General features: G+C 39.2%; 2 protein-coding genes across 2 annotated transcripts; one reads left to right on the forward strand and one right to left on the reverse strand.

Annotated features, from left to right (window-relative positions):
* The first annotated feature begins 23,790 nt into the window (after window positions 1-23,790).
* IPCEF1 (interaction protein for cytohesin exchange factors 1) lies at window positions 23,791-190,768 on the forward strand. Its single transcript, XM_079148679.1, is given in 13 exon segments — window positions 23,791-24,453; window positions 51,864-51,947; window positions 87,698-87,750; window positions 100,619-100,658; window positions 101,274-101,443; window positions 122,630-122,703; window positions 124,163-124,234; window positions 129,553-129,611; window positions 130,902-130,987; window positions 160,935-160,985; window positions 160,987-161,308; window positions 178,249-178,442; window positions 184,747-190,768. Coding segments are annotated over 11 exon segments (1,296 nt in total). The 5' UTR covers window positions 23,791-24,453; window positions 51,864-51,947; window positions 87,698-87,726; the 3' UTR covers window positions 184,951-190,768.
* A 29,863-nt stretch (window positions 190,769-220,631) lies between these two features.
* Window positions 220,632-273,706, reverse strand: OPRM1 (opioid receptor mu 1). The gene is made up of 4 exons (XM_079148672.1): window positions 273,158-273,706; window positions 242,920-243,272; window positions 241,632-242,152; window positions 220,632-223,216 (listed from the first exon to the last, which is right to left on the reverse strand). The coding sequence occupies exons 1-4, from the start codon at window positions 273,445-273,447 to the stop codon at window positions 223,178-223,180; spliced, it is 1,203 nt and encodes a 400-aa protein (XP_079004798.1). The 5' UTR covers window positions 273,448-273,706; the 3' UTR covers window positions 220,632-223,177.
* Between the last annotated feature and the right edge of the window lie 14,652 nt (window positions 273,707-288,358).

Here is a 288,358-nt window from a genome sequence, read left to right on the forward strand (position 1 = left end):
GCCTTCTGTATCTTTTCTATGCGTTGGAGAACTGTCAAACTTTCTAAGTTTGAATCAACTTCTAATGTTTTATCCTTTGTGCTTGATGCAGAATATCCCAGAGAGTTCCTTTAATGTAATTAAAAATTTTCCCCATGTCACTTGCTCTAGGACGTCTTCATCCTCTGTCTCTCTGTGGTTTTCCTCAAGTATGTGCCTGAGTTCGCCTTCACCAAGTGTGTCTGGTGCCCCCTCAGGCTCTGGACTGGAGGTGGCATCCACACTCCCTCTGTTGGATACTTCTTTTCTAGCTCCACTGATGTGTGCTTGGAAATTCACTTCTAGCTTTTGTGCTTTTTGTCTCTCTGCTGAACTTTGTATTTTCACTGGCCAATTTCCTCTTCTGATTATCCATTTTTGTTTATATGTGCTGTCTGTATATGACCTGAATGATAGATGCATGGTTACAGTTACCAGTAGCCTATGGAAGAAGTGACAGGGTTGGTCACTGATTATGGTGGGCACCACTTCCAGAGGTTTAGGACTGACGAGCTAGCAGCGAGGTTTGTACTGCAATTGCTCATTGTTACTACATTGTGGCATCTGCAGTTTGCTCCAGGTTGTTGTGGGGCTGATGATATTTAACTCCAACATGGTGATTTAAAGTGATGCCTACAGGACTTATGCAAAACATGGAGTATAAATAGGATTGCACTATCTGGATGGATTATATTTACTAATTTTGACAATGACTATGTATTATCATACTAATATACATTCTATTCTATTTATAAAACACTATCATTATTGATAAAGTTTTATTGTCAATAAACAATTTCTCCCTAAACTTTCTTCCTTTCTCTGGTTAATAACTATTCCAATAGTAATTTTCTTCCCATAGTCTTCATTTAAAAAAATGAAAAATGGAGGTGAAACTTACAAATGTGATCTTAAGTTCTATATTCAGCTTTATGTTAATTTTCCCAGAAATGCACTTGGCTGCCAGTCAAGGCCATTTAGTTCAATCTGACTTGGCCTCAGTCTTTTGTACAGAGCCTTTGTTTTTCTTCTGCCAGTGCTGGTGAGGGGCTCTTTGTAAACCCTGTTGGGAGCAGGATGCCCGGTGGGTTCCAGACTGAGATGTTTAGCCCACCCAGCCCGGAGGCCATCTGCTGTTGGCTGTGCGGATCTGGGAGCTCACACACCCTTTGGTGGAAACAGAAGTTTGGCCTCTTCCTCAGTGGGGATGCTTTGGGTGTGTTTTGTGAGTTTAGCCATATGCCTGCTTCCTTCTGCGACTCTCTTGCTGTCTCCTCCTTCTCTTCCTCTCCTTCTTCTTCTTCTCTCGCCTCGAAATGCAGAACTTAGAGCAACAATTAAATCTGTAGGAGAACAGGGTGAGTTGTTGGTGACAGAAGGAGGAACTCTTCCAAGCGAGACTTCAGTATAGAAAAGGCTAACAATCACCTGGAGAGTCAATGACTTTGGATCCTGGGTATTTCTTGCCCAGCGTTTGGGGGCCAGGAGATCCGGTACTTCCAGCACGGCAGGTCCTGGGGTTTGGCCATTTCCTGCTTCTCTGCTCTCCAGCTGATGCAGCCTCACTCTGCACCTGACTGGTTTAGTTCTGATTCTCAAGTTTTCTTTTAGTTGTCATTTCTGTGTAAAATCCTTCTTCTTTACTGTGATCTGCAAAAATTTAAACCAGATATATGTCCAAAGCAAGTTCCAGATACATTTTAACTCTTTCCCATTTTTACTGCTTCTAGATTTCCTGGCTTCTTGGCAACCCATTTAGGACACATTTGAGGTAATAATAGCATAATCATCAGGAGGTCAATCCATAACTATCGAGAGGCTAATCTACAACTATTTAAAAAAAAAAATGAGTTTCTATCCTGTCTTTTAAAATGTCAGAATCAGTGTCTGTTAGTCATTAAAATATGGGAATTGAATTCATTTAGTTTTCTAAGCAAGCTCAAGTCTTAAGCAAGATTTTCTTAAACAAGAATTGACCTATTAGCTTTATGGATGGGAACATAATAGGAGCTATTTCTTTGTCCTTGGCATAGTTAGGGATAATTTAGCTCTGAAGACTGCTATTTATATTTGATGCTAGTGGACATAAGCAATGAAAACCAGGAAAGAAACGGCTGGAAATCCACACATCAAATGCAGACCATATATTTTAGTTCCTTACTCCTGCCTTGTTAACTAATTACTGCAAATCTCAGCTCATAAACTCCAAGAAATGGATTCTAGAGATCCGGCTACTAGTTGGGGCATTGCCGCTAATTTTGCAAATTGAGTCAAGATACTTATATTTTGTTTGCATTTGTATCTCTCTTTCTCTCTTAATAAGACATCATCTTTATTAATTCCTGCTGCACTTGCTACATTTCACAATGTCACAATGTCACCAGTGGCTATCATACTATTGGGTAGTGCCAGCCCAGAAGTCGACTTATATTGAATTACAGTTGAATTTTGGAGGTAAAACAAGACCTCTGGAACTCTGACTTTCTTCTACCTTGCAAGTATTTTTTTCTATGGCTTCACTGTTAGACCAATGAGGTGACCATAGCTGCTCTAATTTCCTATCTTAACAAGTTTAGGTTAGTGTGAAAGATTTTTTCTTCCTAAGAGCTCCTATATAAAATGCAGGTGTGTTCGCATTGATTGGAGTAGCTCAGATCACAGGCATTTCATGGACTGTATCAAGCTCAGTCACGTGCTCTAGACCTGGAAGCAGGAATATGGATAGAACACAAAAGAGCAGAAGGCAAAAAATAAAAATACGGAGATTACAAGAAACACAAGCAGATGATATACAAAGCCTTGAAGAAGATATGCTGCAGAGGATCAAATGCTATAATATAAACCAAAATACCTAAACAATCACTTAGCGATGTTACAAAAGACAGCCAGAAAAAAAAAGGTGGACAATTATTAGATACAGAAACAAAAAAAAAAAATGAAGCAGCAACATTAATTCCAATTGAGATAAATTTCAAGGCAAACTCAATAGCAGTGTCATTTTGAATAAAAGACACAATCTGTAATAAGTGGTCAGAAACCTTATGAACCCAAGAACATACATTTCAAACATGTAAAACGACTTCTTTTTGAAATATAAGGGGAAATAGTCAATACTTCATTGTCACAGAATTTAACATACCTCCCTCAGGGTTTGACAGATCAAGTAGACAAACAAGGATTTAGTTAAGAATGACATAATTTGAAAGATTAAACTCGTATCCTTTGTTTACAATGCAGAGAATTCATCTTTTTTAGAAAAGTATTCATTGACCATTAAAAATAAGTAATCAGACTGCTTGTACAATAAGAACATTTAAATTTAATTTTCAGAACAAACATTATTCAGGTTACTTTCTTGTAAGAAAACTGGAAATAAATAGCAAATATTTGAATAGCAACAATAAAAACAAATCTCCTCAAATGTTCCAAAATTAAAAACAGAAATTTAAAAGACCAGCAAATAAAAAAAAATCATCCTTAGTATCTCTTGTGTTTAACAGTATTTTAATCAGATCTTTGGGTTTGCAAGGAACAGAGATGCTTGTAAATTATTGCAGGAAGAAGCGGCCTATTGCTATGATGCATGAACTGGAATCCAAACAGAAATGACATCAAAATGAATTGGGGAACCCCATTCTCTGTAGGGTCATCTCTATCTCCCCTGCTCTCTCCTCTGCCTCTGAGCCCCCTCTCCGACACAGGGCAGAAAAGGTGGTCAGGTTAATGTGGATGCATAGTGTTTTATTTCCTGTCTCTAGTGAAGACATTTGCTTTCTGGTTTTTGTGTGTGATTTGGTTAGGATAAGTTAGTCTCTCTGCGACAGGAAACCCCAAGAAGGAGGTAAAATGGGGTGTCTGTGCCCATCAGTTTAGAGCTGACTGTGGTCGGTGGTGATCTGCACCGTGATGCAGCATGAGCCTGCTTCAGCAGCTACTGGGCTTCCACCTACACCAACAAGTAGCACGTTGTTTTCAAACTACCATTGCAGGGAGGGTCTACACCTGCCCATATATATGGCTACATTAAAAAATAAGTTTTATTTCTTAATGGCAAATCTTGAGTTATCTTGAAAATAATCTTACAGATTATTATATTCCCACTGATGTCAAGTAGACAGGTATGATTGATTGTGTTTTGTTAAGTAGAAAAAAGAAGGGAAAAAATCATTTCTATGGCGAAGCTCACAAGTATTCTTCTTTTTCTCCTGCTTTGATATAAAGATCCTTCTAATTTCTGCCATAAACCTCAGTTCCTTGCTGGGTCAATGCGTTCTGGGACATAGGTCATAGACTTCCTTATACATCTGAGGCTAAAACAGAATGAAGGTGTGAAAGAAAACACATGTCCCTGTGCTTGCTATTCCAATGACATTTACCACTTGGTGGCAGGGCTGGGTTCAGTCCAGGCTAAGGCTTCAATCAATCATTCTTATGATACACCTCTGACTCCCCCAAATCTGTGATTATAAAAACGATTCATGTGTGTTATATGTGAATTAATTTACCAGAATAATTGATTGTCTTATGAAACTGAAACGCATTACAGAAATAGTTAAGATAGAATCTGAAGACTCTCAGCTGATAGGACCTCTGTTATCAAATCAACCTCTATCATCACCAATTCTGTTCAACAAATGTTCCAGCAAATATTTCTCAAGAATATGTGGTCAGATCCTGGGGAGTAACAGATTTGCATGTTAAAGACATCACACAGAATTACAGAGGATGGTTGGGACATTCATGTGGGGGTAGAAGTCTAGCTGGAAAAGTGTCCCAGTTCTGCCCCACACGAGAGGCCCGAAGGTGAGGTGGCAAGAGGGGAGGAGGAGTTTGAGGACTATGACAAGGTTAGGATGATAAGACCTTGTGATTTACTTGGGAGGGTGGTAGGGGATCTGGAAAAGTCGATGTCTCCTCTGCTTTAGCTCTGTTGATATGGTGACTGAAGGAGGGATTTGGAGGACATTATCTTCTTGTTGTACATTCTGGAGCTTGAGATCCAGCCCCTCAGGGAATGCACGGACAGGTGTGTATTACAAACCACTGAACTTAGGTGAGAGGAACAGCTTACCCCAGTCGACAACTGGCAGACTGAAAAATGGTCTCCCCGAAATGTTCAGTTCTGGGAACATGTGAATATGTCACTTGACATGGCAACTGTGATGTAATTAAGTCAGGGACCTTGAGATGCGGAGATTATTCTGAATTATCCCAATGCAATGTAATCACAGGGTCTTTGTAAGATAGAAGCAGGAAGATCAGAGAGGTCAGAGTGATATGAGGCAATGGGACAAAGAATGTGGAATCCTCTAGAAACTGACAAAACCAGGGCATGAATTCCCCCCTGCTGCCTTCAGGAGAGCAGCTCCTGCAACCAATTTTGTACTCTGACTTCTAGAACTGTAAGATGACAGGTCCATGATGCTTTGAGCCCCCAAGTTCATGGTGATTTGTTTCAAGAACAAAAGGAAACAATACATACCTGCTCACATCATTTATTTCTTCCACCTTTGCTTTGCTTTTTCAATGATATTTGTGGAGTGCCTACACTATTAGCATCGTGAGATACCTCGGTGGACGAGACACTGACCCTGGCTTCTGGCACTTTACAGTGTGGGTGGAATTGGCATCACAGAAGTGCTTCTGTTTACGCCAGTCAGTTGCTGGGCCGGTAGAGGTCAAAGGTAATCTGACTAACTCCTTGCTTTTAGTTGAAGCTTGGGTCTGCAACACTTCTGACTTCATGCCAAACTGACACTGGTTGCTGGTAACATCCTGAAAAGTCAACACATAATTGACCCGGGAAACCTCACTGCAGATCTATGTTTAAAAATATTTCCAGCATCTACTTGGTTTTCTACCACTTTGGTCGCCCAGGACATGCCGGTCTCCTGTGGCCTTGCCTCCCTCCTGACCTGCCCTCACAGGTTCCTGGAGTGCCCCCCTGCAGGCCTTCACAGTCTGGAAGTTGCAGAAAAGCCCACTCATTCTAGGCCAGGAAAATACTCAGACTCACTTGACCACTGCCTGGGAGATGCGCAGGACTGGAGACGGAGTTGCGGGGAGACAGTGGCTGGTAACAGCTCACGTCTGCTTGGACCGAGTGCTTTATGGGTGAAAGGTGAGGGCCCTGCTTGCAGAGACCTGCTTCTCTAGCAAGCTGCAGCCTGACTCGGGGCTCAGGTGCCTTGCTGGGGCCCTGGCCGCCCCTATAGGATCTTGGCTCAGTCTTGTTCTCGAGACCATGGGGGGTAAAGAAGGCTCAGGTGCTGCCTCCTGACCTGGGGGTGGTTTTCTCATCAGTATTGTGTACGGCTTGATTCAGAGACGGCAAAGGGAGGTTCTTAACAGTTTGGGGACTCTCTGGGATTTATTAGCTAGTAGGCTGCTGTTAAGAGACAATCTGGCTAAAATTGTTCCAATTAGTATCTCATTTGTTCGAAATGAGAATGGCTATTTTAAACATTAGGATTCTGAGGGACAGAGGTGTCTTGAGCTAATAAAGTAACTCATTAGATGAGATGAACGGAAGATCGTTGCTTAAGAGGGACACCTGGAAGGTGTTGGAATGGAAGTGTGGATTTTCCTAATTAAGTGAGTCCTGAGCACAGAGCATACAGGGACGGAATGGAAGAAAAGCTAAACTTTGAATTCTAGTCTTTAGTTCTGGAAAATATACTTAAGCTGTCCAACATTATGTGGCCATTTGTGCCATTCATCATACCCGGAGGCTTAGAGTTAAATAGGAGAAGAAGGAAAAGGAAGTTTCTGGCGTTGGAGAGTCTTGCTCCTTTTGATGAGTTCTGTGCAAATCAGAATGCTCCTCTTCCCTGGAGCCTGCCTTCTACTCAGCTCACCCCTGCCCCGCACAGGTTCCCAGCGAGCTGACACTCAGCTTTGCCCTCTGCGGTCCATCGGGATAGCTTCCCATCACTCACTCCTTCCAGGTAGCCTCAGTTCTCAGTTCCCATCTACACCACCGATTCGACTTCTTATCACACTCAGTCCTTTTCTTTCTTTTTTTTTTTTTTTTTTTTTTTTGGTGGTACTGGGGATTGAACTCAGGGCCTTGTGCTTGCAAGGCAAGCACTCTACCAGCTGAGCTATCTCCCCAGCACTCTTCCCTTCTTATTTTAAAATGTGTTTTGCAACGTCCTATTTCCTATCTTGAAATTAGATTTAAAATAGCACAATCTGCCTATATAAACTTAAAAATAGCAGTAGCAACAGTATAATGCAACGTGGTAGCTTGGCTGAGGACATGAGGCCAGGAGCCAGCCCAAGTTTGAATCCAGGCTCTGCCATTTACTAGTCATGGAAACTTGGGCAACTTACTTGAACTCTGTGTGCCTTACTTTTCCCATCTCTGAAATGGGGTCATCGTGGAAACTGCCTCAAGGAATAACTGTCAGGATCAAGTAAACTATATGCACATCTCTTCAAATGTGTCTGACACACAGCAAATACTCTATATGTATTTGTTTTTAATACTATAAATGAAATATAAAGGAAAAATAAGAGAAAAGTAGCTTATAATACAGTACTATATGTCCTAATATTTTAATGCTCATGCATGGCCACACTAGAAAAACAAATGAGATAGTGAAGACATTTTGATTTTAGCTGTTAATACACAACTAAATATTGTTCATACTTTTAGAAAGGCGTTTGGTGTTTGAAGCAACCCCTAACTAAACATATTCTTATACGCATGTCAAATCACCAGGAATGTGACCGATCCTACTGCAGGTGGGTACAAGATGGAAGTGACGATGTGATTTTGGGAAATGGTGAACAATTCTTTGTAAATATCCAAACCAAGCAAATTTAGAAAGCTTATTTTAAAGTAATGAGAGTAGCATTCCTGAAACAATGTAGGAAACCATGCGAAAATCACTTTGTCTCTGGACTCAGGCAGCAACCCCTGAAACCCTCCTGTGTTCTTGCGGATATGGGTTTGTATATATATATACATGGATCATTCTTTGTTTCGAGGGACCGCTCTCACTTTGAAGGGCATCAAACTCACTTTGCTGCTATCACCTCCTCCCATGCCCTGCACAGATATCTGCAGCAATTCTCAGTCCCCGTGGCAGAGAAAATCCCCCCATGAATCTCTAAAACACCCTGTGGGCAGCTGTGCCAGCCCAGGGGGAGCCGAGGAGCTGATCATCAGCCTGCCGATCTCCTGCATCTTCATTCACCCCAAGGACTGTCACCCCTGCCTCACCTCCACCTGTCAACATCTCACCCATGCTTAAGGATTGGAGGACATGCCATGGCCACCATCCATCATGAAGTACACCCCGCTGGATTCTTTCCCCCATTGCTGACCTTTTTTTTATTAAATTTAAAAAAATTTTTACAGACTGCATTTTGATTCATTGCACACAAATGGGGTACCCCTTTTCATTTCTATGGTTGTACACAATGTAGATTCACACCATTCGTGTAATCATACATGTACATAGGGTAATACTGTCTGTTTCAACTATCTTTCCATCCCCCACCCCACCCACCCCATTTTCCTCTACACCATCCAAAGTTCCTTCATTCTTCTCTGTCCCCAGCCACCCCACCTCCTTATATATCGTCATCTATTTATCAGAGAAAACATTCGGCCTTTGGTTTTTTGGGCTTGGCCTATTTCACTTAGCATGATATTTTCCAACTTCATTCACTTACCAGCAAATGCCATAATTTTGTTCTTCTTTATGACTGAGTAATATTCCATTGTGTATATATATCACAGTTTCTTTATTGGTTCGTCAACTGAAGGGCATCTTGGTTGGTTCCACAATCTAGCTATTGTGAATTAAGCTGCTATGAACACTGTAGTATGCTGATTTTAAGTCCTTTGGGTATAAATCAAGAAATGGGATAGCTGGGTCAAATGGTGGGTCCATTCCAAGTTTTCTGAGGAATCTCCATACTGCTTTCCAGAGTGGCTGCACCAATTTGCAACTCCACCAGCAATGTATGAGTGTGCCATTTCCCCACATCCACGCCAACACTTATTATTGCTTGTGTTCTTGATAATAGCCATTCTAATTGGAGTTAGATGAAACCTTAGGGTGGTTTTAATTTGCATTTCTCTAATTACTAGGGATGATGAGCACTTTTTCATATGTTTGTTGATCACCCGTATATCTTCTTCTGTGAAGTGTCTGCCCAGTTCCTTAGCCAATTTATTGATCGGGCATTGCTGACTTTCTGTATTCTGCTCAGCCTCTGTCACAAGTCACCTCCTCTTCTTCAGGTCTGCTGGAGTCTCTGCACACTCCTTCTTCATGGGTATGGGGTCCTCAGGTTCTAGCACACATTCCATAAGAACATCAAAGAATCAATAAAGCAGAAACGGGGTTTTAGGCCTGATCCGTGAAAAGGTGAAAAGGTGTTTCACACATACATTGGGGACAGTGGTAGATGTGTTATAGGCAATCCATGCTTTTCCAGGAACGCTTGAGTATTGACATACTTTCATGTCTATCACATTTTTACTTCACCACTTTGCAGTACTGAAGCTCAGAAGGCTGATGGAGTTATTTGCATCCATACCTTACCAACTTTCTCCCAAAGCAGCGACTCCGCTGTGTGTGATACATCCAAGGTGTAAACTTAAAACAGCTCACCTCACTAGCGTTTGGGATGGGGTTGGTTCTCTATGAACCGGAGGGATTTCACAAATTTGTGTTCATTAAAGCTTAATAGCGATACTTAAAGGCTATCTCTTCCAGAGGGATTGGCAGTGCAAGAGAAGGAAATGCCTTAAAAAGAAAGGAATAAAACTGTAATTATGGCATTTCAGGCAACAGAGAGGAGTCAGGGATGTTTTATAGATGGGGTTATGGTGGCTCCAGGCAGCCTACAAATCATAACTTTTCAGAGAGCTGGCTTGTGTTCTGGGATCTTAAAGTATAAAATTATAGCCTTTACAAGTAAAATATATATAAATATCAGTTAGATAAATGGTCATTTACTGGGGTCCTACAAATCTCAGAAATGATCCATCCCTGCTCTCAAAGAGCTGACAGTCCAGTTAGGGAGCCAAACTTATGAACAGGACAGCTACATAATTTGCTGGGCCTAGTTCAAAACCAAATGATGGGGCCCTTGCTCATAAATTGTTAAGGACTTTCAAAGGGTGACAGCAGAGCACTAAACCAAGCATGGGGCCCTTCTTTAGAGGGACCTGGAAAAGGCATGTCACATGCCCTGCTCAGACATAACTAGAACTTAAGTCAATGCGGAGAACACTGTTCACTCGAGGAGGGCGTGGCTGCAGCTGCAGGGAAGGGCCATACCTGGAGAACTGGTGACCAGGGTCCAGGGGCCTCCGGGCAGGAGGAGCTGGGGAGGCAGTGTATTCTCTTCTGTAACCCTCTCCACTCAAACCCATCGTACAAGAGTCATGCTCTTCTGCTCTAATTGGACAGTTTCTGACATTGTCCCGTCACCTCAGCTAGCAAGAGGTGAGGGTTTGGCTTGCTTGAGAACTCTTCCATCTCCATTCTCATTAAATCCCATTATAATAACTCTTTTTTAGTGCTTCTGTCAGTTATTGGTTAACTTTTGAAATGACATACTTAGGCTTTAGTTTCTTGCTTGTGTAGCATTTCCTGATTCCCCGCATTAGAGGTGAGCACCCCGATCCTCTCTTGCTCCCCCACTCCCACTCCTAATTAGTGGAGTTATTCCACATCTGGGCTGTGCAACATGGTAGCCACTGAACACTTGAGGCATGGCAAGTGTGAGGGAGGAACAGAAGTTTTCGTTTCCTTTAATTTTAACAAATTAAAATTTAATTTTCAGAGGTCAGTAACTACCATGGTACACAGCCCTGCATTCTTTAACTTTCATATGGCCAAGGCTATTTACGTTTTTTTTCCCCTAATCTCTCATGTTTTCTCCATGCCTTGATTCTCAAAGTTGAAAAGCAGATGTGGATATTTTAATGTTATGATGATAATGTTACTATTTACTTTACAACCAATGTAGAGTAGTTGCTTTTCTCTTTTTTTTTCCTGCTTTTATTTCTATATTTGTGTGTTTTCTGGTTATTTTTCTATTCTTCTTGCTTTGAATTCACTGCCCCTCTAGATTGCTCCATAACTCAAGGGTAGTGCCAAAGTCTGTGACCCATTAATCCCCAGGATACTATGCTTCTAGAACCTTCTTCTCTCTTCTCATCCTCTAGTCTGATGGTCGGCTGTCTAGGTCAGCTGGATGACAGCCGTCCAAGGACTTCCCCTCACAACACTCCTGAGTTGAGTCTTCACTTCCTGGATTCTACCTCTTCCACCTTTGGGTTTTACTCCCTTGTTTTGCTAGGTTCCCTCATCAAGTGACTTCCTAAGAAAGGGCGTATAGGAGGTCAGTCATTTTTCTGAGTCAGCTCTCCTGTGTGGAAACAGAGCCATGTTCCACCTTCATGCACAATTTACACTCCTGTTCAGGGATCAGCAAACTCCTGCCCCTGGGTCACATCTGCTTCACAGTCTTGGTGCAGTTTGTAAATTATGACAGTTTTAATATTTTTAAGGGAATCGAAAAAAATTTAAAAGAAAAGGGACATTTTGTGGCACATGAAAATTATTAGCAATAAAAAATTGAGTGACCATAAGTGACATTTTACTGGAACATAGCCTGGCTCATTCGTTAACATCTTGTCTACGACTGCTGTCATACCGTAAAGGCAGAGCTGAATAATTGAACAGAGACTGTCTGACCTGCGAAGCCTAAAATACTTCCTGTCTGGTTCATTACAGAAAAAGTTTGCCAGCTCCCGATTGAGTTGTTCAGAGGTCCCCACTGTGACACGCAGTATGCCTCACCATAGCCACGATGGCCTGGCCCTTTCTGACCTCTCCGGCTTACAGCCATGTCCACCTCCTGGCTGTTCCCCTAACCAGGCTCTGGGGGCAGCAGGACTCTGGCAAATGTCCACTCTGCCACTCACGCTCTTCTTAGCTATGCGCATGGGTCATCCTTCACTTCCCCAGGTGTCTGCTCAGATGACACCTTCGTTGTGAGTCCTTCCTGGGCACCCTTTCAATTTTTAGCCTCTCCCTTGGCTTCATTTATTTCCTGCTCTGCTTTGCTTTTCCTCCTTGTGTTTCTCCTCATCAGTGCTTATTCCTACTTAATACATCATGTTTACTTTCTTTTCTGCACAGAGAGGACTCCATCCTGAACTGAGCGTGAGCAGAGAATCTCCCGGAGGACAGGATTTTCTTTTGTTCACTGCTATACTCCCAGGGGCCAGAAAGGTGTTCAGAAATATTTGCTGAAAGAATGAACGTAGGGTGAAATGTAGATCCTTCAGGCCTTTGAAGGGTTTGCTTCCCTGTCTTCTAACCCTCAATGCTACTTACGAGAAATCTGGTACCTTCAAGTCCTTATTTGTATGGTAGTGACTTGTTTTCTCTCTTTGGGAACTTTTAAGATGTTCTCTTTATTTCTTGTGTTTGGGAATTTCACAATGACTTGAAATGCTTCATCTTGGCACTCAGTGAGACTTTTAATCCAGAAACACATGGACTTCAATCTGCGGAAGTCCTTTATGTTATTACTTCGATGATGTCATTGAATACTATTTCCTCAGTCACTTGAATTTGTCATCCAGCCCTCTCATTAAAATCCTTATTTAGCAACCATGTTTGTGACATCCAAAGTTCTTTCTTGTTCTCAGTTTATTTGTCATTCTTACCATCCTGTTCCTGGTAATGGATACGCTCTCTTCATGACTGACTCTAAGGGTACCCATTAGAAGACCCTTTCCCTCCTTTCCTGAAACGTTGCTTGGTGACCAGACAGGGAGATGATGTCATGCGGGCACATGCTGAGTGAGGCTCTGATGCCACAAGTGGTTTTCCATCCCCAGCTCCCGAGTCCACAGTCCAAGTTCACTGCCTGTATTCTTTGCACGACTTCAATGACTTTGGAGATGGATCCTCCAGCTCTTTTGCTCCTTGATAGGTGAATGGCTGTGATCCATAGGGTGACGAGAGCCTGCTGTGTAAAAGCTGGGCTGGCAGCGATATTCGATGGGGGCATGGGAGGGCATTAGGTTCACCGGGACTTTTAATTCATCTTTCTGTTTTTCGGTCCCATCACTTTTGAGAATGTTTAAAGTTTCTCCTGCTTCTGAGTCCTGATCCTGCAGTGATGATGCACCCCAGCAAGTGTCCTCCTTGCTCATGGAATTCCAGGGTCCCCTGCTGACCTTTGAAGGTCATCCCTCCTCCATTCACTTTTGATCTTACAGAAATCTGTTGAGACCTCTGAAGCTTGGTTGCTCTTCCTCTGGTTGTTTTTGTTATTGTGGATTTACAACCCCCCCCCCCCCGCCCCCATCATATAAATGGAGTCTTTGGGGAAGGAAGGAACAAAAAAGAGCCCACAGTCAGTTCATCATCTTGAACTGGAAGTCCAGTCCCTTGATGATCTTTCTATTTCTACAAATCAGGGGTCCTATATGCTCAAAGAATTTATGTGGCTCCAACACTGGCTCCATAATTGTAAATAACCTGCCCTTGGAAGATGTCTTTGATGACATCTAAAAGCCTGGTGTGAAACCAGGTCCTGTTTTTGAGGTCACTAAATGTGTTTAATGTCACCTCACACTTTTGATGGTAGGTAAAGCAGGGAAATCAAGGCTGTACTTTCCAGATAGAGAAATGTATACAAATGAAAAAATACTGAGAGAACTTGCATTTTTTTCTTGGTCAAAATGTACAGCATCTTCTTTTATCCTTCTACTTCTCCATAGATTTAATGTTCTTTCTCTCTTCGTCTCAGTCTGTTCTAGCTGCTTTAACAAAATGCCATAACTGAGTAGCTTGTAAACAACTTTATTTCTTAGAGTTCTGGAGACTGGATCAAGATCAAGATCCAAGACAGTGGATCTTGTCCAAGATCAAGACAGTGGCATGTTCTGTGTCTGGCAAGGGCCTGTGTCCTGATTCAGAGATAAACCTTCTTCCTGCACATGAACTCATATGATGGAAGGGACTGGGCAGCTCTCTGGGACTTTCTTATAAGAACATTAACCCTTTTGTGCAGATTCTGATCTCCTGATCTAATCACACACCAAAGGTCTCACCTCCAAATACCATCACAGTGGGGATTAGGGTCCAACATATAAATTTGGGGTGACATAAGCATTCTGTCTACAACAATCTTATGTAAAAGAAATATGAAGAAAATGAGAGGAGATCTGACACCAGAGACTGAAGTCATTTTTCAAACTATTATCCATTACCCAAGGTAAATAGCTCTTATCAAATAAGCATTTTGCTACAAATTTTCTCTTTCTCTGCTCTTTTAACATTATTTATTTTTAATAGTTTTCATTGATATTTGAGTTATGAGATATGGGGTATGTTGGGATATAGGCCAGGTTAATCTGTACATGTAAAAACTTCTGAAAATGCATACATATAAAACGTGCCATATGGAAAATTTCTGCTTTGCTTTCCAAAGTGTTGCTTGCTTATAAATTTTGCAATCAAGTGACACTAGTTTCTGTCTGGAATACCAGCTATTAAAAGCACATCTTGAATAGGAATTCAGTTGAAATTCAACTCCATTATTTATTTTTCTACCCATAATGATCCTTTTTTCTTTTCTCCCATTTTCTGTAGGTCAGAAAACAATTCTTCTCTTTTTCCTGGTCTAAACAATTTGTGCTTACAAAAGAAGATGGAAGAAGTGATCGGTTTTGCATGGTGTGAGACTGTGGAACTACAGGCTGTGAAGACCTGCCTGGGCACCTGGAGGAAGGAGCACATTCAGTGAGTGTCCAGAGGAGGAAGGCCATGTGTTGGGGAATCCTGATCTTAATTGGATGAATGCCTAAGGTGACTCTGTAAACCCAATGTGGAAAGTTCAATGCTGTGCTTGTGCTGAGGCCTCCTCATGTTTGTGTGATCAGGTTGTCTTCCACATTCAAGGTTGTTTTATAGTTTTGTTTTGATTTTTGCTTGTATGCTAATTTGTTTCTTGGTGATGAGAGCCATTATGTGCTCTTAAAACCTACGTTTTCCATGTGGTCTTGGTAATGACTGGGATGGGCTGTAATCTAATATATTCCTGAATGAAAGTCTCCTATTTTTTTGCAGTAGCATATTTACAAGTTTACCTCTGGACAAATCTTCCCATTTGTTAATATTTGGCCTAATGCCAAATATTAGATCATGAGGGAAGATGCAACTTGGGTTGGGATAAATAGGCAGCCTTCCAAGACAGATTCCTTTAGCTGAGTGATGCCGCCTAGAATTTATACTTTGCAATTCTCCCCCACCCCATTAAGAGTAGACTGGACCAAGTGACTCATTTCTAACAAATAGAATGCAGCAAGAGTGACAGGATATCACCTCTGAGATGAGGTGTGAAAGTGAGTTATGTCTTGTTCTTGTTCTCACTTGCTCACTGATGAAGCCAGCTGCCATATTGTGGGCCCTCCAAGGAGAGATCCATGTGATAAGGAACCAAGGGTGACTTCAGGTTGTATGGAATTGAGGCCCTGGGGAACAATAGCCCATGAGAAACTAAACCCTACTGACACCCACATGCTAGTACTTAGAGGGACCCCTTCCTTCCTCATTGAGCCTGGAGGTGCTGCAGACCCAGCTGACACCTCGACTACAGCCTGCACAAGAACTTTAGCTGGAGAACCCAGCTGAACTGGGCCCAGAGTTCCGATCTACACAAGCCATGAGATAATAGGTGTTTGTTGGTTTGAGCTATTGGATTTGGGGTGATCTGTTAAGCAGTGAAATGAGTGCTATGGTTTGGTGTGGTTCACGTGTGTCCCCCAAAGCCTCATGTGCTGGAGGATAGGTTCCCAGTGTGACCACGTTGAGAGGAGGTGGATCTTTAAGAGGTGGGGCCTTGAGGAATTAGATCATGAGGACACCACCTCTGTGAAGGGATTAAGGCAGGTCTGGTGGTGTTGGATTAGTTCCCATGAGAGTGCGTTATTGTAAAAGCTCCATGGACGGGCTTGGCTTGCTCTTAAGCTTCCTGTCTCATCATGTACACTCTTGCCATGGTGATGCTATCTCCCATGAGGCCCTCACCAGAGCCAAGCAGATGTGGCGCCCTGTAGCTCCAGAGCTGTGAGTTAATAAGCATCTCAGCTGGGACTGGTGGTGCCTGCCTGTAAACCCAGGGACTCAGGAGGCTGGGGCAGGTGAAGGCAGCCTGGACAACTCAGCAAAACCCTGTCTCAAAACGAAATAAATAGGGCTGGAGATGTAGCTCAGTGGTCGAGCACTTTCCTTATGTGTATAAGTTCCTGATACCATCCCCAGTACCACAAAAAAATAAAAAAACATTTTTTTCTTTTAAAACACCCAGTCTCAGATATTTTGTTACAGTAACAGAAAAGAGACAATAAGTCATATACATTATTATAATTGCCAATTTGGAAGACTGCATTGAATGAGACCATTTCTAAATGACTTATTTAATTTGCTTTGAGAAAAGAGTATAACTATAGTGAGAATGATTTTTCCCCCAAGAAGATATAGAGAAACAAGATGTTGATGTTGAAAAAGAAAGGGAGGAGAGTGAGAATTTGTGATGAGTTTAAATATGTCTAACTTTCTGCCTGCCATTCTCCTTTTCTAGTGTGTGAAAGAGGTTTTGCAGTTAGAGAATCTACTACTATGTGTGCTGTCAAAGAATGGCAGGTTAGGACTTATTTTTTATCCTAAACTGATTTTTGCAAGCTTATCGGTACCTTCTATTTAGAAGGACTTTATAAATGATTAAGAGAGGAGAAAGGAGGAAGATTTGAAAAAAGATCGAATCTAAAGGATATCGATGAGGAGAATGTGGCATGTGAGCCCAACATCCTAAGAGTCGCTCTGCAAAAGCTCTCACCTCCAGGCCCGGGGGAGCTCCTCCTCACCTCCAGATGAGGATGGCAAAGCCAAGCCCTGTGCACCTTGGAAATGAATACACTGGGTCGTCTTTAGCGACAGATGAAGTCAGACAGATGGGACAAGCCTGCTGAGATGTACCATGTCCTGGATTCTGGATTCAAGGAGGGGTTTGATAAGAATAAGTAGGAAGAAGTGTAGAATTGAGGAAGTAGAGAGGACACTTCCTCTTCTTTCGAAAGAGCTCTGTTTTCTGGTCAGCTTCTGAGGGCAGCGCTGTGTGGACTGAACCTCTGCTTGCAGCAGAATCCTCAACATTTGCCTCAGACTATTATGAGTTTTCTGAACTCAGAGCTAAAGAGAGAGTTCTCGGATTTAGTCTCTTTCTCTTGCATGTAAGTAAAGTCACTCTTTGGCGGATAGATGAGAAGTGCTTGCTTGGGTACCAGGTGACACACTGATGCCCTAACACCGTCTTCACAGCACCCAGGGCTGAAGTGTGAGTCTTGAGGTGGTATTTGCTCAACTCTTTCCACCTGCTGCCGCGAGGTCTGGTGCCCTCCTTCTGCGGGAGCTTTGAGGGAGAGAGCTGTGTGCTCGCTCTGCTTCTCTTCTTTTCCTGAATGGGTTTTGTACTGAAGGCTGCTCTGACTGCAGACCACTGTCTGATTTAGAAAACCTCAATTCGGCATTTGTTTGGGTCCTGACGAGTTCATCTGGGGAAATACTCTGTGGCCACCCTCTCCGGAGAAAGTGTGTTCTTTGTGGAGAAAGTCCCTTTGCATGCAGACAGCTGGAGGGGATTTTGCTTTTAGATCAAGGACACAGGCTAGACAAAATATCTCAGGAAAATGAGGGCTGGCTCTTGGTTCAGAGGCTTTTGCAGAAGACAGCTGAAGTGCCTGGTTTCCTTTGCTGGGATGTGTGAGAGACTGTAATTATAGGAGTCAGAATTCTCACCCAGCCAGGCATCTTTGACTGCAGGGGTGAACTTTATCAGTGTTTCGGGGCCTATGAGCTCCGAATACTGTCCCAGGCATTGGGTAGTGATATGGAGTCGCGTTCCTATATGGTTCTTCAAAATAGAAACAGAGAGAGCACAGGTTTCTTTCTGTTCCCATCATTCAAGTAAGGTTGGGCCCTGGTTAATGTACTCATTCTTTATCTTTTTAAAAAATTTTTTTAGTCATAGATGGACACAATATTTATTCATTTATTTATTTTTTTATGTGGTGCTGAGGATCAAACTCAGTCTACCACTGAGCCCCAGCCCCAGCCCCTCATTCTTTACCTTTTGATTGCCTTCTTTTCCTTTCTTAATGTGTCAAGTGTCTTTTCTATATGACATTTCAGACAAATTGCATTCAGAAAAATGTACATCATCAGAGTATGGAAATAGGAAGTTCTTTCCTGTGGTAGTTTGCTGTGGCAATAAGAGATAAGAAATTACTTCATGGCTATTGCCTGAGACTTTCCTTTTGACTTATGTGTCCTTCTTGAAGACCTCACTTCTGCTTTTCATCCAGCTTGGAGGCTAGGCAGTACAAGCTGGTAGCCAAAGCACAAGTTGAGAATTTGCAAATATTTGCAAGGTTTAATATGATGTGTGTGTGTGTGTGTGTGTGTGCATGTGTAGAAAATAAACTTTTCGGTGTTGGAGAAAATTCTGCAAGTGAGAGAATTACTGTACTTCTGGTACTCAGAACAGTTAACTCCCACAAAATGTGTTTTCAGTCACTTTAGAAAATAAGGATTGGAGGAGATCAGTAAGAAGCAGGAGACAGTAAGAAAATATGGAGTGAAGAAAAGAAGTATAGAAAACAGATGATAAAAAGCCATAGGTGGGCAAAGTGAAAGGGATGGCAATATGGTAGAGGAGGTAGAGATGGTGGTGGTGGAGGTGATGGAGAAGGTGATGATAGAGATGATGGAGATGATGGTAGAGATGGCGGTGAAGGTAGAGATGGTGGAGATGATAGTAAGTGGTGGGATGGTGGAGGAGGTGATAGAGAAAGTGATGGTCAAAATGGTGGAGGTCTTGTAGGAACTGATGGTAGAGATATGGAGGTGATGATAGAAATTATGGGGTGATTGTAAATATGGTGGTAAAGGTGATGGTAGAGCTATTGGGGGTAAGTGACAGAGGAGGTGATGGTAGAAATGGTGACTAACAGAGATGATGACAGTGGAGATTGTTGAAGTGGTATTGGAAGTGATAGTCGTGGAGGTAATGATGGGTAGGACAGTGTCATATAGCCCCTCTCCCTGCTAAAAACCCCAAACAAGCTGTTTGGGATCGGACACATCTGTTCAAAGTCTATATTTACCACTTGCTAACTCCATGACTCATGGACCTAGAAAGTGGTGATTATAGTATAGCGTCCTCTGGTTATCATGTTAGGACAGAGATAAGATGGCAAAGTTCTTGCTATGTCGTGGATCACTTAATGACAACTATCAGTAGATATTTTCTTCAGTTTTCAAGTCACCATAGCCATACTTAAAAATGTCTTTTCTCTTTATGCTTTTTGGTACTTTCTAAGTTCCATGAAATAAACATAGTTCTTTTAAAAAATCATGTTCTAGTTTGAATGGATCCCCCCTTCCCCAAACTCGCATGGAAACCTTGTTGTGCTGGCATGAAGAGAAGGGACATCAGGGGGAGCCTCGAGGAAGTGGGAGGACTTGCCTCCTGAACAGGGGACGTGCTCCCATGGATGGGGTTGAAGGGAATGGCCCCTGCCCCTTTCTCCAGGTGAGGAAGCAGAGAAGCACCATCTGTAGGACCAGCTCTGATCTTGGCTTCCCAGCCTTTAACACTAATGGAAACCAAATTCTGTTGTTTTTAAGCCACCGGCCCATAAAATTTTGTTTCAGTAGCAGGAATGGACCAAGATAATCATTTGTTAAAAATAAATGTCAATAAGCCTACTCATCAGAATGGTTAAGCACCTCATGATACATTTATATAAAGGAAAACCACCAATATAAGGATATTTATGCAAAGAGTTCCATGATATAATGCTGTCAAAAAAGCTGGATGCAACTTTTTCAACTATGCAAAAATACTGCAGATAAGCAAGACCGAGTAAAGTTTGCTCAAGTCCTGAGGAGTGGGCTTATAGCTGATGGCTATTTTTGTCTTTGTACTTTTTTTTTTTTTAATTCTGTCAGTGGAGTATACGTAGCTTCTCTTTCTAATATGAAAACAAAATAAGTGTTGAGTGAAAATAAATGAACAAAAAGTTAACCCTTTTTTTGTCCTCTGCCAAAGACAAAGCAAACGTAGTTTTCAGTGTCTCTGTGCTCAAGTTTGTGGATCATTGCTATCTAAGAAATGGCACTTGGGCTAGTTAGTCTATTTGGGGGAATTCCCTTTGAGATTAAAATTGGCATGGAATCACGTGTCAGCTTCAAAAAGGGCTCCATGCAAAGAGGGCTCCAGCTGGGTCTGACCGGTCTGATTAATTCCTAGAATCAAATGAAAACGAGCTCTTTTCTCTGAATGACTATATTGGATTGTTTTCTAGCAGGTTCAACAGTCAATTCAACAGTTAATTTTTCCGAGTTAAATTTAGATTTCCCCACATAGGAATAATTCATTTTTAAGGGAATGCTGACTTATCTCTATCATCTTGGTGTACATGGGGAGTGGTCAGAGACACATTTTTGCAGAGTCAGGACATAATTTCTGTTGTCAGGATCATGGCTCTACCATCCCCTAGGGCCAGCATGCCACTGTGGGTCTCTCATCAGGGACTTGACCAAACCAGGTGTTTTAGCTTGTAGGTACTGAGAGGAAGCTCCTGTTTTGTTTTAGAAGTGACTGAGCAAGAGAAAGTTGGCAGAAAAGAAGGTAAAGAGCAGAGCATATCTGAGCAAACTCACCTGGGTGTGGAGATAGAAAAAGGTGCAAGGTGAAAAGTTAGCTGGCAAAACTGACCCCCAAATTACTAGACTGTGGATGAGAATTTTATAAATGCTGAATCAAAAATGACTAGGTCTTCAGTGGAAAATAGTCAGGGTTAGAAAGGAAAGAATTAATCAAACCAAAATCCAGCATGTACTATGAATTGAGATGGGCAACAGCAGCATGATATAATTTTTAACAGGTGGTCCACAACATGAATGTTTCATGTTTAGGGCACTGAATAAAACCCAGTGATATCACCAAGTACCTGCTGTGGTCTAGGCAGGTGTTCAGAACTTTTATTTTTCCCATTCCATTTCCATTTCCATTTAGTTACATTTCCATTTACAACTTCAGTCACTTCTCAGAATCGTCCAGGGAAAGGGTACCATTGTTAACTCTGAAATTGAAGCTTAGAGGTAAAATGCCCTGTTTCACACCTCCCCTGGGAGGGGCAGATGCTGGAGTCCACCCAGATCTAAGTTCCCTGAGCCTGTGGCCTAAGTTACATTCTGTGCAATGCAAAATTCTTATTTTCTCATTGGAGAGAGCAATTTGAAGTTGAGGATTAGGAGGCAAAAGGTAAGAATAAGCAAATTTGCTTGCTAAAGTCTAAAGTGAAATTCTTTCCTACGTTCTTATGGAGAAGGTGGTGGAAGGAGATTTTCTTTTATCCGGGGATCTCTGTGTTTCTTGACATGACTGTGCAAATGTAGTTTTCTACACAGCCAGGTGGCATTGTATAGGCAGTGCTTCTCAACCAGCAGGGACAGCAGGGGTCAGGAGAGGCAACCCACGTCAAGATACATAACAGTTCCTTCCCCACTAGGATCCTCATGCTGTCCATGTATAAACCCCTAAGTTTAAACCATCCAATTTCTATTTCAAGTATCAACGCACCTTTATTGGTGGGACTTTCTCTGTATTTTCTTTCTTATTTTTTTTAAATTTATTTATTCTAGATCTACCATGGATCTAGAGGATAGGAGACCTGGGTGCTCTATAGTCAGATACTACAAAGCCAGGCACTGAATTTCTCCCACTTAAGTTTTCTCATCTATAAAAGCAGAGATTGAAAAAAAAAAAAAAAAAAACCTAAAATATTTTGCTCTGTGGACTAAATGAGATTAAGTAAATATGCTTTGAAGAAAGTAAAAAAAAAAAATTTGTAGACTCATGGAACCCTTTTATCTTTCCTCATGTCCCGTCTCTTTTTAACCGTGTAGAAACTCCACTGGCACGGAGAGCTGTACCCATTGGAAAGAATGATATTAAAGGGAGTGTGTATGGAGGTGTAATTGGTTGAGTTCTGCCTGCCCCTCACAAAAGATTTTGAAGTCCCCACAGTACCTAGAATGTGTCCTTGTTTGGAATAGGGTAGTTGTAGACCTATAATTAGTTAAATTAAGGTAAGGTAATCCTGCAGGGGTGTGGTCCTCAATCCAATAGGACTGGTGCTTCCGGAAGGAGGCAGCCATGTGGAGCACCCAGGGAGGCCATGCGATGATGGAGGGAGATGCGAGTGACAGAGCTGCCCAGCAAGGATTTCCCAAGGGGCCAGCCACCACCAGAAGCCAGGAAGAGGCAGGAAAGACACCCCCAGACTTCTCGAGTTTCGAAGGGAGTGTGGCCTGCAGACACCTTGTTTTCAGACTTCCAGCCTCTAGAACAGCGAGAGAATAAATTTCTGTTGCTTTCAGCCACTCAGTTTGTGGTATTTTGTTACAACAGCCGTAGGAAACTAATTTGGGGGTGGGACAAAGAATAAAAGTCATTGTAAGTGCTTATCATAAAACTATCTACATTGCTGGCAAGCAGTTCGGGGGACCAAATCCAACACGACTCATTTCTCTGACTTTAACCTGTGGCATTGGATCTCAGACAGTGGATTCGCTTCATCATTTAATGGGAATGAATAAAGGCAGTAAACAAGGAAACACATTTACAAAATGAAAATCAGGCTATTGTGACATCTATAAAAGGGCATCCTTTCATAAATTGAATCGCGTTAGGAATCCTGGATTATTATGCCAATGTGGTCATTTGCTAGATATGGAACATCTGTTTCCATTTGGGTGGATATTTATTTCCCCAAGTTGTATGTTGGGGAAAAAAAAAGCCCAAATATTCCAAACTAGAAAATGCTTCAATATGAGGGTGCTTTACTCCAAATATAAAATTTAAGGCTCCAATCTAAGCATTTTATAAGAAGAAACTTCCCAATTAATGTCTACTGAATCATGCTAATAGTTTTACCTGTAATTGTTGATCACTTTGAAGCACATGTTTACTTTGGTACCTGCATAGGTATTTTAATGACAGCATAAATTGCCAGGATTTCAAGCATGTTCTTGAGTTGCTTTGAAACATGATTCTTTCAAATCCCCTTTTCAGTAGAGTTTAAATGACCTTAATTCCTATTATCACAAGCAGAACAAAATACCCAACAGAAAAACATCATTGTGGGAGGCTAATTCATTTAATCTGCACAAAACTAAAACTATGGTTTTGCTCCTCTTTCTAATGACTCCATATTTAAATTTTTTAGACTTGCTATTAATTTTATATAATATTTATTGAGATATTTAATAGAAAATTATGACAATTGATTCTTTCTTACTTGAACAGGGTGGAAGTTTTATCCCTGACTGTCATGAAGAAAATTCTTTCTTGGGAGTCTTATGCAATGATCTCTAATGTTGAAGAGGGATACAACATTTAATCCCAGATAGGCACTCCTGTTCTCCTTAGTGAATATGAACATTAACCATATAACATGATGGGGCCCATTTGGGAATACTTAACATTTGCAAAATGCTTATCGAATACCTCATATTTTCCAGGTGATCTGTCAGGTATTTCACTGCCATAGAATGGACAAGATCACTGTTGCAATTTCCTAACAATCGTGTGAATTGACATGGCCTCTTCTTGGTTAGATTCAGTTGTGGTCATTCTGTCCAGGAGAAGGATCTGAACTTGAACTTTCTTGATAAATAGGGTCGAGACTTTCCAGCTAGAGCTGGATTTTTCTCTGGAACACAGGTACTAAGTCTTTTTGTGCTTGGATTTTCAACTTGATTAATCAACTATAGCAGCTTTTGCGTAGGTAGCAGGGACTTGAAGGGAGGAATTGTTGAGCAGGGTCTGAGCTGGGCACTAGAGTGCTATTTATTTTTATTTTCTGAGCTCTCACAAACACTCCAAAGTTACGTACACATCAGTCGTCTTGAGAGGAATGCAAGACCCTGGACTCGGAGTCAAGAAACCAGCTGGGGAGAGAGGCAGCAAGCAGCCACCGAGGCAGAGCAAGTGAGCTGAGCAAGTCAGGTTCAGTGATTCTGGGTTCCCTTGAAGTGACTCTGCTTTCACGCTGCTGACCCTGGTCATGGCAGGCCCTAGACGTGGGGCATGGCCATTTTCACCTTGCTTTAAATCCTGTGTGCCATGTGTTGGAATGAATTAGTAAGAGATCCCCGGATGCTGGGCTGAGTTCTGGGACTGAGCTCCACCGTGTGTTTCCCATGAGCTCATGTTGCTGTGCTTTGTGGAGCTGGGCTCCCTGCCCATGGGCAGATGTGCCGGCCAGCGACACCTCATCCTAGGAATCCCGGGAGCTCTGCAGGAACCACTGAGGTAAGCCCAGAGCAAGGACAGGCAGCAGTCCACGCGGGCTCCTTGCTTCTAATGACTTCTCCTCTGCAGACTGCAGAGATCTTAGCAGCTGCAGTGGCCTTGTGGCTGACACATGCCATAGTGCTGTGGTCACCACCAGGAGTTAATGTGTGCGTTTCACCCGCTGTCTCCAGTGAAGGTGTTAAAAGCACTATATTAGTTACCTCATTTCTTAATCTAATAACTTTGGGAGGTGCTCTTATTATTAACTAGCTTCCTTTATCTGACAAGGAAACAAGCTCAGAGCATTTCAGAATCTGGTTTAAGGCCACACAGAAATCATACTGAGGATTCCAACCCTAGTGTTTTCACTGTAGAGTCAGAATTTGAACCTAGGCCTGTTGGACCTGAGAGTCCATTAATATATAACTGCCTTGAGGGAGTATGGTATGATATGATATGATACTATATGGTATAAGGATGCCAGGCAATTTCTTAGTTTTTTAAGATAAGCTTGTTTCATATTTATCCACCTTTCCCCAATTCCTCACTTAGGCTGTAGGGAGCTCGTCTGGGTGGATAATAAATTTAGGCATGTTTGGCATGGATTTGTCTGAGCATTGAGGAGAATCTTATTCCTAAAACATTTCCAGATCAAAGCTGAGGAGGGTTGGGGTTGAGGGTGATGGGCATTAGCTTCCAATAATTCAGATTAAAAAGGGGAAGAAAAAGGAGATTAAATGATAGGAAGTCAGCATTTTGAGAGGAAGTGCCTGAATAGTCTCCATTCATCCTTTCTGTTTATTATAAGACTGGGCAAAGGTCTTGAAAAAGGAAAAGATCAGTATATGCTAAATTAGATAAAAGAAGGGAAGAAAGAATCTTTAGGCAAGCACTTTGAATTCAACCTTATAGTAAATTTATGTTATCAACTCACTATTTACAACTTAAGTTTTAAAAATAACTATTTTTCTTCAGTACACATATGATGTACATTATTGCAGAAAGCAAGAAGATAAATATTTCTCACGATTCTTCAGCCTTGAAATAGTCATGAGAGCATTTTGTTATAAAACTTTCAATGCTTTTTCCTTTAAAAAAAAAATCTGTGTATATTTACCAAAAACGAGTTGAAGCATACTTTGATGTATTAAAGCCTAACACATTTTATATTTTCACATTCTTAACACGTTTTATATTTCAGCATGTGTAATGGCATAAAGGTCGACCATGGCCACGCTGTACCGGTGATGGGTGATGAATGGTCTAGAAAGAAAGATATCTTTTTTTTTTTTTTTTTTGAGAGCCAACCATAAAAATGTTCAGATATTCAAAATTGGCAAATATGTCCAAGAATTCACATGTCTAACAAGTTTTCAAACAAAAAAGTGACGGTCGGTCATGTCAATCTAAAGAAAGCCAAAGTTAATGCAAGTTGGGGGGGGGGGTGGTGGGAAGGTCTCCATGTGAATGTGAGTGGGCCAGCTGGGGGTGTCACGGCTCGTGGCAGAAATGGCTTTTTCTGGAAAGAGCGTGGTCCTCAAGTAACGTGCATTTTTCTTTGCTTTGGTGCTTGGAATCTCTGGAGACAGGTAAGGCCCCGATCTCCACGTGCTTTTAAGCCCACCTTCACTCACCCAGAGTTTTGAGTTACCTCTGAGAAGGACTGAAAGACAATGTCTCAAGCACAGAAATTCTCTTATGTCTGCGGAGGGATTTACCTCTATGCAGAAAAAAAAAAAATGTCGAGAATTTTCTCTGTATTTAGCATTGTGGAAAATAGGAAATAAATATTCCAAAGTAATGGCCCCTACGAATACCTTCCTAATTTACTGGGACAATGAAACACACACTTGAAACATTAAACTGAAAACTCGCAGAGATACCCGGGTGTGGTGCTGAACAGGGTAGAGAGTAAGACCACTTGGTGCCAGAGAGGGGTGCCTCAGGATGGAGGGATAAGCAAGACATTGCTCGGAAGGAGGGAGAGATTTCGGGTGCATGGGGAGGAGAGGACCACTCAGGTGGAGGAAACTAGGCTTAGAGTTCTCTCCCAGGGCCAGGGTGAAATGGCTGTGTATTGGGCAGCCTTATTGTAATGGGAGGAATCCTGGGGCACAAGAGGCGAGATCTTTGCTCTGCTGGAGGGAACTGTGATTGCTGTTTTTTCAAGTTTTGTTTTCTCCAACTGTGAAATGGGTAGCAGCATATCTTTACATGCCTTTAAGGGTCATTGAGGTCCTCGTGAAGTCACGTGTGCAAATGTGCCTGGCAGACTGCAAAATGGGAGGTGAGTCTGTTGGGATGATGGTTTTTGAGATGTCCAGAGAGAAGAAAACACAACCAGGGCATGATCCACAGCACGTGCGCACCAACGTGCGGGATTGCAGAGACAGAGAGAGACCTGCTGGGTGGAAGTATGTGTGTGTACCGGGGCAAAGCAGGCTGGCTGGTGGGTCGAGGGTATGGGTACCTCCCTTCCGTCTGATTGACATGGGAAAATGGTGGGAAGTGAGAAGGCCTGGGGAGGAAATTTCCCCAGGGACACTGTGCCCCGTGGAGGATGCTCAATCATGGGGACAGATTTTTGTATTTTTGTGTTTAGTTGACTCTAGTGGCGTTTTGAGTCTTTTGGGAAAAACATCATGTTAAGCCCTCTACCTGTTCCTCCCTCTGACTGAATTAGGAGGAAAGGGAATCTTCTTTTCTCCTTATTTCATTTTTTCCCCTTTTATATCCCTAAAAGCCCGGCACTCAAAGCTCAACAAACTAATGAAGTAATTTTGAGAAAATACAATCAGTCCAACTGGGTAGTAGCTAAACCTGGGAAGCCTCGTCGTGGGCTTCCACACAGCTTTTATTTTTAGACCAAGGCTCACAGATACCACAGATGATCCCGGTTTAATATAATCAACGCACGAGAGGAGGGTTCAGATCAAGCAGGAATGCACGGCACGTCCACATCAACCGCAAAGCGACATTTCAACTTCGATGCTTGTATGGCTCCCCCATCATTTAAAAGATTCAACCATTGGTTTTATCTTCCCTTATGCCTTCTGGTGGATGCAAAGAAAAAGCCAAAGGCAAGTAGCAGGAAGGAGAAGAAAAGGGAGAAAGTTGGGAGAATTCACATGCACTGTGACTCCAAGACCTGGGGCTTTCTGCCTCTCCAGCCTTGAAGAGCTTGTACTGCATCTCTCTCAAGTTTTCCCTTGAATATTTTAACTCTGTCATCTTATCTGACTTGACTGCAGTTGCCTGTCCTGCTGTCTCTAGAGAGTGTGTCTTGTAAAGTTCCCTCGTCTCGATTGCCTGTGATTCTGCACGATGATGTGGACACCCACCCTGCAGCCTGGCTCATCTCTGGATCCTCACTCGACTCCCTCTTGCTACAGGGTTCCCCCACTCTGGTCACTGGTATTATTACATCTCCAACATGCATGGAGAATTAGCACCCCATATTCTTGGCTATTCTCCTTCATTTTTTGGAGAATTCGTGGAGAAGTGATCAAAGTAAGCGAACTTGGTTAAATTTAATTAAAAAAAATCAATAGGTTTTCTTCCTCCTTTACTTAGGGGTTAACGTCACTTCATCCAATCACATTGCAGAGCAGTGACGTCATACCCTTGTCTCTGGGTCCAGACAGCTCTGTTGCTTATTACTTTTCCTGGCCAGCCTTGTCCTTCAGGACAGAGAAGCTTTCCCCTTTCCCCTGCTCTTGACTTCAGGAATGGCTCCCAGGGATCTTAGCTGTGACCAGGCCTTTATCTGTCCCTACTCTAGGTGGCCAGACCTCTGCTCCATGAGTACCCAGGCATGTTGGACCAATCCTCTTGCTGGTTGCCTGCCCTCTCCGCCTGCATCCTGTTGAGGGATATGAGGGAAAGTTCGAAGTTCTTTTTCTTACTTTAGTGTTACTGCAATGGTCTGAGGCTTTGAGTAAGAGTGACAAAGATTGAGGCTTAGTTATCATGCACGGGAGTGACTTTCCATGGAGATGTCTGTCCTCTTTTATCTTGGAGAGGTTAGAGAAATGTCGTATATTGACATTCAGTGTCTGAATCTTAAGGGTTGGTAAGTAGTGACCTGTTTCTCAAAAGGTCTTTCCCTAGACGTTTCATTTGTGTTTTGAGTCTCCTCTTTGGGAAGGAGACCTTCAATATCCTCAACATCTGTTCACATGGAACATCTGGGCACTGGTTGCTTCATGATCTAAGTGTGATCGTGCACATATTCTTATTTTGACACCAGGACTTCATGCTGTCTATAGCAGGACAGATAGCCATACACCCATGGAGGAAACAGACATTGCAAAGGTTAAGTAACCTGTGCACATAACTAGCCAGTGGCCCAGGTGAGTTTTGAGCTGTGTAGTTCTGTCACATGAGGGTTTCTCCCTCCAGATCATTCTGTTTCCTGACCTTTATGGGTAAGTTGTCTCTATTGGCTTATCATCAAGGTAAAGTTTGAATTCAGCTCTATCTTCTATCTCAGTGTCCCCTAGCTTGGGTCACACATGGGACATTCTTAACCATACACTCACTGGGCCTGGAGACCCCAGCTCCGCTTTGATGCTGGATATTAATGATGGCTACAACTCCAACCCTGCCACTTTATGATAAGGAACCGAGGTCCCAAGAGTGTTCACGATTCCCAAGGTGTGTCCAGCTTGGTGGTGGTAACGCTCAGTTCACAGGCTAGATTTCTTACTTGTAGACTCTCTAGTGTTAAATCTGAGTTAAGATGAATGCATCTAGAAGGGAAAGGTCTTGTTCGGAGTTACAGTCCTGTGATTCAGCAAATCAGATCCTTCTAACTCAGAACTTATTAGGCTTGCCAGACCCTCTGCCCACCTAGCCCACAACTGTGGGCTGATGAGTCCCCGGTCTAGACCATTGCAGCATCAACTGCCCAACAAGGCTGCATCCTTTTTCCTGAAGTTTCTTTCAGCTTTTCCCATTGAGCTTCTTTCTGTTAATGAACAGCAATCTTTTGCATATGAAGATGGTGGACTTACTTGATTTCATGCTTCCTCTCTCTTAATACTCTTTTGTCAAGACCTTGCAAGTACAAGATATTAGGTAGAGCGGCTGTCTGTAACTGAGGAAGGATTTAAGCGAATTAGCTTGTGTGAGCATTCAGCTGGTGATTTTGTTTGCAGTAGCTCTGAAGGGCATCAGGAAATGAAGCTGATCTAACTGTGGGGGTCCTAGGCTTCTTTTATTTCCAGAAGGCTGAAGCTAATTGGGAATAACAAATGCTAGGTTTCCCATTAGATCAAATTTCTTTCTATTCTCCCTGACCAAAAGCCCCTCTCCGGTCCCCACCAAGCCTGCTTTAGGATCTGATGATCAACATGCTGTAAGTCTTTTGGGGAGGAGGAGGGGAGACTCCAGGTCACACATATTTTTAATGACAACATTCCCTGACCCCGAGATGTGCCTCTTTTACAAGAGAGCCCCTTGCCCAGTCTGTGCTTCTTTCTCGAGCCTCTCGTTGAGTGACAGCTTACTCTTAGGCGTTTGTGCAGAAGGATGGTCACTTCAGTGCTTTAGAAGTCTGCCCAGGTTGGGTGGGGCAGCACGTAATTAGCATAGGAGATGTGGGAACTGAAGCAGAACCTACGCAATCTGCTTGAGTCCCCGGTTTGATTGCCCAAGGAGAATCTCTTCCAAGTTTTTCAAGAGATTTTTTTTTTCAATGAAAAAGTTTTGAAGCACACAATCCCACAGTGACCAGTAGCATCTTGATTTATGAAGCTTAGGAGGCCAGACAGGTATCTGTCATTCATGGGTTCAATAGCAGATGAATTTGTCTCATAGAAAGTGAGCAGGTTGGCTGCTGTGCAGGGAAGTAGGTGTGAGATGCCGCGCCTCCTGATATTTCAGTGGCATTTGTCCTATGTGTGATCTAATTAAAATGGTGGCAGTGTTTTCTTGGTGGGAACTCCCTCTTCTAGACGTGGAGACAAAGGACGTCTTTGTTAAGGTACACCTGTGGCCAATAGACTGTAGAAGATGCTGTATTAACTTTTGGGACTAAACAAAGCTTCCCCCCAACTGACCCCGGTTTTGAAAGACTGGAAATAAAGTGTCCTGAGAAAATCCAGAGACAATCAGAACTCACCAAGTCCTCGCTTCACAGCTGAAGATGCTTGCCAGGGTGCTGTAAGAAATTCCGTGGACTGGTTTTAAAGTTGCATAAAATAAAACCTTCTTAGGAAGAGTGTTAATTGAAAGAAAGGCTATAATTTGCAAAGTCCTGCTGGTACTCTGTTAAAGTAAAGGTTGTTTCCCACACATTTGGGGCGGGGGGGGGGGGGTGGCTTGAACTGGATCTCTTTCATCTCACTGGTTTGATTTCATTTTGATTGGATTTTGCGTTTGTTGTTGGTTGTGGCTGTATTCGATCAGAAAGGATTATCCTCAGCAGGAAGTAATCTGGTGGGAAAGCTTGAATTTCAGCTGCTCTCACCCACATTTTGTCTTTCCCCTTTCTTCTTGCTGGGTTCTGAGAGTGCGCTCCTTGGACAGAGGTATGTGGTGCTGAATTTTTACAGAGGGAACTTCGGGTTAGCAGTGAGCTGGAGTCCAGAGCAGGGCCAGGCAGGGCTGTGGTGTGTGCGAGAGGAAAACAAAGATTCAAAACCCAGACTGTTGGTGGGATCCCACGTCGTAACTTCTTCTGACGTCAGAAGATCTCTCCTCATCTGCTTCCTCACCCTCTGGAGGGATCGGAACTTTCTTAACACAAAGCTGGTGCAGAACCGTAGGGCAGTCAGTGGAGTAGGGAATTCAGGAGAAAAGAGGCTATTTTTCTTTTTGCACGGTTGATCTGGAAGCCATGGGAAAGTCATTCATGAGAATGCTATTTCCTAAAAATATTACTCTGTCAAGTTTTAAAAAGATAATCTTTCCTATTTCCCAGGAATATTAGATTCTGAACCTCCATTTTTTGTGCAGTCTGATATCTCAGGATTACTTCATTCTGTCATTGTTTGAGATTTTTGTTTAGTTTTCTTGAAAAAGCATTATTTCTATGTTCTTACTATTCATAATGCACCATTCAGCATCACTTTGTATCATATTAATCAATCACAGAGCACACATTCGATGCTTTAATTAACTTTTTTTAAAGTGAGATGAAGAATTGAGAATGATAAAGTAGAATGGACATCACAGACATCGTTTGGCCTCAGCTCTTATATTTTAGAGATGAGAACACTAAGGCTGAAGAGTCTTCGGTGAAGTCTCAGGACTGTCTTGTGGCAGAGAAAAGAGAGAAAGGGGGCCACTAATGTCATGAAAATCTTTAAGGCGGGGAAAAGTTCTAATTTGGGAGAAATGGGAGAAGCAGCCTTTCCCAATTGTTGACCAAGGAACTCCTTTTTGACAGCACTGGGCAAGACTGATGCCATCCACCATACTGTAGAGACGTTCTCAGCTTGCCCATTCTTTAACCGTGATAATTTAAATCGTAATTTAAAAGAGTGTTTTATTTGTTCTTTTCAGTTGTACATGACAGTAGAGTGTATTTTGACATATCATACATACATGGAGTAAAACTTACCATTCTTGATGTTGTGCATGATGTGGAGTTACTCTGGTCGTGTGTTCATATATGAACATAAGAAAGTCATGGTCTATTCATTCTACTGTCTTTCTTGTTCCCATCCCCCATCACTTCCTTTCATTCCCCTTTGTCGAATCCAGTGAACTTCTATTCTTCCTTCCCCCACCCCAGTGTGAGTTAGCATCCGCATATCAGAGAGAACATTTAGCCTTTGGTATTTTGGGGATTGGTTTATTTCATTTAGCATGATAGTCTCTAGTTCCATCTATTTACCAGCAAATGTCATAATTTTATTCTTCATTATGGCTGAATAATATTCCCTTGTGTATATGTAGCACATTTTCTTTATCCATTCATCTGTTGAAGGGTACCTAGGTTGGTTCCATAGTTTAGCTATTGTGAATTGAGCTGCTATAAACATTGATGTGGCTGTGTCATTATAATATGCTGATTTTAAGTCCTTTGAGTATATGCCTAGCAGTGGTATAACTGGGTCAAATGGTGGTTCCATTCCAAGTTTTCTGAGGAATCTCTATACTGCTTTCCAGAATGGTTGTACCAGTCGGCAGTCCCACCAGAGAGTTATAAAGATATTCAACTGTATGTATGTAGATATTTATACATACATATGTGTATATAGTTGGTCCTCTATATCTGCATTTTCTACATTCAGAGATTCAACCAACTTAAGATGGAAAATATTTTGAAAATGTGCCTGTACTTACTATATAGACTTTGCTGTTGGTCATTATTCATTACATGATACAATGTAACAACTATTTACATTGTATTAGATATTGTAAGTAATCTAGATTTAAAGCATATTTGAGGGTGTGCATCGGTTACATGCAAATACTAGGCTATTTTATATGACAGATTTGACCATTTGTAGATTTTAGTATCTGAGGGGTCCTGGAATAAAATCCCATGGACACCAAGGGACAACTGGGCCCAGAAATACTTATATGTTCACTTAAGAGTCTTTACTTACGCACATAAAGGTGCACTGTATCTGCTGTTCTATGTCTTGATTTTTTCACTTAATCACTGTTTTGTGAATATATTTTGAGAATTGCCTTCCAAAAAAATGAAAAATTATATGCTGCTGATATTTTGCTTTTCCTTTCTTTGTGAGTGAGCTGACCGTTTTTTCATACATTCATAAGCCATTTGACTTTCTTTTCTATGAATTGCCTTTTTAAGTTCTTTGTCGAATTTTCTATTGGTTTAATGGTCTTTTATAGCTGATTTCTAAGAGGTCTTTATATATTAAGGAAATGAGCTCATTGTCATATGTGTTGAAATATTTTTCCCAGTTGATCACTTGTCTTTTGACTTTATATGGTTTTATTTTTTCTGTGCAGAAAAGAACAAAACAAAACTTTTTTATGTAGTCCACATTCACTAATCTTTTTGGAATTTGGATTTTGTTTATTATTTAGAAAAATCTTCTCCAAAAAGAAATAAATTCGAATTTATTTTTATTTTATGATTTTATTTTATATATTCAAATATTTAATTCACCTGAAATTTATTTTTACGAAAGTCAGCTTTATTATTTATCTTCCAGAAGGTCCTGCTGGTTCGAAATGCCATTTGTTGTGTATTTTAAATTTTGATGTGTGTAAATATTCATTAAAAAAATTTAATTTGGAAAATTACAAACTTACAAAAAAAAAATTGAATAATGAGACAAAGTTCCAAAGTACCCATTACTAAGCTTCAAAACTGTCAACATAATCATCTCTCCATTGTCCCTCTCTCTGCATGAATTAGAAGAAATCATAGCCTTCATATCGTTTCACTTTAAGATATTACAGAATGTATCTCTTTTAAATTGGGTTCCCCCAGAAGTAAACCCTGAGATAAAGATTCGAATGCAAATCGTTTATTTGGAAATACTTGTCAGGAAGTGGTGAAATGAGGGAGGAAAGGGAAGGAGATCAACAGCATGTTCCCTCCAGCTCTGGCCTAACCCTTTTGGGGAAATCCGGCAGGCCGCAGAGAGCATCTGCCATAGGGACATACCTTCCCTGTCCACAGGGGGCGCAGGCACAGGCTGCGTATGCACTAACCCCCAGCGGTCAGGGGTTGAGCACAGCTCGGGTGGGAATGGAGTGGACCACCGTGAACTCTTCAGCTCTTCTGGTCCGCCGTGCGTGAGGGGCTCTGGGGGCTGGAGGAAGCCCTGGGCAAAGGGACACAGATGCCCCGAGTTCAAGGTCAGGCAGGTATTCAAGGCATGGATGCAGAGCTAGCAAAATCTGCTGGTATCTCTCTCTCTCTTGTTTTGCTAGTGGCTCTTTTAATAAAGTATAACCACAGTACCATTATCAAATCTAAAAAAATCCCTAATAATACTAAAGCGTTCAAACGTCCCTAATTGTTTCATACATTCATTTTTCCTTGTCGGAATTCAAGTACACTCCATATATTGTAATGTTAGTATATTTTAAATGCTTTTAATTTGTAGGTTCCCTATTTCTTGTTAAATGTTATTTTTTGAGCACATATTTTTGTCTTGGCGAGAGAAAAACGTGATGGGAAAAATAAAGGCATGGAATGTTTACAAGGCCTAAGGAGCACCCTTCTCCAAATCTTGTACCTTTTCATGGAGAAAATCTAGATTTAAATAAGTATAAAGAAGTTTCTTAAGATTATTCTCTCCCAGAACTTCTTTATTATTTTTATTTTTCATTTTTTACGTGACTATTTTCCTTCTTTAGTAAATTCTCAAGTGTTATTTTGTGATCTTTTCTCATTTTTAAGGTATTGGAATAATGATAACATTTATTGAATATAGATAAAGGTATCAGTATACACTAAACACTTGATATGATTATCTTTGATCTTCACAATACTTTATATATATATTACAGATTATATATATTACAGATGCCAAAACCCAGGCAGAGAAGGTAAGTCATTTTTCTAGGATGAAATTTTGCATGGATTCCTGTTGGTATTCAAGTTCAACTCAAGACGTAACTACTGAGTGACACTATTTTCATCCTAAGGTTCTTTTCCTTTTAATTTTACTGTTTTGAAAGAAATATATTGTTATCTATGTATCTACAAGAATGTTGAGCCCCTTCCACATAAACAAAACTAGCTGCTGTTAAAGATATGAAAGGATTAAAAGTCCCATCATGATCACCAAGTGGAATGACAGTAGGCATGTCCCTCAGGAGCTCCGTCACCTCATTGGAGACAGTGTGTGCACAGGCAGCCCAGGAGGGACCTGAGTGGTGCAAAGCCGTCTCTCCCAGACCACACGGAGCCTGATGTGAGCAGAGGACTGAGCCCCAGCAAAACAGGGTTGGCGCCAGCTGAGGGCAGACAGGAAGGTGTAGGAAACATGCTCAGGTGGGGTTTTCTCATCAGACCCCTTGGCTGACTTCAGTAACTGGTCCTGTGGTGAAGCCTTCCGCCTTCACATCTACAGAGACGCTTTCCTCAAGCCTTTGCTTCTATTGATGCACAGCATGACGCACTTGCTCAAGGTCACACAAGTGGTAGCAAGGAGTGGGGAAGATGCCTTGATGGGAAGATTGGACACTTCTGCTCTTGTCTAAGATGGGACATTTTCATTCCTTTCAGCTTCCAACTTTGCATAACTTGGGAATGGCAGGGATGTTTTATTTTAAAGTGAATCCCTTACAATGCTCCTGAAAAATGGAAAAAACAAAACAAACAAAAAAGCCCAAAACCAACAATCTTCACAGAGGAAAACTTTAAAGTTTCCCTAATTTTGAAATGTAGAAATTGCTGATAACAGGGCAAAATATTAACAAATATACTTTTATTTTCATGTTTGCTATCTTTTCATTTACTCCATGCCCTAGGATCTTGGAGATGCCTTAACCACATGGAAAAATCTGACTTATTAAACAATAATGTCAACAAAATTATTTAATCATTTTCTAAGAACCTAAATGCATTTCTGTGTTTTCTATAGATATAAGTGCCTACCTGACTTTACACATTATCATATGTAGTTATTTTGTGTTTCTAGTAATATTTTGATTTTTAATTAGTTTTTTACATACAGTTAAATTGGTAAACTGAAGACAAATCTCAAAATATGCTACATTGAAATATAATCATTGCCAGAGCATAAGAAGACAAATCACAGATTAAGGGAAAATATTTGGCAAAGATACATCTGATAAAGAACTGTTGGCCCAAAGCCAAAGCACTAACAGTACTTTGACAAAGATGTGGAGCAATAGGAGTGCTAGTTCATTGTGGGTAGGAATGTAAAAACCACCAACTTGAAAGACAGTCTGGCAGTTTCTCAACAAAATTATACATATTGTTCCCTTATGACCCAGCTATTATATTCCTTGCTATCTACTCAAATGAGTTGAAAATTTATTTCTACACAAAAACCTGGATACAAATTTTTACAGTAGCTTCATTCAAAATCCCCCAAACTCAAAAACAACCAAATTGTCTTTTAGTGGGTAATTATATAAACTGTGGTATATCCAGGCAATAGAATATTATTCAGCATTGTAAAAAAATGAGCTGTCAAGCTATGAAAAGACATGGAGGAACTGTAAATGCATATTATGTACTGTATGATTTTAACTATGTGGCATTCTGGAAAGGGCAGAAGTGGGGTCAGTCAAAAGATAAGTGGTTGTCAGGGATGATAGAGTTTACGTAGGAGGTGTCCCCCAAAACTCATGTGCGAGACAGTTGCAGGAGTCTTCTGAGGTGAATGATTAGATTATGAGAGTTGCAACCTAATTGGTGGATTAATCTGCTGATGGGGATTGATTGGGTGGTAACTATTGGCAGGTAGGGTGTGGATAAAGGAAGTCAGTCACTGGGGGAATGCCTTGGAGTGTGTATTTGCCCCTGGTGAGCAGACCTTTTTCTCACTCAGCTTCCTGTTTATCATGTTCTGAACTGCTTTTCTCTGCCCAGTCTCTGCCATGAATTCTGCCTCACCTTTGGCCCAGAGCTATGGGTTGACTGACCATGGACTGAACCTCTGAAACCATTGAGCCAAAATAAACTTCTTCCTCTAAGTTGTTGTTCTCAGGTCTTTTGGTCACAGGGACAAAGAAGCTGGCTCAAATAAAGGGTTTAGTGGGAGAAGAGATGAATAGGAAGAGCAGAGAGCATTTTAGGGCAGTGAAATTATTCTATGATGGTAAATACATGTTAACGCATGTTTGCCAAAATCCACAGAATACACAGCAGCAAAAGGGACCTTTAATATAAAACATGTATTTGGGATAATAATGAGGTGTCAATGTAGATCATGGATTGTAACAAATGTACCACTCTGATAGGGGATTTCGATAGTGGGTGAAGCTGTATCTGTGTGGGACCAAAAGACACATAGGAATTCTCGGTACTTTTTGCTCCATTTTCCTATGAACCCGATGCTGCTTTAAAAAATAAAATCTATTAATATTTACCTTAGTTTTGATGTTGTGTCTATATCATTGGTGCCATTATTTTTATGACATTTTAGGAAATTAGGTACCTGGTACATAATAGGTATTCATTTGAAGATTGCCAAATCATATATTTCATAATAGAATATATCAAAAATCTAATATATTTTTCACAAAATGTAGTGTGGAATTGGAACATCCATTTTCTGAAGTGAAGAACCATGTAACTCAGGATGAGTGAGCATGATTAAAATATCCAGATATGGCCACTTAGCCAGAGGTGGACTTGACCCTGCTCAAGGAGCATTGAATACAAGTCATGTTGCTGCCTAATTTACAATTCTTCACTCAAACACATTCTGAGCACCTGGTGGGAGCCTGCAGAGACACAGTGTTGTGGTGGGTCCCCACCAACATCTGACTGGTCTTCCTACCCTCTCCCCACTCACCCCTTTCTGGCCTTCTTTCTGTTTCTCAGTTTAATGGAGACTAATCTCACACTAGGATGTTGATATTTAAAAATTTTTAAAAATCTCATGGTATTACTGGGTGTAATTGATGTTAAATGAATGGCATTTTAAAGTGTATGATTTGATCGATTTTAATAGAGGTGTGTATGCATGGAATTGTCAGCACAGTCCAGAACGTGCGATCCCATCTCTCCAACTCTTCTGTCTTCTGCACCCTCAGGCACCACTGATCTGCTCTCTATTGCTGCAATGAATTCGCACTTTCTAGGATTTTATGTGTGTTTTTGTGTCTGCCTTATTTCACTCATCACAATGATTTGGAGATTTATTCATATGTTATATGTATTTTATTATTTTTTGTTTGCTTTATTTATACAATGGAGCAGTATTCCATTGTAGGAGAATCATTTGTTTACCTATTCAGTTATGGATCTTTAAATTGTTTCATGTTTAGTGATGGCAAGAAAAGCATCCTACATTTGTGTACAAGTCCTTGAACATGTTTATTTTTTGATTTCTCTCAGGTAAATATCTAGGAGAATTGCGGGGTTGTAACAGATGTACATTTAAGTTTTTAAAAATTGTTTTCCAAAGTGATCAAACCAATTTATATTCCCACTAGTATTGTTTGAGAATTGCAGTTGCTCTGTCTCCTTGTCAATGCCGTCATTTCAGTTTTAACCATTATAATAGCTATGTGGTGTTAACATTGTGTCTTTAATTTTCAGTGGTCTATTGACTAATGACATTGAACATCTTTTAGTATGCTCATTTGACATTTATCTTCATTCATGAAGTGTTGCTTTATATCGTTTGCCAATTTTTTATTAGGTTGTTTATTATGGTTAGAAGGTCTTTATATATTCTGAATATCACATATCTATATATACTGGGTATCACGTATTTTAATGATTTGCAAGTATTTTCTCCTGCAGTGTAACTTGTCATTTTAATCTCTTAATTGTGTCTTTAGGAAATTATTTTTTTTGATAAAATATTCTCTTTTTTTCAGAAGTTTTATGGATATGGATTTTACAAATAGATCTATGATCTATTTTGAGTTAATTTTATATACATATAAGATACAAATCAAAGTAAAAAAAATTGGTATCTATCTATCTACCTATGTGCATATCTATCTATATCCACTTGTTCTACATTATTTGTTGAAAAGATCTTCCTTTACTGAGCTGTTTTTGTACCTTTGTCAAAATCAATTTGTCATATTTGTAGGCGTCTCTTTCTGGACTTTCTGTTTTCTTGACCTATTGTCTAGCCTTTGTCCAGCCATACTCTCTTGATTACTGTAGCTATGAGGCATGAATCAGTGATATAAATCAATTCTTATTGCTTTACAGTTGTTTTTTCTACTCTAAGTCTTTTGCATGCCACAATAATATTAGAATCAAACTGTCAATTTGTATAAAAATCAAAACCTGTTGAAGTGTTTTGACTGGTTGTGAATTGAACTGAGAGAGCAATTTGGAGAGAACTGACATCTTAACAATATTGAATCTTCTATCTCATGGAAAAGATGTATTGGTCTGTTGAGTCCAACATGACCAAACTCTTGGGTCCCTTGAGGGGCGAAGAGGGACTGGGAAATAAAGATTCACAAACACAGATTTTGAAGATTAAGCTGGGATCAGGTGAACACTGATGGAGAGGCAGATCTAAAGAGTTACACCAACAATATTTATATACGTCTCATTGTCAGGTTCAAGACTATGCAACCATTATTCTTTGTATTCAAGAAAGTTACAGAAACTAGGACATCTATGTAGCTTTTTCACAGTTGTAATCCACAGTTGGCAAAGTGCAATGTTAGGAGCTTTGTGTGGCTCTCAAGAAAGTCCAAAGTTACTGTAAAGCAGGCAGGATCCAGAGCTGGTGGAGCTGGTGAAACATTGTGGTTGTCTAGCATAAGAATGCCTCTATTCCCAGGAGCTGTGTGCCTGAGATCAAGGTCAGAGCTGACAGGACTCTTGCACAGAGCCTCTTCATGCAGGGCATTGCCATAGCAGCTAGGCATCCCGTGCCCTTTTATACATCATTTTGAGTCCATATGAATCAGCTAATATAATTTAACATTACATCTGAAGGATGAATTAAACAAGTCAAGATAGCTTTTAATTCTTTTGTGCAAAAATGGCAAAACATCTTTATATCTCATATTGTCAACATTTAAATATACCAGGCTCTCCTTATTATCTTTTAGAAATATATTTAAGTTTACCTCTCAGTAGAGAGTAACACAAAATTTTATAACTTATGATAGATTATTTGTATCTAACTATAAAATATTAAATCACATAAATAAACTAAATTTGTTATTTTTATAATAGACCACTGTTACAGAGAACATCAGTTTTGTAAAATGTTATACTAAACCTTATATTTAAAAGGCTTTATATGAATATTTTTAGAATACAAAGAAACCAGTTAACAGAACCACAATTACACTGAACTTTTTATATTAACCAACTTTAACTTTTGAAGAAAAATTTAGAATCTGAAATGTAGAATAATACTCTAAAATAATAGTTATTGTTTAACCAGAGTTGGACAAACAATAATTTTTTAACACTGGTTTATTTATTTTTTTTAATAAAACTTCATAGGCATAAGAAATTATCTTGATAAGTAAGAGCAGATTAATGTTTTAAGAAATCTTTATTACTTTAACATATAGAGGATTAAACTTTGGTTCACATCAGAACATGAATATTTTACCTGTGTCTGGAGAAGGGATCACCTTTACAAACTTCTACAACTGACACAAATCTTTTTGTCACACAAACCTTCCTGTCACATACTGAGACTTTCTATCTCTTTCCCTTCACAAGCCTTATATGTTTCCCTTCATAAACATTTTGTCCGTTTTCCTTCATAAACCTTATATCTCTTTCCTAGCCGTTGATCCCTTTTAAAATTCACATTCTGAAATAATCCTATTGAAATTTCTGAATTTTTTTCAATTACTCCTATTAATAAGATGAAATACTTTGTGTTGTGTACAGTACTTTAATTGAAACACAGCTGAAACTTTTTGGACATATCAAATTACACTCAGTAATTTTGCTTTAGTGAAGATCCAGAAACAAAGCAAATTTAAGCTTCTTTTTTAATTTATTCATTTAAAAAAACACATGTATCAAGATTAATCCCATTTATGTTAAATCTAATTTACTCATTTAACTGTAAAATTAAAATATCAGACAAATGTAGATAGCAGTATTAACCATCTCTTTCCTGCTGAAGAAAAATCCTAGAAGCAATGGATATGACATTACATTTTAGACATTTTGTAGGAATCAACATTTTATTGTCTGACCACCTAGAAAAAATTTGTGAGTTAAAATTGTAAAGACATCTTCATTTTTATCTGATTACTTGACTTAAATTATTTGGATCCATCTCTTTATTTAGATTTTAATTGTTGAGTGCTCATTTTTCTAAATGCCAATTTTGATACCATGTACATAATATATAGACCCACAACACAATCCACAGGTGCGCACACAGACACAATAGAGGAGAAACAAAGATTTTGTAACTTTTTGTAAGTGGAGTTCCACAGGTAGGAGGCAATGTTACTGATGTATATTAAAGCCTCTGTTAGATTTAACCTATTATAAATTAAAGTGGAGTCCGTGAGACTTTAATATTATAACTTAAATATAGGACAGGCCTGTCCAGTTGGAAATGCCAGGTGTAAAGTCTAACAGCCATGATGGGCACTGAAATCAAAGATTTCAGGTAGCCAGCTATTTGTCCTCCATGGTTATCAGACTTATTCCTGACTTCACCATGTTAATGTCCTCCTTAGGATTTTTTAAAAATGTATTTAAGAGCTAACCCTGGAGAAATTGCCTTCTCAACAAAGAGTGTAAAATCCTTTATAATTAGATAAAATAATACTGATCAGAAAAAAAATACATTAATTTATGTAGAATTTCAAAAAACGAGTTTTCTAAGAAAAATTACATGGCCGCAATACTAACATCTTCATCAGGTCAGAGTGTACTTTTAGCTCAGATAAGAGTCAGTTCAGTTAGCTAAACAATGTGAAAGTCTGTGAAGTCCTCAGAGGGAAGCAATGATATTTTAGCAAAAGAAAGCTTGTACATTCAGAATCTTTTCACTTTTCTTCTTCTGTGCTGTAGCATTAGGGAGGAACTGGTTCAGAAAGCCAGCTGAAAACAGATAAGATAGCCAACCAAGCAGTTTGAATTTAAAAAGGGATAATTTTTTCCTTTTGTATTAACTGTTTTTTTCATAAGCCTTGTAAATCTTGCAGGCTGTATAATTTGCATTTTTAAAAATAAGCCTAGGAGAGATAGAGATCCAGCAGAAACTAAGAGGTAAGAAAAACTGCTATCATCCTTTTTTCTTTTGTAAGACTATTCTCTTAAAGCATGGTGTCATAGTTTACATTCTCTCTGAAGAGCCGCCCCCTTTGTGTTTTCTTTTTTGTTCCTCGAGTTGCAAGCATAACTTTAAGCAGTCACCCATGTCTCAACACTGACCACTCCTTCTGTAGGGAACCTGGGGCAAGTTTCAGAAATGCGTGTATAATTGCAACAGCTGTGCTCCTCTACCGCACTACTGATCCGTTTCTTTGGATCCTGTATATCCCATATTTTACACCTGACTCTGACTCGCTCCCCTGACCTCCTTACCTTGAGGATTTTCTTGGCTTATATGGCATGCCTCTGGGAGTGTCCCCTCTTTTAATGGCTGAAAAAGTTCCCCTGTGTCCGGATCTGTAGGGGCCACCAACTGCCATGACCAGAGCAACCAAACTCTCCGTTCTGGAGAGAGGTGAAGGGGTATTGGAAAATAAAGATTCACAAACACAGATTTTGAAGATTAAACTGAAATCAGGTAGAGCTCTGCTCTCTGATGGAGAGGCAGATCTAAAGAGTTACACCAACAACCTTTATTTATATATGTCTCATTGCCAGGTTCAAGACTATGCAACCATTATTCTTTGTTTTCAGGAAAGTTACAGAAACCAGGACATCTATGTAACTTTTCCATAGTTGCAATCCACAGTTGGCAAAGTGCAATGTTAGGAGCTTTTTGTGGCTCTCAAGAAAGTCCATTGTTAAATTTACTGTAAAGCAGGCAGGAATCAGAGAGGTGGAGCTGGTGAAAAGTCATGGTTTTCTAGCATAAGAATTCCTCTATTCCCAGAATCTATGTGCCTGAGATCAAGGTCAGAGCTGATAGGACTCTTACACAGAGCCTCCTCATGCAGGGCATTGCCATAGCAGCTAGGCATCCCGTGCCCTTGCACAGAAACATTCCCAGGCACTGGGCATGCCACAGCCATGAGGTCATCAGAGACCTCAATCTCAGTCACTGCTGTCCCATCCTCTGTCACTGCTCTCCACCTAGGTCCATTTATTTAAGTCTTCCTTAACTCTTAGCAATATTTCATACCTTAGGGTCAGATCTTTTACATCTTTCATCAGATTCATTCCTATTAGATATTTTTGATGCTATTGTAATTATGATTTTGTCATTTCAGTTCCAATTGTTTGTTGTTAGACTATAGGAATAAAATCGATATCTTGGATCTCACAATTTTACTCTTATCAGTTTAAAAAATGTCCACAAGATTTTCTATTTAAATGATAATGTCATCTGCAAATAAAGACAGTTTTCCTTTTTCTTTCCTTTATTCATTATTTTAATTTTATTTTTTTTCTTGCCCTGTTACACTGGCTAGATCCTTGAGTACAACATTGGTTGAATTAAAGTGGTGAGAGTGGACACCATTACCTAGTCATGATCTTAGGGGGAAATTACTTCCTACTTCACCATTAAACACTTTGTGAGATGATTTGGGACTTTCTTTTCTAATATAAACATTTTAGTGGTATAAATTTCCTTTTTAATCCTGATTAGGTGCACCACAAAAATTTTGGTATGTCCGTTTCACTTTCATCCTATTCAAAATACTTTCTAATTTACCTTTGGCTTGATTCTTTGATAACCTATGGGTTATTTAGCAGTTTTTTTTTTTTTTTTTTTTTTTTTTAAGTTACCAAACATGTAGGGATTTTACAGATATATTTTTAATTTAATTCCATTATATATTATTAGGTATATGAGACATTTAAAATTAACTTTTTCTTTTTCCGGAATAGATAAGTGTTGGCTTATTTTCCCATGTGAATACCTACATTTCTAGCTCTGTTTGACAAAATATACTTCTAATTCAATTACTTTGACTTCTTTATTGGATAAATTAATTAAATCATGTATGTCTTTATCTCTTAATTCTCTATTTCATATCAACTCACTTGTCCTTGCACCAAGGATATGTTGCCTTGACTGCCTAACTTTATAGTAAGTTTCAAAATAGAAAGTACCGTGTGTCCTTCGTCTTTCTTTCTTTTTTTAAAATTAGTTTTGCTATTCTAAATCCTTTGCATTTTCTTAAAAGTTTTAGAACCGGTTTGTGAATTTCTATTAAAAAATGTCTGTTGAGATTGTGATTGGTAGTAAAGTAGATACAGAGATCAACGTGAGGAGACTTAACATGCAAACAATATCTTCTTTTCCATGGACATAGTATATCTCTCCTTTTTTGTAGGTCTTCTTTAGATCTTCTCTCAGCAATGTTTAGTGGTTTTCAATGTATAACATCTTGTCTGCTTATGTTAAAATGTAAAAAAATATTTTAATAAAAAAAGAAAAAGAAAAAAAAGATCTCAGAATATCATTTGGGGGTATTGTAAAGGGCATTGTTTTAAAAATATTTTCCAGTTAACATTTTTGCTCCTACATAGAAAAATAATTGAATTTTTTGTATTAATCTTTTATTCTGTTACCATGACAAATTCAATGATTACTTCTAAGAGTTTTGTGAAGCTTTGTTGGAATTTTCTACGTAATTTTTACTTCTGAAAATCATATCTAAGATTTTCTTTAGGAGCAGTTTTTTATCTTTTCCTTTCCTAATTTTAAATCTTTCTTCTTTTTCTTACTTTATTATACTGGCAGTCCTGCTAATATTCTATAATAGAAGTTGTGAAATAGTATACCCTTTGTCTCACTCCCAACCAAAGGGGTGTGTTTAATATATTTTCAGAAATGTTATGTTAGCTGTAAACTTTTTTGTAGATGGTCTTTTATAAGATGAAGTTTCCTTCTATTATTTGTATCCTGGAGGCTTGTTGTTTGGTTGTTTTTAATCATACATAGTTATGAATTTTGACAAATGCCCGTTCTATTCCTATTGATTTGATTATCTAGTTTCTCCCTTTCTTTCTGTTAACATGGTGATTTATATTGATTGATTTCCAAATGTTAAGCCTGGGATGAACCCGACATAGTCCTGATATAATAAATATCCTTTTTAGATATTGTAGAATTCAACTTGTCCATATTTTGTTTAGAACTTTTGGATTTATATTCATGAGGCTTACTGATCTACAGTTTTACCTTTTTGTAGTATTTATATTTATGTCAGGTTTTAGTATCATGGGTCTGTGACCTTCATTCAAAAAGATTGGTAACTATTTCCTCCTTTACCATTGATAAGATTTTGTAAGATTCCTTGGGTCTTTTTGATGTTCATTATGTTTTGCTTTTTCAAAGGTTGAGAAAGAAATTTAAATATGCATATGTTCCTGAAATTTTTAAATACTATGTACTAAAAATTCATGAGTAAAAAAATCTTTCGCATCATCCATAGGTTTTATTTATAATTATAGCTAACACTAGCATAAATGCTGGAGACATCAGAAGAGAGATCTGAAGGTAGAATTCATTCATGTACATATGTTTTTGTTGGTTTGAGAAATATGTGGTAGCTAAGTAAGTACTTCCCTGAATATACAATGCACCTTAGTAGTAGTACTTTGTTATGGTCTAGTTGTGGTGTCCCCCAAAAGCTCATCTGTGAGACAATACAAGAAGGTTTGGAGGAGAAATGATTAGGTCATAACCTTAACCTAACCAGTGAATTAATCCCTAATGGGATCTACTGACTGGTACCTAAAGGCAGGTGGGGTGTGGCTGAAGGAAGTGGTTCCTTGTGGGTGTGGCTTTGTGGTATATATTTTGTACCTGGAGAGTGGCATCACTCTCTCTCTCTCTGCTTTCTGATCATCATGTGAGCTGCTTCCCTCGGTCATACTCCTCCACCATGATGTTCTGTCTCACTTTGAGTCTCGAGGAATGCGGTTGGCCTTCTATGGACTAAGATGTGAGTCCCTGAATAAACTTTTCCTCCTTTACAATTGATCTAGTTGGGTCTTTTAGTCACAGTGATGAAATAGCTGACTGAAACATCCTCATATTTTTTCATAAATGGGAAGTTCAAAGATAAAATGGCTAACCACTCCCCTTACCATTTTCAGTCAGTATCATGGGAAGGAAGACTACGAAGGATTAAGTCAATTCTTAGATGCACTGAAGTCTTTATTAGAGCCAAGTCCTCTAGGCTTCTTGAAAACCAAGCTTTTCCTTGGGGCTGCACTCATTTGAGTCTCATCTCCTTTTATTTTCTCCAATCACTTTTTTTTGGGAGTCTAATGAGCTGTGAAGTGGCTGAAAGATAAACAGGGATGAGGAACAAAAACAGTGAGGTCTTGAATTAGACACAAGTTGGGAAAATACATGTTGAAATAGTTGAAAACAATTGTTCCTTTGATTTTTTTTGCTTCTTTGATACATAATGAAATATGGTCAGTTTCTAGGATTTATAATTCACTCAGGAATTTTTTGTTTTTGTTTTCATTCTTTCTTTCTTTGTGTTAGAAAACCACATAAATAAGCACAAGAAAACAGATGTGTAGATTGAAACTCAGAACAAAATTGAAAGTCAGACAAGATCAATTTATTCTAAATTAGTGTTCTGAAGGGAATATTCTCATGATTTAACTATGCTTTCTATTTCTGGAGGAAAAAAATTGAGTCTAAACCCCTGGCCTCCTTTATCAGAGAGTGGAAGAATCAGGACAGATATTTATGTTGGAAGTTGTGATTTTGCAATTGCAATTTTGTGATTTTTGTGATTCTGTGATTACAGGAGCTCTTAAATGCCAAGAATTTTCTCTTTTGTGTATTTGGAAAGCCCATGCTTGAGCAGCAAGCAGATTTCAGGCATTTTGACTCTAGGATGAAGTGATTTGCGTGCACCCTTGTTAACCTGGAACCATCAAACCTGAAGTCCCTTGTTGGTTTTGGTGATTTTTTTTTTTTATTCATTTACATAGGATGTCACCCCCTTCACATCTCCCCTGAATTTTGTGCTTCTCGTACATTGTTCAAAATAAGACATGACCCATGCTTTGGTTGGGCTTGGAAAGTAAAGCTTGCTAGTAAGACAGAATCCTGAAGCCAAGATTCCGAGAAGGGAAAAGGTCCAGTTCTGTTTTCTGTACATAAAAAAAAAATGTCTCAGAATGAGAATGGAAACAATGTTTTGGACAAATAAATTTAAAATATGTTTAGTAGGCACATTTTTCAGTCTTGTTATGATGAGAAACAGATGTAGGTGGCTGTTAAATCATGTCAAATATGAACTGCCTTTGTACCCTGTGTATATGTGTAAATATTTAACTAGAAAAACAGTCACATGAGAACAACTCTGGAGTAATCTTGGAAGCAGGAAGCCACAAATTATAGGTCTGAAATTTACCATGCCTGGCTTCTGAGTCCAGATAAGTACAACCAAATGAAAAGATGGCTGAGAGTTTTATAAATAGCTCATGTTTTTTGGTAGGGGGAGGGAAGGGAAGAGATTAGGGAGAATTTAATGCAGTTCATGCAAGTGTAATTAGTGCATTTGATTATAACCAGAGTGCTAAGAATAATGTGATAGGAATTTAGTTATGCATTTGAATCTTGGGTTTATTGGTTATTACGTTATGAAGGCAAAATGTGGAATCATAGTTTATCTTCAATTAGATTCTAAGGTCAGCGCAAAAGGTTAAAATCACACATATTCAGATATGTCCTTGAAAGTTCCTGGGAGAACTTTAGTCCCATTTGAGAGAGGCACACAGAGCTCTGCTAAGGCCTGTGGACCTTGGATGATGAAGTTGGCTTTGGTTTATGGGCCAAATGGGGGCAGGAGGCAGTTATTGACACTGGGTACATGCTTATAAAAAATGCATACCTTTCAAACTAGAAGCACATTGTATTGTAGGTGGAAATAAAAACAGATTTGTGCCTTCCATCTCATCCATAATCTTCTCCAGGGGAAGAGTAGAATGGTTCTACCCTATTTCATTTCTTTACTTTTCAAGTGTAATTACTTTTTGTGCTTTGAAGTACTTTATTGAGGTCTGGTCTTCAGGTAGTGAAATGTACAGCCCACGGGGGACACAGTGTTGAGTTTTTTTTTTTTTAATATATATTTTTTAGATGTTGACAAACCCTTATTTTACTCATTTCTTTATATGTGGTGCTGAGATTTGAGCCCAGTGCCTCACACATGCTAGGCAGGTGCTCCACCACTGAGCCACCACCCCAGCCCAGTTTGAGTCTTGGTAAATGCACTTTTATGGAGTCCTCACTGTCACAAGGAGAAACACTTGTTCTGCTCTCACCAGAGGCGACCGCCCCCTGGTTTCTTCTTCGCAGATGAGTCCTGTATGTTCTGGGAGCCCTGTCGGTGGCCTCTCACTGTCCTGCACGTGTCTGTGTCTGACTTCTTTCATTCAGGGACGTGTGTGAGATTATCTTATGTTGCTGCATAAGTGATCCGTAGTAGTCCCCTTTTGTTTTCTACCCTGTGAGTGTATCACAATTTCTTAATCTGTTTCTGTTGATGGGCATTTGAGTCATTTCCAGTATGAGGCTATTTTTAAAAAGGGTGCCATTTATCTTCATAGCCATGTGTGGATATTTATTTTCCTTTCTCTGGGCTGAATAGTAAAGAGCAGAACTGAGGTGATAAGGGTATGTTATGTTTGCCTTTATGAGAAACCACCAAAAACAAATAAAAAAAAAAAAAAACCCAAACAGTTATAGGCTTTTACACGCCCATCAGGAATGTATAAGTGTTCTGTTTGTTTGATGTCTTACCAACATCTTTAAACATTTTTACATTATATTGGATTAGAGTGGTATCTCATTTGTTTTTTTAATTTTATTTTCTTAATAGTTCACTACTTAGGCACTATTTCACGGGTTTACTGTCCAGTTGTAGCTCTTTTGTGTCGTTCAGGTTATTCGCCCAGTTTTAATTGATGTATTTGTCACTTAATTACTGAATTGGAGGAATTATTTATACATTCTGAATCCGGTTCTTTGCCACAATATATGAAGAACTTAATATGTTTTGTGAATGTTTTCTCCCAGCCTGTGGCTTGCTTATTTTATTAATGCCACTTTTGCTGAGCAGATCTCTGGTAGTAATATTGAAAAGACTTTTCCTCTCTTCATGGATATATGTTGGTACTCTCATTAAAGATCAGTTGAACATGAACATGTGTGTCTATTCCTGAACTCCCTTCTGCTCTATTCCCAGTTCATATCCCCTTATTCCAGTGTTACGCTCCCTTGACTGCTCTAGGCAAGTACATATATAGATCTGTTGATTTTTCTTAACCGTGCTTTGCAGTTTTTAGATAAAGCTTTTAAATATTTTATTAGGCTTATCCATAAATATTTTATAATTTTTGATGATATTTTAAAGTTGTTTCCTATTACATTACTATTATACTATTATATACTATTAAATATAAATTACTGTTGCTATTATATATAAATATTATTTGTTCCAAATTATTAGTTGAGTAGATTATAAGTGTCTTTGGATTTTTCTGGGTCCATGATCTGTCTGTGAATAAAGACAGTCTTGTTTTGGATCTGTTTTTATCTCTCTTTTTTCTTTCTTCCTTTTATTCGTTCTTTCATTCATTCATTCTTGTTTGGTGCTGAGGATTGAACCCAGGACCTCATGCCCATTAGGCCTGCATTCTACCCCTGGGCTACACACCCAACCCTTGCTTCTTCCTCTGTAACATTATGTTTGATTTATGCATTTTGAATTACTGCACTGGCTCAGCCTGTCGGAACAGGTGAGGAATAGCAATGGACAGGGTGATCTTCCTGTGGTGTTGCTGACCTGGTATAAGTGGTCAATCTTTGATCATTCAGTATGATGTTGCCTCTAACTTTTGGCACTTTCTCCAAATTGAAGATATTCCTTCCCCTAGCCACAACTCACTTTGAGTTTTTTCAATTTTATCTTGAATGAACAATGAGATTTATTTTTTTCTGAATCTACTAAGGCAATCACATGTGTGTTCTCTTTTGTCAGTGTGCAGAATTATGTTGATTAGCTTTCAAAGTTAAAATGAACTTGCATTCTGGAATATGTTGCCTTTTAATATACTGGATTTTATTTGTTAATATTTTAAGATTTTTTGTTAGTATGTATGAGGGGTATTATTTTCTTATAATTTTCTTCTCTGGTTTTGGAAAAATAGTTTGGGAGTGTTTCCTTCACCCTTTTCTGTAACACAGTTAATAACCCTGTCTACCTCAAAGGGTTATTTTGGAAATCAAATTGAGTGAATGTATATGAAATTCTATAATCTATGTTATGTGCTATACACACAAATATTACTATTTACTCATTTTGTTAATGTTATATTAGTATGACATATTCTCTTAAATGAAATTCTATATTCTGACATTTCTAAACTGTGGTAGTAATATCCTATCATTTAAATGACATACTTAATCAAAAGACAGTATATTTGGCTCTATGGTAATACAAAAATAAATCAGATATGATCTGCTTTTAATAGAACTTCATAATTATGAATAGACATAAAATTCAAAGTTCATTCTGAAATATCAAATATATCTCAATATATATCAAATATCTAAATATCAAATATATAAATAAATATATAAATATCAAATATATCAGAATAGATTTCTATTAATATTTAAATATATTGTAATTCTTTAAACCGATGGTCTGTGTGGGGGGAAGTTTGTGGCAATTTCCCACTAACACATCATACTCCCCTGCCTTCCTACCCCCTCTTATCTTGGAAAGTAGGCTTTGTCCCAAGTTTGAGGATAGGATCCATATGGTTGAGTATATAAACATCTTGTGAAAATGTCCTGGGGTCATACTTACTCTTTCAAAGGCATGATTCTTGAAATAGGACTTTATTTGAAGACCAATATACTTATCCACTTGGGTGTGCAAACCCCTCTCTTGTTTCAATAAAATACACTCTTTCGTCAGAGATTGTTGAGCAGTTTTCACACATAATGAGAATGGGGGTGGGGAAAGGACTGTGTTTGTACCTAAGCATCTGAAATGAAAATACATCTTTCCTGGCCTGAAGTTATTTCTTTACTTAGTTCACCTTCGACTCAATTAGCCATCTCTTCTCCCTTCACCAAGGGCACCCGAAGGAGGAGGAGGGCACCTGCCCAAGTGCAAATGGTGCTTCCCCTGGTGGACGGAGGGAACCCAGCCCGTGCTTTACTGAATGCCACCTAAATAGGGGTTAAACATTTACACATTTTAATCTTGGTTCTATGATTCTGTATTTTGATTTCCATTAATTTCTCCATTAATATGTCTTTGAAGAACCTCAAGATTGAATCTATGTTCCCTATTTGAAGACAGACAAGGGGAGAACAGGGACCAAATACAGACAGACCAGTGAGCTTGGTCACTGGTAAAGGTGTAGGACTGAGATAGATAAAAAGGGGACTTGGGATGCTGTCTTCCTCAGTGGTGCATACCGGTCCCTTCCCATCTGTGGTCCTTGCCACCAAGGAAGTAGGCGTGGAGTCTCTTGTCCTGGTTCTTCATCTACCTTATGCTTTATAACTATGTTCAAAATAAAGGCCTTATCACCCAACTCCACACATAATAATAGCACAGCTGTTATCAGAGAAAACCAATGGCTTCATAGTTAGATCTTCAGATTTCCACCATGTTGATTCTGTGTTTTTTCTCTTTCCCTGCAGGATGTCATATTCGAGAGTACTTCGTTCATACCCGTAGATGGTCCTGAAGGATTGGCTGAGCATTGCAGTGCTCAGGGTGCAAGGGTGAGTCAAAACAGTCTCTGCCCATGTTCTCCTGGGTCTTTCAGTCTCCTAAGGAGACAGATGTTGGTGAAGGCATAATTACAATGTAGATGGGGCCCTGATGGGAAAGGAACCATTTCTATGAAAGCTTATCCCTGAGACCTTTAGGGATTAAAAAAACACTCCCAAGAATTTGTTCTTAATGCGACTTTGTTCTTATCTCATTTTGCCTTTTACAAAAATGAATGCTGTTTAGAATGTTGCATTTTTCCTGTAAAGACTTGAGATCAACTGGTGAGATGATCAAGAGATCGGAAAAATTCAAAGAGAAACAGTAATCAGCACATATCTGAGCTTTCCTTTAATGTTAGAAGAGGCAAGGGAATCTTAGGGTGCTAAGATTAGAGAAAGAAACACAAGAGGAGGGAGATGTTTAAAGAAGTGGAAAGAAAACAGAAAAATGTTTTCCAGGTAGATGGGCTTGTTCTTTGATTCAGTTGTCCCTGGCATCTTCGTTGGGAATGTAGACATGCACATCATGTAAGTTTGGACATTCCTTTGGATTTCTTTTGATTGGCTCAAACTTGCAGACACCTGGCAGTCTCATTAATCTTTTCAACGTGCTTGGAACTTTTGAAAGAACTGCTGGGCACAGAGATATAGTGCTGAGTTTGAATCTTCCCTACCATTTATAGCGAGCATTTCCCCCTAACTCCATTCTTAGTTTTTTTTTTTTTTTTTTTTTTAGTTTATAAAGAATTTGTGTTTTTTTCTCTAATTTTTTATTTATTTATTTTTTTAATTAAGATTTTTTTTTATTTTTACAGACTGCATTTTGATTCATTGTACACAAAAGGGGTACAACTTTTCATTCTTATGGTTGTACACAATGTAGATCCACACCATTCATGTGGTCATACATGTACGTAGGGTAATACTGTCTGTTTCAGTTTCTTAACTCTAAGAGGAGCCAATAATGGGGAGATAGGTAGATAGATATGGTGGATAAATCTTTTATATATGTAAGAGATTTTATATAGATTATAGAGGAGCCCTTTGTGAAAAGTGTCTAAGTGAGCATGATGCTGATTTTTAGCCAAGGAGCAGAGTTAAATCCCTTTTTGATGCCAGAGGAAGCATAAGGTGAAGTGGCAGAGGACCTGGGGAGCAGATGCAGAAAGAGAACCAGGAGATGAAGTTTTACTCCCTAGTGCTTCGTGCCTTTTATATCAAATCTGTCTATATAAAATCTCTTACATATATAAAAGATTTATCCATCGTATCTATATATCTATCTCCCCATTTTCTGGAACAGAGATTGGATTGAAAATGAATTGGGATTAATCTAAAACATCCTTCTTCAATAGATACTATAGTATAGTCAAATAGCAAAGGAAAATGTTTCAGATATTCAGTAGGATGGATTTTTCTAGCTTCTTAAAATATTCTGGGGGAAAAATTTACACACATCTAAATTTAAATATTATGTAACTCTCAGATTATCAAATATACACTTAAAAGCAGTTTAAAGAAGACTGAATGGGCTGGGTGTGTAGTTTGGTGGTGGAGTCATTGCCAACATGTATAGTGCCCTGGGTTCAAGGCCAGCACCATGAGAAAAGGAAAAAAAAAAAAAAAAACAGAAAAAGAAGACTTTTTCTATTTAATTACACTTTTTTTTTTATATTTAGAAAGAAATATGTAAATTAGTTTAGTGATAACATGGAAGATGAGAAATTAAGGAAATGTCAGATTAGGTGACAGGTTAGATCTGTGGTACTAGTGTCAACATGAGGACTGAGAACAAGTTCTTAAAAATTATTCTTTCTTTATTTTTCAATTGTGAAATAAAATTGTATATATTTATGGTATCTGACATGATGCATTGAAATCTTATTTACACAGAATGGCTAATTGAAGTTAATTAACACATGCCTTACTTCACACACCTTTATTGGTGATAAGAACACTTAAAATCTTCTCTCTTGGCAATTTTCAAGTATGCAAGCCACTGTTACTAACTTTGGCCAACAGGTTGTAAGTAGATCTCTTGAACTTGTCCAGTAGATTCTTCCTGCTTAATGGAAATTTTCTATCCATTGCTGCCATCTCCACAATTCTCTCCCCTGCTCCTAGCCTCTGGCCAACACCATTCTATTCTCTGCTTCTCTGAGTTGGACTTTATTTGATTCCACAGATTAAAAACATCATGCAGTATTTGCTTTTCTGTGAAAAGAACGTGGGTTATTTCACTTAATATCCTTCAGCTTTGTCCATGTTGTTGCAAGTAACAGAATCTCCCTTTTAAAGGCTGCACAGTATTTCATTGTGTATATACAGCACATTTTCTTTATCCATTCATCCACTGATGGGCATGCAGGTTGATTTTATTACTTGGGCATTGTGAACAGTGCTGCAACAACCTTAGGAGTATGGATATCACTTTTGACATACTAATTTCATGTCCTTTGACTTTATGCTCCATAGTGGTATTGCTGGATCATGTGGTACTCTACAGGAGGTCATATGTAGTATTCCAGTTCTATAGAATATACAGAGGTTTCTCACAAAATCAGATGTACTAATTTGCATTCCCACCAAGAGTGCACAAGTGTTCTCCACGCCTTCCCTAACACTTGAAATCTTTTTTTGTTTGAATAGTCACTCTAACAGGTGAGAAGTGTTATCTCACTATAGTTTTAATTTGCTTTCCCTGATGATTGGTGATCACTTTTTCATATGTCTGTCTGCCATTTGTATGCCTACTTTTGAGAAATGTCTGTTCAGATCTTTACTCATTTTAAAATTGGCTTATTTATTTTAAGAACAAGTTTTTGAGGAAAGATGGTGAGCACATTTTCTTTTGACTTGTTTAGGAAACTGTGGTACATGGTGTTGAAGATGGTCAGTGGGCAGTTTGTTCTGGAGTTTGTATTATAAATCAAGATTCAAATATGGATTTAGAGACACTGGCATTAGTGACAGTTACATAAATTGTAGTATGAGAAAGTAAAAACATGAGTAGGAGACCAGGGAACACCAGTATTAAAAGGATTAAGAGAGATGAGGGAGCAAGGAGTCTGAGAAGAGATGGAAAAAAGGTTGAAAAAAGACTGAGAGAAAGCTGAGTCCTGAATCCCCACGGAAAGAGAATATTCAGATGGGATCCTTTGCTATGGGAAGGTTAGTAAGAAAGGAATGGAAAAGTGTCATTGAATCCAGAAGAAAATGCCCTTCAGTTTTGATGTGAGTGTCTCAGTTGAGCTGAGCAGGGCTTGGAGAACTATGTACGTGGTGAGCACTGGAGATTTCTTTCACGGAACTTGAGTAGGAAAGTTAAACAAATGAGCAACGACTAAAGGACGTCTAAGGACTTTTTAAAAAGGTGGGTGGGATTTAAGAATGATTTTGGATTGAGGGGAAAGAGTAAAGAGGGATTACATAGAGATGCAGTTCAGAGAAGAAAAATAGATGTGCCTTCTTGGAAGAAGTAAGAGGAGAGTAGCTCCCAAACATGGTGGAGGGGTTGGTTTTCAAAAGGAAGAGGGGCAGGCATGTTTGTTAGTCAACTTTGTGTTGCTGTGACCAAAATACCTGACAAGAACAACTTAGAGGAGGAAAAATTTATTTTGGCTTACAGTGTCAGGGATTCAGTTCACATCCAGTTGGTTCCAAGGTGAAACATCATGGCAGAAGCATGTGGTCGAGGAAAGTGGCTCAGCTCATAGTAGCCAGAAAGTAGAGAGAAAGGGATGAAGGGGCTGAGGCATGCCCCTAGTGACCTACTTCCTCCAAATAGGTCCCTCCTCTCAGTAATCCATTCAGCTATCGCCAGATTAACCCATTGAGTGGATTAATCCACTGATGAGGTCAGAGCCCTCATGATTTAATCATTGCCTAAAAACTCCACCTATGAACCTTGATGCACCAGGGCCCATGCTTTCAGCACATGAGATTTTGTGGGACATTCCAGATTCAAACCACAACATATATAATGACAGTCTCTAACTGCTCTGCGCAGCAAGGTGGGTGGATGAATGAGAGATAGGTGAAGGCTGGATTGTATGTGAAATCAGAAATGATTGCTGGTTTGTTTTGTTAGGTAGGTGTCATTATTCATGTTGTGAGCTCCTTTCATATGCTAAGGATTAAATGGTGGACTCAGCCACTATGGAGTGGGGGAAAGACCTTAATCCTACTTATGCAAACAGTTCCAAATTTGAGACAGTAATAAGGATATAACTGAGAAAGTTTTGGAATTCTGAGACCATGTAATGGGTAGTTCGACTTAGTTAGAGAGTTCAGGGAAAGTTCCCCAGAGAGATGGACAGGTGCTAAATACAAAATACAAAATAGTTCAGTGTTAGTTTTTCTTCTTTTTTAGAAATCACATTAGTTAACAGAGACAACTTATTGTAGCCAAAGTTGACCTCTTCCTCATATCTTCCTTTACAAAAGTTTCTTCATGTAAGATGACTGGGCGTGTATGTAAGGGAGTTCCTTTTTTTTTAACATATACATATTTATACTTGTAAAATGAGAGCCACAGGAGACTGTGTGGTCCATTTTTAATGGCTACCTGCTCTGGAGTTGCAGACATCACACTCACTTATGCCTATTTTAAATTAAAAAAAAAAAAAAAACCTCATACTTTAGAACTGATAGCAAATTATGACATGTACAGGTATTGATACTTGATGAATAACCTAGAAGTTACAAATGTGTTTTGTCTCCCCATTGTGTTATCTCAGGGGCTGGTGTCTTTATGATTCTTTTGTAACCCTTCAACATGAATTATTGATTAGTTATATTCCCACCTTCAGGTAAAACTCACCTCAAAGCCACACAAAGTAACAGTTAGTTTCATTAGTCAATTTAATTTTTTTCAATTAAACAGGAAAGATAGACTTTGCCGAAGGAATATCATCTTTTCTTGGGATGTGTGAAATTAACATGAAATCTTTATTCTTCATTTTCTATGAAACCCCATTGCTTTGGGGAAGAAGGCTGACTTCTGGATCAGATCTATAGATGAATTAAGTGGTAGAAATTTAAATTTGGAACCTCACTGAAGCATTTCAGGAAGGATCTGAGCAAATGATACTCTTGGCTCCTCTTGCCCAATTCTGATTTCTTTCCACAATGCCCTACCCTCTCTTTATATCCTTCTCCCTGGGAAGTCGCTGAGGCTGCTGAAGAACTATTCCTATTTATGAAGTGACAACTCTTGAGTAGCCCCATGCTTTCTCCTTTGCAATGGTGAGATCTTCTGAGGTCTTTGGATTGTGTGCTTGGTACGATTTATCAGTGATTCATTCTGAATTTATGTGGGTTTTAAATTGCATCACACATAAAATTTAGAAAGGGATTTCAGGAAAGATTCTCAACACGTGCAAAGCCTGAAAAATAATGGCACCAATTCTCTCTCCCTGAGGAGAATCACGCTGATCTGCAGGGGGAAGCTGCTTATTGGTGTGTGTTCTAGGAGCTCATTTTGGACTAGGGTAGTACTTTTAAAGAGAGTATGAGATTCAGGCTCTTCTTGTTTTTAGTTCTTTTTAAAAGCAAACTCTAGGAAAGAGAAAGTAAATGAGCCTTTTTGTCTTCCTTTCCCCAATATGATATCATTTAAAGTGGAGTGAGTTAGCAGAAAATAAAATAGAAACTTGTGACCTAAGGGCTGTCAATCACATATACCGAGAATCACATGGCGGTGTGAAGAGTGGGTCCTGTAGCTGTGTTCAGATTCTGGTGGGGGCTTAGGAAGATTTCCTGAAGCTGTTGGGCTGCTGATCAACAATGCCTCACTAAAGATGATAACTATTTATTTACAAGTTGATCTACATGTTTGGGTGTGACAGAATCATAAACAGAAAAGCAAAGAAAGAGGGAAAAGAACAGGAAACAAATAACGATTGAGCATCTACGAAGTGCCTGATGTCAACTGGTTAAATACACACAGATTGTGTCACCTTATCCTAAAAACACACTGGCCCCTAGGCCATATTCACATTTGGATGAAAAGAACTGAGATTTGGAGAGAACATTAATTTCCCCCAAAGTCTCTCGGTTCGCTGGCGGCAGAGAAGGATTTTAGTGGGTCCCTTGTCATGCCACCATATTGTGTGGTTACAACTAAATGAGACAAATAAAGCTCAGGTGAAAGAGGAAGTGGGGAATTGTGGCTTTCTACTACCGGGAAAACAAGTGTGTGACTCAGATTTCTGATGGCAGGATCCAGTGGCTGTGGAATCAGAGTCCCCAGCATTTCAGTTACTGACTTTAAGAGATTTTAACTCAACGGTGGAATTCGGCGGTCAGCTGCAACCTGGAATGAGCATTTCTTTGCGTTGGTATCTATACCTGAGAACAGGGAGGCCTCTCTGGGTGATTTCTGCAGGAATCCCAGGGTCAGTGAGTCTCATTTATTGGGAAGTTATTGGTGTCACAAATGCACACATGGCAGAAAGTCAGAACTCAGCACGACCCTGAAAATGAAGAGATGCCATAAACCGTCAATAGTACGTTGCACTCAGCACACTTACTCCACTCAACTTGCTCTCGAGCCCTCACTTAGCATCTATTTATTAATGCTCATCTGATTTACAAATCAACTCATCATTGTGAGTACTGAGAACAGCGAGAAGTGATGTCTGACAGGAAAGGATTAGAGAAAAAATAGAAAAAGTAGCTGTAGCAAACCCCAAAAAATCTCTGCATCAACTCATAGTATGGTCCAAGGGGGATCCTAGGGGTTGCTCTTGTGCCACACCAAGTGAGAAAGTGGAGATTTTATTGTTGAGCTACAGTCGTTGATATAAGATTAAACTAATTTTAGGCTACTTGTCCAGGCAGACAGGAGGTTTATAGCACATTTATAACACATTCAGTTATCCAAAGTAACCCATATGGAAACATGTCATTGCTTATGGTGACAGGAAGGCAGCCATCCAGAAAACTCATTACTTAGACAATGTGCTGTACATATTTAGAGGATCTGAGATAATCTGGTACATTATTATTTGACCAGGAACAACAAGGTCCCACCACCACTTTCACTGGGATGGGGCAGGTGGCCAGGGATGAGATTCTCCTGTTGGCTTGAAGAAGAAAAAGGAGAAATTCCATCATTTAAGGGATCAACCAGGCCTCCTCCTAGTGGTAGGACTTTGGGGAAATTAGTGTCCCCTCCTAGTCTTGACTTTTTCATCTGTAAAGTGAATATAGTGAACTTTAGGGACAGGATCCTGTCTGTGAATTGACCCCATTAGTGCTCCTTCTCTCTTCCACTCTTCCTGCAGTACCGGTGGATGGTGGTGGGAGAAAATCTCCCAGCTGGTCTTGCTCCCTCTTGACCTTGGAAGAGCTGACCTTGGAGAAGATGGGCCTAACCCAGGGCCTTCCTGGGTGGTCTCAGCATAGGTGCAGTGTTCCTTCAACTACCCACACAAGCACACCCGTGCCTTGTCCCAGGTCCTAACTGAGACAGCTGTAACTGTAACTAAAAATACCATTTCAGTGTGTGTTAAGCAATCATGCTGACAGGCTTTTGTTTTACTTCCTTATTTTTGCCCTATTCCAGCTATGCTAAAAGTGTCAGAAAGTCTGATAAAAATGCAAAAGAAGCCTGACATACAAAAGGGAAAAAAAATTCAAGGAAGGGGCTTAGATAATTTGCAAAATAGAGTCTTACAACGATGGAACCAAATTCACTACTTCATAATAGACATTTAAAATGTTCAGTCAATGTGTGTTTTTTTTTTTTCTCTCTCTCTCTCTCTGTAATAGAAATGTTGATCAGAGTCTCCCAAAGCTATTAAATCTCTTTTCAGAAGTCACAGATGCACACTTTGGAAGTGGAGAATTCATTGCTGTGTGCTGGTTTTGATATTCATTGTCAAAGGGCCTAGAAGACCCTACAGCTTGGATAGTCCCTTTTATTTTGGGATCTGAGCAAGAGGAACCATCATTCCTTAGCCCCAGTAGAGATCTCAATAGGAGCTTTGCAAGCTCTCTGTAAAGATGCTACCTAAATCATATTTGCCGGAATTTCAACTTCTTTGGTGCTGTTCACAGATTTGAGGAAATCTCCGGATCCCTAATTGAGTAGTGTTATATGTGCTTCTTTATTAACACTAAAAAGCGTAATCTATCTTCAAGCCTAGTGACGTGTGAATGCCAGTGCTGAGTGACAATGATATTTTGAGATAGTTGCAAACAACCACAGTGGGAGATGAAGATATCAGGGATTTCTATGGGAAATAAATATGTAGATATGGCTAATACCACTGTGGTTTGTTGCCAATATTTATATTTGAAAGCAATGCTAAGTTTCATGCAGAGATTAGTGAAAACGAAGATATATTTTTCTACCTAAGTGCACAGACTTCCTGGATTCTGTTTTCAGGCACCTTGAAGGTATTCATGAACCCCAAATTAAGGACTCCTGGATTAGGATTACTTTGTAGTGGGGAGTATAAGGTACTGATTTCTTCACTAATTTTTTTAGTACTACCTCCTTGGGGGTACTTGATCTTGAAATGTAGATTAGTGATTCTCAATTTTTATGTCATGGACTAATTTGAGATTATGATGAAAGCTCTAAATATACAATATATTAAATTCTGCACAGAATTTCAAGGGTCACAGACCTCCCCACACTCTAGGTTTTAGTAAATAACTCTGGAATATAAAGTAATAAATATGTCTAAACATATTTTATAAATATTGTAACTGAGTGTTTGACATGGACTGAGAACCTGTTAGTTGGATTTAATGCTTCTGGCAAATTCTGTACTTCCAAGTTGCAGATTAAGCAAAGCCTTTACCAGCCTGGGGAACAGGAAGCCCACTTGCACATTTAACAAAACCCCTTGATAAAATGTCAGTGTTGGAGGGCTGCCCAGATGATGTATCCTCAACTCTTGTGCCCAAGATTCTCATGCCTTTTGGGGATATCATAGATCTCTGGCTGCCACTACTGTATGGCCCCAGGGATGAAAACCCAGATGTGAACACTGTCCCTACCTCCGTGACTGCCCACATCCTAGCCGACTCTACGCTGTAACATGAAGGTTCAGGGATCACCAGGGTCCATCCGTTACATGATTTGGTGTGTGTGTGGGACCCCTCCTTAAGAAAAATGATAGCAAATTATAAATAATGAGTTTTAAGAAACAGTATTTAAGAGACATGACAAAAATGACAATATGTTTCAAGTTTTAAAATGTTGAAAAAAACTATAAACAGCATATTTTCCAGAAAAAGAACATAATTTTAAGCTAACATATCCTTAAAATAGTTCCCTTTACATTTTTTGCTGCCTGCTTTTTGGTAGCCTCTTCATATGGTAATGGTTTTATAGTGTCATATTCTCTAGAGAACATAGAAGATAATCCAGTCTTTTCCTTATTCTAGTTGATGAGAGTTGTTTTTCTTTTTGATGAATTTGTTTAGAAAAACTTCTTTTGGCTTCATAATTTATTACTGGTCACATTAGTTATTATGAATTCTTTCTCATGGTTTTCAACTATGAGCTTTAAAATTTGAAGGGATTTTCCATAAACTTGCTTCTGGGACTCTTCCAAACCTTTGCTTTTCCCCTGTCAACTATAGGTTTCCAGTGTGGGGAGATGAGATCTGTTCATATGGTAATATGACCTCTGGGCCTGAGCCATCACGGGACTGTTCTGTGTGAATTGTTACCATGAGAAGTATTGTGTCACTGGAAGTCATCACTACACTTAGCTGGCAATGTCCACACAAGGGAGAGACTGCAAGCAACGTAAATATATCCCATTAATTACTAAACAAGTCTCATCTCCCTTTCTAGACACACTCGCTCTCAGGATCATAGGCCTCAGCACGTTCCTCTCTCCCAGTTTACTCTAAGATCTGCCGCCATCTTTACATCACCTCCAAGCAACCCTCTAGTAAGTCTCCTTACAATGCAGGCTCAAGAGAGCAAGGCCCAGATGGAAGGAAGAGGGAGCGTTTCCTTACAAAATTTTCCGAGTTTGTAGACAATGGGAATGGATGTTCTCTTCTGGAAAGATCTCATTAGTTACCAATCACAGGGATATGGTATTATCAGAAGGCCCCAAGAGAATCAATATCTCGAACACACCTCACCAGAATGAGGAAGCACCGCTTGGAACAGTTTGGATTTATGTTTACAGACAAAAGGGTGCTTCATGCCACAGTGCTGTGGTTCGACTGTCCCTTCCAACACTCATGTTGAAATTAGTTGCCATTGTAACAGCCCTGAGAGGTGGGACCTTTGAGAGGAGGATGGGTCATGAGTGCCCCACCTTCATGAGCAGAGTGATGCCATTTTATCCAGAATGGGTTAGTTTAAGAGTGAGCTCTTGACAACAAAGATGGGAGGGCCTGCTTTTCCCTCTGCTTGTGCATGCTCACTTGCTCCTTCCATCATGTCAGGGTGCAGTGCGAAGGCCCTCACCAATGCCAGTGCAATGCTCTTGGACTTCCCAGCCTCCGGACCCCTGAGCCACAATGCTCTTCTGTGGTTTATAAACTACTCAATCTGTGGTGTTCTGTTATAGCAACAAAAAACAGACTGAGCCACACGGGCCGTGGACTATGATTACAATAATTTTAACCTGGAAAGTTTAAACAGAACCATGTGCTAATTTCAAGTATAAAACTCTCACCACAGCACACAATGGATTATTTTAACTGCAATTTATGTAACTTTCGGGTGTATTCCCTGAGACAACTGACTGCAAAATATATGTTTTAGAAGAGGTTAAGTTGACTTGTTTTATGGATTACTGATTATACGCCACTTAAATGTGGAGCTGAGTCTAACAAAGATGATTATTTTGGGTTAAGGATAGTTGGTTTGCAGTTCCTTCTTTCAGTGGTCAAAGTGTCAGGGCCACTTCTCCATTAAAGCCACTCCTAGCTCATAATAATAAAACCTATTCTTTTCAAATATCAGAATTATATTTTATTACTGCAAAAGTAGAGTGTCTGTTGATTTCATCCAAGGGAATAATATGGTGCTAAGAAGCATGAAACACCTGCCTTTTAAAGCCCAGGGAAGTGTGAGGGGTATGTGTCCCACTGTGGTGTGTGTGTGTGTGTGTGTATGTAGGGGGCACTGCTTTTCTTGACAAAGGAAAAACAAATCCATGTCTTTCAATACATCCAACTATCACTTATCTACTCTCTATATCTGCTTCTGTGTCTATGTATCTATCTATTTATCATCTATCTGCTGGGGATTGAATTCAGAGCCTTCCACATGCTAGGCAAGTGCTTTACCACTGAGCTACATCCTTAGCCCTGATACTTACTTTTAAATAAATGGAAAATAAATTCTTTCAGAGGCTCAGTTGAGGAATTTTAATAAGTAAGAAAACTCTCCTATGTTTAAGCTAAGAGTTCCTCTGCTTTGGATTTTACTCACAAAGAGGTCAACCTTCATTTTATTTTTAATGAAGATGGAGAATAAGTTGTAGTGGGAGAAATGCCTTCCATACTTGTGAACTTGGAAAACGAGCTGACTTTAGTTGTTAGTTGTTAATTACAATTATACAATTGAGTTCTCATGTTTCAGGTCCTAAGCCAACTGATGAATCAAAAAAACCATTTAAGGCACAAAATTTGAACTTTGGAAAAATCAATCGGAAGAGTAGAAATTCACAATTTTCCAAAGGAAAAAAGAGTTGAAAAGGCATAGAACCCTTTCTTTGAATGAAAGTTCAGTCCTGCACTCCTCGGTGAAGCTGACCAGCATGCAGCTGCCTTCCTCCTCAGGTCCTCAGCAGCCCCCCACCAGTCCTCCCTACCCTCCTTGGTGGCTTCAGAGCCCTGGCCCAACTCAGTAAAGCGCCCAGGGAGGACTGTAGGCAGAGGCTTTCGGAGACTCGCCACTGACAACAGATTGTAAGGCATGGATGATTCACAGCCTTTCTGTGAAAGCAACAGCAGTATTCCCTGGGGGCCCTGGGTGGTGTCCTATGACAAACAGAAATGGCGGTCTCCATGATCATCCGTGTGCACCCACACATGACCCTCATGTCGGTGACCTTCCTGGAAACTGCCCACTCACCCTGGAAGGATGAAGACCTTTACGGTTCTTCCTTCTTCTGAGGAAGGCTGCTTTCCATTTCCTTTGCCTTCTTTGGGCTTGAGTCATTTTTCAGTTGTATTTGCTGGGCAGTGTGTTTCTTCTATGAACCAATCAAAATGTCCTTTTTGATTTGGGTGTATGTAATTGACTAATAACTCATGACATGTTTGGAAAGTTAAAGTTATACTGCTGGCTTAAATTTAGTTTCTTAAGAGGTTCTCTACAAATCAACTCTAAAAGGACATTTTGAGGACCATCGGGGAAATTATTAAACCAAAGTGGTGTGCATATAAAAGCTCATTATAATATAGTCAGTAATGTGGCCTCACATTTTTTTTCTTAGAAAAAGTTTTAGTATTTCTCCAAAATTGAGCTTGAGAAGCTTGCATCGTATGGTTTCCTGCCAATGATGAATTTTTAGTTTACAGCAGTTTCATGCTGCCATCGATATTGGTTTTTTCCTAGAAGAAGGTAGAAATGTTAAACAATAAAGTATTTGAAATAGCTCCAATCACTGAACCTCAGTTATAGTCTCAAAAACACTCCTGGGTTTTAACTGCTGGTTTTCAAAGGCAGAAAATGTTCACGTGGACTTTCACCTTATTCTGCATCCTGAGACCATGTGCTCAACAACTCAGATAAGGAAAGAATGCTCTTCCGGGCATGACTGCCCTTCAGCGTGCTGTCCAAAGCCTCGCACAGGCCTGATAAAGCTAGTGGAATGTCAGGATCTCTGCTGGGATCAAAGGATCCAAATATGACATGTCAAGCAGCTCATATATTAGCAATAATCCCCAATCCTTACAGAGCTCTAAGATTAGACTCGAAAAATGCACATACAGAGACTTCTTGCTATGTTCCTCATTTTCAAAATGAACGGAAAAAAAAAATAGAGCAGGAAATATATAATGAGTCAGGAGTAGGTATCTGTGGATTAGGGGAGGATGGGTGAGTTTTGTTTTCTTTTATTACCTTTTCTCTTTTGCATTTTTCATTTTATAGCAATGCAAATGTATATTTGTAAATATCAAAACAGCTTAATTTTCTAAAGTGGAATTCATGCTGTTGTTACAGGTGGGGTCACCTGTAGTCACTCTACAGGTGGTGACCGTGAGCTCTGAATGCACCTTGCTTGATAGTGTGCATCAGCTGGCAGGTGCCTGTGTCAGTGTTGGGTCCAAAAATGTGTCCTGGTGAGTCGGGAACCCGTGCCTTGAGAGAAGGACCAAACAACAAGAACTGTAGTGACTTTGGACCAACCTGGAAGAGTCGGGGCTGTGTCCTTGTAAACCATGCATTGGGGTCCGAATCCAATCCCTCCTTCCCTTCTATCAGTAGCAGCACTGATACTGACAGGGACACAGGCCCTCTTGGCCTCCTCCACTTCAACAGACCTTCACCTGTACCCTTGGCCCCTGTGGCATGGCATTTTGTTTTGGTTGACAGCATGTTTTTTTTTAACTGTAGATTGAACCTTGGGGCGCTTAACCACTGAGCTATATCCCTGGCCTGTTTTATTTTTCACTTTGAGGCAGGGTCTCACTAAGTGGCTTAGGGCTTCACTGAATTGCTGAGGCTAGCTTTGAACTTGGGATCCTCTGTTGACAGCATCTTATATGCTATGCACTGTTTTTTTGGTCATGGAGCGGTACAGAGGGCAAGATTTCCTAGGTGTGGGTAGTTGACACCAAAGAATCTCTACCCTGGGAGATTCTAGAGTGTTCTGGAACTCTAGGGCTGGCCAAGGAGGGTCCAAGATGTGAGAAAGAAACAGAGGGAAGGGCAAAACCGAGAAGGGAGCTGCATTTTAGCACTCTCCTGTCTGGTTCCTGTGCTCTTACTGCAGTTCCCTCCCCTGGATGCCTTCTCGCCAGCCCTGCCTGCTCAGAGCCTCATAATGCCAGCCTGAGCTCTCAGTGAGAGGGCTCCTTGCCCGCTTCTTCCTGTTCTTTTCTCTCTCTCTCTGTGCTTTGCTTTATCCTCATCAAATACATCACAGCATATTAAACGCAAAACAGAAAAGTTTGAGAGTCATGAATTTTGGCTCTTCAGCTAATAATTTGGGACCTACTATTTTGGACCATGTCTAGGAAGAGACTCTAAGTCAGGCTATAGCTAGACTTCTAGACATGTATGTACATGGGTAGCATCACCTCCCGGCTGACAGAGAACATTTGGTGAAATGCTGGACGCTGTTAGAAAGTTCAGGGGCTCTGAGGCATGACGGGTGATTTGTCTGGGCCCAGGAGCCCTGGGCAAGGGGGAAATTTTCACTGCAGTTGTGGTTTAGACACACACAGACTGACGGATGGATTGAAGGTCCCCCAAGGGGCTGGGCTCAGAGGAGAGCCCTGGGGACCCAGTCAAAGCCAAGATGAGCAAAGAAGTCTGGCAGTGTGGGAGGAGGAAGGGCTCCTGGTGCAAAGGCCAGCGACCCAGGCACTTCTCTGCTTTCTGTTCCTCCAGCTACGCGCAAAGGAAAGTGTGTGTCACTGTGGAAAGTTCTCTCCCAAGTAATAATCAGAAAGAGGAGCTTGCTGGGGGCTGTCTGGAGGAGGATGGGGCAGCAGAGGCAGCCACCTGTGAGCGGTGGTGTGACGCCTGTCCACGGAGCACAGAGTCGGCAGAGCAGCAGCTACCAGGTCGCCGCCTTCACCTGTAAGATGGCGATGATGACAGCGGCAATTTCACAGGGTTCTTGTGAAAATGAAATGAACACTATATGTCTAGTGTTGAGCGCAAATTAAATGACAATCAGAGCAAATGTATGTCTCCTCTTATTGCGTTTATCACCCCCTGTTTGTGACTTCCCTGCTCTAGTTTTTATCTCCTTATCTTCTACTTATTTTTGAGTGATTACTTGGTTAGATTTTATGTGGTATGATTAAATGCATTTGGACCTTTTTTTGGTTTTAAGCAGAGAAATTGCTTTTCGGGATGTATTTTAAAAGGGTTAGTTTAAACTTGTGGTGGGTTGAACATGAACAAAGTTTTAAAAATAATTGTGTCTCAAAGTTGAATTTTTATTGAATAAAAAAAGTGTGGGCACTGATATCACTCTTTGCTTTAGGAAGATTGTGAGAACTAATAACTCTTGAGGAGGTTAATATATTATCAAAAGTGGTAATTTTAACAGTTTTGAACTCATGTTCCAAGATATAATTGGAATAATTTCCAAGAGACATCAGTCTTTATTTCTTAGGAAATTACAGTGATTAAATTAACTGCAGGCAGCTCCTCTTATTGTTATTTGAAGATAATAGGATTCTGTTAAGGATTAGTGGGGAAGTGAGCGATACATGTTCTGCCGAAGACTTCACAGTTGAAGTACTTCCTACCACCCTGTCTTTCCATGATTTATAATATTTAAGGCATCATTATCATGGATGTGGCTGCCTTAACTGCATTTAACCTACAACCTAAATCAAATGAAAGATGAGAATAATGAGAATAATGCTGTTTCTAGGATTAAAGAATAGACTTTTCTTTTAAGGGGGTGCATAATATGCCAATTCAAAAGAAAATAATGTCATACTGAAGAATCCTGTGAATGTTGAAAAGAGAGTTCAGTCCCTTCTCTGGGTGTTTTTAAGAATCCAGTTCCTGCTTCTGTATGAAATTGAATTCTGAACAGGACAGTAATGTCACATTCGTTGCTCAGGGCTTTTAAATTTATCTTTCATTCCAAAATGAGCTATTGAAATCACTGAGTGTTAAGAACACTGTGCATGGCTGACAGGGTAAATGGATCCTGATCCATCATCTCAATCGAGGCGTTCCAGATGTGGTAAAGTGGATTTTATCAGTGGAAAATCGCACGCTATTTTCTTTAAGATCTTTCCAAACTAAAAATGATGTTGATAGTATATCTGAGTCTAATCCCACCCAGATAAGCATCTGCAGACACCCTTCCCTGAACTTGGTGGTACTGCTTTTTAAATCTCAGTATTCTGCAAATGCTGTCTGGCTTTACTTTCTTAGAATCCTAGTCCTATAAGATGAGGAGGTCTGTTGGTGTCTTTTTGGCTGCAGTGTCTACTTAGAGATTCGTATTATTGGCTGTGATTCAAGTTACAAACACAGATTCCCAAACTTTTCTTGACTTGACCTCAAACTAAACAACACTGGGATTGGATAAGTTTTTTTTTTAAAAAAGGTGCTTTGGGAAGTAGGAGGAAGTGATGTAAAATCTTTTTGTGGGGGACAAAGGGAGAGCTGGGGCATTATTAGGTCCACCAGCTACAAAGACAAAACATGAAGAAAAGCCAATTACCCGACATTCGATGCAGCTAACACTCATTTACTTTTATATTGTTTCTGGGTTAACTATTGTAATTTCAAATTATTATAGTTGGAAAATATTTAAATAGAGCATAATATCATCTTACCTTATAATTAAACACAATGAAGTTAGAAAGGTTAAGTTCACAAAATCTGGACAATGCAGAGTACAGGTTGCCAAAGAGAAAAAAAGACCTAGATTTATTTCACATTAGAATAGAAGGCTTCTTACTATAGGGTGATATATACGGTGTTTCTATAGTTAAATATTGGCCCAGAAATAGTCCTACTGGTTATATGAATTTGGACTTATTTCCATTTAAAAGGAAGGATAATTCAAAAATACCTACTTCATGGGATGGTAGTAGAAATTAGGTACATTCATTCATGTTAAAACATTTTATAAATTGCAAACTGTGACACTAAACTTATTTCATACAAGGCAATTTCTAGGCATTAGTGATTGAAATGAGATATTAACATAATATATTATTTGCTTTTTGTAAAACATGTGAAGGAAAGGGAAGCATTCCAACATTGGGTACCTTTGCCCCAAATGTTACCCTAGTTCTAATTGTGAGGGAACAATTAGACACACCCAGAATGAGGGACATTGTGCAAAGCAACTGGCCTTTACTCTAAAAGATGTCTATTGCCAAAGACCACAAGAGACCATAGACACATAAAAACACAGTTGGCTCTCTGTATCCATGTGTTCCACATCCTCAGATCAGAAATATTCAGAAAGACATTGTTCTGTACTGGACACGTACAAACATTTTTTTCTTGTCATTGTTCCCAAAGTAGTGCGAGACCTATTGACATAGCATTTACATTGTAGTGAATATAATGCCAAGAGATGAGTTAAGCCCTGGAGGATGTTATATGCAAACACTATACCATTTTACATAAGGGGTTTGAGAATCCATGGATTTTGGCATTCTTGGGGGTCCTGGAACCAATCCCCCATGGATACCAAAGGAGAACTGTATGTTCAAATGGTGATCCTTGATCGGACTCTGGATTTAAAGTAAAATATAATAAATCTTCCAGACCAAAATGTACATTGCTGAGACAATTGTATTGATTTAAAAATTTCTGATTGTGCTGGGCATGCTGGGACATGCAATCCCAGCAACTTGGATGGCTGAGGCAGGAGGATTGCAAGTACAAGGTCGGCCTTGGCAACTTAGTACCCCAAATAAAAAATAAAACAGTCTGGGGATGTAGCTCAGTGGTAGAGTGCCCCTGGGGCCCAATCCCTGGTACCAAAATGAATAAATAAATACATAAAAATTTCTGATTGTGATCAGTGTTGCATAACTATGACAGGACAATATTTCTGAGGAGGTGCATGCTGAAGTATTAAGGGTGAAGCATCTTTATATTCACAACTCTCAAATGATCCAGCTACACACACACACACACACACACACACACACACACACACACACACACACGCACACAGACTGATAAAGCAAATATGGTAAATCAGTAATGATTTTGAGAATCCAGGTGAGACTATCTTGGTGTTCATTGTTAATTATTTCTACAACATTTTTTCTTTTGTAGTTTTGAACATTTTTCATTATAAAAAGTTGGAGAGAAATTTAAGAAGTTAAACCAAAGATCAAACCAGCTGAGTTATTAAAAACAGACTTTTAAATATGTTCTTTCAGAATTGTGTTTTCTCACATTTTTTTACCATGATATACAAATATATAGGATTATCAAAAAGAGGAATCTGTATGTTTAAATATGTGGTTAGGTAATAAGTGGGATTATTTTACTAATTTGAAATATTTTCCCACTGGCAAAATTCTAGGAAAATAGCTGTGAGTTCTAAATTTACGTGTGCATTTTTCAAAGTATTTGAAAGTAAAGTAAAAAAATGAATCTGGGTGTGTGCACAAAATTGGAACATAATTTTCACTTTATCTTTCAGAAAGCATTCAGTTTTGGGGGCTCTCAGTTTTATTTCTCAATAATTTAGTAGTTGTATCTTTCCTGAGATAGAATTTTCTATCTCATTCTCTGGGAGAGACACAGGGGTAATTATCACTTTGATCAATGCACTATTTTTTGTTGCCTGCTCTTGATGTGGCAAGATTCTGATTTTCTCCCAGGTAGTTGAGTCCAGGCTGAAATCTCAAGAAAACTTTGTTGTCTTTTTCTTGCATAGATCAGAGATAGCAGAACTGAACCTAGGAAGTTCACAAGCATAGGACCTAGGTAGTTCATAGGAACTGGACCTAGGAAGTTCATAGCATTCCTGTATGGGATGGAAAAGTCTTTGAAACTAATCTTTCTTTTGGTGACATTTATAACCTGAAAACCCTGAACTTTACTTTGTTCTTTTCATTTATGCACCAAATTAGAATAGCCTAAGTATGTTTATCCCTAGGCTAGTATCTACGCAAAAGGAAGGATGAATTAATAACTGTATTGTGTTCTCTGAATTTCCCTTTGAGATGGATTCTTGATTGTGGTGATATTTCAGTGGGAGAATTGTGTAATAGGGGAATTTATATATTTATGGATTGATTTTTTTCTGCTCCCTTCAGGGTGACATAACTGTTGAAATGTCACATGTGAGACTCTATTTCATAAGCAGCTGTGTGTTTAGATGCCCAAATGTTAATCAAATGCTCTAGAAATGAGACATGTTACTGATTTGAATTTATTAATAATAAAAATAAAATGCTTATATTTAATAGTTGCAAGATAAAATTAAGCAATCTTAAAACATCTCTTACAATCTAGGCCAAACTGGAGATCTGTGAATACATGTGTGATTCTTCTCATGATTCCTTTGATTGTCTATTTATAAAATGACCTTGAAATGTCTTACCTCCTGTCTGGAATGTCCATCTATTCTTTGGGTTAATTCTTTTTTAAAGATGGAACACAGTTCTAATCTTGCTGGGGAATGCAAAAGAAAGCAATTTTTTTTGACAGCTTTCTATCATGCTCACCTCCTTTTGTGATATTACAGATATTATTAAAATTCTGGTAATTTTTCAGAAAATATTAGTCTATCAATTTAAATGCTGTTATTTTTCTATGAGCCAGACAATAATGATCATAGTCACTCTTTTCCACAGTGTGCAGTTTGTACCACTTGGAGTTGCATTTTTACAGTCTTGGAACATTGTGACTCATGACCCATTAGCCACCATCTTGCATTTAGATGACCATTGTTCTCTTTTTCCTTCTGTAGTTATTGAAACCCAATGTCCTCATTGTCTAATTCATTGAAGGAAGATTAGTTTTGGTGCATACCTTTGTCATTCAGTTGTCTTCAAATATATAAATTCTTATTGTTTCAACATGTATACAGGGGAGAAAATTTTTTTAATTCAACAGTCAAGGATTTCCACTTTGGTTTCTTTGGTGAAGAATACTTCATATGTTACCATGTAAAGTGATGTTTTGTTGTGTAATTTTAAGTGATGCTTTTCATACTTATACTTTTCGTTGATAGTTTAGAAAACTGGTACTTCAAAGTATTCACAAAAATGGAGGAGGGTTCCCGCATTTTGCATTGCATTGATTGAAAGACTGAATTCAATGAACTCTACATGTAGCCTGTTGTAAAGCAAAATTACACTTCCATGACATGACACCTGCCTCTGCCACCAGTGACAAAATCAGATAATTTAATTTTATTAAATATTATAGAAATTTCTACCTTGAAAACAAAGACAGTGTGGTGGTGACGAGGGCAGGCTGTAAATTCAGATGACTTGGATTTGAACCTGTCTTGGATAACTTACTAGCTGTGTGATCTTGAGCACATTACCTGACCTTTATGTGTGTGATTTTTCCTCCCTTGTTCAGTGGAAATGGTCATAATACTTCCTAAAGCGGATGCAAGGATTTAATGAGTTAATACAAATATAGCTGTTGAGCAACACCTGTACATAATTAGGTACTTAACAAATGCTACTGGTGATGGGGATGAATCTTATCCTCAGTTGGGGCATTGGTGTCTTTTGGAAGCTTATGGACCTTTGACATCAATCCCTGAAGTTTCTGATCTTTAAGAGTGAAGTGCCTCTTGTAGTGACTTTGTGCATTTCCAACTTAGGTCTTTAGGTATCCTTATGTACTGTCTGGGTTCCACCTGAAGTCAACATGCAGACAAAGTTCAGACTTTTCTGGGTTTTCCCCGTAAACCAACACAGCAGATCTCCTTCCATCATTCTGCTGTCCTTGTTTCTCAGGTTTCTTGTCCCATCTTCCTCTCATGGCTTCCCTCAGGACATTTTGCACACATTTAAACATCTCTAGACCTCAGGTCTTACAACAAAGGTGCTTATTGTGGGGTGTTTGTGTGTGTGTTGAGTAATGCCATCTGTTTACCTAAGAGAAAGTCTTGAAGCAGCTACCAGGATTGTGAAATGTCCTCCAGTTCAATACAAAAGCATATCAACAGTTCTCATCTTACTATGTCGTTAAGCAAACCGTGAAGGAGGCTTGTTGTTCTTAGTCCAAGTATGTGTAGTGAGAGCAAACAGTTCATCTTTAATTCTCATTCATATGTACTTAAAATTCTGGCCCCATGATTATTTTAAGTTCTTCACAGAATTCTTAAGTACAGGATGCTTGTCAAATTATTTTGACGCATCCCTGCTGGCCAGTGAATATTGTGAAGTTTTATGTGATTGCATTTTGAACACAAGGTTATATTTATCTTGTTTGTTTTTTTCTTGATGTGTCTATGAAAGTTGTATTATGAGCCCTACTTGGTTCTGGTTTGTGTTGCCAAGTGATTCAGGGTGTCAATGGTCTGTGAGGCCAAGTCTCATACCTCTAATAGGGAAAGGACTGAGACTCCAAGGATTTCTTAGCTTATTTTAGAATAAACTCCATGTTAAAATGCTGTGAGCTGACAATAAAGGAATGGATGACCACATATGTTTTCCTCTGGAAGGTGCATAATTTTGCGCACAAAATTTGACAATGTGAAGAGAAATGGGGACAACTGGGTCAACAAAGTGAGAAGGTTCTAGCTGAAGGCCCACTTCTTTAGAGATCAGTCTCTGAAAACACCATCTGCCAGCTTTTCAGATTAACTGGAGGGCGGGATAACATTTGAGTTATTACTTTTTTCAGCTAACAAAATGTGTGCTTTCTCACATTTTGGTTAAAAAATATGGATATAGCTTTATAAGGGATAGACTCCAATTCTAGGAATGAATAGGTATTTGATGAAAATCTCAGAATTTTTTGATTTATATCTACATATAAACAGGTCATACCCACACATAAATAGAACAATTTCCACACTTATTTTTGTGGACAGTGAGGAAAAGGGGGAGAAAGACAAGCATCTTTGGGAGTAAAATTACTTGTTGGACATTTTCATTTAATTTCTTATGCTCAGTGGAGATAGCTATGTCTTTCCTAATAAAATCACCTTCCAAATAAAGTATTAAAATTGGGGAACTAACTACATTGGGTACATGTCAGTTTACAGAGTCAAAATTGAAACAGAATTTAGATAAGTTTAGGAAAGATTTGTGTTAATAATTAATGAGGCACAAAGAGCTCTGTTAGGCTCAGTGAGGCTCTGCTGAAATTAACCCTAAAATCTCAGTGACTTAACACACAAACTTTTATTTGTTATTCACACTCTTTATGCTCAGTGCTGGTTAACAAGGAGGAGAAGGACACTCTGCTCCACATAGTCACTCAGGGATGTGAGTTGATGCAAATTCCACCATCTTGCTTGTTTTTCAGCAATCCATGTTGCACGAGGACACTGATGTCATACTTATTCTGGTTTCTTTGTAGATAGTATTTTCTTCATCCTATGTTAGTCAGGTTTTCATCAACGTGATCAAAATAGCAAGAAAAATCTTGGAGGCAGACATGCTTTATTTTTGTTCACAGTTTCAGAGGCTCAGTCCATTTTGGAGGACTGAGGTGAGGAAGTACATGGCAGAAGGATGTGGTGGAGAAAAGCTGCTCAGGATGGGAGAAGATAAATGCTTCCAGGGCTTGTCTCCATTGACCTGTTTACTTCAACTAGGTTCCATCTCCCAGGAGTTGATTCAGCCATCAGTGGATTAATCCACAGATGAGGTCCGAGCCCTCATGATCCAGTCACTGCCCCAAAGCTCCACTTCTGTACATTGCTGCTCAGGAAGCCCACAGGACTTTGGGGGATAGTCCAGATCCAAACTACTCTTCCCCATCTTAATTTTGGGTGTATATAATTATTCTAATATGTCATGATGGATTTTAAATGTTACATAATTATACCTGGAAAAATCATGAGATAAATAATTTTCTTTAATTTTCTGAATTTTTTAAAAATTTTGATTGATTTGTTTTTACTTCCATTGATGAATATATAAAAAATTAGTTAGAACTTGATAAAGAATATTTTATTTATTATTTTTTAAGAAGGCAAGGTTGCAAGACAGATTATCAGGCAACCTCTCTATATTATTATAAGATTCATTATTAACCATTTAGCTGCAAATAAATGGAATTTTGAAGTTAACAATTACAGGTTGAATAATTGTCACGTAACTGGTTGAATAATTAAACTGTAACTTAGAAAATTTTATTTGTATCTAACATTTTCCCTCTTGTCAATCTTGCTAGAGTTCTATTTCATTTTTATTAAATTTTTCCAAAGAAATAGCTTTTGGCTTTATTAATCTTTTCAATAGATTTCTTCATCGATTTCAGTCTTTATTATCATTACTTTTTCTTCAGATTTGCTGCTTTTTAGTATTCTACTTTTGTGTTTTGAGCCTTTTGCCAATTTGTTTTTGTTCTTTCTTGTTTCTGATAAGTATATTTGAAGTATAAATTGTCCCCTAACAATGATTTAGTTTTGTCCCTGAAAGTTTTGAAATGTATTTTCAATGATGGTAGATTTTAAATATTTCCCATTTTATTTACTTTTCAATCCAAATACTTTTACTAGTGTAAGATATAGTTTCCAGACACCTAGACTTTTTAAAGCTAAGCTCTCAATTATTAATTTCTGTAATTCATTCATTGTAGCTAGAGAGCATAATGTCTGTTAAACTGAGTCTGTGGAATTTTGTGACTTCCTTTGTAATATAGTACATATGTGTGTTACAAATATATATGTATAACAAATATTTATAGTATATATGTGTATATATACACTATGTATATACACACATGCTATGTATATATCTCATGTGTGCTGGAAGTGAGTGCATATTCTTTGCTTTTCAAGTGTGGAGTTCTATGTGTCCAACAGTGTTAATTTACCAAATTGTGTCACTTGGCTCATTTGCAGCTCTCTTATAGTCAGCTTAGCTATGGATTCTGACAGAGATATGCTATGATTGCTGAGTTCTTTAAATCTTTCCAGTTCTATGAGTCATGGTTGCTTAATATATTTTAAGACAACTCGTTCTATGTCTATGAAAGCTGTATTTTGGGGCTTTATTTTTTTTTTAAACACTGTATAACACCTTGTTTCTCCAAATGAGAGAGTGTGTGTGTGTACATATATATATATATATTTTTTTTTTTTTTTTTTTTTTCAGAAATGAAAATGATCATCACTGCTTTTTTTGGGTGTGTTGGCCTGCATATCTGTTTCCATCTTTTCATTTTTAACCTTTCATATCCTTTGGTTTTCTATGTTTCCTCTTTTAGATAACGTTGCCAGTTCTTCCTTTTTTAAATCACTTTTAGGGCTGGGGTTGTGGCTCAGTGGCAGAGTACTTGCCTAGCATGTGCGAGGCACTGGGTTTGATTCTCAGCATCATATATAAATAAATAAAAAATAAAGGCCTATTGCCAACTAAAAAATAAAAAAATAAAATAAAGTCACTTTTATTGTGAAATATGCCACACAGAGAGCAGTGCCTGATACAAGCTTGGACAGCATGTGACTGATCATAAGCAGAAACCCTGGCTACTGCTACTGGAGTCAAGATACAGAATGCTGCTGGGACCCTGACCCTCTTCTGTGCTCCTTCCGATGTCGCCCCAGAGGGGACCAGCTTCCTGCCACTGGTGGTCATCATATTGTTTTACATTCATTTGTACTTTTATGATTCAAGCACACCTCCCTGAACAGGGTGATCTCGTTTGCCTCTTTTATTATTTTATACAAGTGAAATCAGGGAGTTTATATTCTTTTGTTTCTGACTTCTTTCTCTTCATGTTGTATCACTGTGAATACAAGGAACTTTTTCTTTTTTTATTGCTAGATAATCTGTCACAATTTATTTATTCATTTTCCTGTTGATGGATATTGGGTTGCTTTTTAGCATTCTGATTATTTTTAATAAAGCTACAAGATACATTCTTAGACATGTTTTCAGAATGTAAGAGTAAAGTTTTTGAGTCATAGGCTATGTATGTGATCAACTTTACCAGATATCCACAGTTTGACTAAATAGTTCCTTGCTAGCAGTGTTTGAGAGTTTTCCTTGGCTTTCACCCTTGCCCACACTTGGTGTTGTCTGTCTTTAAAAATCTCACCGTTTGGTGGGTGTTTAATAGTGTTTCATTGCGGTTTTGCTTTACATTTCTCTGCTCATGAAAGCGCCTTTTCATATGTGTATTGGCTAATTGAGTATCCTTTTTGGGAAATGTCTATTAAGGTTTAATCTTATTCCCCAGGCCTGTTTCTTATTGATTTGTGGGAGTTCTTTATATTTTCTGGGTACCTGACCTTGCGCAGGTTATGGGCATTGCACGTGCCTTTTCTCACTGCCTTACTTTGACAATCCCAAGCATTGTCTTTTGGTGAATGTCAATTCTTAATTTTGGTGTATTCAACTTATCAAGCATTTCCTTCATGTTGAGGTTCAGAAGAGAAATAACGATGTATTTATTAAATGACACTGAGATAATTGGTTATTAATTTAAAAGATGTCTTGACCATTATTTAAAACCATAATAAAAAATCAATTCCAAGTAGATTATAGATCTAATAGGGAAGTCAAAACAAGAAAAGTTCTGGAAGAAAGGGTAGAATAACATTCTTATGACCATAGTATAATAAAATTAATAGCAAAGAAAAACCTCTATACCGTATTTTTAAAATCTTGCTTTCTGATTAGTGAACATGACATATCCTTCAATTTAGTTGAGCTTTTTTTAGTTTCTTTTAGTGTTTTGTAGATTTCTTCATTGAATTCTTACATATCCTTTTTTGGGATTCATTCTAATGTATTTAAAATTTTATGATGTTGTTTTGTGTGTATTTACTTAGAAATTTCATTTCCAAACTCTCTACTGTTCACATGCAGAATGTTACTAGCTTTTAACATATTATTCTAATATCTAGGAACCTTCAACATCCACATGCTAATTTAAAAAAATTCCTGTACATTCCACATGTAAAACCACATGTAATCATTTGAAAAAACTGTCAGTCTTAATTTCTTCCTTTTAATCATCATAACTCTTACCCTAACCACTACTTCTGATCCATGCTGTCGAATGATAATGAGCAGATTCAGTTTATTCCTAGTATCCAAGGAAAAGGTTTTAACGTATGACCATCACGTGTGAGATGGAGGCATTAAACGACCTCTTTGCTTCCTGAGAAAGGTGAAGAATGGGCTTTGTTTTGCCCATGTCAGGAATTTGGGAGGGCTTGGCTTGGCTGTTCATCTTCGGTCCATGTGGCTTTGACCGGAGTGGCTGGAAATGGATGAACCAATTCCAAGATCATGTTTCCATCCACTTGTCTGGCATAGCTGGGCTTCTGCTGCACTGATGTTCTGCTCCCCTAGGGCTGTCCCCAAGGCTGGGCTCTTTACAGCACAGAGTACTGGAACACATGTTCTTTCAGATCTGAAATCCTCCGAGCCACGCCAGGTGTGGTGGCACTTAACTGTAGTCCCCGCTACTCAGTGGGCTGAGGCAGAAGAATCACTTAAGCCCACAACTTTGGGGCCAGCCTGGGCAACACAGCAAGACCGCATCTCAAAATACAGAAATAAATAAATAAATGAATCCTATGAGCTTGCACCCATGAGGTTATATAAACTGCAAGCAATCATACCTACTTCAGTAAACATTCGATTCTAAACTTTTGACATAACCAGATTTTAACACTGTGAGGAAGAGGAAAAAAAATCAGATGAGTCCTGTCTTTGGTGAGACCGACGTTTCCTCTTGGGTGAGATGAAGTGATCCAGGGCAGAGAGCGAGAGGTGGGGATGGGTGGGTGTGCAGTGGGAAAGCAGGTGTGTGATGGGGTGGGGGAATACAGGAAGCCAGAGGGCCACAGGAAGCTGGCTGGGAAGTCTTTGACTTTACCTCATTTAAAGCCAGAATTAAACAACCTATAGGCAGGTGGAAAATCTCACGTGCCAAGTCTCTAAAGAGGTGGAAACAAAAAAATCGGCACATGTGAGCAGGGAAAGGTGAACCAAAGTGGCTCACCAGTGACAATCTGCTCTGCAGTTTTTTTATATTACTTCTCAGGACTTCATTCAGTAAGATAGTGTAATTGGGAAAAACAGATAAAAGAGCAAACGCTTCCTTGAGAAATAAACACAAAATGTTCTTTTATAAAATTTAGATGTCTGGATTTGTGAATCTAGGAGTTTTTTTTTTTTTTTTTTTTTTTTAATGCTCTATTGATATCAAATGAATGGTAAATTGCCCAATCAGAAGGATGTTTCAATCCTGTCTCAAGCTCAAGGCTACTCACAGGTTTCTCCACTAGGTGTCTCCTTGCATACACGTTATGATTCCAGAGAAAACCCGACTATCCTGAAGGCATTAGCTAATGTGGATTGTATTGAAAAACCACCTCAATTTTGGAAGTACTTAAGAATGACTTTAACAGAACAGTTTTGCCTAATGAATCAAAACTGTGTCTTGGCTACATCTCTTGCTCTTGGAAACTTAGGAGACACTAACCCACGATTCCCAGCAGATGCAAAATTGAGGTCCCCATGCCCCTCTGCATTGGTAGAAGGTGACAGAGATGAGAATCTTAGCTTCAGTAGCCGGTTCTATGCAGATTCCGGAGAGGAGTCAGCCCCCATTACTTCTGAATGCAGCTTCAGCAAGGATGTGCAGTTCTAGAACAAGCTGCCTTTGGCTTTCCAGAGCCTTTTACTAGAAGCTGTATATCCAGCAGCAGGTGATCTGTGATTCCACATGTAGCCCTTTGGGCATCCAAATAAGAACTGCAAGTCATATCAGGTTCCTTCTGAGCTGTTTGTTTGGCAAATAGCCTGCCCACTTTTGTCCTAAAGCTGAGACGGGGTCAATACAAGTCAACAAATATTTATTAGATACCTACTGTATGGTTGGCCCAGATGATCTATAAGCATTATTGGATTTGTACATTCTTTTGATTTATTGTTTGCAGAATAATTAAGCATGCTGCTGAAGGGAAGTTGATAAGGCAAAAATTATTATCAGAGACAGCATTATTGATGACCAAAGAGACCTGGGCTTGGAGTTTGAAGATTTGAATTCAAATTCTCACTTTATAACTTGCTACCTATGTGATTAGTCTACCTGCTCAGTATGTTAGTTTCTTTATCTCTAAAAGTACAGGTAGTGTTACGTTTCAGAGTTGTTGTGAAGACAAATAACAGTTAGCAGTAACTCATTCTTAGAGATTCTTGGTAAAGGTAGTCTTCCTCACGGTTGCGCACAGTGGGTTAGCTCGTCATGGTCTCTGTCTGTCTGAGTAGGCCTTGGGCACTACCTTTGCAAAATCATAAAGCCCTTTAACTTGGTATTTCCATGAAAGAGCTAGCCAGACAAAATAATTCTGGCTCCAACTCCAGAGCACTGTGTGCAAACTTCTGGCAGCTTTTACCATCATTTTTCTTTAGCTTCCTTCCAGCCAGTGAGGAAGCCCCTGCTACATGAGAGGTATCACCTGACTTTGGTGGAAAGACTGTTGAGTCAAACACTGTGATTGGCTGCCTGAGAGCTGTGTATACACTGCCCAGTTTCACTAAGAAGAAAAACACTATTTTTCATATAGAGAAAATAATGATTATTATTTATATGGACAAACTGAGGGATACAAACTGCAGAAAGGTATGGGCCATCATTCACCACGCTTGTCTGGCCTGTCTTGGGTCATTGAATCTGGTCTTGCCCCACAGGCTGCATTGAAGAGAGCTTAGCAATCAGAAGATGTTACTTTATGGCAACCTTGGGAAAAATCTGGTAGGAGCCTGGTTGTGCATATGGGGCTGACTGTAAGAGGCCCAATAACTGATACCTTCCCTATGGTCTACCAAAGCCTCCTGTGACTTCATCAAGAGTCTGATACCCCATTCCTTACATGATGTAGAGTTTGGGGTCAGTATAACCCTTTCAGAACATTGCCTGGGTTTCCATTACAAGTCCCTTAAAATTGGTCCTAAACACTAAGTTTGGATTTTAGAATAACTGGCTTCCAGAAGTTCCTTGGATCTGAATCTGGTGTAGGAAGAGTCAGGGTGACAACAGGTTTTATGTGCTTTGGTGAACCAAGGCTGTCGCTCATTTGTATGTAGGTGTGGGTGTATGTGTGTATGTGTTTGTGCAAGTGTGAATATGTTTTGTGGGGCCCCTTCCTATATAAAAAATTTGAGTCACAGAAAACCAGTATGCCTGCCGTATTCTGGAGGACCAACAGGTATTGTTTACCACTGGTGCCGTGGAACTTAAGACAATCAGGGGATAAAATCAACCCCATGAAAATGAGTCTCAGTGCTCTTTGGAGCATTGGTTGACCCCATGTGCTGGTGAAGAGGACCCGGGAAGCTTGGAGAAGCAGCTCCTGAGAAGCATGCAGCCTGGGCAGGTCCCCTTGCCCCAACCTAAGCATTTACTATGGGTACAGAGCATAGTTTTAGAAGTCCTGGGATCTGGAAGTCTGCAGAAGGGCAGGAAACTCCTGTAGTAGAGCAACTGAGAAGAGATTCATGCCTCCCAGAGAGGCAAGGCTAATAGCCCTTTATATCTGATTGGTTCGTCCAGATTGAGCTCTCTTGCAGTTTACCACCTGGTTGTTACTATGGTAAACTGTTGGCTGGGAGCAAAGATTGATGGTGACTGAAAGAGGGCTTTTATCTCCTTCAGATTTGTGGATTTTGTGTGTCTGAGCCTTGATTGTCAGGACTGACAGCTTTGGTGGGAATGCATGGAGGAGAAGGAAGGAAGAGGCCTGCCAATCTCCTCAGATGATTTATTCCAGGATTTTAATGTGTTGAAAATAAAGTAATTTTAAGCATCACAGTTTTTCTGTTTTAAAAAAATTATGGTTCTTAAAACCATCTGTCAATTCATTGTAGAAGTGGAGAGAGCAGAAAAGAAAGGCAGCAAAATCGAAGGAAAAGATAATAAAGAGAATTTCTAAAGCAAGTGGAAAAAAATGGTTTGAATCAAAATGACAGAGCTTATATTAAAAAGAAAAAAGCTTGACATAATTTGGGTGGGATCATTTTCGCCTTCACAAATTCTCTGGAGAAAGTCACGACCCCAAAGCACCCATCACTGTGCTCAGACTAATGGAGAGGGCATCTTGCATTGGCTTCCTTCTCTCCTACGCTGCCCTGACAAGAGAAATCTCCTGCTAATTGGCAAAACTAATGAATTATTTCATGTCCTCTGCTTTTAGCCAAGATGCATTTTCTCTTCTGCTCTCCATGGCGCTGTAGCAATGGACTATCATTTGGTAGCAGATGCTTGCTTACGGATAGCTCCGTCCCCAAGCTAAGTGTGCACATTAACTGCCACATGTACAACACGCTTTTTGATGACCCAGACTTCTGATCCAAGGATGACCAATGTTTTCGGTTTCCTCTCTGGCTTTAATATCTGGATTAACAATAGTGCACATTGTTTGAGCTTTCTGTGAATTCACTTGTTGCTCCAGTAATACCTTGTCAATGCTATTGTAATTTTAGAGGGTAAGCAAGTTATGAAATAATCTGTGGGGTTTTAAAATTTTGATTCAGAATTATGTTGTTTTCACTGAAGGCTCTGGAAAAAAGAGAATAACCCCTCTATTTTATTTCAATTGGAAAATTATATCTGACTCACTATCTTTTTTTTTTTTTTAATTTATAACAGTAGGCACTATGCTTATTGTGCTACATCATTCCAGAGAATATGTCCAATAGAGAATGACCACAAAAGTTGCCTTCAGATCAATTGAACCTATACATTTCTTTAAAGAAATGATAGTTCTTAGTTCTCAAAAAATACCAATTGTACAGAACCTTCTTTGTCAATGGAGTTCTTGTGTTATTTTCTGGTTTTAAAATGATATAGGACTAAAGTTCGTATTTCCGACTTAACTTACCCAACAATTCCTAAAATTGTACTTGGTTTAAGAAGCATGTATTTTATGCCTAAAACAAAGTGGAATGATTCTTCATTAGTATAAATGAAGGAAAATCTCTTTGAAGTTAGCTTCCTCATTCATTTGATAATGAAAAATATTCTCTGCTTTTCAGTTGCAGAGATGTTGGAAATGCTTTGAATTTCATTTCACAAACTTCGAAAATATGAATGGAATGACCCCATTGATTGGTCTGTCTCATGCTGTTGTATGTTAAGGAATTGTTCTTTTAAAAAGATAATTATCATAAATATGATTGAGAAAAAATTTCCCTTAAACTCTGAAACGAAGCACCAAAAATGTTTCTGGAAAGCCAATTAGGGAGTCGAATCAGACTTGAAGAATGACAACTATTTTATTTGATGAAACCTGTTATCCTGCTTGCTCAAAGTCCTCAGTTGTTCTAATTCCTCGAGGATGAATAATTTTGTATAACAAAGCTACTTCCAGGCAGCTGCTTCCATTCTAGGCAATTGCTATCAGTTATCAAGCATGTACTGTGCCCTGAGTGTTTTCCATGGGATATTTCATTTAGTTTTCACAAAAATCCTAAGAGTTGGTTATTATTATTTCTGTTGAACAGATGAGACATCTGCTAGTCAGAGAAATTAAGTAATTCTTGTAAGTTTCCACGTTTAACAAGTGGCAGAGTTGGAATTCAAACTTAAACCTGTTGTTCTTCAATCCACGTGCTTCAGTGCGTAGCTTTACAACATATCTCTTGGTTGTGTATCATATAATACCCTGGAAGCTCTGTGTGACCCTTTACACTTTAACTGTCACCTGGGTGACAGCATACATGTAGTTGAAAAGGATGTGATTTCAGGCATACTGCAAATCCTGAAGTTTACTTGTACCATATAAATACCACAGAGATTTGATAAGTTCCATCATTTATTTTAAGTAATCTTTTTAGGGCTTATAAATTTTACATTGTTCTCTTTTCTCCTGGAACTAAACTTTTTACTGTACTATCCCCAGGATTTTAATCCCATCATATAATATTTTTATGCTTGGAAATTTTCTACTGATAATTTTATCATACATATATGCTAAATTAGAGAATACGAATTTAAATTGAAACTAATTAAAACATTTTTTGGTGACATAGTTGTTCCAGTAAACTGTTTTCCCTTTGAGTGAGTTATTATAATTATTATTTGTACATAATACAAATATGCTACCTATTTTGACCAAAAATATTAAATATAAGAGATAAATATCTTTACTTAATATGCATTACTTAATGGCATAGATGAAACTTTCTCCCTAATTATGGAGCATACCCATGGATGAATATTATTTATTGCTGGAATGGGAGTTCAAAACCAATTCTAATCCTATTGTTGGGTTTTACTATTCAAGGACCTAGAAATATTTTTCATAAAAGTAAATGTATTGAGATGGAGCACTCTGAATTCTTACAATTACATGCTAAATAACACATGATCATCTATCAAAACTATTACTTTTAATGACCAATAGTTCAATTAGTATTTTCTTTAATTTTTTGAAAGTAAAGAATTAGAAGTTTTTGATTTGAAAAAGTGTTTTTTCACACTCTCATTAGGCTCTTATTCATTTTCAAATTTTTGGTTATGTGAAAATTCTTTATCAAGCATATCAAATAATTATTCTTTCTTTAATTCTTTAGCTCTTTATAGGCATTGATTTTACTTAGACTCATATTCTCATAAAAGATTAGAAACATTGGAAAATAACCACTTTCAAAAAACTTTTGTTAGATCTATTTTTTTTTTCCTTAACAACTTTTATTTTGTGCTTTACAAATGTATTTTCATCTAAACCTTGGAGCTACTTATTTAACTTATCAATGTATAGATATCATGTGCCGTATAACTGGGTTAGCTGAGTCAGTTCTCCTTGTCCAAACAACAATCAAATGCATTGAGATGAGTCTTCGTGACCACCATTTACTTCCATTTCTCCCAGAGTATGCCCATGTATTCTGTATGGAAGAGGAGAAGCAAGAGTTAAACTTGGGTGACTTGATGATTCTTCTGCCCCAAATGATCACTGAATCATTTTGGTGACATATTAGATTCCATATGTCAACTACTTAAAAGGACGGAGTACTGAAGCCCCAAAGTCAATGAGCAGATGCTCAAAGATAGAATCTACAAAGGTACATCCGTTCTTAGGTGTCTGCATTCCAACTCCCCCAACACCAATGATAACCTGTTATTTCTACCCATTTACTCTTTGACTGAAGTCTGGCATCAACATGGTTTCATTTCCGTACCCTACAGATTGGGAAGGAAATTTCTGATGGGATATCCATGCTGGTAATCTTCCAGAAAACAAAAATTCAGAATTTATAGGTTCCTCTTGTGAAAACTTATAGTTTAGTGATTGTATTGTTTGTCCATTTATTTCACTTACCCAAAAAATATCTATTGAATCACTTGGGGACGTAGCAGGACATGTGAACAAGACAAGACACAGGCATGCAGTATTATGGTGGGGACTCAGAGAGAAAGGACCAATTGCAAAGTTAGTCATTCCTCGCAGCGATGGGAACCTTTATGAATAAAGGCAAGGTGCTGAGAGATGTATAAAAGGAGATCGATCTCACAAGGTTCAGGCAAAGTTTTCTCCACTGACATTTAATCAGAGGATTGGAAGACTGGATGTTATAAGCCATCTGGGGCAGGACTGTAGAGGAAAGCATGCACAGGGTTCTGAGATGAAGAGAAATATGTGTAGACATTGTTAAAAAGTCAGGTAGGTCAGGGAGATGGGGAGACGGAGACACAAACAATCTAAGAGAGGGCTGGAGGGGAGTCACAGGCAGATAGCACCGAGGCTCCCTTGTCACCGAGCTTCATGATTTTGGTCTTTGTCTCAATATCAGTGACCGTTGTAGGGATTTAAGGAGATGCATAGTCAGGTGTTCACTGAGACAGCACCACTCTGGCCAGAGGAGAAGCTGTGACAATAGCCAGGAGGGAGAGTGCTCGAGTCTTGAGTAGGTGGTGGCAACGGGGCAGGCATAGTGGCCACCCTTCAGAAATGGTCAGGGTGACAGGCCGTACAATTTTTAACAAGCAAGTTTCCCCAGCTTACGGTCAGTGGCTACGGCTGTGTGTTTTCAACCAATGCCAGCGCTAAGGGAAGAATTAGAGGAGTTTTTTTTTTTTATCATTGTCTTCCGTTATCTCCTACCAGGTTTGTGGTTGCTTTGTTTCTAGAAATCTGACTGAGGGGAGGGATTGAGAATTCCAGTGGAATAAGTCATTTGGGGGTGTGGTCTACATGTAACGGTACACACGGTTGGCCTTTAATAAATGATTATTTAAAGGATGCATATGTATTATAATAATCAAAATAATTTCTTGGGAATTCATTATGTGCTAGGCTCTGTTATGAACATTATAAAATATTTCTTTATTTAATCTTCATCCAATCCCCATTTCACAGATCGGTGTCCTCAGCCGCCTGATATCATTTACTTGTTCAATGCATCATATAATTAGTAAGTTGCTAAACTGAGATTTAAGTTCGGTCTGGTATAATCCAAAATGTCTGTCCATGACTTCTACAATATATTTCCTTCTTTATCTAAAAGTGCTCTGGAATTCAACCTAGCTTTTGCTTATAATATATTCTAAAATGCTGAAAACTCATTAGAGTCAATAAAATATTTGTATCATTCTATCTGAAAATTTTTATTTTACAAATAACACCTTATTGTAGAAAACAAATACATAGGGGAATAAAAATCATTTGCTTGTTATTTCAATTCCCGTAGATAATTAATATAGACATTTTTCTGGAAATATGTTCAGACTTTGGTTTCCTTCTGATGTATTGGCATATGAATGTGTGCGTGTAAAGCTGTATTTTTATGACACAAAATGACGGGATCACTCTGTATTTAACCTACTATTTTTTTTATTAACCATACGTTACAAAACTGTTTGCATGTTTGGTCTGGCCATGTTTGGGACAGTTCATGGCACCTAGTAAAAGGTTGGCTCAGTGATTATTGCTTAATTTTATTTTTGCCATCTTGAAGATTAAAAATGGAATTGTGTTGCTTTATTCTGTATTTTTTTTTTACTACTAACGATGAAGTATTAGTCACTTGTGTTGTTTTTATTTTTCGAATTTTCCTGCTCTTATTCTTCTGTTAATGTGTAAGAACTCTCTCTACATTGTGATTCTTACATATTAAATGCATATTACAGATATTTTCAGATATTTACAGCTGGTGATTTGACTTTTAAAATTTAGGTATTTGGTGCTTTTTCAAAAATAAATAAGTTGTAAATTAAATTTGCTAGCTTTTGTTTTCTCTTTTGCATCTTGCAAATAAAATGCCTTAGTCACATCTATGTAATATAAATATGTCATTCTTTACACTCTTTAAAAATGGGGGACCATTGGCATGAGTCATGGGGCATGCAGATGTATTTGTAGTGTCATTGCCAAGGAGTGAAAATGGTCTCTGCTTTTGGGAGAGTTTCAGTGGCTTGTGGATCTTTGACAAGTTTCTTGCTTGTCAAAGTCTGAAAAAACCTGAGGAGTTTTTCCTTTTTCTTTTTGTTTGCTTGTCTCAAAACCACAGAGTGCCTTGTTTTTCAGGCAATTCACTACAAAGTGCAACACATCAAAAAAGGCTCATCTCGGTGTTACCCTTGGGACTTCTGAGGCAGGGGGTTGGTTACATATCTGAAACCGGATAATAGCAATGACCAAATAATTCCACGTTGTTCATCATGAAGAGGGAAATCTTTTCACTTCTAAAAAAAAAACAAAAAAAAAAACAAAAAAAAAGTAACAACTGAACTGAAATCTTGTGTTGTTTATGGACTTGAACAAATACTGACAAATGTGCAGATGAAACTTTGACTTATTTTATGAATTCAATCTTAAGTTGTTGGTTTATTGAGTTCTGGATAAAAAGCCATTCAAGGAATTTCCCTTATTATGAAATTCATCAGTTACAATAGAAACATTCTCCCTCTACTTAGATATATGTTTTTATTAACATTCTAAACCCACACTGAACTAAAAATGTTTTTTTTTTCTTTCTAGATTTTGTTTCTACCTGTCTGATAGCATACATGGCTACTGACAGCAATGCTCTTGTAAGTATCCTTTGCAAAAATTGGACTTTGGATATGGTTAGTTTGATGAAAAAGTAACATAATAGACAAGCTGATTTTAAAGTTTGGCTCCCCATTTATTTCCTCCATTTCATTAGCCACAGTAGACTAAATGACCCTGCTGTTAGATTTCAAGGGTTGTGTGGTCACTTAAGTTTTTAAGTTCTCTCTGAGTTCTTAAAGATCAAGTAAAGTAACCTGTTGAAATTGACCTGACTATGTTACGTACATGTGCAGATGCATCACAGTGACTCCCATTGTTATGTATAATTATAATGCAGTGATAAAAACATACAACCATGCACAAAATAAAAATCATCTCTGTACTCCGATGCTAAGTATGATATTAGTGCAACCTCTCAGGAAAAAAATAATCTGTTAATCATCACATTGAAATTATGGGTTTCTTTTAAAACAATTTTATGGCCTTAAGTTTGCATAAGATAGATTAATAAATTGAGCAAGTATGTTATCTGAATTAGGTGAAGAAACAGGCACAGAAATTAGTAAGTTTATATTGGTAACATGGCATTTCTAATAAAAGGGGGATGAGGAATGGTGTGGAATTCATGGTTTCATCTTTTGGCAAATGGAGTGACCTCATGGTGGACGCACAGGACAGAGTTTTTGGAGTAGAGCTAAAAGCAGAAGCAGAAGTGATGTGTCAGAAGGCAGTATAGACTGCCTGCCCAGTAAGGAATGTGGACAGTGGTTTCCTGATGCAGATTAGATAATGGACATCAAGGTGGGTTGTAGTACTAGTGATGGAAAAGTTAACTGGACAGCTCCTGGAAGGGACATCTTACTAAAAAGCAGGGAAGCTGACACATTCTTTGCTTGGCTTGCTGACAATTTCATATCCCAGAAATAGAGAAAGCAATGAACACACTTTAAATCTGGTGCTGGTTCTAAATAAGGAGGACAAGCTTGTTAGTGATGAGAAATGGTGAGAACTTTGGGAGACAGGACCACAGAAAGCTAAAAATGAAAGAACGAATTATATATGTATTGTAGGAAATTTTCCATCCAAAACATGAAAAAAGAAAGGCATGATCCCTGGGACATTAATGAATCATAGAAGATGTGAGAAGCATCACAATGACAATAAATAAGAGAAGCAATTAGGAGAATAAACGAGGCTGCAAAGGCAGACTTACTGCATATGTACAGGACATTAAAAGATGATCCTATGGTCAAGGGTTAAAGCAAATGAATATCACAAGTATGTAAAAATAGCCAGGGAAGTTAAAGTTCAGAGTAACCAAAGTTCATGCAAAAAAATTTTTTTTTGGTACCAGGATTGAACTCAGGGTTACTCAACCACTGAGCCACATCCCCAGCCCTATCTTGTATTTTATTTGGAGACAGGGTCTCACTGAGTTGTTTAGTGCCTTGCCTTTGTTGAGGCTGGCTTTGAACTTGCAATCCTCCTGCTTCAGCCTCCAGAACCCCTGGGATTACAGGCACGCACTACTGTGCTTGACCATCAAGAAAATTTAATAGGAAAAAAGTATATCTTGTGGTCTTATGTGCATGTGGTACATGGAACATAGAAATGAAAGAAAGCATTAAGAATTCCAGATCCTTGGGAAAAGTAATGCAATGTTTAATTCTCATGTTGCTTCACTTTTTTCCACTGTAAGAATGTAATCCTCCATGTGTTCATGAAAAAATAGAAATTGAGATAATAAGACAGCATTTAAGCAATTTAAACCACAGATTCCTTCATTCATTGAAATATTCTTAAATATCCTCCCTGATTCTGTCCTGTTTCAAGGACTGTAATGGGAAGTAACTGGAGACTTAGTTGATTTTAGACAAGTTAAAACCTCCACAACTTAAATTAAAAAAAAAAAAATCTCCACATCTTAAAAACCAGATATTGGAATAAAGATTACAGATATGATTCCCAAAGGACCAACATGGGAATTGTGTATGCCCCAATCTAGCCATTACCACTGTAATGTGCACCCTGCTTCTGTTGGTCCTGGGTGCAAATGAACTCTGTTCTTCAGGGGGAACCGGCTGTTGACAGATCTTTCTCATTTCGTGAGCCATCCTCCACTGCAGTCCCAGCCGGCCCGGCTCCTCTTGCGTGTCTACTTTCCTGTTATTTCTCTTGCACAGCCTCAGTACCTGGGTGGTGCCGCTTGACATCTCTTTTATGTATTTCTTCCAGCTGCTTTTCGGTGGTTACCCTACTTTATCTTTCCATTCCGAAAACTAGTTCAATTTTCTGCTGTCATTTGTTCCCTTAATAAAACATAGCACAGGAGGCCTATTTTTATGCGAGATGGTTTCGGTAGGTTTGACACATTTGACCTAATCACATCCCAAATTGCACTTCATTTCCACTAAACTAACATTGTCTGAGCTCCGTGTGCTGAGCACTGCTTGGCTCTAGGGTACAAGCGTGAGCAGCTTCCCATCTCACAGCAGAAGGATTGTACTTTGAAGGGACTTTCGTTGCTCTTACCCCGATAGCTGATCATTGAGGTTGGGGTGCTAAATGGAACTTGGAATTTAAGACTAAATTCTAAGTACTTGAAATTGTAGTGTGTGGAGCATGGTGCTTTCTATTGAGCTGAGTTGTTTAGTACCTAGTAGTAGCATTTTCTCTCATCAAAAGGAAACAGTGGAATTTTCAAAGCTGAAGGTGCACAGAGGACCTAATGTGTTAACTCACCAGGCTCTACTCCTCTCTCTTAAATATTTTTCCGTCTTTACAGCCATGCTTGACCCTTCTCTCTGCTCACTGGACTTTTGCCTTTGCACCTGTTCCTCTTCAGTATCCTCATCATGCAACTACTCAATGAATTTTCTTAAGTCTAAGGCTGATTGATTGTGTCACTTACTTACACTGGTTCCATGGCTACCACTGACCTTCAGATATAGACTGCACAATTCAGAACGTAGCTCACAGGCCCTGAGTGACTTGCTTTGCCACTCTCACAGTGGCCCTCCCCTCCACTCTGGCTGATCTTCCTGGATCGTACCTGCATTGCTGTATCTGATCCTGTTTTGCCGGGGTCTTTATCTTTCAAGTCTGCTTTGGTCTACTCACGTGATGCCTTTCCTGACTGCCCACTTCTGGGTGACTGACCTCTCTCCTTTTGCCTCTGTTGTAATCCAGCTTAACACTGGCCATCCTTCTTAATTGTCTTCTTCTGTATTTCACTGGAAGCTGTCTGAGAACTTGCCAGTCACTGTGTCTCTGGTTCTTGGTACCCAGTAATTGTGCAATAGGTGTCTGCTAAATTAACAAAAGCTATGATTTATAGATTGTGACCTGAAAGAAAAAATAATGTATCAACCTTTAGGATTTGGGTCATAGCTTCTTGGGAAATCTTCAACATAATTTTTAGATTTGGTACAATCCCTAGGCATCTCTAAGAGCCCATTTTATGTAGTCCTCCATACTGACAAGACATTCATTCCATGCCTCAAACTATGGTGATTACACATTACAGACTAAATTACTTAGTTTTATGGTTAGTTTTTTATTAAAATAAATACATGAATGAATTGATTAATGATTATTTCTTCTAATACATATAATTCCGATTAGAAACTTCTAAGGCCTTAGAGTTTAGTAACCATGTTTTATCTAAGAACAGAAAACAAGCCTGAGTTTAAGGATGACAAGGATCTGAGGGAATTAAGCAAATCATTTCTTTTACTGTTATTCATAGTTCTTTTATCCAGAGCTTCTAAATGCTCTTGCTTTCAGAGATGGCTCTAGTAGAGTAGAAATATTGGCATTATCTCAAATCAAAATTTATTACAGCATTTTCAAGAATTCTTTTAAATGAAATTTCTTCATTAAATATTACTGGAAGATAAGATGTCAAGTGAAAGTTTTTCCTGAAGCCAATGTTTGTGCATTTAAGTCCTGGTTCCCTTGCTCAGATTTTATGCTGCTGAGCAGTTTGGTGGCTATGAGTGCACATGTATGTCTGCCACTGTGGTTAGTCTACTAGCTGCTGTCTGGACTCTCCTCTGTGGGAGAGAGTGGCACTTATCTCAGCTGGTACTTCCTGTGTTTGTGTCACTGAAAGTTTGATGTGCATTATTCATTGCCTGATCTCTGCCTGATTATGTTAGTAACAGCACAGGCCTGATTTCTGCCCAGTGAAATCTGTCCTGCCCCTCACTCCACCTCAGATGTGCTGTTTCTTGGTTCCAGTTCTCAGTATTTGGAGGGTACAGTTGAGACAGGATACTGGAGAAAAAGCCTGTGGTTTTATACGAAATAATGTTTTAGATAGAACTAGAGATTTGTTTAACAAAAGTCCATTTCACCTTCAAGGAAATACCAAGAGCCAACTCTCTATGTGGGTTTGGGTTTAATGTCAGTCAATCTCAGGGGATTTTTCCATAAAATTGTATAAATCTGGGGTGAGAAATATATTGGAGGAACTTTTATGTCGCTCTAGTTTGCTAATGTTTTTTGCTAGTAGAGGCATTTTGTAGCTCTGAGTAATCAAGTAACAAGCTATCTATGACTTTCAAATTCTACTCTGTGCCAGGTACATAGGAGGGCAGCATTCTTACTAAGGACACCAGAGGAGGCAGAAATCAATATAAGACACAGTCTGTTTGTCACACTATGTGTTAAACTTTGGGCTGTGTGCTATATTTCAAGGGCATGACATGTTCAGGAGCATCAATTCTATCTTGAAGTCTTGACCAGTCACTGAAGCATTTTAAGCAGAGTTGTAATGGTTCAGAGGTGTCTTGCCTGGGTTGTTGAGGGTCTGCACTATATCCAGGGAGACCAGGAATGTGATGGCTGTTATTAGCAGAGAATAATGAGCACCTGTCTAAGACAGCAATAGTGGAGATGGAGAGGGAAGAAAGATTTGAGGCAAAATGGACAGGGGTGGTGACTGAGGAAATGTGTGGGGTGGGGAAAGGTTGCTCATAGGTTCTGGGTAGGACCATTGGGGGGTAGTGTTACCATAATGTATGTACCACAGTGCACCACATAGATCAATATATAGATGAATTATAATATCTATTTCAGAGGCAACAGCAAAGCACTGTGAGTATATAGAAGCCAGAAGAAGCAGAGTAACATATAAACTGGCCCAACTCCTAGCTTTGGCTTTGCTACTGGTTGTGTGTGATCTGTGGGTTAACCACACCGAGCTGAAGTTCCTCATCTGTAAAAAAGGAGGTTAAAAATAGTATTGAACATGAAGAACTTTGGGAGATAACATAAAGCACCATTACGGTGACCATAAATAAATAACACTGAGTGAACATAAGGTTATTATAGGAGCTAACTGCCTTCTATAGTCACAGAGAGCTTCAAGGTGGAAGTGGCATTTGACATGGATCTCAAAGCATAAACATTAACTTGGTGAAGAATAGGTGAAGGAAATAAATTGGAATTGCAAAAGTGCTTGATATTTCTGCAGAATCGGGAAAAGCTTAAGATGCTAGAAGAGCACCATGTTTGGTGACATGTTGAGGACAGTATGGAAAGGGGCTGAATTAGCATTTTGATTATGATTTTAGGATGGACTGTTACTGAAATGGCCAACTTCCATTCAGGGATGGTCCTGTGAGCTCATACTTTGGCACTTCATTCTTCTTCAAACATATAGTAATGATAGACAAAGAGAAACAGAAAACCAAAAAGGAATAGTTAGGTTCAGAAACATGCTATCCATCTCTGGGATCAGTAATGAAAGGCAGGAGGTACGTCTGAAACCATTGTTTTGATGGGCATCTGGTCTGGAAGCAGAAAGTAGTTCGCCTCCTGCTGCAGGTTTAGAGGGTGTAAAAAATGCTCCATTAAATGTGGGGAGAGCTAGGTTCCCTCCTTGATGATGGTGGTAAGTGATAAATAACCTTTTTACTCATGAATGGGTTAAACATAAAAAGAGAGCACAGTTGTGCCCAGCTGCTTGAGTTTACATAGTCAGCCAACTATGGACCTAGGAAGGAAGGAGATACAGGCACAGGCTCAAAACCAGTCACTAATATACTTGCCTGCTGGAATATAAAGGATTCTCTATGATTGCACCAGGACATGATTGTAGGACTAGTTCTACATTAAGTAGAGGCAACCTCAGATCACTAAAGAGGCAGGAGGGAAAGAGAGAGGAAGAAAGAAATTCTGCAAACTTAAACTCTGCTATGGACTGAATCCTTGTGCCTCCCTGCTGCTAAATCGTGTGCTAAAGCCCTCATCAAATACCAGCGTAATGATATTAGGAAAGGGGGCATGTGGGAGGTAATCAGGTCCTGAGGGTAGAGGTCTTATGAATGGTATTTGTGTCTTTATCAGAAAAGATCACAGAGATGATTTTCTTTTTGGCCATGAGAGGATAATAAAGTAGCTGTCTGGACCTTGATCTTGGACTTCCCAGTCTCCAGAACTGAGAGAAGTAAATATTTGTTATTTAAGTCACCCATCTATATTTTGTATTCTGCAGCCCAAACTAAGATAAATTCCAAAACACATTAAAAAAATAATACTAAGACAGGATGTAGGATAAAAAATTAGAAGATAACTTCATTCTAAATTAAATAAAAAATTTAAATCCTGACCAAAAAATTAAGAATGAAGTTCAGATAATCTTTTAACTATTTTGGAGTCTTTTAAATAATTTGGACCAAATGAAAAAGTATAAATGGATTTTTGAAAAAAAAATCTATAAATATTAGAAAAGAAGACATATTCCTGGAAGTAGAGAGTTCAATGGATAGCATAAACTCAATATTGGAAACTTTCAAAAAGAATATTAGTAAAATAAGTTTTTATTTTTTGATTGAATAATTTATTACTAATTTATGATTGATGAATGACAATAATCTTAACATTTTAATGGAAAAATAAAAATCTAGACTATAGTAGCAAGAGAATAGACATTTAAGGAGTTAAGATGTGATGATCTGTGCTGTATTTGTGATAAATTTAGAAATATTAAAGCAGAGAAATAGCATGTGACAAAAGGGAAGAAAGGGATAAAATAAATTAAATTGAAAATACAAAATACAAATTACATTAAATGTAAATAGATTAAACTCACCTACTAAAAGGCACAGATAATCTTATATTTTTAAAAACATCAAAATGTATTCTTATGCTGCTTATAAAAGAAATAGCAAAAACAAATGAACAAACCACACAGAGAGGTTTAAAACCAAAGAATAGAATTATGAAGTTATAAAAATTGAATAGAGATATAAAAGGCTTAGGAATCAGAATTAACAACTTTGAGGTTTATAGATAATCTTTATAAAATTTGACTATGTAGTCACAAATAAATGCTAATAAATTTCAAGAACTAGCATAGAGATCACATTTCCTGAAAATAATTCAATGAATTTAGAAATCAAACAGAAGAAATTTTTAAAAAGTTTCCATGTTTTAAGAAGCCTGCAAATACACTTGACTCTACTATAGACATAAAAATATGATTTAGAATTGGAAAACAGGGAGATATAAGTAAAGTAAAATTCAGAAGTAAATTTATAGCTCTAAATGTATTATTAAAAGCAAAGAAAAAATGAGGTAAACACCTCTAGGAATTAGAAAAACAATAGCAGCAAATTTTAAAATAGATACGGATAAAAAGAGCAGAAACCATGAAAAGAGAGAGAAAAAGAGAAACAGATAAAGGAGATATAGGGAAAGATATCTGAAATTGAATTGTACTATAAGTACTAATTTGAAAGCAATTTGGGAATATCCCAAAAGTTAAAAGATGTACCCACACATCTTATTATCATGCAGTTCCTCTTCCAGATAAATATTCAGTTCAGAAAAACGTGTATATATGCACAATGGGAATTACAGAGTTGTTAATTGCACACTATAAGGATAGGGCAAACTGTAAAAAACTTAAATGTACATCAACAGGTAAATGGATCAATACATTTTGACATTTCAATTTATTGCAGCATTGAAAGTGAGCTAGAGCTACTTGCGTCAACATGAAAAAAATATCAAAACAATACAGAAAACTAATGGTCTATATTAATGCTATTGTTTTAATATTGTTAAAAAACTGTTCATCCATACAAAAATGTATGGGAATGAGGAACATCACATTCAGGTTAGTGTAACCTGGGAGAGGGAGATGGGAAAGGGAAGAAGTTCATAGAAACACAACTGTGTTCATATTTTACTCCCTTAAAAATAATGTCAAAAAGTAAGCAAAATGGAGTAAAAAATAAGTTGAAAATTGCTTTTTAAGTACATACTTATGTATTATTGTGATAATGACTTTAAACATAGAAGCCTCATTTTGGAGGAAGCATGTGGCATCTCCATCCTTTGGCACTAAAATCTCCTACACATTTGTGTTTCCTCTTCAGTAAAGATTCTTGAAGAGTAGCCTGCAATGCTGTTGATTTCCTTAATTACCATTTTTCCCCAACCCACTGGAATATGCCTTTTAGCCCACTCACCCATGAAGTTGTCTTGCCAAGATGTCTAATAAAGCTTTTCTTTATCATTTTTTAAAAATTATTTAAAAAAATTTTTTTACGGACTGCATTTTGATTCATTGTACACAGATGGGGTACATCATTCCGTTTCTATGGTTGTACACGATGTAGATTCATACCATTTGTGTAATCATACATGGACATAGGGTAATGTTGGCTATCACTTTTATATTGCTGGTGGAGTTGCAAATTGGTGCAGCCACTCCTCATCTTTTATACCAGCAGAATTTGATGGTCTGGACCTACCTTTCTCTTGAATCTCTTCCTAGTCTCCTGGATGCCCCTGCTCCTGACTTTGTCTTTGGCTGTTCCTGTTCCGTCTCCCTGATGGGTGCCTTTTTTTGCTTTGCTGTCACATGTTGGTTTTCCTTCAGATTCTGATTCAAGCCTTCAGGGTACTTTCTTTTCATTCTCCAAGTAATCTCATTCAAACCAAGGCTTCTACTACCTGTCTCCATTATCCACTCTTAGAGATTTTCATTTCATATTCATGTACTAAGAAATATTTAACATGGTTAGTTTTCTAAAAAAAAAATGTAAGCAAGTTTTTAAATGGATTTTCACAAGTAAAATTTTACTGATCAAAAACTTTACCATTCCCTTTAGAAATTTGAATTTAGTTTTCAAAGAAGGAGGAGAGGAGTTTGTGGAAATGTCAGGAGTTTATGGAGAGCAGGAATTCTAAGAGCTCAGGAATTCTTGTAGCTTGGCTGTTAAAGTACTGTTAGCTTAAATTGCCAATGATGTGTGGAACTATAATACAGAAATTGGTAAATGTTAACCAATCAGGGCTTCTGCAGCCAGAGAGCCTATTTACCAGCATATAGTGCATAACTTTTGCTAATTACCTGAGTCACAATGACAAACCATCTTATTTTGAATTTTAACACACCATGAGATAAATAGTGCCTGCAAGATTTAGCAACTCGTCTATGAAGTAGAAGCCAATACTACCTGTAACTTGGATGTTGACTCCGTCATTTAATATCAAAGAAGCTTCCTTGCTATATTTTGTACTGATTCCTTTGTATATGTCTGTGTTTTTGAATGACTAGGGGCCAAGTGGAGATTTTGAATCATCTTTTTAAAAAAATAGAAGAGTACATTTCAATTAAAAGGAAATAAACATTTTCAAGGGAAGTTTCCCCCAAACTTTAGATCCAAGTTAGGGCAAATTTAAAGCCTTTTTTTGTTTGTTTGTTTGTTTTTTTAGAATTAGTCTTCAAATTTACCTGTAAGCTGGCAGATAATAGTATGGGGAAAATATCTTATTAGGCTCTGAATATTTGTGATGATAACAAATTATAATTCCCCTCTTGAGAAACTGTCTCAAAATTCAGAGTTTGTTGCTTACTTCTTTCACCTACTTAGTGAAAAAACCACATTAAGATCTTGAAACTGACTAGTTAGTGGGTTCCACTTCCTGTTGTGAGGAGGAAAATGTATCTTAGACTCACCGAAGTTTTCAAAGACTGTTTTCATCCTCTCATTTAACCAATATAGGTTTCAAATTCACTGAGATCAAGTGAAACCGAAACTCCCTATAATTTTTTATTTCTGTAACATGCACTGTTTCTGGCCAACGAGAACAGTTTGAACAGTTAATAATTGGCATTAGGAGAAGTACTATCGGAGTAGGGTTGACTCCCAAAGCTCTCCCTCTTTCAAAGAAGGCTGAGTAAGGTGCTTGCTTGGAGTGAATGCTCACTCTGTCTGAGGCTGCATTTGCCCTGCTTGGGACTCACTTCTCTCCCAGTCTGGGTATGAGAATAGAGACCAAGGCTGGTCTTGAGCAAAATTGATTTGGGGATTTCCCTGGAAGCAGGCCTTGGGTTTGACGGAGAAGCTGGCTCACTGGAGCCTGTGAGGGTTGGGTGGAGGAGACCCACTGGTGCCCAGTCAGGAGCCGTGGAATAAATGTGGTTCCTGTCTACCTTTGCAGATGCTATGGCTGTTCCCTAGGGATGTCCTCTCACTCACTGGTTCCTTTTTTAAAAGATGCTCTCTTTTGTTTGAAATAATGTAATTTCATTTTAATCGTCTGGGGCCCAAGCTCTCTAGGAATAGCTGTGAATGATTCTGCTTTCTTCCTGTTCCTCTGGGTCTTAGTTGTTTTAATTGCTCCCTGGTGCCTCTCTGCATCCCAGATTTCCCAACTGCTACCCACCATTTAAGTTTGCATGTTCTAGTACTGGCTCTCAGCTAAGTTTTAGCCACACAAATGACATACATTTTTGGGCAAAAATGTTTCGTCTATAGGTACTAATTGGGTTTTAGTGATCTCAGATGATTGGCATATTAAAAAAGGGAATGGTAGGGATTTTAGGCCAAGAAGCAGACAGTGTGGGAGATATTTGTGAAACAGAGCTGAGTTTGGTCCTTTCCATGATAACGTGCATAGATTTTAGTAACATGCTATGAGTGTCACATGTTTGTCTATGCCCAAAGAAATTAATCAATCATCCTGTGAAAAGGGGACATTCATAAAATAAAGAGCAGGATTTCTCAGGACATATATTCCCCAGGAAATACAACTTAACTTGAATTTCATTATTGCTGAAGGAAACACAAGTGATACTAAAAAATATTATGAGATTTTTGTTTATTAGATGTGAAGTATTTGTTTATATCTTAGTGAGAGAATGTTTTATTACACTTATTCATATAAAGTTATATTTTTCATTTTAGTACATTTATACAATGCTTATCAAATCTGTGTGAGAATTATAGGATTGGAATTCTTATAAATATCTTGGTTTTACAAATAAGGAAGTAAATTCAGAGTGATTTCTCCCTATGTGACACAAGCTACTCATTATGACAGCTGTGAATTAATTCTGAACCTCTAGAATTAAAAATACTATCCTCTTCCACTGTATATCATATATGCTTCAAACATGTAGTAGAACCATATACAAGAGCTATTAGATCAATAGTTATGCAGAATACTAGAAGATGCATCTAGAATATTATAAAATGCCATGATTATCTACCAACTTTAATAACTATTTTTCAATTGTAGGCCTTTAAATTTTTTTGAATTCTCTGTTAGCCAAAGGAAAATTAATTAAGCCTGAATAAATTCAACTTAGATTTTTTTAGAAGAAAAATGAACTTTATTTAAGCAAAAATTCTTCCTCCACTTGCACATGCACATAGACTTATGCCTTTGGGAGTTGTTTCTTTTGGGGGTGTCCTAGTTTTGATGGTAGCCTGATAATACATGGGTTGTTTAAAATGTGTTGTGAAAAAATATATGCATTTCAAATATGTTGTCTTATGTCTGATGAATATTGAAGAGCCAGCACAAAGAGTAGTTGATAATGAATTTTTCCTCTACTTTCTAAGAAATATTTAGATTTAAAGACAGAATAAGAAGTTTAAACTTGGCTTCAAATAAGAATTTCTTGATAAGGAGGTTTGAGCATCACTGAGAACACACCAAAAGATATATGGAATTTCTTTTATTATTATCATTTTTGTGGTATGAGATATTGAACCCAGGGATGCTTTATTGCTGAGCTACATCCCACCCCCTTTTAAAATTTTGAGACGGGAGTCTAAGTTTTCCAGCCTAGCCTGGAATTTGTCATGCTGCTGCCTCCGTCTCCTGAGACGCTGGGATTACAGGCTGTGCCACTGCACCCAGCTGAAATTTCTTTCCCTGGGGTATTTAATTCATGTGGTTTAGGTGTAAGTAACCTTATGTGATGGTGAGACCGTGAACTTAGACTCACATGAACTGTAATATTTCAAGTTGTCTTCCTTTTTTAAATCATATTTTTTCTTTTTATTTTTTTTTGTGGGCATTGGGGATTGAACTCAGGGTTGCTCCACCACTGAATCACATCCTCAGCCCTTTTTATTTTTAAATTTTGAGTCAACATCTCTCTAAGTTGCCCAGTCTGACCTCGAACTTGTGATCCTCCTGACTCAGCCTCCAAGTCGCTGGGATTACAGGTGTGTGCACCGTGCTCTGCTGCCTTCCAGGTATTTAAAAACAATCATCATTATTTAGAAAATACAAGAAAAGATGCAGAAGATAGTTTTCCTTATCTCACAAAAAAAGTAAAAGGGGAAATATGGATGGCTTCTGAAAACTTCGGTGAACACGGTGCTAACATAACTAAAGTGCTGTGGGTGGAAACAGGAAATATTGCTGATAAATGCCGGTTACATTTTTTTCGGGTTCAGCTCAATGTATATTGATTCTAATTAGCACATTTTGTGCCTCAGCTCGTAGCTCCCCTTTAGCGCTGCTCGGAGAGTTTTTTTTAGAATCCACCCTGCTCATAAACACTGCCACCTCCTCCCTCCTTCTCTCTTTACAAATGTTACAACACAATCAGAAATTTCCTCTTTTCTTTCCTTCCTGCATTTCCAGCAGGTTCCCTTGCGTCAGAAGCCGAGGAAGAAAACTCAAGGTAATTAGATCTCTTTTGTTTCTATATCCCCTTGTGTGCCCGAGTGTGGATTTTTCTCCCGGATGCCTTGTTTGGGATCAGATTTTTGTCTGTCTGAATGTTAATATCAGGAGGTGGATGGCAGATTAATTTTTGGTTATGTTTGGATGGATTTTAAGAAATGACGACATGCTGTTCATTTGGATTAATCCCTCGTGGTATGTCAACAGAGCTTAGAAAAACTGGCACTGGGTCGGGAAGTCGCTGTGTCTTTAGGTGAGGTTTAACCCTTCCACGTCTATTGCATAACTAGTGCTATCATTGTTCAAAGGAGCCGTGTGACAGCGACGATGTCCCTGCCAGCCTTCTGATTTTAATTTTTCAACTTATTCTAGGTGAATAATATTCTTAGAGCAATACTTGCATATTTGTCTCAGGGCTTCTTTACCATATCTTATACCTTCTAGGCATTGGATGAATGTTTAAAAATAAAACAGACAAATGATATTTTTTTGCACTTATTTTGCATAAATTTTGGTGAAAAATCCAACTACTGGGAGGTTGGCAATGAAAAGTTGCCTTTCTGTGTGTCACATCAGTTCAGGGAAGACTTACCTGTCCGTGTAATTATTGCAGGTTTTTTCACCATGAGTCGGAGGAGGATATCATGTAAAGATCTGGGACATGCTGACTGCCAAGGGTGGCTGTATAAGAAAAAGGAAAAGGGAACTTTCTTAAGCAACAAATGGAAAAAGTTCTGGGTGGTGCTGAAGGGGTCCTCGCTGTACTGGTACAGCAGTCAAATGGTGAGTCCTCTGTCCTCCTCCTGTCCCCAACCTCATTACTGAAGGGTGGATTAAAGATCACAGATCAGGCGATCCCTGGGAGATAGTTAATTTAGATTTCTGGAATTTGGAACACACCAAATAAATGAGTTATAAAAACCTTTTCTGATGCAGTGAAAATGTAGGTTATTCTGTTATGTTTACAGAAGAGAAACCCATTCTGCCTGACTGCTGTTTGGCTGGGGAGGAAGGAAAGAGGGAATCCCGATTTATAGCCTTGCCCAAGGAAGCTTCTGGGTTCTATTAATGTCACTGTTCCATGAGGTTCTGGTTGTTGCAGGATTTACATAGACATCACTTAATATGGGAACTTTACATGGCTAAGGTCTCTACTAAAAAGGGATTCAGCACGTCCCTCTCTCAAGGGTGTAAACTGATTTGGTACAGAGAAGCTATTTAGGCATCTCCTTCTTTGCTGCCTTCCTGCCCTCCTTCCCCTCTGACCTTTACTGGGTGGGTTGGTTTGGAACTGCTGCCCTCTGTGCCCGTGTTGTGTTGGCGACTGGAGTCTCTTGTTCTGGTCTGGCATTCAAACCACTCTTGTGTGGACAATGCTTGATGAGCTAGTCACCTCGTTTATCCTTCAGTAGGCAGACACAGTTGTGGTTGGCTTCACAGGCTAGTTTTCTGTTGAAAGAGATGGAAAGAAAGTTGTTGTTGGAGGATGTGCTGATCTTACGTGGCTGGAAATGTTTTGAGACGATGATGCTGTGGCACATGGAATCAGAAGAGACGCTCCAGGTAGGACATCTCTCCAGTGACCCTGGTGGAGTCCATTGCTGATCTCTGGGGAGCTCAGTCTCTCTGTAAAGATGAGAATGGGTATCATTTAATCAGTTAAGGGAAAAGTACTCAACAAATTGCCCACGGACGAGAAAAATTCTATTTGTGTGTTGCTGTTCTTTTAAAACGTGCAAACCCATCACTGTAAACAGTGTTACGGAGCTTGTAACTTAATAAATGCGTATTGTTTGCGGGCCAGCCTTTTAGCTGATGAATTTGCCTTCACAGGCCACTTGTCCAAGTACATTCATGTAACCAAGAAAGAAACAAAACGAAACTCAAAAAAATTGAACAGAAATTTGAATTACTCAGATGACCCTAGGCACTTTCAAGGGAAAGTTAATTGGTTAAATTGGAAAGGAATTGGTTAAATTGAACTCAATTCAATGTCAGTGCCCTGGAATAAGCATACTCCCCTGGGCTCCTCTCGGCACCCCTCTTTCCAGAATGATTGCTTTGATTTCACCCCATGCAAAGCATGGTACACAGCTCATCAGTAAGTTCCACAAGAATTCACTTCTTCAAGCATGTGATGAATTATCAAAATTTAGGGGGTTACCAGAGACAGCCCCATGTAGTGTGCAGACTTCTACCTCTCCTTTCTCTTTTTTCCCTTCTTCCCTCAAGGACACATCTTGTCTACCATGGAATAGTTTTAGCCAAGTCAAGAAAAGCTTGGGCTGAGGTCATCTCCTATCAAGGGGGGCTTCATAAGCAAATGCAGTTTCCTTCTGGAGAATTAAGGATAACATAAACTACTTTTTCTTTTTTCCTACTGTTTTAGGCTCTTGCTCTTGGGTGGTTGTGGCAAGTGGTGGCCATCTGCCTCTTTCCTAAGATGAGAGGACTTCCTGATTGACCTTTAACAGCTCTGGGGAATTTCCAGAGGCTGTTGAATAAGCGGGGTACTGATGCTGCGTGGTGTATCTACGCAAAGCAGTAAAGCTTTGTTGGAACTATAAATTCATTCATCTTCTGAGATTATTCAGCTCATGTGTTCTGGGTCTATCCCTGTCTTCATAGGCCTTAGAGAAATTTCACCTGAACCCCCATGTTTACAGATTTGGCTCATCTGGCTTATGCTTCTTGTAGAGGAGCAAAGAGTTGCCTCCAGGCAGCCAAGCTTTGATATTTTAGGTATCAGAATGTCAATCTACCTCAGGGGGCAGCTGTGTTGGCCGAGACCAGGCTAGAGAGAGGGGATGAACAGAGTTACAGGCACATGTAGCACCCTGTGCTGACTTGTTTTTGTGCAAATGCAGAAAGCAACCCTCAGGTTGCCCATCATGTTCTCAAACCCAGTTAGATTGGCACCACCATGTTGAAAATAAGCTTGCCAATAGGTGTCCAGAGAAGAGCAAATTAAACTAATGGTAGGCAATGGAAGGTTCCCTCCATAGGAGAATGACCTCTCCTCTCTCTCTCTCTCTCTCTCTCTCTCTCTCTCTCTCTCTCTCACACACACACACACACACACACACACACACACACACACACACACATACACACCCTGACATCTTAATTATATATTTGTTGTGGGAAACCCTCAATGAATAGTTAATTAGCAGTCATATTCCCGCTACCCTTGTGAGTATCAACTGTGAAATGAGAGCCAAGCACATCCCCAAGCTAAGACATTTATTTACTCTCTGCCACTAAAGAACTCAGGTTCAACAGAGTTGCTCCTAAGACACCTAAGCCGAGAGAGCTCCTCTTCCGCCTTCTGTAGTCCTCATTCTTGAGGGTGGGTCAGCCCTGTGGGGTGTGAGTTCTTGGCTTCACAGTAAGAACCACCTCTTACTGGATGTCTGCTATGTGCCAAGGGGGATTCTAGGACCTTGGTGTGTACTTTAATTATGTGGTCGGGAACACCTCAGAGGCAGTGACCATTCCACGTTTTGAAAGCTGGGAACATTGAGACTCAGAGAGGTTGTGTGAATCACCCCAAGTCGTATAAGAAGTTAGTGGAAGAAATCAGGGTCACGTTAAGGCCCCTTGATTCCTAATCCATGATCGTCATGCCCAGCCAACCTGGCCGCATCTGGGGACCAGGATAGATGCCACCATCAGGAGCACATGTTTCAGCCTTCAGTGGGGTCCTGGGGGAACAGGTCCAGAAGTGAAATCTAGGCCCGTTGAAGTTGCAGTGGATCCCACTGGATCCCTTTGCTTGTCCCTGTTGGTCCCGACACTGCCTGAGAAGACCACAGGGACCTCTCCCTTCCCAGGGGTTTTCGTGGTCTTGTTACCCAGTAACCAATGCAGAGCGTACCTTCTTTCCCCACACTGCGCTGCTCCAAACGGCTCTACCCAGGCTTCCCTGAGAAAGGTCACCTGCCATATTTCACATCAAGTTCTATGTGCTTAGACTGTGATACAGCACACAAGTCTGCGTGCCAAGTCTCACAAAACCATATGTAAGTTTAACAACCATAAAAATCCCAGCTGGTTAAAATTCCGGAATTAAAATCCACACTCTTGTTCCCCCCACCCATCCTTAAGATAAAGCTCAACTTCACTTCGTGTGAAGCCAAGGGATTCTCCTCAGCCGGTCCCTTTCTTCCCTCCCTACACCTCCTACCCCACCCAGGCCCAGTGCAGAACTTCCGATCCCTCTCTCCTGTGCACCAGATGCCACTAATCCTCTGCACACGCTATTTCTCTGCTCAGAAAACTCGGGTCTCCCTGTCCTGAAATCTTTCTCCTACCCAATTCCATCAAGCTGATTCCTCCTCATTAGTCAAATTTTAAATTAAAAAGTATTCCTTCTGTGTGGACTCGCCTGATCTTCTGACCTGAATTTTGCGTGCCTCTGTCGGCTTCCCGAGCACCCGTATGATTTTTATTATCACACTCATCCTGCTGTTTTCCATCATGGATAATAATCTGTGTAGGGCAACCATGGAACATCTTCAGGACCTCGCTCCGTGTCTTACATTTAATAGGCACTTGACTAAAATCGGTTGATTTCATAAGCGAGAATGAGGGATCCCTGGCCTCCTGCATTGCTTGTGGGAATTTTGAGAAATGGGATCTCACAAAAAAGAACTGCTTTTGACAGCAGATATATTTCCAGGAATGGGAGTTCCATTTCTATCCTGAAAAACAAATACATGGAAAAGTTCAATTTGGGGTTTGCTAGAAAGTCCCCAGGGTTCCCAATAGGTCCCATGCAGCTGTCCCTGTTTTGCCCACATCTTATTAGGAGTTTAGTGGGGGTAGGGAGAAGCGGGGTGAGCAGCCCAGTGTGATGTGATGGAGAACAAAGAAATGAAAATGTAGATGAGTTGTGCCCACCCACTGTGTTAGGCATCTTATTGCATTCTCATAATAACTGAGCAAGATGGGTTTAATTATTTCCATTTTTCAAGTGAGTGTACTGAAGCTCAGGGGGTGGAGGGAACTTGCTCAAGGCTTTATAAGAAGTAAACATCAAAATTGGTATTAACACCAAGATCCTCCAACACCAAAGCCAGACTGCATGGCTTCCTCACTATGTGACGCAGGGCCAGTAAATGAGGGCCTGTGCACATGGGGCACAAATGTGGATATGATCCAGTAGGCAGTAGAGAGCCATTGCATATTCTTGAGCTGGAAGTGAAAAATGGCATATTAAAAATATAATGTAGCAGCTATGCTTCAGGAATGAGGGGACTTTGAGAAAGACAGGAGCTGTATGAAGATGTAGCATTCAGACACGAGCTTCTAGACTGGAGTGTGCACAGTGAAAAATGTGCACAGTTTGCTAATAAGAAAGGGCAACATATGGAGAGGGCTTGGACATAGGACATAAAAATTGAAGCTAAAGTGAGACAAAATGATTGCCAAGGTTTGGAGCCTGGTGGGGATGGGGCTGGGAAAAATAATATGAACACTGAAGAAGGAAGAGTTTGTGGCTAAAACACAGAATTCATTTTAATTCATTTGTATTATTTGTTGGGTTTATTTCCATTTTGTTCATCATTATTTGTATAAAATTACTAGATACTTGCATTTTTTAGTAAAGTAACTATTGATGCAACTTGTGCTGCTGCATCAACAATTCAAGGCAGCCTTGGAGCCCCTGGGTGAATCACCCCACTATTCCATGAATGTTTTTAGGAGCCTGATGAGGTCTATGGGCACATAACTGGTTTAGGATGCATTATGCAGACTTTTCAGTTCTTTGGGAATCCAATCTGCCTGTGCAGATGTGATTGTTTCTCTCTTATCATCTGGATGGCTCTGTGTGTCTGTGGAGTCAAGTAACTGTCTGCATCACCAGCTGCATGTGCAGAGAATCTTCGATCTGGAAGGTGTTTTCCTTGGAATCAATTTTATGAGAATCTTTATAGCAAAGCTATTATTCATTTTTAGATTGGGCAGAATTTACCCCTGTTGAAAAATGTTATTCGACAGCCAGAATATCTCTATTCATGAGATGACTGTCCTGAAAATATCAGTATAGAGTGCTTTTCTTTGAACTGAAGGGGGTGGGAAAAAGAATGGGTTAATTCTCCCTGAGAAAGAGGCATTTAGTCTTCTGTGCCTTTTATCCATAATCATGTATTAGCATAAATTTTGGAAACATGTCTGAATGAATTTGCCATAGGTTAGAAAATAATTTTCTTTTTCTTCCTTTTATTGACTACAGTGTGAACACTTAAAAACATATTTTTTGGTGAGTTGCACTCTTTTTGTAGACTAGAAGTAGTAGATACACAGTAGGCACCAGAATTTTAAAAGGGAATTACTTACTTTTTTAAACTATCAATTTGTTACATAAATCATCTAATCAAAGCATTATTGAGTACCTGACATGTCCCCTGATATGATCCTATCAAAAGAGGAATAATGGTCTTCAAATTTATCTGAACTCTATATTCATTGCCTTAGCCAACCACCAGCTTCTGAGTGTAGAGTGTAACTCAAACAAAATTCCAGTGTTTTGAAATGTTCAGTGAAAACAATTCAAACCAATTACATGAAATTGGTGAAATTTCTGCCAGCCTAGAATTCAGGCTGAAAAGGATGAAAAGCTGAAATGTTGACAGCCTAGATGTGAGGTGCCAATAGCTGCCAGTGATCAGTTGACCTCAAAATGATGATTCTTGGATCAAGGCTTATTCATTTGTCAATCCATAAAATTTAAAATAAAATTGTCTTCCATTCTAAAATCCTTTAAAAGAGCAAACAGGAAATGAATACACACACACAGCTCACTACCCTAAATCTGAAATGATATGTATTAAACTTATATATGTATAAATACTAATATGTATGTATAAATGTGAACATGTGCAAATATTAATATACACTATATTGACCCACAGGTGTATAAATATGTGCATGTAGGCCCTTGTATAATTTCTTTGCTCTTTTAAGCAAGAAAGCAGGAAGGTGGATGTTGCTGGCATGTTTTAAGGTTGTCTGTTATTCAGATTCTAGTTCCACACTTTTTCTCTTGAAGTTGTGAATTTCTAGGTCACTGGTATAACTCTATGCATCCCTTTTCTTACAAGTAAACTTTGACCCAGAATATTATCTCTATATAATTCAGAGCTGCATTGAGAAGATCAAATGTAGACAAAGGCAATAGAAAAACATCAAAGGAATACATACAAAGGAGAGCACTTTTATGTTTGCTTTATAAGAAATTGGCTTGCGTAAGTATTGTGATTTCAGGATGCAGAAGAATAGTGCTAAGGATTTGGAGACACCAGAAATGATTTCCCTTGGTGACAATGGCCTACCCTGTGCTGGAAATACTCAAAACATGCCCGACCTAAAGGACGACTTTAAGCCATAATCCAGGGAAGAGGACTGGAAGGCATGGAGTATTTTTCAACACAGTGCTTCTCTGACTGGGGAAGAGGACAGGTGACCCGTGAGTTAGTGGCGGTTTTCAGGAGTTAGCCCATTTCTCAAGCTTGGAGTCAGGAGTGGCCCATGACATGAACTGAACTTTTGGTTTGATTTGAGGATTTACCTAAGAAGTCTCTATCTAAAGATATATCCCCCCACTGGAGTGAGCTCGTTTAAGGGCCAGGGTCAGCTGATTCACGAACAAGGTAACTGAGAAACTCATCTGTCACTCCACTGCTGTGTTCATGTAACACAGGACATGCTTCAACAACATTTCCCAAGGAAGTTATGCAGTGGAAACTTTTAAAAAATATATGGAATATTTTTAAGGGGGCAGAATTTAGGGGAACACATTAGAAATAATGTCTTCAAAAGCAACAGAAGGAAATGGCACGCTGTATATATTGGAAGATTCCCTGGGCTCAGAACCAGGACAGGTTTTAAACTGACCTTGAGCCACTGGACAGCCCTCACGAACCCCATGTTCTCTTGGGCTTCTGCATCCTCATCTGCATAAGTAGATGCTGCCAGCGGGGAAAGGGTCAGTGCTCACTAACAGCCCAGAGCAGCTGATACTTTCCACGGGGAATCTTAGAAAACTTCCTGTGGCAGATGCATGTCCATCTTTTTCTGACCCATAATGACTTTAGAGTAGTAGGTGCAGTTTTTAAAAAGTTTATTGTTTCAAAATCATGGATGAAATACACATACTATGCAATTTACCATCTTTGCCATTTTTAAGGGCATGGTGAGTGACACTGAGCATGTTCACGTTGCTATGCAACCATCCCCCATTACCCATCTCCAGACCTCTACATCTTGCAAAGCTGAAACTCTGTACCTATTAAATAGCAACTCCCATTGTTTCTCCTCTTCTTCCCTGACAACCACCTTCCTGCTTCCTGTCTCTAGGATTTGACAGCTCCAGGTCCCTCACATAAATATAATCATGTAGCGCTTGTTCTGTGACTGGCTTATTTCACTTAATGTAATGTCATCAAGGTTCATCCATGTTGTAGCCTGTATGGGAACTTCCTTCCTTTTGAAGGCTGAATGCTATTCCATGGTAGCATGTGGCGCATTTTGTTCACCCACTCATATCTGTTGCTTTCTTTCCCCTTTTGGCTATTTTCAATAATGCCCCTGTGAAGACGGACATACCAACATTTCTCTGAGTTTCTGCTTTCAGTTCTTTTGGGCACATACTCAGAAGTGAAATTGCAGGATCATATGGTGATTCTGTTTTCAGTCTTTTGAGGAACTGCCAGATGTTTTCCTGGTAGCTACTCTACATTCTTACCAACAGTGCCCAAGAGTTCCAAATTCTCCATGTCCTCACCAGCACTAACTTATTTGGTTATTTACTTTTGATAATAGCCATCCTAATGAGTGTGAAGTGATACCTCACTGGAGTTTTGGATTGCATTTCCCTAATGATTAATGCCATGAACTGAGTGGCCCTTTGTATATCCTCTTTGGACAGATACCTTTTCCCCATCTTTGAATTGGATTTGTTTTTGAGTGGATTTTATTCTCTTTAGAATTATTTTATTAAATCATAAGTGTACAACAGCTTCTTAATTCTACACATGCACTTACATTATTTTGGTGGTGGTGGGGGTACTGGGAATTGAGCTCAGGGGCACTGGACCACTAAGCCACATCCCCAGCCTTATTTTGTATTTAGAGACAGGGTCTCAATGAGTTGTTTAGCTCCTCACTTTTGCTGAGGCTGACTTTGAACTCAGATCCTCCTCCTCAACCTCCTGAGCTGCTGGGATTACAGGTGTGCACCACCACACCCAGCATGTCCTTAAATTTTTTAAAGGAAAAACTTTATGTATTATTACATCATGATACTGGCTAATAGTTTTTCAAAACTTTGAGAAAAATCTTAAAAAAGATTTCACATGGGCTGGGACTGGGGCTCAGTGGTAGAGCGCTTGCCTGGCATGTCTGAGGCTCTGGTTTTGATCCTCAGCACCACATAAAAAACAAATGAATAAAGCTATTGTGTCCGTCCACAACTGAAAAATATTTTTTTTTTTAAAAAAGGTTTCACATTTCACCTGAAACTTACAAATTTAACATTATCAAAGGAGGAATGCTTCTGCACGCTTATGAAAACTACTAGAAAGAAACAATTAAAAAGTGAAGGCACTGTCTCAAAGCAGTTTCTTTTTTACAATACGTCATTCATAGTAAGGTAATATTATTAAATAATCCAATCCATTCACAAAATGGCTCTCTGAATCTGCTCTGGTGTCTTCTGGAACATCACTGCCTATTTATGCATGACTGAGATAAGAGTTTCCTTAACATTGTCATTTCAATAACCTGAAGCTGTTCTGTCACCTCTGGTCTCTCATCCTCTCCTGTTTATACAGCAAAGCCCAAGACAAATAGGATGAAGCTCAGTATCGGCTCTTCTCACTATAACCCCCTCTTCCTCTTCCATATGGTACCCCCATGTTCCTGCTACCACCAAAGTTTCCACTCTTCTTTGGACCATAGTTAGAAGGTTGCTGGTTATAATTTCCAAAATCTTTATAATTTCCACTTCCATAATTTCCTTTGTCATAACCACCCTGGCTGCTATCTCCAGGTCCTCTACCGCCATATCCTCGTCTTCCTCCTCCATAACCAGGGCAACCTCCAAAATTGCGACTTCCAGGTGACTGTGGAGAAACTGTTGGTTAGTAGAATTAAAGAAGATACTGAGGAACACCAGCTTAGAGATTAATTTGAAGAATATGGAAAAGTTGATACCATTAAGATAATTATTGATGGGCAGTCTGAAAAGAAAAGAGGCTTTGGCTTTATTACTTTTGATGACCATGATCCTGTGGATAAAATTATATTACAAGTGGTCATAATGCAGAAGTAAGAAAGGCTTCTTACAAGAAGACAAGAAATGCAAGAAGTCCAAAGTTCTAGGAGTGGAACAGAAGGTGACTTTGTGGTGGGGATTCCCATGGTGGCAGTGGAAGTTTTGGACCAGGACTAGGGAGTAGCTTTAGAGGAGGATCTGATGGATAAGGGAATGGACATGGATTTGGGGATGGCTATAATGGGTTGAGTGGATTTTAATAATATTTCTGAACATTAGGAAACCATCTTTAAGAGATCTGAAATTTCTGAGGAATTTGAAGATTAATATACTATGCATGAAGGCAAGATATTGGGTATACTAATTGTGATTTTAAGAAGAATTAGCCTTGGTGTTTATGCTCATTAATCTCTAATAGTGAAAGGGGATGTACAAATTTTAAAGTTTCTTAAATGGTGTTTCTTTATTTATTGTTCTCCTGTTCTTGTTCTAATCATGGATGGCAGGTGTGATTTAGTAGATAGAAAGAGATATAATTTATTCTGTAATAGTGAGATTTGAGCAAATTTCTTTGAATTTACTTGAAACTTGCCCTTTTTAAAAAGGTATTGCTTTCTTCCTCTTCTCGTTGCTCTTTTTTTTTTTCCTTTTTGACCACACTTTTGAAGAGGCCAGTGTACGTCAGTGAGACATTAGCATCTTTGGGTTAACGGCTTCGAGAGAGCAGACGGTAGCTGAGGCTGGGAGGGGCAGCTTCTGAGAGTGTGTTGAGGCATGTGTGCTGTGCTGAGCATTTCACACTTTGGAGAACACTCACACAGTTCTTTTAAATTGTGAAATGCCCACCTTAATTGATTTTGAAAACAACATTTCTGGAAGTAGTGACTGTCTTTGTATTTCCAACTACCTAGAAGTAACACAATTTCAGTTATGGTTCTGCAGGGAGAGAGCTGAAGAATCTGAGTAAGTCAGGAGAGCGGACTTACCAGTCACAGAAGAGCATGCCGGCTCCCTCTTGGTCACCACTTACCAGGACCTAATGTGATAGTGAGGGAGTCATGTCCTTGGGTGATTTTGAGGAGGAGATATTACAGAGGAGTCATAATGGAGAGCAGCTGCATTGTTTATTCTGCTGTGGGGTTGGCATCCTGATTTAGGTTTCCCAGCAGCAGACCCTAAAGAGGATTTGGGTGCAAGTCATTGATTTGGGAAGCCATCCAGAAAATACAGTCACCCTGTGGGATATGCAGAAGACTGTTTCTGGGATGTCCTGTAAATTCTAACATCCTTGAAGGTTCAGGCTCTTATGTAAAAAAGTGCAGAATTTGCTTATAATTGGCACACATCCTCCTGTATGTGCTAAATCATGTCTAGATTGCTGATAATAATATAATGTAAATGCTATGTAAATAGTGTTTGTACTGTCTTGTTTAGGGAATAATGACAAGGAAAAATTTGTACATGTTCAGTATAGACACAATTTTTTTCTAAATGTTTTTTTAATCATGGTTGGTTCAATCCATACACATAGAACCCACAAATCTGGCAGGCAGACTGTAGCTGCAGAAAAAAAAAAAAAAAAATAGTCGGGAGAGAGGGTAGGAAGGAAGCTAGAGGGCTCTTTTTAGGAAGAAAATTATGACGGAGAGTAACTGATGCTTACCCATGCTGGGAACTTGGAGAGCTTGTGAGGGGCAAGGGAGCTGGGGTAGTTGTTACCGGTTCCATCAGTCATTAGCTGAGAGCTCATCCTGTAGGTACTGATTCCTGAGCATCTGCACAGACAGAGGATGGACGTAGGCAGTCAGAGAAGCCTTCCCTCCAAGGGGTACAAGTGCCAGCAGTGGAAAGCCTGGCCAGGGGACCTGATTGGGTCCCCAGAAGCATCTGCTTGCTTCAGATCCCTTTTCCTCTCTCCCTTGCTGGAGCCTCAACATCTTCAGAACTGTCTTGATTATCTTCAGCCGCTCTTTGGGGCCATTTTAATAATGAAGGGATCTGTAGGAAACTGGGCCATTCTGTTTATTAGCCAAAAACATTTATCAAATGTTTTCTGGGTAGAATGTCTCTTTTTATGCGTTTGTAAAAAGAAAGTCTCAGGATCAAAATTATATTCATTGTGTATTGTTAGAGAAAACCAAACGCGATAGTACTGTATTAAAATATGCCAGAGGAATGTGTGATGAATTTATCAAGCTTGCAAGCATTGTTATTCTCCAAAGAATTTGAATTTTTTTCAACCATTAATCGGATGCAAAGATGACAAAGGCGGGCTGAGGGGCAGAAGCAGCTCAGCACAGGAAGAGCAGGGTAGTGAGAATGGATTGAGTCTAAAGGCTTATTTAACGTTACCTTTCTTTTTTCTGAATTGTTCCTTTTCTTTTGTTTTCTTTTTCCTCCTTTTTATTCCTATGGATTAATGATAATAAACTCTTTTTATAGTTTTAATAGATTTATGGTATTAAATACATTCAGGTTTTTTTCAACTTAGCTTTGAGAAGCTGTTTTTATCTGCTTTTCACCATGAGGACATTGACTCAGAGAGGTAAAGTGTTCTGCCTAAGATCACACAGTGAGTGACTGGCATTGAGCTATTTTGACTTCAAATTCATGGCTCTTTGTTCTGTGCCAAGCGTTGACCACAGATCCTTTTATCCTCCTATTACAGCTCTTGGCTGAGACTGAAGGATTTCTTTAATCTCATGTTTAGAATTTATTAGTTACTGGGGCCTGGTCTGAGGTCTATCATTTTATTAATATCATGCAATTTTCCCATTTTATTATTATGTTGGTTTGCTGCTTTAGGTAAAATTTATCAGTTTCATGAGTTCCAACACTCAGAACAGGATTAGTGTTTCTCCGAAGACTGTGTGTGTATAGGACCTTGCTGGTTTATGCTGAACACTCAGTCATGGTTAGCTCTTATTTGATGTTACTCAGAATCATTCCATTTCTTAAAAGAATGCCGAGCATTCTCCATGCCAGGCCTACTTCTACTATCTACAAGAAAAAAAAAAAAATCAGTTTTTTCCTTTGCTTCCCATGCAGTGCTGGTCACAGGCCAGTGCTAAGCGGCACAGCTCTCTGCGGGCCCAGGTGACAGTTGGAGGTTGGAGATCAGCTTGCTGTTCTGATTTGTGTCTTTCCTTTCCTGAAGGGAAGAGGGAGATGACTTGCTTATGAGAGCAAAGCAATATGATGAACTTTATTGTAGGGAGAGAAGGAGAAAGCTTTAAAGGCTGTGCAGTTTGGGGGAAGAGCAGAGAAATACTCCCCAAACAATCCTAAAGGTGATAATAACACTGTCCTTACTGAAAGTTCTTAGACTATATTGCACTGTGAATGAGCAAAATTCTGTGCTCACAGGTCTCTTGGGATCATTCTTGTTTATGGGGAGCATGACACCACATTCACGTTCAGTTAATTTCTTTAATTTGGGGAATTGCTTCTTTTTTTCTGTTTTGATTTAAAAAACCAAAAACGATCTTTAACTCAATTCCAAAGTCAAAGCTATCTAACAAGTTACAGCCAGATAAATCTTGCTTTCATCTCTGTTCCTCTACCTTTTTCCTTCCTTCTTTCCTATTTGTTTTGGAATTATTTTTCCATTATTTGCTTTAATAAATACAGACAAGTGTGCGTGTCAAATGACACTGTTTTATTCTTACACAAAAAATTCGGTGTGTCATGCTCCAGCTTGCCTCTTCTCTTCCTATGTCCTAGAGACCCTCTCTCTGTAGATGACATTTTTCCTGGTTGTTCTTTGTGTGTGGATTCCATAGTTTTTCAACTGCCTCCAGACAGGATGCACTCTTCGCCATTTTTTTGCAAATACAAACAAAGTTACAGTGTGTGCGTCATCACACATATTCTCAAGGACACACTGGGGACAGATATCGAAAGTAGACTTCCGGGTCAAGGGTGAATTTTTGCCGTTTCTGCTGTTCTCCTTCCATGCCACTTCCTAGGACATTGTTGCCAGCACTGCAGCCAAACGTCTGTCTTCCGTCTGAGCTAGAACTTACCTCTTCTGGGGTCTTAGTTTCCTTTAGCTTATATTTTAGAAAATATGATTCAGATTTCTCTTGTGGTCACGAGTCTGTTGTACCACAAAAATTCAGTGACAACTGTTCTCAGCTATGGTGACAATGCAGCTCTGCTTGACTTGGAGACTTTGTTCCCAGAGTGCAGGAAGTATCAGGGCAGAACTGAGAGAGCAGGGTTTATTTGGAAAATGGACTTCTGTAGCTTCTCCTGATTCTGATATTCACTGGGTAACCTCACTGGAATTAAAATAATCCCAAGAATTTTAAGTCACTTGTAAACACAAAAGTTTTTTACCAAAAAAAAAAAAAATCTTTATTTTGTTTTCTTTAATTATTTTCTTCCTCAAACTTTAGACCTACAGTTTATTCAACAACACATTTTTTGGGGGGGAAACACTGCAGTGAATACAGATTTGAAGGTACCTCTTGATTTCAGAATTATCAAAGGGTAAGAAAATTAGGTTTCTTAGAATCGAGAAAATATGTTTCCATTGAAAGTAGAAAGATGACAATACTCTTGCTTTTTAACCATGAAGCTCATAATAATGTCCTATGTTACAATTCAATTTTTTAAAAATCCGGTTTGGTCTTCTTTGACTCCTATGGCTTCTGGGATACAGATCACTGGTTTCTGTTTATCAGCCTGCTACCTTCCTGACATATGTAGGTGCTTAAGAAGTCATCTTCCTATCTTTCCAGGTACTTGCGGTATGTAAAAGTCAACATTTATCATGGCAATGGACACCTAGGTTTGCACTTAAATATTAAAATCTAATGTCCTATTTTAGTTAATTTTTTAAATACTTCATTTTTAGAGCATTTTAGGATTATAGCAAAAATGAACTAAAGATGGAGAGATTCCCTGTTTGCCCCCTGCCCTACATGGGCACGAGCCCTTAGTCACTGTCCCTGGCCGAGCAGCCCATGTGGCATAATTGACAAACCTACCTTACCTGTTGCTGTCACCCAGAGTGCATAGTGTCATGGTCCACTCTTGGGGAACACCGTGGGCTTGACAAATGTATGATGACACATATCCACCATTATAAAGATGCAAGGTGTTTCACTGCTGTATAAAGTCTCTGTGCTCTGCTATTTTAAATGCTAAAATTTGATGTCCTGTTTTAGTTGATTTTTAAAAATGTCTGAAGCATGACAGATTTGGTATGAAATATTTATGTCTCAAATTCCTGTAGCCCAAACTTGAAACCATAGTTAAGCTTAAACCATTGAATATTAGGAATATTGACTCAGTGGTGTGTGAAAGATTGAAACAATCATATTCAGTAGGAAAGGTCAAGACATCTTATTTTGCCTTCTTCCAAGTTTCACTGACAGCCCAAAAAGAGGGTCTTATTCACATGCTTTTATTCTCCCAAATTTTCTTTCATCTTATGTTTTTCAAAACAGTTTCCTTGAGGTATGTTTTATGTACCACAAAATCTACTCTATTTATAGTGTGATCATTTTGGCAAATTTACCGAATGATGAAACCATTATAATAAATCAATTTTCTGTTTTGATTTGCATTTCTCTAATTGCAAGAGATGATGAACATTTTTCATATGTTTGTTGATCGATTGTATTTCTTCTTCTGTGAATTGGCTATTCAGTTCCTTAGCCCATTTATTCATTGGATTATTTGGGGTTTTTTTTGGTGTTAGGTTTTTTGAGTTCTTTATATATCTTATAGATTAATGCTATCTGAGGTGCATGTGATAAAGATTTTCTCCCAATCTATAGGCTCTCTCTTCACATTATTGTTACTTTTGCTGAGAAGAAACTTTTTAGTTTGAATCCATCCCACTTATTGATTCTCGATTTTACTTCTTGTGCTTTAGGGGTATTTTTAAGGAAATCAGATCCTAGGCTGACATAGTGAAGATTTTGGGCCTACTTTTTCTTCTAGTGCCTAAGTCTTTGATCCACTTTGAGTTGAGTTTCACGTAGGGTGAGAGATAAAGGTTTAATTTCATTTTGTTACATGTGGCTTTCCATTTTTCCCAGCACCGTTTGTTGAATAAGCTATCTTTTCTCCAGTGAATGTTTTTGAAGCCTTTGTCTAGTATGAGATACCTATATTTATGTGGGTTTTTCTCTGTGTCTTCTATTCTGTACCATTGGTATATATGTCTGTTTTAGTGCCAATATCATGCTGTTTTTATTGCAATAGCTCTGTAGTATAGTTTGAGGTCTGGTAGAATAGAGTTCCTTCAGAGTAGGTAGAGGAGAGTGAAGGGAGGGGAAGGATATGGGGTGGGAAGGATAGTAGAGTGAAACAGACATTATTACCTCATGTCCATATATGACTGCATGACCAAATGTGATCCTCCAATATGTACAATCAGAAAAATGAGAAATTATACTCCACTTATGTGTGATCTATCAAAATGTATAAATGCATTCTACTGTCATATACAACTAATTAGAATAAATATAAAGAATTTTAAAAAATCAATTTTAGCTCATTTTCATCATACCAGTAAGATCCCTCATGCCTATTTACAGTTAATCCCATTCCCCACCAGGAACCTGCTCTTCTGCTTTCTGTCCTTATAGATTTCCTGCAGTTGGAGTCATAGAATAACGTGTGGTCTCTTGTGTCTCGGAATAATAAGTACATCCGTGTTTTAGCATGCACTCATCGTTTGCTCCTTCCTTCATTAAACGGAGTCTGATTGTATGAACACATTCCACTGTTCATCAGTTGATGACTTTTAGGTTGTTTCCAGCTCCAGGCTACTATGAATAACACCGCTATAAATATTTACATGTAAATTTTTGCATGGGCATACACTTTCATTTCTCTTGGGTAGAGACCTAGGAGTGGAATTGCTGGGTGTGTGGTAATTATATGTTTATATTTTTTAGAAACTGCTGAACTATTTTCCAAAGTGGCTTCTGCATCTCATTTTAATGCTTTCTGTATTGTCAGAGGAAAAAGATAATTGTTCCTAAGGCTTGATCATTCATAAAACTCCTTTAGTCTACAAGTATTGAGCACCGACCTTATGTGTAAATAAGAAGTATAAATGACACAATTATTTCCTTCAAGGTGCCCAGACTCTATTGGAGAAGCACAGAATACCCAGATAACTAACTGCAAGGAGAGGAACACTATAGGGAAAGCCCATCCCTGCTGTGGGGGCCCGGAGGGCACCTGTTCCAGGCTGCGGGGAGGAGGAAAAACGTTTAGAGAAGGTCCCCTGTACACTGAGTCTTGCAAACTTAGCTCGACGTGAGGCGGGGCCCAGGCTGCAGCAGGCCCCGCCCCTCGCACACCTGAAGCACCTTCACACTGACCAGCTCCACTTTATTCCATAGCAATTGCTGTCTACCTTGCGCCCTGTCACTTATGTGTTCACAGGTTGAGCTTACCGTCTTTTTCCCTTGAGAGCAGAGGTCTCTGGTTTGTCCACTAATATGTCCCGTGTACTGACACCGTACCTGGTGTGAAGAGGGCACTTGGTCAATGGTCACTGAATCCAGGTCATTGAATCTATGAGAGCAGGATGTTTGGAGGAGATACAGACAGGTGATTCATGGCAGGAGCCAGGTTATCAGCACCTGATTTCACCACCCCACGTTTCAACACGGGCCATTTGGATAACTGTGAGAATTAATGCTCTGGAAAGACAGCAAGTGCCTGTGTCACTCTACCAGGGAGAACAAAACCTGAGACGCTGGGGAAAGTGGTTGGGAGGCCTCTGGGGTCGCTGTATCATCAGAGCATCATGTGACCCAGTGAGAGGTGTGTTGTTGCTTCAGAATTTAGGACTGGGTTTGGTGAGACAGGTTGGCACAGTGGCTGGAGGATGGTTTGCTCGTTGTGGCGAGAGAAAATAAATTGTCTTTATGGTATCATAATTCAGAGAAGCTTGCAGCCACCAATGCATACTGTCAAGCAACTTTAGAAAGTTAGGAATCATTAAAAGGATACCATTCAAGAAAGTTATTTTAGTTAATATAACAGGCAACAAGGGACCTGAAAGGGGTAGGAGGAGGAAAAGGAGGAGGAAGAGAAGAAAACTGTCATTCCCTCAAGATTTATCCTCAAGGCTTCTCATTTCTGAGACTTTTTTTTTACAAGTCAAATAAGCAAGGACCATTTTTGACACAGTTGTCTGTGACTTTGAATACAGCTTGAATGTCTTGCAAATAATAGACAAAAAAAGCCTCTGCTTATGAAAGGGAAGATTCACTGGGGCAACACTAAGGTGGCTTCGCTCAAGTCTATTTGGGGCCCTGTTTTGAAGAAATCTCAGCCACTTCAGTTATGCAGAAAAGGAATCCACTCAAGAAGATACACGACTTATCTTTTACGTGGCCTTGTTTTTTAAATGAATAGAAATATTAGCAAGAGCATATATGTGTATGTTTCCCTTTGGATTGAATTTTATATTATTGTCCTTGGAGATGGGCTTGTTGTACTGAAAATAAATTGTTTGGAGACTAATCATGCCATAAATTGGTTGTCGATAATTCAGCTCCATGGAAGTATTGTGTTTTCTTTGTTTTAATTTTTCTGTTTGTTTTTGATTGAATAGAGGGTAGGAACATTGGAGAAGATGAAAACTGTGGAATAATAAGGGTTTATCATAAAGGGTCTCTGCTAAGGCACTTAGACGTTATCCAAGGGAAATTGGGAACCATGCAGAGTTTTAATTAGAGAAGTGACATGAAGAATGTTCATGAGGCCAAGATTCCTTGTGACTGGGATTTGGACACCAAATTGAAGAGGAGAAGGGAATTAGGAAGAAGGAGAATGGGAGACTTTGTAGTAATTCAAGAAAAAGTTAATGGTGGTCTGAAGGAGTGGGAGGTAGTAGATGGACTAACGATACAGGACAGATTGTTGTTTGAAGTGGTGGAGAACTGTGTTCACCTCTGAGCATCGCCACACTGGGGACCAAGCCTTCCCCTGAGTTTTGGGGGTGACAAGCTGGTCTGGTCTGGTAGAATTGTGAATGTCTCCCAGATTTCCTTCCTTCCTTCCTTCCTTCCTTCCTTCCTTCCTTCCTTCCTTCCTTCCTTCCTTCCTTCCTTCCTTCCTTCCATCTGGATAGAAAGTGGTATTGCTCATTGACTAAGAGAACACAGGAGGAAGAGGAGTGGGCATTTTGTGGAGCAGGATGATGCCTTTGTCTTGGATTTGTCATCCTGGGGAGCTCATGGAACATCCATGTGACCAGACACACTAGGCATTGGAACGCGGACAGGAGCTCCAGGGCAGAATTGCAGTCTGAAGAAGAGATTTTGGGCATGCGTGTGCAGTGGTGATCCACGAAGCCACGGTGGGGGTGTGAGCAGCCCAGGGGCGTACTGGAACAGAAGGAGTATCGCGGTGTGGACAGAACCCTGGGGAACCTCCACCTTCAGAAGCAGGCGTGGGAGAGAGGAAAGACCTTTGAGAGGAAGAGGAGGCAGCAGTCCCAGGTTGTCAGCAAACCAAGGTGGCTGGGCATGGCGGGGAGGGGACGAGCCAGGGCATCAGGCTCAGAGTTCAGTGGGAGCTAAGCAGGTGGATGGGACTCAGCAACTTGGAAGTCAGTGGGGTCCGTAATATCTACCGTTTTCCTGGAACAATGAGCGTAGTATTGAATGGGAGAAGGAAGTTGAAACAAATGGTGAATATAAAGGAATGATTTTTTCTTTCTAAATCAGTCATGGGAATTTATATAAGAATACTTTAGCATAACATTGATTTTTTTCATTGAGATGGAAATCATATAACAAGATTAGCCATTTTAAAGGTAGATAATTCAGTGCATTTGCAATGGTGTGCAACCACCTTGTCAGTCTAGTTCCAAAATAGTTTAATCACACAAATAGGAAAACCCAAGTCTTTAAGCAGTTGCTCCCCATGCCTCACTGTCCCAGTGCCTGGGAACTATCAAGCTCTGTTCTATCTTTATGAATTTCCCATTCCAAACATGTCATATAGATGGAATCATGTAATCTGGGACCTTTTGTATCTGATTTTTTTTCTTAACATAATGTTTTCAAGGTTCATTCATGTAGCATGTATCTGTACTTCTTTTTCATGGCTGAATAATATTTCATTGTATGGATGGATATAGTATGACTTGTTTATCCATCACCTCGATAGGCATTTGGGTTGTTTCCAGCTTTTGGCTGTTGTAAATAGTACTTCTGTGACTACGCATGCATGTGTATTTATTGGAGTCCCTGTTTTTGCTTCCTTTGAGTGTATCTCTAGAACTGGAATTGATAGAACAAACCAGTTTTTTAGAACTACACTTTTATATACTGCTAATTAAAAATCCACAGGAGGCATTGTGAATTATACAAAATTGACTTATACAATGTAAGCTCTTTGAATACTTTATATTCCCTTTTGGATAGGATTGGTGAAGACGCCATGTGGTAATTAAGAAGCCCTCAAGAGATGTGCTGTAAATATATATGCAAATATATAAGTATGTGTATATATGCTTGAATATATATTCATTCAGTATATGCATATGTAGATATGTTTAAAGGAAGATGTGCTCATTAAAACTGAGTTTTTATTTTTATAAGAAGAAGGTATTGTAGATGAAGAACGAAACACTGAGTCGGGGGGGGGGGGAGACAGAAGATGGGGATGAGGTTGGATGTCTCACAGTTTAATTTTTACAAAGGAAAGAGTGCAAGTTGCCCTCTCATTGTTAATAAAAGACACAGAACCGGGAGGTGAGCTGAGAGGACCTATGGCACTAACTTATAGCCAGCTGACTTAAAATTAAGATAGTGTCTTCAAAATCAATTGTCACTGGTATTCCTGTAACCACCAAGTCACCCATGTTTAATCTTACGGATCGTGTCTCTCCACTCAGAGACACCAGGGTAGATGAAAAGAGATGTGCGTTCCACTTGTGACAGTCTGGCTTCCCTGTGGCTCAGTTAAACTTTACTCACAAAATACAGATGAAGGAATTCATAGAGAGGTAGGACGATCACGTGTCCTGTGAACTTTTAGACCATCTAGAGCAACGGTGAAGCTATGTCCTCAAAAGCATCATTTTGTTCCCCGAAGTCTTTCCTTTATAGGAATTGATCATGGAACTGTGAGTCTGCAGGATGTGGCTCTGGACTTTATTCCCCAAACGCTGCCTTCAGTCTTGGGAGAGGGAGTGACGTTTGTTTTGTCTGCTAAGTGTTTTATTTATCTGGACTTATTGAAGCCATCACAACTCCCAGGAGATAGAGCCACGGTAGGAATGTAGATGCGCTAGCTCCAAAGTCAGGAGCTCACCAGGTTTCCTCCTCTGTGCTTGGGGCTTGCCAGAGCGGTAGGACGAGGAGTCTGAGGATGCCTGGGGCCCAGCAGGAAGCAGGACTCTGTGGTTGGCTTTGTGGGTCCCACCAAGACAGGGGGGGCTCTGTGCCTGACACATGGACCGTCCCTAAGCTCTGTCACATCCCTTGTCACCAAAAGATTTTGGGTGACTAATGACGAGATATTAATTTCCTTATAAACAGAGCACCTGGGATGAGCTCTTAGTGAATCAACGCTGCTCCGAGGCAGGTTTGATTCTACCTCCCTTCATTTGGACGATGGCTGTTCTGCGTAGATGATCTCAGTAGACCAACCCCGGGGCCGATGCATCTACTCCTGTTTGTGGTCTGTGTTTCTTTCAGGCAGAGAAAGCTGACGGATTTGTGAACCTGCCCGATTTCACTGTGGAAAGAGCCTCTGAATGCAAGAAAAAGCAGTAAGTCGCCTCTTCCCCTCCACAAAACCCCCTGCCAGGATAACAGACCTCCGCCGTGGCCACCGAGTGAGGTGCTGGTTTGGAAGCGAGTGAGGCAGTGCTCTCCTGTCTGAGTATGTTGAGCACCACGGGTTGGCACCTTCGATACTAATAGAAGTATTTAACCTCTTGCTTTCTGGCGTTCCATTTTGTGGAGCAGATGGGTTTTCGAACCCCGGTGAAGCCTTGGCACAGATGTCCTTGGTGACTGAGTATGCGATGGAGTGAAAAATGTGCTCCCTCCCCGGCCTGGCAAGGTCGAGTGTCAGGGCTTTGACCTTGTCGAGGGAACAGATGGTTCGGGAGGCTCACCGGGTGGCATTTGAGGCGTCGTGATGGACCAGGCTCTCCGAGCTCAGGGCACTGTCAAGAGCAGCCCTGGGAAGTCATGAACGTGGGATTGGACCCTGATGGAGTTTAAGTCCAGACGATTTGATAACGGACGGAAGGAGAAACAGAGCAGTCCCCAGCTCACGGTGCCTGTTCTCCTAAGGAGGGAAACACCTGGAGTCTGCCACCCGCCCAGGGCTCTGGGCAGAGCTGGTTCTTACTCTGGCCCCCAGACTCCCGGTCAAGTGCTCCTCCATGAGACCTCCTGCCGCCCTTTACTCTTTCTATCTTCTCTCACCTTCCCTATTCTTTCTTCCACCAGTCTTATCAGAAAGGGGATTTCCTCATTCATCTGTGGCACTAGTTGTTGTAATTCATTGATTTCTTGTCAGAAATTAATAAACTGGTGTTTGCTGTGATTCTTTGCCACTCTGCATAGCAGCCTGTGTTCCGTGATACATGGGGTGTGTTGATGCTTGTGGTTTTTTTGATTGGTTATTTTTAAAAACTGTCCTGTTCTGCAGGACTTCCGGTCTAAATGGTAAAGGGAAACACTTTATCGTTTATTATCTTCAATGTTTCATATGTCTTCTTCAAAATCCACTTTCCTTGTTCCCTCTACTAATAAAGTGCCTTAGATAAGGTTTCTGATGAGTTGTGTACGGATGTTCCATATCTGATTATTTTCCTGTAAATAAAATTTGGCTGCATATTTGATTAAATTTGAATCAGTACTTAAGTAGTGGGAAGGAGTTAATATGAAGGGACATCTCTGTGAATCCAAATTCTAACTTATTGTATCTTTATAGTAAAGCAGTTAGCAAGTAAAACACACAAAGGTTATGCCCTTGTGTTTTAAATGGAGATTAAGGACTAGTTAAGATGCAGCCTTGACATATAAATTGACCATCAACACCATACTAGACAATAGGTCTAGGGACTAGACAATAGGTATTTAATACAATGATTTTTTTTTTTTTTGTAAATTTACAAGGAAATCAGATATTTATGATGGTCATATTTGATTTACTTACAGCACTGATAAATGCAAACACTTACTCTTATATATTTGTGCTTTTCCCTCTTCAAGTGCATTTAAGATCAACCATCCACAGATCAAGACCTTCTATTTTGCAGCTGAGAATTTGCAGGAAATGAACGTGTAAGTAGAAGAACTTGCTAAATCCAATCCTTATTGGAACAAATTTGCCTTGGTCAAGCATTGGAATTTTCAGCTTATTTTCATATTAGTTATTATTTCTTTCTGTTACTTAAGAATGAATTTCCTTACCAGTTATGAAGTCTCCTTGCTGTCTTCTCATGTTCAGAAGCATTTTGGAGAACCACACACACACACACAGAATGGCTATTTTAGGGAAGAAGTGGTAAGATTCTTCTGAGGGAACCACTAAGTTGAGAAAAGAGTAGACATAAGTCATGACGAGACAATGTTAAAATGAGAACCAGCATTATCAGGAGAAAAACTTAGAAGTGTTTTGTGACTGATTTTGTGGCTTTCCACACGCTAAACTCCCTCTACTGCATTTCATATGTGCTGTGTGATCACCACGATGAATCACGGTTTATCACTTCTTCACGAATCATTCTGAACAGTTTGTAAAATGTCCTTGCTCAGAGTGTTTCTAATTTAAAAATTTTACATCGGCAGCTTGCATTTCCTGTTTGCCCTGTCTAAATCAGTGCACTTTACGTCCCCCACTGCCTAGGTTAAGGCACATCACCATGGCCGCTACTTGAACGAGGCTGTGTCTCAGGAGCTGACTCCAGGTGTGCCATTTAATTTAAGTCTTCTTCCCATAATTCCCAGCGTCTCTTATTACCTTCACCTGACCAATGAGACGACATTCATGAAACACTCACTGTGTGCCCCGATGTAGCAGAGGATGGGTGGGAGCAATAAACACACCGAGCCCTCCATTCATAGAGCTTATGCTGAAAACCCATTATTTTTGTACCTAATAAAATCCTTACTTATCTGCCTTATGTACTTTTTCTTTGCCGTCTTATCCTAGAAACTTAAAGGAAATCATGTCGAGCCTTCATCTGCATCCTTGCCTCACCCTCCCTCGTCCCCTCTCTGACACACTCGCCTCTCTTTACAGCCCTGGCTAGCCAGGAGCCTTTGCGCCTGCTGCCCACTCCTACCTCCCGCCACATCCCTCCAGATGAGGGTGGAATGGGGCACAGGAGGCTGGGAAATCCTGTGATAGACATAACAGGCATGACTCTGACAGCTGTCTTCCAAATAAGTCCTTGACTTATTTAGTTAAAGATAGAATTTGTTTCTACCCTTTCTGATTTTTAGCTTTTTTTTTTTTTTCATGTCTTTCTCAAGCAGCTGAGAAAAATTAAGAGCAGACACCTAAAAGGAGAGGAGATTTACCCTTCACAAAGGTCCATCCTTATCTTTTATTTGCGTTGGCGAGCAGGTCCTTTGGCTAGCCAGCCTTTGCTCTGTAAGGTGTGGGTCAAGGCACAAGGCCTAGCCAGAGGTACCTGGTGCCCTGTCACCGTGCCAGTCTTGCTGAGCCACCAGGGAAGTCTGAATGGTCTTTTCTGGCAGTGAGACTGTGCTGCCTGCCACCCTTTCACAGTGACCTCCTGCGGTCCCTGGCTTCTCCTCCATAATGGTGCCTTGTATGGGTAGATCTTTCCCTCACGGTGGTTCCCATCTGTCCTGGGGCCGGCTCTTTTAGCATAGTTGTTTTCCCCAGTAAGGTATCAGTGAGCCTGAGCTTCCCCGAGAAACAATCCCTTCTAAATGTTTTGTCAGCTACTGAATTTCTCCTCCTACATAGTAAAATGCCTTTTTCCATTAATAAAAGGCGAGACCCTTAGTGCCTTCGCTGAATCCATTATATTTCATATCATAATTAGCTCTTTAAATCACACATCAGAGTTATTAGCTCCTGCTTCCCTACCCCACCAGCTCTCTGGCTTTCCTTTATATTTCCAGTCAGTCTTCTGTATTTATGTGCTGCCTTTGCAGACACTTATTGAGTGGCAAGTCATTTGTATGCATATTAGCTGTGTACATACACTCAATGTGTTGGCTGTTAAATCAACACCTGTCACAGTTATCAAGTTCAAGGTCTTATTGCCCACCTATGCTGAGAAGAGCTGTTATTTTACTTGAAATTTTGTTAGTGTTCCTCTTTCCAATTTACAAGCAAGATATACATGGAAATTTGAAAGTAAGGTACCTTGACCCCCTGTTTTTGAATCTCTGTAGTGACATTTTTGCTTGAAAATTACTCACCTGGTCCCACATGGGTACATGGTCTGTTTTGTCTATGCCTGAATATGTCATGATTCCTTTATGTATAAGAAATACATGTAAATAAAATATCAATACTCTGATTGAATTTCGGAAGATGATTCTTTTAATAGCCAAGAATGCAGAATCTCTCTGGGCCACCAAGTTAACTTTTTTCCACCACCTGAAGATTTTCCTTTCAATCGATGTAGTCTGTTTACACCAGTACCTGATGCACCTGGGGATGACCTGGTGCGATGCAGAGGTGTGGGGGAGGGAGGAGGTGACCCCGTAGTGATGGGCTCTGGGTTCAGATGTTCATCTCCAGGGTAACTGCCTTTCTGGGTAGTGATGTTTCTCTCAAGGGACATGGAAGGAAAGGTAATTAAGTTTAATAGAAACTTCTCATGTTCTGCAGCGACCTTCAATTTACAAGTACTGGGTAAGTAATTAAGAGTAATGAAAGAGCTGGTTTCTAGGCAAAGACAGGAGATTGCCACTTTCTCAGACGCTGTTTGTGGGAAGAACACTCTTGTTTTGTACATGGATTTCCTAACGCTTGTGCTCCAACTGGTACATTCTCATCAAGTTCACAGACAACAAACTCCCAGGAAGCATCTGTCATCTTCTTGTGGGTAAATATAAGTCCTTTTGTGCACCCATCTATTTAGCCACAGAAGTTTTTGTACTGCCAGGAGGTTAGAAAAAAGTTCTTGGCAAAGGAGGTACTCTAAGCCAGTGGGTTCTAGAAAGAAAACCTTCGCGCAGGATTCTGAACGACCCCAAAGTGTCACAGCAGCTACTGACGGTGGCAAGGAAAAGTCCACCAGTTCTGGGCACGTGTGGAGCGGAATCTTTAGTCAACACTCCTCCACTTTGCTGTATTCTCCTGTTCTGGAAAGGGGTTTAGAAGTGCATTCTTTTATTTCAGGCACCTTCAATTCAAGACTATTTTTTTTACTTTTTAAAACAATTTTGGATGCTTTTGGGGGGGTCAACTTATATGATTTTGAAATTAGGTATAAGCTAAAAATGGTTATTATGGTATTTTAAAAAGTGAATCTTGAAATATATTGTGTTTGCCTATCAAATTTTTAAAATGTAATCTTCAATGTTTCTTTTAGTTAAGTAATACATAAAACGTTCTTGTAAAAAAAAAAAAAAATCAGTGCAGAAGTAGGAAAAATGAGAGACTGCCCAGATCTAAGTCTCCCTTCACCTTCCCACTCCACTCCTCTTCCTGGGGTTAACCCCTTTTAATAGTGTGATGTGTATCCTTCCTGACACTTTTCTATCATAGCAATTCATACGTTTATACAAATATATAATTTTAAAAATACATTAGAACAGCTACATATTTGTGATACTTGGTCCTTTCAATGAACCATATATTGGGATTTTCCAGGTTATTCTAAGCTCTCCCCTTAGTCTTTTAGTGGCTTCCTTATAACATGGTGTCAGTAAAATCAATGTCATAATTTATGTATCCATTTTCTTATTACTGGACAATTATATTGTCTCAACATTTTCTCTTTCTGCTATTATAAATCTCTCTAGCAGTTAACATTTTCCCATGTTTGTGTACATGAAGGTGTATTTAGATGCATAAAATAGACCTTATATTTTAATTTTCTTGTACAAAGAGGATGGATATTTAAAATTTGAATAATCATATCAAATTGCTTGCTCAAAATTAGCTGTATGGATTTTCATGTTTAACCCAACAATGGATGAGAATGACTATTTTTTCTTTTTCTCCTAATCACTAGAAATTAATAGTTTTAATTTTGCCAATCCAATGGTGAAAATATCTTCCTGTGTTTAGATATGCATTTTCCAAAATGCTCTTGAGGCTGGATAATTTTTTTCCATACATGTATCAATGATTGAATTTTTTCCTATGATTTCTGATCATCTATTTTGCATATTTTTCTATTGGGATTTGATCAACATTTTGGCATTCCAATGGCATGGTCTGGGTCCTGAGATTGGTTCAGTCTTAAATGGCCATTTTGGGTTCATCTTCTTTCTTGTAGAATCTCCTGTTTCGTATATTTTGAAAAATTAAATTTATTGTATTTTTTCTGTTAAAAATAATGCATATAGCAAGATCATTGCTGGTTGATGGTCAGGTGAGGATTTATAAATAGTTGACAGTTGTGGATGGGAATGTGCAGTGTGTGGGTCCCCGTGGGAGTGCAGCATGCTGGGAGGTGGGTGAGGTGTAGGTCTAGAAGCGATGAGGAACAAGAGGGAATCTGTAATTTTGTTCGTATGGATTGACTTGGGCCACTGTGAAATGCTCATTTCTTAAAAAAAAAAAAAGTGAATGTACAGTATGAATATTTTAAAACATACAGAAAACTAGAAACAAGTCATCTGGATATTCATTGCCTCAAAACCATGTTTTACCATTAAGCATAATATTATATAATTAGGAATATATGAAGTAAATCCATTATTTTCTCTTATCTTTGAAAATTTGTGTTTTAAAGAGAATTCTTAGCTAAACTCTTGAAAAGGAATGACAGTGGCCTGAAGTTGTAAACCAAGTTTGAGTTCCTTAAGGTTTGCCTCGTCGTACTGTTTTTGTTGTTGAAGTTTAACGGGAATTCATTGTCGATCAAATGAGAAGTCAGTAGAAGAGAGAACATGGTCAATTTTTATTCTATACAAAAATTTTCAAGGAATTGTTTTTCCCAGTTTAGGAATAACTGTTGATCTCAGGCAAATCTTTTATTGATTGACATGTAATCTTCCTGGTTTTAAAATGGATGGTCTTTATATTTCCCAAAATAAATTGATATTATTAAGTGTGATAGAGATATAGCTTTAATGAACAAGTTACTGCATTCGGTGGCAAATGTTTTGATGGTTGCTAACATTTTCAAGTGCATAATTACAAAAGATATATTTGTTTATGTATGTAAAACTTCTAATTTAACTGCCTGTCTTCACCAACTGGATAATGGCCAGCTTGCTTATCTTACAGAGCATACCCTGAATAAGGAAAGTATTGAGAAACCAGAGGCCTTATGTTTTGATGCCATAGGCTTATGCTGATTCTGGAAATGTTCAGGCTGACTGTTGAATTAGGACTGAATTTCATAATGAAGTCTGGCACAAGCCCCTCCCTCAGGGGAAGGTGAGAGGGAAGGGGGCCAATCTCTCTGTTCTAACATTTACTCTCCTTTGAATCCTAGGTGGTTAAATAAGCTTGGTATAGCTGTGATCCATCATGAATCCACTACAAAGGATGAAGGTATATTCCATTTTAAATTTCTGAAAAAGTAGCCAGGATATTAGACTAGGATGAGAAAAACAATGTCAGATTCTATGTATAGACGGATCCTGAGGAAGCAGTTTGGCATTTGAAACGATCTGAATGTAGAGACAGACACATTCACACAGACTCCCCAACACAGAAGAGAGCTTCCCAGGCCGGCTCTGAATGATTTCACACTTCACCCACTTGAGCAGCTGTAGGCTTCACTGATAGCTCAGACAATTGCCAATGCAAATGTTTTATTGCTCTACTTAACTGAATTCTTACTCATACCCATGAACTTGTCATGATCTAGGCAGATAACTTTCATCCCACCATTTCCTCTCTTTTAGTTTAACATTTCCGCCAGGTGTGTGCTGAGACTAATTACCCCAAGACTATACTAGGAACCTGAAGTTCAGATTGGGACACAGGCCGTATTTTTAGCTTCCTCTGTAGCTCTCAGGGTTCAGAAGCCTCAGGAGTCGAATTGTTCCTGATGCAGTTACTCCTCAGTGTGGAGAAGAGGGTAGTGTTGGTGCTGCCAGGGCCACTGAACTGAGACTGTCCCTGAAACCCTCGAACCACATCCTGAGTCAATTCTGGACTAAAGAATTGGAAATAGGGAGTTTTATTTATTTGTTTTTGATAACAAATGGTGACATCTTAAATTTAGAAGGGGAAAAGTGGCAAATCGACTTAAAGGCACAAAGCAGTCCAACAGGATATTGTCAAATCGGTGCCCTCGCCATTTTCTTGGTCCTCTTTTCCATAAAGTTAGCACCCACTGGATAGAGATTGGGGAGGGGAAAGCATGCAAAAAACTTGCTCTCTCCTGGTATTTAAGGCCTTCCACGATGCTGCCCCCCAGCCTTTCAGAAGTTTCCTTATCTGCCATAGGCCTCGGGTTCTCCCTAGACGTGTGTCCCCGCCTCGCTCACTTGGCCCTGTTGGTTACTCCCTCAGCTCACGACGTTTCCTATCATCAAACATGTTCACCGCTGACTTTTCTCTTAGTGTATGAATTCTTTCTTTGAGGAATTCTTCTATTTTCCCTGAGCTCCTGTGGGTCCTCTTTGTGCACATGGGATGCACTTTGAGAGCAGAAACCCAGAGGGGCCGTTCGTTTCTCCACTGTAAGCAATTTCTTTGCACCAAGTAGTTCACCAGATGCCTTCTTTGTTAATTAGACTGAAATTGCAATAGCTAGATGGAGGAAAAACCTTTGCTCACACATCACGAAATAAATGATGACAGCGTTTAACATTGTTTTCCTCTTTGTTACAGAATGCTACAGCGAAAGCGAACAGGAGGATCCTGATGTGGCCACGGAGACTCCGCCCCCTCCCTACTCCGCCGCTTCCTCTCCTTCGGTAGGTGGAGGCATGAGCAGTCCATTGGTCAACCATCTCTGCCAAGTAGTAGAAACTACCTTGACCGATGCATTTTTTGAATAGGCTAAATTAAGGTGCCTGCAAAAGAGCAAGTGCAGTTCCCAAGGCGCTTTGAGCCTTCTCCATAGCAACCCACTGATAGGACAAACCCGTACATTTGTGCACGACCCACAGATACATCATGCTCAGAGAATTCATGGAAATGCACAGGGTATCTAAGTAATGATCTAATATTTGGAAAGACTTGCTTTGCATTGTTTTTAATACCCTACTTGTTCTCAGAAAGAATTTAAAGTGCCTTACCTAGGTGCCTGTACTCTAACAATGCAAAATGAATTTAAAGGGGATAAAAAATAGCATAAAAGAAGAGTCAGAAAAATAGGAAGTCAAGAGTGGGCTTATTGCCTTAAAACTGTGTGTGGAATAATGATTCACTAGAGAGAAATCCAAATTTGATTATCAGCTTTGTGTCTGCTCTTATTTATGGGTAGTAAGACATTGGAGAATTGCTTCATATTTGGATGGATAGCCTTTAGAAAGGGTCAGAGAAGGATCACTGGGGAAGTAGATTTATGCTTTTTATTTTTTGATTAATTTGATTTTTTTCTGTGTGTGTGTGTGTGATTGGACCCAGGGCCTCATGCATGCTACACACATGACCTACCATTGAGCTTCAGTCTCAGCCAGATTTCTTTTTTATATCTTCCATGTACCAGGGCTTATGTAAATGCCTTAAATATATGATAATTTAATCTTCTAACAACCTTGAGAAGTAGCATTATTTAATTTGCATTTTACTGATGACTAATGACCTCATTCTATGTTTAATACTATTAAAATGACATCTTTTTGTTTATTGACCATTTAGATTTTCTCTTTTACAAAGTTTCTTTTAAGCCTTTTGGGTATTTTAAGCTGCTGCCTCTCCCTCCTCCTGTTCCTCTTTTTATATTTGATTTATAGCATTCTTCATTTATTATTATGTATATGAATAATATATATTTGTTATGTACTTTTCTTAAAGAATTTATTTTTTATTTTTTTAATTTGTTCTAATTAGATATACGTGACAGTAGAATGCATTTTGACACATTGGACACAAATGGAGCACAACTTCTCATTCCTTTGGCTGTACATGGTGCAGAGTCACATGGGTAGTGTAATCATATATATATATATATAGGCTAATAATCTCTGTCTCCTTCCACCATTTTTCCCCTCTCTACACTCACCGCTGCACAATCCAAAGTTCCTTCATTCTTCCCTATCCCTTCCTCCCCGACTCATTTTGGATCAGTAACTACTTATTGGAGAAAACATTTGGCCTTAGGTTTTTTAGAATTGGCTTACTTTCCTTAGCATGATATTCTCCAACTCCATCCATTTACTGGCAAATGCCATAATTTCATTCATTTTTAAGGCTGAGTAATATTCTATCATATATATATATCTACTACATTTTTTTTTATCCATTCATCTGTTGAAGGGCACCTAGGTTGGTTCCATAGTTTAGCTATTGTGAGTTGAGCTCCTATAAACATCGCTGTGGCTGCATCACTGTAGTATTCTGATTTTAAGACCTTTAGGTATAAACCGAGGAGTGAAATAACTGGATCAAATGGTGGTTCCATTCCAAGTTTTCTGAGGAATCTCCATAATGCATTCCAGAGTGGTTGCACTAATTTGCATTCCTACCAGCAATGTATGAGCGTGCCTTTTTCGCCCACATCCTCACCAACATTTATTGTTCTTTGTATTCTTGATAATTGCCATTTTGACTGCAGTGAGATGAAATCTTAGTTTTGATTTGCATTTCTCTAATTGCTAGAGATACTGAATATTTTTTCATCTTTGTTGATTGATCATATTCTTCTGTGAAATGTCTGTTCAGTTCTTTAGCCTATTTATTGACTGGGTTATTAGTTTTTTTGGTGTTAAGTTTTTGAGTTCTTTATGTATCCTGGAGATTAGTGCTCTGAGGTGCATGTGATGAAGATTTTTTCCCACTCTGTAGACTCTCTCTTCATGCTATTGATTGTTTCCTTTGCTGAGAAGAAGCTTTGTAGTTTGAATCCGTTCCATTTATTGATTCTTGATTTTATTTCTTGCGCTTTAGGAGTCTTGTCAAGGGAGTCAGGTCCTAAGCTGACATGACATTATATGTCAAATGAAATATATACTTTTCAGCTAAAAGTGATTAAATTTCACTTTTTAACTTTTTATACTCTTTCACAGTTTGTTTTCATAAACAGATGTTCTTGATGTTAATGTGTCAGATTTATGCATCACTTCCATTTGGTTAATGTCTTTTTTTCCTGAATTAAAAAATTGTTTCCTCTGCTGAGGTCATGAAGAAGTAGATGTGATTGTCTTCATTTTATGGTTAGGAAACAGATTCAGAGGCGTTGAGCAGCATGGCCAGACACCCAGTGGACAGCGCCTGGCGGGGAATCTCGGCTGTTCTGGCTGGGTAGTGTGTAATCTTTCCACTCTGTGGTTACAATTGTCCATCCACAGAGCCAAAGCTCATGAAGTGTTAGTTTGGTAACAAATAAATGAAGGATGCTTATGAGATCAGTAAACTAGGTTGTTAAACTTAAAAGATTCTTTAGAATTTTCTGAGTCATCAAATGTTACTTCCTAATATCTTCTAAGTTGATCAGTTTTTGAAAGCCCATTAAGGTTAATGTTTTCTTAAGAAATGTAATGGAAAATAGTCAGATAAATGTTCAATAGTCAGATTTTTTTCTCCCCTTAGCAACAGAATTTGTTCCTCCTGCTCACATATTCTCCAGGCAGATTTTGTTTTTGTTTTCTCTTGTTTTGAAAAACAGACATGCAAGACACTTAGTTAAAATAACATTTAGGCTTTTTATGTAAACAGATGATGTTTTAAGAAATTCTGGTAACTTATATCTAGTGCATGAAGCAAGTTTTTGTTTAGTTCGGCATGATATAGGCCAGTCCATACAAGTCTAGGGTGAAAAATAATATACAAACCTGAAACATAATTTTTTTCTAAGTTCTTGCTTTAGAAAATATTTTGATAATGGATTTTCATTTCATGATGATGACCTTAACTATTATTATTAATATTAAATAATTAATATTGCTAAATAATAATACTAAACATTACTATTATTGAAAATTATCTCAAAAAACGTTGTCTTGAAAAAAAATCAATTCAATGTCCATCCATTCAAATGGTTGTAAAGAATAAAGATAATTTGGGATCCTCCTGTAGTGCAGAAGAGGTTTTGGTTCATATTCTGTTGTTGCGAACAGGCTTTATAGGATTGAGAATGGGAAGGATACTGTTTATCCTCAAAGGAATTAGAAATGGGGAGTTTTTTTCTTTTTTTTGGACAGGCTTATTGAAAGACTCAAAATAGATGGGAATCTGGAAGTTTCACTTTGAAAGATTATTTGTAGAAATCATTATCCAGTATTCCTTGAAATCTACAAAAGAGCAAAAAAGGAACCAACTTCATTCACGTTTTAAGCCCAATTTTCTAAGTTACAAAGTGAGTTAAGAGCTGTAAATATCACTAAAATCTCCTCCATATATTTGTCTTTTAAATTTATTAAAAAAATTTTGAAATTTGTTTTAATTAGTTATACATGACAGTAGAATGCACTTTGATATATCATATATAATGGAATATAATTTCTCATTCTTCTGGTTATACATGATGTAGAATCCCACCAGTCATATAGTTATATATATACATAGGGTAATAATGTCTGATTCATTCTACCATCCTTCCTACCCCCATCCTCCCTCCCCTCCCTTCACTTCCCTCTACCTAATCTAAACGAGTGGTATTCTTCCCTAGCATGACCCCCTTATTGTGAGTTAGCATCTGCATATCGGAGAAAACATTCAGCCTTTGGTTTTTGGGGGATTAGTTTATTTTTCTTAAGCACGATATTCTCCAGCTCCTTTCATTTACTGGCAAATGCCATAATTTCATTCTTTTTTAAGACTGAGTAATATTCTATTGTACATATATACCACATTTTTTTATCCACTCATCTGTTGAAGGGCACCTAGGTTGGTTCCATAGTTTAGCTATTGTGATTTGAGTTGCTATAAACATTGATGTGGCTGCATCACTGTAGTATGCTTATTTTAAGACATTTAGGTATAAACTAAGGAATGAGATAACTGGGTCAAATGGTGGTTCCATTCCAAGTTTTCTGAGGAATCTCCATAATGCATTCCATAGTGGTTGCACCAATTTGCATTCCCACCAGCAATGTATGAGTGTACCTTTTTTCCCACATCCTCACCAATATTTATTGTTCTTTGTATTCTTGATAATAGTCATTCTGACTGGGGTAAGATGAAATTTTAGAGTAGTTTCAATTTGCATTTCTCTAATTGCTAAAGATATTGAGCATATCTTTTTTCATATATCTGTTGATTGTATTCTAAGTTTAATTTTTAAAAAGTGGTATCTGATAAACTGATATGTGCTTTCATACTCATTCATTTATCTAATGAGTATTGGGAACCCCTCTTTTCAATACTTGGGACATATCAGTGAATAAAGCAGGTAATGACTCACATTCTGCATGGAGTCCAACCTGCAGTGGAGGGAGACGGAACATCAACGTCAACATATTCAGTAAAAGTGAAATATCAGTGGAAGTAGAGAGGGAGAGGTGGAGATTGGGAGTCCTGGGGTAGAGATTGGATGGTGGCAATGATCAGGGTCACCAGGATGTGCCCAGTGAGAGCTTGATCTGAGCAGAAATCTTGAAAGGAACTGTGGGAATTGAGCAGAGGGTTAGAGGGGGAAGGAGTTTCCCAAGCAAATGCACCAGGTCAAGGTCTCTTGGTGCAGAGTAATGCATGAAGCCCCGTGTGGCTGGAGTGGGATGAACCAGGATGAGAGTGGTCGGAGGCCAGGTCAGGGGGTTGTGGGTCCCACCGTGGGTGTGCAGTATTCTATAGTTAAAGATAGCGGCGAGTCCATGGTGGTGGTGGTGGGGGAGCAGTGGGTGGTGGAGAGAGGAAAGCTTGCATTTTGATTATATTTGGAAGATAGAACAGCAATAGGTGGATCAAATATGAGAGAAGCAGAGATGAATAACTACAATAGCTCTTGAAGATCATTTTGACATAACGGTCTTTAAATTTTGATACTTTTTAAAAGTATAATTCCTTTATATCCAAATGAAGAAAAAAATCAACTAAAGCAAACTAAAGAGGCAATAAGTAAAAATAAATCCTGCTGCCTGGCTCATTGGCCAGTGACAGAGGAGGAAGTTGAAGATTAAACACAGAAAGGGTAAAATTAATTTTAGAAATTCAGATTTAATTATAACAGAATGGATCTTGAATAGCTATCTGCTGAAGGTTACTTTATCATTCAATATCTGTGCAACATGAAATGGTAAGAATGCTTGCCAGAGTATAATTGTATAAAAAAATTATCAGAAAAAAGAAAAATTCACTCTTTCCCTTAGATGCAATTATTATGATTATTATCATTATCATTATTATTATTATCTCTATGGTTGAACATTGAACTGATTTTAAGATTTTTCTAAAATTTGCTTGTATATTTTTACCACTTGCTTGACCAGTTCATTTTGGAAGCTGGCTCCCTGGCAGAGACAATCACAGAGCATGGTGGCTACCCCACCACCTCTTCTTGTCTTCCTGCCCTCGTCCAGACCCTCGGTAACTCCAGCAAGCTATTGAAATAGCAGGCCGTTTTTCTTTTCCTGCCTCTAGCTGCTTTCTCCTGTTAAAACCCACCTCTGAATTGTTCTTCCTGAAGTGCAGTCTAAGAAGATTGAGTCAGTGCACAAAACCTTTCAGTGAATCTCTTTGCTTATGACATTGATGCCTGACTCTTTGGCTTGGTCTTTGAGGACCTGGGATTTCTGCAAACTGCCTTTACAGTCTTGTTGCCGATTTCTCCTTTGCCATTGGTCCTAGAAACTGCCATTTCCCAAGAGGTTTTTATTTTCCCTGCTCGCATGCCTGCAGTGAGAAGTTTCTGGACTTGCAGGAACCACGTGTCCCCGTCCCTACTCCAGCCCCACTGTGAGATACCTTTCAAGCCTGCTTCAAGGTGGCTTCCTTCACAGAGGCTTCCCTGGGCTTCCATATCAGGGAGATTCTGCCCTCTTCTGAACTGCAGTTCTGTAGCTTCTTGGTTTTTGATGCTTTTCCACATTATCATAATCTGCCTTGTATTTTAGATTTTACATATCTGACTTATTTGTCTAATTATTAAATTTTTAAAATCAAAGGTGGTGTCCCATTTCTTTTTTGTTTACCTACAATATTTATGACTATATTGAGCACATATTTGAAACTAGATAAATATTTAATGAATGGATAGATAAGGAGGTAATTACTATGACCTCATTTGTACCTGCCTCAAATTTCTTGCTCTGCAAATATTTTCGTATGTGAATTAAAAGAAATGACTTTATCCTTGTCCATGCTTTTGCATAGCTTTAAGAGGAATGGTTTCATTTAACAAAACTCCTTTATTAGTTTTACAAATGAGGAAGCCGAGTCCCAAAGAAGTAAAAGCAACCATCGTAAGTAACATTTGCAAAATGTTTATGTTTTATGGAGAACGTTTCCTTATAGTATTTGATCTTCTTGATAAATCTGTCAGTCAGGCATCTGATGAAAATTTCATAAATCTTCCATGTGTCAGCTACTGCTGGGGATAAGGGAATGCAGAACTGGACAATGTCCCCTCCCTTGAGCATCCTAAATTCTAAGTTGAAAATAAATTGATAGCTCAAGCAAAGAACTTCAAACACTGATAAGTGCTGTGAAGAAGATAAAATAGGATCCTGTGCTTGTGAGTGGCTGGGGTTGTTTTGTGTACCCCACAGGGAGACCCTGAAGAAAAAGTGATATTTGAGTTGAGGTCGAGGTGAGAGGGAGGAGGTAGCAGACCAGGAATCCACAGGGAAGGGCCTGTCAGGAATCACAGATGCACTTAAGAGATAGAAAGGGACTGGAAAGAATAGGGGGAGGGGGACATGAAAGGAGAGGTGGTGGAGAGGTGGTCAGGGTTCCATGTGGGTCTCCTCTGTTCTCATGATGAGGGTGCATCTTTTTGTCCTTGTGATGGGCAGTCGTTGGGGGGCTTACAGCAGAGGAACACCATGCTTTAGAAATACTCTTACTCTTGTTTGGAGGATGCCCAGGGAAGGGACAAGGGTGTAGGCAGGAAGCCAGGAGAGTAGGCCTTGGAGGTAAAGAGACTTCTCCGAGGTCTCTTGGACACTAAGAATTGGAGTGAGGAGTGGATGCCTGTCAGCTCATTGCCCAAGGTCATGCGGAAGGTCAGTGAGGAGGAGGCAGTCAGTGTACTGAACGTGGCCCTCTGGGTTTTAGGGCACTGCTTCTTGTAGCTTATGGGAGAATACACACACCACACCTCCTAGGGACTGAAAACAGTGGACTGGTCTGTTTTTATTAATAGGTCAATAAAGGAAAGAAAATCTGTGTACTTTCCTTCCCCTTTTCTCATTTGATTTTATTATGCTTGGTCTTAAATGATTCCTCTATTTCCTTTTTTTCATGTACATTGACTAATGTTACTTCAGATTTACATGTTGAATCACTTTTCCTAATTACAGGCCTTTGGTGGTTATTTTAAACTATTTTTTTACCATGTCAAACTTGTGTTTTGAAAACAATTTAGAGAAAAGAATTTTAGAACTAACTAAAATTTCAGTTTAACTCCTTCAATAAATAAAATATCCCATACAGAAAATGGGAAAAATTAGTTTTAATGTTAAGTCAAATCTTATCATAGTCTCTTAATTAAAACCAAGATCATTAAAATGTCTTTAATTTTCTCATCAAAATTAAAACATTTCAAACCTGAATGTTTTAAAAGGGATGAAACCATATAGAATTATTAATCTCTAAGCAAAAGAATTTTATTTAAGATTATGAAGAACATTTTGTGGGATTAATTGCATTGTAATTTATAGCAATAACCTTGATCCTAGAATAAATTACCCTTAGCAACTCTGCAGAGAATTTCAGGAAACTCTTCAGTAAGAAATTAAACTACTCTAGGGAGCTTTTTAAAATTTTTTTTTTTTTTTCCATAGCTGGCTCTCTCATCCATTCTTTGCTGGCATTAATTTGTTACCAACTGTGTGTCAGGCACAGATGCAAAAAATGGAGGTGCAAAAATGACTAAAAACAGCCCGTTCTCAAGTGGCTTACCAAGAAAGGTTAGCAGTCAATCAGCAATTACAATATAAGGTGACAACATGGCATTTACTGGGTATGCTGGAAGTAAGCCCCGGAGCACCTGGCATAGGTATCTACCGGGCCCTGAGTTTTTTCAGAGAAGGCTTCCCAGAGGAGCTGGTATTTGAACTGACAGTAGAGGATGGGCTTCTGTCAGTCAAACAAGGCGGGTGGAAGAAGAGTCCTCACTCCTTTCTACCTGCATTTGTCCTTGGGGTTTTATGAGTACATAGCAGGGATGGTTCCTAGAAGGCACTGAGCTAAGACTTCTGTGCTTGGTACTGGTCGTTGGTAACAACAGAATCTTAGGTCTTTCTTTCTTCACTCTTCTTCTCCATTTTATCAGTGTTGCATGGAGCCAGCAGAAATTTCACTGATAATTTGCTTTTCGTATGAGCAGCACCCAGCAGGGATATAGAACACTCCACAGCCTTTTCTGCTTCTCATCTTAAGGACCTTTCCTTAGTCCTTTAAGCAGTTTATTGAGATTCAGAGAACCTATGGAAAGTACGGCAGCAATTGAGTACACAATCTTTTTCTCAAATAGCCCATTTTGCTCTAATCCAATTAAAGTAGTATCAGCGGGAACAACAGGAAAAGCTCACGCTTGGTCTCTTTTCAAAAAAAGGAAGCTGATCACATGGAAGCCGAGTTTTACCAAAATAGCTCACAATTGGGAACGTGTCAGGACTGGGCCAGCTTGGGTATTTTTGTTAATATTTATTTTGTAGATCCTGTTAATAAGTAAACTATTCCTGACATTTATTTGGAGCATTTAGGGCTTGTGTGTGTTCCCTCCTCCAGATAAGTAAGACTTTATTTAGTGAGTTACAGATCTTTGATCTCTTAGCTATTAAATGGTCCAAGTGATTTAAAGTAGCCAGTTCCAAAGCTGCTTGACACATTCTTGAATGGAACATTTTTATGTCTGTGCCAGTTTTTTACAATTGAGAAGATGGGTATGATCGGTTTGCATCTGAACTAGATATTTTAATGTCAAGTTTCTTAAAAGTAAATTTATTATGTGATAATAAAGGTTTACTATGCAGTGAGTTTGGCACGTGTTGGGTAAACACTGGATTTTCCCAATCAAATTCAGAGTTTAGAACCTGCAAAATTCATGGGACCATACTAATTTGGAACAAAGCCATTCTGAGTTGGTTGCAATAGTTCTGAGGTTTTGGGGGTTTTGGCTTCTTCTCTTTAGTAAATCTCCTTCCTGCCGCCTCCTTGGAGTTTTGAGTTCTTGAAACCAACAGGGGCATCCAATAGCAAGGTGGAAAGAGTGATATAACGAAACTGACCCATAAAAATTCCTTCTTGTCTTATGGCATTGGAGATACAGGGTGATCCAGAAAACACTAGAGGCTAGCTTTTGGAGTTTTATTGACCAATAAAATTAACAATGGGGGAGCAGCATAGAGTTGTTACATAGAACATTAAACAAGAGCTCCCTGAAGAGGAGATCCAGAAGACCCCACGTCATCTACCCCCTTCTCCTAAGTGGTGCCACTTTGGGTTTCTTATGAAAGAATTAAGAGGCTGTGATTGGACTCCTTGCTCTTGTCCTTGAAACTTTATTAAATGTTTTTAAAAGACTGAAGGGTGTGTTGATGTCATCTTGCCTCACCTGGGTAGTTATGAGTTGACACTGGTCATGTGCTGAGGAACACGTGGACCATGTCCTGGGCACTTATGATCATGCTTGCCGTCTGGCTTCAGCTTCTGTTGTCCCCTGCCCCTTTCAGTGTTGGGGATGGAACCTGAGGCACTGTGCGTGCCAGGCAAATGTTCTACCCCTGAGCTGCACCTCCGAGCCCTGCTGTCCTTCTCTTAGTGGCCTTTCTCTAGAGGTTTTGCTCCATCTGTGTGCATTGAATGATAGGTGACAGATTATATCATTTTGCTCTAGGTGTACTTCAGTATTCTAAAGAGTGCCCCCCAAAGATGTTTTAAGTTTCTGGAGAACATTGAAGAATAGGATAACTAGGGTAAATCATGATGTGGTGATTTTTCAGATTCTAGAATGGTGAGTTCAAAGTTATACAGATCAGTTTTAGGGGATGGGATCCCAATGGCTGCCAGATGGAACTAAATAGCGTGTATTTGTCCATCTACTCTCTTATTCTTGGTCACTTTTTGAAACAACAGCAGGATGCCTTTATTTAAAATAAAAATAGAGAATGACGGTTTAATCACAATGTATTTGATTCTTTCTTGGTTTGATTTGTGGAAAATAGGCCTCACAGCGGGCGTCTTCATCCTCACCCCAACTGAGAGAAACGTCCTGTGCTTTCTCTTCCCTGGAGAATACAATAAAGACACCCAGCAGCAGTCTTTCCTCGGGATCTAAAGAAAGACAGTCCTGGCTGGACCTCGTGAACAGCTCGCCTGCTGCTGGAGATGTGGGGCATGCCCTGGCCTTTGCCATGCATGTCCACGCACCTGCGCCCTTGGAGGCTCCCAGTTGCCAGGCCCCGGACACCAGCTTTGTCACATCTGAAAGTGGGTTTTTGAACTCTTTGTCTAGTGATGACACTTCTTCATTGAGTAGCAATCAAGATCATCTCACTGTACCAGACAAGCCTGCTGGATCAAGGGTGATGGATAGAGGTAAACTAAGAAAGTATTTACTCTTCTTTAGAGAATTAGTGTGTGTGTGTGTGTGTGTGTGTGACTCTAATGTGAATTTGTAACAAGAATGCTCAAACCGATGAATGGTGATTTAATTTAGGTGGTCAAGTGGGGCCAACCCTGGTGTTGCTTGGGTAGTTCACCTGTGACAACTTCTGTTGCCAGGCCACTAATGACCTGCTCTAAGTGTCATTAACCAAATGCTTAAAACGGAGACATGTGCTCCTAAAATAATACCTTTCCACCAATTTGAGGAAGAGCTTCCTCTGATTTTGGTTTCATGCTCTGTAGCTCGTGATAGCTAAGTGGTGGGGGGGCAGGGAGAAGGCACATTGAGAAATGTTGGGGTGAAGATAGGGTGGTGGGGATTGAAATAGGAGGCTCACACTGGCCTTGGACTCAGGACCTGCTGTTGTGTGGACCAAGGATTGGGCTTAATTGTGTCTCCTTGGAAGTGTAAAATTGAGGTCAGTGGTGTAAGTGAAAAAAAGGTACATTTAGGTTCAGCATCAGAATCTACTTGTTGACGCTGCGAACTGTTCTGTAGAGAGTGGACTCCTTGGGAGTTTGTGCATCCTTGTCTTTGGGGGTGTTTCCTCATTCTGAGGGAACCATTGTCATTGAATATTGATTACATGTTGCATGTTGATGGCAATTTTTGTTCTTATGATGTAATGAAGAGAAAATTTAGATATCTTGATCTGGAGGACCTCAAATTTGATGCTTAGAAGATCCTTGCAGATAGAGGATTGGGACTGAAGAAAATAATAAAAGTACTACATTTATTACAGCTATTATTTTCCTATTAAAAATTCTTACTTTAGGCACTGGGTTGTGGCTCAGTAATAGAGTGCTTGCCTAGCATGTGTGAGGCCCTGGGTTCGATCTTCAGTACTACATAAAAATAAAATAAAGGTATTATGTCCACCTATAACTAAAACAAGAATATTAAAAAAAAAAAAAAGATTCTTACTTTAATCTACGAGTAGAATTTAAAAAGTTTCCGACACCTCCCTCCCACTCACCCCCACATGATGAGCATAGTTTCCAAAGCACCGTAGATACTGAAATTCCATTTACAGTCTTTCCCAAGAGGTAACCCTGCAGATGGAGAGCTTTCCTTTAGGATTCATAGCCTGGGAGTCGTGGGAAGATGAGCGTGGTTCTTGTCCCTGTGTAAACGCCATCCTGGGAACACATGTGCTGTGGAGCCTGGCAGGGCATCAATGTAGCTCTTTTAGTCTAAGAATGGAGAAACCAGGGGTTGTTTAGTTCTGAATTACATGCAGAGTGACCAACAAAGTCTGGGTGCTTCTTGAAACAGCTTGAGGTGAAGGTGCTCTCTCAACAGAGATGAAGAAAAAATGAAAGTATTTTTCCCTCACTGATTTGTTGGCAGTTTCTTACTATATGTTGCAGAATTTTTGCTGATGATTTTCTCCCGCTGCTGAGGATTTGGTCAAATTCCCCAAAGAACGGAACCACATAAAGTCATCTCTATGGAAACAGCAAGGCAGCCTTTGCTTGTATTTCTGATGACTTGCTGTTGAGTAATCAAGTTGCGTATGGTGTATTTTCTTAACGTGTTTGTATGTTGGAGAAGAAGGTAGCTTTTTATTCTTGTGACTTCTAAAAAATATTTGTTTTGAATTGTCGATGTGAAAAAAAACACACACAAAACAACAAAAAAACCCTGGAATTGCTGTGTCTGGAATACTGCTGTGGCTGTTTTTATATCAGGGTTGGAGTTTCAAACATAGTCCGAGAAGTTAAAATTTTAGATTAACAATTCCCAGTCTCAAGATGTGTTTGCTGGAGAAAGAGGATTTTATCTTAGAAAAGATGTTTGAAAGTTAATAACTGAGTCCTGAAACAAGCAGACAGCATGTATTATAGCCTTTCTTTTATTTAAACAATGAAAGAAATATTTTGCAGTTGGTATGCAATTAAAATTGTGCTTGCTAGAATTTGATACTGAATTTAAATCTCCTTTTAGACATTTCTCCCTGTAGTGAAAGCTATTAAAAAAAAGAGGTGTTAATTGCATCATATTGCTTTTCTACTCTGCAGAGTCTGACTCTGAGAGCTCTCGGGGTTCATGGCCGTCTTTCCACAAAGCGTGGCGGGAAGAGAGGTGATGAGGTTAATGGAGTGCTCCTCTCATCTCAGCATCACTCCGGGATCTGCCTTTCTTTTTTGGGTGATATTTTGGCCAGTGGCATACCTGTGGTGGTGTGTCACATGGTGCGTCTCTGTATACATACGTGCGACACGTGCTACCTGTGGACAGTGTGGAGGCAAGGTTGCTCTCGCTCGGTGAGAAGGACCCGTACCCCAGATGCTAAAAAGCTGCAGGTTAACTGATGAGACTAAAGCCCAACGGATGCAGATCCACTGCCAACTGCAGCTCTGCCAGCATCAATCCGGGAGTCATGTTGATTACAAACCGAATAAAAAGCTTTGTTAATGAAGAGAGAGGCCTTCTAGAGCATACACGCCACCTCTGAGCCAGATTTCAGGATCCGATGGGTGTTAGAAAAAATCATACACAGTCGGAGGGTGGACAGTACAGATGCTACACTATTTTAGCTGGGTATTTGGAATGTAGCTGTAGGAATTGTGTGATATGCCTCCTCAGGAAACAAAGAGATTAAAAAATAAGCCCCATACTGAGCTAGACTCAATTTAACATCATCATTATTATTATTATTATTATTATTTAGTACCTAATATGTACTTGTGTACTTTGTGCTAAAGCAAATCCAAAGATGAGCAGTATATGGTTTCTGTTCTAAAAGACTTCTAAGAGTCTAATGGAATGCTTGGGAGGAATCAGTCACATCTCACACAAGAAATCAGAGTAAAATGGGTGCCACCAGGAGCTACAAACAGAACATCCCAGGGTGGTCACAGCTAAGGGTGGGGATCTGTGCATAGAGAGGGAGACCCAGGCAAGGAGGACCAAAAGGAAATTCTGGTCATGTTGCATGCTGAACCAGGTGTTAGTGAATTACAATATATAATTGATAACCATTTCTAATTAAGGTGATCATATAATTAAAGCTATGATTTTAGCTGTAGGATGTAGGGCACAATAGAATAAGAAGAGGCAGTAACCAAGAAGAGTTAGGAAGCTTCTGTGCCCTATCAGGGTGAAGGCTGGTCATGGTCAGTGCATCCTTAGAACTTAATTTAGTCCCTAAAGTATTTCCTAGTGTTCTTGTGTTTTGAAGTATAATTTGAGAAGTGATCTTAAAATGGAAAAGAATATTTAATACTGTAAAAATGGTCACATTTAATACTGTGAATGGTCATTGGTCTCAATAGCATGGACCTCAGGCATGGAAGGTTTACCACTGGTATCACTGTTCCCATGTCAAGTGGCTGAAAATCCCCATGACTTGCCACAAAAGAAACTGAGTAAGTTGCCTATAAATTTGTGCAGTATCAACAGGTCATTCGAAGTCTGGCAGACTTTTATCTTAGCATCTTTTGTTGCTGTTGTTCTTATATTCTACAACTTTTCCTGAGACAGGGAGTTAGAAGTGAGGGGTGTGGGAACTCATTGGAGCCAGGGTTTTGAAGCTGCCGACTAGTGAAATCCACACTCAGAGGCATGCAGATTGAAATCACAGGTAGGAAGAAGTAAGAGGGGTCAAATAGCTGGAGGTCATGACCAAAGGTGAAAGATCAACAAGTTCAGAAGAGGGAAAATGTGGTTAAGGTAAAAGAAGATTGTTGTACTCAGAAGGAAGTACATTTAGAGTTGACATTTTAGATGTAAACAGTTCTAAGAATGGAGAAAGGAGCACTAAAAACGAAGTGCTCTGGGTGTCAAGAGCACTCGATATACCATGGCTTGTGCTGCAGGACCTTTCGGCAAGTTCAGATGGAACCATGCCTGCCGTTACAAAACAAGGCTTGAAGTCCACCTTTCTCTTTCACTGCTACCAGAATTTTGTTTTATCAATGTTTTCTTTCAATCTGTTAAATTTGTATAGAGTATAGGGAAACCACTATCTTTTGACATATACAATTATACCTCTGCAAATGATGACTGTCTTGTGTTTTTCTTTTTAGTCATTCCATCATTTACTTCTCTAGCTCTGGCTTTGCCTGCACGCGATACTTATATAAATGGTAGTTATGGGCATTTTTGTGGTGTGCTTGATCTCAAATGGAAAGTTTTCTGTGTTTCCCCATTCCCACGAACTTAGAAATAAGTATTTTGTTGTCACCTTCACCTTATGAGAGAAGAAACTGGGGCTTACCGTGGTTAGGCAAATTGCTCAAATGATCATGCAACTATATAAGGGTGAAGGTGCATTTGGAATGGAATTGTTTTTGACTCTAGAGTCTGAGATTTTAGTTACCCAAATATCAAGGAATATTCAAAATAAATAATCAGCAGGACACAGCATTAAGTTAAACAGATGAATCAAGTCATATATAGCAGAATAATTTCCCTCTTTAGACAATCATTCTATCACATCTTCTCTAATTACTAGTGAATTAGTGCAGATCAACAAGTGATAGGAACAGAAGCATCTAAATATTCCTATGACATTTCCGGATATGGGGACTTTATTCATTCAAAAATATTTATCAAGTGCTTGTTCCATGCCAAGTACTGGCCCATGCACTGAGAAGAGAAGTGATCAAAAGGCAAAACGAACACCCTCATAGTGCTGATGGCGAGAGAGAGACTGGTAGGGGAAATAATAGGAGCTGACAGGTGAATACATAATGTCTCCAGTGGTTGTGTCATGATTTTTAGCAGGAGGGTGGGTACAGGTTTAGAGAGACTGAGCTGAGGTGGAATATGAGGTAAGAGGTGTTATTTTTACATCAGTGGTCATGGGAAGTCTCTCTGAGAAGTTGACATGTCAGCAGAAATTCATGGAGGGGAGAATAGCACTCAACGGATCCCTGGGGGGAGGCTTTCCAGTACAGTGCTGATGCCATCGAAGAGCAGCTGCAGGAAATGGAGTGTCTAGCAAGACTCTCTAAGACTCGGTAAGACTCCAGGATTCGTTCTGAGTGATGGGGAAGAAGCTGCAGGAGGATTTGAGCAGTGAAGCTGTCTGACTTTTATTTTGAAAGCATCACTTGGCTCCTTGATGGAGAGCAGACCCCAGCCCCATGGCCAGTGCCCTGCAGGGGCAGGTGAGAGGTGCAGTGTGGTGCCCCACCCTGAACACCAGCGATGGAGGTGCATGAGGTCAGGCCCCATGTATATTTCAGGGAAGGATGGCAGGATTTGCTGATATGAGATTAGAAAGATGAGTCAAAGTTGATTTCAAGGATTGTGTCCTGAATAATGAAAAGAACAGAGTTGCCATTTCTTGACATTGGAAAGAACTTCTGGCTGAAGGTACAGATCAAGAATTTGAGTTGGGCGCAGTGGTGCACACCTGTAATCCCAGCTACTCTGGAGGCTGAGACAGGAGGATTTTGAGTTCAAAATCAGCCTCAGCAACTTAGCGAGGCCCTAAGCTATTCAGTGAAATCCTGTCTCAAAAATTAAAATATAATAAAAGAGGTGGGGATGTAGCTCTGTGGTTAAGTGCCCCTGGGTTCAATCCCTAGTAACGCCCTGTCTCCCCCGCCCACCGACCAAAAAAAAAAAAAAAAAGAATTGGCTTTGGATATGTCAAGGTGAAATGTCTCATAGAAATTCAGGTGAAGAAGTCAAGTGAGGGTGGATATGTGAGTCTGGAATTCAGAGGAGGTCCCATAGATACAGAATGTTTTTATCTCTGGCATTTAGATTGTATTTGAAGAGTGGGGCTAACCCCCGGGGTAGTGAGAAGAGGAGTTCAGCGTGATGAGCTTTGTGGTCCCTGGTAGTGTGTGGACTGCTGAGGGCACTTACAAGTGCCTGTTCAGGAAGGGAACATGCGCTAGAGGCTCAGTGAGGAAATATGTCAACGTGTCAGATGCTGCTAAAAAGCCAAGTGGATAAGGATTGCTTGAACATTACGGAACTGAGGAAATCATAAAATGGACCTTGACACTATCTGTCCACCATAAGTTGACAGTATGCTCTGTGTTAAAGTCAAAACCAATGGATAGCAATTTTATGACCCTGTTTATTGAGATGTTACTTCATCCATTCAAAACTAAGCCTTAACCATGTGAAGTGGCACTGAACAGACTTTCCAAGTTTGGGGTTGGGTGGTGGCATCTTTGACCAGTCACAATCTAAACCTTAACCTTTTGCCATAAAAATGCAAAATGCCTGTTAGAAATATTTTCTAAATATTTGAAAGGTACATGGTGTGTCTCTTTCTGTTTAGAATTAAGCACCATTTGACAGGAAGCACGTTGGAAACTTGAGCACCCAAAGGCCATGATTATTGGTGAAACCCATCTTCTTCCCAAAGTTTTGTCTGTGTGTTTTTATTTTCCATAAATATACTATTCATTCTTTTGTATACTTTTAATTGACTTCTTTCTGGCTTTTAGGAGCCATTTATTTTTCATGATTACTTGTTATATTATGCATATTGTGAAGATTTTTCTTTGTCTACTATTTGTTCTTCAAGTTTTATTTTCAGCGCCTTTAGTCCACCTTTCTAGAATATTTTGTTATTCCACACAGCACTTCCTCTTGGTACTATCTTTCAGGTAATCTTGGAATTTAATTTTCAAGCTTTATTCAGGGTATCACGTTTAGATTTTGATTACCATTTCCTTGAATGTGTGGATTCATTTGGCAGCAAGTACTGTCTTTAAAGCATTCAACCCACGAATGTGGTGTATCTACCTATTTAGGTCATGAGACGCAGGTAATGATGGATCATGCTTGATTGTAATTGTAAAGATAAGGAAAAGAAAGCCCCATCTTTGATCTGCTCCATACTTCCAATTTCTTCCTTCCTCTTGCCTCACTGCTGTTGGGTTGAAGAGTCATTACTTCATCTCTTTTCTCCTTCTGCATATTCATTTCTAACTCTTCTGCTCACCTGTCCCCATCACAATGTTTGCTGGAACTAGGTTACGGGACCAAGCTGATATAGTTATCTGTGGTACATCGGATTTGTACCCCACGGTTTAAGTGATTTTTAGACAACCCCCATTTCTTTTCTATTTAACCTCCACCTCATAAATGTGTTTTTAAAATAAAATTAAAAAAAAAAATCTGACCAAATGTCTTTTGAGTGCTTTCCAATGTGTATTTTTTTCTTCCCTTGAGATGTGACAGATGTAGAAATCTAGTCTCTTTAAATACTTCATTTCATCCTGGGTGCTCATATATTTGACAATAAAATTTAAAAACAAAAATGAAACATTAGTTTTAAGAGGTTAAAGCTACTCATCAGATGGTTGAGCAGCAGGTTCAACCTAAGATGATTTCAGAAAGTCTCCGCCACCAGTTCCAGTGTTAGAACGTTAAAGATCACTTGATAGACTAGGTTTGCTCTTGTTCATAAAAGCAAGAGTACGTAGGAGAATATTGAGTCGTCTTACTGAACAAGATGATCACACAGAGAAGACAGGTGCATGACTCTGGTGGAGAAGGTCAAACAAATAGAAAGGGACTTGGGGGGATCAATGTGAAGCCACTCTTGTCCAAGACTCACAAGAGCACAAGTGAAATGCGAACTGTGTACAGTGCTCTCTCTCTCTGGTTTCTTACAATTGGTTTGATTTCTCTCCCATGGGATTTCTTTCACCTGCTATTTCTTAAGCTCTTTCCCAGCTGGAACTCCCCTGCCTCTGCCTTCTCCTTTTTGAGCACCTTTGTTGAGTACAAGGTTGCTGCCATGTACTCAGGTTATACTCAGGAGTCTTCTCCTGATTCTAACCAGTTCTTTCTCCCCAGCTGCCCAGGTCAGATCTGAAGGTCTGGTTGTCCCGGGTTGCTGACCAGCTCATGAGTTTCCAGTCCTGGGGTCTAGCACCCTGTGGTCTTGTGGGAACTGAGTTTAGGCACAAAACCTGGGCCCCTCAGTAGAGCTCCAGCAGAGACTCTGAGTGAGCATTTTCCCTTTGGGGCAGGGAAGACCAAGCAGGGTCTGAGCCATGGCCTGTCCAGACCTCTGGTTACCATCTCAGGGGCTGTAGATGGCCTGATTTGAAATATTTGTCTTCATGGAGTTTTATGCAAAAGAAACTGTCACTGATAGATTTACAGGGTAAGACAGTATTTAAGGACACTAGCTTTGGGTTCATAACCTGGTTTGTCTCTTGGTGACTTGGGCCAAGGCTGAGATCTCCACCTTTATGTCAGGGTTAAGGATACTTTCCTCACAGGGCTGTTGAAAGATTTGGAGATAATGTTGGCATAACAGTTAAAACAGTGCCTGTTGCACGGTAAAGCTCTGCTCACGACAATGGCAGAAGCAGATTCCTCCCTCAGAATTATACTGTACTCATGTTGTTGGTCATTGGTGTCCCTTCTATTAAAACGAGTTGTCCAAGTTTATCCTTAGTTGTGTGATTTAAATGTCATTATGATTTCAAGTCTGGTTGTGTTGTTGTCAAAATCTCCCAGTAGAGAAGCCCTGTGAAATTCTTTGGATCTGTTGGCATCAGATGCCGTATTAAATGACATGTGTAAAGTCTTAAAAGCTTTGCAGAATGTCCCAATGACTGTGTCGTGGTTTCTTGCTTTTTGAGAGGAGAAGTTTGTTTGAGACACGCAGGAGTTTGGTTCTGAAATACTTCGAACCTTACGTATGAACTAGGTAATACCATTTTCTACCTGGAATTTTCCAAGTGTTCCACTGTTGAGGACTAAAATCATTTCCCTTGGGACATCATGTAGACTTTTCCAATTGCTACACGAACTCCTTTCAAACCCTGATATGAAATCTGGCAGTGAATTCCTCTCTTGTGTCCTGAAGCCAGCTTTTATGTTCTAAGCAGAAAATAAACAGCCACATTCTAGAAAGCACAAGAAAGACCAAAAATAAGATAGTGGAGGAGGCAAAGTTGAAAATACAGCATTTCAGGAGATAATCTGCACACAGTGCACAACAGCCATGAAGTGCTGGGCCTGAGCAGGCCTGTCCTGTCAGTGGCTGACAAGAGGCTGGGGCCGTGGGAGGAGAGAGCTGCACATTCATTTGGCATAATTTTGGAAAGGAATGTGCTGCTAACCATTAGTTACAAATGTTTCGTTTCATTTGTTAATATCACTAAGAAGGAACTTGTTTAAAAATACATACATATGGAAGCAAGGTTTTAAAAAACATCCTTTTACTTAATATTCCCTTTCTTGAATTTAACTAGAGAGCTGACCCAAGTTTGGAGATGGTTACTAGTCTGACTAGTCTTGAGACATTCTGAGCTAGTCTAACAGATACAAAGTTCATGGAAATTGACCTCAACCACTCAGCATGCCAGGTGCCTGGTTTCCAAGCAGGGATTCTATTTTTCTGAGCAAATATTTCTTCTTCTTCTTTTAAAATTAGGACATGACACAGAGAAAATAAATGCTGGTTTATGGACAAGCCCCAACTTGCTAGCTGTAACTCCAGTCCCTTTCTCTTCCAATGAATCGAGGCTGATGCTGCATGAAAAATTACTAACTGATAGTCTAGCTGTGCTATTCAAAATATGTTTATGGGCCAACAGATCCAGGATCACCTAGAGCTTGTGAAAAATTGAGCATCTAAGTGCAGTCCCACGTGGACTGAAGCAGAATCTGCATTTTAACAAGTTCCCTGGGAGATTGTTTGCCTGTTAAATTTGGAAGACACTGGTCTAGGAGCTCATGGGCCTGTATCTTGTGGAATGGAACTTTGGTTCTAACTCCATCACGGATTTGTGTTTTGGAAAAAAATCACTCTCTTTTCCAGAATCTTCACTTTCTCACCCACAAATAATAATAGCTTTTATCTTCTTGACCAAGCACTTGTGAGGCGAGCTGAGATAGACCATCAAGTGCACTATCTGGCAGTGGGAAGTCAAAGTCTTGCTATTTCATGTGGGAAAATTGAAACAGGCACTTGAGAGGAAGGATAAATACTGCCTGGGAACAAGTCACTGTCAGACAAAATTCATTTATTTTGCTTCAGGAGATAAAGGAGGAAATAATTAACTTGGCTTCCATTTCTAATGGAGTTGAGCTCCTATAAACATCGCTGTGGCTGCATCACTGTAGTATTCTGATTTTAAGACCTTTAGGTATAAACCGAGGAGTGAAATAACTGGATCAAATGGTGGTTCCATTCCAAGTTTTCTGAGGAATCTCCATAATGCATTCCAGAGTGGTTGCACTAATTTGCATTCCTACCAGCAATGTATGAGCGTGCCTTTTTCGCCCACATCCTCACCAACATTTATTGTTCTTTGTATTCTTGATAATTGCCATTTTGACTGCAGTGAGATGAAATCTTAGTTTTGATTTGCATTTCTCTAATTGCTAGAGATACTGAATATTTTTTCATCTTTGTTGATTGATCATATTCTTCTGTGAAATGTCTGTTCAGTTCTTTAGCCTATTTATTGACTGGGTTATTAGTTTTTTTGGTGTTAAGTTTTTGAGTTCTTTATGTATCCTGGAGATTAGTGCTCTGAGGTGCATGTGATGAAGATTTTTTCCCACTCTGTAGACTCTCTCTTCATGCTATTGATTGTTTCCTTTGCTGAGAAGAAGCTTTGTAGTTTGAATCCGTTCCATTTATTGATTCTTGATTTTATTTCTTGCGCTTTAGGAGTCTTGTCAAGGGAGTCAGGTCCTAAGCTGACATGACATTATATGTCAAATGAAATATATACTTTTCAGCTAAAAGTGATTAAATTTCACTTTTTAACTTTTTATACTCTTTCACAGTTTGTTTTCATAAACAGATGTTCTTGATGTTAATGTGTCAGATTTATGCATCACTTCCATTTGGTTAATGTCTTTTTTTCCTGAATTAAAAAATTGTTTCCTCTGCTGAGGTCATGAAGAAGTAGATGTGATTGTCTTCATTTTATGGTTAGGAAACAGATTCAGAGGCGTTGAGCAGCATGGCCAGACACCCAGTGGACAGCGCCTGGCGGGGAATCTCGGCTGTTCTGGCTGGGTAGTGTGTAATCTTTCCACTCTGTGGTTACAATTGTCCATCCACAGAGCCAAAGCTCATGAAGTGTTAGTTTGGTAACAAATAAATGAAGGATGCTTATGAGATCAGTAAACTAGGTTGTTAAACTTAAAAGATTCTTTAGAATTTTCTGAGTCATCAAATGTTACTTCCTAATATCTTCTAAGTTGATCAGTTTTTGAAAGCCCATTAAGGTTAATGTTTTCTTAAGAAATGTAATGGAAAATAGTCAGATAAATGTTCAATAGTCAGATTTTTTTCTCCCCTTAGCAACAGAATTTGTTCCTCCTGCTCACATATTCTCCAGGCAGATTTTGTTTTTGTTTTCTCTTGTTTTGAAAAACAGACATGCAAGACACTTAGTTAAAATAACATTTAGGCTTTTTATGTAAACAGATGATGTTTTAAGAAATTCTGGTAACTTATATCTAGTGCATGAAGCAAGTTTTTGTTTAGTTCGGCATGATATAGGCCAGTCCATACAAGTCTAGGGTGAAAAAATATACAAACCTGAAACATAATTTTTTTCTAAGTTCTTGCTTTAGAAAATATTTTGATAATGGATTTTCATTTCATGATGATGACCTTAACTATTATTATTAATATTAAATAATTAATATTGCTAAATAATAATACTAAACATTACTATTATTGAAAATTATCTCAAAAAACGTTGTCTTGAAAAAAAATCAATTCAATGTCCATCCATTCAAATGGTTGTAAAGAATAAAGATAATTTGGGATCCTCCTGTAGTGCAGAAGAGGTTTTGGTTCATATTCTGTTGTTGCGAACAGGCTTTATAGGATTGAGAATGGGAAGGATACTGTTTATCCTCAAAGGAATTAGAAATGGGGAGTTTTTTTCTTTTTTTTGGACAGGCTTATTGAAAGACTCAAAATAGATGGGAATCTGGAAGTTTCACTTTGAAAGATTATTTGTAGAAATCATTATCCAGTATTCCTTGAAATTACAAAAGAGCAAAAAGGAACCAACTTCATTCACGTTTTAAGCCCAATTTTCTAAGTTACAAAGTGAGTTAAGAGCTGTAAATATCACTAAAATCTCCTCCATATATTTGTCTTTTAAATTTATTAAAAAATTTTGAAATTTGTTTTAATTAGTTATACATGACAGTAGAATGCACTTTGATATATCATATATAATGGAATATAATTTCTCATTCTTCTGGTTATACATGATGTAGAATCCCACCAGTCATATAGTTATATATATACATAGGGTAATAATGTCTGATTCATTCTACCATCCTTCCTACCCCCATCCTCCCTCCCCTCCCTTCACTTCCCTCTACCTAATCTAAACGAGTGGTATTCTTCCCTAGCATGACCCCCTTATTGTGAGTTAGCATCTGCATATCGGAGAAACATTCAGCCTTTGGTTTTGGGGGATTAGTTTATTTTTCTTAAGCACGATATTCTCCAGCTCCTTTCATTTACTGGCAAATGCCATAATTTCATTCTTTTTTAAGACTGAGTAATATTCTATTGTACATATATACCACATTTTTTTATCCACTCATCTGTTGAAGGGCACCTAGGTTGGTTCCATAGTTTAGCTATTGTGATTTGAGTTGCTATAAACATTGATGTGGCTGCATCACTGTAGTATGCTTATTTTAAGACATTTAGGTATAAACTAAGGAATGAGATAACTGGGTCAAATGGTGGTTCCATTCCAAGTTTTCTGAGGAATCTCCATAATGCATTCCATAGTGGTTGCACCAATTTGCATTCCCACCAGCAATGTATGAGTGTACCTTTTTTCCCACATCCTCACCAATATTTATTGTTCTTTGTATTCTTGATAATAGTCATTCTGACTGGGGTAAGATGAAATTTTAGAGTAGTTTCAATTTGCATTTCTCTAATTGCTAAAGATATTGAGCATATCTTTTTTCATATATCTGTTGATTGTATTCTAAGTTTAATTTTTAAAAAGTGGTATCTGATAAACTGATATGTGCTTTCATACTCATTCATTTATCTAATGAGTATTGGGAACCCCTCTTTTCAATACTTGGGACATATCAGTGAATAAAGCAGGTAATGACTCACATTCTGCATGGAGTCCAACCTGCAGTGGAGGGAGACGGAACATCAACGTCAACATATTCAGTAAAAGTGAAATATCAGTGGAAGTAGAGAGGGAGAGGTGGAGATTGGGAGTCCTGGGGTAGAGATTGGATGGTGGCAATGATCAGGGTCACCAGGATGTGCCCAGTGAGAGCTTGATCTGAGCAGAAATCTTGAAAGGAACTGTGGGAATTGAGCAGAGGGTTAGAGGGGGAAGGAGTTTCCCAAGCAAATGCACCAGGTCAAGGTCTCTTGGTGCAGAGTAATGCATGAAGCCCCGTGTGGCTGGAGTGGGATGAACCAGGATGAGAGTGGTCGGAGGCCAGGTCAGGGGGTTGTGGGTCCCACCGTGGGTGTGCAGTATTCTATAGTTAAAGATAGCGGCGAGTCCATGGTGGTGGTGGTGGGGGAGCAGTGGGTGGTGGAGAGAGGAAAGCTTGCATTTTGATTATATTTGGAAGATAGAACAGCAATAGGTGGATCAAATATGAGAGAAGCAGAGATGAATAACTACAATAGCTCTTGAAGATCATTTTGACATAACGGTCTTTAAATTTTGATACTTTTTAAAAGTATAATTCCTTTATATCCAAATGAAGAAAAAAATCAACTAAAGCAAACTAAAGAGGCAATAAGTAAAAAAAATCCTGCTGCCTGGCTCATTGGCCAGTGACAGAGGAGGAAGTTGAAGATTAAACACAGAAAGGGTAAAATTAATTTTAGAAATTCAGATTTAATTATAACAGAATGGATCTTGAATAGCTATCTGCTGAAGGTTACTTTATCATTCAATATCTGTGCAACATGAAATGGTAAGAATGCTTGCCAGAGTATAATTGTATAAAAAAATTATCAGAAAAAAGAAAAATTCACTCTTTCCCTTAGATGCAATTATTATGATTATTATCATTATCATTATTATTATTATCTCTATGGTTGAACATTGAACTGATTTTAAGATTTTTCTAAAATTTGCTTGTATATTTTTACCACTTGCTTGACCAGTTCATTTTGGAAGCTGGCTCCCTGGCAGAGACAATCACAGAGCATGGTGGCTACCCCACCACCTCTTCTTGTCTTCCTGCCCTCGTCCAGACCCTCGGTAACTCCAGCAAGCTATTGAAATAGCAGGCCGTTTTTCTTTTCCTGCCTCTAGCTGCTTTCTCCTGTTAAAACCCACCTCTGAATTGTTCTTCCTGAATGCAGTCTAAGAAGATTGAGTCAGTGCACAAAAACCTTTCAGTGAATCTCTTTGCTTATAGACATTGATGCCCTGACCTCTTTGGCTTGGTCTTTGAGGACCTGGGATTTCTGCAAACTGCCTTTACAGTCTTGTTGCCGATTTCTTCCTTGCCATTGGTCCTAGAAACTGCCATTTTCCCAAGAGGTTTTTATTTTCCCTGCTCGCAGCCTGCAGTGAGAAGTTTCTGGACTTGCAGGAACCACGTGTCCCCGTCCCTACTCCAGCCCCACTGTGGAGATACCTTTCAAGCCTGCTTCAAGGTGGCTTCCTTCACAGAGCTTCCCTGGGCTTCCATATCAGGGAGATTCTGCCCTCTTCTGAACTGCAGTTCTGTAGCTTCTTGGTTTTGATGCTTTTCCACATTATCATAATCTGCCTTGTATTTTAGATTTTACATATCTGACTTATTTGTCTAATTATAAATTTTTAAAATCAAAGGTGGTTGTCCCATTTCTTTTTTGTTACCTACAATATTTATGACTATATTGAGCACATATTTGAAACTAGATAATATTTAATTGAATGGATAGATAAGGAGGGTAATTACTATGACCTCATTTGTACCTGCCTCAAATTTCTTGCTCTGCAAATATTTTCGTATGTGAATTAAAAGAAATGCACTTTATCCTTGTCCATTGCTTTTGCATAGCTTTAAGAGGAATGGTTTCATTTACAAACAAAACTCCTTTATTAGTTTTACAAATGAGGAAGCCGAAGTCCCAAAGAAGTAAAAGCAACCATCGTAAGTAACATTTGCAAATGTTTATGTTTTATGGAGAACGTTTCCTTATAGTATTTGATCTTCTTGATAAATCTGTCAGTCAGGCATCTGATGAAAATTTCATAATCTTCCATGTGTCAGCTACTCTGGGGGATAAGGGAATGCAGAACTGGGACAATGTCCCCTCCCTTGAGCATCCTAAATTCTAAGTTGAAAATAAATTGATAGCTCAAGCAAAGAACTTCAAACACTGATAAGTGCTGTGAAGAAGATAAAATAGGATCCTGTGCTTGTGAGTGGCTGGGGTTGTTTTGTGTACCCCACAGGGAGACCTGAAGAAAAAGTGATATTTGAGTTGAGGTCGAGGTGAGAGGGAGGAGGTAGCAGACCAGGAATCCACAGGGAAGGGCCTGTCAGGAATCACAGATGCACTTAAGAGATAGAAAGGGAACTGGAAAGAATAGGGGGAGGGGGACATGAAGGAGAGGTGGTGGAGAGGTGGTCAGGGTTCCATGTGGGTCTCCTCTGTTCTCATGATGAGGGTGCATCTTTTTGTCCTGTGATGGCAGTCGTTGGGGGGTTACAGCAGAGGAACACCATGCTTTAGAAATACTCTTACTCTTGTTTGGAGGATGCCAGGGAAGGACAAGGGTGTAGGCAGGAAGCCAGGAGAGTAGGCCTTGGAGGTAAAGAGACTTCTCCGAGGTCTCTTGGACACTAAGAATTGGAGTGAGGAGTGGATGCCTGTCAGCTCATTGCCCAAGGTCATGCGGAAGGTCAGTGAGGAGGAGGCAGTCAGTGTACTGAACGTGGCCCTCTGGGTTTTAGGGCACTGCTTCTTGTAGCTTATGGGAGAATACACACACCACAACCTCCTAGGGGACTGAAACAGTGGACTGGTCTGTTTTTATTAATAGGTCAATAAAGGGAAAGAAAATCTGTGTACTTTCCTTCCCCTTTTCTCATTTGATTTTATTATGCTTGGTCTTAAATGATTCCTCTATTTCCTTTTTTTCATGTACATTGACTAATGTTACTTCAGATTTACATGTTGAATCACTTTTCCTAATTACAGGCCTTTGGTGGTTATTTTAAACTATTTTTTTACCATGTCAAACTTGTGTTTTGAAAACAATTAGAGAAAAGAATTTTAGAACTAACTAAAATTTCAGTTTAACTCCTTCAATAAATAAAATATCCCATACAGAAAATGGGAAAAAATTAGTTTTAATGTTAAGTCAAATCTTATCATAGTCTCTTAATTAAAACCAAGATCATTAAAATGTCTTAATTTTCTCATCAAAATTAAAACATTTCAAACTGAATGTTTTAAAAGGGATGAAACCATATAGAATTATTAATCTCTAAGCAAAAGAATTTTATTTAAGATTATGAAGAACATTTTGTGGGATTAATTGCATTGTAATTTATAGCAATAACCTTGATCCTAGAATAAATTACCCTTAGCAACTCTGCAGAGAATTTCAGGAAACTCTTCAGTAAGAATTAAACTACTCTAGGGAGCTTTTTAAAATTTTTTTTTTTTTTCCATAGCTGGCTCTCTCATCCATTCTTTTGCTGGCATTAATTTGTTACCAACTGTGTGTCAGCACAGATGCAAAAAATGGAGGTGCAAAAATGACTAAAAACAGCCCGTTCTCAAGTGGCTTACCAAGAAAGGTTAGCAGTCAATCAGCAATTACAATATAAGGTGACAACATGGCATTTACTGGGTATGCTGGAAGTAAGCCCCCGGAGCACCTGGCATAGGTATCTACCGGGCCCTGAGTTTTTTCAGAGAAGGCTTCCCAGAGGAGCTGGTATTTGAACTGACAGTAGAGGATGGGCTTCTGTCAGTCAAACAAGGCGGGTGGAAGAAGAGTCCTCACTCCTTTCTACCTGCATTTGTCCTTGGGGTTTTATGAGTACATAGCAGGGATGGTTCCTAGAAGGCACTGAGGCTAAGACTTCTGTGCTTGGTACTGGTCGTTGGTAACAACAGAATCTTAGGTCTTTCTTTCTTCACTCTTCTTCTCCATTTTATCAGTGTTGCATGGAGCCAGCAGAAATTTCACTGATAATTTGCTTTTCGTATGAGCAGCACCCAGCAGGGATATAGAACACTCCACAGCCTTTTCTGCTTCTCATCTTAAGGACCTTTCCTTAGTCCTTTAAGCAGTTTATTGAGATTCAGAGAACCTATGGAAAGTACGGCAAGCAATTGAGTACACAATCTTTTTCTCAAATAGCCCATTTGCTCTAATCCAATTAAAGTAGTATCAGCGGGAACAACAGGAAAAGCTCACGCTTGGTCTCTTTTCAAAAAAAGGAAGCTGATCACATGGAAGCCGAGTTTTACCAAAATAGCTCACAATTGGGAACGTGTCAGGACTGGGCCAGCTTGGGTATTTTTGTTAATATTTATTTTGTAGATCCTGTTAATAAGTAAACTATTCCTGACATTTATTTGGAGCATTTAGGGCTTGTGTGTGTTCCCTCCTCCAGATAAGTAAGACTTTATTTAGTGAGTTACAGATCTTTGATCTCTTAGCTATTAAATGGTCCAAGTGATTTAAAGTAGCCAGTTCCAAAGCTGCTTGACACATTCTTGAATGGAACATTTTTATGTCTGTGCCAGTTTTTTACAATTGAGAAGATGGGTATGATCGGTTTGCATCTGAACTAGATATTTTAATGTCAAGTTTCTTAAAAGTAAATTTATTATGTGATAATAAAGGTTACTATGCAGTGGTTTGGCACGTGTTGGGTAAACACTGGATTTTCCCAATCAAATTCAGAGTTTAGAACCTGCAAAATTCATGGGACCATACTAATTTGGAACAAAGCCATTCTGAGTTGGTTGCAATAGTTCTGAGGTTTTGGGGGTTTTGGCTTCTTCTCTTTAGTAAATCTCCTTCCTGCCGCCTCCTTGGAGTTTTGAGTTCTTGAAACCAACAGGGGCATCCAATAGCAAGGTGGAAAGAGTGATATAACGAAACTGACCCATAAAAATTCCTTCTTGTCTTATGGCATTGGAGATACAGGGTGATCCAGAAAACACTAGAGGCTAGCTTTTGGAGTTTTATTGACCAATAAAATTAACAATGGGGGAGCAGCATAGAGTTGTTACATAGAACATTAAACAAGAGCTCCCTGAAGAGGAGATCCAGAAGACCCCACGTCATCTACCCCCTTCTCCTAAGTGGTGCCACTTTGGGTTTCTTATGAAAGAATTAAGAGGCTGTGATTGGACTCCTTGCTCTTGTCCTTGAAACTTTATTAAATGTTTTTAAAAGACTGAAGGGTGTGTTGATGTCATCTTGCCTCACCTGGGTAGTTATGAGTTGACACTGGTCATGTGCTGAGGAACACGTGGACCATGTCCTGGGCACTTATGATCATGCTTGCCGTCTGGCTTCAGCTTCTGTTGTCCCCTGCCCCTTCAGTGTTGGGGATGGAACCTGAGGCACTGTGCGTGCCAGGCAAATGTTCTACCCCTGAGCTGCACCTCCGAGCCCTGCTGTCCCTTCTCTTAGTGGCCTTTCTCTAGAGGTTTTGCTCCATCTGTGTGCATTGAATGATAGGTGACAGATTATATCATTTTGCTCTAGGTGTACTTCAGTATTCTAAAGAGTGCCCCCCCAAAGATGTTTTTAAGTTTCTGGAGAACATTGAAGAATAGGATAACTAGGGTAAATCATGATGTGGTGATTTTTCAGATTCTAGAATGGTGAGTTCAAAGTTATACAGATCAGTTTTAGGGGATGGGATCCCAATGGCTGCCAGATGGAACTAAATAGCGTGTATTTGTCCATCTACTCTCTTATTCTTGGTCACTTTTTGAAACAACAGCAGGATGCCTTTATTTAAAATAAAAATAGAGAATGACGGTTTAATCACAATGTATTTGATTCTTTCTTGGTTTGATTTGTGGAAAATAGGCCTCACAGCGGGCGTCTTCATCCTCACCCCAACTGAGAGAAACGTCCCTGTGCTTTCTCTTCCCTGGAGAATACAATAAAGACACCCAGCAGCAGTCTTTCCTCGGGATCTAAAGAAAGACAGTCCTGGCTGGACCTCGTGAACAGCTCGCCTGCTGCTGGAGATGTGGGGCATGCCCTGGCCTTTGCCATGCATGTCCACGCACCTGCGCCCTTGGAGGCTCCCAGTTGCCAGGCCCCGGACACCAGCTTTGTCACATCTGAAAGTGGGTTTTTGAACTCTTTGTCTAGTGATGACACTTCTTCATTGAGTAGCAATCAAGATCATCTCACTGTACCAGACAAGCCTGCTGGATCAAGGGTGATGGATAGAGGTAAACTAAGAAAGTATTTACTCTTCTTTAGAGAATTAGTGTGTGTGTGTGTGTGTGTGTGTGACTCTAATGTGAATTTGTAACAAGAATGCTCAAACCGATGAATGGTGATTTAATTTAGGTGGTCAAGTGGGGCCAACCCTGGTGTTGCTTGGGTAGTTCACCTGTGACAACTTCTGTTGCCAGGCCACTAATGACCTGCTCTAAGTGTCATTAACCAAATGCTTAAAACGGAGACATGTGCTCCTAAAATAATACCTTTCCACCAATTTGAGGAAGAGCTTCCTCTGATTTTGGTTTCATGCTCTGTAGCTCGTGATAGCTAAGTGGTGGGGGGGCAGGGAGAAGGCACATTGAGAAATGTTGGGGTGAAGATAGGGTGGTGGGGATTGAAATAGGAGGCTCACACTGGCCTTGGACTCAGGACCTGCTGTTGTGTGGACCAAGGATTGGGCTTAATTGTGTCTCCTTGGAAGTGTAAAATTGAGGTCAGTGGTGTAAGTGAAAAAAAGGTACATTTAGGTTCAGCATCAGAATCTACTTGTTGACGCTGCGAACTGTTCTGTAGAGAGTGGACTCCTTGGGAGTTTGTGCATCCTTGTCTTTGGGGGTGTTTCCTCATTCTGAGGGAACCATTGTCATTGAATATTGATTACATGTTGCATGTTGATGGCAATTTTTGTTCTTATGATGTAATGAAGAGAAAATTTAGATATCTTGATCTGGAGGACCTCAAATTTGATGCTTAGAAGATCCTTGCAGATAGAGGATTGGGACTGAAGAAAATAATAAAAGTACTACATTTATTACAGCTATTATTTTCCTATTAAAAATTCTTACTTTAGGCACTGGGTTGTGGCTCAGTAATAGAGTGCTTGCCTAGCATGTGTGAGGCCCTGGGTTCGATCTTCAGTACTACATAAAAATAAAATAAAGGTATTATGTCCACCTATAACTAAAACAAGAATATTAAAAAAAAAAAAAAAGATTCTTACTTTAATCTACGAGTAGAATTTAAAAAGTTTCCGACACCTCCCTCCCACTCACCCCCACATGATGAGCATAGTTTCCAAAGCACCGTAGATACTGAAATTCCATTTACAGTCTTTCCCAAGAGGTAACCCTGCAGATGGAGAGCTTTCCTTTAGGATTCATAGCCTGGGAGTCGTGGGAAGATGAGCGTGGTTCTTGTCCCTGTGTAAAACGCCATCCTGGGAACACATGTGCTGTGGAGCCTGGCAGGGCATCAATGTAGCTCTTTTAGTCTAAGAATGGAGAAACCAGGGGTTGTTTAGTTCTGAATTACATGCAGAGTGACCAACAAAGTCTGGGTGCTTCTTGAAACAGCTTGAGGTGAAGGTGCTCTCTCAACAGAGATGAAGAAAAAATGAAAGTATTTTTCCCTCACTGATTTGTTGGCAGTTTCTTACTATATGTTGCAGAATTTTTGCTGATGATTTTCTCCCGCTGCTGAGGATTTGGTCAAATTCCCCAAAGAACGGAACCACATAAAGTCATCTCTATGGAAACAGCAAGGCAGCCTTTGCTTGTATTTCTGATGACTTGCTGTTGAGTAATCAAGTTGCGTATGGTGTATTTTCTTAACGTGTTTGTATGTTGGAGAAGAAGGTAGCTTTTTATTCTTGTGACTTCTAAAAAATATTTGTTTTGAATTGTCGATGTGAAAAAAAACACACACAAAACAACAAAAAAACCCTGGAATTGCTGTGTCTGGAATACTGCTGTGGCTGTTTTTATATCAGGGTTGGAGTTTCAAACATAGTCCGAGAAGTTAAAATTTTAGATTAACAATTCCCAGTCTCAAGATGTGTTTGCTGGAGAAAGAGGATTTTATCTTAGAAAAGATGTTTGAAAGTTAATAACTGAGTCCTGAAACAAGCAGACAGCATGTATTATAGCCTTTCTTTTATTTAAACAATGAAAGAAATATTTTGCAGTTGGTATGCAATTAAAATTGTGCTTGCTAGAATTTGATACTGAATTTAAATCTCCTTTTAGACATTTCTCCCTGTAGTGAAAGCTATTAAAAAAAAGAGGTGTTAATTGCATCATATTGCTTTTCTACTCTGCAGAGTCTGACTCTGAGAGCTCTCGGGGTTCATGGCCGTCTTTCCACAAAGCGTGGCGGGAAGAGAGGTGATGAGGTTAATGGAGTGCTCCTCTCATCTCAGCATCACTCCGGGATCTGCCTTTCTTTTTTGGGTGATATTTTGGCCAGTGGCATACCTGTGGTGGTGTGTCACATGGTGCGTCTCTGTATACATACGTGCGACACGTGCTACCTGTGGACAGTGTGGAGGCAAGGTTGCTCTCGCTCGGTGAGAAGGACCCGTACCCCAGATGCTAAAAAGCTGCAGGTTAACTGATGAGACTAAAGCCCAACGGATGCAGATCCACTGCCAACTGCAGCTCTGCCAGCATCAATCCGGGAGTCATGTTGATTACAAACCGAATAAAAAGCTTTGTTAATGAAGAGAGAGGCCTTCTAGAGCATACACGCCACCTCTGAGCCAGATTTCAGGATCCGATGGGTGTTAGAAAAAATCATACACAGTCGGAGGGTGGACAGTACAGATGCTACACTATTTTAGCTGGGTATTTGGAATGTAGCTGTAGGAATTGTGTGATATGCCTCCTCAGGAAACAAAGAGATTAAAAAATAAGCCCCATACTGAGCTAGACTCAATTTAACATCATCATTATTATTATTATTATTATTATTTAGTACCTAATATGTACTTGTGTACTTTGTGCTAAAGCAAATCCAAAGATGAGCAGTATATGGTTTCTGTTCTAAAAGACTTCTAAGAGTCTAATGGAATGCTTGGGAGGAATCAGTCACATCTCACACAAGAAATCAGAGTAAAATGGGTGCCACCAGGAGCTACAAACAGAACATCCCAGGGTGGTCACAGCTAAGGGTGGGGATCTGTGCATAGAGAGGGAGACCCAGGCAAGGAGGACCAAAAGGAAATTCTGGTCATGTTGCATGCTGAACCAGGTGTTAGTGAATTACAATATATAATTGATAACCATTTCTAATTAAGGTGATCATATAATTAAAGCTATGATTTTAGCTGTAGGATGTAGGGCACAATAGAATAAGAAGAGGCAGTAACCAAGAAGAGTTAGGAAGCTTCTGTGCCCTATCAGGGTGAAGGCTGGTCATGGTCAGTGCATCCTTAGAACTTAATTTAGTCCCTAAAGTATTTCCTAGTGTTCTTGTGTTTTGAAGTATAATTTGAGAAGTGATCTTAAAATGGAAAAGAATATTTAATACTGTAAAAATGGTCACATTTAATACTGTGAATGGTCATTGGTCTCAATAGCATGGACCTCAGGCATGGAAGGTTTACCACTGGTATCACTGTTCCCATGTCAAGTGGCTGAAAATCCCCATGACTTGCCACAAAAGAAACTGAGTAAGTTGCCTATAAATTTGTGCAGTATCAACAGGTCATTCGAAGTCTGGCAGACTTTTATCTTAGCATCTTTTGTTGCTGTTGTTCTTATATTCTACAACTTTTCCTGAGACAGGGAGTTAGAAGTGAGGGGTGTGGGAACTCATTGGAGCCAGGGTTTTGAAGCTGCCGACTAGTGAAATCCACACTCAGAGGCATGCAGATTGAAATCACAGGTAGGAAGAAGTAAGAGGGGTCAAATAGCTGGAGGTCATGACCAAAGGTGAAAGATCAACAAGTTCAGAAGAGGGAAAATGTGGTTAAGGTAAAAGAAGATTGTTGTACTCAGAAGGAAGTACATTTAGAGTTGACATTTTAGATGTAAACAGTTCTAAGAATGGAGAAAGGAGCACTAAAACGAAGTGCTCTGGGTGTCAAGAGCACTCGATATACCATGGCTTGTGCTGCAGGACCTTTCGGCAAGTTCAGATGGAACCATGCCTGCCGTTACAAAACAAGGCTTGAAGTCCACCTTTCTCTTTCACTGCTACCAGAATTTTGTTTTATCAATGTTTTCTTTCAATCTGTTAAATTTGTATAGAGTATAGGGAAACCACTATCTTTTGACATATACAATTATACCTCTGCAAATGATGACTGTCTTGTGTTTTTCTTTTTAGTCATTCCATCATTTACTTCTCTAGCTCTGGCTTTGCCTGCACGCGATACTTATATAAATGGTAGTTATGGGCATTTTTGTGGTGTGCTTGATCTCAAATGGAAAGTTTTCTGTGTTTCCCCCATTCCCACGAACTTAGAAATAAGTATTTTGTTGTCACCTTCACCTTATGAGAGAAGAAACTGGGGCTTACCGTGGTTAGGCAAATTGCTCAAATGATCATGCAACTATATAAGGGTGAAGGTGCATTTGGAATGGAATTGTTTTTGACTCTAGAGTCTGAGATTTTAGTTACCCAAATATCAAGGAATATTCAAAATAAATAATCAGCAGGACACAGCATTAAGTTAAACAGATGAATCAAGTCATATATAGCAGAATAATTTCCCTCTTTAGACAATCATTCTATCACATCTTCTCTAATTACTAGTGAATTAGTGCAGATCAACAAGTGATAGGAACAGAAGCATCTAAATATTCCTATGACATTTCCGGATATGGGGACTTTATTCATTCAAAAATATTTATCAAGTGCTTGTTCCATGCCAAGTACTGGCCCATGCACTGAGAAGAGAAGTGATCAAAAGGCAAAACGAACACCCTCATAGTGCTGATGGCGAGAGAGAGACTGGTAGGGGAAATAATAGGAGCTGACAGGTGAATACATAATGTCTCCAGTGGTTGTGTCATGATTTTTAGCAGGAGGGTGGGTACAGGTTTAGAGAGACTGAGCTGAGGTGGAATATGAGGTAAGAGGTGTTATTTTTACATCAGTGGTCATGGGAAGTCTCTCTGAGAAGTTGACATGTCAGCAGAAATTCATGGAGGGGAGAATAGCACTCAACGGATCCCTGGGGGGAGGCTTTCCAGTACAGTGCTGATGCCATCGAAGAGCAGCTGCAGGAAATGGAGTGTCTAGCAAGACTCTCTAAGACTCGGTAAGACTCCAGGATTCGTTCTGAGTGATGGGGAAGAAGCTGCAGGAGGATTTGAGCAGTGAAGCTGTCTGACTTTTATTTTGAAAGCATCACTTGGCTCCTTGATGGAGAGCAGACCCCAGCCCCATGGCCAGTGCCCTGCAGGGGCAGGTGAGAGGTGCAGTGTGGTGCCCCACCCTGAACACCAGCGATGGAGGTGCATGAGGTCAGGCCCCATGTATATTTCAGGGAAGGATGGCAGGATTTGCTGATATGAGATTAGAAAGATGAGTCAAAGTTGATTTCAAGGATTGTGTCCTGAATAATGAAAAGAACAGAGTTGCCATTTCTTGACATTGGAAAGAACTTCTGGCTGAAGGTACAGATCAAGAATTTGAGTTGGGCGCAGTGGTGCACACCTGTAATCCCAGCTACTCTGGAGGCTGAGACAGGAGGATTTTGAGTTCAAAATCAGCCTCAGCAACTTAGCGAGGCCCTAAGCTATTCAGTGAAATCCTGTCTCAAAAAATTAAAATATAATAAAAGAGGTGGGGATGTAGCTCTGTGGTTAAGTGCCCCTGGGTTCAATCCCTAGTAACGCCCTGTCTCCCCCGCCCACCGACCAAAAAAAAAAAAAAAAAGAATTGGCTTTGGATATGTCAAGGTGAAATGTCTCATAGAAATTCAGGTGAAGAAGTCAAGTGAGGGTGGATATGTGAGTCTGGAATTCAGAGGAGGTCCCATAGATACAGAATGTTTTTATCTCTGGCATTTAGATTGTATTTGAAGAGTGGGGCTAACCCCCGGGGTAGTGAGAAGAGGAGTTCAGCGTGATGAGCTTTGTGGTCCCTGGTAGTGTGTGGACTGCTGAGGGCACTTACAAGTGCCTGTTCAGGAAGGGAACATGCGCTAGAGGCTCAGTGAGGAAATATGTCAACGTGTCAGATGCTGCTAAAAAGCCAAGTGGATAAGGATTGCTTGAACATTACGGAACTGAGGAAATCATAAAATGGACCTTGACACTATCTGTCCACCATAAGTTGACAGTATGCTCTGTGTTAAAGTCAAAACCAATGGATAGCAATTTTATGACCCTGTTTATTGAGATGTTACTTCATCCATTCAAAACTAAGCCTTAACCATGTGAAGTGGCACTGAACAGACTTTCCAAGTTTGGGGTTGGGTGGTGGCATCTTTGACCAGTCACAATCTAAACCTTAACCTTTTGCCATAAAAATGCAAAATGCCTGTTAGAAATATTTTCTAAATATTTGAAAGGTACATGGTGTGTCTCTTTCTGTTTAGAATTAAGCACCATTTGACAGGAAGCACGTTGGAAACTTGAGCACCCAAAGGCCATGATTATTGGTGAAACCCATCTTCTTCCCAAAGTTTTGTCTGTGTGTTTTTATTTTCCATAAATATACTATTCATTCTTTTGTATACTTTTAATTGACTTCTTTCTGGCTTTTAGGAGCCATTTATTTTTCATGATTACTTGTTATATTATGCATATTGTGAAGATTTTTCTTTGTCTACTATTTGTTCTTCAAGTTTTATTTTCAGCGCCTTTAGTCCACCTTTCTAGAATATTTTGTTATTCCACACAGCACTTCCTCTTGGTACTATCTTTCAGGTAATCTTGGAATTTAATTTTCAAGCTTTATTCAGGGTATCACGTTTAGATTTTGATTACCATTTCCTTGAATGTGTGGATTCATTTGGCAGCAAGTACTGTCTTTAAAGCATTCAACCCACGAATGTGGTGTATCTACCTATTTAGGTCATGAGACGCAGGTAATGATGGATCATGCTTGATTGTAATTGTAAAGATAAGGAAAAGAAAGCCCCATCTTTGATCTGCTCCATACTTCCAATTTCTTCCTTCCTCTTGCCTCACTGCTGTTGGTTTGAAGAGTCATTACTTCATCTCTTTTCTCCTTCTGAATATTCCATTTCTAACTCTTCTGCTCACCTGTCCCCATCACAATGTTTGCTGGAACTAGGTTACGGGACCAAGCTGATATAGTTATCTGTGGTACATCGGATTTGTACCCCACGGTTTAAGTGATTTTTAGACAACCCCATTTCTTTTCTATTTAACCTCCACCTCATAAATGTGTTTTTAAAATAAAATTAAAAAAAAAAATCTGACCAAATGTCTTTTGAGTGCTTTCCAATGTGTATTTTTTTCTTCCCTTGAGATGTGACAGATGTAGAAATCTAGTCTCTTTAAATACTTCATTTCATCCTGGGTGCTCATATATTTGACAATAAAATTTAAAAACAAAAATGAAACATTAGTTTTAAGAGGTTAAAGCTACTCATCAGATGGTTGAGCAGCAGGTTCAACCTAAGATGATTTCAGAAAGTCTCCGCCACCAGTTCCAGTGTTAGAACGTTAAAGATCACTTGATAGACTAGGTTTGCTCTTGTTCATAAAAGCAAGAGTACGTAGGAGAATATTGAGTCGTCTTACTGAACAAGATGATCACACAGAGAAGACAGGTGCATGACTCTGGTGGAGAAGGTCAAACAAATAGAAAGGGACTTGGGGGATCAATGTGAAGCCACTCTTGTCCAAGACTCACAAGAGCACAAGTGAAATGCGAACTGTGTACAGTGCTCTCTCTCTCTGGTTTCTTACAATTGGTTTGATTTCTCTCCCATGGGATTTCTTTCACCTGCTATTTCTTAAGCTCTTTCCCAGCTGGAACTCCCCTGCCTCTGCCTTCTCCTTTTTTGAGCACCTTTGTTGAGTACAAGGTTGCTGCCATGTACTCAGGTTATACTCAGGAGTCTTCTCCTGATTCTAACCAGTTCTTTCTCCCCAGCTGCCCAGGTCAGATCTGAAGGTCTGGTTGTCCCGGGTTGCTGACCAGCTCATGAGTTTCCAGTCCTGGGGTCTAGCACCCTGTGGTCTTGTGGGAACTGAGTTTAGGCACAAAACCTGGGCCCCTCAGTAGAGCTCCAGCAGAGACTCTGAGTGAGCATTTTCCCTTTGGGGCAGGGAAGACCAAGCAGGGTCTGAGCCATGGCCTGTCCAGACCTCTGGTTACCATCTCAGGGGCTGTAGATGGCCTGATTTGAAATATATTGTCTTCATGGAGTTTTATGCAAAAGAAACTGTCACTGATAGATTTACAGGGTAAGACAGTATTTAAGGACACTAGCTTTGGGTTCATAACCTGGTTTGTCTCTTGGTGACTTGGGCCAAGGCTGAGATCTCCACCTTTATGTCAGGGTTAAGGATACTTTCCTCACAGGGCTGTTGAAAGATTTGGAGATAATGTTGGCATAACAGTTAAAACAGTGCCTGTTGCACGGTAAAGCTCTGCTCACGACAATGGCAGAAGCAGATTCCTCCCTCAGAATTATACTGTACTCATGTTGTTGGTCATTGGTGTCCCTTCTATTAAAACGAGTTGTCCAAGTTTATCCTTAGTTGTGTGATTTAAATGTCATTATGATTTCAAGTCTGGTTGTGTTGTTGTCAAAATCTCCCAGTAGAGAAGCCCTGTGAAATTCTTTGGATCTGTTGGCATCAGATGCCGTATTAAATGACATGTGTAAAGTCTTAAAAGCTTTGCAGAATGTCCCAATGACTGTGTCGTGGTTTCTTGCTTTTTGAGAGGAGAAGTTTGTTTGAGACACGCAGGAGTTTGGTTCTGAAATACTTCGAACCTTACGTATGAACTAGGTAATACCATTTTCTACCTGGAATTTTCCAAGTGTTCCACTGTTGAGGACTAAAATCATTTCCCTTGGGACATCACGTAGACTTTTCCAATTGCTACACGAACTCCTTTCAAACCCTGATATGAAATCTGGCAGTGAATCCCTCTCTTGTGTCCTGAAGCCAGCTTTTATGTTCTAAGCAGAAAATAAACAGCCACATTCTAGAAAGCACAAGAAAGACCAAAAATAAGATAGTGGAGGAGGCAAAGTTGAAAATACAGCATTTCAGGAGATAATCTGCACACAGTGCACAACAGCCATGAAGTGCTGGGCCTGAGCAGGCCTGTCCTGTCAGTGGCTGACAAGAGGCTGGGGCCGTGGGAGGAGAGAGCTGCACATTCATTTGGCATAATTTTGGAAAGGAATGTGCTGCTAACCATTAGTTACAAATGTTTCGTTTCATTTGTTAATATCACTAAGAAGGAACTTGTTTAAAAATACATACATATGGAAGCAAGGTTTTAAAAGAACATCCTTTTACTTAATATTCCCTTTCTTGAATTTAACTAGAGAGCTGACCCAAGTTTGGAGATGGTTACTAGTCTGACTAGTCTTGAGACATTCTGAGCTAGTCTAACAGATACAAAGTTCATGGAAATTGACCTCAACCACTCAGCATGCCAGGTGCTCTGGTTTCCAAGCAGGGATTCTATTTTTCTGAGCAAATATTTCTTCTTCTTCTTTTAAAATTAGGACATGACACAGAGAAAATAAATGCTGGTTTATGGACAAGCCCCAACTTGCTAGCTGTAACTCCAGTCCCTTTCTCTTCCAATGAATCGAGGCTGATGCTGCATGAAAAATTACTAACTGATAGTCTAGCTGTGCTATTCAAAATATGTTTATGGGCCAACAGATCCAGGATCACCTAGAGCTTGTGAAAAATTGAGCATCTAAGTGCGGTCCCACGTGGACTGAAGCAGAATCTGCATTTTAACAAGTTCCCTGGGAGATTGTTTGCCTGTTAAATTTGGAAGACACTGGTCTAGGAGCTCATGGGCCTGTATCTTGTGGAATGGAACTTTGGTTCGTAACTCCATCACGGATTTGTGTTTTGGAAAAAAATCAGTCTTTTTCCAGAATCTTCACTTTCTCACCCACAAAATAATAATAGCTTTTATCTTCTTGACCAAGCACTTGTGAGGCGAGCTGAGATAGACCATCAAGTGCACTATCTGGCAGTGGGAAGTCAAAGTCTTGCTATTTCATTTGGGAAAATTGAAACAGGCACTTGAGAGGAAGGATAAATACTGCCTGGGAACAAGTCACTGTCAGACAAAATTCATTTATTTTGCTTCAGGAGATAAAGGAGGTGGAAATAATTAACTTGGCTTCCATTTCTAATGGGAGAGTTTGGAGTAGTCTTTTCCACCAGTCATTTTTTTTTTCTTGCTCTTTCTAATATGGTGAGATAAGAAAAATAAGCTAGTGCTTTCTAGTATGAAATTATAATTTAGAAAAATATTTAAAGGAATGGAGATTTTAACAAAATATTGTTTTATGGAGAAGCCTTTTCGAGGTACAAGAGTAGACACAGAGAGTTAACCAGCCTGCCAGCTCGGGTCTTGGTATGGCAATGTGGAAGAACTCTCCTCTGCTTAAGGCCAATCTGTGTATTTTTATTTTTGGTGCATTGGTATTGTGCCCTTTATTATCCTGAGAGTCTATTCCTTACCTTCTTCTGTTATTATTGGATATTCAATTGTTCTTTTGTTATTATTGGATGTTTATGGCCCTGTGAAGACTGGGGCACAAGCCATGAGCAGCAGTCAAAACAAACTTAAGCCCCTGGATGGGGTGTGGACTTGGGTAGACCACAGGTGTGTCCCAGGTTTTAGTATTTTCCATCACAAATTATGATGCATGTTCACATGTGCACACACACACACACACACAAGAGTGTGCACAGACATGGAAAAATGAGGGTATCTTCTTGACTCCTAGCATCCCTTCATGTTAGTTTCCTGATGTCTGTGGTTGAATCTGGAATCAGGTTACTAAAGGTCAGGTGTATAGTGTTTCTGCCTCAGGTTTCCTGTGAGGAGGAAGAACTCCTGGTAATTTGCCTGTCGTTTTTCTCCTCATTTTCCTGTCAGGTTGAAGCTTATATGAACATACTTGCTCTTTGTTATCTTGTTTCTGGATGAATTAAAATAGAATGTGTCTTTTCAACATTATGTATGAATTTTAGGTGAATTCTGTATGAAATTTCAGTAACTCAAGCAGGTTTACTTTATCTTTGTTAGTTTGAAAACTCAATTATTTCTTGGAGGGTCTAATTACACACACACACACACACACACACACACTATCCTCATGGATAATGACCTAAAGTTTAAGTTGGAGAAAGAAATTGGGGAGGGGGAAAAATACAGCTTCTGATATTTTTATCATGAAGATCATGTATTTTATTTTAAATACATTAAATAATATTAGAATTGTCCAATAAAGGAATCCTATGTACTTTTTATTTGGGAAATAAGCTCAATGCCACATTATTACAATATTATTGTTTTTATATTTCCTGATTGAATATCAGTTGAGTCAGATACATCATCTTTATATAATAATTCTTATCCTGACATAACTGCAAACTAAATGATTAGTCAAAAATAGTTTTTGTTTTCTAGCATCATCTTTAGGACCAGGATGGAGCTGCTTGGTGATCACAGAGAAGGTTCTACAAACATATCGATAGCATTATGGGTGATTTAGTATTTCATTTGTTTAAATGTTATATACACATGTGAAACCTAATTTAAAATGGTGCGGTATTGAAAGCTGTGTACTTAGGCTCTATTCCAAGTAGCGTCCTACCTGGCTAGTTATATATTTTAAAATAAAGGCCATGTGAGATTACCAAGCCCTTGTTTGTCTGAAAGCTCCTAATCCTCAATCCTAATGTCTCTTCTGCAAATAAGATGTCTTTCCGCTTAATTTTCTTAAGACTTTTTAATGTCCCCAGTTACCCAGGACTGTTGTATGCTTAGAATCTCTGCTGTGGACATATTATTGGGTATCATGACAGTCTCATAAAAGCCTACTTTTTTTGCAGCTGTTTAGAGCTTTATTTCACCTTCCATAAAATGCAGTTCAGTGGTTTTGAGTGTACTCACAGAGCTGTACAACTGTCACCATTTAATTTGAGAACATTTTCAGCACCACCAAGACACCTCTGCAGCATTGGCTGTATCCTTATCCTTGCTTGCCTCCTCCCCAGCCCCAGGCTGCTACTGTGCTACCTTCCATTTCTGTGGATTTGCCTATGCTGAATGTCTCCTGTAAGTGGAATCACACAATCTACCGTCTTTTGTGACTAGCTGCTTTTGGCTGGCATAATGATTCCAAGGTTCCTTCATGTTGCAGCATTGTGGGTGATTTAGTATTTCATTTCTTTTAATAACTGATAATATAGTCCCGTAGGCAGACACTGCATTTTGTGTGTCCATTCACCTGTTGAATGTGGGAAAATTGAAACAGGCACTTGAAAGGAAGGATAAATATTGCCTGGGAACAAGTCACTGTCAGACAAAATTCATTTATTTTGCTTCAGGAGATAAAGGAGGTGGAAATAATTAACTTGACTTCCATTTCTTTCTTTCTTTCTTTTTTTGGGGGGGTGCTGGGGATTGAACCCAGGGCCTTGTGCTTCAAGCACTCTACTGACTGAGCTATCTCCCCAGCCCCTTGGCTTCCATTTCTAATGGGAGAGTTTCGAGTAGTCTTTTCCACCATTTTTTTTTTTGTTTTTGTTTTTGCTCTTTCTAATATGGTGAGATAAGAAAAATAAGCTAGTGCTTTCTAGTATGGAATTATAATTTAGAAAAATATTTAACAATGGAATAGAGATTTTAACAAAATATTGTTTTATTTTGAGCTTATTTCCCAAATAAAAAGTACACAGGATTCCTTTATTGGACAATTCTAATATTATTTAATGTATTTAAAGTAAAATACATGATCTTCATTATAAAAATAGGCTCCTCCCACTCTTCACCTATTATGCATAATGCTGCTGTGAGCATTCATGCACCATTGTGTGAACTTGTTTCTTATTGTCTCCAGATATAGCTAAGAGTGGAATTTCAGGGTCACCTGGTAACTCTGTGTTCAACCTGGTAACTCTGTGTTCAGGATTTTGAGGAATGGTCACTCCATTTTCCAAAGAAGCAGTTCCATTTTACATCTGTGCTAGCAAAGCATGAGGATTTTCAATTTCCCCACATCTTTGACCACACTTAATGTTTGTTCTTCTTTATTTTAGCCATCCTTGTGGTGTGAAGTTGCATCTCACTGTGGTTTTGATTTGCATTTCTCTAATGATCAGTGAACTGGAGCATCTTTCCATGTTCTTGTAGGCAAAGGTCTGCTTTTGATGTTTGCGCCTAGCCTGAGCCAAAAAGACACAGTTTTAAATATCTTCTCCCTTACTTGGGACTATTTTGTTAGAGAACAAAGAGGTTGTGCTGTTTAGTATGTTAAGTCAGTGACAAAGTTAACCCACCATCTTTGTTCTTCATTTTATGACTGTTAGGAACTCTCATGGTGACTTTCTGGGGTTTGGTGGGGGCAAACTAATTCTTGCTTAAAGATTTCTAATCTTAGTGGAGTAATTTGAAAAGTGAAGGAAGTGTGCTTGATTCTAGGGTCATATAGTGCCGTTTTATGCTTCTCTCTTCTCCTTGGAGAGCCTGTTTTGTTCAGTTTCTCTTGAGACCATACTTGTGTAGGGCTCTCAAGTTTGTCCTCAGGACAGGATGTGAAACATATTAGCACTAAAGAGGACATGATGGAAAAAGAAATCTAGTTGTGGATCTTTCCAGAATTATTTTCAGGGATTGAAAGAATAAATGATTGAAATTCTGTGTGAGAAATTAAAGCAATATCGAGAGATGCTTTTCTTTGGGTAAACCGGGCATCGTCACTGGAAGCCTGTATAGTTGTATAGGATTGAATCCCACACCCAGAGTAGCCTAACCAAGGCGACAGATGGGCTCCCCCAAGCGGAGAGGGCACCTGTGGTCTCATCAAACTCCCGGTATCAGAATGGATTAGCTCCATTATTCTTGAGATACCACCTGGAAGCTTCTATCACCACAGCATTCCATTAAGAAGAGAGATGCTTCTCCAACACCCACAAAACAAAGTCCTGGAAATGAGTCTTCCTGGACCCCTTGGCCTGACCCAAGTGGTGACCTCATCACTGAGTCATTGACTGTGACCAGCACTGTGGGCTGCTTAGTCTAGTCACTCATGTGGGCTGGGGAGGGGAAGGCGTGCTGAAGTGGGGAGGAGAGTGTGTACAGAGTGACAAATGGCCACTCTGCTCTCAACCACAGACCACAGGTGGGTGTCTTTCTCAAAGGGCAGTTCTGAGAAGGACACCCAGCAGCCATCCAAGGCCATGGTGTTCACAGTTGAGAGTGGCTATTAGCTTGCAGGGCTTGCCTGTTCTGCATTGTGTTTTAGAAGCAGATGATTTACCTAGTTTCACAGGTTTGAAGCTGGAGAGGAATTTTGTACCAGAATCTCACCAATAGCTGACTTTGTTTTCATTTGGCTGAGATTTTGGAGTTCAAGTTGTTGTTGGCATAGGTACTTTAGGAGATATTGGACTGGAATGAAGGTTTTTTTTTTTTTTTTTATCCACTATGGTTTTTTTTGGAATAGATAACTTATCTTTTTAAAAGTACATTTCATCTTGGTACCAGGTGAGACACCAAGGTAAAACATGATACTTAAAAATATTTTAGATAGGAAAGAATAAAGTTTGCATACAGTTACCATCACATATACTTGTATTTAGGGTATTTAGAGTTGACTCATACTTTTTTTTTTTAATTTATTTTTATTGTAAACAAATGGGATACATGTTGTTTCTGTTTGTACATGGAGTAACAGCATACCATATGCATATTCATAAATTTACATAGAGTAATGATGTTTGATTCATTCCATTATTTTTTTCCTTCCCCCAACCCCTCCCACCTCTCTTTTCCCTCTATACAGTCCCTCCTTCCTCCATTCTTGTCCCACTCCCACCCCCCATTAAGTGTCATCATCCGCTTATCAGTGAGATCATTCCTCTTTTGGATTTTTGAGATTGGCTTATCTCACTTAACATGATATTCTCCAATTTCATCCATTTGCCTGCAAATGCCATAATCTTATTATTCTTTATAGCTGAGTAATATTCCATTGTATATATATACCACAGTTTCTTTATCCATTCATCAATTGAAGGGCATCTAGGTTGGTTCCATAATCTGGCTATTGTGAATTGAGCCGCTATGAACATTGATGTGGCTGTATCTCTGTAGTATGCTGATTTTAAGTCCTTTGGGTATAGGCCGAGGAGTGGGATAGCTGGGTCAAATGGTAGGTCCATTCCAAGTTTTCTAAGGAATCTCCACACTGCTTTCCAGAGTGGCTGCACTAATTTGCAGGCCCACCAGCAATGTATGAGTGTACCTTTTTCCCCATATCCTCTCCAACACCTATTGTTGCTTGTATTCTTGATAATCGCCATTCTAATTGGGGTGAGATGGAATCTTAGTGTAGTTTTGATTTGCATTTCTCTTATTACTAAAGATGTTTAACATTTTTTCATATATCTGTTGATTGCTTGTACATCTTCTTCTGTGAAGTGTCTGTTCATTTCCTTAGCCCATTTGTTGATTGGGTTATTTGTATTCTTGGTGTAGAGTTTTTTGAGTTCTTTATATATTCTGGAAATTAGTGCTCTATCTGAAGTATGAGAGGCAAAGATATTCTCCCACTCTGTAGACTCTCTCTTCGCATTGCTGATAGTTTCCTTTGCTGAGAGAAAGCTATTTAGTTTGAATCTATCCCAGTTATTGATCCTTGCTTTTATTTCTTGTGCTATGGGAGTCCTGTTAAGGAAGTCTGATCCTAAGCCAATAAGGTGAAGATTTAGACCCACTTTTTCTTCTGTAAGATGCAGGGTCTCTGGTCTGATTTCAAGGTCCTTGATCTATTGTGAGTTGAGTTTTGTGCAGGGTAAGAGATAGGGGTTTAGTTTCATTCTGTTGCATATGGATTTCCAGTTTTCCCAGCACCATTTGTTGAAGAGGCTATCTTTTCTCCATTGTATATTTTTGACACCTTTGTCTAGTATTAGAAAATTGTATTTATTTGGGTTTGTGTCCATGTCCTCTATTCTGTACCATTGATCTACCTGTCTATTTTGGTGCCAATACTATGCTGTTTTTGTTACTATTGCTTTGTAGTATAGTTGAAGTTCTGGTATTGCGATACCCCCTGTTTCATTCTTCCTGCTAAGAATTGCTTTAGCTATTCTGGGTTTCTTATTCTTCCAGATGAATTTCATGATTGCTTGCTCTAATGCTGTGAGGAACGTCATTGGGATTTTAATTGGAATTGCATTGAATCTGTATAGCACTTTTGGTAGTATAGCCATTTTGACAATATTAATTCTGCCTATCCAAGAACATGGGGGAATGAAGGTATTTTTTAGGCGAGAAGGATGTGAATTTTGAGGGGGCAGCAAGTGGTCTCTTAAACTGAATTATGTCTCACCCGGACTCACGTTGCCTTCCTAATTGCCTTTCCCCCAGTATGTCAGAATGTGACCTTATTGGGAAATATTGTTGCAGTTGCAATTAATTAAACGAGGGCATTATGGTGAACCCTTAATTCAGTATGGCTGGTGTCTTTATTAAAAGGGAGGTGTGGACACAGTGACATCATGTGAACTGGAGTTAAGCTGCCACAAACTGAAGAACCACCAGAGTTTGGAAGAGGAGCCTGGAACAGTTCCTTCTCCAGGGCTTTCCAGGACAGCATGGCTTAGACAAGAAAACCATTTTCTTAGAGTTCTGGAGCTAAGTCTGAGATAAAGTGTCAGCAGAGCCACACTTTGGGACCACAGCGTCTAATGTTCTCTTCTTGTTTTGACTAGTTTTATTGTTCTTTCTTTCTCTTCCTTCCTTCCTTTCTTCCTTTCTTTCTTTCTTTCTTTCTTTCTTTCTTTCTTTTCGTTCTTTCTTCTTTCTTTCTTTTTTTCTTTCTTTCTTTCTTTTTTTTTTTTTGTTTTTTTTTCTTTTTTTCTTTTTTTTTTTCTTTTTCTTTTTTTCTTTCTTTCTTTCTTTCTTTCTTTCTTTCTTTCTTTCTTTCTTTCTTTCTTTCTTTCTTTTTCAATAGAAGAAACAAAAGCACCTGAGGATGATGAAATGGAGAAACTTTACAAATCATTAGAGCAAGCGAGTCTCTCTCCTCTTGGGGACCGCCGGCCTTCGACCAAAAAGGAGTTGAGAAAGTCCTTTGTTAAACGGTGCAAGAACCCATCCATCAATGAGAAACTTCACAAAATTCGAACCTTGAATAGCACATTAAAGGTAAGACAGTTTCAGGCTGGCTGAACTCTGTGGGTGTGAGCCTAAGAATGACAGGCTCTGCAGAGATTCTTGCTAATGACAGCATGTACGCATGGGTGGAGGCAAAGGTAAATTCGATCGTTAGAGGGTAAGGTGACCCTGGACATCCTCAGTCACTAGGACGTTCACACGGTGGCACCCTGGCGGTTTTCCACAGTCAGCCTTCATTTTACTTTCACTCTCATATAAAATTTCTAATTTTGAACTCTGAGATGGCAAGGACCATGTGTCACTTGTTTTTGTAGCTTAGCACAGTACCTGGCTCAGTAACTCTTGCCTACAGACGGAGATCATCAGTGGGTTAGAATAGACAGTAACGTGAATCAGCTCTTGGGTTTTCACCTGATTCATCTGAGGGTGCCACTCTTCCATGCTATATCTGGGAAAAAGTCCTCATTTTCAGGTACTGCAAAGACTTTCAGCTGTAGGACTTGCAGCCACGTGAAACGGTGAGAGCCCAGCAGTGAGTGGTAGACATCTTGTGGTAATGGAGTAGCAGATGTTTTCCCGATGGGTGAGAGGGACCGTGTACAGGATGTACTGAAGCTATTTTCAGGGTCTCCCATAACTAAAATGCTTCTTTATAACAAAAGCATCCTGCTTTCTTTCACATTTAGATTATAACATGAGCAGGAGAAAGCCAGGCTACTTTGTAAAATAGTCCTAAATTAGCAGAAGATTTATAGATTCTGAAAAGCCTTGATAGGTCCTGCAGTTTAACTCTGTTTTGCTCATGTCCCTGTGCATTAAGAATTTGAGTACTTTTCTGGGAAGAATTGTCAGTAATCAAAAGAACAAGACTACAAAGACATGGCTGAATGGCTCTTGTTAGTCAGATATTCCAGTAAGCCAATAGCGAGTCAATAGCACCTAAAAGTTGCAAAAATGAGGTTGGAAAAGAAAAGGAGAAGCATATTTTTAATTATATAAAGAAACTCCAAATGCAGAGAAATTCTCTAATACGAAATGATGGAAATATATTACTGGCATTCATTCCATGGTGCGTACAGAATGGGTCATTAATGTGATGGGTCATTCAGTGTAATATGCCACAGTACTTTGGAATTTTATTGTCTATTTGCCTTTGTCTGCAAAAACTGAGATGAGCAAATAAGTTTTCATCGAACAGCATTCCCTGAATCATACTGTGTACCAGGCACTATTCTAGGTCACTGTGACCATTGAGTGGAAACAGAGAGAAACATACAGTTACCATTCAGTATGCTGTGACTGCAGTGGATGTGACCTTGGAGGGTTTGGTTGCCCAGAGAAGGGAAATGATTGATTGTCAGCTCAGTGAATGACAATGGGTGAGTGAGTGAGAGATGAAGAATATCAGGAAGGAAAGGGAAGCGCCTTCCAGGAAGTGCAGTGTCTACCAGTGGAAGATACACTACTGCCCACGTTGGGGGAAATAGGAGGTAGAGGCTGAGGAGAGCAGGGGCAGCGTGGACCACTGCAGGAGAAAGACTGTGCCTCTGAATCTCCACAGAGCAATGGACTAAAGATGTCAGGCCTTCACAGGGCCATCACCAACCCAGAACCACAGGGGCCTCTGTGGCAGTTGGCTTTTTGTGCACTATGGCCACATCATCGATGAATTCACCAACGGTTTCTTTTCTCCCAGCATACTACTAGGTAATCTGTTGCTAGGTAGCAAATTACCCCCAAACTTAGTAATGTCAACAATAAGCATTTACTATTTCAGACTCCCTGTGGTTTGGGAATTGGGGAATGGCTTGGCCAAGCTTGTGCATCTGTGAATAAACATGGCTATGAGGCTCTGGCTAAGGTGTCTGCTGGGGCTGTGTTCATTTCTCCCCTGGGAAGGATGTGCTGCTAAGTTCTCTTTTGGTTGTTGGCAGGATTCAGTTCTTTGCAGGTTGTTGGACTGAGGGTCTCAATTGCTCTCTGGTGTTGGTTGGAGGCCATCATCAGTTCCTTACCATATGGGCTCCTTCATAGGAAGCTCATAGCTTAGAAGCTGACTTCTCTCAGAGGAGCAAGACAGCAAGAGTAAATGAGCAACATGAGTTAGAACCCAGTCTCAGACTGACATCACATTATTTCTGTAGTATTCCATTTAGCAGAAAAGCATGTCATTAGGTAGGCCCGTACTCAGGAAGGGGATTACACAAGGAAACGACTCTTGGGACGCGAGGACATTGGGTTTCATTTTAGGGTTGCCTCCTATGGCCAGCTGAACTGCCCTCTGTTCACTTGAGGTGAGCACAGATCTCTGGGATCTTTCCATAGATCTCTTAGATCTTGTGGAAGTGCAGCCCTGGGTGCTGATGAAAGTAACCCGGGCCGTGTGGACCTGTCAAGGTTAGCAGCTAGAGGACAGAACCATGTGGAAATTGGCTTGGTGAAAAACAAATAGCAGACAAAAACGAAGCACATCAACTGATCCAATGGGGAAAAATAAATCAGCATACATGTTTATTCATGTTGCAAAGCTATAATAGTAATTATTTTTAACCTGTTTTTAAAATTCAAAGCAGTTAGGGTAGTAGTTGCCTTTGAGGGAAGGGCGGATTTGGCTGGAAGGGGGCACAAGGGGAGCTTCAGAAGTGCTGGCTCAGGGTCCTTTTTGACTTTTGTGATGGTCCCATGGATATGGTTACGTTGTGATAATTCATTGAGCACAAACCTTTCTATCTGTGCACTTCTCTCTCTGTAGGTGGCATTGTTATAAGACGTTGGTTTAAAAGATACTTCAAGAGGCTGGGGTTGTGGCTCAGTGGTAGAGCCCCTGCCTAGCACATCAGAGGTCCGATCCTCAGCACCACATAAAAAATAAATAAATAAAATAAAGTTTAAAATACTTTTAAAAATACTTCAAACCTGGAATGGGGTGAGACCAAGGCAGCATGTCACACAGAAACAAAGAAATGTTGTAGTAATAATGTTTATGTTAGTAATAGGTGCATTCCATAAATAAAGAAAAATTCCTGTTCTGAATTATGTTGGAATGAATGCTCTTTTGGGAAATTCTTGCAGGTTGAGTAAGCTGTTATGTCATACACTAAGTGGAGATCTTTTGGAATTTCTGATAGCTCAACATTTACAGACTCGAGTAAGCCTGCCTTTATTTTAATGATTATGGATGATTAATAGAATGAGTGGTGGGTCTGAATGAAACCCTCTCTGAGTTACTCTGGCCTATTTCAGAAGGATGAAGCCTGTCTTCCCTGGAACTGTTCTGGCAGGCACATTTCCAGTGTGCTTAGATCCTGAGTCCAACTGTGAACTGAATATTTGGACTAAAAACAGAAAGTCCACATTCTCTCTATTCTGGCATTTTTGGAGACCCTGAAACCTTGCTTGCCTGCCAGGAAGAAAAGTGGACCTTGGCAAAGAACTTAAAGCCTTTGATAGCTTCCTGCAGCAGCCAGGAGCCGCAGGGCCATGGTGAGATGCTTTCGCCCTCAGGGCACCTTACCTGGGAAGGAGCTCAGAAGGTTTTGTCATTTCATTAATTTCCTGCTTCTGTATTCCGGTCCATAGTTTTTCCTTTATTGCTACAAGATCTAACACAGATTTCTGCCAAATAGCAAGAATTTTGGATTCTTTATAGCAAGGAACCATATGAGAAGTGTTAGCCTCATTCCCAAAGTTAGAGAGACCTTTAACTTTTTCCCAAAAACTTTGATCAGATTTAAAGCAGCAGTTAATTCGTTCTTACCTTTTAAAAATCAATTTCCCCACTTTTTATTAATCTTCAGAGATCCTATTTAGTTTTCTCAATAAAATATTAAGATCTCCCTCTGAAACAGATGTCTAAATTTTTTTAGAACAAAATAAAACTCCCTAAATAGCTTCATATTAATAGCACTGGGGTGCTATCAGAGGATGAAAGCTTATTATTTATTTATATTTTATTTGAAAGTTTTTTTTGAAGCATAAATATTGGGAACTTATAGAAGAGAAAGAAAACTCTCTGGGACTTGTCTGACTTCCACAAACAATCCCTCTGCTTACCTACTGACCCTTTCTTCCGCTTCTGGGTCCTGGACCACCTGCCCGTTGTCCCTCTTTGGTTACTTCCTGCTGCACTGTTTTTTACTTTAGCAACATGGAAGTGGCTCTGGATCTTCTCAGGAGCAGCTGTGGTGGGATGGTGGGGGCAGAAACTTGGTGGGAGTGAGTCTGTGAAAGAATGGGCACAGGGACCGGGGGACAAGGAGGGAAATGGAGCGCAGTTGGGTAAGGATCGGGGTCAGAGGGGACTTTCAAAGTGGAAGAACTCAGAGTGGGCAGTGGGAATGATCAGGTAGAGGTGGAAGCTGACCGGTCACAAGAAAGCAGGGGCATCAGTGCCAAAGGGAGGGACCGGCTTTGCAGGTGCATAGGCATTTCATCTACATGAACAGGAGGGAAGGCAGTGTGTATCTGTGCTGCCGTAGGTAGTGAGTGACAGGAACTTGGGAGCACTTTTCTGATTATTTCCATTTTTTCAAAAAAAAAAAAAAAAAAACCAGCGCAAGGCCATTAGCTGTGAGTGAGGTAGAGTTGCTGTAAGATGAGATCACAAGTTTTTTTTTTTTGTATCAGGGATTGAACCCAGGGACACTTAACCATTGAGCCACATCCCTAGCCCTTTTTATTTTGAGGCAGGATCTTACCAAGCTGCTTAGGGCCTTGCTAAGTTGCTGAGCAACTTGAACTTGTGATTCTCCTGCCTCAGCCTCCCTAGTTGGGAGAGAATAGGGAAGCGAAAGTGTGATTACTGGAGAGGAGGGAAGTGCTCTTACTGGCATTGGTCTTGAATTTGAATTTGAAGGGAGGCCAGCAGGCATGTGGGAAGTTCTAGCTACAGTGCTGCCCTGGGGTGGGCAGAGAGAGTGGTTCCTAGTGTGAAGGTGCCGTGTGTACGTGGCGCATGGCATTGCCCTGGGTGCTGGGTGTACAGCAATGAGGAGCATACGTTCCCTGTCACCACCTTTAAGCTTTAGAATAGGTGGTGTGGGCATTGGATGGCAGCAGAGTATAAAAATCAAGAAGCTTCACAGTCTACTTTGAGGAGTCCAGGGAAGGTTTTCTGGAGAACATGATGCCTGAAGTGAGTTTAGATGTATGAGTAAAATAGAAAAATCAGGTAAAGAAAGGTCAGAAGGTGTTCCATGTGAAAGCAGCTCTGGAAATTAGAGTGTGTTGGATGAATACAGGTGAGGAAGGTCCTCCATGTGGCTGGACGTCATGGAGGAATGAACTAGTCTTGTGCATGTCAGAGCAGAAAGGCAGAAGGAGGAAGGGTATCAGCAAGTGGAGCTGAGGTTGGTGAGGGACCTGGGACACTGGGGAAGTCATCAAGAGGACTGGCATGTGGATGGATCCCTGCCCTGCTGTGCAGAACCTGGATATAGAGTGGGGACTGGGCAGGGGCCTCACGTAGGTGATCGTAGCCACAGAGCAAGTGTGATACACTGGGCGTGCCTCCCAAATTGAGACTGTGGTCACAGGGATGGAGAAAACTACTGGAGATGAAGTTGTCAGAGCTGAGTGCTCTACTTAATTTAGTGTGGAAAAGGATGCATATTATATTTTACTCCATTCCTTGACTCAGAAACTGTAACCCAAGGCAGACCAAAAAAAAAAAAAAAAGTGAATCACTGCTTTTTTAAAAGGCAAATAAAGAGATAAAATAACACTAATGGATTTTTTTTTTAAACTCTGATAGTATTAATGGAATACATACTGTTTTAATGGCAGGTTGGGTGTCTCTCCTCTGACTAAAAAGATAGCCTGCCTATTTATTCAGTATATGTTAATTAAATGCAATTTATCAAAAATCAATTAAGATAATTTAGTAACTAAAAAATTTTAAAAAACATACTTTGTGTTACCTTTTGTGTGAAAGTGTTTGTCCCAGTTTTACTTAGTAAAGTTTGGGCGGTCAAAGAAATGCTTTTGGGTACAATTCTAAACTCCTGGAGGTGTGCAGTTATGTTCAGAACAAGACAGAATCATTTCTGGGGTGTAGACTCACGGACGGATCAGGTAAGAGCAACATAGAAGACCTGGGCTTTCTGTCTAGTTCTCCCCTAACTCCTGTGATCACACTTAACTTCTTTATGGCCAGCATGGTAAGCAGATGTTGTCAGATTGCTTAGACTTGGTGCAAGGATTCAAATTTCAATGTGTAAAACCACTTTGAGAATTTCATGATGTGTGTACACACATTTGCAGAGGTCAATGATGGCTTACTGAAACTAATATGCTCACGACAGACCCCTGTGCTCCCTCTTTTCTTCCTGGGCAGTGTAAAGAACACGATCTGGCCATGATCAACCAATTGCTGGATGATCCGAAACTGACAGCCAGGAAGTACAGAGAGTGGAAGGTCATGAACACCCTCCTGATCCAGGACATCTATCAGCAGCAACAGGCCCCAGCTGCATCTGAAGGTGCCCCACAGGAACTCAAGAAGCCCCCTTCGCCTGCCTGTCTTGAAAATTCTATCTGAGAAAAAGTCAGAACTCTCTCCTCTTGTATTTTACTGCAAACAACTTTGCAAGATGTTGCTGGAGCTTGTTTCTCCTTGAAGGGAAAACTGAAGTTCCCCTCTGCAGCTTAGTTGAAGACAGTCACCGGATGCAGCAGGACTCCTGGTTCCCCATGGAGTCTCACCATTGTCAAGACTGGAGTTGATTGGGTCCAGCTGAGCTGACATGATTTTGTGTCCCTACTGGGAGCTTGTAGAGATGGGAGACTCCAGGAGGGATGTGAGAAATCTGTCCTGTGTCCCTTGCTCTAGAAAGAATCACAATGTACCATGCACAAAAGATCCAATTTTACTAGAGACAATGAGTTGTAGAAGTATCATTTTTTCCTGCAAAGAAGCATGCGCACTCTCTATCTTCACAGCCCACACACTTCTCCAAAGTATTCTTTGAATGGAGGAGTGCTTTGTATAGTGGCAACTGGAACAGGTCACAGTGGTATTGTGGAACAAAAATTCCTTGCCGTTGGTATAGAAAGGTGGTGCTTTTTCCATTTTGTTGAGAAATATGTTTATAGAGAGTGGTGTGGAGGAGGGCCCAAGGAGGGGTTGTACACTGTGTTCCATTCGCTCAGAGGACAGCACGGTATTTTCACATTCACCCGGACTGGGGGATGTCAAATGTGATTAACGTGTCTTTTTCTCACAGCAGTTAGCAAAAAACTACTCCTCATAGTTAGAGAAGGCTGCTCCTCCCTGACTTCCCTACATGACCGCAGGGGGTACTAAGAGACCCAGCAAGGAATGTCCTACTCTTTTGTCCTTGGCTTGGTCCCCACAAACAGTATGGATTTATATCCAGTTTTCCAGGGACCAATATTGCAAAAACGATTCTGGCATCTGAATTGTTTCAGTGTCTATACTGGAAGTGGGGGAATTAAAAATGAGTTCAACATGATTGTTTTATTTTTGTAAGCTCATGTGTCACTGTGTGAACAGTGTGAATAGCCATCTATGATTTTTATTTAAATATATTTATAGAGGTTCAAATTGCTAGTGTTTTAAAAGATGATATAACTATTCTATGTTTTGTTCATATATATTCTGAAAGTATATACTTTTTGCTTGAGAAAACTAAGGATACTATTGATTTATTGGCATTAGGTTGCACTATAATGTACGAGGAATGCTCAGGAAATCTTGTAAGAAAACTCTTGGGGCACGTATTGTTAATTTTTCATTTTCTGGGATCTCTCTTTCTGTCTCTGTTTCTCTTTAGAATTCTTAAATCTTTGTATTCATTGTGAATATTTCCCTTAACTTTAGGGAAATCTTAGGTGATCCCTTCTATTAAATAAACTTTAAGTTTATGCTGTTTATGTCCATAAACCCTAGGCCAAATGAAACACAACTAATGTAATATTTTGAATAAATATTAATAGAAATGTGGGGTTTGTTGCTAAAGAGCTCAACAGAGAAACAATATGAAATTGTTCACTAATCACAATGAAGATTTCTTACTATAATAATAACCATAACCTTCTGGAACCTTACCTGCCACTAGCAAATTGTTGGCATAACATTTCATTTTATTGCATCAAAGTGTGGCTTGACATTTAAATGCAGATAACCACCTGAATTGTGTCTGCAACCCTAAATGGAAATAGTTGTTAAATATTTCCCCCAAATTTCCTAAGAGGTCTTCATAGTCTATGAACAGCAACAAAAATTGACCTTAACATTAAGAAAGAAACAAAACACAAAACAGGAAGCAAGTTGAAGTACCGGAAACTTCTCTAAGACAAGGCACCCTGTCCGTTGGTTTAGCTCAGCAAAGGCTTAGGCAGTCCTGTACCTAATGAAGGAAGCATAGAGATCTGCCTGAATGACAGGTCACCCAGGTCCTGGGGTGGGATGGTGTTCTGATTTGAGAGTCTGGTGCTTTAACCTCTTTATTCTGGCAATGATCATTGGTTCTTTCTGTGATTAGCAGGTTTTAGAAGGTAGCAGTGTTTTGAAGCTCAATGGTTTAGAATTCACAATGTCAACCAAGTGTGAAGGGAAGCAGAAATAATATAAGGGAGGAAATCATAGTATGACACAGTATTTTTCCACTTCTTTGATGGTTTGGTTTTTCACAGTTCTTTTTTTTTTTCTATTTTTTATTGGTGCATTAAAATTATATAGAATAGTGGGATTCGTTGTTACATATTTGTACATACATACAATACAACAATATAATTTGGTCAATTTTGTTCCCTAGAACCTCTCCACCAATTATCCCTTTCTTCTACTCTACTGGTTTTTCTTTCTTGTGATTTTAAATTTTTAGTGTACTGTAGGTATACATAATAGTGGGGTTAATTTTGACATATTCATAAATGAATTTGACATAGTTCTCTTCATTTCAATACCCCGTACTATCCCCTGCCCTCCCTGATCCCTTTCCTCTACTCTCTTGGCCTTCCTCTTATTTATTTATTTATTTTTAAATTGGTGCATTTCACATACACACACGCGCGCGCGTGCGCACGCACACGCACACGCACACAGGAATGCATTGTAATATGCTCATACTTGCACATATTTGTTTCTTAGTTCTTACCCTTTCCTGCCCCTCCCACCTCCCCTTTGGTCCTCTACCTCTACTCTACTGATGTCCCTTCTATTTTCACAAGATCCCTTTTTAAAATTCCTTTATTCTCTGTAGCTTCCACATACGAGAGAAAACGTTCCACCCCAACTTTCTGACTTATTTCATTTAGCATGATGTTCTCCAGTTTCATCCATTATCCAGCAAATGGCATAATTTCATGACTGAGTAGAATTCCATTGTGTATATATACCAATTTCTTTATCCTAAAAAACTTCATTGTGTATTTGTCCCACATTTTCTTTATCCATGAGTCTATTGACAGGTATGTGGGCTGGTTCCATAACTTGGCTATTGTGAATGGCACTGCTATAAACACTCGTATGTGTGCATTGGTATACTATGATAAATTTACTTCTTTTGGGTAAATGCCAAGGAGTGGGATAGCTGGTCATATGGTGGGTCCATTCTTAGTGTTCTGAGGAATCTCTATATCGCTTTCCAGAGTGGTTGTTCTTTGTATTTGGTTTGCAACACTAACTTCTGAACTTCTGAACAGGTTTTCCTAAATTGTAGATCTTCAGACACTTTTGGCCTGAACTTGTGCACACATTTAAATGTTTTACTTTGACTTTTCAACAATACCTATTTAACTGAGTTTTTAATGTGAACCCCTTTAGTATCGTTCAAACTTTAAAGTCAAAATCGGCCCATGAGATTACTTGACCAAGGCTTAAAGTTATTTGTTCAAGTCACTTCAAGAAAGTTGGCCTAGCAGTTTCTGCTTCGGCCCTTAAAAGGTACTTTGCAGAACATTCCCGAATGAAAGTCAGACTGAGTTGCATGATTCTCCACCCTGTCTTTTTAGAGCCAGATCCCCCACTCCTTAGTTTTTCCTCCTTTGTAAAGAAATGCTTTTACTCCATGTTAGGTTGAGTTAGGAAGCAGGAGGCTGCTTCTCTGAGTTTCCACCTCAGCTATAACCACTAAGAGGAGGATGGGGAGACGGAGTGGAGTGGAAAGAAGAGTGGGTGATACTTTTCATGACACTCAGAATAAAAGGAACCTGGTAAGTTATGCGTTGGCTTCAAGTCACTTTTCCAGTCCAAAAGATATTGGGAAAACTGGACCGCTTCCAGTTTCTTGCTGGGGAGTGATCATCTCTCAAGTGGATTTTGAGGAGTTCATGGGGCCCAAGGGAGACTCCTGCACCCACTCCTGTAGCCACACCTGTGGCTGTGAATTGACTCAGCCATGCATGGCTACTCGGGGAGGAAGAGGAGGAACTCAGTGCAGACACTCCAAACCTGTGGCTCTTGTAAGGATAGAATCTGGGGAGCTCCCTGCTTTGGGGCTGTGGGATGACTTCTTCCCTCTATTGTTGGCCTATAGACCTGAACCAGAGCCTGATGGGGACCCTCACTGTTGGGTATGTTGCAAATGTACCGGAATCCCACATCCATCTTGCATTTGAAGAGTATCTGTTACTTTTAAGAAGTCATAGTTTTGCTACTATATATCTCAATTTAAGATGGAATCCCAAATTAGACAAAGAATCCTAAAGCATAAAATCACTAAGACTCCAGGAGGCCCATGGATCAGATTTCAGTGTGGATCCATGCCTTTATTTACTCAGTATGTTTTAGTTTGCAAATTGGTGTGCTGCAGACCCTCCATCCACTCCACACCCATCCCACTTCCTGTTACCCTGTAGTCTGAGTGGGATGAATGTGGATTATTGATACAAGAGGTACCTGGCCCCAAACCCCAAGTGGTGGGGCCAGAATTTAAGTTTGAGCCCAGGGACTCAGAGTCCCTCCCTGCGTGCCTGCTCTCTTGCAAAATTGGAGCAGAGCCATTAAGTTGCAGTCTGATGTGCACCATCCACCTTGAGGGCACTGGGCTCCACACAGACCTGGCCAGCCAGGGTGGCTTTATGTAAATTGGTCTACGGAAGCCTGAGGGGCTCCAGACACTGAGTACCATCTCTTTCTAACATCCTGCACTCTGCGAACTGGGGCTTGACCTTATCTCTCTGCACTTCTTTATTTCCTTCTGAAAATGTTACTATTTTACTCATTTAAGTGCTATGAGATCTCACATGAAAAAAGTGTATTTAAAGAAATAGGGTATATTTTGTTTTCCTTTGAAGGCGTGACTATCAGATGTCAGAGACCCAATTCAGTGATTTGGGTTAGTCCTCTGACCTTCCTCTCTCAATTTCTTCTCCTGTCATGAAAATTTCCTCAGGGAGACTTCAAATCACAAACAATGTCACAGTGTCACAGCCATGAAACAGATTAAAATAAAAAAAATACTTTTGAGCTTTTTGAGGGGAGGTGCTATACCAATTCAAGCCATATTTAAATTCATGGACATATAGTTTTTTGCAAGAAGGAAGCACAATTTTTTTGATGAAGCCACACTGATGATTCAGGGAATAATTTAGGTACAGAGATTGAAAATCCAAATGTCACTTTATGTGAAAAACTGCTGTGTCCCCTGAAGTGTTAGGATATGTCTCTTCGTGACAGGTGATGCAGTTATTCAATGTGTTTACTTTCATACACTTCTCTCACAAGAGAGATTACATGCATAAAACTTGATCACCAGTAATTAAAAGGTTCTTCACCAGAGTTTTGCGACACACATGAAATTGGTGGTGATGAGGGAGGGGCAGAATTCCATCCCCCACCAAAATAAGCTGCACTCCAGGGAATGAAAACTGAGCAGACACTCACTTCTTAGTTTTGAGACAGGAAGAAATCTCCTTGCCGCTTCTGTTCGTCTTTATTCTCTCCCATGCCACCACAGCACCAGACAGAAAAAGTTACAAATGGATCCTACATTAAAAAATTAGCTTTTGCATTTCTCTTACTGTGAGGAAGCTGCATTACTTTGTATTGATAATCTCTACCATTAGTTCAAAGGGAAGCATGCTCCATGGAGACATTTGATAATAGAAATCAGGATCTAAAATCACCACATATTTTCATGTCTTTGCATGATGGGGATGTGACTTTTAACACTGCATGGTGTTTGGACCAAGATGTTCATGTGGAAATGATATCTGAAATTTCATTCTGCTTTTATTCTGTTTTCATCTACCCTTTTTGACAAAACTGGAAAAAGAGGCATGGCTTGTTTCTTCTGCTGTTTTTAAGGTTGAATTGTAAGATGCAGATAAGAACAAAAGAAAATGTATTAGTAAAATTACATGCTAAAAAATGAAATATGCGACTGGCGTTTGTTTCTGCCTTGCTCTGTTGCTTCCTCAGATTCCCCGGGGCCGGGTGGGGGCGGGGTTGGGATCTGGGAAGTGTGTAATGGCCGTGCTGTGATCTTCCACAAAGGCTATAGTGCCCTCTGGTGGCAGTCACCAAATAACAGAGTCCAGGAAACTTTAAAATAAAAGATCTAATTATATTGCCATTGGTCCACACAATTTGACTTGCATATTATAGTACCTTTTATCATTACTGGACACCCACGTTTTATTTCTGGTAATTTTAAAGATCCGCAGATTTTAAAAGTTACCACCAATGGCACAAAACTCCTTGAACCACATAAGATATGTTTTTGGGAAAAGTAAACAAAGCAAATATCGAAAGCTCTGAATGGTTCGCCTTTGTTTTGGATCCATTGATCCGAGGGGGCTGACCTGCGTTCATATTGATTCACATCTCCCTGTTCCTGTTTATACAATGGGTTTTCATGCGTTTCCTTCTTGCCTAACTCTTGCTCCACATGTTAAATCCTCCTTTTTCTCCATCCTGCCACCACCAACGATTCCCAGCTCCCATGTGCAAGCAGCAAAAATTATTCTACACTAAAGGGATCAGAGAAAGACCGACATAGAGGGTGTTCCTGATTTCTAGAACAGCCTTGCATTAGTTTTCTCTTGCTGCTGTAAGAGATGGTCACTGACTTAGCAGCTTGAACTAGTTTTTACCTTAGTGCTCTGGAGGTCAGAAGGCTGACACAGAGTTCCCTGGTTGAAGTCAGGGCGTTGGCAGGATCGCATTTTTTGCGAAGTTTCCCGGGAGAATCCATGACTTTCTCCAGCTTCCACACACACTGCTTGCCTCTGGTTCCTTTTCTCATCTTCCTACCCTCTGTGCCTTTCTTCTGTAGTTACATCTTCTTAGACTGACTCTTTCAAGGACCATGTGGTCAAAATGGGCTCAACTGGCTAGTTCAGGCCAGGTGATTTGCAGCCTCAATTCCCCTTGGAATATAGACACAGGCGCCAGTGATCAGGGCCTGCACGCTATGCCCCTTACCACAACTCTTCATTTTAGGTATCCTGTTTGATCCCCATGAACTCCCCATGGATATCTCCTAAAAACTCCAGGATTTCAAAGTTTTTTTTTTTGTGTGTGTGTGTGTGTGTTTTGTATTTTTTTTAAATTTTAATTTATTTTTATTGTAAACAAATGGGATACATGTTGTTTCTGTTTGTACATGGAGTAACAGCATACCATTTGGTTAATCATACATTTACATAGAGTAATGATGTTTGATTCATTCTGTTTTTTTTTCCTTCCCCCCACCCCTCCCACACCTCTTTTCCCCCTATACAGTTCCTCCTTCCTCCATTCTTGCCCCCCTCCAACCCCCCATTATGTGTCATCATCCACTTATCAGTGAGATCATTCGCCTTTTGGATTTTTGAGATTGGCTTATCTCACTTAGCATGATATTCTCCAATTTCATCCATTTGCCTGCAAATGCCATAATTTTATTATTCTTTATAGCTGAGTAATATTCCATTGTATATATATATACCACAGTTTCTTTATCCATTCATCAATTGAAGGACATCTAGTTTGGTTCCACAGTCTGGCTATTGTGAATAGAGCAGCTATGAACATTGATGTGGCTGTATCTCTGTAGTATGCTGATTTTAAGTCCTTTGGGTATAGGCCAAGGAGTGGGATAGCTGGGTCAAATAGTGGGTCCATTCCAAGTTTTCTAAGGAATCTCCACACTGCTTTCCAGAGTGGCTGCACTAATTTGCAACCCCACCAGCAATGTATGAGTGTACCTTTTTCCCCATATCCTCTCCAACACCTATTGTTGCTTGTATTCTTGATAATCGCCATTCTAATTGGGGTGAGATGGAATCTTAGTGTAGTTTTGATTTGCATTTCTCTTATTACTAAAGATGTTTAACATTTTTTCATATATCTGTTGATTGCTTGTACATCTTCTTCTGTGAAGTGTCTGTTCATTTCCTTAGCCCATTTGTTGATTGGGTTATTTGTATTCTTGGTGTAGAGTTTTTTGAGTTCTTTATATATTCTGGAAATTAGTGCTCTATCTGAAGTATGAGTGGCAAAGATATTCTCCCACTCTGTAGGCTTCTCTCTTCACATTGCTGATAGTTTCCTTTGCTGAGAGAAAGCTATTTACTTTGAATCTATCCCAGTTGTTGATTCTTGCTTTTATTTCTTGTGCTATGGGAGTCCTGTTAAGGAAGTCTGGTCCTAAGCCAACAAGGTGAAGATTTGGACCTACTTTTTCTTTTATAAGATGCAAGGTTTCTGGTCTGATTTCGAGGACCTTGATCCATTGTGAGTTGATTTTTGTGCAGGGTGAGAGATAGGGGTTCAGTTTCATTCTGTTGCATATGGATTTCCAGTTTTCCCAGCACCATTTGTTGAAGAGGCTATCTTTTCTCCATTGCGTATTTTTGGCACCTTTGTCTAGTATGAAAAAAATGTATTTATTTGGGTTTGTGTCCATGTCCTCTTCTGTACCATTGATCTACCTGTCTATTTTGGTGCCAATACCATGCCATTTTTGTTACTATTGCTTTGTAGTATAGTTGAAGTTCTGGTATTGTGATACCCCCTGTTTCATTCTTCCTGCTAAGGATTGCTTTAGCTATTCTGGGTTTCTTATTCTTGTTCCAGATGAATTTCATGATTGCTTGCTCTATTTCTGTAAGGTACATCATTGGGATTTTAATTGGAATTGCATTGAATCTGTATAGCACTTTTGGTATTATGGCCATTTTGACAATATTAATTCTGCCTATCCAAGAACATAGGAGATCTTTCCATCTTCTAAGGTCTTCCTCAATTTCTTTCTTCAATGTTTTGTAGTTTTCATCATAGAGATCTTTTGCCTCTTTGGTTAGATTGATGCCCAAGTATTTTATTTTATTTTTTTGAGGCTATTGCAAATGGAGTTGTTTTCCTCATTTCCCTTTCAGCTGTTTCGTTGCTTGCGTATAAAAATGCTTTAGATTTATGCATGTTGATTTTATAGCCTGCTATTTTGCTGAATTCATTGATGAGGTCTAGAAGTTTTCTGGAGGAGTTTTTTGGATCCTCTCAATATAGAATCATGTCATCCGCAAATAGTGACAGCTTAAGTTCCTCTTTTCCTATTCATATCCCTTTAATTTCTTTAGTCTGCCTAATTGCTCTGGCTAGAGTTTCGAGGACAATGTTCAATAGAAGTGGTGAAAGAGGACATCCCTGTCTTGTTCCCATTTTTAAAGGGAATGGTTTCATTTTTTCTCCATTAAGAATGATGTTGGCCATGGGCTTAGAATAAATAGCCTTTACAATGTTCAGGTATGTTCCTACTATCCCTATGTTTTCTAGTGTTTTGAGCATGAAGGGGTGTTGTATTTTGTCAAACGCTTTTTCTGCATCAATTGGAATAACCATATGATTCTTATCCTTAAGTCTATTGACATGATGGATTACGTTTATTGATTTACGGATGTTAAACCAACCTTGCATTCCAGGGATGAGCCCCACTTGATTGTGGTGCACGATTTTCTTAATGTGATTTTGGATATGGTTTGCCAATATTTTGTGAAGGATCTTTGCATCTATATTCATTAAGGATATTGGTCTAAAATTTTCTTTCCTTGATGTGTCTTTTCCTGGTTTGGGTATGAGGGTGATATTAGCTTTATAGAATGAGTTTGGTAGGGTACCCTCTTTTTCTATTTCCTGGAATACTTTGAGAAGTATTGGAATGAGATCTTCTTTGAAGGTCTTGTAGAACTCAGCTGAGAATCCATCTGGTTCTGGGCTTTTTTTGGATGGTAGGTTTTTAATGGCTTCTTCTATTTCATTGCTTGATATTGATCTGTTTAAATTGTGTATGTCCTCCTGGTTCAGTTTGGGAGGAGCATATGTCTCTAGAAATTTGTCAATGTCTTTGGTAGTTTCTATTTTGTTAGAATACAGATTTTCAAAGTAGCTTCTAATTATGTTATGTATCTCAGTGGTGTCTGTCGTGATATTTTCTTTTTCTTCACCAATTTTAGTAATTTGAGTTTTCTCTCTCCTCCTCTTTGTTAGTGTGGCTAAGGGTTTGTCAATTTTGTTTACTTTCTCAAAGAACCAACTTTTTGTTTTGTCAATTTTTTTAATTGTTTCTTTTGTTTCAATTTCATTGATTTCAGCTCTGATTTTAATTATTTCCTGTCTTCTACTACTTTTGCTGTTATTCTGTTCTTTTTCTAGGGCTTTGAGCTGTAATGTTAGGTCATTTAGTTGTTGACTTTTCATTCTTTTCTGGAATGCGCTCCATGCAATGAATTTTCCTCTTAGTACCGCTTTCATAGTGTCCCAGAGATTTTGATATGTTGTATCATCATTCTCATTGACCTCTAAGAATTTTCTTATCTCCTCCCTGATGTTTTCTGTTATCCATGTTTCATTCAATAGCATATTATTTAGTCTCCAGGTGTTGGAGTAATTTCTCTTTTTTATTTTGTCATTGATTTCTACTCTCAGTCCATTATGATCTGATAGAACACAAGGCAGTATCTCTATTTTTTTGCATTTCCTAAGGGCTGCTTTGTGGCATAACATATGGTCTATTTTCGAGAAGGTTCCATGTGCTGCTGAGAAGAAAGTGAATCTGCTCGTTGATGGGTGGAATATTCTATGTATGTCTATTAAGTCTAGGTTATTGATTGTGTTATTGAGTTCTATGGTTTCTTTGGTTGGTTTTTGTTTGAAAGATCTATCTAGTGGTGACAGCAGTGCATTAAAGTCTCCCAGAATTATTGTGTTGTGGTCTATGTGATTTCTGAAATTGAGAAGGATTTGTTTGATGTACAGGGATGCACCATTGTTTGGGACATAAATATTTACTATCGTTATATCTTCCTGATTTATGGTTCCCTTAAGCAGTATGAAATGTCCTTCTTTATCCCTTCTGACTAACTTTGGCTTGAAGTCCACTTTATCTGATATAAGGATGGAAACCCCCGCTTTTTTACTGAGTCCATGTGCATAGTAGGTTTTTTTCCCATCCTTTCACCTTTAGTCTGTGGATGTCTTTTTCTATAAGATGAATCTCTTGCAGGCAGCATATTGTTGGGTCTTTCTTTTTAATCCATACTGCCAGTCTATGTCTTTTGATTGATGAGTTTAGGCCGTTAACATTCAGGGTTATTATTGAGATATGGTTTGTATTCCCAGTTATTTGGCTTATTTTTGGTTTTTAAGTTGGCTTGGTTTCTCCTTTGAGTGGTTTTTCTCTAAGGTAGTTCCTCCATTTGCTGACCTCCATTGTTGTTTTTCATTTCCTCCTCATGGAATATTTTGTTGAGAACATTCTGTAGTGCAGGCTTTCTATTTGTAAATTCTTTTAACTTTTGTTTATCATGGAAGGATTTTATTTCATCTTCAAATCTGAAGGTTAGTTTTGCTGGGTATAGGATTCTTGATTGGCAACCATATTCTTTCAGAGCTTGAAATATGTTGTTCCAGGCCCTCTAGCTTTTAGAGTCTGGGTTGAGTAGTCAGCTGCTATCCGTATTGGTCTCCCCCTATATGTAATCTGATGCTTTTCTCTCGCGGCCTTCAAAATCCTATCTTTATTTTGAATGTTAGGTATTTTCAGTATAATATGCCTTGGTGTGGATCTGTTGTGATTTTGTGCATTTGATGTTCTGTAAGCCTCTTGTATTTGATTTTCCATTTCATTCTTCAGGTTTGGGAAATTATCTGATATTATTTCATTGAATAGGTTGTTCATTCCTTTGGTTTGCATATCTGTGCCTTCCTCAATCCCAATAATTCTTAAATTTGGTCTTTTCATGATGTCCCATAGTTCTTGGAGATTCTGTTCATGATTTCTTACCATCTTCTCTGTTTGGGCAACTTTAATTTCAAGATTCAATATTTTGTCTTCATTGTCTGAGGTTCTGTCTTCCAAGTGGTCTAGTCTTTTGGTGATGCTTTCCATTGAGTTTTTAATTTGGTTTATTGTTTCCTTCATTTCAAGGATTTCCTTTTGGTTTTTTTTTTTTTTTTTTTTTTTTTGAGAATCTCTATCTCTTTGTTGAAATGATGTTTTGCTTCCTGCAGGTGCTCTTTCAGCTTATTGGTATTATCATTCATTGCCTGCTTTTGCTCTCTTATCTCATCCTTTGCTTCGCGAATCATCTTAATCATGTATAATCTGAAGTCCTTTTCTGACATTTCTTCTAACATACTGTCATTGGATTCTATTAATAAAGAATCTAGATTTGTTTGGATCATTTTCTTCCCTTGTTTTTTCATGTTGTTCATGTATCTTCCCCTCTAGCAGTGCAGATCTGGGGTATTGCAGATTTCCCCCTATAGGCTTATAGTGGCCCTATAGGTTTCCAAAACCATTTCTTTAAGGGGAGATCAATATTAGCAGTGCCCAATTCAGATACTATGCAATCCTAGACCAAATAACTCCTATGAGGACAATAACAAAGTTGTCATAATAAACAGAATGAGTTCAAATATTATCTTCAGTAAAACAAACAGATTTGCAGTCAGATCTGCAGTTTCTAATGGAGAACAGAGAGGATGCAGAGGGATGTAGAATGTGGCTGTTAATGGGATAAGAAAAGAATATACAGAAGTTCTGGATAATAGAAAGGGTGAGAGTGTAATCAAAAGAAATTGGATGTTAGCATGCAAAAAGGGAGATAGAGACTCTGAGGGAACAGGTAAACAAAAGGAAAAGAGAGCAAGAAAAGCAAAGAAATAAAAACTTAAATTTTTTCAATAAGGAGAAAAAAGAAAATCTACAGTATAACAGTCATGTAGTAATGAAACCTCCCAGTGTTCAGTAGCCTGATGCAGGAGAGTTACCTCACAATGAGCTTCAAGCCTCCAGCAGGCGTCTCAGGATGGGATTTGCCCCACCCAAAGATCTGAGCTCAGGCTTCCAGGATTATCCAAGATGGCCGCTCTGGCTTCGAAATGTGTTGGCAAATGGGGAGCTGCAGCTCAGGGTGTGGACGTGGTTAGTTGGAGGTCCTGGAGGCAGGATGCAGTTGGTCAGGCAGGGGTCCTGGAGGTCAGGTGTGTTTGGTGTGGTTGGTGTGGTTGTGGGATCCTGGAGGCCGGGTGCAATCCGTCGGTCTGGGGGTCCCAGTGATAGGGCGCAGTCAGTTGGTCTGGGGTCCTGATGGCAGGGAGCAGTCAGTTGATGTGAGGGCCCCAGAGGCAGGAAGTGATCGGTCAGGGTGAGGGATCCTGGAGACAGGGCTCAGTCAGTCCGGCCAGGGGTCCTATGGGCCTGGCTATTGTCTCAAAATGGCGGCAGCCACGTGTAATCAAACCTGCAGGTACTGTGACAGTGAACTTCCAGGCAACAGCAGCCAGCTGGTGCTCCACTGGTAGTCAGCAATCAGTTTGCTGACTGTTGTCGGATGATTGGGAGGTGAACCTAGTGCATTGGGTGATGGATAGGTGTAAGGCAGGCGATGGACAGGCGAGAGGCAGGCAAATGGCGGATGATAGACGCCTGACAGTGAGCAATCAAGAAACAGATATCCTCTGCTTGAAACCGGAGTTACAGAGAGACAAGGAATGCAGCCTCCCTCTAGTCAGCCATCTTGGATCCATCTCAAAATTTTAACAACAAGCTTGAAAGTCCTGTGTGTCATATCTACTGGGTCTCGAATTTGATTTTATCAAGGAAAGATGACTTTATATGAAAAGGAAGACTTTCCTGGCTAATGAAATCACACAAAGGTACAACAGGGCCAATAGTTAGTTATCAGATCAGGTGTTCACAGTGCCTGTATATAGACAGCAGGTACAGTCTCTGGGTGTTTGAGGGGTGCAGGAAGATGGAGATGTTGAGTCCATTAAGGACATCAGACTAATAACACAGCAGACATGCACAGCTCATCAGGCTAACTTGCCTCTTGGAAGTTTACCCAGAATATGACTGTGACTTAAGGCAAACTCAATAGGAAAGAGCAAGAGGATTTGAACAGCACGGGAGGTAACTCCATTGGATATCGATGCTGTTGTTTAGATCCCCTTATGCAGGCAAATGGACAAAACCCCAGTGATGGGTGGCTCTCCACAGCTCACCACTGCCCTGTTGTCCAGAGATTGGCCTGTGACTACACAGCAGGTTCCTCTATGGAGAGTGTGTCCTGCTCCCTTTCCTTGTCCCTCCCCCAGCAGATAATGGCCATTAACTCACTTTCACAGGGTGCAAGATTCTGTCTGCCATGTTTTAAGATAGGACCAGCTCCATGGTGCAGTGAATACTCCAGGGCCTCCCTTGAGATCAGGTTGAAGCTTGTTCTCTCCAGAACCCTTTGTTAAGGAGCTTTCTTTCCCGCCCCATCCTGCTTCCCAACACCCCTTCTATGAGCCCTCCCCAATACAGCGCTTTAACAAATTCCCCATGTCTGGCTGTCTTTTTAGGTTGCCTGACCTAAGGTACTTATCCACCTTTCTGCACGGCTCTTCCATGTAGGGGGCACTTCTTATTCCATCTTGCATAAGAGCCCCAGGAAGCACAACAGAGTGAAGGTGCTATTGTATTTCTCCAGGCTCAAAAATTTGCCAACCCCAAGAATGAAGTCAGAATGCAAATGCTTTTTGTCCCATCCCATCATGATAATGTATCGTCTGTGAGTGAAAATGAGAATCATTTGTTTGCCATTACATAACACTTCACAAACACTGATTTTATGCATTCTTTACAGAAGCCTTCCTTACATAACTCAAAAACTTTGGGTGGACTTGAAGTATTTACCTGCCATTACAAATCATGGTCCAGATATCCAAGTTAGGCAAATAATCTCCCTATAAAGGTACTGCTTGGCAAAGATGCCTTATCCTTAGGTGATTTTATGAAGGAATGTGTGATTCTTTTATATAAGGTGTGATGTTTGTTAACTGTATGAATGAAAGTCCTCTTCTTTTTTGCCTATGGATGCCCAACTGTTCCTGCACCATTGTTTGAAAATACTTTTTCCTCCATCCAATTACTTTCAAACCTTCATCCAGAACAAGCTTGGTGTGTTCATGCAGGCCTGTTTCTGGTTCTCTATTCTGTCATTTGCTCTGTCTCTGTTATGTATCAATACCACACAGCCCTGATTACTGTAGCTCTTAAGTAAGTATTAGAATAGGGCAGATTGCTTCCTCCTACCTTCTTCTTTTTCAAAATGTTGTAACTATTTTAGTTTCCTGCCCTATTATGTAAATTTTAGAATAATCTTGTCTATATCTTAAAAAAAAATTCTTATTGGAATTTTGATAGGAATTTGCACAAAAACCTGTATATCAATTTGGGACAAATTGACATCTTGATTAGGTTGATTGAGTCTTCTGGCCTATAAACAAGATACAACTTCCCAACTATTTAGATCTCTTTGATTTCTGTTATGAATGTTTTGAAACTTTTAGCAAATGAATCCTGAACATTTTTGGTAGATATACCCCTAAGAATTTCATTTTTTTTTTTGAGTGATGGTAAATGAAATTGTATTTTTAATTTCAGTGTCCACATGTCCACTGCAAGTATGTAAAATACAACTGGTTTTGTGTGTTTATCTTGAATGCTGTGATTTTGCTGAACACTTTTATTAATTCTAGAAAACGGAGTTTTGAAAAGATTTCTTAGAATTTTATCTACACCAATCAACATCAGCAAACAGGGGAAGTTTTAGTTTTTTCTTCTCTCTACTCTATGACTTATATTTTTATTTCCTTCTTTTCTCTTAGAATTCTAGCATAACATTGGGTAAAATGGTGAGGCTGGATGCCCTGGTCTTGCTCCCATTCACTGGGGGGACACATTCAGCCTTTCACATTAAGTGTAATGGCAGCTGTAGTTTTTTTTAGTAGATATTAGTTATCAAGTTGAGGAATTGTCTTTTCCAACTTATTTTTTTCTTCTGAAAGTTTTTATGACGAATAGGTGTTGAATTTTGTTGAATACATTTTCTACATTAGTTGATATTATCATGATTTTCCTTCTTTAACTGTTAATATGGTGGAATTCTTGACTTATTTTTGAATATCAAACCAGCCTTGCATTCCTGGAATAAACTCCACTTGGCAGTAGTTTATGCTTCTTTTCATGTATTGCTGAACTTTATTCTAATATTTGTCAAGAATATTCCCTTCTATATTCTTGAGGGATATTGGTCTATAATTGTTTTTTAGTATATCTTTATCTGGCTCTGATATCAATGTATAAGTAGCATTAGAAAGTAAATTAGGGAGAGCTCTTTACTTTTACATTTTTCTGGAAGAGACTGTATAGAATTGATGTTCATTTTTCTTTAAATATGTAACAGTTATCTAGGAAAACATTCTTGGTTTAAAGACCTCTTATTTTTTTGAGAAGTTTAAAATAATATTTTATTTCCTTAATAGGATATTCACTTCTTACTGCATATTGGGAAACTTGTGGTAATCTGTGATTTTCAGGGATTAGATCATTTCACATAAATGACCCAACTTACTTTTATTGAGTTTTCTATAATATTTCCTTATTATCCCCTTGATGTCTGCAGGTCTGTAATCCCTGTTTTATTCCCATACTGATAATGTGTGTTTTCTCTCCCTTTTCTATCCTGCTAAAGGTTTGCCAATTTCTTTTCAGACTGCTATCCTTTTATTATATTGATTTTCTTTCTTGCTTTTCTGTTTTCAACTTTTTGTTGTATATTGTGAGAGAAATAGGGAAATGTACATCTATTCCATCTTCCCTGGAAGTGGTGAATTTATTCTGCACATTGCTCTTCCTGCTTTTAATTTTAGAATCTGGCTCAGGGCATAACTAGTTAAAAAGGGAAATTTCAATTCATCAAGTTAAGTGTCATGATGGAAGAAAGCATGGGGTGCATTGGGAATATGGGAGGGAAGCAGAGGCAGGAATATTATCTTGAAAAGTTTTCTGGAGAAAGTGGCATCCTTATTAAAAAGAAAGAAAGAAAAGAATACAAATCGGTTCAAAGGCAATTCCCCAGTGGTAGGGGAAGGTAGCACATCTCTAGGGGAATGAATGGCAAGAACGTGGCATGTAGAATAATGGTAGATCATGTTGCTGCTGGAGTGAGGGTTGTGTTTGGGTAAGGTGGTAAGGAAGGAGGCTGTGACCTTAACCAGGGACAGAATGGATTCATATAGAAGCCAAACTGAGAGCCACTGAAAGGTTTGAAGTGAGGGATTGGCATGATCAGAGCTGCGTGCTAAGAGTGTCCGGCTGCTGAATGAAGATGGGCGAGCACAGGGCTAGAAGCGAGGGAGGCAGCCAGAGCCCTTTGCGACTCTCTGATAGACGGTGACTGTATGGTGGCTGAAGGGTTATGGAAAATAATATTCCTACAAGTTAGTGCCCCAAGAAAAATGGAGGGACAGTGTGGCTCGGGAGGAGGGAGGGGAACTTGACCAAACATTAACCCTCTCCCAGTGCACCCTTTCCTAATAACAATGGGCCCTAAAGGAAAGGGGCAAATACTGAATGCTGGGCCCTAAACTGTGACCTTGCAAATTAGTCCTAAGTGGAGTCACAGCAAATACTGAAACTCTAGGAAACAATGGATCCCAGAGAAAGAAAAGCAAAGGGCAAGATTTGAGCACTCATCCCTCGGGATCTGGACTCCTTTCTCTCCAGATAATAATGAGTTTCAATCTTTTTTGCAACTACCTTCCCTAAGCTAAAGTTCTAACCTGTACAACGAGTCCCTGACTGTCCAAACCGCATATCTGCCGTCTCCAATGGAACTATGAAACCCAGTCTCCTCCCGTAACTGGGGGGCCAACTCCATTTTCCAGAATATGGGCCTTCCCATGCCTGATCCATGGACCTCGCTGCAGAATAAAGGACAGCTTTCTGATCTGGGGTTTGCTTCCCGTCTCCTGCCTCTGTCATTTGTGGACCGTGAGCTTACCGTAGGGGTAATGGGGTGCACAGAGCAGGGGGACTTAAGAGGCCTCCAAGACCTAGATGTGATAGGGCCTGGGGACTGTTAGGGTATGGGAGGGGTGAGGTCACGATCCCCACCAGCATTCCGTCCTATACCACAGGAGGTGGCGCTGCCATTCGTGCAAGAGTAAACAGAGAGAAAAAAAATTCAGGAAAGTATTTTATTTACAGCAACTTACTATTCATTAAAGAGGCAGCGGGTGTGATTATTAAGATCACAGGCTGGGGAGTCAGCCTGCCTAAGCTCACATCCTTGCTCACCACTTCAAGGCTCTGTGATTTTGACGAATCACCTATCTTCTCTGTGCCTACAATTCTTCTTTATCAAAACGGCTATTGGATGGTTGAGAAAAGTGGATAAGCAGACACATTCATGTTCACACACACACACACACACACACACACACACACATACATACACATATGCATAGGGAGGGGGGAGAAAACATAATAAATGCTCAATAAATATTATTTATGAGTATTATTTCAAAGAATCCATAGGATATCAAAGTGAGAATACTGAATCAATCAGACAGATATGGGATTAAGTATTCGTTGTGAAAGTCCAGAGCACTGTAAAATCTGTTCAACCCTAACCCCTTCAGTCTAGGTACAGAGAAGTGAACTTAGAAAAATAAAAGGTATATCCTAAAAAGCAAAAGCAGCTTGGCATCCTGTAGAAAAGTGATTAAAATAATGCTAAGTATCTTCTATTGTGCATGTATTATGCCTATTCAATTATGCGCGTATATGTATGTATATGTGAGTGATGATGCTTTTGGTATGTTAGAAATAAGATTTGATTAGACTAGCTTGTGGTCCTCTACTCAGGACAGAGAATGTTCGAGGTGTTCTTTCAAATCAATACCTGACCGGTACAGAACCGAGGTAAATCGTGTAAAGGATCTGGTCCTGGCTTGGGGTTGCGGCGAGACCAAGGCTGTTCCATGGGATTGGGCGAACCTCAGATGAGGCTGGACGAGGAAGTGAGAGAGGGGCACAGGCACTGTGAGGGTAGAGTACTGTGGCCACTCCAGAGAGGGCCACAGGTTGGAGGGGACAGACTGTAGAGTTGGAGTATCAGAGGTACAGAGAGTTGGGCCGTTTTCATTCTTTCTTCTTTCAGGTCCTGAGCACACTGGCAAGGACAGCTCCGTCTTGCTTCTGGTGCCGCAGGTCTACAAGGGCCCCTGGCTTAAAACTTGTTCCCGAGAGGCAGAAGGCAAAGCAGCAACTGAGGCTTGCGGAGGGGGGAGTCATGCCGTGTTTCAGACAAAGAAGTCCACCATCCCCACCCCTACCAAAGCCTCCAAGGGGCACTGATTCAGGAGGGAATAAATGGAAAGGACTGGACTTTTGAACATGAAGACCCTGGGGCATAGAGCCCTGGGGCGTAGGGGTGAGACAACCCAACGGGATATTTGTACTTACCAGCTGGTAACGAACAGGATAATCTGGTGACTTATATGCCTCTCCTTTATGGGAGGCAGCTTTAATCCTTTTTATAAATGAGAAAACTAAACTAAGGCTCAGGTCTGTTAAATGTTTTGCTCAAAGTCACGTATGTGGTCGAGTTGGAGGGACCCCAGTTTGAGAGTGCTGCCTCTGACCGTGGGCCTACCTGGGAGCGTCAGTTCCGGGTTGGCTTTGGCTGCATGAGTTGGGAGGATGCCTGGGTCACTTCTTCATGCTAGTCTGCAAAGCATGTGATGAGAAATAATTCAGCTGGTTTGACCATACGTGTCATTCCCCAAAGCAAGGGGCACAGTAGAACACCATGTCCTTTCTGTTTCCCCAAACCTCACCAAATTAAGGGAACAATGAGAGCAGGTCTGGGCCCAAGTGTTCAGCTGCATATTACCTTGAAGGCCACTGGCTGTCTTTTATGCACACTGGGAACGTAGACAAGTTGATCTTTTCTGTGCACCAAGACAGTTGCTCCTTGGGATGCTGGTCAGATGAGCAGACAAAGCGAGCTAATGCTAATGACATCATTACTTCTGCAGCCTAGCATATAAAACCCCTCTCTGAGTGGGGACTGGTTGGAACTGAGGACACTGTGGAAAGAATATGTGTCACTTGTGCAACTGGTCACCTCTGGACAAAGCACCTTGAGGGAGAGGAGGCTGTTCATTAGAGAGGCACATACAACCTGTCACCCTCTTGCCCCCGAACTCTTCTGGGAGCCGTCTCTGATGGCTCATAAGCTTTCCCCAGTAAGCCACATGTCTCTCATGCTGTCTCTAGGTACGTTCTTTGGCCTGCCTGCAACCTAGCCCACCACCCTGACACAGTGGGGCTGTGGACACGACATCATATGTGAAGTTTGCAGAAAGGGTGCCCTCTGGAGGGAGTCAGAGGGTGGTGAAGGTGGCTGTGGCACCCTCTGAGGGTTGACTGGCACATCAATGTTCTACAGCCTCCTCCAGCGCTTTCTGGAGCTGCATAGGAGTCTTGGGAGGTGCACCTGCAAGCAGCTCCTCACATATAAATGGTTGAACTTTATATTATTTTTAAGGTTGATGATGAAACAAATCATAGGTCTGGGAAGCAAGTGAGCCTGAAAGTTGAGGAGTTCTGAAAGTCTTACTTCCTCTGGGGAGGAAAAAAAGCTGCGGTTCCTTTGTGTGATAATGACAGACTGTCAGCGTCTGCCTGTTTGCCTGACTCCCATTCACTGAATAAATGCTGGTAATTGCTAATTGCTTTCAGAAGAAAACTGACTCATAGCCTGAGAGTGACTTGCATATCAATGTTTCAGACCCTCTGTGCTGGTTTTATCTCAGGGCAGGGAACAAGGCACTGGAGTCTGCCCACTGGCTTCCTCAGCAGATTTTGGCCTCCACTGATTCTCCAGTGATGTTTGCCAGGAGATAACATCACTGGCAGGTGTAAGCAGTGGGCAATGGAATGAATGTTCCTTGTTTCTGGCCACTTTGGTTTGCAGATCAGATCTTCTGCTCCATACTCACCAGAGAAGATGAAAAGCTTTCAATCATTACCCACACTTGCCAGGGGCTTGGAAGTGTCTTTCACAATGGCTGCTTCTCTGAAAATATATTAGCCAAGTGCAGATTTATGGCTGTGTCAGACAGCTGCAGCCTTAGCCGTGCTCTCTTTCTTCATGGTCACTAAACCTCAGAGGGCGTCCCCAGGGCCCTGTCTGACATGCCAGTGACATGAGTGAGACAAGGCGCCACTCAAAGGGCCACTGCTGTTGGTTGTTCTGTCCTTGGGACACTGTGGCCATTCGGATCTGCGTATTTTCTGGATTGTAATATGCACCAGGTTGAAAGAAATTTTAAAAGCAAGATATTGGCAAAGGGGAGAACTCCAAAGAGTGTGAGATACTCCCTAAAGGAGTCCCCAAGAAAGAATATAACCTTGCTCCTGACCTCTTCCTGTCTTGTCTATTTGATTCTTATACCAGCTACAAGAGTCAGGAGTCAGTACCTGGAGACCCAGCTTGACTATCCCCCTCCCTCCAAACACATAGGCTGTTTATTCTTTCTGAATGCTCAACCAGAAAGCACACACATTGGAATCACGTGGTGGACTTTTAAAGAGTGTTCATGATGAGGTAGCACCCTTAGGTTCCTCAGGAACCCACCCAGACTCTGTACTTTTTATTTTAAAGCAATCAGATGATTCTAATGAGGACCAAGATTGAGAGTCACCTCTGTCAGAAGGCATTGTTGGTATTATCAAACAATTATCAATGGTATTATCAATGTTGGTATTATCAAACACCCCACTTTTTTTTTTAATGGAAAGCTTTCTGAATATTGTCTAATCTGCATGCTAACTAATAGTGATTTGGGCTTGATAGAAACAGGCTTAGAGAGGTTAAAATATCTAGTAAGTAGAAATGGTGGAGGTCTTTTTATCTCTGTTTCTAGTGCTCAGCATGATGTCCAACATCATGAATGGAAATGAATGGATTCTGAATATTCATGAGACCAGGAACCTCACAAGAGAGAGGGTCTCAGTCCAGAGGTGCCTGTTCCTGTGCCTGGTTTATGAGAGTCCCTCCTCCTCAGGTGTCCTTCTTTGTCTCCTCCACTGACCTCGACTTCATACTGTGAATTTTTCTTTCTCGGCTTTTCTTTCTCTAGTCTCATGGCATGTAAAACATACATGTTTGACTTGTGACTTTTATCTGCATTTCAGTGGAAGATCGCTATAGACTTGGGGAATTAATTTTTCAAAGAAGTACTCTAATGTGGAGGTGGAGAACGTAGTTTTGGTATTACACTTTAGCTGGGTTACTGCAAATACTGTTCTGTCTCAGGACTGATTTCCTCATCTGTAAAATGGGATTCTGCAACCTGACAAGGTTGCAGTGAAGATTAAACAAGGTAATGATCATAAAGAATTTTGTGTGAACAGTTTGCACTTGACAAACATTCACAGAATCATTGATGTCTTTGTTATCATTAAAAGGGTGAGTGTCCTGGGTTAGTCAGCTTTGTGTGAATGTGACCAAAATATCTGACAAGCACAATTTCTAAGATGTAAGGTTTATCCTGGCTCACATTTTCATGGGTTTCGTCCAGTTCAGCAGGTTTCAAGGTAGAAACATCATAGCCAAAGGGCATGACAGAGCAAAACTCATGGCAACCAGGAAGCAGAGATAGAAAGAGACAGGAAGGGGCCAGGGACAGAATTAGTTCCCGAGGCCCAGGCCCCAGTGACCTATCCCCTCCAGCCATGCCCACTACCTACAGTTACCACCTGGTAGTCTATTCAAATTATTAATCCATCAAATGGATTAATCCACTGATGAGGTTACAACCCTCAAGATCCAATCTTTTTATCTCTGAACCTTGCTGCATTGTCTGACACAGGGGACATTTCAGATCTAAATTATAACAGACTCAAAGGGCACTTTTTATTTGCAAATAGTCATAGGGTCTTCTTTTGGCAGGCAGATGTGAGTGTCTACCTCCTACTCTGCTTGCCTGGCTGTTGAGCCCTGCCTCTGCATGTGAGGGATTGGAATCCCGGTCAACCCCAGCTGTACCCATGTCCTGTGGTGCCCGTATCTATTGCTCTCCATGCGTTTGAATTTAAGGAGCTATACTTTTTGCTGTGCTTGAACTTCAGAAAATGTCTTGGGCATTGCCCATGGGGATACTGAGTCAGAGAGAGAAGAGTGCTCGGGAACAAGGCTTAGTGACAGAGGGACTAGGTGGGACATGAGGGCACTTTGCCATTCTGGAGAGGAACAAGGGTATGAGAGATTTAGATGAGCTCAGCCTGCAGAACCACTTGACTATCTCTGGCATCTCTTTCTAGATTATTCAGCTAAAATTTGATCGCTTTGTTTTTCTAGAGAGTTGAGGACAGCTTAATGTTATAAATTCCCATAGGATTTCTCTTATTTCTCCTTTTTATCTTGGACAGAGGATTCCTCGTTTTTTTGTTTTTGTTTTTTTTTTTTTTTAAATTGGCCTTAGAGTGGATTGATGGTGCAGTAGGAATGGGAGAGACAGTGGGAGGAAGGGTTAACCCAGCAAAAGAGCACTCGGGAAGGTTGGGACCCAGGTCGGACTTTGCATGTGGTGCCTTTGATATAGGCTTTCGAGACAGCCAGAACCCAATAAATTCATTCAGCTCTTTCCATGGAACCGACCAGGCTTCTTCCTCTGGAATATAGTAATTCAGCCTTTCTAGATAGGCAGAGATGAATTATATCTTCATAAACCTTAAACCCTCAAAAGATAATGGTTCCTACGTTCTCAGCATGTGATCAAAATAGTGAAAACACACAAAAAAGGAAAGTCCATCAAGGTCTTGTGTTTTCCAGGGATGCTTCTTCTGGTTGCATTAAATATCAGATTCTGTAGACTTTTTCTATCTCAAAATTTTGATGTACTTCCTTTGATTTTACTCAGAAAATCTCCATCTAGTTTCAAAGAGAAACTAGCAGCTTTATCCCTCATGCAAGAACTGGGCTGTGCTGGCAGAATTTTCCACAGCTACTGCCTTCGTTCCTTGGGAGCCTCAGCATTTCCCAAGGCTGAGAGGGAAGTGTGGAGACTTGGATTTTAGGCTCAGGTAGCTCAGAGAAGTTGGGGATTGTGACTGACTCAAGCCTCTTGTACGCTGAACATGGAGCCGGCTACCAGGGAGAACATGGGATTTAATAGAGCCAATGCCACGCAGGTCCAAACAGAGATTAAGTGCATCAGTATTCTTTAGGATGGGGACACAGGGTACACAGGGAAGATGTCTCTTCTCATGCACTTCTTGTAATTCTAACCTGCTTTGTTTTTGCAAAAGATATCTTCTATACAGTGAATTATAAAAATAGTGAAAATAAGTCTTGTCATTTGACTAAAGTTCCAAGACTGGTTGGCCACCAGTCTGTAGCTGGGAGTCTCATGACCTCGTAAGAGTCGTGAGGGTGAAGATTAAAGAAGGTCTGTGAGACCATCTTCCCACATGAATTCTAATTTAAATAATTCCTATCCCCTGTTTATGATAACTGGATTAACTACTGTTCTCACGCTGACTTCTCACATAGAGTTTCTGTTTGATTCATCCTAAAAGTGCATGTGAATTTTAAATGAGCTACTCAGCAAAACAGTTTTTGGAAAAACAAAAACAAAAGCAAGTCTGTACTTTTGCCAGGTGGCCCGGTTGCTCCTCCTATCAGGGTCGGAAGTCTGAGAAGGAAGACTCTGAATCATGGTTGAACGTTCTTGATGAGCTGCTGCTTTGAGTGTTGTTGTTCATAGTGTGACTTCAGGATGTATCATGGTTCCAGAACTTTTAGTGCTGGTTCTGCTCCCTGCCTCGGTCTGGAGACTTGAGGGAGTGTGTGTGTGTGTGTGTGTGTGTGTGTGTGTGTGTGTAGGGGGTCTTGTTCGGCACGGCTCCAGTGACAGAGCTGATGATGCCGCCATCATCTGGCATATCCCAAACAACTGCAGGCCTCCCTGCCGGCTGAGGCTCAGAGAGGTTGGCGCTCCTGTGCCTCTCAAACCAAGGCGTGGGTAGAACGTTGGTGCCCCAGGAGGGAGAATGACATGGGCTGTGTTTGTCACTGGGGGAGGTCTCTCTCCTTAACATGACTCTTTGATTCGTGGTTCTGGAAGGAGTAACTCACTCCTAGCACCTGGGTATGAACATAACTTTGCATCATGGGTCAGTATCTGAGAACGTGGTTGGTTGGAGTCTAGCCTGGGTGCTGCCTCCGAGTGGTCACCCAGAACGCCAATCTAACCAGCCGACTTCCCGGCCTCAGTATTGACGGCGCTCCCTGCTGTCCCTGGAGTAACGATGACATGCTAGGTTCTTTAAAATTTGTCCACAGCCAGGCTTAAATGTTCTTCAGTTCTCAAAACTACACACCAGTCAACCAAACTGCAGGCCATTCCCAGCAGGCAGCACTTCGTTTTTATCCAAACCCCATTGGCCTTTTCTGTAGAAATTTACAAATGAATTAGATGAAATGTAAAACGACAAGAACAGCGGATCAATCTTCATATTATAAACCTCATCAAAGCCTTCTTCCTATCATACACAGAAGTAATTTTCAGAAGGATTGTAGACTGAAAGGTAGAAGCTTCCAGATGAAAACAAAGAATGTCCTTTTCACGTTGTAGTAGGCAAAGATGTCTTAGCCAGGAAATAAAACCAACTGTCTTTGAAAAATTAAATGTTAAAATCCAAAACTTTCCTTCATCTGATTATACCTTTAATAAAGGAAAAATTTAAAAAAATAGAGTGGGAAAAGACACTTGCAAAAACATATATCCAATGAAGGATTTGTATCTAGAAGATCTAAAGAACTACAAGTTAATAGAACATAACTTACAACCCAATAAAGAGCAGATAAAAAGTGTACATAGGCACTTTATAAATGCAAGTGTCCAAATGCAGTAAAGGTAAGATGGTCAGCATAATTGGTATAAAAATGTAACAAATGGCCACCAGATGGCTAAAATTGTTAAAAAGTGACCATATCAAATGTTGACCAGGATGGACAGCACTGGGACCATCTCATATTGCTGGAGGGAAGCTAAGTGAATAAAGTCCCTTCAGAAAACCACTGGACATGATTGACTGAACCACTCTCTCCTGACGATGTGTACACACTGACATTGTTTATGATCATCTAAGCCTATAAAACAGCCCACACATCTACCAGTGGCAGAGTGGATGGATAAATTGTGGTATATTCACACAAAGTATGAAAGCCCTTAAATGTCGTGGGAGGGGATTGGACTTTGGCCCATTAAGTCCCAAGTTTTCAATTCTGTGAATATTTTAACAAAATTAACACAAGTACATGAAAATAGGTTGGCAATCATAATCTAGAGCTTCTACATTCTTTAGATACATATTTATATGTATGTATATTTTTATATATGAAATGTATATATTTTCTGATGCTATAATTATTCACCTATTAATTGTTAAAAAGAATAGAACTCTGAAGGCATGATAGTTATTTCAAAAGTAAGCATGAATGGTATATTTGCTGCTCAGTTTAAGTTTCTATAGGTGTCCCACATCTTGGATGAAGGGACCTAACCAGTTGGTGGACACCATTCAAAGGTTGTGAGTAGCACAGGAAGAATAACAGAAGTGGGTTTTAGGAAGTTGTATCATTAGATGATGCTCTGCAGAAATTTGCTCACATTTGGACACAGGTTTTTCTTTTCGAAACATCCATGTTGATAACTCTTTGTAATAGATAACCTGGAGTTATCCAATGTTATTTTTCTTTAAAAAAATTTTTTTTTTACTTGTCAATGGAACTTTATTTTATTTGCTTGTTTGTTTATTTATTTATATGTGGTGCTGAGAATCGAACCCAGTGCCTCACATGTGCCAGGCAAGCACTCTACCACTGAGCCACAACCCCAGTCCCATATCCAATGTTAATTTAAAATAGTTTTTTCTTACCACAGAACGTTTTCATGTTGAGGTTCTTCACACATTCAAAAAAATGACACCTGACCATTTATAGTATGCTCTAAATGTCACCTATTGAACTCCTTGTTTCTTGCAAAAAACAATACTTACTATATCAACAGTACATTTGTTGCTGAAAATTGAACAAGGAGGTGAATTTAGCTGCCTGTATTTTCAACAGTTTAGTTTATGCCAGAGGATTTCTTTTTATCTGTATTTTTTTTTTTTTTTTTTTTTTTTTGGCGCTTCTTGCTTAAGAAGTGGTGGTTGTCAAGACTTAGGAAGTTTTGCTTCTAAAATTAGAAATAACTCATGAAGACAGAAAGTCCATTTCCGTTATTCCCTTTGTAGTACTTATTCAGTATAAAAGACATCTGCTAGCCTAATTCTTAAATTCTTTTCCTACATTACAACAAGAGAGCTCTTTCTAAACAGGTGAGTTGTCACTGAGAATAAAAAGACAAGGGAAATCAGACTTGAATCACTATTAGGTTTTCTTTATTAGTCACATATGTATATATCATACGTTACATGCAAGAATATCACAATACAACCCAAAATGTTTATGGGTTCTGGCACATCAAGAGTAATACAATGCAAAAGTTTATATTATTTTTACATACTGCTGTCTTAAACAGTCAAATAGGAATAATGTGAAGATAATTTAGTGATGTGCTTACTGTTTGATGTTCTAGTCAATATTTTGATCTGCATCTGAGACCATCATAGTGAGTCATGTCATTCTTTTGAAAGCTACCTCTGAGCATCTTGTCCTATCTGGAAATGTGTGAAATGATGAAATGATAGCATAGTCTTTATTGAAAGTGAAGGTACTTATGTTTTCAATAATAAAAAGACAGTATGATGGGGTTAGTACCCTATTAAAACAGAGTAATCAGAATGTTAAAGAAACATTCTTAGGTATCACAATGAAAAGGATGTTGTATATTTTTAAATATTATTTCTTGGACATCATATAACGAACAATATATGTATTTGTCTCTATTTTCCTGGTAGGGGTAAATAGATGAAACAGATTCCCAGGGAAATAATTTTGAAAGGTAAATGTGGGAAGAGATCTTAAAGACAAACACAAGAAACAAGTTGTGCTCATTGTTAATCTATGGATTTCACAGTGTGTTTTGAAAGATGTGGTCATATTTTTATTTACTTGGCTACAAAATCTGTCAAATACAAACTATTCTAGAGATTTTGAATGCTACCAGTTGGCATTTCCGTTTGCTCTTTAGGTATTTGGAACAGCTGTAAATGAAAATGTTATCCTGCCACTCGGCCGAGTCTGTACACAGAGCAGCAGGACTACAGCTCTCATTGTACCCTGACGTTTTCAAAGAAAGAGATCAAATTCCGCTCTTCTCCCAGACCAGGAAAGCATGGGAGAGATGCATGGTGGAGGATTGATTGCTCATGTTAGGTTTAACTTGATGCTACAGACTGAAGAAGGAATCATTCTTCTGCCCTTTCTGTTGCTGGGGAGAAAGGTAGTTTGTGGGCTTGAATCTGTTTAGAATATTTGAACTTAACCATGAGAGACTCTAACCAAGCAGATTCTCAGCAATATTTTGATCATTTTTTTTGCCACTGAAATATTGTAGATATCTTTTGAAATTAAATGTCATTAGTTGCCTCAATTCCAAAGGTAATTAAAAACTTGCAGCACATCTTCTCTTTTCTAGCAGAAATTATCTTTGGAAAGTAAAAATGTGTCATGAATATTAAAAAAAATTGATGACAAGTGACACAGCACCTAATGTTTAGACTCACACTTTAAAATAAAACTTGTTTATTTGCTACATTTGATAGATTTTGCAGTTTCTTTTTATAAAGCACTGTTTGCAGAATGTTTTTTTTTTTTCATATAACAGCAAAATGAAAACAAGATCATTTGTCATTTTAAGTTAGAATTATTATTTAATTAGATGAAAAGTTCGGGACATATACTGCAAAGAGAGGAATGACTAAGTGGAAACTCATTTCTTCTTTAATTCCCATTAAACTAATGGGAATTTATATGTCAGTATAAAAGTGTATGGTCCTTCTTATTAATTCCTATTAATATGAGTGCAAAAACTCCCATTAATATCTGTATATATATTCCGTTTATCTTTGATATATTCCCATAAAACAAGGGCATATGTAATTCCATATAATGGTATTGGTACACACATACATACACAGATATTTATATATATGTGTGGGTGTGTGTGTATATATTTATATATATATTTGGCACATAATGGTAGTATATACACTAATATTTAAAACTTAATTCCTATTAAATTGATGAGAATTTATATTCAAATATCAGAGTGCTATGCTCAACACAGACATTTTTATGATAGGAGTATTAGATTATAAATAGTAACATTAAATATTATGGATTCAGATTTTATGATGGTTTATATTTTTAGTGAAGTTGATGGTTTGGGTAGAGATAATAGAATGATTTGAACCTCAAACTAAGATTTAAATTAAAAGAAGGCATATTTGAAAACATATTGAAGTTTCCATTTTATTTCCAGAATAAAAATGTAAATAACGTTTGCAAGTAACATTGATTCTAAATTTCCAATTAAGAAGGTAAGCCCTTTGTAATTTTCGTTCATTGATTACTTTTTATTTAGATCAGATTTACCATATGATATCTAAGGGTTCAGTTCACAATGTTGTGCATGTGTGTGAATATGAATGTATTTGTCATGTGTGTGCGTGTATGTGCATGTATGCATGAGTGCACTCATGCATGCACATGTATGTGCGTGCACATGCCTCTGTGCATGTCTGTGCATATTGCATGTGCATGTATGTGTGGATATGCATATATGTGCGTATGTGTGTGTGTGTGTGTGTGTTTGTGTGTGTGTGTGCACAGGCTCAAATATACATGAGTGTTTTGAGGAATGGTGATGGGTATTTTAAAGTATGCTTAAAATGCACAACACCTTATTGATAATGGAAAGTTCAACCAAATCAGTCATTTGAAAAGATCAAAGTGGTCCTTGGATTCTTGAGAGGCGGCAAAGCTATTCCCAGTGGTCAGAGAGGAGATGAGTTAATCAGACTTTGAACTAAATAAGTATGTTTAAGAATACATATGAGAAGTATTTTTCCAATGAATGTAGATGTTCTTTGAGAAATCAAATTCATATTTTTTATGGTTTGGATTTGAGGTGTCCTGCAAAAGCTCACGTGTGAGACAATGCAAGAAAGTTCAGAGAAGAAATGATTGGGAGAGAGCCTTATCCCAATGACCTGATGTGATTAAATGAGTGGTAACTGAAGGCAGGTGGGGTGTGGCTGGAGAAGGTGGGGTATATATTGGAGTATATATTTTGTATCTGGAGAATGGAGTCTGTCTCTGCTTCCCAATCACCATGTAAGCTGCATCCCTCTGCCACACTCTTCTGCCACGATGTCCTGCCTTGCCTTGAGCCCCGAGGAATGGAGCCTGCTGTCTATGAATTGAGACCTCTGAAATCATGAGCCCTCATAAACTTTTCCTCTCCTAATATTGTTCTTGTTGGTCTTGCAGTCATAGCAGTGAAAAATCTGACGAAAATGCATTTGGAAGTGTTATGAACATTTGAATTTCCGTTATGGATTTTCTCAAACTGTGGGCATTAAAATTCCAATGATACCTGCATATGAGAGTCTCAATATTATGAGACCTGTGCTTCAAAATATAATGAACTACAGAGATAGGTCAAAACCCCTATTCTCTTTTAGCATTGGAGAATCAGAATGATGAATGTTATAGGTCCAGCCCAACATCAGTTGTCCCTATTTTTTGTGAAGATGTCTGTGCCTATGCCAGAGCAGAACCAGAAGAAACAGTTCTCATTTTAAAGCCATATCGGAAGCACGTAGCCATTAGCTGGCATTGCTACTTCCTGGGTTCGCCTGCACTAAACCTTAGTTCTGCTTGAGATGCTAGGCGGCCCTTCTCTCGCGGTGCCTGTAATTGCTCAGTTTCAAGCTGTTTCTAAGTGAGAAATCAGCTAGGCAGTCGACAGCCAGCGTGTTGCTTCAACTCTCTTCAGAATCAATAAGAAAGCAAGTAGCCAAACTGATCTCTCAATTTTCTCCTGGAAGCTTCAGTCTCATTATGAGAAAAAGGATACTTTAAAAGAGATACTCATATTTTTATATGCTTCTCCGTGTCCATGTGCCAAGCTGTCGGCATTCTGTCCATGTAACCTCAACGGACCACTTCAGTTCTTAGATTTCACTGGGATTTATTGTAGTGAACGTTGCTTACAATGATGGACAATGAGCCATTATTAGAAATTGTATTAGGTAACTTAATTTATAGATTTGGTTATGATAAGATTTGGTTAGAAGGGATGAATTCATTCTAAAAGTGAAAAAGGAATCATGTAATCAGTATTAACTCCACGCCCATTTGTTTCCCTCTGATAAATGGAAGGGATTTATTTAAAACAAACAAAACCCCAAAATCAATGGAAAGCTTTTGGGTTAACCCAAATTGTTCTTATATTTTTTTTCCCCAGCCTATGCAGAAGTTATGCAATTGATTAATAGATAGAAAGGGGATTCTGAGAACACTTGCCCGAGTACTATTTCCAATACTGAGTTTATAAATCCTGAAAATAACCTGTTATTTGAATCTAATTTTATAGATGCAGTAGCTTGCTTGGAAAATACCAGCTGGGTAGGAGGCCTGTTGGCTTTCTCTATTTCTTGTGGAAATAAGGGCCCTAAATTTCCATAAGGCAAATGGGTTTTGAGTTAATACAGCAGTGATCAGTAGCAGCTCCCCTCTGAGTCTGAGCAGGGTGAGCCTGGGGGCATATGGGCACAAACTGTATCACAGTCAAAGGGAGTAACAGGAAGCCTAGTTATTCTCCTGTTTTTGGAGTGGACCCCTGTAGAGGCAAGAGCTGCGACCAGAGTCAGGTTTCCCACCTGCAGAGAAGCAGGAGAACAAGAATCAGCTGATGGGCTTCTAGTGTTGATAGGATATTGGACATTGAATTCTGACTGGCTCTTCTATCAAAATGATGGACAGAAGGAGACCTCAGGAGGAGAAATAGAGAATGTGGGTGGCCTGCCATGATGCCAAGCCATAGCATAGTCCCCTCTCAATGGCAGCACTGACCTCCTATAGTGGTCACTGCAAAAGGAGACCCATTCAGGAGAGATAGAGGAAGGGCTGCTAGGTCTTATTCTAAGAAGAATGTCATCATGGGATGACAGACGTTTGAGGGAGGACGTGAAAAACTTTGAACACGAGAACAAATAAGAAACAATATCCACCCCAAATCTCCAAGTCAAAAAGGAAACAAAGAACAACAAAAATCGCTCAAAAAGTAGGCACATGAGGAACAGGCATTCAGAAACCCTTAATGGCCCGATTTTATCCAAGTGCACAGTATAGATGGGACCATTTGTCTTTTGAAAGTCTCTGCCACTCAGAATCCTTAGACGATGATATTCATGAATTTTAAGGTATGATGTCTTCAAATATGGCAGAGAAAAGTCACATGTCCATGGGGGATCAAAAGCACAGAGTTCAATACTGCTCTTAAGTGTGTGTTGTAGAATGGTGTTTTCTCATTTAGGGAAAGTGAGAACACTAATGTCACTCAGAGTCTGGCAGGATCCACTGGCTCACCTCTGCTTGGAGACCCCTTGCGGGCTCACAGCAGACCCAACACCTGTAACTGGGCTTCTCAATGCAGAACTGTGAAGAACAGGGCAGCCAACTCCACCCAGGCTTGCAGACTAGATGAGGAACCCACTAATTTGTAGGTATGGTTGTTTTGATGTCACAAAATTGAGGGGTGGTGACATTGTAACCACAACCAGATGTGAAGTGAGAAAAAGCATCTCTGAGAAGCAGAAGCCTGTCTCCTGAGGCAGCCAGGGCCAAGGGAGACCTGCGAGTATCATGCAGAGGTTGGGACACATCTATTTCCCTCCAAGTGGAGGAAAACAGTTGTCGTTCTTTCTTAGAGTCCTCTGCTTTGTCCTCCTGGGTAGGAAAATCACAGTCACCAGGCCACACAAATGTCATCTCCTGCCCTTCTCCCAGTGTTTGTTAATCAAATTAATTAATGAATCTCCCTCTTGCTGATGGGCACATCTGACTATATTCAGTTTCACCTGGGATCTTAGCCGTCTCCTTCATTTCCTCCCTTTCCCTTCTACTTATTTCTTCCTCAGTTTATATCGCTTCTTTCATTTCCAGTTAGTTTTTTGTAACTCTGTATTCGTGGAAAATTTCCTAACATTAGCAGGTAATGCCAATTGAACACTTATGCATTTGTAGCAAAACAAGAGATGTTGCTCTTCGGGAACATAAAGATAAATGGAAGATAATAGCCTGCTTGAAAGATCTGGGTCTTTTCAAAACTCCAATTTCAAGGTAAGAAGGAAGTTGTAGTTTATATTTTAAACAATCTTTTCCTGAGACGTGTTTTGTTGCTAAACATTTTTATTATGATGCACGTGACAAGGTGAATTTTCCCCATCTCCAATGGGCTTCTAGGCTCCCTCTCTGAACTCTTAAAACGAATTCATTTTTCTTTATGGGCAATGCATATATTGCTAAGAAGTTCCTACTATTAGCTACTATTACTTCAGCAGTTAATCTCTTTTTCAGTTAGGCTAGATTTTTCGCACATAATGGTGAGCTGAGAAAACAAACCACATTTGATTCATGAAACAGTTCTGAGTGACCATAAGTCATTGGGACATATAAATACAGGCAACTTCATTGACCACAAAAAATGATGGTTATCCTCCTTGAGAGAGATAGTTAATATCATCATTCTTTCAAAACCAAAAATGAAGACACATAACCTGAAAAGTAGAAAACATAACTGCATTTACATGGAAACATATGGAAATATTCTAATTAATGTTGGGCATTTTTTTTTAACACTATGGGGACTGATTTAGTTTCTGTGGTATTCTAGTAAGGACAGAACTTTTCCTGAAACCTGGATCTGTAAAACCATCTAGTGTAGCTTCTTGTGCTGAGATGTGGCCCTCATAGATCTTATAGAATCGTTGCAACTTTAATAGATGGCTACCTGCTCTACAAAACATCTGAGCACTTTTCTAAAAAAAAAAAAATCTTTTTGTTGTTATATATGGGTAGAATGCCTTTATTTTATTTGTTTATTTTTATGCAGTGCTAATGACTGAACCCAGTGCCTTATGCGTGCTAGGCAAATGCTCTGAGCTATAGCCCCAGCCCACATCTGAGCACTTTTAAAGATGATTTCTTTGGACAAAGGGTGGTCATGCCAACTACTTACTTTGAGGGCAGTAAGGTGTGAAGCTAAATAATTCAAAGGGTAGGATAATAAAAATGGCAAGCGCTCCCTTCCTTTCTTTCCCTGTTCTACTGAATTCTTCCCTCCCATTTCCCAAATACACACCCTGCCTTGCCTCAGACCTAGTAGTGTGATCTAGGAGCATCTTAATCTATTGCAACCGAGTGTTAGTGTAGTTTCAGTAAAGAAATGCTCTTGGATGTGAATGGATCAGAGATATACTGGATTTTTAGAGGTTGAGAGACAAAGGGGAGCTGGCATCCCTGGATGCAGAGTCCAGGACTTGGAGACATGAGGGCTCTATGCATTATTTCCTGGTGGTTTGGCTCTGAAATGCAAACCTGAACCTCTCAAAATGCAGAGGAAGAGGGAACCATCCAAACTTCCTTTGTAGTTTTGTAAAGTTTAAGTGCGATCCCATGTGCAGACTTAATGAACTTCTTGGTTACTACAAGTTAATAGGAAATGCAAAGTGAGTTGAAAAAATATGTGATTAAATTTGTATTAAATGTGTGTTGAAAGAATGCTGGAAAGTTGATCAATCTTGGAATGTGTGCCCAGGATCTAGAAGTGTCCATTGGTATATTTGAGTCAAGAGGTGCTGTCGAAGATTGACATATTGAATTTTAATGTTTTCAGAGTGCTGAAAATCCCTTTAAAATGCATACACAGCATTTATGCAATGTTATTTGAAAAGGACCTTGTCACAAGATACACATCTTTAATCCACCCTTAACCCACTTCTCACTACCCTAAATCTCAGTGTCAATGGTCCCTAGGTCCTTTTGTTTGTAATGCACCTGTGTATGACACAATAATACAGGATGAATGGAATTACCTTGACCCATCTGCTTCCTCCTCTAGGAAGTGCCATGACAAGAACTTGAACGTTGGAGCTGTTGGCAATTGGGTTTGCTTATTTCTTGAGCAGTTATTGGTGTGCATAATTCCTTGTATTTTAAGTATTTTGATGACAGTGGAGAACAATGACTAAGGGTTGACATTTTTTTCCACTTAAATTCAATTGACTCCTGGACAGATGTCCCTCAGTTAAGCCCTGTAAGGGACTTCTGCCTTGGACCTTAATGATAGTGTTCTTAAATACAACCCGCATGTCCTGTTCTCTGACTATGATCCTGAACCACCCCAAACAGGGAGAAAAAACAGGAGAAAGGAGGCTCTTTCTCAGGGTTTTGTGCCAAAGGTGATCAGGATGTTTCCTAGTGAATCCCTCAGGTTTCGCCTGTCTTATTTTTTATTTTTATTTTGTTTTTCGACATTGATAATTTTCACTATACATAGGAGCATTTACCGCCTGGTAGGTCAACCTTTTTTATATACATTATCTCCCTCGATCCTGACCACAACCCAAGAAGGTTGCTGTTATTATCCACACTTTCAAGAGAAGACAGAAACTAGGAGAACTGAAATATGTTCTCAGAACCACAAAGCCAAAAACCTTTCACAATGTGTCTTCAGATGGAGATCTGTAGGACCTAAAAACCCATGTTTTAGCATCTTCACTAAACACTTATTCTAAGTCATCAAATTAAGAGTAATCCAGAATATTACAACCAAATGTTTAAAACAAAAGTATGCTCCAGTCCCCTTCTGAGCTTCTCTCCACAGACTCCCTCCATGAATCTCCTCTCCTCTCTTCTTCCCTTTCCAGTGACTGGAGAGAGAAGGACATGGGGCCAAACGGCAGTGAGGGGAAGGCAGAGAGGGAGGAAAGGCCACCATTGCTGTGGACCCAGTCAACTGGACGTCCTACCACAAGTAATCAAAGTAGCAAAACTTGTGCTTCATGTCTAAGGTCTCTGTTCTTGGGAAACCACACTGGGAAGCAATCCCATCCCTAAGGACAGGGGTGAAATAAAAAGGGAGAACAGGCAGAACCTCGTGCTTTCTTTATCTTCAGATTTCACAGGAAACCTTAGCCCACCTGAGTCAGGGTTGTTACCTCTCTCCTTGCCATGGATTTTACAACCAAAATGGTTTCTTATGCAAAATGTCAACAACGCATTATTTAGAATGTCCCGTTTTTAAGATGAAGCCCTCACTGTGCGTTGGACACAGGCCTCAAAGAGCCTTGTGCACACACATGTGCTTGTAGGAGATGGATCAGGTCCTCCGTCAAGACTGTACTGCCTCCACCACATGCCAGATGATTCATACCGAGAGAGGTTCATTAGGCAGAAGGAGGGTGGTTGAGAAATAGCCTTTTGAGCAGAAAGCAACACTGCACCCACCCTCGAGACAAATCCCACTATCATGGTGTGTTCAAAGTAAGAATCTGCCTCCCCAGTACTTACGTACAAATATTTCATTCTCCCTTAGTGTGTTTCATTTGCATTATCTGCTTTAAAATTCTAAATCTTTTTAAGACTCTGGTTTTAATTACTTTGATCAGAAAATGTTAAAAAAAAAAAAAAAAAAAAAAGTTAAACATCATGTGTTTCTATCCTGGGCCATAATACTTGAGAAATAGAGTTCACTAGAGGGGTACTCAAGGCATCGCCAGGAGGAAACATTACAACACTTATCTAGGTTTTGTTTCTCCTGTAATGGTTCCTGGGGTTTGGGCCCACATGGTTACAGCTGGCAGGATCTGAGGCGGTAAATTCAGTCATTCTGTCCCTGACAGCTGTCTCCCACGTGCCTTGCCTGTGCCTGTCTGGAGTGTATTTGTGTCTTGTTAGATTGATGAAGGGATACGCATTTTACAGTTGAATCTGCTGGAAGCTCATAGACTCTGAACTCTTGCAGGGGAAGCAGGGGCCCTGTTCTCTATGTGGACCTCATAGATAACTGTCGTGGCTGTGCCCTGGATCCATTCAGTCAGGGCCGACAGATGTCCAACGTGGAGAGCTCCTCAGCATGGGCCATCAGACTCACCGTCTGCAAAGATCAAGTGAAATGGGCAATTGCCAAATCTCTGCTCTGTGTCACCACAAAGAAAGCCAGTTTAGGAGGGGGATTGTCTTAGAGAAACCACTCAGAAGACTGACGCTTTACAAAGAAAACTTGACAGCAGAGCTCCAAAAGACCAAAATATCAGTGATGACATGAGGTAACTGCAAGGTTCAGGGAAATGGTTAGGGGCCAAGGTCGATATTTCACATCCAAGTAACTACACAAGGTTGGAAAGCAGATCCCACATTTTTCTCTGTAGTTGCTTGAGTCTTTCATGTTTTGAGATTAAGTTTATCGAGTCCATATTTTTAAAAATCGTTTAAACTATGCTGGCACTCAACACAAACATCTGTCATTTTATCACACTGATTCAAAAGGCGTCTGCATTTTGAACTGAGTTCCTAAAAAGGAAAATACTGTGTCAAGTGTGGAGAAGACTGAGGAGGGAAGAGTGTGCACAAGTGCTCTGCTTTCTGTGGGGGAAGCCATGAGCTGTGGCTGACTGTCACCCTCTGGGCACTTGAGTTAGAGCCAGCAAGTGAACATGGGCAGCCTCAGGAAGGGACATCCCCACTGTGACTCTCAGAGGTGCTTGCCCCATGGGGGACTCAACCCTCTGCAGCTGGCAGACGCATTACTGGATGCGTTTCAGATGAGCTTTTGTGTTCCTGTCTTGCTTTGCAGTTATGGTACTGGGTGAGACAGATGTTATCTTTTAGACAATACGAAACCAAGACATGGAAGTGCAACTGATGTCTTAACCAGATGGCAATTTCAAGGTGAGCTTTAGTGGTCAAAAATAGAATATTGTTCTCCCACACAAAAGATTAAAGACGCAGGGACTTTCCACACGATGTGTTTGGTCAGAGGTAGCGTTCACTTTATGTGTTACTGTGGTGAATTTAGCAATTGGTGGTTTTTCTTTGATAAGGTCATAACTATTTGCTGAAAACAGAATAATACATACGGAAGGGTCACCATCGACGATGACCCCAATTCACATACCACGGCAGACTGTGGTCCCCTTGGGCGACTTCCTCATGATTATGTACACAAGCCGGAATCATTGGTGTGATGTCTTCTTTTTCTTTTGAGTGCATGATAGAATTTGTGTGCCCCTCTCACAGGCGGAGTGGAGAAGCCAGAAGGGACAGGCTGGGTGACTAGGGAGCAGGCGCTTTCCTAGGAACTCAAGCTCCTATCCATTCTCCCAGCGACCTGCTTCCACGTGGATGGAGGCTTCAGAGCTCAGGGAGGGTCTGAATGGCATGAGACCCCATTAGGGCAGAGGAGCTGTTTCTGCTTCCAGATTTTCTAGCTGAAAGGAGAGAAAGAAAAGGCAAAGACTGTGAACGCTTCAGATTTGGTTGCAGCATGCGTTAATTGAGCATCTTCTGTATGTAAGAACTCACTGAGGGCCCTTATGTCTACTTTCACCTGGAATGCTTGGAATTTTTCCTAAATGTCAAGATGTCAGTTAATCATTTCAGTCATTACGAATATCTCTGGGGTCATTATGAATATGCTTTTAGCATTTGTGTACACTAGTGAAGAGGAATTTATGCTTGCCATCACAGGGCCATTATTGGTGGTTTCCTTGAGAGAATACCTCTTAGGCCAAACTCTTTTTCTCCCTCTATTCTTTACTTTCTTCCTTCGTTCTTATCCCCAAATCATTTATGGCTTGATCAAGATTTCTAAAGGAACCCAATGCCTTTCTTTGCAATACTTTTATGATTTTTACTTCTAAACAAAATGAGTTTTTATTTTTTACCCAGTTCTCAAAATTAATGGATTTTTCCTTTGAATGACTGATTCCAAGTGCATCTACACCCCACCTTTACAGTAAAGCCAGCATATCTGTTGAGTGTGACATCTGTTCAGGCACAAGAACATGTGGTTTGGTATTTAAAAACAGGAGAGGAACACAGTGGAAAGGAAATATCTTGCAATTAACAAATAACTGTTGCTATATTGTTGTAATTTTGGTGAGAAGAAAAGGAGATGTTTGTATAGTAAGCAAAAGGGATGCAAAATCCTTTTTTTAAGCTTTATTTTAATAGATTTCAAATTTTAGGAAATGTGCAAAGAATTTCCATGGTACAAAGAACACTTGTCTAACCAATGTCCAGATTCATCTACCGCTAACATTTATTTAACCGTTGGCTTTCTCTTTCACACATGCGCGCGCACACACACACACTCCATTTGACACCAAGGTGACCCTTTGCCCCTAAATGTTCCAGTGTGTATTTCCTAAGAATAAGGAATAGACTGGATCACAGTCGCATCCGCCAAGGCACACCACCAAGAACCAGGATTATCCCTTACACACTTGCTGACTGTGACTCTGGCCATCTCTGCAGCTAGGACACAGGCAATGGAGGCATCTCTGTAGCACTGACCCCTTTGAGAGCGCTTGCTCCTGGAGAAGACTTCTCTATTGCTCCTCCAGGTGCTGTGACTTGGCTCTGGGTCTCTCAACTGTGACAGAGCCGTTGTGTGTCTAGCTGCCATCTGGCCTCCTTGCACTGCCCTGGGGCTGTGGGTGGTGGGAACTGGCACCGCCATGTGGATGCTTCCCTTGCTCGCTCTGCTGTCATGAACAGTTATTTGTCTTTTTGCTGCAGTCTCCCAAGTGGCAGCAAGGCCACCTGCGTGTTGCTTAGTCATCTCCTTCAGAGTCTTGTTACCTTTCGCCATCTCTTAAGAGGATGAGATTTTTCCAAGGTGGCATAAAGTTCAGGGTGCCAAGATAGGGAACCATTCTTTGGAAGAAAATAGGCAAGGACATTTGGAAAGTCCCTGGGGTTGCTACCAATTAGTCTGGCCCAAGTGGTACAGAAGCCAGCAGTGGACGGTCCACCTCTGTCCCGCCTGTTGATGAGTATGAGTTGGGTCAATGGATGGAGGCTGGGAGGTGAGGGATGGCATCTAACCAGCTGCTGTGGTTGCACCTGCTCTCCTCTGGGTCAGGGGACCCCACAGAACACTCTGGACCCCATCATAGAGGACAGTGCAGCTGTGCCAAGTTTTAAGTCACAACCAGGGACATCTAGAGGGCATTATGTCCCATAAAGCACATCCACCACGAGAGGGGAAGAAGGGAAGTTCAGGGATGCTGCTGTCAGTACACCAGGGAGCCGTCAGACGCTGGGCTGTCGCACTGGCGTATGGAAGGAGTGAGAAGGTGACGCTCTTTGAACTCAATGATGGCATCCACACCTTGCCATGCGGGACCTTGTGCCTTAAGCCACCGTGCAGTTTCTTTCATGGAGACCAATTCATGCCCATGCTAGTGTTTGCTCTTGTGGATTTCTGTTTAATGACTACATTATGGCCAACCCAGGAGCCTTTCTTGAGGTCAGTATATTTGCATGTAACATCATGGAGAGAGCAATTCGAAGCCTGAGGATGCCACTACTTGAGAATCTGTCTGTCATGGGCACACAGACCCCTCACTAGGAGGAATACTGCTGAGCTTTTAAGATTTCCCTCCTCTTCTCAAGTGGAAGACTCTGCTGCCCTTCCTGCTGGGAGATCCTGCACTGGCAGCTCTGCTGATTAGGGGCCATTGAAGGCCAGGAAAGAGATGGCAGGCTCTGCAAACCAGGCAACATCTCACCACCCAAAACAAAGCTCAGGATGGAAAAAACCAAGCCCCCAATGGCCCAATCACAGGATTGTGTGGGTATGCCTATGAAGGCAGGAGTTCCCAGAGAAGAGACTGGCCGGTTGAGATCAAAGCAATGCAGCTCAGATTTCAGAATGGTGGATCCTGAAAAGGTGATGTGTTCACACAGATGAAACTACCTACCTCTATAGAACCAGGTTCCTCTGAGATTAATCTCCTTCTAATGGAGGCACTAGGAAGCCACTGGGCACCTCACTTGCTCCCTCAGAGCCTCCACTGCCTGACTCTGCAGGGACAGAGGCCTTATATTGTGTGGAAGGCACAACAGAGGTAGGGGAGAGAGCTAGGGGTGGGGCGAATATAAATTTTTATGTCTTTTTTTTCTTTTTCTTTTTTGGTATTGAGGATTGAACCCAGGGGTGCTTAACCAGTGAGCTACATCCCTAGCCCTTTCTATTTTTTATTTTGAGATTGGGTCTTGCTGAGTTGCTTAAGGCCTCGCTAAGTAGTTGAGGCTGGCTTTGAACTCAGGATCCCCCTGCCTCAGCTTCCCAAGCTGCTGGGATTACAGGTGTGCACCACTGTGCCCAGCTTATGTCTCTTCAATACTCAAATACTATGTTCTTTTGAGGGGCAAGGACCATGCATTTAACCATCCAGATTTGAAATGGAATAAAATGGGAAAGGAAGTAACTGTGACCATTGGGCAGGACTGATTGGACCGTGTGACACACTGCTTTTGCTGTTTCCATGGCTAGCTGTATAATTGGTACTGGTAATTTATGTGCTTGTTCTGTGAATGCTTGTGATGTCCAGGGGACTTTTTTCATGTTCTGCAAGAGCCACTTGTAGAGAGATAATGGTAGGGCATGTGCATGACAGGTCTCAACTTGGCTTTCTGTTCTCTTCCATGTTTTAAAAAGAAACAATTTAGAATTCTAACTTCGAAGAGGAAAGGAAACCACAGCCTCGATTAAGGACTTAAATGCAATAAGACTAATGAACAAATGCAGTGTCTCTATACAATAGCCCCGTGTGGTCAATGACATAAGCTGATGGGACCTGGAGACTTCTGATGGATGATTGTCAGCTGAATTCATCTTGAAGTCCTGGCTGTTGCAGACAGTATCCTGTAGTACTGGGTATTCAGACATTGTGATTACAGATGAACCAATTGCCCATGATAACACCTGCTTGGACTTAGGTCAGGTCTTTTTGCTAATTCTTTTCTACTTGAATACAAAGACAATTCTCCTGGTTGAGCCTCCAAAACATGACATCATGCTGCTGAAGAACTACTTGAGTTCTCCTGCTATTTGCTACTAAGGGATGTGTCAAAACAGGTCAAATCTCTCTCTTTTCTCCAGGTGAGGTGGTCCTACTGATTGATGACATTATATGGATAGACTGCAATACATTTAGCAGATGCTTAATCACATAAAGGTCCAGAAAGGCTCCTTAAATCTGAAAATACACAGGGGTCAGCACCAGAGTCAAAAATCTTGAAAACAATGTGGTCTGATCCCAGAGACCCTTTTCCCTGTGGTTGGCCACTTTCAGAAAGGAAGCTGAGAACTTAATTGGACTACTGAGATATCAGAGACAACATGGGACTTGTCTGAGTATCCATTTTGTTGTGTTGTATGTACAAGTTAATTAGAAAATTTGCCAAATTTGATTGGGGATCCACATAGCAGGTGGCATGGAATTAGTGGAACATGCTGTTCCAGTAGACCAAACCTGGGGCCCTTTTGAACTATGGGTTTCTGGAAAGGAGGTCAGCTTCCACCTAGAGATATCCTTGGACTTCTACACTGGATTTGTCTCTGGCACCACTGCCCAATTCATTGAGGGAAGGAACACTTAAAAGACTCCAAAAGCGTGGGAGAAGAAAATAATTAACACTCCCCTTTTCTCTGAATTCCCCTCCCTCAGACTGGAAAAATTATCACATGGTCCACCAGAGATAAGGAACAGCTCCCACTGCCCAACTGTGCTCCTGCTGGGTTTATCATCTCCATCCATCCCCTGTGGGACAGAGAAACTCATGTTGGCCTGCTTGGCCCTGAATTATTGTACTGTACTTGATGTTATCAAATGTAGCTCTTGAAAATGAATCTCTCTTGTCCATGTACAAATACTCACTCAGAGGTAAACACAGTTCTAACTAAGCTCATACCAATTCATATGCTTCCCCTGACACCAGAGCATCTGGAGATTATGCCATGTATGGCTGTCCAGGCTCCAGGTACTTGGTGACCCTGCCCATCTGATTTAACAGAACTAATGTCATGGCTATTCAAATCACCTTAATCAATGAATCCTGGGCCAGATTAACCTGTCCCCTTTATGCTTCTATGTGGGAGAGTGGGAAGGGAAGATATCCCTTCCTGGGGGCTGACAGTTAGCTCATCTTCGACTTCTTGCAATTATTGGCACTACTCCTCAGTTCACATTCCTTCTGTTGGGCCCCCAGGTAAAGAGGGATGTTCTACTTGAAGGATACAGTTTTCTGTTTCCACATAGCAGCATGAGTTACCTATTACCTGGCATCAGAGACCACATTCTAGAGACAGATCAGGAATCTATCTTTACATCTAATCATGATAGCCAATGAGATGGAACTAACCCTAGGAAATCAGCAGGTCCTTCTGAACTCCCCCATTGGAGATGGATTTTGATTGGCCTTAGATCACATCCTGAGCAGCAGAGAGGGCACGTATGCTTTTGAACTGCTGCGTTGTGTTAGGATGAATACCATACTGTGGTGGCTCTATCCAGGCCACACCCCAAGGAAGGAAGCTGGATGGTTATCTGAACTAAGACTTACTAGTTCTTTCTGGGACCTTCTCACTTGTACCTAGAATCTTGGAGTTCATGGTTAAGTTCAGTATTTCAGATTGATCTCATCCTGTGAATGGGATTCTGTTGACAGTAAACTTACCCACTCTCGATTGGAATAAAGGGAAGAGATTTGGTCCTAGTGTTTGTATGGCTAAAATAAATTGCTAATGAGGTAGCATAACTATATGAATATTTAAGTTGTAAGCATATGCTGGGCTGACAGGTGAATTACTGGTAGAGACAGCCCACTGAGCATGCCTGCCCATTCTCGTTAACTGACCTGAGCCATGAGGCCTAATTATCTTCTGACCCAGAATTGTTTCTATAGCTGGTCAGATGGTCAGTTTAGAACCTCTACTCCCCGCATGGCCCCCTGAAGATCAATCATGACCCATCATGACTCTCACTTATGAGGGAGGAGAACTGGTTTGCTTACTGCACACTGCAAAGGCACTGAACACTTAGCTCTGGGCTCCTCGGAGGTGGTACGATGCCCTGTGAGCAGCAGCAATCTGTCTATTGTGTTGTACTGCAAGACAGGCGGGCAAGGAGACTGGCACTACCATGCTGATGCTCCTGCTGTTTGTTGTGCTGTGATAAACTCTTTTATCTGGTCCACTGAGTTAGATTGTCTATTTTTGTCACCCATGGAGTGGTGACAAGCCATTCTGCTTGCTTGCTAAAATACCTCCTTTGGAGTCTTGGAACTCCCTGCCATTTTCTAAGGCTGGGCTTCTTTCCTGACAATAATCACAGTGCAGTCACACATTTCAGTGGATTTGACATTTGACATTAGACACAATTCTTAGATAGGTACAATTGGATAGAGAGATGTAATGCCCTTCCCTACCGACCGTTTTCCATTTTTGTCAAGAGTATGTTTAAAAAAAAAAAAACTGTAATTTTTCCCAGAAAGCCAACAAGCAAACCCCTTTGGGCTATCTTTTGGTCTATTAAAAAATAAAAATAAAAAGCTTTTACACTTTAAACTGAAGCAGATCTAAGGTACTTTCAGTTTCTCTCCATACAAAGATTAATGTGTATTTCCTTCAGCTAGAGAAAGCTAGAGAAAATTTTAAGAGATCATATTTTTCAACTTCGTCCATCTATGGAAGAGACAAAAACCTCGAGAGGGGAAGTGACTTGCCCAGTGGTATTGGGTGGTTTGACATTTTTATTTTGCAGTGAGTCTCTGTGCTTCCGTTTTTTCTTCCTTATTCATGATGCCATCCAAAGTGGCAAGTGAAGTAAGTGACAAAATCGGGTACTTTTGAAGTTGATCAGAGTTTCAGCCAGTAACAGGCTTCAAAAATCTCATTCATTATAGAAACCAAAAACCAAATCAAAACAAAACAAAAACAAACCAAAAAAAAAAACCCAAACAAACAAGCAAAAAAAACCCCACCAGAGCCTCATAAAAGCCCATAAAAGCCCCTTGGAATTGCTGACTCAGGGCAAAGATCTCTGCACAGGTAAGTGAGAGGGATCTTAGCCTTTCTTTCAAGATCTATCACCTCAAGCAGACATACTGGGATCCTGAGTAGAAGAGTCCAAATTCAGTTAAGGAGAACTCAGGAGAGGGGAATAATTTGGTCTTGATCCAGACTTGATTTACCATATGCTTTCTTTTGCTTTTAATATGAACTTGTTGTGTTCAATGTAATAAATCTTTTCTCTCCTAAAATAAAGCTTTGGTTATTACTTTTGTAGTCCACTACAGGAACTGGACTCCCTAGTCTGAATGCAGCAATCAATCAAACCCAAATTATGGTCCTAATTTTTGGGCACTCAAAAGAGGCCAAGAAACTCCTACTTGGGAAGAGGTCCTGTAAGCTGCCCCTGGCATGGGATGCCAGACTCCCACAGGGGGTCATCACGGTTGGCACCAGAACACAGTTTCACTGGCTTCCAATCTTGTGCTATTTCACAAGAAAATATTATAATATTCAACCTTTGGTATGCTTCTCACAGTTGAGTATAGATGCCTTTTGAAATAAATCTGTTTCCTCCAAAGACATTTCATTCAAAACAAAAGAATATTTCAATTATAATGCTTACCCTTAGCAATGTGTAATTTAATTCAATGAAAACATATCCCAAAGCTACGCAGACTTTTTTCCTTATAATTATAGCCAGAGAGTGGCAAGCTTCAAAACAAAACAAGAGTGAAAACCTAAACAAAACACAACCTTCTCTATTTTCAGAGATATAAAAAGTTTTAGCATTTTGTTTGTATGATGAAGTATTCGGACCACTTACATGGGTGGGAAAAAGAGTTCAACAGTTGATTTTAGGGTTCTGGCTAATGTCATTAAAGACTGAATTTCGAACAGATTCATAGCTAACCGGGACTGATGGTCTACAGTGAATTTTCCTAAATTACTTAGAGAAAACCATCATTCTGTGAGATGGTAGCAGGTATCCTGTGAAAATCTGGACCTGTGCTCACATGAATTTGAGAATTTTGGCTTAAAAATGAAACAAACACACATACACGAACACACAGAAATTGTCCAAAACCTTTAGAACACTAATACACAGTATCAATTCCACTAATTAAAACACTAATTAAAATGAAAGGCAACCTTCCCCGGCATTTTTCTTCCGAGGTCTCCTCCATGGACTACATTACATTTCACTGTAGTCGTGGTCGGTAAGAACGTCATAGAACTAGTAAACCTGAAAATCTTAATTTGGGGACTCATTTCCTCTGACTTCTTAATTGCTCAATCTTAATACCTGAATTCTCTCTGAGTGTCTCTTTCATGTTGGCAAAATGCAGATGTTTGAACGTTAGAAACGTCTAGTAACAAGGAACTTTGAATCTCAAAGTAAGAAAAGAAAGTTCCTTCTAACTCATCAAATTGTGTACATGAAATAAGTATATCTTTCTGTATGTGAATCACACCACAATAAAGTGGTTTTAAAAAAGAAGTTATTTTTGGTTGTATTGAAAGAACTTTCTCTGTAATTTCTACCCTTTGGCCTTGGTTAGCGGGGTAAGGTTGGATAAAGGCAATCCCCTGTTCACGTTCCTTGTGTGGTAACTCTGGTCCTCTGGGAGTCTGTTTCCTAGGCAACCAGTGCAGTTCTGGCAACTCCCTCCCATCTTACTTGCTCATCTCTGAGCACAGTCTAATTTGCTGACCTCATTCTTGAAGTGTGAGGTTGATTGGAGACTAACATTTTATATGTGCTCAACACTGGAATTCAGTTAAAATAATAATTCCAAAGGTTTGCATGGCCTATAGCATACTCTTGTCTATGAAATAAAATCACTATGATTTTTTTGTATCTGTATCACTCATATTCTATGCTTTCACAATTGAATTTTTGGATTAAAATGTTTCTCTAATGACTACGTTTGTAGTTTTGCCTTACTTTTTAGTATGTTTAGCTCCTTTTCCCATTATCTGGGTTATTTAGCATTTCTCCATTGATTGAGAGTTAGGACAAGAGACAGTTAAGTTTACGAACTAGCTCATTGGACCATTACATTCAGATCACAACTAAAGACAGCACAATCTCATGGAAATTAATGAGAACTGTCAAATCTACTTTTGTAAACACTATTGATATTGATGTTACCTGGTCTCTCTGTCCAGGAATCTGTATGAAAATAAAATTTGTTTTGCCATAACTAATCTGATCTTGCCTCTTAGAGGCTGCTGGCTTCCTATCTGAGTGCTCTTGGAATATTTTAATAATTGGATCTGGGTTTGATTGCAGCATGCACAAAGCTAGCTGTTCTGTGGTCTTTAGTTGCTACGATGTTCCCATTAATCTTGGGGCTCTATTTCTTTGCAGAGCTTCCCAGGGCTCCTCTCATTCTTTGCTCCAGAGATGATGATTTGTGTTTCATTAACTGTGTTTCATCCACGAGTTCACTAATGTTTTAATATTGAGGAGACTTGACCTCATTCAGGGCCTCCCTAGCTATATCTTCACCTTTACTGACCTTTAAATCTTTCTTAATGTTTCAAGCTGAAGCTCATCTTCTCCGAGAGAGAAACCTGAAGTAACACCCTGTGCCCTCCTTCCACTTGTCTTCCACGAACACTGGGCCTTTCCCCTTGCCACTGGGAGGCATGCTCAGCGGAGCTTTCTTTGGAGAAATCAGTGCAATGCCTCAGAGGAGGGTTCAACTGAAGTCAGGCCATCTGAGGTCTAGTTCCAACCCTCCCAGGTACAGATTTGGTGGCATCGTGACTCATGTGGGCCTTAATGCTTTTGCATCTGTTAACAGTTGGTCAGGTTAGATCAGTGGTTCTCACTGCGTCCCCTCATGCCCAGGGAACAGTAGTAGGCAATGTGCAGAGACGTTCTGGTCATCACAACTGAGGGTGGCTGGATGCCAATGGTATTTAGTGTGGAGTGGCCGGGGATGCTGCTGGACTCTCTGCAATATTTATCTGCCAAAAATGTTATTATTGCCAAGGTTGAGAAGGCTTGGCTTACACCACCTCGTGGTCTCTATTGGCATGTTATTTTGTTTCTTTGAATTTTTCTTTCCAAGAGATATAATTCAGTTTTGGGAAAAGGAAAGAGAGGAGGTGAAAATAGTAACACCTTGCCAAGTGTCTTGGAATAATAGCAGCCCATTGCCTGACCTCTGCTGGACCATCAGATGCCAAGCTCACATCAAGCCCACATGTTGGCCTCTGTGGTCATCACCGTTCTTATATAGCACAGAGCACTGCAGAAACCTGCCCAGGGACGTCCAGCAGGTCAGTGGCAAAGTCTGAGTAAATATTTGAGCCATCTAAATTATTTTCAGGATTCTATATGATCTGTGTATGCTACTCTTATCTAATGGTAAAGCTTCCCTTTCCTGTTTGAATTTTTAAATTAATTTACATGCAGTAGGGCTGGGGTTGTGGCTCAGTGGTAGAGCTCTTGCCTGGCATGTGTGAGACACTGGATTCAATCCTCGGCACCACATAAAACGAAAAAGTAAATAAAGTGAAGATGTGTTCATCTACAACTAAAAAAAAATTTTTTTTTAAAAATTTTACATGCACTAGAGTATATATAAAATCCAATTATCTTGTGTTTTTTCTTTAGTTACAAAAGTTTTCTTAAACTCAATATGGTGTCTTTGGAAAATCTTCATTATCATTCTATGTTTAGAGAAAAAGGTATATGTTGAAAATATATTTCTGGACTACAGTTCTCCCATTTTCAGGAAGAAGAGGTTTGGACAAGATGAGCTGTTCTTTTTATCAGTTCCAGTGTCTAAGAAATGTGACTATTTTGCATTGGTTTGATAAATCCAATTGCATTTTTGTCATTTAAATGTTGCTCTTCACTTATCTCATAGCCATTTCTTTCTTTCTTTTTTTTTTAATTTTTTTTATTGTAAACAAACGGGATACATGTTGTTTCTCTGTTTGTACATGGCGTAAAGGCATACCATTTGTGTAATCATAAATTTACATAGAGTAATGTTGTTTGATTCATTCTGTTATTTTTTCCCTTCCCCCCACCCCTCCCACCCCTCTTTACCTTCTATACAGTACTTCCTTCCTCCATACTTGCCCCCCTCCCTAACCCTAACTCTAACCCTAACACTACCCTTCCCTCCCCCCCATTATGTGTCATCCTCCACTTATTAGCGATATCATTCGTCTCCCATAGCCATTTCAAAGTCTGTGTGTCTCACTGAATTTCTGAGGCAACCCGAAAAATCTTCAGCTGGTCAAGTACATGCTAGCCCCCCGGCTACCCTTATTTACAGCATTGTGAAATCCTATGCAAGTGTCTTCCACTTCCAAAAAGTAGCTTAAAGAGTGCACTTTTAGGTTGATCCTTTGAATCTGAATCATTATGTATTTAGTTATATTGGGGGATTTTTGAACATAAAGCCATCTTAGCTGACATGATAGAGAAGTAGGAAGAACAGCAAGAGTGAGATATTCTTGATTAGTTGTAAATTGTAAGATGGGTTTAGTAGGTGATTTTACGTCAAGTATATAGCAGTCATATCCCATTCTATGTCCACCGTTCACTGCATTTTCTTATTGTCAAAAATTTAAAAAATATTTTGATTTTTCTTGGCTAAGGTGTTCTTTCATGATGTCATCTTCTTTATATTTTGCTTTTCTCACATGTGTCTTAGAGGTACCCTTTTCAACACAACAAGAAATCATCACTTTCTTTTCTTTAAGGAATTTAGGCATGTCATCAGGGACTCTGGATCATACACATAATCTCATGAATGTGTCTTCTTCTTAACCTTTATTTAGACTTGGTTGTATTAAAAAATAGAAACAATCCAGTTTGGATTTAGTAGATTATTTTAACTTCCTGGGATTTTTGGTCTCTGTATGGAAAACAGAATAGCAGGAAGTAGCTGATTTCAGACACAAAATGTCTGTAGGTTAGCTTTTTCCCTTCCTCCTTCCCTTCTTCCCGTTCTTTCTTCCTTACTTTGTTCCATCCTTTACTCATGTAAAAGACCCAGACTGTTCTTGTACATATTTATTCTTGGACTGAAAGGGATATTATTCAAAATGTGATGAAACTTTCAACTTCTGTTTATTTGAGATATAATAAATACATGAAGCCAATTTATCTGGCTAATTATTTATTTGCCCATGTTCCTTGTAAGTTGAGGAGTTATATAGAAAGAAGAAAACTGGTCTATTTTTTATTTATAAACGCAAAGCAACAAACACTACATTAACTGCACATTTATCTCTCCTCCAGGTAAGGTCAATGCTTGTGGTCCTCACTCCCTGAGCACCTACCACCGGAGATGGGGGACCAGACTCACGTGGGAGAACTTCTTGTTATATGTCATGAAAATGATTCATGTTCTGAAGAAGTACTGTTAAAATGATTTACTACCTGAAATGAATCCCTACCCCACATACACACATTATATACAAACATAGATGCATACATATGCATACACACATGCATACACATAAGGTATTGGAGAACAACACGGCTTTGATATTTCTTTCATCATGAAAAGTTTCCATTCACTCTAATCCAGTGAACTATACTGTAAAGGAAATAGGTGAGTTTGCAGGGAGAAGGCTGACCAAAGGCCCAGCTCCAGGTTCTTGATTTCCTGGGAAACAATTTGAAAGGGAAATATCAGTAAGATATATTTTGTTCTGGAAATCTGTAGCTCTCAGAGTGTCTTTCACAAAACAATTTCTTAAAATTTTAAAGTCAAATCGCATCAATTCCCAATTACTTATTTCAGCCTACCTAAAGATTGGTTGTCAGAATGACAATCAAGAGTCAGGCTGGTCTGTGATAGGTGCATTAATTCAAATGGTCATTACATTCAATGTGGGGAGAAAATGGAAATGCTAAAAAGCACTAGGGGACTGCATTTCAAGTTTATGGAGGTTTGGAAGTAAAAAAAAAAGTGATGTCATAGAGAGTTAAAAAGGAAAAATATCCATCTTTCATATTTAGCTTCCCAAACCATGTGAGACAACAAATTAAGATTGAGGTGTTTGAAAATATTAAATCTCAAGAGACGAGAATATTTTCATCATAGATGGGTATAAATAACAATTTACTACCTATGTTTAGCCAAATAAGATATCTATTTTAAATTATCTTTTCAAAGAAAAAAACACGCTGCTGTATTTTATGTTACTTAACATTAATTGGAACAGTGAGCACAAGAAAATTCTGCACCGATTTTATTAGTTAACTCAATCTTTAAATTTGAATCTCCCTAAAAGAGCAGTGATCACTCAGAGTGAAAACCAAACCAGGAGACAGTGGTGCACGTTGAGTAAGAGTTCAGATTATGACACCCAATTTAATCCTCAGCCACTACTTTTTAACATGGCCTTGGGCAAGTGACTTCCTTAAACACTGCTTCCCCTAACTGTACAGACTTCATGCAATTGATTAAGATATCCCTTCTGTTACAAACTGATCAATGGATGCTATTAGTAATATTCTTAGGGCCAAATATTTTCTGAGAACAGATGTATTTCTAATTTAACAATATTTTACTCACTCAGATTATAGCTTATTGATCCAAAACAGCAGGTTCTACTGTTATTTATGAGATATCATTTATTTTAAACTTAGATACACTGTAATTCCAGATTGCTTAAAGGCATATGTGTATGTGCACACCCCTAACATGGACACACACACACACACACACACACACACATACACATACATGCACAGATGATTGGAACCAATTTCCTTTTAAACCAATGAATTGAAAGAATAGCCATTTTGGGTTCATTCACAAAATAGGCATTAATGTGGTCCAGTGCTATAATTTTGAGAGCTATTCTCATTTGGGGCTTTTGTCATGGAAAAAAAATGTCATTGAAATAATTTCCTTTCCAAATTAGCTCTCCACAGATGTCTTGTAAAAATCCATGATCCAGCTTTTGAGAGTGATGTAGTTGATTTTAAAAGTCAGGCTTCTGCTTTTGGTTAAGCTGGGAATAATACAATTTTATATTTAATCCAAACAAAAAGCTTCTCTTAATTTCCTGACCTGCTACTTGCATTGAAATGTCAAGTAAGTGCTTTAAAGATGGGAATGAAAGGGTTTAGGAATCAACTTGACATAGCCATGATGAGGAATTAGCAGGGCACATAGTGTTAACTTTATTGCTTTTATGTACTTTGTCTCCTAAGACTCATTGACAGATACATTAGAAAGTTAGGACTTTTTCAAGAATAATTACATTGTTTTGCAAAATTCAGGGTTCATTTGGTGAAGAATTTATCCCAATCAACTTGACTGAAATAATTACCCAGGTCAAAAAATAGTAAATTTAGTAGTGTTTGAAGATAAAGTAACAGTTTAAATCAGAATTTTGGTTTTGTATTTTATTCAAAATGCAGATTCCTGGATCCTATCCACAATGAGCTATAATTTCTTGAAAATAATCTTAAGAATTTACATTTCCTGGAGTCCATAATAAAGTTTTGAGAATCTCTGGCTGCAATCATATAATGCTAATTAAAAGTGGCAGAGCGTAGGCAAGTGTAGGGAGGGATGTGAGAAGCCTGGGGTGTTTGTCTGGATTCTGTCTCTTAGTGGTTGTTTGATCTATATAATTGCTTAACCTCCACAAGTATTTATTTTCCCATGTTTATACATCCTGATTGTTATAGTAAGCTGTTGCGATGCAGCTTGTGAAAGCAATTTTTAACTTGTACACAGTCATAAGTAGGTAAGAGAACATTATACTAAGGTTGAAGGTTTCACTAACTGCTTAAGTAATAATCCAACTGATGCAACAGAGTATTTCTTTTCCCATATAATATTAAATATTTTCGAAGATCACCTCTGTGCCAAGATAGGAAATGCATTGTAAGTATGGTTGGGCTAGAAACCAATTGGGGAAGGCCGGTGAGAGTGAGCAGTGTTTCAGGTCTGGGTCGGACCTGGATCGATCAGAGTAGATGGGGGAAGTGTTTTGAGGCACGCTGGAATTCAGTAGGCAGCAGCAGGCCGCTATGGTGCATGGGCAGAGAATTCAGTTGCACTGAGAGCAGATGGAAAATGAGTGTCTATGCCTGAATGTACCTAATAAAGATCAAGAAGCCATAAAGACAACAGGTTGAACCTAAATCAGGCAGGCTACAGCGGGGGCAGAAGCTAAGCCCTGGAATGAACAAACACCACATGAGACCATCTCTTCCTGTCCCCTGAACATTCAATAGGAAAAGACCTCTTTAGGGCATGAAATCAGCACTTGGTCTCATCAAAACGACTTGTTAAAAATAAATTTAGAAGACAAGCCCACAGGTCTCCAAGTTTTAGAAAAGTGTAACTTTTGATTAGAACACCAATGACTGAGCAGTAGAAAACAAAGAATTTCACTGTGAATATTTTCCTCTTCCTGCAGAGTTAGCCCGACACCATGCCAGAATGTGACACCATGCCTGAGGTTGTCAGTAGGTTGCACCAGAAAGAGGTCATTCCCATACACTCTGCATGCAAAACACCATGAACCCGCCCACCATTCATTCATTCAACAGATCTTTCTGGAGCACCTTTTAATGTGCCAGATGCTGTGCTAGGTCGATACTGGGGGCCCAAGAAGGATCTTGATAGATGTGGTCTTGTGTTACCCATCCCCTGAAGCATTTGTCTGCTGTGGATTGTTAGCAAAAGTGGCCACAAGTATCCACCCGTCCCCCAGCCACATCCCTTTGTGATGTCACTGCGGATCCTATCAGCCCCTGCCTTTGAATCTAGGTTGATGTGCTGACTTTACCTGACCTATTAAAAGCATGGAAGTGACTTCATGCCACTTCTGACTCTGGGTATCAGGAAGGTTTGTTCTCTTTTTACTCTCTCTCAGAGTCCTTGGCCACAGTGAGAACAAGACTGGGCTAACATGCTGGAGGATGGGAATCCATCTGGAGCTGGCCATGCCTTCTGAGGCCACCCCTAGATGGGTGACAGCCCACTGACACTGAAGTAAGCCCAGACAAGATGGAAGGGCAGTCCAGGCAAGCCTAGCCCAAATTGCTCATGCGGCACTACTGTAATCTAAACAGGTGGTTGCTTCAAGGTTGAAATGATTCGTTAGGCAGCAAAAACTGACAGAGATGCCCTTACCTATGAAAGTCTAACTCAAAGCTTATTTGGGGCATAGCATTTTCTCATACGGCTTATCAAATTACCTTCATAACTGCCACATCGCCACTTCACTTTGCGCTGTATGGACGTGGCCACAGTGTACAGTTGTCAGAATACAGACACCCTGGGAAGGTTTGATATTGGACCTCTGATCTGCAGAATATGAAGTGGACTAACATGCTTGAAACATGACATACGTAGTATAATGTCTTTCTTGGAGAAAATACAAACACAGAATGTAAACATTGATCACTATTGCAAAATTGTAGCATGCAACTGAAAAGTTAATGCAAATCCAACCAGCTTTGTTTCCCTGCATGACACAGCTCATGATGTCAAACAAACAGACACAAGATTCACAACAAAGACCAAACACCTGTTTATCGGATTCTGAGTGGGTACAACAAATCAAATAAATCCTCAAGACAAGGCCATGAAGTCTCTTACTTCTTCTTCAAATCTAATTATGTCAATGTATTACTGAAACTATTGCTATTGGCTTACGTATCATTCTAGTTGTCTGTGTGTAGCTGCCTTAATTCTAATGGTGACATATTAGTAGAGGTTAGTGAAAGGGATCTTTGATTTATCCTGATTTTCAAATACGTCAGGGTGTCTTCCTCTTTTCCGGCAGTCTCTCTTCTCTTTCCAGCTCTCCCAGCTGGGCATTTGGAAAATGGCCAATTCTGGGCTAATGTGTTTCTGCTGTTATCTGATAATGATGCTGCTTCACAGAGGCAGCAGTGAAGATAAGTTTTAATTGGGTGTATTTTTAAAGCAAACCTTTTGGTTACTTAAACAGAACTTCTCCAGTTAGCTTCCTTTCTCCTCTGTCTGACCATGCATGAGCCACATGAATAAGAAAAACTGGATTTGGAAGGGAGTCAAAGATAGCCTTAGACGGAGTGGTTTCCATGTGAAAAAGCCCAGTGAGGGTGACAGGCCTAAGGTACATTACCAAGCAGCCACACCTTAAAGGGCCTGGGAGAGGGGGAAGGTGTAGGCATTAAGGGAGAAAGAGCCAGTACTTTGTAGTGGCCATCATTTTGCCCCAACAAAATATGGTATGCTAATGCAATAATTTTAACCCTAGCTTAGGACCAATAGTCTTAAATGTCATTCCCATATCAGAGAAAATTTATTTAGATCCCAATCATTTTTAAGTGACTCATAAGATTTTGAGAACCACTGAAAAGGAGAATTGCTTAGTAAAAGGAGCAGGTTTAGAGGTCTTGACATGGAAAAATGAGAGGAAAGAAGCAGAGTGGAAAACCATTTCTTTCTGGCTTTTATTTCTGAGATGGAATTAAAATGAGACATGATAAGTTAATAATTTCATTCTGACTGGAGTGGTTTTGCCATCATTACGGCTTGCTCTCCAGGGTGCCAGTTCTTGGGCTCATTTTAGCACTTTTCATCTCAGGGTATGAAGATCAGTGTCCCTTGAGCAGATCCTTCTGGCCCACATTACATAGGTCCTGGGGTCAACTAGGAAGGACAAACCTGGGCTGGACTGCGTAGCAGCAGTGGGGACCCAAGGGGTGGAGTGAAGAGACAGTGAGAAGAGGAGTGGAGTCTTAAGGTAGCCAAGGTCTCCTTTGGCTCCTCCGAGACATTTATTCTTATTAATTTTTATGGAATGACTGTCCCCACAATGCCTGCCCCTCCAATCTAGGAACATTATCCAAAGTTCTGAACCAGACATTTTCTTCACTGGAAGTTTTGAATTTGAGTTCTGGGTTATAACGTTATACGTGCTGTGAGTTTTGGAAGCTGGGGTGATCTGGATAGGATTTTTGAAACATTTATTTATTTAAATGAATGTTAATGTCTTAATTATGTATTTGATTGACTTCTTAGGTCAGAGGTCAAACTTTGCAAAGCAGTGACTTAACAAGGTGATACTGTCTTGGAGCCAGCTTTTTCTCTTTCCTCCTTGTTGATTTCTTGTGTGATTACAATACTGAGTGTAAATTTTGAATCTTCTGTGTCAAAACCATCTTGTACTCTCCTGGGCCTAGGAATACATCTCCAAAACACAATCACTCTTTCTAATGTAATTCCCAACTGGTTTGATGACTATTACATTATTAACTGAATTCAAACAATTAGAAGTATGTTTGATATTTGCTCTAGAATTCAGATAACATCTACAAACAAGAGTGGGAGCTGGCCATTTTTTTTTTTTTTTTTTTTTGCTGGCCATTTTCTCTTTTGCTGTGACACTGCTTTTCTGGAATATCTTGTGTCCCTGGCCACACGGACAAGTCTCTTTACCCATGAAGCAGAGTAGAACAGGCTTTTGAGAAGCAACAGGGATGTTGGAAGGATCTTTGAAATATAGAATATTTCCAGATCAGGATCACTTCCACAATATGCTAAAATCATTAATTTTGCATAGAAGCAAAGGCCAGGAAAATAGGAATTTTTGGCAGCTTATTGGTTTTACGGTTGGTATATCTCTAAGCCTAAATGAGCATAAAAAAACACATAGAGCACATTCTATCACAAAGCTCCTCTCTGCACCATGATCACCTTGTGATCCTCTCCTCCCTCCATTCTCCCCCTGGTTACTGATCTCCTAAAGCACTGCCATCTTGGATCAGTACCAAGTGCTAGAATTTTTATATCACCCCCTTGTAACCAGGAAGTGCATACCTGATGGTTAGTCCTATCCACCGTATTGGCTGTGGACGGGTGGTCTCTAGTGTTCTGACGAATTCGAGTGGAGTTTTGTTGCTCGATGGTGGAGGACGTTGGGATACAGAATTCTCTGAAGCATCGTTTGAAGTTTTCATCCAGAAATGCATAAAGGACTGGGTTCAGGCAGCTGTTTGTGTAACCCAGAGCAATGCAGAAGTGCCAGGACACTGTCTGGAACGTGGTTTCTGGGATTGTAATCAAGGCTTTGACGATGACGTAAATGTGGATGGGAGTCCAGCAGACGATGAACACAGCCACCACCACCAGCACCATCCTGGTGATGCGCCGCAGGTTCCTGTCCTTTTCTTTGGAGCCTGAGAGCATGCGGACACTCTTGAGGCGCAAGATCATTAGTCCATAGCACACGGTGATGATGAGGACGGGCATGATGAAGGCGAAGATGAAAACACAGATCTTCAGCAGGTTCTCCCAGTACCAGGTTGGGTGAGAGAACGTTAGGGTACAGTCTATGGAACCTGGAAGAAGAAGAGTTTAAGAAAAACCTAGCACAACATTGAATTCTATCATCACATTTTAATACTGCCATTTTACAGCCCTGGAGCCCTGGGAGCTGGGTTGAGACTATCACTATACAAGCCAGCAAGGATAGATCGAAAGCAATTGGGTGAGAAATTCAACTCTGTTGATTTTCAGGGAAAGTTACTTTTGATTTCTCTTTCTAAATTTCCCATTTTGCTGTCTACTTCGGGCATATTGCACATTCATTCAGTGAATGATTTTGTACCTCTCACCAGGAACTAGACACTCTGTGGGATTTGTATGTATGTAGAAATATGAGCATTGTCCATAGTTTGTAGGAGCTTCCAGCTAATAGATATTTCACTCCACTTTGAAGAAGGTAGGCATTAATCTGCTGTTTGGTCTAAAAAGACAATTTTTTTCACGGAGGCAGTCACCTGAAATTCTAAAGCAAGCTTCAATGGAATACTTTTGGGGTTCACACTCTAATTACTTTTGAGAGAGCTAGGTTCATATTTACTCACCATTTTGATAAAGGAAGCACAGAAAAATCAGGAACAAAGAGAGTATATTCTCTTTAAAATGTTTAGTAGGTTTAGCATTTCAGGGAAGACTTCCCTACTCAAAGGCATTTTTGTTAGAAAGAATAATTAAAATTACAATTGGATGAAGCTATTGGACCACATCAATTCTGCTTGGCCCCTACCACTACCAATATATCAAACTATTAGCCTTCCACCCTCAGGCCTGCAATGCCACTTACCCTGCCTGTATTTTGTTGTTGCCATGAACATTACAGGCAGACCAATGGCAGAAGAGAGAATCCAGTTGCAGACATTGACAATCTTGGCATTTCGGGGAGTGCGGAAATCCAGGGCTTTGACCGGGTGACAGACTGCAACGTAGCGGTCCACACTCATGGTGCAGAGGGTGAATATGCTAGTGAACATGTTATAGTAATCTATGGAGATCACAATCTTGCAAAGGATGGTGCCAAAAGGCCATGTTCCCATTAGGTAATTGACACTCTGGAAGGGCAGGGTACTGGTGGCCAGGGCATCTGCCAGAGCAAGGTTGAAAATGTAGATATTGGTGGCAGTCTTCATTTTGGTGTATCTAAGAGATGAAAGGAAAATAGTGATAGTCAGTAAAGATGCTGGCCTGAAATACCAGTGAGCTTCCAACAAGAAGATTGCACGGAATAATGGAGAACATTTGAGATTACAGATATGGTATGTAGTTGCATGAAACCTATCTGCAAATGGACCCAACTCAGAGGATAGAGAATTGAAAGAACTAAAGAGAAACCCATGCTTGAAGCCAAGTCTTCCTTGGACTTTTTATTTACATGATACACTGTGTTCATTTAAACTTCAGCTGGTGCTTACTGTTCTTTAAGTCACCTGCAGTTAAAAATCTAACTTATTCAACCCAAGATGGCAGATGATTGGTGGAAATAAAATGATAGACCCATTGATTTAGGGTCTTAATTCTGTGTTCCAGGAAAGCGTTTTGGTTTCAGTGAACACCAGGAACTCAAATTATACGAACCTCCTATGTTCCAAAAGGTTGGAATTAGTTCTTAACCTCTTAAGACGGAGATCCTGGAGCTACACTATAGTATATGGATGGAAAGTTGCCTTGCCATCTGAGAGGGCTTATTTTCAGATTTTATTTTGTAAGTTGCTTTAGAAGTTTTATTTCCTTAAAGGATTTTAATGGGCAAAGGTAGGGAAAGCCATTTAACTTGATGAGATAAATCAAAGTGATTTCAGTGAGGACTATAAATATGGTAAATCTAAAAAGATAATTTAGACAAGATCCTTCAAGACACACAAGTAAACCAAAACCAAAATTAAATCTGATTTTAAGCTTTTAAAGTAACTGAGATTTCTTGAAATTTAAGATGTTTAAACATTTTTTATGTTGTTTATAAACAGATGGCTCTTCCCCAAAGCAAAAATAAATAAGTAAGATTAATAATCCTTGCTAGATTTACTACTGATTATAGAGTTGTATGATCCAAAGGCACACTCAGCTGCATTATTGACCACAATTGATTTGTGTACATTCTATTGAGAAGCCTTTACATTTCACATCTGATCTTCAATAAGATGTTTTATGTTAAATAATTGGGCTCTTTAAGGTCATTTTTCTGACTCATCATACTTTCAACCTCCTCTTCTGGTTTATCTGAGTAAGAGGTTGTCACAATCTATGCTCATTTCAATTAAAAAAAAATCACTTCCTCTCTGGAATGAGGTATTTGTGAAACCAAATTAGGTTAGGGCCCATGATGAAAGGAAAAGTGAGTTAGTGCATATGTTAATCAGCTTAATTCAGACATTCTATAGTACATATATATTTTCAATTTCATATTGTATATGATATATACATATATATATATATATATAAAATTTTACCTGTTCATTAAAAATAAAATACTACAAGTGAATATCTATTGAGAATATTTCAGTGGGCATTTTAGAAGAAACAATGCTGTTTGATTATTCTCAAGTTATCCATAGAGCTTTTCTCTAAAGACAGTTAGCATTCTGTTCCCAATTACACATGCTCTGACTCTCAGCAACATATGAAAGAAGGCTCAGCTATTTTCTAAATACATGAAAGAAACTTATACAAGACTGAAGGTTTAGGAATACCAATTGCTGTCAGCCCACACCCGAAGACTTTAATATGAGAAGATAGTCTAATTGGACAAGGGGTAACAGATTTCAGCAAACATAGGCTTTTTGCTCTGATGTGGTGGTAGGAATGTTTTCCCAGGGAAGTTAAATGCATGATTGAGACCCACTAGAAACCATTCTGGGAGTATACGAACCAGAGTCAGCAAGCGGGCCAAGGATTATCTTTATGTTTAGTTTATTTGAGTGGATCTGAGTAGAACCCCTGGAGATTTCCATCCTTTGTGCTCACTCCTTTTTGCTGTGCCATAAATGTGTGGAGTGGTAAAGTGAACTGGGAGGTGTGGCATGACCCTAGAAACTATAATTCTACTCGCAGGGCCTTCCTGACATTGTTCCCATATACCCCTGCATTGGGTCTTCTAAGCACTGACTCAAGCTACTTTTTTTTCTATTTACCTCATTGAAATTTTCATAATAGATATTTATATAGATTTATTTTGGATGATTAGCTTTTTTTGTTCTACAAACCCCAAGTTAATGACCAAATAATTAATTTTTTTTTCTGATACCGGGGATTGAATTCAGGGGCACTGAGCCATATCCCCAGCCTTATTTTGTATTTTATTTAGAGACAGGGTCTCATTGAGTTGCTTACTGCCTTGCTATTGCTGAGGCTGGCTTTGAACTCATGATCCTCCTGAATCAGTCTCCTGGCCTCTGGGATTACAGCTACTGTGCCTGGCTCCAAATAATATATTTTATAAAAAACAAAAACAAAAAACAAAAACCAAAAAACAAAACCTGTGTTCTTCTAAGGACCTTCAGTGTTTGATCCATTACAGTGATTGTAGAGTCCAGGTACCATGTTGGGGAAGAGGCATCGTGAAGTCTGTTTTATTGGTAGCTCACTCGTCTTCTATGTGGCATATAAATCCTTTACTTGGAGATGTCCATCCTTTTTATGTACTTAGAAAATCATTCCTATCTATTATTACATCCATTCTTCAAAACTATTCTTACTTAGAAAAATTCATTGATTTTGACCAACTAGTGCTGAATGAAATTCCACTGAATAAATTATGTGGGTTCACCAATGGACATTTCATTTTGTTTTTTTTTTTTTTTTTTTTTTTTTTTTGAGCTAATTCTCTGAATTGTGATGAACTTATCTCAGTTCAACAATAAAACTAACAAAGGGAGTCTCAAAGAGGGAGAATATAATTGAGAACCCAGCTTGTTGCTTTTATACTACGTTATGCCCTTCATATTGCTCAACTACATTTCAGCCTGCTGGGATGTCCAAGACTGTCTCCTTATGCTTTTTCTGCCCTTTCACATTTTACCTAATTGAGTGAAGAAGAAAGATATTCCATTTAGTAAGGTTTCAATGAGTCTCTTTTATATATATTCAGCATTATACTTAGGAAATATTTTGCCATGACATTAATGTCCACTTACCCTTTTATAAAAACCCATACTTTTAATGGATAAAACACTCACTAGAGTATCATTTTTAGTTCTTAAGATTTTGGGGAAATCCATTGAAATGAAGTGCTTGCCTACATTTTAGGTTACTATATCCTAATGAATGTGATTAAATGAGTACCTGATTTCATCATATTACACTCAGGTGTTTGTGTGTGTGTGTGTGTATTGGGGGTATTTCAAAATAATAAACCCCAAAGCAACTAGTGATTATACTCTCATTTTCTATTAATACAGAAGGAGACCATATATTAGTTTATATTTTCTGTTGTATTCTCACTAGCTCAGTGAAGTAGCATAGAGAGAATTTCTCAGTTTGCTGTAAAATGTTCTGAAACATTTCATTTCATTTATATTTATTTCAAAGCCATGCCACGTGTTCACTGAGCATGTTTCCGAGGAGCTGACACCAGCAAAGATCCACGCTGGAGTAGAGGCTTCACATACCTGAGTCATGCAGAAAGAAAGTGCTTAGTGCTTGCTAGTTTGCCTCAAAAGAGAAGAAAGTTGCCAGTTTGCCTCAGAAGAGAAGAAACTAGAGGCTTCCAGAAAACAAGACACAGGAACCACCTTGCAGAGGTCAACTAGCTGTCCTCTGTGTGTCACCAGAGTGGATGACTGATAGAGTCTTTTTAGTTGAGTGTTGCTCTTTTTATCCACAACCTTTTCAACTTTTTGTTCTCTCCCTACCTTCTCTACTTTCTTCCCTCCATGTCTTTCTTTGACAAGTCATGAGAAAATTATCTTTCAGACAGAACATGGGAAAGTTCTGCTTTTTTGGAGCAATGATGAGCTTTATACATAGAAAATGTATAATGAACAAATGATCACCTTTTCATTTTTGCACTTTTTATCAGGAAAAATCTGCAAAATTTGTCTCCTCCAAATAATTGTGTAGAATCCAATGGTGCACATTGCTTTCATATTAACTCTCCTGCTAATTTCATCACAATTCTCTTTTGGTTTCTCTATGCCTCTTTTCTTCATTTCTCCTATTTTACTGTATGCAGTTTTTGACACCCTCTTTCTGGAACTGGAAGCTGAGTGGAGGCTGGGGAAGGCACATGCCCACTCTTCAGGACATAGGCAGGAAGTTTAGAAAAAGCTCTGTCCATTACAGCCCACAGGCTCCATGTTCTTGGAAGAGCCTATTTCCTGTTTTATTTACTTTCTGAAAATTTTACATCAGAACATAACTAGCGCTTGCCTCATTTGAAGTTTATATGAATAATCGTGTTTTGCTACTTTGATTTCTGTGTTCTGTGATATATATTTTAGAAAGACATTACTATTATATTCTCTGACGGATATAATTGTAAGTGGATGAAATGTTCTTATTTGTGACTTTAGTCTTTTGTTTGTAAATATATAGATTATTATTTTTTTGGGTTAAGTGACTTTGAAAATAGCATCAGAGCATTCATTTCTGGAGCTAGAGCTTTTTGGCTCATGGATAACCATATTTTGCTTTTGTTCTAAAGACCCATCTTTTAGAACTTAGATATGGCTTTCAAAATTAGAACTTCTAAGAGAAAAAGAAATATATTTTAGGATATGAAAGTTTTACACATAAGAAATAATGAAGGCTATATTATCAGCAACTTCAAATAGTGGTATCTTCCTGAATATCTCTTTAATATTTCAGGAACAATAAAGAATATGCTATTTTTAAGACATATGGTAAAACAATACCACCAATATTGATAGTTTTTTTTTTTTAAAAAAATACCAACACTAATATCAAAAAATTTTTGTAGCAGATTTTGAAGCTCAAATGTATGCTGTAGATGATATGATACATTTTAAAGTACATAGACTGTCCACAAAACTTCCTTCTCAACTTGATACAACAAACACAAGGCTTCAGATATACTTTTGGTGAAGACATTGTGCCAACATCCTGTCCTGATGACCATGTTTTGGTGGTAATGTAAGCAATCTATATAAGTAAAATACAAATAGCAATGTAAATAAAACCTCAAAACAAATAAAAACAAAGGAAAATTATCCATTCACCGCAAAATCCAGGACAATAAGTATATCAGCAAATAAATGCTTGTTGACTGGAACTGATTAAAGAAATTAAAAAATATACTATTGTGTTAAGGCTAACACAGATTCTTCTTAGGGAATCAGCAACTTTTGAAGTAAAAAGAAAAATGGAATATTCCTTTTTACCTTGACAAACCAGTCAAATTAAAAAAAATAAAGAAGAAGAAAGCAACTCTGGTAATGGAAGATCATGGGATGATAAGAGAGAGGATCCAAGCAACCTGCCAGACCTCTTGTCTAATCACTGTATTTTGTGGTGAAAGAACCGAGGCATAGAAAACTCCAACTATTTGTATCTCCCCTCTGCACCCCCCATTTCTCTAGACTCCATCTAAAGCTGAAACATGCCTTCTATACTGTATTGTGAGTCATGCATATTTCCGGAAGTGCTTTGCCCATAATGTTGCAAATAGTTTCTCCCAGCAGAACTGAGCCCACTGTCTAGCTAAACCAAGGCCAGAGCACAAAGGGCTTTTGTCTTCTTCCTATAGATGGCTGTGCTGCAAGCATTCTGGACATCCTTCTCAGTATAAACCATGGCACAGTGGGAGAACTTTGAAGGAGAAAGTACAACCTCAGCTACTTAGTGAGGCCCTAAGCAACTCAGTGAGACTCTCTAATACAATACAAACAGGGGCTGGGGATGTGGCTCAGCAGTTAAGGGCCCCTGAGTTCAATACCTAGTACCAAAACAAACAAACAAACAAAAAACTTAAGGAGAAAGTATGTAAAGGAGAGAGGAGGGCCAGGTAAAGGAACAGAGAAAGCCAGAAAATTTAACAAGAAACCCAAAGCTGGGATCAAGGAAGCCAAAGAGAGAAGAGTCTCATGAAGTCCATGGTTGTCGAATTTGCTGACTGTTGCAGAGATATTCTGTCACACGAGGCTAGAAATAGGTCCCTGGGCTTTAGCAAAATGCACACCATTAATGACCTTGACAAGTTCTATGGCATGGTGGGGTCGGATGATAAGTAGTTAAGTGTCAGCAAGTAAATGCGAAGTGAGCACCTGGAAGAGAACTCTGGAGTCATTTTGACCTCAAGAGGGACAGAGAGGAGTGTGATTTCCAGAGACAAATCTAAAGCATGAGTTGATAGAGATGTATTTATGCCATTGAATAATGATGCTGTAATGGAAAATTGATGAGCCAGGGGAAGCTGAGTGCTGTCCTTGAGTCAAAGAGATGGGATTCAAGGCAAAGGTGTTTGAGTCATTGTTGATCATTCCTGGCAACAAGACTAGAAGTATGGGTCCAGAAAGCACGTCTTTGCTTGCCCGCATATATTATACATATATATTTAGTGAAAGCCTTCTCTTGACCTTATTGTCTATTTTGTGATTTCCATGTCTGTTCTTTTTCCTTTTTTTCAGCAAAGCTTCCAGGAAGAATCCATACTCACTGTGGTGGCCCTCTTGTGTGGGCACACAAGAAACATTGGTCAAATGAGTAAATGAAGACGCTCCCTGGAGCGTCAATGACAGGAGGTGATAAAGCAAAGAAGGCGGGGGTGTTAGAAGGGAGGATGGGAAAATGAATTGAGAAGCATTCGTTTGGCAGTAGTAAGGGTTCATCTGAGGTCTGCAGTTTACAAAGCTAGTGGTAAGGATGGCGCAGTGGCTGTTGTGAGCAGGTATCTGAACAGGGTCTGCAAAGGGAGAGGTGCTGGACCCAAGGGGTGATTCTCAAGGGGGGGATCTTGAGGTTACAGGTGATGACAAGTGCTAGGGTGTGACTGCAAAGTTGGTCCAAAATTTCGCTAGGATAAAATATCCGGGGTGAGCTAATTCAAGTATAGCTTTTTCGTGAGGTCTCTTGATACTTTCTGTGAGTCATCTCTCTGCACCGTCCTCTAATGCCTGCTGTTTGACTATTGCCACTGCTGCTGCTTTGTTCTTCTTTCTTCTCTTCTTCTTCCTCCTTCTGCTTCTCTTCCTTCCATTAATCACCTCTCCATGTTTGTTATATATTCATGGTATCTCTGTAACACACATCGTTCTTGAGAAACAAGTATTACCTCATTTTTTTCTCTTTAAAATTCAATCATCAAGTTTAATTTTAATTAAGTACAAGCTTCAAATAAAACTAAAGACCCCTTTTAGCCCCAAGTCCAAAATCATGTGGATCTTTTCCTCCAAACACACACACACACACACACACACACACACACACACACACACACTCTCTTTGTGACTCTGGTTTGTTACATTGCATTTGTAATAATTATAAACATATGTACTTACAGAAAATAAATAGTGCTGCATGGTTAATTTTTTTGAACTCAGATATGACCATACTTTATATATCAGTTTTTGAGTCCAATTTTTTTAGTTAGCAATATAATTTTGTGGGATTTCCATTTCAATAGTCACAGATTTAATTATTATTTTTTCAGTAGCTGTGTAGTATGCCTCAGTTTATGTGATCTTTCTGCTGATTGGCATTTATGATGTTCATATTTTCAACATTTTTAACCATGCTGGAGTGGATGTTGCTATGTCTGTTCTCAGGTGCTGAGGGCAAGTCTTTCTCTGGGCTGTCCTTAGGAGACCATAGGGGATGCTCTTTTCCTGATAAGACAGGGCCACCTAAATCATCCAGCACATGGTGGTATTTCCACCTGTGGTCCTGGCTTGTGACAGGTGGGTTAGTGTATTTCATTGTGGGATTAGAATTGGGAAGCCATTGGCATACATGACCAAGCCACACCCACCAGAAATAAATGTATCAATAGTAAATCTGATATTTCTGCTCCATCAACTAATTCATTTTATCATCTCTTAATTGGTTCAAACACTAGCAGTGTAAACAGGTGTAACCTTCAATAGTGCCCTTTAAACCTCCGCAGCATCCAGTAAGAATTCATCATTTTTTATTAATTAATGCATGAATATCATTGATACATTATATTCCTTCAAAATAATTTCTAAGGTATTTTGGACTTTGAAGGGCTAAGAATGGAGTCTTCTGTTTGTTCTTAATAAACTGTCTTAAAAGTGAAAGATTATATTGACTTAAATAAGCATTTAGTTTGAATAGTGAACAAAGGCAAATCCTGTGTTATTAATGAACTTGAGAATATATTTCAACCTTTTGTGTGCTTACACTTGAATGTGCTGTGCAATGTGGGTAACAGTTGCAGTAGTGTAATCTGCTTTGTCACGTGGTCTGTAAGCATCCTCTGTACCGCGGAACTCCGTTCAGCCTGCACTCTCCTACCTGCAGCGTCACTATGCCTGAGTGCCAAGATGGTTCTCCCGACCCTGACACTTGCATTTATCTCGCTCTTGAATTATCACATAGTTTAAAAAGATCCTTCTCCTGTAGGAAAAATCACACCTTCCCATCCCATGTCATTTTACCACTCTGACATGGATCCTTATTTTTATCCCTTCTCTATTGCCGGAGGAGAATTTGAGAAGACATACAATGGTAGTGAGGTTGAGTAATAGAAAAAGAAAACTTAGTTGCTAACAGTCAGGCTGTGTTGTTCCTTCGTGGAGCAAAATTCCACAGAATATACAGAGGATTCTCCATGACCGTGACGTGATGAGATAGAAACAAGTCGACTTTATGAGCTTTACCTGCAACAGAGAAGCCACCCACAACCATAAAATACTGAACATCTCCCCCACCTCATTAACAAGAAGCGACCCTTACTTCTTACTAAAGGACAACGTCAATCCTGTTCTCTTAATTAGACCTAGATAAAAAGTTATTGATATCCATTCATCAAGTTACCCTTGTTTGGGACAACCCCCATCTAGGTAGAACTCTGCTTCCTCAAATTCTGTTCCAGATCACCAACATAACCTAAAATCCTGTGGTTCTCTCTCTTCCTTTCTGCAATGGGCTCAGTAAGCCTAATTTTTTTCTTGACTATGGACACATTCCTGTTGGGTTTTGCCTGGTGAGTGTCAATGGTAGAGTGTACTTGGAGAAAACAATGAGGATCAGGAGGTACCAGCATCAGTAGGCCAGCAAAATTAGCAACTGGAGAGAAGCATTCGGAATTCTCTAGTGATGTCCACAAACATGTACAGGCCACTGAGGAGGCATGACAGGTCCGGAAGCTGCTGTTCCATTGGCATCTTGGTACACAGACCCTCCCAAGGTCTTTCTGTAGTGGACATGGGGAGTTATAAAGGCTAGTGTTGTGTGCTTCTTCACTTTTTTTCATAACTGCTCCCCTCTTTCAGAGCTGACGACTCTGTATGGAGCTGGTTGCTGGGTACAGAATACGCGCCAGGTGAACCCTTCCCGGATGATGTACTCCATCCTGTCAAATGTTAGCCAATGGGCTTTAGCTCTAGAAGTCATCAAAATGAAAACCTGCTTGTACATTCATGATAAACAGATTATATTTATAGGGGGAAGTTTCAATACCTTTTAGGGATATTTTACATTTTCCAGTGACTGTCCAATGGTCCCTTAAACAAAATATTAAATGTTAGGAGATTAAAGAAGAAAAACCTACATTTTAAGGTGAAATCTTTGCCTGAGTCATACTGTGTACTCTGAGATCAAGACCAACCCCATTAAAGTGTAATGAACCCGCAGACAGGGAGTAATAAAAACTACACTGATTTTATTAATTTCTTCTAATTTGGCTTCTTAATCAAGTTAGGAATAAAACATTCTGGCATAGTCTGACAGGAAGAACATTAGGTTTGAAATGAGAATACATAGGTGTGAACACTGTCGGTGACCTTAGCCAAGTGGCTGAGCCTCTATTCCCCTAACAAAGAGGTGATTGTATTACCACTAAAATTGTCACTAGAACAAACTAGATGATAATGGAGACGGATGCTGCTTTTTGAGCATTGTAATCACAGGTAACATTTGTTGACTGCTTACTTTGCTAGGCATTGCTCTAAGGAGCTGACTTAAATTTTCCTTCCTAATTTCTGATACAAACTAAGAGATGCATATTATCACTTCTTTTGTGGATGAATAAGCCAAGATTCGTGGAGGCTAAATGACTTGCTCAGGACAAATGGCGGCAAGGAATCTGAACAGATGGCTGAGTAGGAAGCACCAAGAATCTGTCCCCCCCCCCACCTAGATAACAATTGCACTGGCATAATCTGTCTTATGTAAATATTTTGGAACTTTGGAGCATATCGAAAGCTTGCAACTTCCAGAGGAACATTTGGGCAGTTAACTGTAGTTAATACTGGCCCATTGCAACTCTTAGCTGGCTATCAGCTTCCTGGCTCTCACCAGTAGCCTGGTGGTAGGCATGAGATGAAGGGACCAACTTGCACATATCTTGTGAGCGTCAGGCTGGGCAATAAGAACCTGTCCACCGAATATCATAGTCTATGTTGTGATGATTGATAGCTGCTCCTGATCACAGAGGCACAGACACAGGGACAGGCAACTATCCTTGTACCCTCTGACTACAAATGTTGCAAATTCCTCCTCTTATAGCTGAAGCAACTTGTAGGGCATTTAAATGGCCAAAGCATTCTCCCTCAACTTTAGTTTCACTTTTACTTCCCCTTTGGGAACCATATATTAAGGATGAGGACATTCACATGCAACTGTGTGTACAGGGAAAATAAGGCAGTTATTTTGTATACCCAGGGAAAGGTGCAGGCTCAGAAAAGCCTGAACAGACTTTAAGTTTATAGTTCAGACTGCTCCTTATAGAGATGACCTATAAGAAGATGATTTGTTTGCCGATGATACCATCTAGCATGTAGAAACCCCCAAAGACTCCACAAAAAGATGCTGTTAGTGCTGATGATTCAGCCAAATAGTGGCCTAAAAGGTTACCATGAGAAAATCAGCTGAATTTCTGCACTGCTCTAACAATGAACAAGCAGAAAATAAAATTAGTAGAGCAATCCCATTTACAAAAGTATCAAAATGAATAAAACTGGAAAATTAACCAAGAACGTGGAAGACTTATATGATGAAAACTACAAAACTTCTCTGAAGGACACAAATAAATGGAAAGACACCTCATGTTTATGGATTGGAGAAGTAATATTGTAAGATGTCAATACTACTCAAACTAATCTACAGAATCCCCCTGAGCAGTGGCACATGCCTATAATCCCAGTGGCTCAGGAGGCTGAGGCAGGAGGATCCCTAGTTCAAAGCCAGCCTCAGCAACAGTAAGGTGCTAAGCAACTCAGTGAGAACCTGTCTCTAAATAGAATACAAAACAGGGCTGGGGATGTGGCTCAGTGGTTGAGTACTCCTGAGTTTGATCTCTGGTACCTCCCTCCAAAAATAATTAATCTACAGAATCAGTGGAATCCTTATCCAAATCTCAATGAAGTTTTTGCAGAAATGGACAAACTCATCAAAAAATTACACGGAATCTTAAGAAACTGGCAAAGAATCTTGAGGCACCCAGGATAGACAAAATGATCTTGAAAAAGAACAAATCCAGTGGCTGCCTGCTTTCTGTTTTCAAGTTTATTCAGAGCTAAAACAGTGTGGAGTCAAAATGAGGACAGGTGTACAGATAAATGGAATAGAATAGAATCATGAAAATAAGCCCTCGGGTGTCTGTCCACATGATTCTCAACAAGAGTGATAATACTTTTCAATGGGGAAAGGACAGTCTTTTTCAACAATTAGTTCTAGGAAAAGTAGATATTTACATTAAAAAAAAGAGAGTGGAATCCTTACTTAACATGGTGTGTAGAAATTAACTCAAGGTGTATTAGAGACCTAAATATTAGACCCAGATGAAGGAATTCTTTAGAAGAATTCACAGGGAAAGCTTCACGACATTGGAACTGACACATAATCCTTGGCGACAAAAGCAAAAATAAACAAGAAGTGGGCTTTTAAAAGTTAAAAGTCCTGTGCATCAAGGAAATTTCAAAGTTGTAAAAACACGACTTGCAGATTGGAGAAAGTACATGCAAATCACATATTTGATAATGACTTAATATCCAGAGCGTGGAAAACCCCACAAAACTCAGTGACACAAAACACCATTTTAAAATGGACAAAGGATTTGAATAGATTTTTCTTCAAAGAAGAAATAAGAATGACCAATAAATACACTCACTATCACTAGACATTAGGGAAACGAAAATCAAAACAACAATAAAACACCATCTCATAACTATTAAGCAGAAAAACAAGTGTTGCTGAGGACGTGGAGAAAGTGGAGTCCTTCTGCACTGCTGGTGGTCATTGGAAAAGTTCCTCCGACAATTAAAAACAGAATTGCCATAAGGTCCAGCCATTGTTTTTTTGGGGGTAGGTACAAACAAATTGAAAGGAGAGGCACCATGGAATATATACACACCCATGTTTATGGCAGCATTATTCGTAACTACTGGCTCATGGAAGTCACCAGAGTCCCAGGCTGGACGAGTGGATGAGTAAAATGTGGAATAGATGCGTAGGATAATGTCATTTGCCCTTAAAAGGGCATTCTGACAGATGAATTCTGACAGAAAAGATGAATCTTGAGGATGATACACTGAAATGAAATAAGTCTATGATTAAAAGGTAATAGGCTGATTCCACTGATAGGAGGCACACAGGTGAGCCAAAATCATCACTCCATAAAGTAAAATGCCGATTGCCAGGGACTGTTGGGAAAATGGGAATTACTGTTTGATGGGCACAGAGTTTCAGTTGTGGAAGATGAAATGAGTTCTGGAGGAGGTGCTGGTCATGGCTGTACAGTGATGCAAACACACTTGAGGCCGATAAGTACTACCATTAAAATGTGTAGAGTGGCAAACTCATACAGTAAAATATGATGTGCATATTTTACTCCAATAACAGACGTATTTGTGTGAAAAGAAAAGATGACAATATCAGAAGCCAAGTTTAAATCCACATCTGTCATAAGGTTTTGCTCTTCACCACTACATTGAACTTGCTGCAATATATGTACTATGAGACCTGAGCTCCATGGTAATTGATCAGTTCTACAAAATACAGTAATGTTTACAGACTTCTTTCCTTACATTTGTACAAATTTATGTCGCCCCCCCCAAACCACAGCAGTAGCTAAGACAACTGAATAATTCCTATTTTGAAACAAAGATAACTGAGGTATAGAACAATTTTCAAAAGCGAGAATGTTTAACATTACAAATTGAAATACATGGGTGTTTGCAAGGAAAATATTTGGATAATCAAGATCTATTTGTGGTTGTGTGTGTGTGTGTCCTGAAGTTATGGCCATGTATAGCATTTAATAATAACATATTACAATAATTTTATATCAGGATAAATAACCAGAGGAGTTGAAATTGAAATAAAAATGTACTCATTGCTGCTAAGTTTCACAAGGGAGATTTAATTAAGATCCATAAAGACTTAACTTCTAATTCCTTTTGCAGAAATGGTTGAGAATTACCTTCTTATCCTTTTTTTTTTTTGTGTATGTGCCATGGAACCTGTTGATACATAAATATGTTGGCGTTTATGAATGCTTTCAATAGGAGCTTTCTGAAATCTTTCAGGTCCAATCAAAGGAAAAATAAAAGTAATGCAATTAGTCCCTGCAGATCTTGATTTATTCATAATTTTGTACTGATGAGGACTGTTTTCCATCCAAAAATTATACAATCCTTTATAACTGAACTCTCCTGCTGACCTGGGATTTTTCTAGGAAACAGAAACAACTTAATTGAGATTTTATTCTAAGTACTTTTAAACAGAGAGTTTTTTGGAAGGTATTTTCCTTCCCCTGTGGAGAATTCAATAGCATTTGTTAGGAGAAAATGTGATTCATGTATAAACCAGTAATTTGGCAAAGTAAATAGGTCCCATTAGTTTTTAAAGACTGAAATTTTAGTCTTATCATGCAATAAGGGTTATTAAATCAATATAGAGCTGTCTTCCAAGTTGGAATGGACTCATGGCACTAACAAAGTTTTCAGTCACAAATTAAAGTATGTAACTGTTTTTAATGAGAAAACTTCAAAGGTGACCTAGCTTTATATTTTCTGAAAAAGCAGTCCAATGCAACATTTTATGTCCTTTTAGCATCAACTATTATTTTTGAAATTCCCCTTTTATTTATTTTCATGTAATTGTGCTCTTTTCCTCATTATATAATTGCACATTCATTTTTGAAAATCTGAAAAATACTGATCTATACAGAATAAAATATAAATCACTGTTAACAGGAACGAACTCTGAGAACAGCTTGGTATACTTAATATCTGGGTTTTGTGACTGAAGTTATAAACTTCTCAACTTCTCCTAGACAAAGATAAAAATTTTACTGAACTTTATGTACAAAATAAAACATCTTAAGTATTATGGGCATACTTTGAATTTTCATAAAATACATGTTTTCATAATTACTTTCGTTCCCCATGAAATCTTCAGCACCAAGTCAGTATATTTATCTAAACACCTTTTTACTTTTAGGTTTAGTGGGCACTGGCTCTCAAATGAGACACGTTTCTGCTCTTGGAGGGAACTTCAGTTTGTTGAAAGATCAGAACCAGGTTATTTCAAAGCTGTATTTAGATATTATTCCAAATTGGGGGAAGATATGCAAAGGCTGAGCATATCTACATTTAGGTGACAGAAATGTTGCAATTATTAAAAATTGTTCTCATAACGTGGAGAAGGCTCAGAAATAAACTGTTTGCTTCTTGGGGTCACATGCCTGACCCAGTATGTCAATTTTGTCTGTGAGGAGGACAGGAAGCAGGGGCAACCCCAATAAGCCCATTTATTGTTGTTTTCCAGAAACAAATATAAATCTAGTTTCTCTGATTAACTTGCCATTGTTTGTTTACCAGAAAAAAACTAAACCTCTGCTAAATATGTTTGAATGCATACATTTTAATACCCATTTTTCAGACTATAAAATTTTAGTAGGTTCTACTGCCTGCATTTTCTGCTCTGTGAAGGAAGGCTTCTTTTTCTTATTTGCAACTTTGCATGTTTAGACGTTTGTGAAATGGTTGGTGCACAGCAGAGGCTAGAAATTTCCTCCGTCACCTCGGGTGGCCTCCTGTGTGATCTATCTCTCAGATGAATCTGGATTCTGTAGCCACACATTATACTGTGACTTCTCTCTTCCCATTTCCGGGGAAGAATCCCTTTTCTATTATCCCTCTTTTATGTCCCCATCTTCCTTCTCCTGGCAAGGCATAAATACACTGATTTTTACAGGGGGAAAAATTCACAACTAAGAACTCTTTCCTCAATATTTGTCAGTTTTCAGTCTATATACTGATGCAATAAAGCAGAATTCCATTTACTGAAAATTTCCCCAGATACCACATTTTCTCCAGTCTGCCTCTGAGCCATGGAATGTGGAATGAGCTGGAATAGTCTATGGGAGAAGAATGAGCCTGGGATTTGAAAGGTTATGGTTTCACACATTTCCCAAGTGACTCTGTCTGCCATTTGAGAAGCAAAAAAAAGAGTCATAGGTAAGAGCCAGGAGTGAGAAGGGAGGATTCCTAGTACTTTGGTGTCTGTTTATGCTCTGGAGTGGCACAGACATGCCTGGTTACTTTCTCTTGGAAACAATTCCAGCCAAATTGCCCCAGCCTGTCCATCTGGTGTTCGGCTCACCACAAAGACAAGAGCGTGGAATGGAAAATCTTTCATCAAATTTAGTTGGGTGGATACTTGAGCAAAATCCTTGAGTGAAGTTTTCCTTTTCTTCCAGACTGAATCTTTGATTCCTACAGATTCACTTTTTGTCAGTCACCATTATCTTGTCATCGTCCTCTCAGGAAAAATGCAGTCTCTGTCCTCACAGAGCTTACTTCTCTAAAATGGAAATTTCCGGTTTCTAAGAAATCTAGAAATGGATCACTGATGTGAAAAGAAATATAAAATGTCAGAGTGCTTGGCTGAATAATGGACTCAGAAAGCCCAACTAGCTCTTCAACCCTCGGCACCCAGCCCAGAATGGTTGGTGGCTGCCTCCCGACCAGTTTATTGATATGAATTATTAGCATCCACCGTCACAGCCCAAGAAACGATGCGGTTTGGGGTAGTTACGATTATGAGAGTATCTTTAGATCACACTGAGCTTTTGTAATTAGAAGCTGCACAAATAATTAATGGATTCTATTTTTCAAGGCAGAAAGGCAGACTCAATTAGAGACCTAGATCTAGTTAGCCCAAGACAAAGGGTCGATTAAAAATGTCATAGCCTAATATGAAGAAAAAAATCCAGATTTAGACTTGTAAGGACACAGATTTCCAATTTCCTTCATTCTTATTTCTGTGACGCAGTCTGTCACTAAAGGAAAAGTCATAAATGGATTGCCAGTTAGGGAACGTTGTGGGGAGTAAGACAGAGACACTATAGATAATATACGTGTCAGCCCTGCAAATGAATTCTCAATAATTGGCTTGAAAATCTTCCCTGTAGGCAATCGATTTTAAGTTTTTTTTCTCTATTTCTATAATTTTTGTTAGTGAATTAGAGTTATACATAATAGTGGGATTCATTTTGATATTCATAAATGCATATAACAGTTTTCTTCATTTTAAATTCTAGGACTTCCTCTTTCCCTCCTCTTCTCCCTCCCCAGGTTCCCTTCTATATTCTATTGATCTTTCTTTCTTGTTATTTTATTTTTTATTGTTGCATTGCCATTTTATATAAAATTGAAATAAATTGTGGTGTACTCATACATGCAGTTTTGAATAACCTTCTTCACTGTCATATCAACCTTGATTTGAATATTCGTTCCATCAGTTATTAGCCAGACAGATATGGGCTTACTATCTAAATTTTCTGAATCCCATTTTCACCATCTGTAAAAGTTGGAAAATATTAGTAGTTTCATTGAATCATCGTTAGAAGGGTGAAACATTTTAAAACAGTAGTGTGTTTAAGGATCATTAGTGTGGAGTCCGACATGTGGTACCTCCCCCCAAATGATGCTGCTGCTGCTGATGGGTTTTAATTTAATAATGCAGACGCATTCTCTAAGGCAGGTTTCTAGGGACCACATGTTCGGTTTTTCTCATGTTCATTTGCCTCCAGCATATGGGCCCCTAACTCTATTTACTGAAGGTTACTTTTATTTTAGTCATAGTAATACTGTCACCATATGTTGCTCATGTGTGCTAAGGAGAACTGGGGCAACCGGACCTACAATCGTTCTGAAAACACAACTGTTTTCAAAGGACTTCTTTGACCAATTGTGTTTCAGAAATTATTTCCATGATTTCTTCTATTTCAACTAGAATGCTAACCAACATAACTTGCTTTGAGTATAAACTTCAAATCACTGAGTGAATTAAACATGGCAGCTACACCAAAGCATATTAGAGTTAGAATAATTCCTGATTTGGCCTATCTTTAGGCAAGAATATATTTTAAAGATGCTTAAAATAAGGATATGTATTCATTCATATGCTATTATTTGGAGTTTCTAAGTTGCTGAGAAAATAATACTCTTTTGTGGAAATGCTCATTGGCATGATTTGTGTTTATAGTATTCTTTGTGGCATTGACGGTGTCTCTTGAAGTATGATACATTTATTTACATGCAGGCTCTTTCTCCTTTGTTAAGAACAGCAATTCTTTTTAAAAGATGGCATTGATTTTTCCTTTAACATTTATATTCTAAGTTTCACAAAACTGATAAAATAATTTTAAAAACAGAGTTTTCAAGTCTGTCTTCCAGATTGATCTTTTCTCCTGCCTGTGTTTGTGGGGCAGGGTATAAGTAGGCTGGCCATTGTTCTAACAGTGACATGCTAATTAATGAATGTCTTAAAAGATTAAATCTTGAGATTTGTTTTTTATGAATTCCATGTATCCAGTACTCTCTATTATTCTATTGAAATACCCTTATTATTTGTAAAATGTTTACAATTTCTTCTTTGAGAAGAATTCTTACAAATTATGGTTGATAATGCCCTCTTTCATTCTTCTACAAAAATTAACCAACACCTTTTCCACTAATTTTTCTCTGTCTTGTCTCTGATACATAAATAATACCTTTAACAAAATTTGGAAAATAGAATAAAGATTTGAATGAGGAATGATCCCATCGTTGGGCTTGGTTATGCAGGAAGATGAACTACAAATTGCTCTCAACAATCTTGAGAACAGGGATTTTCTGATACTGTGGTTGGAAGAACCTAATGTTCCCACAAGGATATCGTCCTATCTCTGACATCTATTATCTGGTGACAAGGCTTAACCATCTTCTCCACTAGACTGAACATTTGGAAGAGGAAGGACCACGTCTAGTGTGCTCACCACTGTATCTGGAGCACATAAGAAAGTGCTTAACAAATATAGCAAACATGTTCCATCTTCTTTAGCATTTGTCTGGTTAACAACTTTTTCCCCTAACTATACTCACAAAAATTTAATGAGAATCAAATTACTCAAGATAATGAAAAATTTAAAGTCCTATGAAATTTTAAGCAGTTATCTTTAGGCCTGAGTTATATACTTTGTTTATTTTACAAAGAAGTTAATTAAAACTTCTTTCTGTTATCAGAAGGAAAGACTATTCCGAGGATCTCAATTAGTGCTGCCTGCTTTTAATGGGACCACTAATTTTAGTGGACTTAGATCACAAACATTGTAAGAAGCAAGCTCATGTTTAATTTATTCAACGCCTGTGGTTTTCTTTCCAGAGCTGATGGGGGCTGAGTAAGTATGAAATTATACTGTCGATAATAATTTTCCTTGTTCTTCTTGGCAGCACAATCGGGTTCTGGTGTTTGGGTTGTATTGTTGGCAACATTTTTCAATTAACATTTCATCCTCCCCCACAAAAATCTCAACTTCTCACTGGCCCTGAACCCAGTGTTTCAGAGGGAAAATGTTCAGAGTCAAAGAAGGCCTCCCTTCTATTGATCTCCTGTTTGCCACGGCTTCTGTACTTGGAAGAGACTTAGTTCGCAGAGGGCGCTGGAAGCCTCAGGGGTGTTTTTCTCCCCGACACTCTGCATTTGCTTTATTTATAGAGCTCACTGCTCTGATTTTGGAAGTTGGCAGACATTGCTTTGCAAGCCTGGAAAAATTCATTATGAAGGTCTTAGGAATAGACAGACATGCGGACTCTGTGGGTCGTCACCCATTTTTTGACCAGCTTTACTTTGATTAGAGAATCAGACTCTACACAGGTCAGGATGACTCGTCATGGGCTGGAATTTCAAATGCCTAAATTTCCAAAGCCAGAGTTCAGAGAATGCTGTTTTTGTAAATGACTTCTTCTGACTCAATGGAACAGCGCTGCTGGGGGAATAGGAGTTTCATCCCACGCTTTCAGCACTTAGATTCTGCTGTAGACTCCCTGACTGCAACACCCATTTGAAAGCAAAAGATTTAAGTCATGAAAATAGCAGTTTTATCTGAAAACAATTGGTTTGCATCTCTTTTCCTCTGAATTTATTAAGAATTATCAATAGGGGATCAAAGAAGTGGCAGTTATTTATCCTTAGAATTTCTTCATGTCATCGTGGTCAGCAACAGAATGGTTTTGAATGGCCCAGCACCTTAGGACAGCATTGGTGGAAATGAAGGACGACAAACAGTGACCACCCCCCATGCAATGCCTTGCTTTGTCACAGTAGAAATTGTGATCCTAAAAATTAAGCCATAATTAAATATAATGGATAATAATCCTGACCTAAGGGAAGGCAGATGCCCTGGGTGTGTTAACATGCTGAAAATGGAGTTTGAATCCAGTGGGAGAGAAAAGGAACTAGGAGCAAATCACAAAATTCTTCGCCTTTCCACAACACTTCTGAGTGACCGCCAATTTTTACACATCTTGTCTATTTTGGACTGAAAACCTTGTAAGATTGAACATGGTTATAATTCCTTCAGGAAGGTTAACTAATAGTTTGTATGGGGTGACTATTATAACTAACTAGTAATGGGCAGAGATTCAAACATGCCTTTGCATTCCAAGTTTAGTACCTCATCCACTCCACTTTGCCTACTCTGAAGAGAGCTGGTAAGTCAAATTTAGGAATACATGTCCAACATCTTGACCTTTAGCTTTTCTGGAAGGTAATTTAATTTACTACTTGTGCTATAAACAACTTCTTAAAGTTTAGAGAAGTGAAACATATTGTCAGATCTTTTGAATCTCCTTAACAGGACTCTTCTTTTTTTCATCTAAAAAATGGATAGGGTGGACCCTACCCTGTGCTTTTTTTTTTTTTTTTGGGATATTGGTTGCATGTTAGAACCACTGGGGAAATTTTATACCTATCTATGCCCAGGAGCTATTCCCACAGATTCTGATTTAATTAGCCTATGTAGACTTCCTTAGTTTTTAAGTTTCCAAGGTGATGCTAATGTACAACCAGGAGTGAGACCAGTCACTGTTCCCACAGATCTGGGAAGGCTCTTCTTCTATGTGTCTAAGAATCTTGCAAAGATTTATGCAATAACTCTGATGTTCCATTAGGTAATTAGAAGGAAAATTAAAGTTTATCATTTATTTTATAAAGACTGGGTTCCTTGCTAGAATTTGGATAAGATTCTCACTTAAGAGATTCTAGGAAGGGTAGAATTTTTCAGTGGATAATAAGTCACCCAGTTAAAACTCTCCTTCAACTTGGCTCTCCTTGCAAACTTCTTTCTGATGACCATCTGGCTAATCTAAAGAATTTCTGTACATGCCAGACGGTTTTCTCTGAGCACCATTGTCATTTAGACATGGATGGATGGGGACAGGATTAAAGATGTGGAGCCAGGCAGGAAGGAGGTTTCAGTGAGTCTTTAGGAATACCAAACGATGAACTGAAAGCCAAGGGATCACACACATCCTCAGAACTCTTGGGCCAACCCTGGAGCTTCTTTTTATCCATCTGGACAGTCTGAATTCTGAATTCTCTAGGGAAATGACAACTTTCAAAGCAACCTTTGACAACTGCAGAAAACAAATGTTTAAAATATGAGCAAGTAAGCCAGAAAGAAAGGAAACAATAAAGAGGAAAAAAAAATACAAAAACACAATAAAACAAAAACTCTCAAAGAATGAGCTCTTGTGTTTGAAATGGCATAAAGAGAGATTGAGAGAGAGGCAGCTGCCATTCAATTCCCGAGTGCCTGTTGTGGGGACAGCATGGCTGGTGTGCAGGCCTAGGTGGCTTTGAGGACAGATTTTATATTTGCTAAAGAGTTAATAAGAATTTGTAGATGACAGTTTCAATTTTTCGTGAAAGCTTCCAAATGATTAAAGATGGAAAATACTGTGAGAAAGCCCAGAAAATTGCACTGAATCAAGATAAGCACAAAGCATATTTGATAGACAGAAATTCTTGAGAAATACCCTTTTCTAAGCACTTGTTCCTTAATCACTGGCTAACGGTAGTAATGAACATTGCTGGTAATCTGGACCAAATGAAAAATCAGGGTTTAAAGATGGGGTCCTGGGAAGACGTAGAAAGAATCCTGTGCCATTGCTATTAGACCCCCACTTTAGCATCAGTTTCCAGAAAAGCAATATTCTTGGTCAGGCAATCTGTGGTAACTGTGTTGGTTGTATTGCTTCATATTTGTATTTTATTTTCTGAGGTTGAAAAATACTGGAAATTGTTCAGAGGTTATTTGAACAAAATTCTTTGTCTTTATCCATTAGACAACAAGTAATCAAAATCGCCAAAGAAAGTACTATGTGCTTAGTTCTTGACCATGCAAGAACATAAATTGTATTTTGGATCCTGTATACCTGCATTTGGCAAATGAGAGGTTTGGGTAAAAACTAGCCCATCATTTCTTCCTATGACCTGCCAGCTAAGAAGGGTTCTGCATTTTTAAATGGTTGGAAAATAATTAAAGGAAAAATATTTCAAGGTGTTTGAAAATTATATAGAAATTCAAATTTCAGTGTCCTTGTGAAGTTCTATTGGAATGCATTTGCTCCCATTAATGTATGTGTTGTCAATGGCTGCTTCTGAGGCAGAGCTGAGTTCTTATGACAGAGATCATCTGGCTGCAAGAACCTAAAGTATGTACTTTCTGGACTTTTATAGGAAATATTGAGCAAAGTTATCACTCCTCATTCCATGTGTATGAGTCATATGTACTTCAAATTGTAGTGAAACGAGGTGAGATTCTAACCTTGGAATCATTTTAATCTGAACTTTAGCTAATGACAGTGTTTCTGGCATAATATAGATTTTAATGGTCCAGATTGAATCCCTAGTTTGTTTGTACATTCTTACCATTCTCGGGAAGAAGGTTAATCTGCAGACCTGGGGTCATTAAATTGTAGACAGAGTCCATTTTGGTATACTATGAAAAACTAGAATAAGGATTTTATTGCTTAAAAGTTGCTCTAAAATTTTCTAAATATAAGCATCAAGCAATTATGTAGTTTATAGGTAAATTTTTTTCTTTTTTGTGTGTGTTTTAGAGCTTTGCTGAAAATGAAAACCTAAGACTTCTGGTCACTGAACTGAATCCTAAATTGTAAGAATAATCCAAACAGTCACATACTTATATGGCACATCCAAATTTTATCAAAACTTTTCCTATTTAAATTTCTATTAGAAATATAAGGAAATCAGCTTAATCTTGAGAATTTTATTTCAACATGGAAAATCCAATGTGCCAGGCATGTTTTAAAATTTGTGTGATGTACCCAGGTGTCTGATGGCACACTGAGCAGTGAATCATTTGGGAAAGGATTTGGTTTTCAGGTTATTTCTTCAGATCATAACAAATGGTGTTAAAAACATAAAACGTGCCCATGTCATGAGTTTGTTGCCACATTTCATATGAACATAGCTTCCTGATTTTCTTCTTTAGTTGTGTCTTAAAAATACAATTAGCTTTCTGTATCTGAAGTTTCCAAATCCATGGACTTAGCCACCCGAAGATCAAAATATTTGGAAAAACTTTGTCTCCATACTGAACATGCACAGAATGTTTTTGTTATTGCCTAAACAATACAGCACAACAATGTTTATGTAGGATTTATACTTTGTTATAGATATTGTAAGTAATCTAAAGATGATTTAAAGTATATGGGAGGATGCATATGGGTTATGTGCAAATACTATGCCATTTTATATAAGGGACTTGAGCATTTGAGGATTTTGGGGTCCTGAGACCAATCTGCCATGGATACCAAGAGTTGCCTATATTTCCTTGAACATTGTTGCATATACATGCAAACCATATTATATGAGGACTCTGTATTTGAGACTTGACTAAAATTATTTGTAATTCCAAATAATACTTGTGGGTTTTTGCATTTATTCAAAGGTTTGTGTGGATATGTGAAAGTAGTGAGAAATTTAAACTGCTCTATGTTCAAGGTCCCAGGTGAAACCAACAGGGTAGTGCTGTGTCTTCTGGCTGCACCTCATATATTGTGAACAAGTGTTCTTTCTGCAATTTATGTTTTGCAAGATTTGTTGCATTGTAGTGTTTTTGTTGGTGATTTAACTGTTTATAATGACCCCAAGTACATTGTTAAAGTGCTGTCTAGTGTCCCTAATGCACCTTAAAGAGAAAGTATGTGTGTGAAATAAGCTTTGTTCAAACAGAAATTCAGGCACATACTATTGACCCTGAGTTCAATATTATTGAATCAACAACACACATTCGACAAGGTATCTTTATACAGGAACACACATAAAAATAATTTATATACTGAATAGTTGATTCAAAAGTTGAAACTTTTACTTTCTGTATTTCCATCATAAAAAGTAAACAATCTATTCCTTATTCAAAATTTACGGAGTTATGTACAGGTGCATAGATGGATTTATATGTTTGTATTTGAGTTTATGATTTGTGATGTCAATCCACACTAGATGACAGGTAAGAAAAAAAATTAAATAGGCGTGAACAAAGCAATGAATTGAGAGAATTATCTGAATTAGAATTTATGTCCGATTCATCTGAGGTATATTTGAATTGCTAAACACTGTACTTTAGAGATGCATCACCCTGTTGGTCGATTTTGTTGAATTTCTTAGCTAACACAAGAACATAGATGTGATTCAAGTGTTCAAGGACTATCGAGTGACATTTTGGAAGGCCTGGAGAAAATTAACAGATTTTTCACAGTAGTAGTAGATAGTTTTGGTTTCAATACAAGAAAGTTGGCTGTCTGAGTTCTTTGGGGAGTCTGCAAAGAGGAAAACACGTTAGCTGGAACTTGAAGAATAAGAAAAAATTTGATAGGAAAAGAAGTAGAGAAATAATGGGGATAAACAAGAGAAAAATTTTTAAAAAGGGTATAGAAGAGATAAATATGAAAAAAGAAGACAGTGAATGGATCAGTTTGGTTTAATTTATTCAAACATTACTTTAAATTATACTAATACTTAGTGTTTTTAAAAGGTTGTATTTGGATCACTTTGGGATTGATTGTGTCTCCACAAAATACAAATTTTGAAAACTAATCTCCAATCTGATGGTACTTAGAGGTGGCTCCTTTGGGGGTGATTCGATCATGGAGATAGAGGGCTAATGAATAATAAGTGCTCTTAGAGGCCCCAGAGAGCCTCTTGGCCATGTTTCCCACATGAAGTCACAGCAAGAACATAGCTGCCTGTGAGCAGGGCAGACCCACACCTGGTTTGAGATCTGTTGGTGAAGTTTATCCTAGGAGTTTATGGTGTTCTGTGGAGCAGCTCAAACAGACTCAGACACCTACCTACATAAACTAATGAGTGAGTCATTAATTTAATTAAAAGGGAAAAAAGAAACAGTATTTGACATTATAGACATATTTCATGTCTGGATAGAAACCCATCTAGAACAGAATGATCTCTTCCCTTATTAGAACCTATCACATAGTGCTTCATGGGCAAGAACCCTGACAATGTCTCCCTGGAGGCATGTGGGAAGGGCCTCCCCATGGACTGCTCAATAAGGACACCTGTAAACAGAGGCCTCAGGTTAGGCCTGCATGGATGCCCAAGAGCACGGTTCCCAGGATGGGGAGAGTGGGGCCCATACTCTTCCTCCTCCTGCCACTCCTTCCTGTCTCATTCCCTTTTCAATCCATGAGAGAACATTTAAATGTCTGCTTTCAGGTATTAGTTATATTCTGAATTTTGCATCTGAAATTCTTGCAAATTCAATTAGTGACTCCACCAGATTGAATCAAATGGAACTTTGTAAATTAATTTTTCTTAGTGAGATCAGTTGAACGTTTTCAGGAGAAATAGTAACCAAGAATGTTTGCTCATTTGTTTTGTAAGACATCCAGTTTCTATCATTAACCTGATAGAACTATAACTACCTGGGGTAAATAGTGAAATTATGTTTAATAACTTTAGTGTACACTACACTACCAAATATAAAGTTATAAGAAGATATAAAAAGATAATTTGTTTGCAAAAATACATATATATAATATAAATATGAATGTAAATAATTACCACCAATTTCACAATAGTGGTAGTCTCATTGGAGGGAGGGTAATGTGAGCAAAGACTTCAACTGCCTTCTCTCTCTCTCTCTCTCTCTCTCTCTATATATATATATATATATGCATATACATTTATAATTTTAATAATTTATGTAGTTGTCAGTACTTTGTATACTGACAACTAATACTACTTTAATGTAATATGTAATATGACCACTAATACTAATTTAAGTATATTTATATATTTGATACTGAGGATTGAACTCAGAATCTTGTGTATACTAAATTCATATTGTACCACTGAACTATACTCCCAGCCACCCAAAACCATATGTAATTTTTGGTAGAGGAGAGTCATTATGTAATTGCACATTGTTTTATGTTCAAAACATTTAAAAAATGTAAGATAGTCTTTTTCTTTCCAAGGGAGAAAATGAGAGAGCAGAAAGAATTCAGAAAACGTAATGATGACTTTATGCAAATGACAGTTACAGTTTTCAACTCAGGAAAACAAGAGCAACTTGGTATATTCAGGAGACTTCCAGGAAGAGGGTGAGGAGTTCCCTACAGAATTAATATCTCTATGGGAAATAGCAAGGTTAATAGTGTAATAGTTCTCCATTGATGAATAAAAGATATGCAATTAAGATGATATTTTGATATTAACCATTATGTTCAAGTTAGAATTTTTTAGGAGTTTTAAAAATACATTGTAAAATACATATGCTAATTAAGATATTTGTAGTCTAAAAATCAAAATAGAATATCATCAATATTTGAGTTTTCTAAATAAGTATTCATCTTTTTTATTTTATGAAAATTACTAGTGGTCATATTCAGTGACATACACTTGAATCAACTCAAATATACATGTATATGTATGTGTGCACATACATCCTTAAATTAAATGAAATATTATTCCTATGTTCTTAGCTGTGTTAATCTGAATTAAGTCTAAAACCCTATGCTTTTGTTCTAATAAGTTATGACTGATACTTTGTTCATTTAAACCTGAGTCAAATATTTAGTACATGGAGCAAGAATAAAATCATAAGACTTTTTTTCTGAAACCAGAAATACATTTTAGGAAAAGAAAATGACATCTTATATAGCTTTAAATGGTATTTTCTGATGTCTATTCATATTGAGAATTTAATCAAATTAAGGATCAATCTGAAAGATAAGGCAATATCATTTGAAAGTTACTTTTTCCCTCCAAACCTAGGACATGTATTTGCTATACCCCCAGGCTCATTCGGCACACTTTGCTGGAATTGTACAGGAAGACTGGTTTCCACAGTCTGCAGGAATCTAAGTTTCTAGTCCTCCATTATCTTCTAATGTCTACACTAACATTTTCATAGTTACTTACACAAGTCTCTTTGGAAAATAAATCTCACAAACGCATCTGGAATTCCATTAGTTTTTATAATTATGGTTAATTCTATAGTTGGTATAACATTTTCAATAATTAAAACATCTCTGTTGGCTATAACTTTGTGTATTATCTTTATACTTTTTATTAAGATTCTTGGCAATAATGTCATCCCATTGAGAATATGTTACTTTTCACAGTATTTTCATCTTTATATTTTCCCAAATCTTTGTGACATATAAAAAATAAAATTATTATCCTGCAAACATTGTTTTCCCCTTTAAGACCCCAAATACTTTCAGGTAATGGCTACTTATAATATTTCTTTCATTTAACATCTGGATTTTATGATGTTTAGATCATAAGGTGGTATGCCTTCCCTCTCTATGTTACTAAGAACAGCACTGTGTAAAAGTCCATTTGAGGTTTTGAGTATTTAATAATGCTGCTGGTGAAGGTGTGATGGTGACGATGGTGAGGATGGTGGTGATGTTAAGAGACCAGAACACAGGCCTCACCGTATCTGTAGTACCCGTTATGTTTGCTTTGTGGTTGCCATAGTCATTTTAATCTCCTGAGTCATCCAATATACCAAGTTATTCTCATAAATACTACCTAAGTTGGACTTGAAAACTGTACTTAATCAATCAATATCATTTGTCAAATTTTAAGTAGTTAAAAAAATGAAAACTTGCCCTTAATACATTAAAAGACAGAATTACTGCCATCTTCTAGCAGGGCTCATGATATCCCTGAGCTGATGATCATTTTGTAGTGAAAACTACAGCCTAGAGACCACGAGTAGAATATCCTCAGCTAACTGGGCAGAGACCAGCTTCTTTCCCCAGCCTTTCATCTGTCCCTGAACTGTCTATTTTGCTGTTTCACGTTCAAATTCCCAGAGAGTTATCTGACCTTGGAATTAAACACCCAGACGGCCACAGGTGGGTGCTTGGGTTGACCTTTCAAATAGTACTGCATTTTGTCAGAACTCTCAGTACAGAGAGTGAAGCATAATATCATGTTCCCAAGAGGATGCAATGTCACCATGTCTCTCCCAGTGAACAATAGGTGAAAGCTAATGCCTTTAGAGCAAACTCACCCAACCAACAACCTCTTAGAAAACGGGAAGAGACCAAACTGCTTACTTCTCAGCAGATGGCTTGATCTATTGGCTCTTTCTTTACAGAAAAAACAAAAACTGAAGGGGAGGAAAATGATGAAGGAAGATGCCAAGAAGTAATAGAAGGAAGAAAATATTGTATTTCAAAAGGCAGGATTTTTAGATGCTCTTGAAATTTCTTTCTCATGCTTTTGTTATCCAGGATTATACACATACATTTGAGGTAATTTGTTATTCCACATTATTACTGCAAACTAAACTCACTCTGTCAGTCTAATAGTTGAATTAACTCAAATCATGATTTTCCACCATAATAAAATAAGAAAGTTATGTTATCTAAGAGAGATTCATTGCCCTTGAACTCATGAACCATCTGTTCTTGGACAAATAATTTATATTGTGCCTCAGCTTACTCATCTAGCATAGATAATCTCTAGTCCCTCCTATTTCTATCAGCTTATGAGTTTATAAAGATTTTTTTTTTTAGAAAAAATGAAAAGAACACATTTTTCTTTTGCAAGACAGACCTTTAGTTATGTTTTTTATTGTCATAATTGTAGAATGAGACTTGGTTTTTGTCTCTCTTTGTTTTGAATTACAGAAACAATGTTTTCAAAGATCAATTCTTCCTCCCATTTCCTTGCTGTATTTTTTCTTCTGTTGTTAGTTTTCCTTTCAGTAGATGGTGCTCTTTTCTCAGAGACACGACTGATCTTATTTCCCATCAAAAGATCAGGAACATTAGCTTTGCTCTTTAACAATCATTAATTAAAGAAATCAGACACAGAAGTAGAAAGGAAGTAGAAAGACTCAGTTGCATGCAATTTGCAGGACCCTGGTGATAAAAGCATAATGGGGAGACTGATAAATGATTTGAGAGCTGCATGCAAACCTGCAATATTTGCTGAGTAGGTGAAGCAAATATTGTAACTAAATATGATAATGCCATATTCACAGTGTACATATAACCCAAAGTGGGAGGAAAAACTCAAATCTGGAGCCATTTAAACTGTTGAAATATTTATCTACTTTAACAAAAGAAAATATATTAATATTCTACATTCACATGTAGAATTTAAAGAGACCCATCAGTGTCAACACAATCAACATCAATCTCGGTATTGAGAGCTTGTACACAATTTGCCAAACACACTTGGAGCATCTGGGCAAACAACATGACCACAAACTCCTTTGAAATAATTTCACTATATAAAGACCCTTTCTTTCTTTCTTTTTTTCCAAAGTACCTTATACAACTTTCTAATAATAGTCTCCAATGCAGATTTTTGCTGCTTTTAGTCACTTCAATTATGGTAGCATTAAAAAATTGTTTTGTCCTGCAATTATTCTGAATCATCTCAGGTGTTCCAAATGTAATTTATCATTCCCCTAGCAGATCTGCAGTTAGCAACTACAGACTGATTTAGGCAACACAACTGTCATGTTTGCTACAACAAAGTAACACTACCCCTACCTACCCAAAAGAGATGCCAGGAAAACGCCCTCTCCCTAGTGTGGCCTCAGGATGGGAAGAAGAGGCACATAAAGGATACTATGACCAGGGAAAAGGGGTGGGGCTGCAGTACATCTTAAACCAGCAGGTGTAGGAAAGTTGGCAAGGTGCATCTCTTTAAAAAGTGAGAAGATTCGGCAACTTAATGAGGGAAAAACTAATCAGCATTCACCCCCATTATTCATAACTTTCTGTTTTCATAGTTCGTGCAAAGGGACAGACCATACATAGGACACTGGACCAAGAGCCCGGTTGTCTCAGTACAAGAGGGCTCTAACACAGAGCCATCCCTATCCCCGCCCCACACTTTTAGACCTTTAGCTGCTTTTATCAAAGGAACTTCTCTGCTTTTGGAATTTTGGACTCTTTCTTGATCAAGAGAGGGAAAAACTGAAAAGTAGTTTTGAAGACACAAACAGCACCACTCTGTTCACTGTCCTCCCTTCCCCTCCTGCCCTGCCACTCAAGTGTCCCTTTTTCAGTCTGCGCTCCAGCTGGAGGAGCCTTCCTTACCTGACAATCACGTACATGACCAGGAAGTTTCCGAAAAGCCCCACCACGCACACGATGGAGTAGAGGGCCATGATGGTGATGGCCGTGATCATGGAGGGACTGCCGGACGGAGGGCACTGGCCGCCGCTCCCGCCCAGCTCCGTGCGGTTCGGACCGCACGGGTCAGACAGGTTGCCATCCGAGTGGGACAAGTTGACCCAGGAACCGGGGCTGGGTGCTGGGGAGCAACTCGGTGGCGCGAAGGGACCCGTGCAGTTGCTGGCGTTCGCGGGGACGGCGCTGCTGTCCATGGTGCTGACGGCCTCCTGGGGACCAGGATGCGAGGTAACCCGGAGCACCGGGACTTTTCGGGCTCCACGCGCCTCAGCCGTTTCCTCTCGCCGCTGCCACAGCTCCAGCTATTTCTTACAGGGACCAACCCTGGCGAAACCAGAGGGGAGCGTCAGGCAGAAGGCAAAAAGCTGCATCTGACATTGTCCTCTGCTTGCTGCCCCCTCCCACTTTAGTAGTACACAGAGGCACGTCCCCAGCCCCACAGCGACAGGCGAGGGGAGGAGGGCTGTGTGGGATGCGGAGTGTGGAGAGGAGGGAGCAGAGAGGGGTGGATTTTGCGCAAACCAATTCGGGGAGTCCAGCTCTCCGCTGGGCACTCTGCTCTGCAAGCACCTCTAACGTCTAAGCGGGGCGGCGACAAAATGGGAAAAAGGGAGTTATGGAGGCAGGCTGGGGAGAGAGCCGGAGTTAGTTTCTCGTCAGCAGTAAAAGCATAAGAAAGGGGACTGACATAACTCCATTTTCCCAGCACCCGTTTCTCCCCTATAATCTGACAGGAAAGACACTGCCCGGCGCACCCCTAACAACCCTTACCGCCTAAGCCTCAATGATCTTCCATCTCTACTGACCTCTGCAATTATTCGGGTGGAGTCCCCGCTTTTGACATCCTCATTGTATCAGTTCACCACGTCTGAAAACAGGATAATAGCGAGTCTCACATTTCCAACCTTACAGACCTGTCTGAAACAAGAATGATCTTTTTTTCCCTAAAAAAGACATAAGAAACAAACTTTGTTGAGGAAACATGTTGCTGTTACCCCGACTCCCCAATATCTCTTAAAGTAGAAGTCTCTGATTTTGTCCTCCTCAGGAAGGGGCACAAGAATGGGTGACAAAACCCAGGTCTCCTAAAGGTAATGTTGATGCTCCACATCTTAAATCTCACAGACCTGTTTGGAGTTATCTATTCTTTATATTGCCAGACTTACTAGAGAGACACACACTTCTAAGAAGAAGGCTGATAAAATCCAACAAATCTGCCTCATTTCTGTGTTTGCTGGTGTGAAACTCCAGGAGGTGCTACATAGTGGGAACTGAAGTGGCCCAGAGCAAGCTCCTTCAGGGACACTAATAGATTTTCAGATTTACATTTCATTTCTAAGTTCACATGTGCTTCTATTTTAGAAATAAACTCATAATACAATAGGAGTAAAACATTTTATGAAGTTAATAGTCACTAATTCTGAATTAACTCTCATTCCTGTTTATTTTTGTCTTTGCACATATCTATGCCTTTTAAACATAAACACTGAAAATAAATATCCCCAATTGGTTGTGGAGAGTAAATTGTACTCTTGTGAAGCAGGGAGGATGGAAGCTTGGAGGAACATTTAATCCAATATTATTTTTAGGCATTTATCTTGAAAACAGATAATGCATAGGTAAACTGTATTAATCATAGGTCACTTTGTCAATGTTCAGCAGTATTTTTATCCTTTTTCATTGAAGGATATAATTTCAGCAATAAATTGTCTCAGAAATTTCCTAGAGACTAGTAGAAATATCTTATTCTCCTTTGAAGTAATATATCCTTTCCTTTGCACTGAGCCTGCTGTTCATGCATTCAAGTCCCTTAGGTCTTAGAACCAGTCTACACTGAACTTTTTGTGAAAGACAAACAGTCATCCTGCATCAGGCCCTGGCCTTGGAGTCAAATTACTTTGTGACCCATATTTGTAATTTGGGGACTGCATAAATTTGAATATCTCAAGAGTGATAATTTTCTCATCATTTAGAAACTTGAATTTTAGGCTTCAACAAATATTCTCAATGTAGATTGATGTCCTTCAATTGCTCTTTCTCATGGTTCACTGAGGATAATTATTATCCTTTTTTATTTTTTATCTTTTTTGGTGCTGGGGATTGAACTCAGGGTCTTGTACTTGCAAGGCAAACACTCTACCTACTGAGCTACATCCCCAGCTCTATCCTTTTATTTTTAAGGCAAATTTTTCTGAGCATTATTGTATGTTCTCCCTTAAATTATATTAATATATATATCTCAGTATCTTCTAACCATTCAGTATACCATTTGAGAATGTGCAGAACAAATTTATTTTCTCTTTCAAATATGTGTATTAAGGTAGCCTTGAGAAACCCAGAGAAGAACTACGTAGAAATAATATATTAATACCATAAATGTATAGCATAAAAGACCTCAAATTCCAGCTTCTTTTATTTGTTTTCTTCATAACTGTACATTTTCTACTAGAGTGGTCTAAAATATTGTGAAAGCTCAAGTCTTTCATAAAGGAGGTGGACTGTAAATAAATGAGTCATTTAATTACAATCATAATTATTTTCTCTAACCTGGATTCTTATGTCCTGAACTTTAATTCTCTGAACCTTAATAGTTTATCCATATAATAGGCTTTTTTTTGTTAATGTTTCTTGCTTATTCCAGATTTTCTACCTGAAGCAAGAATTATTTATTATCTATCAGTCTAGATTTAACATTGGTGTCAAATCCATATCATAAACATGATTCATGAAAATAGTGAATTTCAAAGCAATGCATTTAGTCATCACATGATGGATCCCAGAAAACTGCTAGGAATCACTCCTCTTTCTTGAGTTTCAGAATATACTGGCTTTTGTTATTCATGCATTTGTCATCTTACACTTATTTTAATACCTTGACCCTGATTTTTTGAGTGTCTGTTAATGAAACATGATTAACAACTATTAATGAGGAACAGAGACATAGGTTCTCTGCACAAAACAATTGCAGTAGTTTGAAACCCAGAAAAAAGGGGCATCTGAAGTTTTAGTGGAAGAATATGTTATGTATTTGTTTGAGGACATTTTCTGTTATCTCACATTTACATATGTAGAGCTAATGAGAAGGCAATTGCAATATGATATTAATATTACCTTTAGTCAACGGATTGTTGCATTCAGTAAAGTGAAATAACTACTTTTTTCACTCACAAGGTAAAAATAAATAGATTAAACAAAACAAAACAAAACAAAACATCCTCAACAACCTCCTCCTGATAAAGCTAAGAAGAATCTGGGAGAGTGGACAAAAGTCCTGGACTTTACATCAAAAGGCAGTTTGGAATCCAGGCTCTACTGTGTACTTTCTTGTGACTTAAAACACTCCTGATTGTTGATAGTTGATTCCTCTTCTTTAAAGGAAAAATGCGACAATCAACTATAAAGGTGTTTTTCAGAACTATAGTATATGAAAGAACTTGGCCTTTCCATTCTGTTTTTTTTTTTTTTTTTTATTTTGTTGTATGTAGCCAGCAAATGATCAAAAAGAATTATTGGAAACATTAAATTACATTCAATGATAGAAAATTGACTTTAGGAATTAATTATTTTAAGGACATGAAGGTGATATCCTTGGATCCTACTCAATCAACTTATTTAGTAAAGTGTTTAAACAACTAGCTTAAGTAATCCTTAGGTCTAAATATCTTTCTTAAAATTTGGAGCCTCAGTTTTCATTTAGGTCTTGTTCTTCAACTTCCTCTTGTAGAGGTTTGCTGTTATCTAGTACACTCTCTTATCTCTTTATATTTAGATAACAGTTGTCAGATTTTTCAATCTAGAGGTGTTTTCTCTTTATATTTAGATAAAAAGTTGTCAGATTTTCCAATCTACAGGTGTTTTCTCTTTATATTTAGATAAACAGTTGTCAGATTTTCCAATCTAGAGGTGTTTTTTTTTTTTTTTTTTTTTTTTTTTTGGTGGGGTGGTCCTGTATTAGGGATTGAACCCAGGGGCACTTTACCACTGAGTACTATCCCCAGCTCTTTTTGTTTTTTATTTTGAGACAGTTTTGCTAAGTTGTCCAGGTTGGTCTTGAATCCTCCTGCCTCAGCTTCCTGGGATTTTAGGTATGTGCCACCATGCCCAGCATCACTATCTCTGACTTTTATTTAAAGCCTCAGATCCTAAAACATAGAGTTAGACATGCACTTTCACTGGAAATGCAACACGTCACAACTACTGTTACCTTCCTGTCCCAAAATACCTTTCTTCATACTGTTGCCAGCTCCTAATTTTCCAAGCTAGAATCCTTGTCGCTGTCCTTGACACTGCTAGGTAGGCAGCATTGCATAATGGTCACCACAATAAACCCTAGTCCCCATTTCTTGATAAAATCCAGTTTTAACCATGAATGAGCCGTAAGAACATGGATAACTTAGTTAACTTGCTGATGGTCTTTTTAATCTTTAAAATATTGTTCAAAATATTAACAGGTGTTCAATGAGTTTTTGTTAATGAAGCATTTATAAGGGTTCTTATCACATGTAAGGCGATACAAATGTTTGTCAAATAAAGTAATTGACTGCGTTCACTCCCTTTTTATTCCAGGATTCAATCATGATCATCGATTCTGCCTTTTAAATTCCCTCTCATTCTTGGTATAACTTTTCTAGTTCAGGGTTTTAAAGTCCTTACAGAATTATGCAATAAGCTCTTAGGTGATTTATCTCCTTCTCCATATATGAGATTTCAAATATGGAAGTCAGACTGTGCCATTGCTGGTCATTCTTGTTGACTCTCCACAATTTTCAGGGAGAAGTTGACTCTCCTGACATTGAGTGCCCTTCATTACCAACCTTTCTAGCTGCATCTCTGGGTGTTCACTGTTTACATTTTGTTCTCTTAATGACTGAAGAGCTAATAGTTAATTCCTCACAAATACTGAACAGCTAGTAAAGAGTTTGCCAAGCCCTCTTGTCTGTTTTTGCTAATTTTTCTTTAGCCCACAGTAGATATTTAAGAAACATTTTCTGACTGACTATAAAGCACTGTTTCCTTTCATAATATAGCAGATCTTCAGTCAGTTCTGTAGCTACCAACTGGCAGGACAGTGGTGCAGACCCAGTGATTAGACATATGGGGTGGAAAATCTCAGAAACTAATGCACTTGTACCAAACACATAATTTCCTTTAAGTGTCTTTAGTAAAACAATAATTTAAAATTGCCTAAATGCCAGTATTTTTACATTAATATTGAGACTACCTTATATATTTTCAGAAAAAGGAAAAAGAAGCTTTATTGCTTTGCTAGCAAAGGGGAAACACAGGGAACTTTTGTCCCAAAGTTTGTGATTCTGCCCATCAGCAGAAACAGGTGGCTTTTAAACAGGTGATTCAAAGGCTACATTCCAGGTGTTCTCTGGTGAAGTTGTAATTTACTTGTTAATTTGGGGGATAGTAATTTCCAAGATCCTCTGGTACCATCCCCAAAGTCTGGATTACTTCTTTCCTATGGTGAGTGTGTACTCAGGGACAGATAAATCTGCCTAAGATGGGGAAAAAAGTTAACCCTGTTTCCCCTGGTATTAGCAAAGGTGAGCAATTAAGGAGGAGCAGGGAGGGAGGAAGAGAAAGAAACATGTACATTTAAAAAATAAGTTGCAGTGGCAGAGCAGCAAGTGCTACATTCAAAGCATAAAGTGGAACACTGTTACATTTTCCCACTGTCAATTTCTATATTCCATTTCTATGGAAAAACCAGTGATGACATCTCCAAGCTTCTTCCTGCTGAAAGAGGGTGAAGTTGGGGAAAGTAACCCAAAGTCCTTGTTCTCTATCAGGTGGGATGTGGATAGTTAAGGGTACTCAGCATCAGAGAAGTTCAGAGGTCCATAGTGGCAGATGGACAAGGCATACACAGGGCAGGGATCTTGCTAAGACAACAACAAGCAAGACAACAAAGATTACTTTTTCTGTAAACAATTATCAATTAGTATTTCAGTCAGTTTCTGGAAACCATGAAGACAGTAACTCATAATCATATCAGTGGAAAACAGACCAAGTGTATTAATGTTGGAGGTAGAAAGATTTATAGGTCTGTGAGATCAGACTCAAATTAACTGAGGACAAATTTGCAACTCTAGAGTCTTTTATGATGATTATTATCAGGCACCCTCACACAAGAGCTCTTCCTCTATAGCCTCTAGTGTTACTTACTTTTGGTAGGGCTCACACAAGTGTACATCAGTGTCAATACAGGACTGTGGTTAGGTTATACTCTTCTGCCCAGTGTTTAAGACCAGGTTGGTCAAAATGGAACTTGTTCTTATCTACTCTTAAGATTCAGCTGAGATTCCTCAGAGATTACTCCTGGGGATATGTGCCTCTTGGGTCTTTTAGCTTTCTTGTACCAGTGGGGCCATCTGCCAGGATGGGTCAGAGTCCTGCTAACAATTGGTGGCTCCTCTTTGAAGTATCAGGGACATTTCTATCTCCAATGACCTTCCTCTTTGCAGAATGTGCACTGATTGGCTTCCTATTCTTTAGGGTCCTCTTGATTATCCTGATCAGCTGATTGGGTGACTCACCAGAATTGCAGGGCCCAGAGACGGCTCCTGTTGTTCCCTGGGTCCTGGCAGACTTTATAGAGCAGGGGCCAAAATGTTGGCTGCTCTTCCCTTGGCCCTTTACTTCCTTGACTTTGGTCTCCAAATTTTTGATTTTAAACATATTGTGGGCCAGTTTCACCAGTTTTAAAGTGAGAGAAACAGATTATTACTTCGATATCTGTAATTTTACAGTTATCCCTTTTATTTGGTTGGGGTCAATAATTTTACTGTAAGTCAGGCTGTCCTATAGGCTATGACTTATTGTCTCAAATTAATTTAGGTTGTTTGATTAGAAGCAGTACCTCTGCAAAACACTATCAGGCAAGTTATAAAACTTACAAGGAAAATACAAAATGAAATTAACAGAGCAAAAACATTCATTTTGTATAACAGAAAAATTCTCTTAAATCTTTACTTAGTTATATATCATATCCCTTGTTTATTTCGAGATTACAGTAAGCTTTACAACAAAAATCAATCTTTTGAACACAACTTTAATGATCTGAAGTCTAACCTATTTTGGAACCATTCTAACATGAAGTAAGGTGGGAGGCAGAGTCTTATTTCGGTTAAGGTGGGACTCTTGATAACACACTATTACATCTAAAAAATGAATCAAACAAAGGCTAGGAGAACTAATTTTAATTTTAATTTTCCTTTTGTGGAACAAGTGGCAAAATGCTTCCATATTTTACAATGTCACCTTTAGCATGTCAGGCTCTCCTTACTACCTTCCAAAAATACATTTAAATTCCCATTCCAGTGTGAACAGTAGCACAGAATTGTACATTTAACTTAGGGACAACAGGTTACTTTATCCAGTTATAAAACATCAAATGACATGAATGAATATCAACAAAAGTTGATATTTCTATACAAACTCAAGACTATTGCTACAGATAATTTTAGTTTGGAGAACAGAAACTTGGCAAAGTACTCTCCCAAGCTTTACATTTAACTAAGCTTTACATTTAACTTTTAAAGTAGAATTTAGAATCCAGAGTATATGGTAACAATAATCACAGGTCTGTCATGGGTTAGCAAAATCCAAAGGATAGCCTTAAGTCTCTTACACATTTAGGAAACAGTGTTAATGATCAGAATGGATTTAGTCAAAGCAAACAGATATAAGACAAGTCTTCAAATGACAGTGTGACCCTTTTGTGTCACATACAATGTATAAAAGAGAACACTTATTGGTTATCTTGCTGGTAAACTTTGCATACATATACCTAGTCACATATATTTAGGGTGTCAACTATATTGTTATAACCTAAATCACAGTTGTTTGTTTAACCAGTTATAAACTGATCATTTAAGTCTTTAAAACAGGTACAAACCCTAATTTCATTAAGACTTAGTTACCCCAAGTAATAAAACCTAACACATACAAATACAAGAAAGTTGTCTTGATAGAGAGGAACAGATCAGTGTTTCAGACTTTGCTTCATATCAGTACATTAAAGTTCAAATAACTTTAATTGACTGTACTAATTATAGCCAATTTAATCATAACCACAAACTTTTTGAGATTTACCTTCCATAAACCTTCTGTGACTTACTTAAACATTCACAACTTCTTTACATCCTTAGTTTTGTCCTCTTTCATCTTGGACTTCAGCACAAGAATATTTATCAGACAGTATAATTTCTCATCCAGAAACATTTCTTTTACTTTCTAATTTCTCACACTGAATTATTTCCATACCCATAACTTTCTTTTATCTTTTCAAGTTTTAGACCCTTTCTTAGATTCATATTCTGAAACAATCCTTATGAATGTTATCTGTACAAATAATCTACCTAACAAATTTCATCCCAGGAGAGGGATCAGACACTCTGGCATATACAAAAACTATGTCTTAATCTTTTCTTTTCCAGGTGGCACTCAAGGGGTTGGAGCACAAGATATTTTTGAGCCTGACTTGTCTCCCTTATCATTATCGCAACGACACCAACTTTGAGTTCCCCACTGTCAGTTATACCCAGTGGTTCCTTTTGGGCCTTTTATTTTTTATTTTTACAGATTGTATTTTGGTTCATTGTACACAAATGGGGTACATCATTTTGTTTCTTTGGTTGTGCATGATGTAGATTTATACCATCCGTGTAGTCATACATGCACATAGGGTAGTGATGTCTATCTCCATCCACCATTTTTCACACCGCCCTCCCTCTCATTTCCCTCTGCATAATCTAAAGTTCCTCCATTCTTCTCTCATCCTCCTACCCCCACCCCTATTATATATCATTCTCCATTTATCAGGGAAAACATTTGGCCTTTGGTTTTTTGGGATGGCTTATTTCACCTAGTATGATATTCTCCAATTCTATCCATTTATCTGCAAATGCCATAATATTATTCTTCTTTATGACTGAATAATATTCCATTGTGTATATATGCCACGGTTTCTTTATCCATTCATCTGTTGAAGGGCATCTAGGTTGGTTCCATAATCTAGCTATTGTTAATTGAGCTGCTATAAACACTGACATGGTTGCGTTACTGTAGTATGCTTATACTAGGTGAGACTACCTTTTTGAAATAGATTTCAAGAAATACAAACACCTGCTCACAGAGCTTTTGTTTGGATTAAACTGACAAAGGAATTTTGAATTTTTATTAGTTTTTGAATGTGAACCTAAGACAAACTCCTATGATAACCTGAAAATTAACATAGATTTCTTGTGGCATGAAATCCACCCATTGCTTTGGATTATGTATTCCAGCCCTCCTCTGCATCCATCTGCACGTGGACACAGCTGTGCATAACTTTGCCTTGCTTTTCATTTGCTTCATGATCACTTTCATACAGGAACAATGAAAGCAAACATATTTTAATGTTTTTCACTCTGAATCCTTTTCATCTTCTTAGACTGTTTCTTCTATTTATAAAGATATCACATTAATTTGATATAGGACAGGTCTCTCAAACTTCTTTTTCAATCTCTATATACATATACATATATATATATGTACATGCATAGATATGTATGTGTATATGTATATACATATCCATGCATGCTGTATGTATATATCCATGCATGTACACACACACACACACACACACACATATATATATACATACATGTATATACATATTTTACCCACAGGATTTGTAAAAAAGAGAGGTGATATATATATTATATATATTTATCTATGTACTTATAATATTTTCCCTAATGGATATAAATGTATATTTTTGAGTGTGTATACACACACACACACACACACACACACACACACACACTTATTTATAAACAAAATGCATTTCCCAGTGGGAAAACTGCATGCAGCCTGGTACTGTGGTGCATGCCTATAATCCCAGCAGCTCAGGAGGCTGAGGAAGAAGGATCACGAGTTCAGAGCTAGCCTCAGCAACTTAATGAGGCCCTAAGCAACTTATTGAGACCCTGTCTCAAAATAAATAAAAAAGGGCTGGGCATGTGGCTCAGTGGTTAAATGCCCCTGAGTTCAATCCCTGGTTTTAAAAATAAATAATCCAAAACCTGAGTGCGTATATTTGGTTAATATTTTCTAGTCTTTTGTGTGTGGGTGTGTGTGTGTTTTGCTTGTAATTATACTTTTTTTCTACTCATTTTTATTGAAAGAGTAGAGGCAAACAGTAAGACTTTGGATTGAAGAAGCTCCCTTCTGAGCTCACTGTAGACAATACTCTCCTATTAAAAATTTAGCTTCTTAATGGAACATAGTTCTCTTCTGAATCCTTTAAAATTTTCTGGGCATTAATAATGCTCTGAAATCCTAGTATCTACACAATGCCTGTCTCTTTATTTCCTTAATTAAATTAAGAACCTAACCAGAAAAACCCAGTATTTATACTTTGGAAGTATGTCAAAATGTCTTCTTAAATGTAAGTTTACACAGAGGGGAGATTCACAGAAGCGAGCAGTATGTCAGGTGTTACTGTACTCTTTAAGAAAACATTCTTGAGTGTGTTACAGGGGTGTGTGTTCTCTTTCAGATATTATAGATGTCTGCAGGAGGCTACAGACATCTATAATAGCCCTTAATATTCCTAGAAAACATCATTTGGAGGTATGCTTCATTAAAATTACTGGCATGTCATTTAATTGAGCTGCAAGTCTTCATTCTGTGAGGGTAGAATTGATTTCCTGAAATAATAAAAACTTCAAGTTTATTTATTGTGCTTATATACGATTTTATTTGGGGTTTAAGAAATAATCAGACTGAGTTTGGAGATAAATCTTTTAAAAATTGGCTTTAACATTTTAAGGTGAGTGGTTCTTGAAACAGCAAGTATTTCTAGAAATATATAAATATACAATTAAAAGTTTGAAAGACAATTCTCATGTAGATATTCATGTTCTGGACTGCCTATTCTTTTTCTTTTTTTAAAGGGAACATTTAACTTGCTATCATATTGCAGGTTATATTACCTTAGAAAATGTCAATTATAATTATATTCAAATGTCTTAAGGGAAGATAAAAGCTCCAAGGAGGCACCTTTTAATGTGTGAATAGATACTTGGGCTCAGCAAAGCCCATGGAGGAAATGCAAAGATCTCTGTGGGAGAAGGGGACCTTAAGCTGGCCACAGGAGATGGTGATGTTGTTAAGAAACATTGAGAGGTCATAGGTGTGTGATCATAGATACTTGCTGCTGTTTGATTGACTAAGCAGCTGACTTAGTGGACTGTGAGTGGTGAGAAGATCAGGGACAGAAGCACGTCATATAATAACAGAACTCCTTCACTTAGATGGTCTGATTTGAATTTTCTGTTGAATACAAATAATTTTGTTCCCATTTTCTGATTTAGAGACTGATGCCCCAATTATTTCCACAACTTAATAGTCACTTGTATGGAAAATAGCCAAATGGGGACTTGAGGAAGTTGGATATGTACGGGTACACTTCACAACCCATCAGACTTCTTTCCTTCATCCCATCTCACAATTTATGAGTATGAATGACACCTATTCTTTGGAATCAACTGTTTCACACTGTGTATTGGCTGCTCTGCCAGGAAAAACCCAGTTGTGCTATAAGTCTTCTACCCAGGTGTGTAAACTGTCTCTATGAGAAGTTGGAAGGAATGACTTCAGAGACTGTTCGCTTTAACCTCTAGAGTCTACCATGATCTCAGGCTCCTCTGGGCAACAGTGCCATTAACAGCCCAGAAGAGATGTGGTCCACCCTAATCACTTGGTTGTATACGTGCCAAAGCTATGACTGAACCAATTCTGAGGTAGGTTTTAGCTGTGATAAATGAAAAATATCCACACGTTGATTTATTTAATGAATATTGACTAGGTATCAGCCATGTGCTAGGCTCCAGCATCAGGTATTCAGTTAAATAAATATGACAGTCTCTGCTTTCGTGACACTTATGTTGTGAAGAAAGGGAGGGACAAGAGATGGGGAGAGAAACAGAAAGACAAGCAGGGAGAAGGCCAGAGAGAAGAAAAATTAGTTTGTGATGTAGCATCAGGTGGCAATAAGAGCTAGGGAGGGAAACAAGCAAGTTTTGCATCACGGTTGGATTGATAGCCCAATGAGGCACTAAACTAAGAGGTGTACTGGGATATTTGCATTTGGTTGTATAAATGAGATCATAGCCATGAAAGAAATAAGTTCCAACCATATTTTTATTTCTAGATACAATTAATAATGGTTGGGGTTTTTTTTGTTTCTGAAGAATATTTTTCTGCCTGTTTGGCAGGTCAGCTGATTTCCAGTTGAAAATCTGCAGCAGACTCAAGCTCTTTCTCCATTGTGCATTAGAGCACTATCACCTGGAAGGGCCCAAGTGTGTTTTGCTTTCACAGGTGGACCTTTGAGGGACATTATCCAAACCGCAGTATGGGTTGTAGAAGAATCTACCTATGCCAACTTGCAATATTACAATTTTTAGAACCTACTTTTTGGAATTTATGCTCATGTATGTGAAAAACATAGTTCTAATTATCTTGTTTCCATCTGGCTATCCAGTTAGCTCCATTCCATGGACAAAAATGTCATCATTTTCCTTTAGACTTGAGATATCATCTTTTTTTCTATTATATATCTTACATGTACATGGAACCAAATTGATTTCTAAGTTCTTTTTCTGTTTCATTCATCTAAAATTCCATTGTTGAGACTCCTAGTGTACTTCCATAACTATCACAACTATCCACTTCCCCACTTCTTTTCAATATTTTTGTTTGTTTTTTTCAAATTAACTTTATGGATGAATGTGTAGTTTTAGAAAAGAAAACCTCACAGTTTTTCAGTGGTATTGTATTAACCATCTAAATTACCTTAGGGAAAGCAGATATATTTATAATGTTAGTTCTTCCTAAGTACATGGCATATATTTTCATTTGTTTGAATTTACTTTTGTGTCATTTAAGAGTGTTTCACAGATTTTCTCTTAATGGTGTGGCCTAGTCTTCTTAGGATTTAGCCTAGAAGTTTTATATAATTATAATTATAGTAATAATAATAATAATTATTATTATATATTCCATATTATAAATATGGTTTTCTTTTCCATTATAACTTCTACATGTGTATATGCAGGATATTGCTTTTTTATGTTAACATTTTGTACCCTGTAACTTTATTCAACTTCCTTATTATTATTCATGGCAATTTTTTTATTTTAGAGTATTTCAATTTGTGGTTATGTATTTGGAGTGTAGCAGTGAAATTGCTTCACTTTAAAATTAAAAATTCCATAAAACTCTTTAGAAATGCATATCCAACAGAAACGATAGGACATCTGTGCTCAATGAGCCTCACAGTAATTTATCCAAGGCCATACCTTGGCTGAATCTCTGCTTAGCTGAGCTATTTTACAAATTCAACATAAGCAAATTGTAAATCGCCTTACCTTGAAAAGTCATTAAATTTTCTTTAAGACATTATATAGATATAGTTTTTAAATATATGATCTTGTATGTAGAATTTATTTGTTCCGCTCATTATTGGTATGCATTTCTCTATGGTTCTTGATCTTCATTTTTCTCAACAACCATGAGCCTGCCCAGCATTTTGTCCATAGTAAGAAATCCCTTAAACATCAAATTATGTTTTTCTTTCTCATTAGATTTAGAAGTCTTCACATCTTAAATTGAAGTTGTTTCAATGACCTACAAAGTCCTCCAAGATCTGTGCCTTGAGTTATTCCCTCCAGTCTTCCTTTACCCACCCCCCATTTCCTCTTCATTGTCTCATGGTCTTTGCACTTGAATTACTTACTCATGTGTCTCTGTGGCTCACAGCCTCACCCACTGAACATGTTGTCAATGAGATCAGATTGGTCAATGAGCCCATTCCTGACCATTCTTCCTGTGTAGCATCCACACTATGGTGGAAGCAGCATGTCCCTGTATCTTATCCTTGCCTATGTCTACACCCTTTATAGTACGGTTCTCTCCTAGTGGGTAGGGTGACTGGCCCTGTTATTTCATTCTAGGTTCATCAATATCATCATCTTTGGCCAATAGAATGAGTTGTAAATGACAGAGTGCCAGGTGCAATGTGAAGTCTCAAGAACCCTTGGCAGTTTCTGTATGTACTCTCACCTTTTCCAAGGCCCTGAGAACCGCTAGGACCAGCCTGCTGGAGTTGGAGACTTGTGGGTTAGAGCATAGCAGCCCCATCACCTTAGCTGAGGTCAGCTTTGATTGAACCACAGTCAGTCAACCTCAGTCAAAATAAGGTTATTGACTGTTCTGGGAAACTTTTACTTATATATTCTTTGTTTTCTGCCTTATAATATTCAAGGCAGGAGTTTTCTCTAGTATGAAATTATTTTAATAATTTGTTGGACAAACACATTCACAAATTCTTTCTGTAAGTTTTGCCAACATGTGTTAATTCTTTTGGGCACTTGGGGAATAGACTTTTTCAAACAATTAAAAAAAAATTTTTAGTTGTATATAGACACAATGTCTTTATTTATTTAATTTTATGTGGTGCTGAGCCTCGAACTCAGAGCCTCACATGCGCGAGGCAAGCACTCTACCACTGAGCTACAGCCCCAGCCCCAATAAAACAATTTATTCTATGTCTCACAGAAGAAAATACAAATCATTTAAATTAAATTCTCCTTAGACTTTTCTATATTACTTTTTGGAAGTTTTTTCACTGCAACTCATTGGTACTTCACACTTAGTCTCCTTCATTATTATTGCTCTCTTGATTATTAGCTCAATGAAAAAAAGGGAAATCAAAATGTTTGAGACTCAAGTCTAATGTCCACTTGTAAACTGCTCTTTCCTACCTTTGCAAATCTAAATCAAGAACATTGAGCAATATATATTACAAAAAAAAATGCATTCATATATTACAGACTGAATGTTTGTTCCTATTCATGTGTTGAAAATCTACTCCCCAGTGTGATGTTCTCTAGAGATGGAGCCTTTGAAGGTAATTAGGTCATGAGGTTGAGTTCTCATGATCAGATTAGTGTCCTGAGAAGAGGAGATGGAAGAGGGCTTCCTTCCCTGCTCTGTGCCATGTGAAGATCAGCACGAAGATGGCCATCTGTCAGCTGGGAGGAGGGC

This window comes from Sciurus vulgaris (assembly GCF_902686455.1).
Source record: "Sciurus vulgaris genome assembly, chromosome: 7".
NCBI lineage: Eukaryota > Metazoa > Chordata > Mammalia > Rodentia > Sciuridae > Sciurus > Sciurus vulgaris.

What these genes read in the sequence shown, in the direction of transcription:
- OPRM1 (XM_079148672.1), bottom strand. Translation starts at nt 273,447, where the DNA reads ATGGACAGCAGCGCCGTCCCCGCGAACGCCAGCAACTGCACGGGTCCC. An exon ending in GTCATGTACGTGATTGTCAG is followed by an intron (nt 243,273 to 273,157) that starts GTAAGGAAGGCT and finishes TTCATCTCTTAG; the next exon opens with ATACACCAAAATGAAGACTG. An exon ending in TGGATAGGACTAACCATCAG is followed by an intron (nt 223,217 to 241,631) that starts GTATGCACTTCC and finishes CTCTCCTTTCAG; the next exon opens with CTAGAAAATCTGGAAGCAGA.